The sequence below is a fragment of the Drosophila arizonae genome, chromosome 4, assembly GCF_054131065.1.
Source record: "Drosophila arizonae isolate 15081-1271.41 chromosome 4, UAZ_ARI_1.0, whole genome shotgun sequence".
Classification (NCBI taxonomy): domain Eukaryota; kingdom Metazoa; phylum Arthropoda; class Insecta; order Diptera; family Drosophilidae; genus Drosophila; species Drosophila arizonae.
Window position 1 is genome coordinate 6,985,650 of NC_142924.1, and position 278,425 is coordinate 7,264,074.

The 278,425-nt window shown below is 41.8% G+C and overlaps 33 protein-coding genes and 1 long non-coding RNA gene across 103 annotated transcripts in view; 18 read left to right on the forward strand and 16 right to left on the reverse strand.

Annotated features, from left to right (window-relative positions):
* Positions 1–2,261: 2,261 nt before the first annotated feature.
* On the reverse strand, positions 2,262–5,518 carry LOC108614606 (uncharacterized). Of its 2 annotated transcripts, XM_089467285.1 has the most exons (6): positions 5,031–5,518; positions 4,718–4,972; positions 4,467–4,657; positions 2,791–4,404; positions 2,467–2,733; positions 2,262–2,395 (listed from the first exon to the last, which is right to left on the reverse strand). In XM_089467285.1, exons 1-4 carry the CDS (start codon positions 5,325–5,327, stop codon positions 4,122–4,124), a joined length of 1,026 nt encoding a protein of 341 aa, XP_089323411.1. In that variant the 5' UTR covers positions 5,328–5,518; the 3' UTR covers positions 2,262–2,395; positions 2,467–2,733; positions 2,791–4,121. The 2 variants fall into 2 exon arrangements, with proteins under 2 accessions (XP_089323411.1, XP_017864289.1); XM_018008800.2 differs by having other exon boundaries at positions 2,467–4,404.
* Positions 5,519–5,659: 141 nt separating this feature from the next.
* On the reverse strand, positions 5,660–16,212 carry LOC108614607 (adipose-secreted signaling protein). Of its 2 annotated transcripts, none has more exons than XM_018008802.2 (2): positions 15,971–16,212; positions 5,660–7,188 (listed from the first exon to the last, which is right to left on the reverse strand). In XM_018008802.2, exons 1-2 carry the CDS (start codon positions 16,008–16,010, stop codon positions 6,683–6,685), a joined length of 546 nt encoding a protein of 181 aa, XP_017864291.1. In that variant the 5' UTR covers positions 16,011–16,212; the 3' UTR covers positions 5,660–6,682. The 2 variants fall into 2 exon arrangements, with proteins under 2 accessions (XP_017864291.1, XP_017864290.2); XM_018008801.2 differs by lacking the exon at positions 15,971–16,212 and adding an exon at positions 7,548–7,707.
* A 110-nt stretch (positions 16,213–16,322) lies between these two features.
* Positions 16,323–38,236, forward strand: Gug (arginine-glutamic acid dipeptide repeats grunge). Of its 20 annotated transcripts, none has more exons than XM_018007811.2 (16): positions 16,323–16,591; positions 17,826–18,083; positions 26,532–26,663; positions 27,912–28,145; positions 28,232–33,347; positions 33,412–33,535; positions 33,607–33,751; positions 33,823–33,983; positions 34,141–34,200; positions 34,465–34,584; positions 34,650–34,767; positions 35,314–35,413; positions 35,515–35,609; positions 35,662–35,714; positions 35,961–36,297; positions 36,409–38,236. In XM_018007811.2, exons 3-15 carry the CDS (start codon positions 26,601–26,603, stop codon positions 35,974–35,976), a joined length of 6,405 nt encoding a protein of 2,134 aa, XP_017863300.1. In that variant the 5' UTR covers positions 16,323–16,591; positions 17,826–18,083; positions 26,532–26,600; the 3' UTR covers positions 35,977–36,297; positions 36,409–38,236. The 20 variants fall into 20 exon arrangements, with proteins under 20 accessions (XP_017863300.1, XP_089323384.1, XP_089323387.1 ...); XM_089467258.1 differs by having other exon boundaries at positions 16,323–16,587; XM_089467261.1 differs by having other exon boundaries at positions 16,323–16,587; positions 35,671–35,714.
* Positions 38,237–38,692: 456 nt separating this feature from the next.
* CAH2 (Carbonic anhydrase 2) lies at positions 38,693–43,337 on the reverse strand. The gene is made up of 4 exons (XM_018007827.2): positions 43,195–43,337; positions 40,002–40,468; positions 39,710–39,937; positions 38,693–39,641 (listed from the first exon to the last, which is right to left on the reverse strand). The coding sequence occupies exons 1-4, from the start codon at positions 43,241–43,243 to the stop codon at positions 39,393–39,395; spliced, it is 993 nt and encodes a 330-aa protein (XP_017863316.1). The 5' UTR covers positions 43,244–43,337; the 3' UTR covers positions 38,693–39,392.
* Rh7 (G protein-coupled receptor family protein rhodopsin 7) lies at positions 41,691–57,192 on the forward strand. 4 transcript variants are annotated; one of them, XM_089467278.1, is made up of 6 exons: positions 41,691–41,935; positions 42,029–42,092; positions 43,596–43,651; positions 53,017–53,657; positions 54,120–54,436; positions 54,504–57,192. In XM_089467278.1, exons 4-6 carry the CDS (start codon positions 53,350–53,352, stop codon positions 55,382–55,384), a joined length of 1,506 nt encoding a protein of 501 aa, XP_089323404.1. In that variant the 5' UTR covers positions 41,691–41,935; positions 42,029–42,092; positions 43,596–43,651; positions 53,017–53,349; the 3' UTR covers positions 55,385–57,192. The 4 variants fall into 4 exon arrangements, with proteins under 4 accessions (XP_089323404.1, XP_089323403.1, XP_089323402.1 ...); XM_089467277.1 differs by lacking the exons at positions 41,691–41,935; positions 42,029–42,092; positions 43,596–43,651 and adding an exon at positions 46,899–47,137; XM_089467276.1 differs by lacking the exons at positions 41,691–41,935; positions 42,029–42,092; positions 43,596–43,651 and adding an exon at positions 47,201–48,157.
* Positions 57,193–58,017: 825 nt separating this feature from the next.
* LOC108613977 (uncharacterized) lies at positions 58,018–66,321 on the forward strand. Its single transcript, XM_089467287.1, has 3 exons — positions 58,018–58,281; positions 62,575–63,267; positions 64,277–66,321. Exons 2-3 carry the CDS (start codon positions 62,833–62,835, stop codon positions 64,634–64,636), a joined length of 795 nt encoding a protein of 264 aa, XP_089323413.1. The 5' UTR covers positions 58,018–58,281; positions 62,575–62,832; the 3' UTR covers positions 64,637–66,321.
* On the reverse strand, positions 65,768–76,523 carry Nrx-IV (neurexin-4). 3 transcript variants are annotated; one of them, XM_089467269.1, is made up of 13 exons: positions 76,383–76,523; positions 76,055–76,181; positions 73,550–73,666; positions 71,213–71,409; positions 70,360–70,501; positions 69,102–70,280; positions 68,920–69,045; positions 68,660–68,863; positions 67,666–68,595; positions 67,430–67,609; positions 67,019–67,363; positions 66,820–66,957; positions 65,768–66,758 (listed from the first exon to the last, which is right to left on the reverse strand). In XM_089467269.1, the coding sequence occupies exons 2-13, from the start codon at positions 76,143–76,145 to the stop codon at positions 66,568–66,570; spliced, it is 3,840 nt and encodes a 1,279-aa protein (XP_089323395.1). In that variant the 5' UTR covers positions 76,146–76,181; positions 76,383–76,523; the 3' UTR covers positions 65,768–66,567. The 3 variants fall into 3 exon arrangements, with proteins under 3 accessions (XP_089323395.1, XP_017863003.1, XP_017863002.1); XM_018007514.2 differs by lacking the exon at positions 71,213–71,409 and adding an exon at positions 70,665–70,861 and having other exon boundaries at positions 76,055–76,523; XM_018007513.2 differs by having other exon boundaries at positions 76,055–76,523.
* LOC108613797 (L-aminoadipate-semialdehyde dehydrogenase-phosphopantetheinyl transferase) lies at positions 72,248–73,503 on the reverse strand. Its single transcript, XM_018007522.2, has one exon. The coding sequence runs from the start codon at positions 73,171–73,173 to the stop codon at positions 72,292–72,294; it is 882 nt and encodes a 293-aa protein (XP_017863011.1). The 5' UTR covers positions 73,174–73,503; the 3' UTR covers positions 72,248–72,291.
* Positions 76,524–76,627: 104 nt separating the features above from the next.
* eIF3l (eukaryotic translation initiation factor 3 subunit l) lies at positions 76,628–78,793 on the forward strand. The gene is made up of 4 exons (XM_018007516.2): positions 76,628–76,787; positions 76,947–77,425; positions 77,486–78,458; positions 78,521–78,793. The coding sequence occupies exons 1-4, from the start codon at positions 76,758–76,760 to the stop codon at positions 78,653–78,655; spliced, it is 1,617 nt and encodes a 538-aa protein (XP_017863005.1). The 5' UTR covers positions 76,628–76,757; the 3' UTR covers positions 78,656–78,793.
* Positions 78,794–79,148: 355 nt separating this feature from the next.
* RhoGAP68F (Rho GTPase activating protein at 68F) lies at positions 79,149–83,287 on the reverse strand. Of its 5 annotated transcripts, none has more exons than XM_089467283.1 (7): positions 83,132–83,244; positions 81,759–81,854; positions 81,122–81,155; positions 80,905–81,030; positions 80,791–80,826; positions 80,535–80,742; positions 79,149–80,473 (listed from the first exon to the last, which is right to left on the reverse strand). In XM_089467283.1, the coding sequence occupies exons 5-7, from the start codon at positions 80,816–80,818 to the stop codon at positions 79,468–79,470; spliced, it is 1,242 nt and encodes a 413-aa protein (XP_089323409.1). In that variant the 5' UTR covers positions 80,819–80,826; positions 80,905–81,030; positions 81,122–81,155; positions 81,759–81,854; positions 83,132–83,244; the 3' UTR covers positions 79,149–79,467. The 5 variants fall into 5 exon arrangements, with proteins under 5 accessions (XP_089323409.1, XP_089323408.1, XP_089323410.1 ...); XM_089467282.1 differs by lacking the exon at positions 83,132–83,244 and adding an exon at positions 82,900–83,046; XM_089467284.1 differs by lacking the exon at positions 83,132–83,244 and adding an exon at positions 82,987–83,005.
* Positions 83,288–83,468: 181 nt separating this feature from the next.
* On the forward strand, positions 83,469–84,407 carry ND-SGDH (NADH dehydrogenase (ubiquinone) SGDH subunit). The gene is made up of 4 exons (XM_018007523.2): positions 83,469–83,612; positions 83,703–83,932; positions 83,994–84,100; positions 84,154–84,407. The coding sequence occupies exons 1-4, from the start codon at positions 83,528–83,530 to the stop codon at positions 84,290–84,292; spliced, it is 561 nt and encodes a 186-aa protein (XP_017863012.1). The 5' UTR covers positions 83,469–83,527; the 3' UTR covers positions 84,293–84,407.
* On the reverse strand, positions 84,330–85,037 carry Atg12 (Autophagy-related 12). Its single transcript, XM_018007524.2, has 3 exons — positions 84,896–85,037; positions 84,688–84,824; positions 84,330–84,624 (listed from the first exon to the last, which is right to left on the reverse strand). The coding sequence occupies exons 1-3, from the start codon at positions 84,978–84,980 to the stop codon at positions 84,502–84,504; spliced, it is 345 nt and encodes a 114-aa protein (XP_017863013.1). The 5' UTR covers positions 84,981–85,037; the 3' UTR covers positions 84,330–84,501.
* A 134-nt stretch (positions 85,038–85,171) lies between these two features.
* On the forward strand, positions 85,172–88,171 carry LOC108613793 (protein KRI1 homolog). The gene is made up of 4 exons (XM_018007515.2): positions 85,172–85,341; positions 85,410–86,908; positions 86,966–87,129; positions 87,184–88,171. The coding sequence occupies exons 1-4, from the start codon at positions 85,224–85,226 to the stop codon at positions 88,022–88,024; spliced, it is 2,622 nt and encodes an 873-aa protein (XP_017863004.1). The 5' UTR covers positions 85,172–85,223; the 3' UTR covers positions 88,025–88,171.
* DEF8 (differentially expressed in FDCP 8 homolog) lies at positions 88,047–89,959 on the reverse strand. The gene is made up of 2 exons (XM_018007518.2): positions 88,981–89,959; positions 88,047–88,921 (listed from the first exon to the last, which is right to left on the reverse strand). The coding sequence occupies exons 1-2, from the start codon at positions 89,678–89,680 to the stop codon at positions 88,188–88,190; spliced, it is 1,434 nt and encodes a 477-aa protein (XP_017863007.1). The 5' UTR covers positions 89,681–89,959; the 3' UTR covers positions 88,047–88,187.
* Positions 89,960–90,022: 63 nt separating this feature from the next.
* On the forward strand, positions 90,023–102,376 carry foi (solute carrier family 39 fear-of-intimacy). Of its 7 annotated transcripts, none has more exons than XM_018006172.2 (6): positions 90,023–90,540; positions 96,994–97,598; positions 97,668–97,986; positions 99,430–99,599; positions 99,665–100,690; positions 100,758–102,376. In XM_018006172.2, the coding sequence occupies exons 2-6, from the start codon at positions 97,176–97,178 to the stop codon at positions 100,926–100,928; spliced, it is 2,109 nt and encodes a 702-aa protein (XP_017861661.1). In that variant the 5' UTR covers positions 90,023–90,540; positions 96,994–97,175; the 3' UTR covers positions 100,929–102,376. The 7 variants fall into 7 exon arrangements, with proteins under 7 accessions (XP_017861661.1, XP_089323399.1, XP_089323400.1 ...); XM_089467273.1 differs by having other exon boundaries at positions 90,023–90,528; XM_089467274.1 differs by lacking the exon at positions 90,023–90,540 and adding an exon at positions 92,527–92,822.
* A 321-nt stretch (positions 102,377–102,697) lies between these two features.
* ergic53 (lectin, mannose binding protein ergic53) lies at positions 102,698–105,436 on the forward strand. The gene is made up of 5 exons (XM_018006175.2): positions 102,698–102,954; positions 103,171–103,892; positions 104,049–104,539; positions 104,606–104,731; positions 104,794–105,436. The coding sequence occupies exons 1-5, from the start codon at positions 102,747–102,749 to the stop codon at positions 104,828–104,830; spliced, it is 1,584 nt and encodes a 527-aa protein (XP_017861664.1). The 5' UTR covers positions 102,698–102,746; the 3' UTR covers positions 104,831–105,436.
* A 7,584-nt stretch (positions 105,437–113,020) lies between these two features.
* On the forward strand, positions 113,021–148,922 carry rhea (Talin_middle and talin-RS domain-containing protein rhea). 7 transcript variants are annotated; one of them, XM_089466833.1, is made up of 17 exons: positions 113,021–113,146; positions 126,557–126,813; positions 135,381–135,609; positions 135,668–136,066; positions 136,124–136,315; positions 136,381–136,459; positions 136,531–137,034; positions 137,101–137,189; positions 137,477–137,565; positions 137,860–137,976; positions 138,040–142,630; positions 142,693–142,883; positions 145,248–145,364; positions 145,430–145,945; positions 146,365–147,036; positions 147,212–147,837; positions 147,896–148,922. In XM_089466833.1, the coding sequence occupies exons 3-17, from the start codon at positions 135,474–135,476 to the stop codon at positions 148,149–148,151; spliced, it is 8,574 nt and encodes a 2,857-aa protein (XP_089322959.1). In that variant the 5' UTR covers positions 113,021–113,146; positions 126,557–126,813; positions 135,381–135,473; the 3' UTR covers positions 148,152–148,922. The 7 variants fall into 7 exon arrangements, with proteins under 7 accessions (XP_089322959.1, XP_017861646.1, XP_017861648.1 ...); XM_018006157.2 differs by lacking the exon at positions 113,021–113,146 and adding an exon at positions 114,934–115,134; XM_018006159.2 differs by lacking the exons at positions 113,021–113,146; positions 137,477–137,565 and adding exons at positions 114,934–115,134; positions 137,754–137,779.
* Positions 148,923–149,038: 116 nt separating this feature from the next.
* Positions 149,039–150,642, reverse strand: LOC108613014 (isovaleryl-CoA dehydrogenase, mitochondrial). Its single transcript, XM_018006179.2, has 3 exons — positions 150,345–150,642; positions 150,164–150,289; positions 149,039–150,098 (listed from the first exon to the last, which is right to left on the reverse strand). Exons 1-3 carry the CDS (start codon positions 150,560–150,562, stop codon positions 149,177–149,179), a joined length of 1,266 nt encoding a protein of 421 aa, XP_017861668.1. The 5' UTR covers positions 150,563–150,642; the 3' UTR covers positions 149,039–149,176.
* A 458-nt stretch (positions 150,643–151,100) lies between these two features.
* Positions 151,101–174,610, forward strand: LOC108613007 (uncharacterized). Of its 12 annotated transcripts, none has more exons than XM_018006164.2 (9): positions 151,111–151,267; positions 153,602–153,745; positions 156,098–156,232; positions 160,344–161,383; positions 161,451–162,967; positions 167,739–169,713; positions 170,328–170,563; positions 170,647–170,895; positions 171,283–174,610. In XM_018006164.2, exons 1-9 carry the CDS (start codon positions 151,216–151,218, stop codon positions 173,936–173,938), a joined length of 8,004 nt encoding a protein of 2,667 aa, XP_017861653.1. In that variant the 5' UTR covers positions 151,111–151,215; the 3' UTR covers positions 173,939–174,610. The 12 variants fall into 12 exon arrangements, 8 of the variants coding, with proteins under 8 accessions (XP_089322963.1, XP_017861653.1, XP_089322962.1 ...); XM_018006166.2 differs by lacking the exon at positions 151,111–151,267 and adding an exon at positions 152,752–153,067; XM_089466837.1 differs by lacking the exon at positions 170,647–170,895 and having other exon boundaries at positions 151,110–151,267.
* On the reverse strand, positions 174,534–176,021 carry Nelf-E (negative elongation factor E). Its single transcript, XM_018006180.2, has 4 exons — positions 175,812–176,021; positions 175,227–175,747; positions 174,998–175,164; positions 174,534–174,936 (listed from the first exon to the last, which is right to left on the reverse strand). The coding sequence occupies exons 1-4, from the start codon at positions 175,890–175,892 to the stop codon at positions 174,860–174,862; spliced, it is 846 nt and encodes a 281-aa protein (XP_017861669.1). The 5' UTR covers positions 175,893–176,021; the 3' UTR covers positions 174,534–174,859.
* Positions 176,022–176,307: 286 nt separating this feature from the next.
* On the forward strand, positions 176,308–177,668 carry RpL14 (ribosomal protein L14). Its single transcript, XM_018005129.2, has 4 exons — positions 176,308–176,364; positions 176,648–176,749; positions 176,993–177,187; positions 177,387–177,668. Exons 1-4 carry the CDS (start codon positions 176,362–176,364, stop codon positions 177,573–177,575), a joined length of 489 nt encoding a protein of 162 aa, XP_017860618.2. The 5' UTR covers positions 176,308–176,361; the 3' UTR covers positions 177,576–177,668.
* Positions 177,669–177,709: 41 nt separating this feature from the next.
* LOC108613013 (LETM1 domain-containing protein 1) lies at positions 177,710–179,546 on the reverse strand. The gene is made up of 4 exons (XM_018006178.2): positions 179,229–179,546; positions 178,535–179,158; positions 178,187–178,475; positions 177,710–178,120 (listed from the first exon to the last, which is right to left on the reverse strand). Exons 1-4 carry the CDS (start codon positions 179,342–179,344, stop codon positions 177,782–177,784), a joined length of 1,368 nt encoding a protein of 455 aa, XP_017861667.1. The 5' UTR covers positions 179,345–179,546; the 3' UTR covers positions 177,710–177,781.
* A 286-nt stretch (positions 179,547–179,832) lies between these two features.
* Positions 179,833–185,864, forward strand: LOC108613012 (uncharacterized). Its single transcript, XM_018006177.2, is given in 6 exon segments — positions 179,833–180,141; positions 181,319–181,799; positions 183,057–183,218; positions 183,801–184,005; positions 184,061–184,256; positions 184,322–185,864. Coding segments are annotated over 5 exon segments (1,473 nt in total). The 5' UTR covers positions 179,833–180,141; positions 181,319–181,607; the 3' UTR covers positions 185,040–185,864.
* A 220-nt stretch (positions 185,865–186,084) lies between these two features.
* LOC108613010 (crystallomitin S-Lap1) lies at positions 186,085–188,235 on the forward strand. The gene is made up of 2 exons (XM_018006174.2): positions 186,085–187,809; positions 187,868–188,235. Exons 1-2 carry the CDS (start codon positions 186,310–186,312, stop codon positions 188,006–188,008), a joined length of 1,641 nt encoding a protein of 546 aa, XP_017861663.1. The 5' UTR covers positions 186,085–186,309; the 3' UTR covers positions 188,009–188,235.
* A 401-nt stretch (positions 188,236–188,636) lies between these two features.
* LOC108614568 (crystallomitin S-Lap2) lies at positions 188,637–190,842 on the forward strand. The gene is made up of 3 exons (XM_018008743.2): positions 188,637–189,920; positions 189,975–190,439; positions 190,503–190,842. Exons 1-3 carry the CDS (start codon positions 188,877–188,879, stop codon positions 190,641–190,643), a joined length of 1,650 nt encoding a protein of 549 aa, XP_017864232.1. The 5' UTR covers positions 188,637–188,876; the 3' UTR covers positions 190,644–190,842.
* Positions 190,761–192,647, reverse strand: LOC108614570 (TBC1 domain family member 13). The gene is made up of 5 exons (XM_018008745.2): positions 192,476–192,647; positions 192,334–192,407; positions 191,819–192,282; positions 191,150–191,673; positions 190,761–191,087 (listed from the first exon to the last, which is right to left on the reverse strand). The coding sequence occupies exons 1-5, from the start codon at positions 192,493–192,495 to the stop codon at positions 190,973–190,975; spliced, it is 1,197 nt and encodes a 398-aa protein (XP_017864234.1). The 5' UTR covers positions 192,496–192,647; the 3' UTR covers positions 190,761–190,972.
* A 346-nt stretch (positions 192,648–192,993) lies between these two features.
* Zasp66 (PDZ_signaling and DUF4749 domain-containing protein Zasp66) lies at positions 192,994–207,059 on the forward strand. Of its 8 annotated transcripts, none has more exons than XM_018008417.2 (9): positions 193,000–193,192; positions 195,712–195,860; positions 195,922–196,225; positions 202,759–202,959; positions 203,024–203,103; positions 203,649–203,720; positions 205,496–205,655; positions 206,290–206,328; positions 206,393–207,059. In XM_018008417.2, exons 1-9 carry the CDS (start codon positions 193,019–193,021, stop codon positions 206,477–206,479), a joined length of 1,266 nt encoding a protein of 421 aa, XP_017863906.1. In that variant the 5' UTR covers positions 193,000–193,018; the 3' UTR covers positions 206,480–207,059. The 8 variants fall into 8 exon arrangements, with proteins under 8 accessions (XP_089322968.1, XP_089322969.1, XP_017863906.1 ...); XM_018008418.2 differs by lacking the exon at positions 193,000–193,192 and adding an exon at positions 194,589–194,958; XM_089466843.1 differs by lacking the exon at positions 205,496–205,655 and having other exon boundaries at positions 192,996–193,192.
* Cdc6 (Cell division cycle 6) lies at positions 199,680–202,174 on the reverse strand. The gene is made up of 2 exons (XM_018008415.2): positions 200,558–202,174; positions 199,680–200,497 (listed from the first exon to the last, which is right to left on the reverse strand). Exons 1-2 carry the CDS (start codon positions 202,005–202,007, stop codon positions 200,079–200,081), a joined length of 1,869 nt encoding a protein of 622 aa, XP_017863904.1. The 5' UTR covers positions 202,008–202,174; the 3' UTR covers positions 199,680–200,078.
* Positions 207,060–207,896: 837 nt separating the features above from the next.
* Positions 207,897–212,092, forward strand: Cpr66D (Cuticular protein 66D). Its single transcript, XM_018008426.2, has 3 exons — positions 207,897–209,478; positions 209,551–209,727; positions 211,519–212,092. Exons 1-3 carry the CDS (start codon positions 209,176–209,178, stop codon positions 211,861–211,863), a joined length of 825 nt encoding a protein of 274 aa, XP_017863915.1. The 5' UTR covers positions 207,897–209,175; the 3' UTR covers positions 211,864–212,092.
* Positions 212,093–213,729: 1,637 nt separating this feature from the next.
* On the reverse strand, positions 213,730–215,691 carry LOC108612725 (uncharacterized). Its single transcript, XM_018005691.2, has 3 exons — positions 214,360–215,691; positions 213,960–214,080; positions 213,730–213,905 (listed from the first exon to the last, which is right to left on the reverse strand). The coding sequence occupies exons 1-3, from the start codon at positions 215,091–215,093 to the stop codon at positions 213,837–213,839; spliced, it is 924 nt and encodes a 307-aa protein (XP_017861180.1). The 5' UTR covers positions 215,094–215,691; the 3' UTR covers positions 213,730–213,836.
* Pex7 (peroxisomal biogenesis factor 7) lies at positions 215,679–219,972 on the forward strand. 6 transcript variants are annotated; one of them, XM_089466844.1, is made up of 4 exons: positions 215,679–215,823; positions 218,319–218,417; positions 218,475–219,230; positions 219,408–219,972. In XM_089466844.1, the coding sequence occupies exons 2-4, from the start codon at positions 218,326–218,328 to the stop codon at positions 219,565–219,567; spliced, it is 1,008 nt and encodes a 335-aa protein (XP_089322970.1). In that variant the 5' UTR covers positions 215,679–215,823; positions 218,319–218,325; the 3' UTR covers positions 219,568–219,972. The 6 variants fall into 6 exon arrangements, with proteins under 6 accessions (XP_089322970.1, XP_017864238.2, XP_089322973.1 ...); XM_018008749.2 differs by lacking the exon at positions 215,679–215,823 and adding an exon at positions 217,658–217,797; XM_089466847.1 differs by lacking the exon at positions 215,679–215,823 and adding an exon at positions 217,668–217,859.
* Arr2 (arrestin 2) lies at positions 215,829–217,541 on the reverse strand. Its single transcript, XM_018008747.2, has 3 exons — positions 216,566–217,541; positions 216,309–216,503; positions 215,829–216,245 (listed from the first exon to the last, which is right to left on the reverse strand). The coding sequence occupies exons 1-3, from the start codon at positions 217,419–217,421 to the stop codon at positions 216,091–216,093; spliced, it is 1,206 nt and encodes a 401-aa protein (XP_017864236.1). The 5' UTR covers positions 217,422–217,541; the 3' UTR covers positions 215,829–216,090.
* Positions 219,973–248,542: 28,570 nt separating the features above from the next.
* Positions 248,543–252,654, forward strand: hry (bHLH transcriptional repressor hairy). The gene is made up of 3 exons (XM_018008751.2): positions 248,543–249,201; positions 250,533–250,628; positions 250,811–252,654. The coding sequence occupies exons 1-3, from the start codon at positions 249,103–249,105 to the stop codon at positions 251,720–251,722; spliced, it is 1,107 nt and encodes a 368-aa protein (XP_017864240.1). The 5' UTR covers positions 248,543–249,102; the 3' UTR covers positions 251,723–252,654.
* A 13,817-nt stretch (positions 252,655–266,471) lies between these two features.
* The window catches only part of LOC108614762 (uncharacterized), a 17,229-nt gene continuing 5,275 nt past the window's right edge, over positions 266,472–278,425 (reverse strand). For 2 of the 5 annotated variants that reach the window (XR_016269591.1, XR_016269593.1), the window contains exons 4-5: positions 266,874–266,965; positions 266,472–266,760 (exon numbers count right to left, since the gene is read on the reverse strand). This is a non-coding gene — a long non-coding RNA (uncharacterized LOC108614762). Of the gene's footprint in view, positions 266,761–266,873; positions 266,966–267,200; positions 268,944–272,966; positions 273,396–278,425 lie in introns of those variants that run through there. The other 3 variants (XR_016269595.1, XR_016269594.1, XR_016269592.1) reach the window with 3 other exon arrangements.

Sequence of the window (278,425 nt, forward strand, 5' to 3'; positions counted from 1 at the left end):
TTGCAGCCAAAACAAATATTCAAATAGAAATACAAATGCCAAAAACGAAAGAATGCTTTAGCTCTGAAGGGGTGTGTGTATGTGGGTGTGTGTGTAAGTGTGTGTGTGTGTACGCCTTTGTGTGTTTGTGATTGACACACGCTTAGTAACATTTTAATAGAGGTTGGTATCTTACTGACTAGCAAATACCCTGCCTTGCCACAATAAACAAGAATATTAGTTACCTTTTCTTTTACATAACATTTTATATGTAGATATAGGTATGTATGTACCTACATAAAAATTCATATATTAACTATAATCTCTATCCTCTATACATATCTTGTATAGGGATATACATAAATAAATGCATTATAATGATATATCTATAAAGGCATATCAGACTTCTCTAAGCTAAGACTAGACTATCGTACTTTACTACAATGAAATCTTAAAAGGCAGAATATTAGTAGAGTTTTGAACTAGCTCTTTGAACTATTTCTTAAAGCCACATCAATTCAAGATCAAATGTAAATCAATGAAATTTAAAATAATTCCAGATGTAATCGAAGGTGATGAAATTTTATATACGTTAACTATAATATGGATCATTGTGTTTTTCAAATGATATATGTATTGAAGACCTCTCTACAGGTCAAGCACGTGCAGCAGTCGAGTGTGCTGTGCCGCAGGCGCTGTAACAGACAGACAAACGACAGACAGACAGATAGACAGACAGACAGTAGATCCACTCAACCGTTGATGCTGAGCAATTATAATATATATATATGCAAATATACATATATATACGACATATACACATATACCATATACTTAATGCGCCGACATGCCGCCTCTGGCCGCCCTCTGCCCGTTAAATCATTTTTCAATGGTATAATAAATGCATAATTTATTGCAAAAGGTAATTACGAATGGACCTGGTCCAGCGTCTGTTGGCCGCACTGCTGCACGAATGATATATGAAACCATAATTACTTTAATTAAGCAAATATTTTCACGCGTCGAGCTGTTGTTGTTGTTGTTGTTGTTGTTGCTGTTGCAGGTCAGCGCATTGATTGAGCATATTTATTAATAGCTGTTATTGCGCTCATTGTTGCACGGACGCAAAAAGCAAGCACGACTCGACCCAATCCAACTCGACTGGACTCGACTCGACAGCCGGCCAGGAGAGGCCAGTGCTACACGTATATTGACGCCGTTTAATTAGCATTTAAAGCCGACACCAAACCATAAAAGTCCAACCGCTCTCGTTATCTTGGCAGCTGAGCACTGAGCAAACAAGCAGGCACCAAGGGGCGTGGCAGATCAGTCATGTCTCTCTGTTCGCAGTCAGCTGAAGTTTAACAAACCAAAACGTCTCTAAAATATATACCAAACGCAAAACAAATTCATAATTTGTTCGATAAGTCATTCGATCTCGATTCGATTGACTTGCAAAAGAATTTCTGTTGAATAGGCAGAAAGAGGTGTGGTACATCCCATCAAGTGTATATATTCGATGAGCTGACTCGATACGATGAGGTCCAACTGGTTGGCCGTATAATTTTTGTTCGATAGCTCATCCCATTTCTTATCGCCTAGTCGATCAGACTCGACTTGTTGCTCAGCCAAAAATGAGATATAATTTAGGCTAGATGCCATCAGTTTCTTATCTAACTCTCTGCTCATACCACTTTGTATGCTTCCCTGCATTCTCAGTGTTATTTATTATCAATAATTCCCCAACTGTCGCACTCTTGCTTATTGATTAAAAGAAAAGCTGAGCTAATTCAAGGTTCCGAGACTTTTCCGTCAACTGTCCAATTCATATCTTATCTAGATAATGTAAAACGCACACCTTTGCTTGATCGCCCATAAAGTCGATCCGACTGTGATCTGTTCATGATTTCACTTTACTGCTTTGTTCCTGGAACTCTATCGCTCGGTTCACCTTGATAAATGTTACAAATATATTTTTAGCAAGCATTAAATGCAATGCTGTGGGTGTCAGTATGTGAATCACTCAGTTTCAAAGTGCTCAAGTTACTTAATTTTTGTTGTGCAGTGTTGTTCATTGATTGATCACAAATATACGCGCATAACTGTAATTGCTTTAATTGTCGCACGTGCATCACAAGCGAGGCAGCAACAGATTTTGCATTGACTGCATTGGCTGTTGACTGCACCTCAAATACATAGCTAAAATGAAATATACGATCTGTAGCTGCCATAGCCAGACTTATTTCCCAGTAACCGACGTTTGTTAAAGAAATGCGACACAATTGGCTTGACTTGAGCATTTATTTAATTATAAGGCTTAAGTTTCGGACTGCCGAGCGAGGGATGAGCCATCGTTGATCGTGAGGGTGTCCGTGGCAAGGTCATCCCTTCACACTTCGCCATCATGCACATAGGCCTGCAAAAACAGAACAATTCTTTCACATAACTCTCGCCATTTGGCATGACTCCACACTCGTCTCAACTAACCCAAATCAGGGCACCGGCCACAAATGCGAAAATCAAAATATTGAAACCGATAACTAGTATTTCTATTTGTCTTCCCCACATTGTTTTACTATCAAGCTCTTTTTCCACTGGCATAAAGATCGTTGCAATCGATCACGGAACTCCCGTGTGACTGAGCCGCTAGCTAGCGGTCGCTGCTTTCGGCGCAGCTCGCAGCAGCAGCGCACAGTGGGACATTTGCTCATTTTGCGTTGCGAATATCATGTATTCGTCAGCGAATTCTTCGAGCTTTAAAATGAATCTAATTACAAGGTGATGGGTTAACAGATGGCATTCCAGCTTTACCTCAAACATGAAAAATGTGATTTTATAGAAAAAATTCCTTCATTTGTATGAAAAACTGAAATATATATGTAAATGATTTTATTTCAACTATTTACTGTTTACCGAAATAGCCACGCATTGCCGGCTGAGCCTACTGTGCAGCGGCTCGGCGCCTGAGTGCGCTGCACTTGCTTAAGCAAAGAGCGCCTGCTCGACTAGCGGATACCCTAAACTCGATAAAAACAGCTGACATTCATTTTACGTTTGTCACAACAAACATACATACATACATATATGTCGTATCAGTGCGATATTAGACTGTTGTTGAATTTGCAATTTGATATCTTGATATCGTGTTAATCGATTGATTTAGTATTGTAGTGCAATTAAAGCATGCACTGTCACTAAGAGAGAGAGAGAGACAACAATAGCTGTTGGTGAATAGCTGTGGTCCCGGGTGTCGCTGGGTGAGAGTGAGATGGCTAGTTATGTCGTTCGCAGCAGGGTCGCTGGGCTTTCGATGAACAAGAATATGCGACCATTATTAGAAGTTTCGTGAGTAGAGGAGAAATCACACTTGGTCAAAGACGATTGAACGAGTAAGACCATTTAAAAGAGTTTAGCGACACACCGGGAATTCGTTGGTAGGCGCAGCTAAGATGGAAAACATGAACGAGAATATTTATGTATACATATATATTTTATACTATATATTCTACATAATACTGACGACAGCGTTGATAACGCAGAGACTGAACTTGGACTGCATTTCGGATAGTAAGTTAATGCAATGAGTTATGCAGAAAATTGATAACCTCCTACTGCAATTCAGTAGCCTTTGTGGTCTATGAGATCGCAGCGTTCATATGGACAAACAGACGGACGGACAGTGGATTAAGCTTAGTCTTGTGTATATACTGTATGGGGTCTGCCACGCCTTCTTCTGTCTGTTGCATACATATTCAGAAGCCCCATTCAAATGATTTCAGGGTTTCATATTGACCTTTTAAAAAAAGGTTCTGATATTTAATAATCAAGTCTTGTTAAAATGTATGCGAATTTATCTCTCGAATATGTGTTTAAGAACAGTATTACATAGTTCCTAGCAAAACTAGCATACCCTATGCTATTTTATTTTATTTTTTTAATTATAGATGCTGCACATATAAAAAACAAAATAGGATAATTGTTAATTCTCCGAAGATAATCTTCTTGTGGTTGCCATGTGATGTGCTCTTTGTTTGAGCTCTTCCAATCGAGTTTATTCATAACAAATACACAAACTAATATATGTTTGTACACATCTAACATGATAGTCTGTCATATATATGTGCATATGCATTATCGTTGAGCTAGTGAAGTGGAACGATGCAGATCTCCATGTGATTGCTGCCATCCCACATGGGGATCTTTCGGCCCTTCACATCCAATTGAATGCTGAACGTGTCGACGGCTGGACAGTGGATAGGCCGTACGATATCCACCTGGCCATTGAGCACATTCTCGAGCAGGCCGCGCACCACCAACGGCGCCAGGATGCTCAGATTGAGCGTCAGCTTCTGGCTCAGCCTGGACAACCTTGTGTGCTGCTTGATGCCATAGATATAGAAACTGTTGCCAATTGTAGTGTAGCGACTGTGGGGCATAGACGAATTTGATGCAGTGAACTCAACGTGGCATTAGATCTGTGCTGTTACCTTTCGTAGGTGCGCGACTTGTCAAACACAAGCATTTCGGCTATAATCGTCAAAAAGTCCACCAGTTTGTCCTGCTCGGACGTTTGCCCATCCATCTCACGTACGCCAAAACGCAGGCCCAGCACCTCCAGTTGCAGTTGCCAGTGCATCAGATTCATGCCAGAGCTAACGATGCGAAAATTGCGAAATTGCTGAGAGAGTAGAAATTACATGTCAATTAAGGTCAGAGAGAGTAGAGAGACTTGACCCACTCTGAGTAGATTCAGCAGAGTCATCGTGTATATCAAACGACGCTGATTGAATGCGGTGCGCGCTGCAGCCTCGTTGGGCCACTGGGGCACAGTCCCCTCCACATTGTGGTAGAACTCGTGCAGAAACTTGTGCATGTGTGTGGCATCGATGATCTGCACGCCAGTTTTCAAATGCTTGTAGAAGAAGATCAGATTGCCCGCAAGTACGCCATTGTAGCCGGAGCTGATGAAAAAGTCCGTCGAGAGGGCCACCACCTGTAGAAGCATAGGACCGTAATTAGCTCAACTCCTGATCAAGGCTCCAGGCACTCACCTGCATCACGTTGTGTATCCTCTGCTGCTCGGCGCAGAGACAATTTTGGCGCAGATGCAAATTGGTGAACGATTTGTAGCTGTGCAACATGCACTCGGAGTGCTCCACCCTCAGTTTGCTGGATGCGTTGCGCAGGATCATCTGCTTCTCCGGACGCACCTTCGAGATGATCATATGCAATGGGCCAACGGGCAGGTCCAGTAGATTCACCTGCTCCTCACTCCCATCCAGCTTGATGCGCTTATCCTCCCCGAGAGCCTCTTGTTTAAGGTTCACTTTGCGTTTACGTTCCATCATATAACAATTTATATGTGATTTATATGTATGTTTAAGTATTCAGGAACTCGAATCTGTTGTTGTGTCTGTTACTTCAATTATGAACTAGAATTTTAAAATGATTGTACAACCGTCAGTTAGGAGTTAGAGTTAGAAAACTCAGCTTGCTTGGTTTGACTTTTTCGATTTATTATGGTATATATATATAAATAGCTATATTATTCACATTACCATCAATCTAATTAGCTTTTCAAATACATGCGTGTACATAATATCATCTTTTTTTTTTTTTTTTTTTTTGAAAAAAATTGCTTTTCATAACTTTCTTTATTTATTAATTTTTTTGTTAAACAAATGCTCCATTGATTGATTGATTGAGTTATAAACATTTACAATACATATAAAAGTAGAGCACCTTAAAATTGATTTTGAGAAGAACAATGTTAAACGACTGTTAAATATTCAATTAGCATTATACGACTACTGTTAACGCACTGTTAAAGTATTCTTTGATCTGAGCATTAGTTCTATACACGTTTTTAAATACTATATTAAATGTTATCAAAATAAAGGCTTGCAATTTTGGTCATTCAGTTGAGTTAGGAGGTGCACGTATTACTCTTATATATGTGTATATATATATATATATATAGATATATTTTAATATAAATTTTATTCTTTATATATTTGTTTTTATAACAATTTTCAAAACTTTAACAGAAATGCAAAAATACTTTGAATGTACAATATACAAATATGTGTGTAAGTAGTCCGAGCTCTTAAAACATAGACAATGAACGCATAGAGTTTAGAATTTCAAAGAGCTTTCCTTCACAGATGTAAAGAGTTAAAATATATCATTAGAAAATTGTAAGGGAAAACAGTTTCCATTACTTCAATTAGAATTCGCTTAATGCGTTACATTTGTTGCACATTTTAGCTGCGACTATCGAGCAAATATGTTAATTTGTTGCATTTGGTATGCGTTTCAGACATTTGTCCAATTCAGATATTCTATAAGTACATAGCATGTCAGAGGCAAGTGTAAATTCTAATACAAAGGACAGCGAACAAGCTGTCAGAACGACTCAATTGACAATTCGTTGCATAAACATGTTGTGTCAATCAATATTGGGAGATTAATGCACAGATATGTTGACAAATATTTGGACAAGAAAGGGGGGCATACAATTTTTGGAAACAACAATTGCAATTGCAATTGTTTACACGAAACATGCGCGTACATGGTTTATAAATTAACATTATTATGATTATGTTTTCTATATATTTTGTTGTCGACTTAAATACTATGCAAATAACTGCACATAACTAAGAAACCAGAAACTAAAAGCCAGTTTAGTGTGGGATCAATTGGCTTAGGGCTTATCGAAGCCCGCAAAATCGGATGATTCTGAGTCATCGTCGTCCCGCTCGACGCCTATGCAATGGATGCCCGTACGCAGCATGGGCGTGCCCTTGCCCTTGCCCAGTACACGCGCCGCAATCACCAGCTGCAGCACCTCCTTGGCATTGTTCGAGTTGACAATGTGCAGGACCTCGCGCAGCAGCTTCTCCTTGTAGGCAAAGAACTCGATCTTCATCTCATAGAAATCGTGCTCGTCGTGCTTGGTGCCCGTAAATTCGGTGATCTTGCAGTGCAGATTCGGTGTGGCGCTCACAACCGGCACGAACTTGGTGCCCGGTGCTCCCGTGTTCTCAAACAGCGTCACTGGCAAATTGAGATCGATCAGATATCGATGATTGATCTGCAGAAAGCCCAGGCTCACGACAATCGTATCGCCCGATCGCTGATACGTCACACAGCTGTCGGAGCCGAAGTCGTCAGTCTTTAGGGTCGTCGCATCAAAGTGCACATGATGATCTGCAGAGAGAGAGAGAGAGAGAGAGAGAGAGAGAGGGAGTTAGTTTAGTTTTTAATATGCAACTAAATGCAATTGCATGTGCTTAAGCATCAAGCACGCTTGCTCGAGTTGTAAACACAACTCGATTAGCGCACATCGCAGCTCTTATCATCAAATATGACGCATGATTCCCCACAGACCCGAACCGAGTGCCCAGCATTGCGTGATTTGTGTGTTTGCTTGAAGTACAACAAATTAAGTTAATTGCCCTCCTCCTGCTCGAGCCTCTTGCGAATTACAAGCGATTTGTTGTCATTTTTAAATGCAAGTCTCTCACTCTACTTATCGACTAGCAGATGCCCTTTAGTTATGGACATACTCATCGCACATTCAGCGTCGCGTCTTCCCAGAGCTACACACTTCATCAAACTAATTTCTGTCTAATCGAATTACATTTTTTTTTTATCTGGCACAAAATAAATATTTTATTATATTTCTGATTTAGAAATCAAATATCCAAAGTTTCAATTGGTCTTTCGGACTGTCAAACTTGACTACAAATTGAACAATATTATTAGGTGTGAGGCCCAAAGGCCTCCAAGCCAAGGCGATTTCAATTAACGCAATTAAATTGGGCGACAAGAGATGTAAGCTAGGGAAGCAGGGGGCTATATGATTATGTCTAATGCTAAGTCTGTGATTATCACACGCAAGGCTTTAACTTGGGCTAATAGGATATAGGTATATTATGCAACAGATTAGATTAGATTGATTACAAGTGCATTTGATAATGATTCTAATCGTAACTTCTATTCTAATTTATGAAGCTATAAACTTTCATTGAAACTCTTACTCTACAATCTAGTCTTAATTTATTATCTCACAGTTTGAGAGTCGCTGCTTATAGTTCATATGATAGTTGTATAGTTTCATTTGAAATTGATTTAAAATGTAATCAATTGTGGTTTGAGTGCTTGTTTGCAGTTTGAGAGTCATTGGATTCCATTTGACTAATGACAGCTGCATATGTAGTATATTCGAAGCTAATCCAATAATATCAAGCTATTCTACAGCTACAGCCTCATAGTTTTACAGTCACTGTCACCAATTTTAAAGTCTTTAAAGCCGACTTACGTCTAATTTATATTATTCGGAGATATGTGAACCCATTCAATGGGCCCTTTCACAAATATAAATACTGTTGAAATGCTGTTCCATAGTTTGAAAGTCACTACATTTACTTTACAAATCAATAAATCAATAATTCGTAACTATAAAATACAGTTGAAATGCCTTTGACCTTTTGCCACAGTTTTAAAGCCACTGCCTTTGAGTTACGTATTGCAGAATATCCAACGGCCACTTAACCTTGCTCATATTTATAGTTTTCAATCCACTGCCTCTGAATTAATCACGCACAGAATTCGTAATTATGGCAGCCCCCCCCCCCCCACATTTACAGTTTTACAATCATTGCCGCTACAGAGCAGGCAATTGCAGCAGTTTCCTCATACCACACAGTTTGACAATGACTTGCCCTTTGCAGAATACCTAAATTTAGCTGACCTTATACAAAATTCAATTCTAAATCGAGTATTCTCTATTTCACAACTACTGCTGCTGCACAGTTTGAGTGCCACTGCATTCGATTTACAGTTGCGCATTCACTTTATTGCATTTGCAGCTGTCCAAACGGAATTCTGATGCAATTATCGTTTATAATTGTAATTGTGAATTGTTAACATTTCATTTAATTTCGATTTCTCTCGTTTGCATTGCGAATATTCTAATCCGGCGTTGCCCGGCAACAGCTGCTTGCAATTTGGCCTGCATCGAGTTTTCTTTCCGCCCTTTTCTTGTAATTTCTATATTGGTTATGGGCAAACATAATTATTTAGAAATTGTGGCCAGAAATCAGGTGTCTGAACAGGTGTGGGTGTGTGTGTGTGCAGCGGTCTCTAATTTCCAGCCTTACTTATTTTGCCTGCGCCTATACAGATAAATAAATAAACAAACAAGAAACAAAGTAAACGTCTCGCCGGTTGAGCAATTAAGTAAACTTCCACAGGCGGGCGAACAGCCGATGATCAAGTTGCCAATGATGTTTAAGGTAATGATGATGATGATGATGATGACGATGACGATGTTGTTGACGCCGAGGAAATTGCGTGTAAGCGTGCAATTAAACGCGTCCACATTTGCCAAAGGTTGCCAGGTTGAGGGGCAGAGCGAGAGCGCGAGCGAGGGCTGCAGCGGGGGCAATGCCAGCGAAGTGTTCCGGATTCTTACGATTCATTTACTTGCGCACAAACGAGGGATTAAATTGCATTAAAATTGGGTCAATGGGGACCAAAACTCGAGCAATACATAAAAAAGAAAAACAAATCTCAAGTGAAATTTAATTCCCGAAAAAAAAAAACATAATTCGAAATCGAAGACAAGGCGAAGGCAAAGGCAAGCTATGGGCATAATATGTATATATATTTCAGTCTTAATAATAGATTTATGCTGTATATACAAGCAGGTAGCTATGTTTTTATTGATGTGATTTGTGCTGGTTATATTTGTATACCCTGTCGTTGGGTATACTTCTGTTTAATGTGACAGAAAGAAGTTTCAAATAAATATTTTTTAAAATATATTTCCGATTCAGGGACGAGGTAGGACCTCTATTTAACTCTAGTCAGTCTTAGTAGAGTGCACCTAGGGTAACTCTAAGTCGAACATTTTCGCCTGGGTGTAGACAGCAGTTTCGGTTTGTAATAGAAGTCGAAATTTATTGACAAAAATATAATCTCAAACAAATTGTTTCCATAATTTGTCGGAAGTCGAGTCAGCTAGGAATATAAAATAAATGTACATACATATATACTTATATAAAGATTTATGTTAATTTATGAGTATATATACATATACATATTCCCATATAATTGCTATCAAAAATTAGCAAAGTCTTTTATGGCACGCTAAAAGCTCCGAGGCGTGCTTCGCTTTTACAATTTCATTAGCAACAATTTTTTTTTTATGCAAATATTGAAACAGAACTTGGAACGATTCATTCACAATCTATTCTATATCTATGACAGGTTGACGTAGTTCAAGCAACAATAATTCATGGTTTCGAAACATTTTGGCTATAAATAAATGAGACACAGAAGAAAACGTCTAGAGACCAATGAACAAATAAAACGAAATTCTGTGGGCCGGCGGCCCCAAATGCTTGCAGCTAATTGTTGAAATATATTTTTAAACATTTGTTGCAACAACAATTGTTTATATGACTAAAGTTGTTTGGGGTTCACTTGAGTAAATGATGTTTATCGGATATGGAAAGGCGTCAAAAAATGTGGGAAATTTGTAATCAAATCGTATAATAGATAAAAGTAGAGAGAATAGCAGAGAAATAATTTTGTTGGTGTACCAAGAACATTTATCATGAAATAAAGACATTTATCATGTTGTGTGTGCGAACAGTTCATAAAATATATATTGACTTCAATAGTATCATTAGTCAAGCGATAAATTGGGGCGGGAAGTCAACTATAATTTTAGTAAGCCTGTCCTAGATATGTCTATATTAGATGCAGGCTTTGCTCGATTGAAATCATCAATAAAAATGCTTGTATATGATTATGATATGTTATTTGATAAAAAAATACTAAATATATGATATAAGTTAAGTGAATGAAAGTATGAATATTATGATATTAAATATTATGATATGATATTTGATAAAAAATACTAAATATATGATATAAATTAAGTGAATGAAAGTATAAATATTACCTATAAATATTCCATGTTATATATCATTCAATCAATATTCAATCTATGGCATTTCTGCCTCAAATATATCCAAATATTTCGGTAGTATTTTAAGCAGAATTAAATATCCCTTAAAGCAGTTGTATAATTAATATACTTATCAAAATTTATTATTTGAATTATCTTTTAGTTTCTTGTATAAATATCAAAGTTTTTTCTTGCAGCTATCTTTTGGTTTCCCTTAATCTAAAGCTCTATAAATAATACAGTTTGTTGTTTATTATGCACACAAATTTTTAGCTAATGCAGAAAACAATGTTCAGCTTTTACACCTCGTGTTTTCATTTGTCATGATAAATGTGCATGAACCCAACGGCTGTTTACATATCTGCTAAATAATATATATATATATGTATGTAGTTTGCTATTCTATATAAACGGATATTCATATTTTGCTTTGCTATGCCACAAAAGTGAGGAATGTCTCAGCAATGAACAACAAAACAAAATTCTTTGCTTTGCTTTTTGGCCGATCGCCCGCTCAGCAAAGACACAAAACATATCATAATATTTATATATATAAGATATAGGTGTATTTATATATGTATGTGGATATGCTTGCGACAGATTGAAATTTATTCGCATTTAATGCGACTTTAATTGAAATTATTTACAGGAAAAGCCACTCAGCGGGTATTTTCTGCCTGCCTAATGTAAAATTGAACGCGCTCAAAAAAAGTTTTTGCTTATGAGAATAATTTGTTCTGCTTCTTCTTTGTGACGTTTTCTTTCAATTTACATTAATCCAGCTAAATCTGCTTAGAAGCGAATCAATATTGAAGGACGGACGAACGGACGGACGGCAAGTTCATTCCGCTCTCTGCCTTCATTGAGGCTTGTTTGCTTTCATTCTTGCTTTCAATGGAAAAGTCAAGCTCTATGCAGAGATCAAAGCAAAATATGAGTGAGAGAGAAAGTGAGAAAGACTGGGTAAGATAGACAGAAAGATATATATATCGAGACTAAGATAGGGAGGGAAAGGGAAAGGGAACTAGAAAGAGAGAGAGCAATGCAGCAAGAACCTTTCACCATCAGGGCACATTTTGGGTTCGGATTTTGCCACGCCCCTCTCCAATCTCTAGCCAGTTTAACGACTCTCGGTCGATCGCAATTGATGAACGTTTACTCTATGCATACAGCGGGTAGAACAATGTTATTCAATTGGTTTGTTTGTGGAGCGGACTTAATTAACATCCCAAGTGGGTTGGGGAGGCAGGCAGCGCGGTCCACAGTGAAAACCTTTTCAAAAGTTCTCCGCTTACCAGCGGCATTCGTTCCGCTCGACGATTGTCAGTGCCCCCAAAAGCTCTGACGTAGGAATCTCTTTGTTTTCCTATGAACAGTCACATGTTATTCAGCTGCTGCTGCTGCTGCTGAGAGATTCCCCAAGCAGTTGGGCACGTATAATTTCAGTGGCTTGTTAGCAAATTCGAAAATTAACTTGGAAAATGTATAAATTTACAATTGAGCACGATTGAATACGATTTTACATAAATTATATATTAGCAAAAGTTATACAACATTTATTGACGACGACAATTCAATTGGCAGCAAAATTAAATTAAGCGGTAATTCACAGAATCGTGTAGCTGTCACATAGAGTGACTACTGTACATTTTATTATTATGCATTGCCTAGTGATCTGCTATTGCAATCAATCAAACCCCATCAATCAGTAGACAGTCACTGAATCAAACAGTTCGTAGACATTCTATCAGTTAAGCAGCTACAAAATAAGCCAATCAATCAATCAGTCATCTGTAAATCAATTATTCGATCAACCAATAAATCTATCAATGAGTTCGATTAAATCAGTCAATCAATCTGTTAGCTAATCAATCAGTTTCCAGGCATAAAAAAACAGTTTGGCATTAGTTAGGCCGTCAATCAGCCAATCAGTAAGTCAATCAGTATAAAATCAAAAATACATATAGTCAATCAGTCAGTTCCGAAACAATTAGTCGATTAGCAATAAGACAATTAACCCTCCAATCACTCAATCAAAATCCCATACTGTCAATCAGACAAAAAGCGACTCAATCAACAAAAAGGTCAATCAAAAAATAATCTAAACAGCCCTCAGATAATGAAAACAATTTCATCAAGTGTCCCTCAAGTGCTCAAACCTCAAACTTGCACTTAAGAGCTTGAATTGCTTTAAGTACGCTCTCTCTCTCCCTCATCAAGACTTCTTAACAAGTTTTCACTGTACTCAAGCGAGCAATTCGAATTTATATATGTATGTTTTTGATATATTAGTTAATAATTGAAATTGTTCAATGAGTGGCACACATTTTGTTCTCTTGTGCGTCTCTTTGGGCTGCTCTACTTTTCCCTGCTCTGCTCTGCTCTGAGCTGTTTCTGTTGCCATTTGGAATGGGCAATCGAGAAATTGGGCAACAGCGGCGACAACATATAAATAGGCATCCAAATATTTCTGAATGTGTGTGTGTGAGAGTGTGTGTATCACGATGTGCCCTTCGAAACGAATGCTCCTCCCTCTCTCCCGCTCTCTCGCTCACTCTCTGCTGTTGCCCTCTCAGTGGGGTTCCAAACTGCATAACGAATGCAACTTGTGTGTTTATGTTTACGTTTTTCCAAATCAAAACAATTGTCAAGGTGTCACGGTACACCTGTCAATCAAAGAGCAAGGCTGCATAGGAATATGTCAGCATCCCCCTGTTGCATGCTTACACTGCGAGAAATTGAGCGAGCTTACATGCAAATCGAGTTCAAGTTTATCAAGTTTTTGGATTTTTTTATATATATGTTTTTTTTTTTCTTTGTTTAAATTTAGCTTTTCTTATTATCAATAAGTTTTTTCTTCTACATTTTTCGTGAAGTATTTGATTTATCTATTTTTATTTATTTTATTTTATTTTTTATTTATGTATTTATTTTATTTTTAATAAATTACCTTTTTTTAAATTAATTTGCTTTTATTTATTTATTTATTTTTTTGTTTTTTTTTTTTTTGTATTGCTAAATGTTTTTTTTTTTTATTGCTTTCCTTTTTCATTCCACTATAAACTCAACTACAATTCATTGCCATTTTTTCGCTAAGTGTATGCGAATGTTTAAGCAAAGGGAAGCTCTCGAATGGCATTTGCAAAAGCAACAAAAATTACAATAACAATAACACCTATTAATAGTCAGCAAACTATTGCAGTTGCATGCAAATATGTATGCGAATGGCACATGGCACATGCATGCATGCCTGCCTGCCTGCTTGCCTGCGTGTGTGCATGTGTGCATGTGTGCATGTGCTTGCATGCATGAGTGCGCGTATGCGAAACAATAAAACATTTGTTGACAGACCGCGCTTTGTGCAATTTAATTAAAAAGGCAACTCGAAAGGCGCCTCGTTGGGGTGGCCAGGTGGTAAATCGAGGCGATAATTGACTTGGATCATGTTTCCAACTAGGCATGTATGTGTGTCTGTGTGTGTGTGTGTGTGAGATGATTGAGTATGTGTACTTTCGTCTACAATTACAGCTGTGCTTTATCATGGGCTGCGATTCATTACTGCCATAAATTAGCGAATTGCAAACAGAAATAGAAATAGAAGTAGAAATTGAAATTGAAATCAAAATCAACTAATCTGTGGCGACATTCCCAAGCACATAAAACTGCTTAAATCAAGCGAAAAGAGTGCTGTGTGGGCAAGCATGCACGACTAGCAGATGCTCTGTAATATAAATTGTGAGTGCATAAGAGTTTTTTTTTTTTTTTTTTTTTTTTTTTTTTTTTTTTTTTGTGCAGTTACCAAATCTGTGATCTAACAAGTGTCTATATTAGGAAGACTCTACTGTATACACTACACTGGTCAACCGCTTACTTCTATATGTGTATCAATAAATCTGGTTACCTTTCTGAATCTTTAATGAGTTAAGCACACAAAAACTTGGTAAAAGCTAAAGTGCCAATTACAAATACATTTTAAATATAAATATTTACATATGCATAAGTTTGTATGCATATTTACAATGCCAACTCAACAATCTAGTAGCTTATAGAAGCTAAAGCCGAGTAAAGCTTCTCACGGAAATAATAACCTTTTAACAATAATAAATATAGCTATATACCTTATAGGGAACCGGTTGAATGGGTTTAAATAATTAAATGCAAAGATTATTATTTTTTAGAAATGGTAAAAATAACGTATTAAATTTTCAATTCTCCGTTCTCTCCTATATGTCGATAAAGTTTTATTAAACTTGTATAGCTCCATGTCAAAAGCCTATTTTCTATTTAATTCTCTACACGTTGTTAAGCATTTGTTAACAACATTTTGTCTATGTGTTCATTAATTTTATGATTAAGTGTTTGTCAAGCGCTTTTTAGCTTCCAAAAAATTGATAAGAAGACAGTTCCGATAAGAAAAAGAAAAATGTGACCAAAGTTGTGTAAATGAATTAGAAAACCAACATACACACACGCACACACATACAGACAGAGACTTACACGTACACGGTTAAAAATCAGGAACTAAGTGCAGCTCGCATTGAAAATTGGCTTAAGGGTGACCGTGAATAAGTATTATACAAATATTATATTTAATATGGCGGCAAGAGCGAAACAGACCGAGACAACACAAGGCCAAACGGAAGAAATACAACAAAAGCAAATGTTGAAAGTGTATAAACTGTCGATATTTTGATTTACTATTTGCACAAATCTCAATACATAACAACAACAACAATAGCTAAACTGTCAAGGCAACCGCATAAGGGGGCATCGAGGGGGCTGGCGTTCCATACATAACAAGCAACACGCATTGGCACACACACACCCACATGACACACATGCACACACTCGGAAATTACCACTCAAGCACACGCACACACATAAGTAGCTGTTGCTATTATTGAATTCGAATACGATTTTACATTATTGCCGGCCGCTTTGACCGCTCAATTTGCGCATGCAAATTGCAACGGCCAAGCGAAGGTAAACAAAAACATTTTTTACCCTTACCTGTCTGCGGTTCGGCTACTTCGCTGGCGCACTCGGACATCGTAGCTGTTTACAGTGCTTAAATGCTGGTTGTTGATTATTAAATAAAAAATAAAGTGTAGTTTCACACACAAAAGTTGAATTTACGTCTTTGTATTTTTTAATTTGCTCTGCAATTGTTATTTAATTTGCGTACCACAGAGAGACGCGAACGACGCTAAACAATAGAACTGACTGAAGCAAGTGTGACCAGCTGACGAGTGCACAAAAATGGTCTTCAATATCAAATATATCGATATTATGTGTACATCGTTCGTTGGTATTTTTCGACTGGTTATCGAATGGACAGTGCTGCCAGACTTGCAACCCTGTACAGTGTTGCATTGCTTGTTGTTCATCGAGAGTCGCAAAATGGTGGCTTCTGCTATACGCGGAGAAATTTTGTTGTACCATTAAGAACTAAAAAAAACACGCATTTGTGCTAATATTATTTAGTCAAATTATAGTGCAAAACTTTCACGTGCCACTGTCGCTGTAATACGCGTGTGAAAGTATACACAAATTGCGTTTCAAAGTCAGCGAAAATTGTGCCCAAAAATCTCCGCAGCAATAAAAAAAAAAAACGCAAAGCAAGCGAAGTGCGTGAGTGTGTGTGTTAGTCAGTGTGTGTGTGTGTTTGTATGCGCGTGTAACTGCTTCTGCATGTGTATGGCGAGCGTTTGCGTGTGTGTGTGTGTGCGCAAAGTGTATGCAAAAAAGAAGAAGACAAAACAGAAGAGCATTAAAAAACGTATTGTTAGGCCCCACTGACAAGTTGAAACGCGCACACACAACAACAACAACAGCTAAGACAGAAACAGAAACTTTTCGAGTCTCTAAATGTTAGCAACAACTACAACAAGTGTGCAAAAATTAATTATTATTTAAGTGTGTCACTAATTTCATTTGAAGCGTCGCCCGAATCGCAGTCACAGCCGCCGTCGACGTCGACGTCTTAGTCGTCGTCGTAATGCGCAGCGTAGAAATCATTAAAATTTATTAGTGAAAAACGTATGAAACGCGTCGCTGTCGCAGTCGACGTCTTTTTAGTTGGCGTCGGCGCTGCAACTGTGTTTGCACACAAAGTAAAGTGAAAAAGCCAAAGCGGGCAGAGGCAGACGACGATGATGACGACGGCGACGACGACGACTACGACTTTGGTTTGTGGAGCAGGGGACGTTTCTATTATGGACTTTTTTGGGGTAGAACAATACAAAGAAGCAGAAGACGACGACGACGACGACGACTCAAAGGCTCAACAAATTTTGTGCTGAAAAGGAATCACAAAGCGCAGCAGCAGCAACGGCAACGGTGACGGCGGCGTCACCCACCACCGACGCAGCTGCTGTTGCTGCTGTTACTGCTGCTGCTGTGACCACCCTTCATATGACAAGCTGCACGCCCACCCGCTGCCCGCTCGCTGCTGCTTAAGCGTTGCTTTGTTGCTTTTTCGCTGACGTTGGCTAAAAAATATATTGTTGCCGTCGATGTTGTTGTTGTTGTGTGACTCGCGCCTTTTTATAATACACTACAAAAAGTGTTAAATGGGCATATTAGTGTTGTGCTATATAGGCCAAAACAAAACTTCAATCTGATAACTGGACTATAAACATAAAACCAAATAAATATAAATTCCAATATTAGTTGGTCACAGATTTTGACAGGGCATTACGCAGTTGGTTAAACTCGACTGCAATTTTCTGGTTTTATAATTTTTGCATTCTTTGCTCTTTTTCTTCTCTCTGCACTGTGCAACTTCAGTCCAGTTTCTTCTTCTTCATCTGCTTAATCATAATCATCAGCTCGTCTCTCACCTACGTCATTTCTTCGTTTCCAGCTGTGCCAAGTGCAAATTAACCAAAATCTACATTTCCGGCTGCCTGTGCGCCCTGCCAAAGTAACGGTACAACAGGAGGAGCAACAGCATCATCATCACTAGATATATCTGCCTACTTCTATCTCACTCGCTCGCACGCACGTCAACGTTATTGTTAGCGGGCCAAGTGGGAGCCGCAGCCACCCGGTTTCGAATTCGAGTTCGAGCTGCTTGCTGGAACACACGCACACGCACACACACATCTATACTGGATTCATGGTGAGAACAGCTGTTGAACTAGGCATATATTTAATTATTATTATTTGTTTGCTTAACACACACTCACATACACACGCATAATAATATCGAATTTGCCGCCGGCTCATGTGTCATCTTCCTCTTTTACTGCCCCTCGGGGCTCTCGCTAAATACCAACTCTCTTTTACGCTTCATGGCTAAAACTATTGAACAGCGTACGAGAGTGTATAAGTGTGTGTGTGTGTGTATGTGTGTAGGGTATTAGGGGAGGCGCTATGGCCTGCTGTGATAGACAAGCAAATTGCCAGGCTCACTCAATGCATCATAAACTAATTAGGCAAAGTGCTTCAAGTGCCCCAGCACACACAGAAACCCACACACGAAAATACACACACTCACACAGATACAGAAAGGCGTTCGTTCATATTGAATAGAAGTTTATTATAAACTAGAAAATGGTATTTGTAAAGTGATACCCCGCATTGTTGCTTTCATTAGATGCACTATTAGGGTATCAACATGAATTGAGGTCTGTGAAAGATAATATTTTTAAATAATTTTGGATATAATGTAAAGTTAAGGGGAAATATAATATTAAATATTTCTTCTCTGTAAGTTTGAGCGCTCATGTTTTAATATCCCGAAAACTGAAATATGCTTGTCTGCTATAGTTTATATATTTATTTTCTATAAACATTCGTATTTAGTTATTTTGAATGTTATATAATATTCTCTGTCAGTTATGAGCAGCTTTCACTGTATTCTACTTTGATATCTTAATCATATTCGCATTTAGTTCATTTGAACTTATGGTTAATTTTAATTGCCAGCACAACGCAAAGCTGTTCACTGAGTCAGTAGTTCAAGTTCACGCAACTGTGATTCCAGCTAGAGAGCTTGTTGCTCTTGTTGTTGTTGCATGTTCCGTTGCTTGAATCGTTGTCGACGTCGTAGTCGTCGTCGTCGTCGTCGAGCTGTCAGAGCGTAACATCTACAAGCTGTCAATTAGTTTTGCGCGCCGTTCGCTGATTAATTGCCGAGTGGTCGATAACTTGGTGTTAACCATAATTAAAATGCAAACAAATCTATTTATTTAACGAGCATTCAATAACACACTCAACTACAGTTGGGAGAGCGGTCCATTAAAAGGGAATCATCATCATTTCAGATATGTTACCAAGTCTATCAATATTGAAAGTATAGACCTTAGGTAGTCTTCCTATATATGAATAATTATAATTTTGAATTCGTGGGAAACTTATCCAAGTTCTTTGATTATAATTCCAATGAAATTTCTCTTGTTGCTTATCGAGCAACTCTGTTCATTGGCTAATTTCCATGAACGCCAATGCTTGAGCTTATCTCTTTCAGCTAACGAGCGAGTGGGCAGCTCCTCGTTGGGCGGCTGGGGAGAGGTGGGTGGCAGGGAGGTGGAGGGGTGTCGGAAATAGGCAGCCCGATTAGGAGGGAATAAAAACGTGAAGTGTTTAATTAATAAATAACGTGCTAATAATGCATTTAATAAAAACAAAAGCGAACTCGAAACGCGCTAATGCCACGGGCGGAAACTCATGGCCCTACAACAACAACAACAACAACAACGGCGAGAAAGGCAACAAAATGAAAGTGCCCACGCCCACGCCCACTGATGTCGCTGTTTTTCTTTTTTTTCTGCTAGATGGATGATTATCAAGCTGTTGGTGGGGAAAGGGTTGTAGGCGGCCTTTGATGTCGATTTCATTTCATATTTTATTATTAGTCTTTTTGGCTTATTTATAATGCGCTGTTAAAGTTTACGTTTTATTAATCTGTTTGCTGGTGCTTTTAATTTATAATTACCGCTTATCTGATTGAAAAAGCAAGACACTTGGACTCGAGTGTCGATTTATTGCCACTGATTATAAAATGTGCCGTCGAAACACCCACACAGATGTATCTCAATGTACGTATACGTATGTGTGCATGTGTATAAAAAATATATATAGAGCCATGACAAATTAGATCATTTTAGAAATGTTTAACAAATTCCGAAGCAACAAATGAATTAGTTGAAAGGAATAACATAATGGATATAAATGAAAAGCAATAAATGGATGTTAAATATATTATATATATAATATAATATTATAAAATATCTAAGATATATTATGTATAGATATCTTAAATATAGCTGCTAAGCAGTTTAAAGGAATATTATAATATATAACTAAACATATACATATAAAAGAAGTAAAATGATTATATTATAGTATGGGTACGATAATCACTCGTAGTTCGTATTTAATGACTTTTAAAAATAATTTTAAAATTCTGTAATAAAAACTCATGAAATGCAAAGGCAGCACAAAATGCTCATTAAATAAATTTACTATGTAGATAAATGTGACTGCTTTATGACGTAAATAAATACAATATATGTATGTGCATCCATATAATAATATAGACAAATGTTTTATCAGACATATTTAAAATGTTAAATCAGAAACAAAAAACACATTAATAATAATTCACAAATCCCTTGTTCATTTATAGCTTAAAAAGCTTATTGAAAATATATGATATATTCCCCTTCTCTCTCCCTCTCATTGTCTCTACGTCTCTATATCCCACCAATTTGTCTCTTGTGTGTGAGAACAACAACATTCCAACTGCGTTCTACTCCATTAGCGATAAGATAATTAACACACAAAGCACCTATTAAATCTATATATAAATATATGCATAAGCATATACAATATAAAGTCAAATAATAAAGCGCAGGTTAATCGGTGTAAAATCAATGAACCAATGGGAATATAATGCATAAACGTGTTTAAAAAAAAATTAACAATATCAACAATGAATTCCCATAAATCTTTCTCATTGTCTGTAATTCGATTATACACAAAAGGCAGCTAGAGTGATGCGAGAGCGTTAGATATGAAGAGAAAGAGTGAGAGAGAGAGTGATGGAGACAGAGGGGCAGAGCGAGAGCGAGAGTGTTAACTTCACATGCAAAACGTTCATTTACATTATGCCAGGCACACATTCTCTGACACTCGTTGCCCTACAACAACAACAAGAACAACAAACAATGACGACAGCGCCATAAACACTTGAAACGGGCCTAACAGTAACAACAACAACAAGCAGGGCCCAGAGCTATGAAAGGGCAAGCGGTCTCCTTTTACATGCCCTTATTCTTATTTATGTCTTACCCTTCTTCTTTTGTGCATGTGCCCTTCCGTTTAAAGCAAAACGGGGCGACATAAGTAACACGAAACAATTTCCAAATGAAGCGCGGATAAGCCGCAAAATCCTTAAAATACTCGATAAAATTACATAAAACTAATCGCACAAGCACACGCACACAGGCACAGGCCATCACATACACACACACAGGCACACACATGCAGACAGAGTTTGAAGGGGAGCGAGTGAGACAGCAGTGAATTGGCTGTATGACTTGCCCGACTGCGATGGATGGGCAGCTGTGAGAGAAATATAGAGCGGGAGAGGAAGAGAGGCAGACGCGGGTCGTCAGACATGAAGAGAATGATGAAGGTATCTACACCGACAATCTGTTTAACAACTTCATGAGCAGCAAATCCAACAAATCGTATAAACGACAACAACAAAAACAACAACAACGACGACGACGACGACGACTATGACGATGACGATGACGATGACGCTGACGACAACGAAGTGAAGTTCGGCTGCACACGAACGGTCCCAAATGATGCACAGGTTAGAGTGAGCGAGTGAGTGAGTGAGTGTGGGTGCGGAGAGAGGCGGGCGGGAGAGTGAGAGGTGAACTCGTCGCAGTCGTTGCGGGTCGTTTATTTGGTTTCGGTTTGGCTTTTTTGAGCGCCGCATCAGTGCCTGAATAGATGCTCAATCGTTCGGTTGAATGAAGTGGAGCAACGTATGGGAGTTCTTACGGAGCTATGCTGGGTGGAAGTGTAGAGAAGGAGCATAGGACAGAATGGGGCTGCGACCATGAATGAAGAGAATGTGGCATAATGTTCTTGTTGATGTTGAGTAATGGGTATAACAACTGTAAGCTGCCTGCATTCGAACATCATCTACATACACACGCCAGACTATTTCCATGTGGGCCCCAAAAACAAAAAACCAAAGAAAAGAAGAGAAATTTGTTGGTTATTTATTTACTTTGTTTTTTTATTTCTTCTCTCCGGGCAACGAGTTGAGTGCTTTGAACGCTGTTCGACTACCTCCGTTTGGCTTCTTGTTTCTAGTTTTAGAGGTTTTTTTTGTGACTTCTCGGACGTCTGTTTTGATTTGTTGTGAAAATTTGGCTTTCACAACAAACCAATGTAGACATACGCGCAAGCATAGGTATTTCTATAGAGAGTGTGTGTGTGTGTGTGTGTAAGTCTGTGTGGCACCTTCTCTTGTTGCCTACAAGCACATTTAATGGGGTTTCCGCACTTGACACATGGCACTCAACTCAACTCAACTGAACAGATTTCAGGCATTCCAAGCTATTGAGCCACACTCATCCACAAACTCTTGAGAATTTAGTCGAGTTCATGACGAAGCTAATTTGCTGAGGCGCATACCCAAAAACCAAAATATCTGTGCATAGTTTTTGGTAATTTATGATATACGTTAGACTATCTGAAGGCCCTTTAACTAAATGAAGATGTTTGAATTACTATTAAATATTTATATTATTTTATATAAATTATAAGGGAAATGTATTTAGAATATAAACGTTTACTGGGAGTAAAATTTAAACTTAAAAGTACATTTTTAAAATGTTTTTTTAAACACTTTTTTAAGTAATTTGTTTACATACGAATTTTAAATGAAAAATATTTAGAATATTATTCTTTAGTACTAGTAGAACTTTTTTTTGTTTATAAAATTTGGAATATAATTCCTGTTGCTCTTAGTAATCTTTGAGTGTTCCATGCTCAGGTAGCGTATTCAATAGTCGTTTAAGCCCAAACAGGCCGGCAGATTATTAACATCAAGTTAATAACCACCCTAATGTACAGTTGTGCGGCGCATGCAGCAGCAGCAGCGGCTGCGGCAGCAGCGAAGGCATTTTAAGTTGTCTGCCCGTAGCTGCTGCTGCTGCTGCTGACGTTCGTTGTTATTGGTGTAGTTGTTGTTGTTGTTGTTGTAGCCTATTTGTCAGTCAATTAGTCAGCTTATTGGCAAGCGATGATTGCAGAGAGAAAAACAAGCTAAATACAAGCGCAAACATACAGAGAGACGAACAGGCAGACAGACAGACAGACCAACCACACAGAGGCCGACAGTCGGGCCAGTCGAACGTCGACAGCCGACAGCTTTTCCATTTCAAAATTACGCACACTCACACAGAAACACACACACACGCACACACACACACACTCAACGACGTCGTTTAGCTGCGTGCGTACACACAATTTTCCGCTACTCATGATACAAATTGTTTATTGGATTTCCTCTTGGCTGTTGTGCGCCTCTCTGTGCGCTCTGCTTGCTAAGTTTTATTTTTCATTTACATTTCTCGTTTTGTTTCGTTTTATGTTTATGGGCTGTTTAGAAAACAATTTGCGGCACCCCCTTACAGCCGCCCCCTCTCATTCTCTCTCACACTCTCTAAGTGTGTGTGTGTGTGTGTGTGGCTATATTTTGCAAGTTGATAAAGCGCGTGTTGACATTAATGGAGGCAACGCGCCGTTTGAAATTGACAGCGTTATTGACCTTAAATTTTCGTGGCCTGTTCGTTCAGCTGCGACCCAACCAAACAGCCAACCGACCGACCGACCAACTGGCTGACCATAGACGACTCCAGCCAACCGCATTTGGGGCTGCTGCTGACTCACAATACGGCCAAAGCACTCGCAAAGCTGGCCAACAGTCAGTCACGTATCCACGACGATGTACAGAGCAACAACAACAATAGCAACAGCAACAAGAACTGCTGCAACAGCAACTGCTGCAACAACAAGCAACGCCCCATCAACGGTTGCTGCTGCCATAATTTGTGGTCTTTTACTGTGAACTGTTATTGTTGTTGTTGTTGTTGTTGCCTGTGTGCCGCAACCTCAGCGCTGGGCATTATGATACGGCTATTAATACATACATACATACACACACACTTTATGCTGGGCCAGGGGAGGACTCACTCACACACTCTCTCTTTCTCTCTCTGTCTTGCTCTCTCTATGCAGCACATTTTTCGGTGGTGGCAAAAATGTTCGAGCCTTTCATTTTGCCTTTTTAGATTTTATGGCTTTTGTGCGTTACAACGGCGCTTTTTGTAGTACATTTGTTTTATAACAGCCACCGCAGAAATAGCAGCAGCAGCAGCAGCAGCAGCAGGCAGGAAGAAGAGCGCGATGAAGAGAGGAAGATAGAGGGCAAAGGGGGAGGCTTTGAGTACACACAGCTTAGCACATTGCTCGCAGTTATTACACAATTTTGCCCAAAGCGCCAGAGCAGCCACTTGGGCTATTCGCGTGCCCAGAACGCCAGAGTGAAGCAGAGAACAGAGCAGGCGAGAGAGAGATAGAGGAAGAGGAAGAGCGAGACCACGTAGACGAGGCCAGGAGCTACTCACCTTCTACTTTTTTTATGTGAAATTTTTCCACTCACGACTTTCCTGCCATAAAAAAAAAGTTGCTAACCAAGCAGCCAGCCAGCCAGCCAGTTAGCCAACCAGGCCAGCTAACCTGGCTGCTGCTGCTGCCGTTGCCGTTGCTGCTGATGTCGCTGATAAGTGTTGGCCCCAAACGCAGTGGAGCGCTGCACAGTGGCATAAAGTAGCTGAAAAGTTTACGGGGCTTCATATTGATTTAAATGTGCTCAGATTAAGCAGAGCAATGCGGCTCATTGAATGCATTTTGATAATTTATGGCTTACAAGTTAAGATGTAAATAAGCCATCGATAGCTTATAGTTATCGATAGAAATTTTTTATTTACTGTAAAGTTTTTAAAAGCTGAATATCTCTACCTCTCTCCCTATCTCGCTCTCACTTTCTTTATAATTCATATCTGCAAAAAAGCACCTCAATGCGTAGCTTATTGAATTAATGCGTTTCGATAAGTTATCGCTTAAAATTCAAGATGATTGAATAAGTAATCGATAATAATTATGATCGATAAGTCTTAAAGAGCTCACTTTTCCTACCTCTGTCTCTCTCTCACTCTTTTTTCGTTGGCTCCAATTTCTCCTTTGTATTTCGTATTGCCCCTTGCATTGGCATTATGTTTTGCCCCACTGTGCAGGCCCAGCAGCTTGTCCGTTTCGGTTGTCCGCCATGGCACCCTACGCTGCCGCGTCGTCAGTCATTTAGGCGGCGTGTCGTGGCTTATTGAGTGTAAATCTGTCGACAATATTTTCTGTTTTATTTAATTTTTTTCCTTTTTATATATACTTTGCGTTGCGTCGGGGCGAGCCGCGCCGAGCCGAGCCGAGGCGAGGCGCAATGCTCTTTTTATTTGCCTGCTGCTGCATTTAATTAATTGATTTTAATTGCCATAATTTGTGTGCCGTTGCCACACAACCGCAACCGCTGGCATGCGTATGTGTGTGTGTGTGTGTGTGTGTGCCTGTGCCTGTGCATTGGCACTGATATTGATTCGTAAGCAAATTTAATGATAATTCCCCTGACAGATCGCCCGGCCCGGAGGCCAGCCTCGTTACAGTTATTCGCCAAGTTACTTGAGCGGAAAATCTGTTTACAGCTGCACGCACACTTGAGAGGCGGCCAAAAGAAAAAATAACCAGGCACAGACAGACAGACACAGACAGAGAGAAAGAAAGAGAGAGAGAGAGAGGGATACACACGATATGAATATAAAGATGGTGTAACTGTTCCGTCAGCTCAACCCAGCTCAGCTCTCTTGTCCGTCCAGCTGGCTGTACTGGCAGGCAGCAGGCGCATTTTACCATATGCAAACGATTAAGTGCTCGGGTCGCATAAAACTCCCTAAACTTGTCTGGCCTCCAGATTCGCTACGCTTAGCCTCGCCTATTCTACGGGCACACACATTACATGGCATTATTTTTTATGGCTTATTTATTTATGCAATGCTCATATCAGCATTTCTAATACCCTTGAAACCATGCCAAATGCTTTAAGTGGGGTATAATGACTTATTGGAGCGGGCAGAGGGAAATGTATATATACAAAAATATGTTCATAATTTAAAATGTTAAAATGGATGAAATTTTTTTTATGAACAGTTTGTTTTATTACTTTTTCTAGGATTATAAGAGTTATCTATTTTAAAAATTGATTATAGTCTATCACATAACTTTATTATCATTGAAATATACCCTTTGTTTTCATATCTTTAACATTATCTGTTAAAATTAAAAACTACAGTAAATACAGGGTATATGTTAGTCGTCAGTTACGATGTGCATGATTTATATTGAAGAATGTTAATCATTTTAACCATATGATGCATTTTCATTCAAAATATATTTATTTATTTCATTTTATTTGTGTTTCTTTCAGTTGAATTTTCATATCATAGCGGGCATAAAAAGGCTTAACACTGGACCGGAAGCGTGTTTTTAAAGGGTGATGGCGGCCTCCACTCAAGGAGAAATACGAGTGGGTCCCGGCCACCAGGTAAACGATGTCTATGTACGTACATAACTCTCACAATTCAGAAATTCAGCTCACGGTAACAAAATGAAAATTAAAAATACAAAGAAAAAATATATACTTTTTTCCTTTTTGTATTGTAATCGTAATGTTGCAAGTTCTAATTGTAATCCCAACTAACACCACCCCAACCCAGTCCAATCCAAGCGAATGTTATACTCTTCCCTCTTTTTCAAAATCTAATCGAAATTTTAAATTTAAAGTTGCTCACGCTATGAGTCTTGGCATAATTCCAATTATATTTGTATAGTTAAATAACATAATTTTATCATATACTTGTAGTTTTCCTGTCTATTATAAAAGACTGATTCACTTAAATATTTTTGGAGCTTGAGCTCAAAAGGTTAACTTTACGAGTCTCTAAAGATAACCAAATCTCTCCAGTTCTATGTAAAAGGTGAATCAAAAGTCAAGCAAACCATGGAAATTTTAAGGAGCTTGAAAAGAATTTGAATGCACAGAGATAGTTATATAAAATATGGTTTATTATGCCTATAAATTATACATGAAAAGACAGAGTAATAAAAAAGTTTTCAACAGTTCTATCTAATCGCATACCTTGACTCTTCGTTGTGGGCAACTTGTTAGTCAGCTTTGATTTGTAGCTTGATAATTATCTAAAAATTTATTATTTATAAACAATAAATAACAGCTGTAAATAAATCGTTTACCCAATTGGCCATATATATATATATATATATATTAGAACTAACACATAGAGTACCTCCTCAAGTCCTGGCGCTGATACTCTTCCCATACCAACTCTCCTATCCCGAGAAATACCCAATAGACACACATACACCTCACATCAAGGCATTGTTCATACATTTCATGCATTAGTCTTAAGTTGTATATTGTCGTATCGTATGACACCAGACAAATTACAGACTTGTATATATTTCGAAAGTATGTAAACCAGCTCAGTTGGAAATACTCGGCCAATTTATCATAGAAAGAGTGGAAGCTTATCGAGAGCTTCGTGTCCTGCATGGATAATGTTTAGCTAAAGTATTTCCGCCACTGGGCCACGCCACGTTCTTTGGCTTATTGTGTGTTCTTGTAGACTTTGTCTTGTGTCTGTGGTGTATGTGACGTAACTAACTGAGAAAAGATGATAAGAAAAAACTAGACTTGATGTGATGTTTTTTTTTTGGAGTTCCGTTCCGTTATTTTGTAATTAACTAATACCGGCAACTTCTTCTGTCTTGTCTTGTCTTGTGACTGAAGGCAAAACTGCCCGATTATAATCCAATCTCAAGCTTCCCCGTTGACAAGGAAACCGATGAACGTGAATTAGAGGAAACAAGATGGAGTCCTGGCGTTGTGGCCGATGGCGACTTGTTAATGTTTCTGCGTGCGGCACGCTCCATGGCTGCATTTCAAGGAATGTGTGATGGCGGTTTAGAAGACGGTTGTTTGGCTGCCAGTCGCGACGACACAACAATTAACGCACTCGACGTGGTGAGTGATGATGACCTAACCCTTCTGGGGTAACCCACAGTGCTGGTAACTAATTGAATTTTCATTTCCATTTCCATTTCGAATAGCTGCACGATTCTGGCTACGATCCAGGCAAAGCTCTACAAGCACTCGTAAAGTGTCCCGTTTCGAAGGGCATTGACAAGAAGTGGACCGAGGACGAAACGAAAAAGTTCATCAAGGGTCTGCGACAATTTGGCAAGAATTTCTTTAGGATCCACAAGGATCTGCTGCCACACAAGGATACACCAGAGCTGGTCGAGTTCTACTATTTGTGGAAGAAGACGCCCGGCGCCAACAATAATCGACCGCATCGGCGACGCAGACAGAGCGCCTTGCGTCGCAATCGTGTTACGCGCGCCAACAATACACCTCCCAAAAAGGAGGACACCCCGGAACCACAAGCTGCGACGACGGCGACGGCGGCGGCGTCGGCTGCAGAGACGGCGAATCGCTCATCGCCCGCTGTCTCCAAGGAGGAGAACAGTTCTCTAACCGAGGACGACGTCAGCGAGTGTGACAGTGATTCGAGTCTGACCAATAAAAGGGATGAATCACCATCTAGGATGAGGACTAGAAACAAACAACAGAATAACAACAACAACAACAGCAGTAGCGCCGCTGCAGCTGGTGGCGGTGGCAACTCCGCCGCCGCTGGTGCAGCCTCCGTCAACGCATCCGGCAACAGTTCCGGCAAGGATCAGTCCTCTGGCTCGGCGAACAACAACAGCAACGCCGTGGCGAACGGCAAGCGGCCCAAGCGCGGCTCCGAAACACCGGACGCCGCAGCAGCAGCCGCCGCCGCTGCTTGCGATAGCCCGAAGACGCCCACCAAGACCGTGGCGGAGGGATCGGGCACTAAGCGCAAGGGCGGCAAACAGGATACGCCCAACAAGAAGAAGCGCACCGAAGCGGAGACCAACAGCAACAGTAGCGAGCAGGCGATCAACAACAGCGAGGACAACGTCAAGGAGAAGCCGCGCAAGCGGCCCGACAGTCCAGTTGAGAGCATGAACTCGGATAGTCGACCCGATTCTGTTCTCGACGATGGCGAATCGAATACAACCGACACGGATGGACGCACCATCGAGCAGCAGTCCAGCAAGGATAGCAAGGAGATCAACTGCAAGGAGGAGAACGCTGTCACGTTGTCCGGCGATGTGGACTCCAAGTCGGATGTGGTCAACGAGAAATCGATCAAAGCGGAAACTGCCTGCGCGGAAGACAGCAAGGATACCATCAAGAACATGGATGAGGAGACCAACATCCAGGCACCCAGCAGTATACAGCCGCTCAGTATCAAGCCCGCCCACGTGGATGGTCTGCTCAAAGAGTCCAGCTCCTTGGAGGCGCCGCCAGCTGTTGTGCCGGTAGCACCGATCGCCATGAAGGTGCCCACAATTGCGACGGTGGAGGCTCTCAATGCGTCAGTCGATCGCGATCGCAAGGAGGCCATCGAGAAGATGGAGATTTGTGAGAACGAGGCGGCTGCACGCGATCCCGAGCTGCTCAAGAAGCTGGCCACCATCAAGCAGGAGACGTTGCCTCAACAGCAGCAGCAGCAACAGCAGCAACAACAACAACAGCAGCAGCAGCAACAACAACAACAACAACAACAGCAGCAGCAACAACAGATGGTGGGCGTGCCGCCCGTGTCAGCTGCATCCGGGCCAATGCAAGAAGCCGTTTACATTAAGAAGGAGCCCATGGAGGACTCCATGGACGCCACATGCAATCAAAACAGCAACGAGCCACAAGATCTCAAGGTCAAAATCGAAATCAAAAACGAGGATCTGAAGATCAATGCCAGCGGACTGCCGCCTGTCAGCTCGGCGGGGCCGCCGCCCAATGCTCAACTGGGTGGACTGCATCACAGTGCCAGCGAGGGCGGCAATCCGGAACCACTGCATCTGCAGCATATGCCACATGGACCAACGCCGCAGGCGCCTGCCGGCTACATCATTGACGGGCAGCTCAAGTATGGGCCGCCTGGTCAGCCGCCTCCGCAGCCACCGCCGCAGCTGCACAGCGATCCCGGCAGTGGGGGCGTGTCGGCACCAGCGCCTCAGAAATATCCTGGCGATATGGAAATGAAGTACAACGAGGCGGCCGTCAAATTCGAGCCAAGTGCTGGCAAATTTGCGCCACAGGAGCTGAAGTATCCGGTGCCCGCACCTCTGGATGCGCTCAAGTACAGCCAGGAAATGCAGGCAGCTGCTGCTGCAGCGGCGGCCGTGGGCAAGTACGACATGAAGTACATGATCGAACAGCAGGGCAAGTACCCAGTGGAGCTAGCGCCGCCCAAGCCCGGCTACCAGGAGGCGCTAAAGATACCCGATGTGAAGCCTGGCTTTGCCCATCTGCCGCACAGCATTGGTTCGAGCTTAGATGGACCCGGTCCGCCGCACAAGTACGCGCCGGCGGGTCAGAGTGGTCCGCCGCTGGATCAGCCGCCGGGTGCCACGCCTCCGCCCGGCATTGCCATGCCCAAGCCGCACTACCAGCACGATGTCCAGACGCCGCCGCTGGGGCGACCGTTCGAGCCGACAGGCCTTATGCTCAAGTACGGTGATCCGCTGGCTGGGAAGTACGGGCCCCCACAGCCGCAGGATCTCAAGTACCCGATGCCGCCTGTATCGTCAGCCGGCGGGGAGAATCTGATCAAGGCTTCGCCATATGGCCCGCCGCCGGAGAGCCCCATCGATGCTTCGGCTCGCTCGACGCCCGGCCAGGATAGCCAGGGCAGCAATAGCAATAGCAATTCGCAGCCGCCATCCTCGCAACCGCAGCAGTTCCAGTCGCCACATCCCTCGCCGCACATGCCTTCGCCAGCTGGCGGCGGCCTGCCACCCGGCATGCACCCACAAAATCTCATCTCCCCGCACAGCCATGGACCACCGCCGAATTCTGGCTCCGGCCCGGGTCCGCAGCCGCCGACGTCCTTGCATCAGCCCATCAGCTCGATGGCTGGTCAGGGTCCGCCCGGGCTGCAGCACGGTCTGCCACCGGGACCGGGTGGGCCGCACGCACAAATATCAATCGCCAATTCGCTGACGGGCGTCGTCACCTCGTTGGGCGCGCCCACGATGTCCACCATGGCGCCCTCGCATCCCATGCACCCGCACATGCATCCGCACCAACATGCGCACCTGCAATCCTTGCAAGCGCTTCACCGGCATCCAGATCTGGGCGCGGCGATGCATCCACATGCGCCCATCGCCATGTCGCTGCAGGCACCGGGTCCACCGCCGCCGCACAGCCACGCGCATCCGCTGGGCCCCAGCCACCAACAGCAGCAGCAGCAGCAGCAACAACAGCCGGGTCCGAGCCCGGCGGGCACAGTGCGTACGCCATCACCGGCGCAGCAGCAGCAGCCGCCGCGCAGCATGCACGAACCGCTGCCCACGTCACGGGAGCCGCCCGCCTCGCACACCTCGACGGCGCCAACGGGCTCGATGAGCAGCATCAACTCGGGCCCGGGTCCAGGACAGGGGCCGGGGCAGGGGCCAGGACCAGGACCGATGACACATCAGTCGCCGCATGCGCATCGCACATCCCCGCTGCCGGGCTTGGCGCATCCGTCGGGACTCATTGGTCATCCGATGCCCATACATCCGCACTTGGCGCACCTGCCACCTGGTCATCCGGCACACGCAGCTCTGGCGCATCCAGGCCATCATCTGCTGTCGCATTCAATAGCAGGACTGAGCCACGGCGGCGGTCCCATCGCTCTACTGGCCGGTCCCGGCGGACTGGGTGGCCTGCCCGAGTCGGCACTCAGCCGACGCACGCCGCCCAGCCATCTGTCGCATCCGCACTCCTCATCGGGGCCATCGACGCCGCACTCGGTGGCCATCTCGACGAGCATGTCGCTCACCACCACTCCCAACACGGTGCCCTCGTCCGCCTTCAGTCGCGCCAGTCCCAGCGTCCAACTCTCGAGCGGTGCCCCGCCAGCTGGTGGCCCTGGTGGCAACAGCAACAGCGGCACGCCGAACAACTCGTCGTCAGCTGCCGCCGCTGCGGCCGCAGCCGCTCATCGCGCCGCCTCGCCCGCCTCCAGTGTGGGCAGCCTGAGTCGGCAGAGTCCGCTGCATCCGGTGCCGCAGTCGCCGCTGAGCCATCATCCGTCGTCGTCGGCGCTGTCCGCCGCAGCGGCCGCTGTTGCCGAACGGGATCGGCATGCGCTGCTGCGTCAGCAGTCGCCGCATATGACGCCGCCGCCAGTGTCGACCGCCTCGGGCCTGATGGCCAGTCCGCTGAGCAAGATGTATGCACCACAGCCGGGTCAACGAGGCTTGGGCACATCGCCGCCGCCGCATTTGCGACCGGGCGCCTCGCCGCCGGTCATACGGCATCCACAAATGCCGTTGCCATTGCCGCTGATTGCACCAGGCGGCGGCATTCCGCAGATTGGTGTGCATCCAGGCCAGTCGCCGTATCCGCATCCGTTGCTGCATCCCTCGGTCTTCTACTCGCCGCATCATCACAATCCCTTCAACTCGCCCTATGGCTATGCGCCGTACGGACCTGGCTTCCCCGCCTACATGAAGCCACCGCCACCATCCGGCCCACTGGATCCCGCCGCCGTGATGGCCGCCCATCATGCTGGGCTGTCGGGTCCGCCGCCGCCGTCGCGCCAGGATGAGCAGAATGCAGCAGCTGCGGCAGCTGTGGCCGCCGAGAAACAGCACGCGGCGGCTGTGGCTGCGGCTCAACAACAACAGCAACAACACAAGACGCCTCAGCAGCAGCAACAACAACAGCAGCAGCAACAACAGCAACAGCAGCAGCAACAACAACAGCAGCAGCAACAACAGCAGCAGCAGCAACAGCAACAACAACAGCAGCAACAACAACAGCAACAGCAGCAACAACAACAACCTGGTGGTCCGCCACAGAATAAACCACCGACGCCAAAGACGGCGCAGGGACCAGGTGGTGTGGGTGTGGGTGTGGGCGTTGGCCTAGGTGGTCCCGGCACGCCCACGGGTCTGCCGCCCGGCGCCTATCCGGGCTCTCACATACCCGGCTATCCGCCGCCGCCACATGCCTCGCCGTTTGCGCCGCAAGATGGACAACCGCACGGCATGAAGCCGACCTCCCACATGGACGCGTTGCGTGCGCACGCGCACTCAGCCAATTCTGCGGGCCTGGGCAGTGCCCATCATCCGACCGAGCCATGTGAGTGTTGACAGCGGAACAGGAAATGGGGAGCCTGTCTTTAATATTGTATTCTTTGTTTTAGTGCCCATTGACATTGAGCCCGATCCAGAGCCCGAGATACCCAGCCCCACGCACAACATACCGCGCGGCCCCAGTCCCGAGGCGAAGCCAGATGATACCGAATGCCATCGCTCGCAATCGGCAATGTGAGTACCTAAGGAGAGACAGAGAGAGAGAGAGAGCTGTAAATGATTAATTTAAAACTTTACTCTTGCAGCTTTGTGCGTCACATCGATCGCGGCGATTACAATTCGTGCACGCGCACGGATCTGATCTTCAAGCCGGTTACGGACTCCAAGCTGGCGCGCAAGCGCGAGGAACGCGATCGCAAACTGGCTGAGAAGGAGCGTGAGCGAAGACAGGTGAGCAACGGGAATTGATCTTAAGGCATGACAATCAATATAATGTTCTCTCCCTCTTATCCCCCCAATAGCAACAACAGCAGCAGCAACAGCAACAACAACAGCAACAAGCAGCCGCCGCACAACAAGCCGCCCAGCAGGCCAAGATGAAGGCGGAGCTAAAGCCTCCATATGCGGATACACCAGCGCTGCGTCAATTGTCGGAGTATGCGCGTCCACATGTCGCCTTCAGGTGAGCATCGAATGCCTGCAAGAGTATTTCATTAATTATTGAGTCTTCTTTTAGTTGTTTGATTGATTGTCTATTATTATAATTGTTAATGTAGTCTGATTATTTGTAGTCGTTGATTATCGCGTTTGTATTGTAATAATTTCCATTTCGATTTCAGTCCTGTTGAGCAGATGGTGCCTTATCATCATCCAATGAGCCCCATGTATAGCAGAGAGAGGTACAGTACCTAGTACAAGCCTGCCAAAATCCTCATCTCAGAGCACACACCATCATCCATCACCCCCCACACTTACATACTCATATTCTCATTGATAACTGAGATCCTTCCATTTGCTAACCTATACAATTGATGCTTATTCAAACGCACGTCCAAATTGATGCATTAGTTTCTAATCCATTTGCTGCTTATTTTCCATTTGCCTGACCTTAACCAAAATCCTCGACAAGATATTAAACCCCTTTCTGCTTCTCCAAATTGTAGGCAATTACTCATGCTTCCAACCTTGACTAATTACAGAGAATTGGAGGAGATTAAGAACGCGCAAGCGGCGGCCGCAAGTCAATCGCGACTGGATCCGCACTGGATGGAATACTATAGGCGGTAAGGCTAGCTATTCGCATGATCCTCTCGAGAAATTCGAACTCACTCATTTCTTTTTCATGCAGTGGCATACATCCCTCACAGTTTCCGCTATATGCGAATCCGGCTATATCGCAAATGGAACGCGAACGTTTGGGCATACCGCCCCCACATCATGTCGGCATGGATCCGGGCGAGCATATGGTGCGTATCAATTGCATGGCCATCTCTCATCTTGTAAACCAAACTTGAAACTCAAAATCCACTCATATTCACAAAATCAATCGTATTTGGAAAAAAAAAAAAAAAAGAAAAACACTTTTTAAACAAAATGAATTCAGAAAACATCTATCGCATCAATCACTTGTGTCCACTTGTCCACTTGTCAGCTCAATTAACCAACAATTCAATTAATCAATAATAATTATAATAATGATATAAATCTAGGTACATCATGTGTCCATGTCCATGTCCAAGCACGTGTGCTAACCCACTTTGTATTCGAATTTGTCGTGCGCCTCACCTGGAGGAGACAGATCCGTCAATGTCTCTTCTCCTCCACTCTCTAACCACATTTGTTTGTCATTCAGCCGGTGCTAACACGCATTATCCACAATTTCACATTTCGCATACTCCCGCTCTTCCCACTTACCAAATGTCGCATCTATGTTGCAAGCAGGCTCTCCATTTATCTCTCAGGCAGCACACCTGGCTCTTTTGAAACTATCAACGATATTCAATAATTTTCAGATACGATTGACGAGAGAATATCATGCACACTCTCATACTCATTTACATTTGCCTTTGCATCCACAGCCGCAACCACCGGAGGCCGGTTTCCAACTGCCACGTGAGTTTGTATATCCGTTACGTTGATCAAATCATAAACGAAACTCAATTTTCTCTCTTTCTCTGTTCTCTGTTCTCTCTCCTCGCTTTCTCTGCACTTAGCGAATGTTGGGCAATATCCGCGTCCAAATATGCTTATACCTAGGGAGCCGCACTCGGACGTTTTGCTGAGGATGTCCTATGCAGATCAACTACAGGTTTCCCCAATCCCATTTTAATATTCCTAACTGATTAATTACATATATACAGTATTTACAGGCCGCCGAGTTTCAACGGCAATCGCTGCACGATCAATACTTTAGGTGAGTACCACTGCAACATCCACTAGGCCTAAGTTACCTACAGCAACAACAACAACAACAACAACAAGAACAGTCATCAACAGTCAATCATTCGGCTCATATGTTCATCTGTATTTGTGTGACTTTATGACTTTTGCTTATTGTTTTTGTGTTAAATATTTTTGTGTTCGTTAACATATTGTGTTTGTATCTACATATATTTTGTCTCTGTATCACGCCCACCTCTCTATTTCTATCCCAAAACAGACAACGGCCCAGATAAGTGGACCAGCCAGGCAGAAGGCAGAATCCCAAAAGCAACTGAACAAAGAAAATACTCACAGCCCGGCCGGCTGTGAGGAAAATGCTTTGTGTGATTTTTGTGTTCAAACGTTTACATTTTGCTTTTCAACAACAGCAGCAACAACTATAACCAACATCAGCAAATGAAAAAGATCAGCATTCATATTTTTATATAGCTATAGCAACGGTCCCTTTATATATATATATTAACAAATATGTATATCGTGTTTCCAAGCTATATATATATAAATAACTAGCAACTTTAAGTTGTGCAACGTTTTGTCCAGTTTTTATGTAAAAAGTTAGTAAACGTTTTAATTTATCATATCCATGCATAACCACATATATCATCTGTATACACTGCATTCCCTATCTTGACTATTTTCTAATTTGTGTTTCCTTTGATCTACAGAAATCAACTACGTTAAGTGTTCTCCAACTGGGCAGCTGAGACGATCCACTTATGAAAAAAGAGGGAATCGCAAATTAGAAATCAAATGAAACCAACTGACGAAACAAGCAAAGAAAACATGATGGTCGCAATATTTTATAAGTATCATCTTTATAGTGTATAGTGTTAAAAGAATTCTAAACAAAAATTTGATAGAGAGAGATAGGGAAGCGTGTTAATTATCGTTTAAGCTTACGAGAATTGATTAAGGCAAATGGAACAAACTTAGCACACAAATTTTTAAGGTTTTCAACTGCGGAATGTGCAACAAAACATTTTTGCAGAATATAGCAGCACTTTGATAATACGCTATGACTAAACACTAAGCTCTATTTCAAATCAAATTAATTAGACTTTTGCAACTAGCTAAAAACAAAAACAGAGCAAAACCAAAATACAACAACAACAACAAACGACAACTTGCTATTTTAGTATATATATATAGTATGTATATGTATATGTATATACGGGACGTGATTTGAATTGAATGGTAATAGTCGAGCCCAAGAAATTGGCAGATAAGCCACGTGCACTTTGTTGCCGATCAAGCACAGTCTATAGATATATATATATATATATGTATATGTGTATGTATTTATATATATGTAAAGAATGTATTGTACAAAGGGCTTTCTAGAGAACTGCAACTGCAACTGCAACTACTTTGACATCTCATACGCTGAGAATTGTATATGTAATTTAAACTTAATGTACTTCCAGCCACAATTGAACTATATGTATTTCGTAGTGTTAGTGCGCTTATTGCTGCTTAGTTTTGATTTATATAGTAATCCTTTTATATGTTTTGGCTAGCTTGGCTTTCTTACTACTCATTAATTTATTATTTTGTTTGGCTTAACTCTAGTATTATATTATCAGAAAAAATGAGAAAAACAAGCAAAAAACAGAAACAAATAAGTAAAAGCAACTAAATCGTGTTTTGTATAAAGTTTCATAAAAAAAGGGAATAAAAAAACACAAAAATACCTAGCTAATAAGTAAAAATTTCAAATGTGTGAGTTTTCAAAAATTTCTTAAAGCCCCCAAATGCAATTCATGCACTGTATACATATATATACATATATATAACATATGTATGTATTTGCATGAGCGTTTGTAGCAGCTGCAATATTTTGAGTGCTTAATTTATATTAGTAATTTATACATAATATATATATATTAATTGTATGAGCAGCATGCATTCAAACAAATAAATAAATCTATATTTCATTAACAAAGAAAAACGAAAGGATTTATATTAAATTTAAGACCAACGCGAAACACAAAATGAAAATAAAAAACACTAAACAAATGTAATATTAATGCGTGCATAATACTATAAACAAATTACATATTTTTAAATACAATTTTTTATTTCACATTTTGAATATACACATTATATATATATATAAATATAAATATACATATATACAGCGTTTATTGTAGAGTTTTGCGAGCATATTTAATAAAAACAGAAAAACAAACAAAAGCTGAAAACCAAGCACACAAACAAAATAAATATGGGCCACATCATTTGGCGCAGATTAACTTTTAAGATTGTAAAGTAAAAAATCCAGGCGTACATATTTATATATACATATACAAAATGAATGAATTAAGAAACAAGAAATGCAGCTATATATGCATATGCTAAGTATATATATATATATATATTTCACACAAAACAATTCGATGATAATGATAAAACAAAATAAATTATTGAAAAACAAAAAACCTGTAAAAACTAAGTAAAGCAAAATAAAATTAGTTACATTAGTTAAAAATCCAAGCAACGTTTATTTTATTAAGGCTTTCAAATAACTTATAATTAAATTCATTATTTTATTTTATTCTCTAAAAGTTGGAGTGTGGGTAACTCCTAGTCGGACCCTTTCGCTTGAACCTACCTCTACTGTGTATGAATTAAACTTTATTAAGGTTTCTTTCTAAATTATTGTTCAAATATTACTTTTCATATTATTTACTCGCTTGCCGCATTCATCAATCATTGAACCCTTTTTCTTTTTTGGTGTAAGCAACAAGGTCTTTTGATAACTCTTGCTACCCTAACGGAGAGTCATTATACTCCACTGCTTATGTAAGGTCGGCCTTGCTAGTAGACAGGCGTACGTATATGGATGGAACTTATCTAAATCTTAGGCTTAAATGAAATTATCTAATTGAAAAAATCAGAAATAGATAATTTACAAAGCTCCGATGACAACAGATAGCAAACAATTTGAGCTGTTGTGGATTTTGTTTCATTTATTTATTTACTGATAGACACGTATTTCAAATTAGTACATATATAAATATAGATATTACTTATAGGGAGCATTTGCTCGTAAATCACAAGGTGCAGTGGCATTATAATATCGAATCAAGGCATGAAAATTGAATGAAAGAGCATAAATAACTTATGATTACAAATGCTCACAAAACAATCAAATACGGCGTGTGAGTGTGCGTGTGAGCGAATTTGAGTGTATTCATGAATAATCAATCAAATAAACAGAAGCGTCGCCATGTGCGCTGCATAAATGTTGAATCAACCTACTGTGTTAGGTCTTGATACTTAAAGCATTTGTTTTGTGTTTTTTTCTCTTTTTTTTTACTCAAATAGGCATGTGGGCGTGGCTGTGGCATGTGCGCTTATTAATTTTCGACATGTGCTTAGCGTATTAGGTCAAGTTCCCAGTTCATCCTTGGTTCATTCTCGGCCCAAATATTTAAATTGTCGGCACACAAAGCAGCGTCGAGGTAGAGCTAAATTACGGGGCTTAATTAAAATGTTGAGCATGCGAGTGCGATGCGATTTAATACAAAACGTTTGCACGGGATAATGGCCACACCACACAACCCAACCCCAACCCCAATCCCAAACCAGCCCAGACCAGTTCAGGCCGGTCCCCCGCCACGCGCCACGCGGCTCTAATTAAAAGCCACTAAAACAGAGTCCTTGACAAGCCAAACAACAGGCAGCCGATGCCAGCAGAAATTGCTCCGACTACACTGTACGGCAGGCAGCCAGCCGCATTGTCCGCATCCACGAAAGGTATCGAGCTCCAGGGCATGAATAGATCCTCTTCGCTGGGCTCATTGCGGTAAACGATGCGATCATTGAGCGGTTGGGTGGGTCGGAAATTGTTCTTCAAATGATCATCGTTGGCGGTGAGCAGACGAAAGTGACTCAGCTGTAAGGGGATATATATATATATAAATAGAATATACAAAATAATTATATGTATGTATGGAGTCCAACCTGATATTCCGATATAGCTATGGGTTCGCTGAAATCCACCCAAACCACCTCCTCGGCACAGGGCGGCGTTGTCAACGACCCTTTGTAGGTGTAATAGCCGTCCAGATTCGTGCCCAAAAACTTCTGCAAAGGCAAGGGATTCGGCAGGTCCACAGACTTGCCCTTGCGATCTATCGAGCCGAGCATCTCAGCAAATTCCGCATAATTGGGATTGTCGTCAGCCATTATCTGTTAAACATTAATGTTTGTAAATTCCATTATTGAGCAAACTTGTTGCTAATTTCCCATTTACCGTAAAGAAAAATGCAAACACCGTTAGGCCATGATCCTTGTTGAGAGCACTCTGAAAGTCCGGGTAGTCCAGGCTGCGCATGACCACATGCAGCTCGGCGGGATAGGCGTGATTGTCAATCAGATCCTCGCTGCCCACCGTGTCGTTCTCGCCCCAATGGAAATGGAACTGTTCGAACTGATAGAACGTCTTGCGCTCCAATGGGCCGCCCTTCACCCGCGGCATCTTGTTCTTGTCAAAGTCCATGGTGACGAGCACCGTGTGTCCATTGTTGGTCAAGTGGACGCGCTTGGGCGTAGCATCGAAATTCTCGTAGGTGAATGGCATATACGTCTTGTACTTCACATTCAGCACATTGATATTTATGGGGCTTTGGAACTTGCCGCTGCACTTCTTATAGTCGTCGCCCCAATGCTCCGGTCCATGTTTCCCGCCGTAGCCGAAATCTTGAGCCAACGTCACGGCGGCTGTAATAATTGAGACGCGTTTAGAGTCTGTGGACTTGCTAATTGCCTGAACAAGCGGAGACGTCGACGCCGTTTGATCACGGTGACATCGGCGACAAATTGACAAATATTTGATTACTTTTGATACTATTTTTGGGCAGTTCAGTGGGAGTTAAAAATAGCCCTACGATTAACCCCAATTGAACGTTCAAATAAATTAAACTTTTATTATTTATCTTTTGAATTTGCCGACTGTCGCCCTAATTGGGCAGGTATACACTGTACAGCGTGATTGCGAATCAAATTTGTCTTGGGAATACATTAAACATGAGTTATAGCTCATATAGTATATGACTATATAGTATAGTATTTATATGTAGTTGTTATGTGATTTCTGATATATTCGGATTTCTATATATTACATATAAGTATATGTATTGTATATACTTAAATTATCAATGAGATGATAATGTATAAGGGATAAAAGCTTTAATATAAGAATATATAATATAATATATATTTACAATTGAAATTTGATTATGACATGATGATCATATAATATAATATGTGTCTACAAATAGATCATGAGCTGACTTTGGCTGATGCAGTTTTTAGATCTTATATAATATAGTTTTATATATTATACCTTTTTCAAAAAATGTTTAAAGTTTTTTATTACGGAACGTATAGCTACTATCTATATCCCCAATAAAGCCAAAGGTCGCGGTGCTTTTTAAACAAATCACATATAAACAGTTCTGAGACAAGTTCTAACATGAATTACCTCTTTCTAATCAAGATTTCTGAACGAAACGTGATTTAGCATCAACTCGCCATATCATGTAAAATAATCCAAGCTAACAGCAAATTAATATTCTACACACAAACTTTGATGCTTAGTGTACTTAAGTTTTATTTGAAGAAAATGAGCCATTTGACGACTGCCAGCGAGTGCAACCTGGAACCGTAGGCAGGTACATCGTGTAACATGTGTCATGGCAAATTGTTGCATCAATTAGCAGTGATTAGTTAATCATTATCGCGTCAGCTATTATAGGCTATTTCCTATTATTCGAATGAAGTGCATTTCCCTGAACTGCAATAACGGAAAGGTTTGTGGATTTGTTTGACAACAACAACAAACGATTTAGTTGTCTGTTCTAAATGTTCGTTCGGTGAGACTTGTTTCACTTTTGTTGTTGTTGTTGTTGTTGCTGCCTTCTAATGGCCGACAGCTCAAGTTATATTTGTTGATTTATAGTTTTTATTGGAATTCGAAGCAAGCGCTGAAAATATTTATTATTATTGGCCATAAACAAAATGTGTACCACTTGTGAAAACAGATAATTAGTCAAGTCGAATTTTCCAATTTCAAACTCAACACGCAAAAAACAAAACCCAAAAAAAGCAAACAAAATAAAAGCGAAAATACGTTGCCTAATGTCTGTGTGTTCAAGTAATTGTTGCATTCATTTCCATTCTATTTCTGTAATTGGATAACTACTTTAAATTCTCGGCCATTGTTTGACTAACAAATACTCTCGTTTCATGATTCGGTTCGCACTTCCGGCTTTTGTCCAGGGTATGAATTGTCCGCGGACACGTCACCTGCTCGCTGCTTGTTGAGCCATCCAAAGAAACGCAGGTGAGCTTAATTGCAGACTAGATTTATGCGATTGTCTGCTTTTCAAAAAATTGATGGCACGGACACGGCAGAAACGTGTTCTTGTTTTTGTTTTCATTCCACACACTCGCTTATGCAATTAAAGAGGGAGTATATTAGAGCTATTTAAAGCCTTTTGTTCTGCAGTTAGACTCTGGAAAATTGCAATGAATTTCGGTGTTCAGTGCGAAGATTATTTTAATATGCGAGCAGTTGGCGTGGCAAATGCGAAATAAATAAGACTTGAGACTTGCGATTGGTATTACATTTTTTTCTGTTTCTGTAGAGCGTCTTAGCAATACGGAAAATTGATATGTTAGACTCGTTTCGTAAATTGATACCCTAAGCGAATCAATTGCTTACGGCTTAAGCTAGTATATACTAGATCGAACTGGAACTAATAGACGCGATGTGGACTCTGTTAGCGTTTAATATATATTTTTATAAAATTTTTAATTTGTTTTTTAATTTTACAAGTCACTCAAAGTTTACCTCTTCTACAGCTCGATTAAAACCCTATAGCAAGTGTAGCCCTATAATTATTTTTTTATAATCCGCACTCTTTAACTTTTTGCAAGTTTTAAACTTGAATCTATGCTAATCTTATTTACAGTTATTAATTCAATAATATCAATTTTGCTATCTGTGTACTGCGAGCGAGTATCATGCAGTCGACTACATCAAATTGTCGTATTTTTCTGCTGGCTTATTATATTTGTTGATTGCGACAAAGAGATAATTTGAACCAGTTTTATAACTAGCGCTATGTCCTTGACATGGGCATATATCTAACTCGGTATATATTCTACAGAAAGGTCTGCTAATGTGTTTTATTTAAAACAATCTTAGCATTATTTACTGCACACACACACACACAAACACTGAACCGATTTAAAATTACAAAGCCACTCTAAATAGTGCTTAAATATTTGCCAATTAATAAAAGTTTGCTGTCTGCTGATAATAGGGCGTGTCTGCTGCGTTTAGTTAGCTTTCTATTTAACAACAATTAAATAATTGTTTCAACACCGGAACATCTCAGCACTTGGCATTTTTACACAATTTATAGAATTGCTTAGCTCACCAAAGGTCAAGATCAAAGGCCACAGAACACTTTGTAGTTGACTCCACATTTCGGTGTGATTTATTATGATTGTTTTCGCAGTGGAGCTGAATAGGTGAAGCCCTCAAGACTCGACCACTGTCTGTCGGCGCACTCTCTGTCAATTAGTCAGCCGGCCAATTTGTCAGTCTGTCAAGCGCTGTTCACCCGCCAAATGCGGTCGCACAACTGCGGTTAGGGCCCGCTTGTCGCCGAAACTTATATCAACTTGTCTAAAGGCGGTTGACGCCGGTTGTCGTTGTTGGTTTTTTTTTTATTATGTTTCTTTTTTTTTTTTTTTTTTTTTTACTCAGTGCGCTGCGATTCGAGTCGAATTGAAACTTAAATCGGCCCTCGCTAATATTGATTCAAAACATTTTCAGCGGTGGCCCGGTGCGATGACGTCCATGCGATAAAGCGGAGAACAACTTTTCCAATGGTAAGTCAACAGAAGGTGCTATATAAAGGGTTTTGTCAATAGGGATTTTCAATAAAGAACTCTCATTGATTTTTGTATTATCTTTTTTACAATTTTACTTCATATTCTTGTGCAAATCAATGCATGCTTGAATGGAGCTTAATTGATATTCCAGCTGCCCAGTCAGAAATTCGAATCTCTCTGATGACGTCAGGGCAAACACATATCATGGACATTTACTTTTCCAAGGTTGCTTAAGAAGCAACAGATCAAGTTCTCTTAGATGCCACCACCTTCAAGAACTGGTATATCGTCTCTTGACTTAATCAACTTCAATGTATTAATAATTTCATAAGCCTTACTACTTTCTAAAATCGTGTTCTTCCCCCTACATATGCATCGTATGGTAAAATGGTTTATAGCTTTTAAAAGATGTATATTTCTGTGTTTTACGCTCTTGTGACTCATCGAGTATTTAATTAATTTCAAACGTGTTACGAGTGAGATCTGATTGGCTGACTGCTAGTCTGTTAACGTTCGTTAGGGAGCTGCTATGCTTACGTTACGAGATTGATATTAACAGGGAAATTATAAATATTCAACTGTTAATCTCAGCCATGCAATGTGCTGGATTATGATACCTACATTTCTGAAAAATGTTAAACTCTCATAATAACAGAGCTATGCTGAGATCGCTGCTGTTAAGTAAGCTACGCAATTCTCAGCGAAAGTTAATGACTGTTAATCTAGAGTCTTCAAATGTTAAAGCTCATATAACAACTCACTACGAAAGTTTATGACTGTTAGTCTATTGGAGTTTTGGCATGCTAACAGAGTTATGATAATTGCGTCACTGTTGAGCTGAGCAATTGAGCAGTGAAAATGCAAATTTATCTATGACAGCTGATCTAACAAAACAGGTGCATATAATCTGATGGAAACATGAGCCCTTATCTCTAGCAATAATCATTAAAATTTTTGTGTTACTTACGTTGATTGCATTGCGTTTATCTTGCACACAAAATTGTCGAGTGAAATGAGAATTTTCAACTGACAGCTCGCCCCACTCACAGCAGACTCTAGCTACATTTTATGGTCTCAATGGCACTTGCATTAAATTACAGCCGTTTTTCGCTAGTATTTAACAGCTTGTTTGCATTATCGTAAGCCTCAGCCCCCCGACGGTACAATTTGATTATAAAAAATGCATTATTCGAGTGAATTTGGCTCTGATATGGCGTCAATCAATATGCATTCTCATTAAAAGCTTCACAATGATTCAGAAGGGCAACAGCTTTCCGGGGAATTTCATATTTATTAAATTCAACTAAAGATGTATCGTCGATTAAGCGACTGACTCATCAAACTATTGGACTTTTTGACAATGGAAATTTTATTTTGTGTTTTTTTCTTTTGCCTTTTTGTCATTTCACTTTTTGGCTGTAAGGTCTGGTGTTTACATAACTGGTTAGTAAGATCTACGTGCCTAGTTGGTGTGAATGTCAACTCCAAAACAAACGCATAATTGTTTGCCATATCTATATCTATAGGGGCATAGTATACACACACATCTACCTAACTTAGCAAGTAATACCCATTCAAAACTTCAACTCAACGGCTAAAACTTTAAATGCTAAAGCTATATGTGAATATGATATAATATGTGAATATAATATAATTCCACACTTTCAGCATGAATCACAGGCAAAAATAATAAGCCTTTTGTTTTAGTCTAATTTATTAAAAACATTAAAATTAAGAGATATATATTTTAAAAAATATATATTCAAATATAGCTCAAGCAACATTCAATATCTTCAAAGTTAAATCAAGCTCGAACTGATTTTATATTTTGTCCAAACTGTTTTTTGGCTAACCCGTTTTTGGCATTTCTTTAGAATTTAAATGTTTGAGGAACAGAGCGTTGCCTCTGCACTATTGTATGTCACAATGCAATATATATGTACATATATTCCATTTTCATTTCAGTTGTTTTGAAAATCAGCACCGGCAGCCCTCCACAACAACTACATCTAAAAGTATGCAATGCAATTTTGACCAGAACTCGAAGAATAAATCCAGCTACAAAAGTAAATGCGTCTTGCTGGTCGCCACAATTACGCTGAAAACTCGAACAAATACGGGACAGGAGATTGTATACAAAAGCAAACCTTTTCTTTATTTATACAAATATTTCTAGTTTGTTGAGCCTTCCTATGGAAAAACTTCATTGATTTGCTAAATTTTTCATCAAATTCCAGCAGAAACGCGAGGCGTACTGAATTTGGTAAAAGTTGAAAAGAATTTACCATATGGAAATTTTCGCTGCATACTTTTAGGGGCACCAATTTGTCGTAAACCCAAAATGCTTTCAAATACAGCTGAGAAAAGTCACATTGCTGCACCAGGACATTCTTCAGGCTATAATTATTAAATAAATATTTGGGCCAGCATTAAACTATGAAATGGGAAAAAATTTTGTTGAAAAATGAGAAGTTGATGCTAGCCAAAAAATGAAAAGTTGATGCCAGCCATCTCGGTTTCTGAAATGCTGCTAGCCAAGCACTTTCACTTATCTCCCACATTGTAAACGAAGTCCGCGGAGACTTTTGTTCTCAGCTTTTTAGATTGTTGCTGACACTAATTACTTTGTGCGGTTAATGGCAATGGCAGGGCGAAGTGTAAGTGCTTTCTAAAAGTCTTTGAGTCTAACTCAGATAATAGTAAGCAACGTATACACAACGTATATGTATATGTTTTTGTATTTCTATTTGTAAACATGTATGTATATATGTGTTTGTAAACATACTGGTATATCAAATGTGCGTTTCACTTTTAATTTTGTGACTTGTTGAGCAGCCGCTTCGCGTTCATACGGCGGCAGATTAACTGTGCAAAGCTCCTCATGTTGTTGCCCACACTTTGCTTTGATTACACGCGCAGAGCAGCTTAAAAGCCAGAGCAACAACAATTGTCTTAAGCCTGAGCTATTGACATATGACGAGATACCCAGTGTAAGAAGCAGGGATTTGAAGAGGGGGCATGTGAAGATAAGATGATGAACATATGGCAGACAGCTTACTGTATATATAGGGCATATATTAGAGCATTATCAATATTTATCTGTCTAGGCACTTGATGGGTAACTCATAGTCAGTCAGTGCAGAGTTCCATTGACTGTTAATTAAAGTTGCAGCAGCCAATAATTGCGGTGCGCTTTGCTCAATTGACAGAGATTGCATTGATGGAGCAAACGGCAAACAGCAAACAGCAAACAGATTCGTATTTGAGCTTAACTCGTATGGTCGTGTTATTGTTAATTGCGTCAATAAATTATACCGAATATAATCAAAGGGGAAGTTTTAAATATTATGTGTGCGCGTAATATTCATTCAAATGTAAAATTCCAATTGGAAATGTCGGCTGGTTGCCAGGCGAGCCGACGCTAACCAAGGGACTGCGGCTGCCTGATGACACGCACACACGCACACGTACCGGCCATAAACTGTAAATGAAATACGAGTAACTATGTCCTGATTTACCAACATATGAGTATAATCCGGCCAATAACAACAGCGAGTGGGTCACAAGTCAAGGCCTGGCAGTTGTTGTTGTTCCGCTTATGAAAGAATCGTCAGTAGAGACCATTTAATTGCCAGCCTTAGCTGTGGCTGTAGCTGTATCGGTAGCTCTAGTTGGGCTAGAAACCGATTTAAGTGTTCGTAGTATTGTTGTGCACCTGCTCACGGAGCAACAAAGTCTTGCCAGAGTCTTTCGCATTAAAGTGACTTCCTCATCGAACTGTCATATTCTTGTCATACGCTAAGTAATTGAGTTTGGCAGGCTGTCACATTTAAGCCGCATTTGGGCAGGTTATCTGCGGCACATGCTGACAACAAAACGGCGTCCTTATCAGGTTTCGGTGGCTGCGATTTAAGAGCGCTCACAGAGAGCACAGCAGCCAGCCTCGCTCGTTCGCTGGCTCTCTCGCTCTCTCTCCCTCTCTCTCTCTCTCTTTGCAGTCGTCTGCACAGCAGCTTACGCTGAGCAACAATTTTCATTGATAAAAATGCTGGCAGCTGTGTCCTGTGCCTCAGTCGAACGCGAGCCTCTCCACTGGCTGTTACTGTCCGTTGCCAGCAGCAGCAGCAGCAGCAGCAGCAGCAGCAACAGCCAGAAGTAAGTCCACATTTTGGCGCCTTAATTGAACGAAACGAACGAACAGTTATCAATTATGATCCTGCGTGTGTGCTGCTTTTGAGTTATTTGCGCGGATTTTAATTAAGATTGCGTATACGCCGCGTCACCTGTGCAAGCAAACCGAAATTGCTGTCGCATCACAGCAAATATTTCATGACATCAGCTTAAAGCACTTTGCACCAACTTAAAATATCAAATATATTTCCGGAGTTCAATTGGCGCCAACTTTTACAAAACATCAAAAAAAAATTAGAAAAAACGCTTTTCTGTGCGCCAAAGGGCGAAAATTACACGAGGAAATTCGAACGAGAATTGCTGCTGACAGAGGTAAATAGTTTCAGAACAAAAATTCGCCACTGGACACAAGAGAAACCATAAATAATAATGCGAACCAGAAGAAAAACTTGTCGCAAAACTTTGCCCAAAAGATAAGCCACAGCGTACTTATATTTCACAAGTTTCTCGACGCTACAAATTGGTCAAGTGCTGTGAAAAATATTTAATTTATTTCCAAAAGAAAGGTTACACAATTTTTGTCCAGCTTGTAGCGTTTCCAGCTACAAAATATCATGCATTAAACATATAAAAATGGCATACATATATGAATAGCAATTTAGTTAGTCGAGCGAAAGGGCATTTTTGCTGATTGAGAGTTTGATTGAGATAACGGACGAAATCATAGCTAGTTGCTTGCCAATCAGGCGACATTCAGGCGACCCTCGGGCTCATTCGGGCTCATGCTTGACTTTTAGTTGCACATCTTTGCCAAATCATGCGAACTTTCATGTATTCCTGTTTTAAACAACAAACATTATGAAGCTGAATCAATTGAAATGTTGACTGCGAGTGCATTCGGAATATGCAAAAGGCCAAAGCCAAAAGGTAATGAGAATAGAGGACTCTATGGACTCTTCGGACTCTTTTGTGTGTCTGACACACCTGAGTGGACGTTGGATGTTGCATGTTGGACATTGGACATTGTACGTTGTACGCTGTACGTTGAGCTTTGTAACATTTATCAAGTTCTTGTAAACAAGTCCTTGGCAACTGCATTAAGTGGCCGGCCGGCACGGCCTTCAAGGATGCACGCTGGAGCACTGTCTGGGGCGCACTTGTGCAGAGCTTGGAGCACACACTCAAGCTGCGACATGTGAGCCCATTGGCAATTGTAAAACATTCATACGAGCTTACGGTTAGTTATGTTAAAGCTCAGCCAACGGCCAACATTAAATCTGGCCATGTAGTGCATTTAGCGCTTGGAGTGCCTGTTGATGGGCGGTGCATACAATATCTATACTTTGGCCTTGAGCCACACGTTAAGTGGACTGCAAAAAAATACAAAAAAAAAAAAAAATAGAACTACAAACTACTACTACAACAACAACAACAAAAAGCATTGCATTTCAGACTTGGCAGCTCGTCTGGCCCAGCGGCAGCTGCTGTCGCTGATGACTGCAAAAATTTGCCGCACATAAGTGAAAAATGGTAAAAATGAGAAATGAGCGCGAGCATAAATCAATACCAAGTTTCTAGATGAGAGGGTTACGACTGTAGTACAGTGAAATCGTGGCATTTTACATGCGCCCAACCGTAGTTGAGGCTTAGCTCGACATAACTCACCTAACACACGCCCACGCAGATGCACAAAAGTCTTTCTATTACAGACACACACACACACACACACACACACAGGCATATCTTCACGCTTTTTCCTTTCCTAGCACAGTAAATTCAATTTAAAGCGCAAATGCTGTCTTTATAAATCATTTCCACACCTATATTATATTTAGCTCTGTCATAAATGTTTGCAGTTTTGTTTAAGTCTTATTTATCAAGCGTCAATGTTTCAGTGGGGCGTCATTGACTGCATAATACTTGTTCACAGTCTAAGAACAGTTGCAACAGATTTACACACCCTTGAGCATGGATGTAATATAAATTATATATATACTTAAGCTTCTGTCATCCTCGAGAGTATATATAAGATTTTCCAATTTAATAATCTTACTACTATTTCTAATCTGAACTCTATAACTTCAATAGCACAAGCCTATATACTCTCTGCCCTTTTTGAAAGAGTATTTGAAACTGACTGGCTAAAAACATTTTCATTCATTTCAATTTAGTGAAACAGCAGCCCGATGCAGGTGTCAGCCCTTTGAAGTCCTGTCGTTAATCAACGTATTTTTTCAAGCAGAATTTTATATAGCAATATTGTTAGCTTAAAACGCGGCCAAAAGCTCGTGAATTTTGTCTGCATTTCATAATATATAAACGTTGTCGACAAAAACCTGACAGCTCATCAAATAAATCGCGTAAAACTAATCCACAGATTCCAATGCAAATTGTTGAATATTCAACTTTAAGCTGGGTCTTAGTTTAAATTTTAAATTTATTTTGGCAGTTTATTCATTTTTTTTTTAACAATTTAGCAATTTTTTTTATTTTAATTAATAATTCAGGAATTCCGCATAGAAGGTCAAACATATTTTTTGCCGAAAGTTCAATTTGATATTGTTTTGCTATTAAATTCAGTTTATGAACGTAATTACCATGAAATCTGGCAAAAACGTTGTGAAAAAGCGAACACACGCGCGCACACACACACACCCACGCATGCGAAATGGCAGCCAAAAAGACATGGAAAATGTTACTTTAAAAATAACAATAATTGTTGCATGCTTTTAGGCGTGCGCTCAGTAATTTCCGCCGAGTCATTTTATTTAATTTCGTTGCACTTTTTGTTGGCAGAGCACAAGTGGCGCGTAATTGTTGGTGCAGGCACCGCAGCACCGCCACCACAGCGGTTAGTGGTGTATATCTAACATATTCTTATATAACTAAGTGCTGCGGAAAGACGCGTTTCCTGTTTCTGATTGGTTGAATAATCATGTTCTGGATATGATTCTAGTCGCACTTTGAAAGCAAACCAAATGCATGGTACAATGGCTGAAGGTCGTCAAATAAACGGGCACATTTATCGAATCAAACTACAGAGAAGAAATTACTGAACAGACGTGCCTTCTGCGTCTTCATCGCCTGCGCTTTTGTGCAAGGCGATTATCTCACAAAAAAAGACTTAAAGCGTCATGAGAGCCTGCACAATGGGCCACGGACTTGAATTACCATGGACATTTGAATGGGTCCATTGGGTGGCCGGGCATATCGAAAATCTAGTTGCAGGCAAATTCAATGGAATCGCATTTTCTATGTTATACTCACGCTCAATAGAGACCAACCAGTCCAGCTGGAAGGAAAGGAAACCATTTGTTGTAGTTTGCAATGCCAATTAACGTAATTGATGAGTATTAACCAATGCAGTCGGCTGACACTTTCAGACCATTGTTGCAATTGTTGCATTGTTGGCGATTGACAAGCTCAAGAAAGCTATTTAAAATAATTCACTTTAGGACATACTAATTGCATGAGTAGAGTTTTAATTAATTAATTCAACTAATTGAATCGTATACCTTATTTTCAGTTAAGGGCAAATTAATCCGAATAAATGTTTAGGTTTGTCTAACAATCGCCTTGTCCTTTTATGAGCAGCCAACTTAAAATTCCTCTTGCACATTTGTTTTGCTTGCTTCTTTCCAGTAAGCATTATGCGCAGCCAACTTTAAGGCGATCATTGCAACGTAAATTTCTAGTATTTAATACATTTGAAGTATCGATAACAAGAACGATATACATTTCAAATGTATTGACTAGACATGCCACACCAGCATAATTCCCGTTTAATTGGAATATGTAGGACCCCTTGCGTGGCATAACAATAATTAATTGGTCCATTGCGGCAAGTGCTGCGCTGGCGACGCTTTTCAACTGCGACAAAGGGCCTAACGCTATACGAGTTTCGTGCGAAATAAATTCCACTTTGATGGCCCAAACAAAAGCGTGCGAAAATACAAGGAGTGCTGTGCCAGTGCAGTGGCTATTGACTGGGACCAATTAGTGCAAATCTGCTTACATTACCATTTGAGTAATAGCTGGGGACACGTTGTTGGCAAAAGACATCTATTAGATGTTTAGTCCTACTTGGAGTTGTGAACTGCAGTGCAAGAAGATGACTTTAAAGTGGAATGTCCTTCGGCTACTTGCACTTCTAGATTGTTGATTTCTCCACAGCTGTTGCCCTTTTCAATTGCTTGAGAAAGTTTTGCCGCTGGCATCTACAAGAAGTTGCCCCGACGACAACTTGAAGAGCTGCTCGCTGTTTGAGTTGCTGTTTGTGTTGTAAAGCACTTGCGGCGCCAGAACATCTCGGAGACTATTGCAGTCCGGCTGCTCAGTTATTTAATTAGCAATTAAGTAGCCAGAGATTTACATAATCTCAGAGGCAGCCCTCGTTTTAGACACACGTGCCAAGAAACCTGAAGAGGCTTCTCCCCACAATGCGACAAGCAGCCGAAGCAGAGTTCCCCCACCACCCACCGAAGCCAAGCTCAAGGTCTAGGCTTGAGGCATTAATTGATTTTGATGTTCGCCTGCACCCGAACAATATCCATCAAATGCATGCATTATGCTAGCATAATTTATAGACATATACAGCTGTTTTACAAACCTAAATTATTTATGGCCAGAATTCTGATTGTGGCGACAAGATATTTTGTGCCGCAGCAAGACAATGGCAAATGATTCCACATTAAGTTTCATGTCTCTGCAAGCATATGTAAATGCCACAGCTAAACCTAGTTAACTGTCTTAGCCTGAAATTTGCTTGGTGGAAACGAAGCAAGTGCGCCTAATCACATTAACTTGATTAGTGAAATCTTTGCTCTTAACTTGTGCAACCAATGCCTCGAGTCCCTTGTGCCAACTACTCAACGATGTTATTATATTTCATGCAGCTTTTAATAGCTTTCGCTATTTATGGCGCTTGCGAACTGCAGACTGGAGAAAATTATATAAAGCAAGGGAAAATTTTCAATATACTTGATATTAAATATGCGAGCTTTGATTTGAGGAATACAAATTCATTTAAATTACTCTCTAATAAAATCGGAAGCCAAAGCAAATCTTTAGGGAAAAGGCACAACGGACTTAAATCGAAAATTAAGATGTATTTTCTTTTGCATTCAATACATTTCCACTTAAAGGCAAAGAACGCGACTGAAAAGTTAGTCAATAAAATTCGGTAATAGCTCGTTTAAGCTGAAAGGTTATTTTTATTTGTCTCGTTTTAGTACTGAGAACGGATGGAAGCCAAAAAGCGATGCATGCGCTGAAGCTGCGTCAGTGGCAGTAATTAAGCAAATGACAAAATAAGGCGAATCGTCCAGCTGGAGAGACGAGACAAAGCAGCAAGTCACGGCCACGGCAAGCAAGCAACGCGCGTCACGCATACGCAGCGTGGCACATGCAAAATTTAACAGCATCATTGGCTGCATCAGTGGCTGCTTCAGTGGCTGCTTCAGTGGCTGCGGCAACAACCCGCTGCCCGTAGAAAGTACTACACAAATTTTTGGCAAAAAGGCCAGCAAGATAAATAGTGAAACAGACACGATAAAAGACACAGCATGGAGACCATTATGTCAACATTGCCCACGCTGACAGCTGACGATGGCAGCCTCTGGATAACTAGCGCTCTCACCGAGCTGCTGGCCACCGGCGCCAATAGCAGCAGCGGGAGCAGCAGCGTTGTCGCTGATGGCACACAGAATGCAACGTTTGTCGCTGCCGCAACAACAACAACAACAACAGTGGCAGCTGCCGCAGCGGCTGCAGCAGCAGCAGCTGTAAATGCTTCGACAGCGACCACGGCGAATGCTACCAAAGGTCATCCCAAGCATCCGCATGGTGTGAATGACAGCGAAACAGATCTGAGGTGAGTCTATGTGGGTATATGTGTGCTGTCTGTGTGTGTGTGTGTGTGCTGTATATGTGCATGAGTTCTTTTGAACTCCGTTAAAGGATTGATGGCTCTAAAGTTGGATTTGCATGTGCAAACTAGAGTTCAGATAGAGTTGCAACGATACCCTGGACAGGGAATTATTGAGAGTAAATGATTTGTGAGAATAACTGCATATTATAAGTATATATCATACATGTATATGAATATGCAATTTCTCTATTTAACCTGCCTCTTACTGCCTCTTAGCATATACCACATCACCTCTACTACTCACATTTACAGGGTATATATGTGCATCAGCCATTCGATTCGCAGATCTTAAATAATTTATGCAGATAGACTAGTAACAGATAGAGAAGGATAAACAGAAAGACAGAGAGAGAGACAGAGGCAGCGAATGGCTTTTAATATTTGCATATTTACCTCGCTTTGCAGCTCATATCCCGGCTATATACACTATCGCGACAAATACGATCTGACCTACATAGCAAAGGTGAATCCCTTCTGGCTGCAATTCGAGCCGCCTGACACCAGCACCTTCTACATCATGGCCGGCCTCTATTGCCTAATCTCCGTGGTCGGCTGCTTTGGCAATGCGTTCGTCATCTTCATGTTCGGCAGCCGGAAGTCGCTGCGCACGCCGGCCAATATACTGGTCATGAATCTGGCCATATGCGACTTCCTGATGCTGGTCAAGTGCCCCATCGCCATCTACAACAACATCCAAGAGGGCCCAGCGCTGGGCGATGCAGGTAAGTGCTCGTGCGCAGCCCGCACTGGGATTAACTAGAAGCATCGGTTTCAATTGCTCACCTGCAGCTTGTCGCCTCTATGGATTTGTGGGTGGCCTGAGTGGCACCTGTGCCATTGGCACTCTGACGGCCATTGCCCTGGATCGCTATAATGTGGTGGTGCACCCGCTGCAGCCGTTGCGCCGCTACTCCCGCCTGCGCTCCTACCTGATCATATTCGCCATCTGGTGCTACAGCTTCCTGTTTGCCGTGATGCCCGCCCTGGACGTGGGCCTGTCGGTGTATGTGCCGGAGGGCTTTCTCACCACCTGCAGCTTTGACTATCTCAACAAGGAGACGCCGGCACGCATCTTCATGGCCCTCTTCTTTGTGGCCGCCTACTGCATACCCTTGGCCTCCATTGTCTACTCCTACTTCTATATACTCAAGGTGGTCTTCACGGCGAACCGCATCCAGTCGAGCAAGGACAAGGCCAAGACCGAGCAGAAGCTAACATTCATTGTGGCCGCCATTATTGGCTTGTGGTTCATTGCCTGGTCGCCGTATGCAATTGTCGCCATGATGGGCGTCTTTGGCCAGGAGCAGCACATCACGCCACTGGGCTCCATGATACCCGCGCTCTTCTGCAAGACGGCTGCCTGCGTGGATCCCTATCTGTATGCGGCCACACATCCCAGATTTCGTGTCGAGGTGCGTATGCTGATGTATGGACGTGGTGTCCTCAGACGCGTATCCACCACTCGCTCCTCCTATATGACTCGATCACGCTCCTCCTTCACGCATCGGTTGCGCCCTTCAAGCGGCGACTGCGAGAATCGCGCTGAGCCCTACACGCTCAACAACAACCTGATGATGGTGCCCGAGGAGACGGAGGAGAACGAGGAGATCATCGTTGTGGCCGAGATCAACAATTCCATCTCAGGGGTCATGGAGCAGAGTAAGTTTTAAAAAGAGAGAGAGAGAGAGCTTACCATATCAATTGAGATTCCGGATAACCATATTTTTGTACTGTAAAGAGAGAGAAAGAGGTAGAGATGTAGATCGAGTGTTAAACGTGATCCTTTATGTACCGAAGAATTTTAAAGAGAGAGCTTACTAAATTCAGTATTATTATTATTTTTATATTAAATGATATGCATAAATAGTCCTTTAGTTCGTATATTCCCTTTGAAAGACTTGTTGGACTTGATAAAAATTAAATGAAATTCATCAAATATAATCAAACAAAAATCGAAAAATAAGCTCGCCTTTCACGTGAGTTGTACATAGCAGAGCTTCACTTGGCAGCAGTTCAAAGGAAAATTGTAATGAGATACTTGCCCATTGTATTACTTAACGGCGCGAAGGCTGCTCTCATGGTGGAGAGCAATTATAGCCAGCTTACAGATAAATTGATGTACCCTATCAAATATATATACAACTCCAAGGCAAACCTAATACAACATTGCTGTGGGCAACGAAGTGATAGAGGTCTTGTTGAGGGAGCTTAAATGTTAATAGGTATTTATTGTAGTATAAGCCTCATAGTGAGGTCTACCCTTAAGTAGGCTCTTAATAAGTCTAGTGTAAGTAAGTAAGTGTCTATTATGTATGTGGCAGAGCAGGGAAACCAAAATGTATCATCAGGGAAAGAGACATAAATTACGCACTTCAAATGTACATACATACATATATATATATATATACATATATAAATAAAATTAGCTGTTCAGGTGTCGTAATTAATTTGTGGCCAACTGTTCCGCAACGAATGTAGCTCAAACATTGCGCAATTATTTTCTTTTCTTTTTTCTTTTTTTTTTTAATATACAAAACGTGTCAAAAAGCATTAACATTCATAAATATATACTGGGAAAATAATTTATTAAAATAAATATATTAAATTGAAACTGCAAATCAATGAAAATCATATTGAAATGTATAATAAATGCAGATTGTTTAATTAAGCTTATTAAATGTACAAATATGATTATGCAAATGTGTTGAACAATTAAGTATACATTATGAATGTGAATTAAATATTCTTATTATGCGAAAATCTCGCAGCTAAATTTCTGTTCAACCAAGACCTTGACCGAGGCCTGACAGAGTACTTGTACCTAAATACAAAAACAAAACAGACAAAAGCTATTTAAGCTCGATCAAAATATGAGCAGAAATATGAAAAATAGTCATAAGCAGCAATATTGTACGAATTTATACTCTTTAAGTGTTCCGTGCTTAAATCTATACATATATATATATATATATGCATATATAGATGTCAACTTGTATATATATATATATAAGAATTTGTTCGAGCAATATCCTTTATGTGGCCACGAACAAAACCGAAACACAGAACAATGGACAAATATGCTAAGAGTGACCTGAAAAAGATTGTAATTAGAAAGAGTAAGGCTAGATGAGAGCTTAGTCGATGTCTAAATACACTATCCGAGCTTTATGCATTACTATTGTAAGTCAAGAAGTATGGATTATTGAATATATAAATGAGTAAATTTCAAGTCAAATCCTGTGACTGTAAAATCAAAATCTCAATTTTTCACATTCAACTGCAACAAAAGTACGGAGACACCCCAGAAATAAAAAAAAATAAAATAAAAAAAAACCCAAACCAAACAAACAAACGATTGCCAGCCGAGCATGAGAGCATTGTATAAAATTTCTACGGAGAACAATGAAACGACACAGCCACATCGAATGTTTGCTGCAACTGTCCAGAAACCAACAAGGCAAAAAAAAAACAATAAAAATTTAAAAGGAAAAAAATCTGGCTAAACAAAGCAAACCCAAAAAGAAAACAAAAATAAATAGAAATAGAAGGGAAAACATCTAATTAGCATAATTTAAAATGCACTCTGACTGTACTCAAGTTAGTATTTAACTTGTGGCAAAGCTAATTTGTATTTATATATGAAATGCTTAACCTCCACTTGTACTTGATTGTTTTTAAATCTATTAAATAAATGTCTCTCTTTGTTACATATGAAAACTATAACAAAATATCACTTGATGGTTTCAATTGTTTGTATTTTTAGCATAAGTTAAGCTAATAGTCCATTCAATTTACAATACACTCCAGTCACTTTTCTTAAGCCAGTTGCCAGGCATTTGGTCAGAGGCGCGCGCAATAATAATAAACGGCAACAGGTGCACAGACTGCCCCGAGGCAATAAATAAAAATAATATAGTTTTAATATGGCTTCAGCAGGCGCACACTCACACACGCACACAAATATGCACATATGTGTGTGTATGGGTGTGTGTGTGTGTGGAGAGAAGCACGGCAGCAACAGTGCGTATACTTTATTTTCTCAAACTACAGCCGCCGCATGCAATTCCCTTTACACCACATCGAAATTTCCCAGTATTTGTCGTGCACTCGCGAGCAGAAAAGCCCTAGCGAGGGTGTCAACAGCTGAGAGCTGCAAACCGTTATTTTGTTGCTAGAATACATGGGCCAGACAAAGATAGCAACAACAACAGCAACGACGACGACGACGCCAGCGCCGGCGTTAGCGTTGGCAATGCCGATGCCGATGCCGACGTTCTCCTCTTCGTCAGCGCCAGCGTCGTCGGCGTTGACGTCGCTGCTGAAGAGCAGAATTTCACACGCAGCCAGCATAACAAAAATTTCAGTCGGCTTTTTCACGACGCGCTCGCGGTTTGTTTGTTTCAACAGATTTTTACACCGATTTCCAAGTGCATTAGCTGAAAAAAAAGAACAGAAGAAAATCGGATTTGATTTTTGTTAATTTTCAATCTAAAATAAGCTGTGAAAAAAAACAAAACCAAAAGTCATGATGCTGCAGCACAAGCCTCTGACCGAAGGAGCATAAAATGTAAGGCTAAAATGGGAGTTTGCTTGAGTGTATGTGAGTGTGTGGGTGTGTGTGTGTGCCACAGTTTCTCACTCAAAGATTAAGCTGTAAGCTGCTGCTGCTGCTGTTGCGTGTGGCGACCTTACTTAACCCAACTAAATATTATGGCTACTTCATTTTCTTTCGATTTTTCACCGCTTGTATGTACCCAGCGCAGTTGCTGTTGTACCTTTGGGTGCCGTTTAGTAGACATTTAACCGGCCACGTTGCCTGCGTCTGTGGCACCAGCAGCAGCAGCAGCAGCAGCAGCAGCAGCCAGAGCGTCCTCTCGGCTGGTTCATTGTACTTGCGCGCAACTAACGAGGATGCAGCAGCGACGAGCAGCTGAAGGCAATTCGCAGTCAACAACACAGACTTGACAGAGCCAATTGTAGTGGGTGTGCACAGCAGGCAGGCAGGTGTGTGGGTGTGTGAGTGTATGGTTATATGTGTGTCTGATAGGAAACGTCATATCGTGTTTGCAGCCAAAATAAATATTGACCAAACAAATATAGGCAATTGCTCGATATATATACATATACATATACATATATATGGTATTGCTAACGATTTATCCCAGCATACACGTCAACAGAACTCAAGTACACACACACCCACACACACACACACACATATGTCAGTTAAATATATGCTCATTAGGTGTGCGTGCAAGGTAACGTGCTCAGTGGCTATTATGCCATGCACTGAGCAGAGAGACACGCGGCGTATGCGTATTCCATGTTGATTGCATATCGAAAGTCACTTCCAGGCCCGCCCTTAACTATTATGCATATGCATATATCAAAACACTTTTATGGCTGCCCAAAAGCTACTGTAAACAACAACAGCAACAACAACAACAATGATAGCAACAAGCCACCGGCTCTGGCGCCGAGACAAAGCGTCTGCCGCTCTTCAAGTAAACGACAACAGCAACAACAACAACATCAACTGGCAACGACAATTGAAGTAGACACAAATGAGCATGCAAGGAACCCAACTCAATGGCAAAGAGCGACACACCCAGACAGCACTGCTGCAGGAGTCAAGCAGGGGGCAGAGGGGCGAGCAACGTCTAAAGCCCAGCGGGTTGCCGAGTGTTAGCTTCGCATTACACATACGACGCGTTGTTGACGGTTTTACTGTCACTGCCATAATTGTAGTTGTTGCCGCTGCTGCTCCTGCTGCTGCTGCTGTTGCTCCTCCTCCTCCTCCTGCCCCTGCTCCAAGTGTAGGTGTTTGTTTGCCTCAAGTCCTCAGACGAATCGCGACATTTTGCACGCGATATTTGGTGGCCTGCCTACCCCTCTCTCTGTGTATGTGTGTGTGTGTGTGTGGGCCTGTGCTCCCTGTAGACATTTGATTTTATGTGCACTTCGTAAGTAGCACAAAGTTTAATTTGATGACTTGGCAAACAAAAAAAGGCGCGAATAACCACTCGAGCTTGATATCCGGCAAGCCTTTGACGGCAACAACTAGCTGAAAGTCATTGTGGCTTTACGTAGAGTTCCCCTATGATATACATGGCTGCATGTGTGTGTGTGTGTGTGTGTGCGTGTGTGTGGTATATGTGGGCATAAGTACAATAAATGTAGTAAGTTAATATCCTGATCCATAGTTGAGCGTCAAGTTTTTGTTTATGTTGCACTTCCGAATACTCTAGCTATAATGAGTATGTACTTTTGCATTTTAATATCTACTGAAAGAATTTAATGAATAATAAAAATGAATAGATTCCCATTTGAATATCTACTGGAAGCATTTATTAACTATATATTGATTTATATTTTTTTTTAAATATTTTTATACAAATATTTAGCTGATTGAACAGTTGCCAGTTGGCCAATAGTTTGTTTCTATATATACAAATATATATCCATATATGCATATTCAGCAGTATTTACATGTAATTGCTGGCCTAATCTGTCTAACTATCTAGAGCGCCTCTATATATTTTTAACAAAACTAGTTGCTATTGTTAATTAAGCATATATAATTATAATAGGCATATGCCTAAATTTGGCTTTCTATTGTGAGTGTGTAGAGCATATCATATAGTAATAGTATATCAAATATCACTCACTTTCACTCTAACTAATTCATTTACGCATTAGCTATCAGCCATGGAAAACCTAATTCAATGCAGCAATTAAAATCAAGTATACGTATCGATAATTTCATGCCAGCAAAAACTAGTTCAACTCTAGCCGTCCTATGCCAATACACACCTTCTCTCTCTATACATATACATTTATATACATACGTATCTATTTCTCCATAAGCTTCATTAGTCTCGTTTCATTCATTTACATATTAGAGCATTTTCGAGTCTTATCGAACTGCATCAAATTCGAATTGGTTTTTAATGCTGTTTGCATTGATTTCATATTCTTCTTCTACTTCACTTTCACGCTTTTTCTTGTACTTGATTTTAATTCATTTTTTTTTCTGCCGATTTCTATACAAGTTAAACACGCATAAAAGTTTTCATTGAAGAACTATGACGTCAATGTGCACGTTGCGTTTGTTTTCATTATTTGTTTTTATTAAACTGTGGCGCAACAGCAACAACAACAACAACAACAACAGCAGCAGCAGAACAGAATGAAACGAAATTAAGACAAAATAAAAGAGTAGAGCAATGAAAAATCAAATCGAAATACTTTTTCACTGGCAGCTGCAAATTCAGATACGGCATTAATTAAACAGAGGCAGCACTTGAAAGGGGCAGCAGCAGCCGTAGCAGAGGTTCCTTTCTTTTTTTTTTTGTATCTGCCTCAACTAGCTGCCACAGGCCTCTCCGGCCACCTTCAGCACAGTGTGAGGCACTAATGACCGCACGCTTTGCCTCTCTTTTTCTGCATTTGTATTTTGGCAGCCGTGCCAGGAGTCGGCTGATGCATTTGGATACTGCGTCTGGGCGTCTGATGGGCCGCCTGCCCAGTTGGTTGTCTTTCCTGCCCTGACAAGCGCATGAATTTATAATTGCTTCATTCCCAGGCAACAGGCTCGACTACGTCCATTCACTGCTCTAGGCTCACACGTTATCATGTGCCAAAAAAAAAAAAAAAAAAAAAAAGAAGGGACTCCTAGAGCATAGGGCGCTTCTGCTATTTATATATGCATCTGCATCTGCATATAAATATTCTGCGACAATTGAAGTATTGCCGATTGATAACACTATGCTACAAGGGAACTCTGTAAACAATCTCATTTATTCTTCTACTTTAAACTATTAAAGCAAATGCCTTGGAATTTATACTGATTGAGATTATTTTTCAGAAATAATCTATTTATTTAGGTCGTAGCACAAACAAAAACTGTGCATTTTGCTGTACAGTGTAATTGGGCATGACTGTTGTGTTTATTTTCATAAATAGAACAAATCATTTGGCAATGCAAATATTAGCAAAATATATGAGAGTATTTTGGCGAATACAAAACAGAAATTGAAGCTATATATAGGGGACTGCTATGAGATGTTGGGGTATAAGTAGGTTATAACATGGGTATAGCTAGGATATGACGACAGAATGACTACGGAATATCCAGGGAATAGCTAGGGTATGAATAGTGTATGACTAGGGCACGACAAGCTCATAACTAGGGTGTAACTATACTAAATTATGGCTAGCTGATTTGATTTGATTTTATTTTATATAAATTAACCCTTAATTAAAATTTACCATAAAAAACCTCATCCCTTACTATAAGAAACTTAATATAACAACAAAATAATAAAACAATTAAAAGTCTGAGACTATCAACTACAGAGCTAAGTTAGGCCTATAGCTCGATTCAATAAAGTAAAAAGATTGTACTTTACGCAGCAACCAATACCAAGAAAGCAAACTGACATAGATAAGGTGTAATCTTTTCAAGCAAAATACATACATACATACCGTTGCATATCGAGTTGCCCGTACAGTCCTGAGTAAATATTTTGCTTTTGCGTTTCGCTCATGCATTTCATTTAAAAGCATAACATTTACACTGCTTTATTAAAGGATATGCTCTGCATTTACATAAAAATCACAAAAGCAGAAAGCTGATTAAAATCTGTGTACTCGAACACTTTCATATATACATAAAAACTATAGGCGAAAATCTCTTCTTCTTCTTTTTCAACAGCACATTGATATAACTGCTGCCCTTTCTATTGTAGAACTGAGCTACTAAGAGTCGTGCTCTAATGCTTAATTTGTGTGTTGTAAATGTGTGTGAGGAGCAATTAAGAGTGGAAGCCAAAATTTTTTACACAAACTCTGCTTACAGCTTAACTCGTGGACGATGGACTAATGAGCAGCCTGCTGGGAGTGCAAGTAAGCCAGAGAGACGGAGTGACAGAGAGAGAGAGAGAGAGAGAGAGAGAGAGAGAGAGAGAAAGAGGCACAGAATCAGCCAGACAGCCAGACAGCCAATCAGCCTGTCACGCAGTCAAGCCGCCGTCGAACGCACGCAGCAGCTTAACGGCTTTTATTGGCATTGACACACACAGAGAGTAAGAGAGAGGGAGGGAGAGAGTGGGAGAGCATGTTTGATGTCACCTGGCTGCCCACCGCTTGCGGCTCATTGGCGCCCGCATTGATACCGCCGGCTCATATCGTCATCCTCTGGTACTTTTGGGAGAATTATGCACGCTATGTGGATAGGCACTTCTGTACGTGCTCCTGCTGGGACACCGTATTCAAGGGCCCCTACGAGTCGGGAGTGGCCGCATACAAGCACATGTACTTCAATGCGACGCCGAACAGCTTCAAGATGTGGATACTTACCGTCTTTGCGGTAATTGCACTTTACGAGTGCATCAAGCGGCTCATCGCATTGATCCTGCAGCAGCGTGTGCGCTACTCGATGCTGCTGCTCTTCCTGCTCTCCATCTTCTCGCACTATTATGCCTGGTGGGCGTACATCAACTACTACAACGACGATTACTACAATCAATGGAATCACCAACTGTTCTTCACGGTAAGCCTTCGGAATATTAGCGCACTTCACCACACAGTCCGGCCAGCCATGTGTGCTTGGACTGGGCGGACAAGTGGGTCCGGCCACTGGGCTATTCATAATTTATTACCAAAGTTCAGAAACACAAAACAAAAACAAAAGCAACAGAAAAATTTCGATGCTTAAAACTTGCACAATATGCGCCGGTGTTCGTGTTGAGCTCAACTTTCTATCCGTGCTTCACGTGCGCCACTTCTAAACTTTATAGGCTGCCCAGTCCAGCCACCGAATGGCCACTACTCTAACTATACCTATACAAACACATTTATATAATAGGTGCATATAATAGGTGTATATATTGCAAGCGCTTGCCTAGGTTAATGAGCATGGCCAATCGGCCAGGACCAGTTAAGCATACAAAGGCAACAGGTTTAAGGAGCAAAGGGCTGGAGAAAAGAGTTTGTCCTGAACCTGAACAGGCACAGAACAACAGTTCAGATTTCCATTAAAGATTATAACTTTTCATATTAGTTGTATACATAGAAAACTTTTGCATACATGAGCTAAACTCTGGATGAATGCGGGCTAAATTAACTAGAAAAAGCAGAAATAGAGCTTTTCATATTAAAATAATATAGAGAAAATTCATTCATACATGAACTAAACCTTCAAACAGAATTTCCATGCCAACGAGAAGAGCTTCGAGTACACCTTGACACGTGACTTTGATATATAGAAAACTACTTCATACATCATACATAAACTAAAATTTTTCTTACATGAACTAAATAGCCAATTATTAAATATAGGTAGACCAATATTAACTTTTGTTGCACAATTCAAGTAGATTTTAATATGTGGTTATTCCAACAAAAATCAAATTTTATATAAAATGTCTCCACGGCAACTTTTTAATTTAGTAGTAGGAAGGCTGTTGTCCTCTTATGCAGATAAAGCTTAGCCAAGAAATGTTTTCCTTTCAACTAGGGCATGTAATACATTTATAATTAAATTTCACCTGCCTTCACAGATAACGGAGCTGTTCTCCACCGTGCTGGTGATGCACCTGGCCAGCACAACGAATGTGGTCAAGCCGAAGAAGGTGTTCTGCATTGTGGGCATTGCGCTGCTGCACATTTTGGCTGGGAGTTTCGATCAGTTCTTCATGAATGTGGTGCGCGGCGAGGGTGCCGCCCATCAGGTGGTGCGCGACATTGGCTTTATGCTGCCGGATCTGTTGCATCTGATTGTGCCGCTGTGGCTGCTGCGCCGGGCGCGCAGTGAGAGCTTCACAACGCGTCCCTTCTACCGGGATCGGAAGCTGCATCGGGATATTGTGGCCATGCTGTGCCTGGTCTCGATGCTGTTTGTGCTCTGCACGATTTTGTGAGAACGAATCCTGTTGGGCGCCTACGAGGAGGCGCACGGCAAGATAAAGCCCGCCCAGGATGCTGCCGTCTTGCTGCTGAATCGCTATCGCATGCTGGCCAACAGCAATGTGCACAACTAGTGGACGACGGCGACGGCTGGACAGCTTGGCGGGGATGGACTGTGGACAATATGCTGCACTTGCCAGTAAGTGTGTTGGGGGGGAGGGGCGCAGCCACGCCCCTTGGCTTGTAGTTTTGTGCTTTATATTTTGCAATTTACGATTTGTGATAGTTTTTCGAAGAGAGAAAGAGAGAGATAGAGAGGGAGAGTTTTGTTGGGATTGGGGCACACAGAGAATATCGAAGCATATATATATATTGTATACATATGTATGTCTACACATACGAGTATCAACTAAATACTTATCCAAGTACATTATCAATACAGCAATCTGTTGACTTCCATTTAGAAATGTTGGAACATATCCCGCATATAACCGCAGTAGGCATAACTAGAACAAATATCACGAGTCAGCGATTCGGCTGCGATAGACCCAATAACGAACGATTAGATATTCTAGACACAACGAATGTGTAATTAGCATAAGCTCTGGCTAAGTTCGAACTGTTAGCAATTCGGAGGGCGTTTAATGAAGACCTCAATAGCCAAGTATTGCATATACATATATACATATAGATATATAGATTTACCCACCCAGTGTTACTCTATCTAAAATTTAGATGCAATTTAGACTGTTGTTGGATAATACAAATAGCATTATTATATATACACACACACACACACATACACAAACACACACACACACACACACACACACACACACACACACACTCACACTCACACAAGTGAATACGAAATATTCCATCATCGTAGTAGAAACCAAAATCCTGTAGTAATCAAAAATAGCGTTAAACGATATTGTTAAACATACACGACTATATATATATATATATTATACGAAATATCGAATAGCCTCTAAATATGTATACACCCACAAACATACACACACACACACATACACTCAAATATATATTTTTAGTATACAACATTATATTAAATAAACTTTAAGAGACTGAAAAAAATCAATTTTAGTTTTCATAGATCAACCTAAAGGTAAGTTCATAAAGTATTTTTTTTGTATATATATAATTAATTTTATTGAAATTTGAAAAATCTTTATTATGTCAGTGTAAACACACAGTGTATATAGTACTAGTCATATATACATATACATATCCATATATGCTAAAGTATATTTCAAATATGCAATTGCATTTTCCTAAAATACAATTTCGTTTTTCTCATTTTGTTTAAAACTTAGCACAAAAAATGTTTCATCATATTCGTTTTGTGTAAATTAGAAGACATTTGAAATGATTTACATAATATTTAGAGGGACAGAGAACAAACTATAACGTATTAAATATAATGGAATGTCGTTGGTGTAGTTGTGCACGTCTGTCCAGATATATATGTAGATATATATATATCTGGCCACACAGTGCATAAATGTAATTGGCTGGTTGATAACTTAAAGTACAATTGTAACTTAATTTGATAAACAATTTGTGTAAAATAAAGTCAACTAAACAAAAATGGACGGTTTTGTGATGACTATTGAGTGGTCAAAAGTACAAAGTAAAATAAAAATAATATTCGATTTGCCATCAAACAAAAGCAAAACCTTATCAAAAATCAGCAACCAATTATTAACCAATTTCAAAGCAAATGCATTGCTCAAAATAATTGGCAGTGTGTGAAGAGGGGGAAAAAGCCTTGGGTTCTATTCTCAATTGTAATTGTAATATTCGTTTCCTAATTCGTTTGATTTTGTGTGTGGATTTCTCTTTTATATATATTTTGTGTGCTCAGTTGTGTTTGTTTTTTAAGGCGATTGATTTTCAGAGATTACTGCTTCACTGTCTGTTGTTAGATGAAAATCTCTGTACGCTTTCTGACCTGATGGCCAGTGGTTGAGTGCAGTACAGCATCATCCGGATCATCGGCACCATCGGCGCCCTGATCCTCGTGCGTCAGATAATCGCCCTTGTGCCGATGCAAATAGCGACCAATAAGGAAGAACATCAAGAGCAGCAATAGGAAGAGGATGACGAGCAGGACTGAAAATGAAGAGCAAAGTATTAAAAATGAATCCCCATCGGTTGAACACCTCGAACTTACATGCCAGCAGCACAGCGTTCACTTCATTGTAAGCCTTGCGCAACTTCTCCTCATCCACCAGCGGTGGCGGTCTGGTCTCAATTTCAATGGGCGGATGCGTCACCGGCTCGACGCCGCAAAAGTCTTCAGTTAATTGAGCTGCAAGAAAGGTCGCAAATGTTAACCTGCTGTTGTGCTTGCCAAGCCAAGCTAAACTTACTGCCAAGCGATTTGACGTTATTGGGCGGATTCTGCTGGAACATCAGTTTCAGTGGATAAATATCATCGAACTGCACACGCGATACGCAGCCAACAAATCCGTCGGTCATGGAAGTGTTTTTGCCAATGTACATGTACTGAATGTTATTGAACTGTGCATCCGCTGACTCCTTGATATCGAAGTGATACTCCACGGGCTCGTAGTTATCCACATGCAGCACCACCGTCGAGCCACTGTTCCTACGCATAAAGCGCACGTCATGATACTGACCCAAGCCGAAATGCTTCTTGGGGAATATGATTTCCTGACGTTCAAAGCCAAAGTCAAAGACGCAACGCAAATGACCTGCAAAGGGAAAACAAAGCGATGTTAAAACATGTTCGATCTATAATAGAATAATTAGAGAAGTACCGGAATTGGAAATTTGTATAGTCAGATATTCGCCAGTCAAATTCGAAGAGAAGCCGAGCAAGAATCCCTTGGGTATGGTGGTTGTGAAACCCACACGAATGTTCTCAGCAATTGTGGAACGGAACGAGCCCTCGAACTCGTAGCGAATAATGGAACTGGAACGCAAATTGACGCCAATCTCTGTAATCGAAATGTATTAGTCAAGATAGAAATAATTAACTTATAGACTGGAGTACCATCTGCGCAAATGGGTCCCTTGAATGCACTCCAGCGGCAATCACAGCTGTAGCCATCGTAGCGCTCAATGCAGGTGCCGTTGTTGAGGCACGGACTGGATTCACAGCGACCCACGCAGCCAGTGCTAATGCCATAGAGACCGCGCATCGAGTACTGCTTCAAGTCAACCATCTTGCCATTGAGTAGGAGCGCACGTATGCAGCCCACGTAGCCATCACGATACTCAGTTGTGGAGCCAATCACCAGGTCCGAGGTCAGGTGAAGAGCACGCACGGGGCCTGGTGGCTCGCGCACTTCGGCCTTTATGGAGCCATCAACAACTAGACGAGCTTCCTTTCTGTTGCGCTCCACGCTCACCGTGTGCCAGTTGTTGTCGTTCAGATGGTAGCTGGTGCCTACGTTGACGCCCAGTGGACCGCTACCTGCTTGATACTGGAATTGCAACTTGTTGCCGCCAATCAGGCTTAGCTTGATGTAGTCGGTGGGGCCAGTGGCATGGAATAGCACTGCGTTCTCCTGTGTGGTACGGAATTCCAGGTAAATGTCGCCCGAATGACCCATATCGAAGGGCGGCAAATTAATGGAAGCATCGGCTATGCGGAATGTAACAACATTGCTGAACAGATCGTCGCCCTCACAGCGCATGGGGCCCAGTGTGTAGCGGCCATGCTTCTCATCCAGCGGTGTGCCAGTGTCTCCAAACTTAACCGCACGCACAGGAAGATGTTCCTTTTCCCGGATATCGCCGCCATCCTCCATCCACTCCAAGCTATTCGAATCGCAGTTGCACCACTTGGTTGGATCGTGACATTTGCCCAAAATGCCGCACTCGCACTTGCGTGAACCGGGCAGAGCGCCAGCCCAGTAATCCATGGGCTGATTGTTACGTGAGATCCACCAGGAGAAGGGACGGAAGTTACCAGGTTCAGCTATACAAATAAGTAACAATTAATAACTATAAGAAATCATGAGATTTAAGTAAAATGTATTTACAAGGCGAGTTGAAGAGACGCGAGGAACGACAGGAGTAGCTCAGACGCTGCCAGCAGCTGTGCGAGCGATTGAGAAGTGCTTCGATTTGCAGCTGATTGGCATCGTACATGATGGACTGCGCAAAGGAGCCAGGCTCCTGGAAGCCATCAACAGTGGTCGTATGCTCCTGACTGTGACTCAGTGTGGTAATAACGCGACCATCGGCTGAGGATTGAGCGGATTAGATTGGGTGTAATATAAAGCAAAGCGCACACACTCACAATAGAACTCGCAGGTAACGGGGAAGGGCTCTAGAGGACCGCTGCCATCGACATCGATATTCAGGTTGACGCGCTGCTGCACATGTTGCACATTCTTCAAAGCCTGGCAGGACAATGGATTGTTGGCTGTAAAGAGAAAATAATTGAGTTTCCTGTACACTTCTAAAGCCTTCCTATCTTACAGGTATGGCAAACGGCGCCCGCATATCCAGTTTGTGAGCAATCGCAGAAGAACTCCATGCTGTTCTGGTGGCAGATGCCCTTGTGCTGGCAGGGATTCGGGTTGCAGCGATCAATCATTTGACAGGCATCGACAACCACCTCATCGCCACAGCAAACCTCCTCGCCCTGCACCCAGTCCTGAGGCAGCTTGTAGTTGCCATCCACAGAGATGAGCCGCATGCAGCCCACAAAGCCATTCTTCTCCTTGCCGCCAGCTATGTAATACAAGCGTCCAGTGGCTATCTGCAGATTCTTGGTCGTTGTCATCGGGCGTTGATCGATGTTGAGGATCAGGCGATTGCGCTCAATGGATAGCACAAACGAATGCCATTTGCCATCGTTGAACTGCTCGTCGTAGTTGTCCAGGATGATGCGAGGCTTGTCCTTGGCCTTGAGATCAATCTTAACCTTGCCAAATTCCAGAAAGACTTTGATGTAGCCGCCAGAGTAAAAGTCGTGATGTAGCATCACTCCGCTCTCCTCGTACGTGCGGAAGTAGAACGAAACATTCAGGCGCTGCGAGTTCTCATAGCCCTTCAGTCGAACATACGAGCCGCGAGTCGTGAACGTAACGGGATAAATGGGCGGCGAGGGGCAGGCATAGATTGTGTTGACCTTGTTATACAGATACGCCTCTCCCAGCTCATAGCTTTCCTTCATGGTTCTTATAAAATTGGTCGAGTTCAAATAGAGGTTCTCCAAGCAACCCGAGAAGTTCTGTTGGACTATGAGACCTTCCTGGACGTTGGGCACGCCGCCCAAGTACAACTCTCGATTAAGATTGAGGCGGCTGAACTCGCCTTGAATGCGACCACGCACGATGACACGATCCACCGAGAAGATGATGTCCCGTCGATTGCGAGAAATGACAACATCGTGCCACACATTGTCGTCTAGCAGACTGCCCACAGAGAGGGAGGTCATGATGCCTGAGCCCAGATCAAGATTCAGCACCATCTTATTGTCCTTCAGCTGCAGCGCATAATAATCGCCCTGAGTGCCACGCGAGTACATCATGACACCATTCGCATAGGCCGTCTTGAAGCGGAAGCGTATGGACTCCTGTGACGAGGCGATGGGGTCACGGCGCAGATCATAGCGCACCAGTCCAGTGCCATTGAAGTAAAGGTTCTCAGAGACTAGGCGAGGAATGTGTATTGATTAAATATGATCTTGATCATATCTTATATACGTTGCATAACTGCAAGGGAGACTCACTGTATTCACAGCCATAGAGCTCGACACGCATTGAGATGCGATCATGCCAGCGTGTGGGATTGATGCGCACCCACTGTGCTATGATGGGCACCTCGAAGACATTGTAGTGTATGGAGTTGCCATCCGTGTTGCCCTTGAACATCTACACAAACAGGAGGATCGAGAGATTCGAAATGAATATTAACAAAGCCAACAACCGGAGAGACAGCCCATATTAAGTTAAGTTTATTTCATCATCAATTAAGATTTAGTTACGAGTGGGTTTTTGCGTAGTTAGTTGTGTAATTAGTTGTTAGTCACTGTACCTGCGGCTCGCTCGTGGGATTCACATACGAGCGCCAGTATTCACCATCATCCGAATATTGAACAATATATTCCGTGACAAACTCATCTGTGTGCATGCGTCCCATGGTCGCGATCTTGCGGACCATGTGTGCCCCGCCCAGATCGAATGTTAGAAAGTGATTATAGGTATTCTCGACGGGTGTCCAAGCAGCGTTACCTGCACCAGTTTTGCAATGCGGGTTAAGATTAAGATTAAGTTAGACAACGAGTGTGAAGAGCTAAACGAGCCAAAACCAACACATAAACACATTAAATAAAGAGGCATGCAAACAAAGCGAAAGCAAATAATACAGCGCAAATGCAAACAAAATAACAAAAAAAAAGGTTAAATATTAATGAAAATCTGTAAAAATGTGCAGCTGCCAGCCAGCCAGCCAGCGAGCCACCACCACCACCGCCAGCACCACCAATGCCACCAGAAGTAACTTAGCAAACACACACAGACACACACACGCACATTCAGTGATTGGATTAGTGTCATATGAAGAGGCGGGTGGTTCGCGCTTACCTTAACATTGCCGCCGGGTTCTTTATAGTCGGCAAATTCGAGATCTGTGATGCCGTAGCTAATGGTGTACTCGGTCACATACTCATTGCTGTGCGGGCGTCCTTGCAGCGCAATGTGCGTGACATTCTTCACCACACCCAAATCAATAATCAGACGTTGGTCAAAGTCCGAGCTCTTGGCTGACCACGAGGTGCCAGCTTTATGTATGGAGTTCGGGTGCGGGTGGGAGGTTGGGCAATAAAAATTAACGATACATAATTTAAAAATGAAAATAAAATGAAAACAAATGCAATTCAGGGGTTAGGGGGTTTCGATTAGCCATAGACAAAACGTTGCCCGCCAATTAAGAGGACATAATTTAGACCGATTTCGTTTGACAGCTGCAAGTGCTGCGACCCTATATATACATATGTATATGTAGAACCAGCAAAGGTCCTTCACAGCCATGGCAAGGGTAAGGGCCCAACCCTCTGTGGCAAAGTACCATTCGCATAGGGGTGTTAACACTAAAAGGACATGGGCAAAAACAATTGCTGCATGCGGAGATTTCGCTTTTATTTTTAAATGGCTGCACGCCGTGACCAAAGACTGTGTGAACACTCTGGGCATATTGCATCTATAGAGCATCCGATTGCCTGCGATTTATATGAGCTAAATTGCCCTCAAGTTGGGTTCAATGCCGCATACAACTTGCCCCATCGATAAAACTTTGGTTAACAATTCGGGTATAACACAATAAAAATAAATATATCAAAAAAAAATGAGGAAAAAAACAAAAGTCGCTGAACCTAGCTACCAAATCGCTACCCTTGCCAAGCCTCGTCCTGCTTGCATATATATGTATATATATATCTATATATATAAAGCAAACAAAGTTGTCTGGCCCATGTCTGGTGCCCATTAGAAGCAAATCGCGAGTGCCTACGATTTGGGTTTATTGCCTTTTGAGCACATTTCCGGCTTATTTCTGTGCTGTTTCCATATATGAGAACAGCTGCTGGCCACACCAGCATGATTATCAAAATCACAACTATATATATGTATATATGTACATTTATTTGGGAATCAAATATTACTAGCTATTCATGTCGTTTATGCGGCTTAAGAAGCGCTTTCTGGCAGTAGGCAACCACATCGGGTTGGTCGGCTTTGGGACTCTGTTCGATCAGCTCTTCGAACGGTAGAAACTCAAATTTCGCATGCTCCAGTGGCAGGCAGTTACGGAATGCAATGGCCGCACAGTACTTGGGCGTCAATAAATGCTCTTCGAAATGCCATTGAGTCATGGGCGTGCCATTGCAGCAGAGCGTGCTGCCACATAACGGCGACGAGGCCTCCTCCAGGGGGTGTGTCGTGTCCATGGCAAAGCTTATCTTCTGCAGATCAACTGTAATGCCCACGCCCAGCTCCTTGACATAGGCTTCCTTCAGGCACCAGTGACGCATGAAGGCCTTCAGCTGCGCCCGCTCATTGTGCTGCGGCCTGCCAATGTAGCTCCATTCCTGTGGCGAGAACTTGCTCTGCATGAGTCGAAAGAATTCCGACAGCGGCTTGCCGCCGTTGTACTCGATCTTCATGACATCCGTTCCAATGCCGAACTCAGCATCGTCTTTGCTGTCGCCCTTAACGCCCGCCAGCAGCACCAGTTTGCCCTGATGGGAGACATTGAAGCTGAGGGGGGGCGTGCTCTCAGACTGCTGATCCTGCACCCAGTAGGGCTTGCCGCGCACATCCCTCGCGAATTGCACTTGATGGTAGGGCACGTTGCTGCACGTGCTCACAAATTTACGCATTAACAGCCGTCCAATTAGCGAGGACAGAAAGTCATCAATAAAATGAAATTTCATCAGACGCTTCCGCTCCTCGGGTTGTATGGCAGCCACGGCGTGAGCCAGCTGCGGAAGCGTGGGCGTCCATGTGCTTAAATCGAACGCCCATCGCGAGCAGATGTGTTTGTTCATTGGATTCGAGGTGCAAACCGTATGCTAATGCCTTTTTATTCTATTCAATTACAAAACATTGTCGCCTATTTTCGCTTAATCAACTAATTTGCCAAAGCGCTGCTTCCTCTTCCTCTTGGCCATTCAGCCCAACGCGCCGACACGCCACGAGCGAGTTAGCATCGCCGAGCAGCGAGCAGAGTTGTCAACGCGTCTGATTATGCGGCGCTCAATTCAAAAATAATACAAAAACTAAGCACAACGATACTAAAGCATAAGGTAATCAAAAGTCTAAGCAAACTAAAAACAGTTTCAAAGAACTCAAAGAAATAATCAACGACAACGAAAGAAACAATGAAACGAATACGAAACGAATGTGTAAAGTATTTTGACTTACCGTTTAAACGTGCCTTTTCTGGGCCACGTTCAGTTAGAGATGATGTTGCTGTTAGAACCGCACGCTCCAGCAGTGGCTGATTGCACTCATAGTCGGAGAAATAATCGGAGAAGGAATCTGCAAAGCAAAGAGAATTATTAGACTTTGTGGTATATATGTATGTGATTATAATTGGTTTTATTTATTTATCCTTTTGCTGTACACTGTATATCTTTGTATCTCACTCTCTCTCTCATTTTGTGTCATTTTCTCTTTCTGTCTACCCCTCACACACTGTCTTTCTTTCGCTCTCTCATTTGGCTCCCTTACTGGCGCGATCTCTTTATCCACCCAACTCACAACTCCCCACTCCCACTCTAGGCGATTTTCATTAATTCAAGCACAATTCTTTAAGTAAACACGTGCCAGGCCATCTTCCAGTCGAGCACACTTGATTGTTTTTCTTAAAAAGTTCGAAAAATTGTCTGTCTGACCTAAATAGTCTTATTGGATAAATGCGCTTACATATATAAACTGTCACTGGCATAAATAAAATTGCAAAATTTCCGAGAAAGAAAAGTAAGTGATACTCGCTTGGACAGAGGCCAATACAATTTGAGTTCAAGAATATATTCAATTATAATTTGTCTATATATATTCGTTTTCTTTTTCTCTTTTTAGGTCCTTGGCTATAGCATCATGCGGCTTTTTGGTGCTTATTTTTATGAGCCATAAATATGGCCGGAGAAAGTCGAGCAAAAGTGTAAATGCATATATAATGCAATTTATTTATTGCAGTGCAATTTGTTGACTCCTCTGTTATCTCTTATTTGTGTAAATATTTGGTTGCCATGACTCGACTGAAAAGCTTGACTGCAATAGAAAAGTGCCCACTTAGACGTGTGGCACCGTTGATAACAGGGCACGGAAATCCTAGCCTCGACAATTGTCTCTGTCTGCGTTCCCCGACAACCCCCAAAGGTGGCGTCGCCTTTGTGGGTGCAGTTCCTGTTTAAACAGCGCCACAACCACAAAGAAAAACAACCCTTAGCTGACTGTGGCTGAAGAAGGCTAAAAGAGTTCACGTGTGCACTTAGTGTTTGACTTTAAAGCAGAAGCTTCATGCTTTTTACACCCATCTATCATTGTTTACTTCAGCTAGATTTTAAAATTTTTTATATGCTGATTTATTATCATAGCAAGAAATTTGCCAAAGAAATATTATTAGTATACTTATTTTTCTTATCAAATATGTCTAATAAGTTGACGTGAAACATTTTACGCATATAAAACTTGCAAGTCTCTAAGCTTCTTAAGCAACCCTATGGAGCAAGTCTTATAAAAATAAGCGTAGAGCGCACGAAACGCATGGCAAGGACTTTCAGCTTAAATTGTCGAAAATTGGGGTTGGAGCAGAGCAGAGCAGAGCAGAGCAGAACCATGCAGCAGATTAGCTAGAGTCAATCTTGATATATGTACACAGTAAAGTTATATACAATTACAAACATATGCCCAGCCCAGTAAGGAATATCCGTGACAGGTCGTGACAAGGAAGTTAGCAACCAGGCAGCCAACTAGAACACGCACATTTTGTCGAAAATAATCAATAGAATGAATTCAATTTGAACTAGTTTTTGATAACTCAACTAACTCGAGTTAGTTTCTTACATTATGACCTAACTACATGCAATTTCATTTCGTATGTTTATTATGATTCTTAGACAAATCAGTTTAGTAGTAATTTCAGCATGTTTTTATACACATAGATATTTGTGTATAATAACAATAAAAAGTATCTGGCTAATGTTCTCAATGATATATAAATATGACGTGACCGATATATTGAAAAGTAATTTCCGCCTGTTGAAAATTTTTGGAAGTGAGTATGATGCAAGCCTTGGCCGGCATATAATTATAAGCATCGAAATAAATTACCAATGAGAATGCGGAGAAATGTTTATTTTTAGTCATCAAATGTTTGCACATGAACTTTAAATGTTTATTGTTGTTGCTAGCGTACAATTAATTACTAATGGGAAACACTAAATGGTCGATCTCTCCGCTCTGAAAATCTTTGCCAGGTTGACATATGGTTGCAGCAGCCACGTGTTTACCTTGTGGCATGCGCATTGCAGTTGCAACTGCAACAAAAAGCCGGCATAAAATACGCGTCCAATTAGATTTTACAATGCTCCAATAAGCACAACGAGTTAAAATACAAAAAAAAGGCGTTGTTTGTTGGTTTTGTTTTGTTAGCGCTCTTCGTAAGCAGCGTTTTGGATCTCATGAGGTGGGAGAGAGATAGAGAGTAGAGCTCAGAGAGTGCACGATCGTTACGTTTTGAAGAGCGAGTTAAAAGCGAAGCACAAACAAAAAGAAAAATGGAAAATGACGAGTCTTCAGCGTTTGGGGAACACGCCCAAAACTTGGCTTAGACGAAATTAGAGTTTTTCACATCATGTAACGCTTATATTTCAACAAATCTTTAACTTTTATATACATTTGTTGAATATGCACATATTTTACCTGCGAATGCGATTCCCACGCTGTTGCTGCACAGCAGCAAAAAGCAGCAACCAATTGAAATTGTTGCCTGTTTTAGAGTTGGTTGCCTCATTTTGGCGTTTGTACTATTGAGAATCACCAAGCCACGCTTTAAAAACACATTTATACTGAATTATTTAAAAATGTTTCACTGAAATTGTTCACAGTTAATCTACACTTTTATTGGTGCAGCCAGCGGGACAATTTGTTTGGCCAACCCCGCGGCTCAGGCGTCGTCAACGTGAACAAAATGTAGTGTGATTTGTTTTGTTTTACTTAGTGAATGCACTATTCTTATATTACTTCGTACTCTCTGTTATGATTGTGCGTGCGCCCAGCCCAAACGTACACAGCGCTCCGTCGTTTGATTAGAAAATAATAATTAACGCTGCGACTAGATGACACACACGTCTCGCTAGATTCCCAATGACTTAATAGTATCGATACACCGACAATTCTAAACCTTATCGAGTACAACGAATTTTATAGTCGATAATAATTCTCTTAACATCACTACATCGAGTGTATTTTTTTGCGTTGCGTTACTCATTTATGCGTTACGTAAAGCGCATCACATTACGTTACGCTCCCTTTCTGCTACGCCAGAAAAATTTGTTGGCGTGTTTGTCAGACGTTGCAAAGTATTTTGGTTTTGTGTCAAACAGTAGATAGTTAAAAAGCAAAAATGTACGGCGGTGACGACTTTGGTAACACGGTAAGTGATTGCTGCATCAACCCAACTGCATGCGGTGTATTTGCAATAAGTGCAAGTCAACAAAGATCCGGAATAACATAACCCAACTTTTTGTGACCCGCCACCGTCAACAAAAATAAATCAGAAATACAAAACTAAGAAAATAAACTTCTCTTACAGGACTTCTACGATGATTATGCGCACACCGGCGATCCACAGCTGGATATGGAGTACGAGCGCACCTTCTACGCCAACCGCATGCCGGATAATGTGAAATTCTTTCTCATGAACTTCTGCCAGGCGATCAAAGAGGGGAATCTCTATGACATACAAAATATGTATGAGAACACATTCCCGCAGATCAGCGATCATCATTTCGACAAGAGTGCCTGGCCAGAAGAGCAGGAAGTGGGTGCGATTGTGGACAACGACAAGGTTTTTCTTATACTGTACAAGGAGCTTTACTATCGTCACATACACGCTCGTATTCCGGGTGGCCCGAAGCTGGAGCAACGCATTAACTCTTTCTTCAACTATTGTGATTTCTTCAATCTAATCATTTCTTCTCCAAATCCTGTCATGCTAGAATTGCCCGACATCTGGCTGTGGGAGTTGGTGGATGAGTTTGTTTATCAGTTCCAGAACTTTGCGCAATATCGGTAAGTTGGTCAGCGATAGTTAAAACAAAGGAAAAGTATTATATAAATTGTTCTCCACAGTGCACGTTTGACGGACAAGTCGCAGGATGAGATTCAGCAGCTGTGCGTGAATCATAGCAACGTGTGGAGCATTTTGTGTATTCTGAATGTGTTGCACTCGCTGGTCGATATCTCCAACATCAAGAAGCAATTGGAGGCCATCTCTCAGGGCAACGATCCACAAACTGTGGCTGGCGACTTCGGCAAACTTGGCTTTTACAAGATGCTCGGCTACTTCTCTCTTGTTGGTCTGCTGCGTGTGCACTCCCTGTTGGGTGATTACTATCAGGCTATCAAGGTGTTGGAACCCATTGAAATCCACAAGAAATCGGCCTACTCGCATATACCCGCCTGTCAGATATCCACGTCCTATTATGTGGGCTTCGCCTATATGATGATGCGTCGCTATGCGGATGCCATACGCACGTTCTCCGACATCCTGCTATATATTCAGCGCACCAAGCAGCTGTATAGCACGCGCAGCTACCAGAACGATCAAATCAACAAGCAGGCAGAGCAGATGTATCATCTGTTGGCCATTTGTCTGGTTCTGCATCCCCAGTGCATTGATGAATCCATTCAACAAGTTTTGCGCGAGAAGAACTACCATGATGCCATGTTCAAGATGCAGTGCGGCGATCTCGAGGTCTTCAAATCGTTCTTTGTTTTTGCATGCCCACGTTTTGTTAGCCCCTGCCCACCGGCAGCAGATGCGCCCATGGAGGACTATGTGAAGGATCCCATGGAGCATCAATTGCTGGTTTTCATGGATGAAGTGCGCCAGCAAAAGGATTTGCCCACTACCCGCTCTTATCTGAAGCTCTACACCACATTGCCACTGACCAAACTGGCTTCCTTCATCGATCCCAATGCAAGTGAGGATGATGTGTCAAAGCTGCTGATACGTTTGCTCTGCTTCAAGCACAAGATGCGCAATTTGGTCTGGAGTAAAGGTCCCAGTGGACTTGAGGGCACCTTCAAATCCGGCTCGGAGGTGAGTAATGAAAGAAAATCACTAAATCGAAATATATTTACAACTCGTCATCTTCATTACAGCTCGATTTTTATATTGACGATGATATGATTCATATTGCTGATACAAAGGTATCACATCGCTACGGCGATTTCTTTGTGCGTAAGATAATGAAATTTAACGACCTGAATCGCAAGCTGAAGAACATCAACATTTAAACACTAAAGCCCAATTACATTGTAATCGTACGTGAACTATATAACTATATATTCCATTTGGATTGATTCAGTTTTGGTACCAATAAAAAAACAAATTTCAAATGCGCAGCGGCGCAGCGAAAGGTCAAAACAAAATAATATGTTTATATCAACCCGCATAATTTTCCCGAATTCGAAAAAGGTTTTAAAGTTTAACATTTAGTTTATTTTCTTTAACAATACCATTTTTTTTTTTTTTTTTTTTTTTTTTTTTTTTTTTTTTTTTTTTTTTGTAATATAAAATTTGTATTACTATAAGGAAATTCAATAATCTACTCCTATTATGTTTTGTGAGTTTTCTACAATTTCCGACAGATCTCTCCGCCAGGTGCTCGCAATTTTTGCAAATTCAGCAGCTTAAGTTTTTAGTTTGGAATGTGCGTATTGCTGTATAAAATTAAAATCTTCATATTTCGTTCGGCATCTGCTTCTGTTTTATAAAACACCGTACAAATTTCTTTGGTAAATTAACTATGCTTGATTTTAATATGTTAAATAAGTAATTAAGGGGAAAGAGTATATAGTTAAGGGAGATTAAAATAGGCGCAGAACACGAGAAACAGCTTCCGCATTTGCACACAATTACAATAATAATAGATTTAAAAAAAAGAGGAGAGTTAAAATATTTTCAACTTAAGATTTAACACACTTTATACACGAAACAACGCTTGCGTTTTTCACTGTGCTCCCCTTGACGGGCTTATAGGCTAAACACTTAATGAAACAATTTACAAATTATGGACTTCTTTTGTGTGGGTTCGTCAGCTATTCCGCTAATCGACACTGACCGTGCGCTGATTAACATCAATCAGATAGATAGCCTTGTGATTCTGCAGCACAAAGTCAACAAATGCATTGATCGGTGCTATCTCCTCGAGGGACGTGTTCGTGCGGCCGGACCACAAGAAATTCGGACCAAATACAATAGCCAGGTTCGATGAGGTCATTTTGTTGAGATCCGCACAGTCCACAACTCGCACCAAAAAGTCCACAAGGTATTTGAATAGCTCGTAATTCTCTTCGGGCAGTTTTTCACGTATCAGCTGGGTAACGTTCCTCGAACGCTCCTCCTTGGGCCAGTCTAGGAACTTGGTCACATCATCGTACAGCTCGAAGGTAAGCAGTGGTTCGGCGAGGTCCCGTAGGAAACTCTTGAGCAGACCCGCTATGACATGCACATTGACGTTGCTTAAGTCCACGTCTTCGCCACGATTGACGCGCTCCTTGAGAGCCATAATCTCACTATGATTGCCGGAACGCCGGAAAATACCTTCCGTGTCGATGACGCCCGTGATCGAGAGCGAGTCCACACACTTCCGCACAATCGGCGGTATGGAATTCAGGCATGGACTGTGCATAACGATGAACTTCAAGGTCACGCCAAACTGCATCGTTGGCCGCCCATTGGGTGCTGCTGGCTGCGATGCGCGGCCACGACTCGGATTCAGTTTATGGTCGAAGTCGCAAATGGTGTCCGGCAGCTTGAGCTTGTTCAGGCCCAAAGCCTGACGTAGCTCATCGAGGCTGGAGATGTAGACTAGCTTTTTGCGAAACTTATCGCTGATGAATGGACTGAAGAAGTTCCAAATGACGCGTATAAACCACGTCGGATGCACCACATACAAAGTCTTTAAGTTTTTACGAAAATTACGATCCAGCTCCTTGTACGAGTTCCACAGAAATTGCGCCGAGGGCTTATTGTCCTCCTTGAGACCCTGATGAAAGTAGACGAGTATATAGTCGTTCTCCACAAACGGTTCAATCTCTTTGATGACTTGTCTGGTGAATTAAAGAAATTTATTAGTTTATTATTTAATGATAAGATATTACCTAAATTTACCGCACAAAACCTTCGAGTTGCGACTTTTCGGGAAAGCGCGAGGCGTAAATGCCAAAAATGTGACGACCTTGTTTATCAGTGCCCAGGAAGTCGCATTTGTTCTTGTTACCCTGAAAGTTCTCGGACTGCTCACGCAGCTGGTCTTCAAAGTCGTCCTCTAGGGGATTTGGTGCCTCTTCTGTCTCAAGTTCGGGATCTGGAAACGGATCTGCAAACGTTTACAACGTCATGCTCAATTACACCGAGCTTAACTTACCATCGGCTAGCACAAAATCGCCGACCATAACATCTTCTGTGAATAAAAAGCAAGTGTTTAGTCATTCCCTTGCTCATTGTCTGTGAGCGCACATTATATGCAAATAGTTCTTACTCTCTAGGGGCGCTGGGGACAACAGCTCGGTATCATCAAACTCCAGCTTGGGCTCGCAGTCATGCAGATCGGATAGACTGGGCAGCGGCTCGTCAGAGTTACCCACAACTGAGCTAATGGCGGGCCCTTCGCGTTTTTCGATAAGAGATAAAAAGAATTTATTAATCTCTTAGGGTTACTTTTGGAGTGGTTACAAATTTCAGAGATGTAATCTTACAAGTTAATGCTTTTCACTTAAGTATTTTGTCGGCCTTAGGCAAGAAGTTAGAGTTCGGATTTGTGTAAGTGAATAAATATGAATCAGAAAGAATTTCATGAGTTATTTCGGAGGGGGCTTCAAAACGTTTCTTAGTTTCAATTTCGGTTATTTACAAAGAGAAGAAGACTAAGCCACACACAAAGTACAACAGTAAACAAATAGCAAACAGCGCAGCTACAAAAAACAACTAGTAGTAAAACTGTACGATTTGATGCATGTTTTTTGTATGTTTTGTTTAATGTACGTTCTATATACAGTGAGACATCACTAGGAATAGGCATGAGATATTATAGTAAATGCTCAATTTGGGTTAGTTAGTTAGTAGCACAAACAATGTTTGGGGGGCGGGGAGTATAAGGTTAGTCTAAAGCAAGGCATTCTTTACTTTTTTGGTTTACAGTTACAGCTAACGTTTAATTCTTAAGCGAGCGCTAAAGCATTCGAGACTCATTTTATTTATTTACTTTTTTTTTAGAAAGCCAGAAAAAAGCAAAGGTAAGAACGTAAACAAATTGTTAACAGATTTATGTTTATATAATTACAAACTGAAATTAAAAAATAGGGTGCCTACAGACTGTTAGGCAGCGGGTCTTACCTGGTAATCGCGCTGGGAAACGTGAATTGACATCCATTGCCTCAGTGAGAGGTTTTTGTCGTTGTGATAAATTTGCTGATTGTTAAACGGCGACACCTGGCAAAATTAAAGAAAACAAATAGAGGTTGGGTATATTAGAGTGTTAAACACACCGTTAACAGAAGTAATAGCTACTAAATACAGCTATAACCGTTAAGATCTGATCGTATAGTTCAAGTAGTTAAAGCTCTTAGCTAGTCGGGTATATATTGGAATATCTGTTACTCTGTATACAGTAAAAAAGTTTAGGATGGATAAGTTAAGTTTGCTTGCTGATAAGATACGAGTTTGAGCTAAGGGAACAACTACAATTATTTGCTATGTTATAAATAGAGTTATAAAATACTTATACACTGACACTTTTGAACACTGTATTGCAGAAACTACAATTCGAATACATTAGCCAAAATTGGGTGTATAACAACTATTCAGATGACGTCACACCTTGCCGCGACTCTGTCGAACTCGTAACAACTACAGCAACAACATGCTTATAAACTTGCTTCTTGCTCTTATCGCACGCTGTTCCCACCTCTAACACGGCCTCCGCTGCTGCTCTGCTGCTCCTGCTGTTGCTGCTGATGATGTTAATGTTGAGCGCTGATTCATATTCTACTTTATCACCAATACAACAACAACAATAACAGCAACGACATCAAAAACAATTGATTTACGCTTACTGACAATAGGTTATTCTTGCTTCGGTAAAGTTAAGTCGAGCCGAGGCCGAAGCTAAGCACGCAAAGTGGAAAGAGGGAGAATGGCGGCGACGCCTACGCCCACCACCAAAATAAACTACAGTATTTGCATGTACATATATACATACACACACAAAAGCAGCCACATATATAAACTTGCTGCGACGCAAGCATTTAAAAAGTCATTATTTTTAAGTCACGCTTAAAAACATAAACACGTATTACTTCAGATTTGCTTAAATATTTATCAAAAGCTTGTACCATTCATACTATTTTGTGCGTCACTGTATCTGCATAGAGACATTAGAAAACATATACATTGTGTGCATAAGTGTGTGTGTGTGTGTATGTATGCAAATGTAACAATTTGCAGTTTTTCGTTTTTGCGTAAATTCATTACGTACTTAACTTTGTAAACATTAAAAATCACTTATCATATGGGAATTGCGCATTAGATACAACCCCGAACAGACACATATAGTATTATTTACTTTATTATTGTCAAAGAGCTTTTTATCAGCAACAGCGCAACGGCACAATGAGAGGAAAACGTACTTCACAATACACAATTTGAAAATTTTATTGTCTGACTTTGCTTTGCTTTCTGTTGCTTAAGATTAACACTTGAATATTTACCTATTATAACGTTTAATCTTCAAAATATTCCAAAAACAAAATCGCAACAGAATTTCGAGTCCAGACAAAAAGTTTGTATGTTTAACTCTGCGCCAGAGCAGGGCTGGCAAGTAATAAAGCAATGCCATATGTCAGGGCTGCAGAGTAAATGGTAATGATATCACTTTTCAATTTAATAGTTATCATGTTAATAAATATCACATACGAAAAGATGATACATTTCTTATTATATATTATTTATTCTATTATTTAAGATTACAAATAAATAAAACTTTCGTCAAGTTGCAATCGATGGTATCGATATATAAAACATATCTGCTACGCCAGCCCTTGTTTTGACTGACCGACGTTCACGTTATTTTGGTATAAAGCACAATAGCGTAAAATTTCATAAAAATGGTTGGTTGGAGCCGTTTGCTGCTGCCAGCGGCACAATTCGCCAAGAATAGGGCTGTACTGCTGACACCTGCCACAAGGAATGGTAAGCACAACTGCGAATGCATCAGATGAGGGTGTAAACACAGCCTGCATTACGCAACCACAAATATGTTTCCATGGATCTCCATTTTAGCCCTGCAGCAGCAATTGCGCCGAATGGGAGGTGATCATGAACACCATCACATGACCATTAAGCCCTCACGCTTTCAATGGGACAAATTCAAGGATCTAATGCACTTTTACGTAATGATTGGCGTACTGCCGATCACCGCTCTGGTGTTATATGCAAACATCTTCGTGGGACCCTCGCAGTTGGCCGAAATCCCTGAAGGCTACGAACCCAAGCATTGGGAATACGAGAAGGTGCTGTTAACGTGATCTTTATTGTACTTGCTCATATTAAATGTGTGTTTCGCTTTTTTAGAATCCAATTTCCCGGTTTATTGCTCGGTATATTCTAACCTCGCAGCAACAGGAATACGAGAAAGCGCTGCACAACATCTTTGAAGAGAACGAAAAGGCGCAACTTCGGTAAGACTATAGAAACCCAATACAGTCTGCATTGTTAACAATTACCTCCACAGCCTGCTCGAGGAAGAGATTCGCAAAAAGATGTCCGAACGCAACGACTACCAAGCCTATTATTATCGCCCATCTGTAGCCAAATATCACAGAATATCCAAGGAGGCAGCCGATGAGCTGGAAGCACTGCGTGGCGACTAAGCCGTTAGCCTATTTAAATCTTATTGAATACACGAAATTGTTTTCAAATGTGGTCCTTTAATAGACGTAATTAAGACCTCTCTTTGAGGGAAATAAAAATGTGAAATTTATAAGATTTTTCCAGCGTCAATTCCTATACAATTAACATAACATAAACATAAAAGTTAACAAATAAATACTTATTTAAGTAGCCACCCGCATATCCAGGTTTAGCCCCATGCTTGATTCTTGCAATAGTATAAAACCAATTTACCATTGGTACCGTGGCATTCGTACAGGTTTTTGATGATCTGGTCCGGCGCAGGTGCAAATGTTTGATTTACATATAAAAACTGCTCAAATCAAAATATGAATTAAAAACTGGGAAGTTTAGAAAGATCCGCTTGTATACGTACAATTTGTTCGTTGGCATCGAGTTTGAGGAATTTGTGTATAAACTTCTGTATCCAACTGACTGTTTTGTTGGGATCAACGGTCCATGTGCGTTTCTTTATAATGGGCACGTTGCCAGTTGCGTTTAGCAGAATGCAAACTAAAAGCGATAAGAAAAACAAAACATTGTGCAGTGAGCAGGTGTTCGAGGAAGCAATGGCTGCATCTTACTTTTTGCTGAATCCTTGTCGGGGGGTGCTGCAACGGATGTCGTTGATGTTGTTGTGGGAGCTTGCGGTTCCTCCGTGTCCGTCATTGTTTGGAATGTTGTAAATCACGCTATTTAATTTTATATTTTGTATTTTAATCAGCTCTGCATTTATTGCCTTTTGTTTAAGAATTATTTTAACCAGGGCTGCAGCGGGAACTAGACCGGAACTGGTTATTTTCGGCACTTCAGAAATACCAGCTCATTTTATTCTATAGAACCAGTTTAGTTTACTCAACGAACACACGTGCTGGCTTTTTACTAATAAACGTTAAAGAATTATTGTTTATAATGAATAACAAATTGTTTGATGGCTCTGACGATGATGCGGACGATCTACAATTATCTACTAATCAGGACTATGCCAACTCGTATAATGTTTTGCGCAAAAAGGAGCTGTTACAGAAGTGTAAAATACCTATTGATCTTTCATGCGAAGATCTCTTTAGATGTTTCTAATATTGTGGCTTCTTTCAGATAAGGATCGGGGTCTAGATATCTCAGAGTCGGAGCTAGACAGCGATAGCGAGTCCTCCGATGAGGATGAAGTGGATGTTAAGTTTGATCAAGAGTTTTTCAAAACTCTTGCTTCGCTAAAAAGCAAAGATCCTCGCATATACGACAAGGAAACACGTTTCTTCAATGAAAAGGCGGACAGCGAAAGCAACGACGATGAAGATGCACCCAAAAAGAAATCCAGCAAGAGTAAACCGGTAACCTTAAAAGATTACGAGCGCAAAGTTATCTTGGAGCACAATGGAAAATTTGAGAGCTCGGACGATGAGGCACAGACGGAAAAACAATTCGAGCGGGCGCAGTCGCCCACAGCTGTGGAGGAGGAAAGACGTCTCAAGGCAGAGTTCAAGAGCGTTATGAACCGTGAAGATGATGACGAAGAAGATGAGGAATTTGGTGGCATCTTTAAGAAGCGCACCAAAACTCAGGCGCAAACCGATACCGAGGACGCAGACTTTGCTAAATGGCTGGCCGGCAAGCAGGCGGATGCAGAGATTGACGCAAACGCAAAGCAACAGTTGGCTCCACTCAAGCAATACTGGAGTAGCAACAAGTTGACTCAAGGAGAGAGTTTTCTGCGTGACTACATACTCAATAAGGGCTATGCCAACACGAATGAATCCGAAATTCCTACGTACGACGAGATCGTGGGAGAGAGCACACCATTGTCGGATGACGAGAAGGAGCTGGAGAAACAGGCGGAGTTTGAGCAGAAATACAATTTTCGTTTCGAGGAGCCAGATGCAGATTTTATCAAGCGTTATCCAAGGACAATTGAACAGTCGCTTCGTCGCAAGGACGATACACGCAAGGAAAAACGTAAGGAGATAAAGCAGCGCAAGGAGCAGGAGAAATTGCAAAAGATGAAGGAATTGGATTTGATCAAGGAAATGAAACGCAAAGAGATTGAAGAGAAAATACGCAAACTAAAGGCAGTTACGGGTAACGATGAGCTGGGCTTTAAGGATGAGGAACTGGAGGAGGATTTCGACCCGGAAGCACACGATCGACGCATGCAGGAAATATTCAATGATGAGTACTACGAAGTGGATGAGGGCGAAGAAAAGCCAGAGTGTCCTTCAGATATTGAAGAATTGGCAATTGAGGACTGGGATAACTACGATCCAAAGCAATACAACGGGCAGGATGACGAGGGCCATTGCGAAGACGATGATTTTAATATGGACTGTGATTATGATCCAGTCTCCTCCAAGCAACAACTGCAACAGGAGCTGATCGAAAATACTCGGAGTCGAAAAGGTCGCAAGGGACGACGCAATCGTTTCATGGAAATGATTCAAGCAGAGAAACCGCCGTTTAATCCAGATGACGAACAGACTTATGGTGACTATATTGATGAATACTACAAACTGGACTATGAGGACATAGTGGGCGACCAACCTTGTCGTTTTAAGTACGTGGAGACGACGCCGAATGATTTTGGTTTAACAATCGAGGAGGTTAGTGATGAATAATAATGTCTTGCTAGAAGGATCTTAATCTTTTTATACTTTCAGATCCTGTTGGCTAAGAACAAGGAACTCAACCAGTGGGCCAGTCTTAAGAAGGCTGTGCAAAACCGTCCTGAACATGTGGAGAAAAGAGAGCAGCGCTTGTACAAGATGAAAGCCAAGAACGAGGATCTTAAGCGAAAGATTTTCAAAAGCTTATACGGCGATGGGTAAGAGTATGAACAATAAAAAAAATCTTGTGCTAAGACTAAGCATATTTGCAGCTCCGATGATGAAGAGGAAAGTGGTGCACAAGATGGAACCCAACTAGTTGTTAAAGCGGACTCCAATGAGCAGCCTGCTGCGCCAGCTGCAGAAAAGCTGCCCACAGAAACCCTATCGAAGTCCAAGCGAAAACGGCTAAAAAGAAAAGCGGCAGCTGCAGCTGCAGCGGCAACACCAAGTGCAACAGCCCCAGCTCCAGTTAAGAATGAGGAGCAGGAGAGTTCAGCTCTTATCAAGAAGGAAGAAGCAACATCTAGTGAAATACCTGCCAAAAGACAGAAGATTGAAAAGGATAAGCAGGCACTGAAGACTTCGAATGAAGCGAATGGGGCGCCGGCTGCAACGAATGGAACACCGCCAGCTAAAAAGAAAAAGTTCGAAAAACAGAAGCCGCAAACAGATAAACAGGTGGCAAACAAGGACAACTCGAACAATCCATTTGCTAAAAAACAAGTGCTTAACAAAAATGATGTCAAGGGAAATGATGCAAACAGCAATCCTTTCAAAAAGCAACAAGCTCCAAGGCCTCAACAAACTCAGAGGCCGCAACAAGCCTCAAGGCCTCCGAAAGGTCCAAGGCAGAAACAAGCTCCAGGACAGCAAAAAGTTTCAAGAAAGCAACATGCTCCAGGACAGCAACCAGCTCAATCAACAGGCGCAAATCCATTTAAGAAAGCAGGCAATAAAAGCGAAGCACCACGTTCTAAGCGAGACTTTAAAACCAAAGGCAAAGCGAATAATTCTAATCCCAACGGCATCAGCGATGATCGGCTCAAGGCCTACGGCATTAATCCGCGCAAGTTTCACAATCGGCAAAAGTATGGAAAGAAAGCGCAGTGAGCAGTCTATAGAGGAAGACTGGTATTGGTATTGTATATACTATATATATATATATATTGGGCACTCGCTGCTGCAATATAGTCTTATCATTATGTACATAAAAACATATTAAAAACCGTTAAACAGATACAAATTAAAAACAATAAACTTTAAAGTGGTTGGGTTACGTGGTGTCCACTGGTTCCAAGGCGGAGTCAGAGTCTTCCGCATTTTCATCCTCTCCCTTTTTCGACTGTTTGCTTAAATCACGTTGCAATTGTAGGCGTCGCTCCTGGATGCGCACACATTTCGGGCATATCATGTTCTTCCGGGTGAAGCACACACGATGGTAAATGGAATTGCATTGATCACACTTGATGCAGCCATCGTCAAAGGGGAATATCACTTCGTTGTTGCTGCAGATCTCGCAGATGTACGCCTTCGCTAGGCACATTTCACAGCTACGTATATGGCTGCCAAAGACCTTGAAGACGCCTTGCAGGAATTCAGCTAAGACACCCGATTCAACCTGCACTAGATCACCAATTGAGTAGAACTCATTGGACTGCGCTAAATGTCGGCGTCTGCCCAACTGTTGATCCACGAGCTTCTGCTCGGCAGCGTCTTTGCAGGCAGCTAGATAGTGTCGCATATGCACCAGATTCTGACGCAATTTCTTAACAGTACAGAGCTTCTCTAAGAAGACAAATAACTTGGGGTTCTCCTCCTCCAGACGGATGAGCGGCTTATCAAGGAACAACTGAATCTCTTGGAGACCGGTTCGCGAGACTTTCCTCGGCGTAAAGTCCCAGTTGTGCACTATACGAGCAGGCACAATAAAGCTATCATTCCAGTGGCACGAAGGACAGTAGTAGAGACCGCGATAGTCGCAGAGGCGTGGCTCAATCCAGGAATTCTCTGCAAGAAATGTTTCCGATTAGCTGGTAGGCTACAGATAACGATGCTCTGCTAGTTACTGAAATTAAGCAGAGTCGAGCACTCGGCACATTTATAACGCTGGGCGGCTAAGCCAATCTCTGGGCAAATATCGGCAATCGGATATTGACGATCGGAGGCCAGCACATGAGCACACACACGCTGCACACTGTCAATGCATTTTTGGTGAACCAGGTAGCTGCAATCGCTGCAGATGTAGGCCGCCTGCACCACTCGCCAAATAATCCCGGCACAATGATCACAATAGTAGCGTTTGGCAGCTGCCTGTAGGCGGTTACGTGTGTTTGGATGATGTGGTACAAAATGGTGTCCCACCACCGACTTAATGGCATTCAATACCACTACATCCGTGTTGGCCACCGCCTGTGCCTCTTCCAGCTCCTGCAGCGAATAGCGCAAGTCCACCAAATGCCGCACCAGCCACCGACGTTCCTCACTGCATTCATCACTCAGCAGGACAAGATCGCGACAATGCGCAATGGCAGCCTGTAAGTCCTGGCTGTTGGCATCTGAGGTGAATATCAAGCGCCACTGTTCCTTCACCAGAGATGCGGGAATGGGCAACGCCTTGTAGTCCGTATGCTGTGGAGCACTCTCCTCGGAGACAGTGGAGCTTGAATGTGACAAATTTAGATAGCTACTAGCTGTCGATGTACTTTCGTTGACAAATTGTGCAACTGCAGTCGGTAAATTGGTTATACTCTCACGCCAGGAGCTCATCTTGCAAGCAAACAGCGCAAAAGTTACAATTTATTTACTCATCTGCACTTACGCCTTTGTTTGGCAACTGAACAGTGTTGCCCTATTAAACAATGGTAAAAATACAAGAATGTTGTTAAGTAAAAATACTATTAAGCACTTGTCTGTCATTCAAATTATAAAGCATATTATCATTAAATTCAACCATTTCTTAATATCTTATCTTTTTTATTTCACAATGTCATGCAATTTATAAAGGTACTTTGATTCATATTTTTTGGCGGACATATGAACAGACAAATATTGTTAACAGTCACGTAACATAACATTGGCTTAACATAACAGCACTCACACATTCGGTTCTCATTTGTCATGTGAATGGCATTATATAAGAAGAAGCAGTGATATTTTTTTTGTTAATTGCAAATTTCTTAGAGCGGCGTGCAATGTAAATCGGCATTTATTTAAATATCGAAAATAAATTAGCTGCAGCACTCGTGACGTCATTAATTAGCCCAAACACTGAAGGATTGTGCGCGTGACGTGTTGGTGCCTTTTTCGTGCGTGGTTTTGATCCCAGCCAATTCATACCATTGCCGCTCGGATAGCGACGCCGCCGCTGCTTCTAGCTGATGCTACATACAAATACTGTATTAAAGAAGATTACTGCAACGGAATCAACAAAAGCCCTTATCTCCCCATTTCGTGCAGTTTAATAGATTGCCGTATTAACATTCATTCAGCTCCAACTTAAACAGCACTCAATCAATGCAATCACTACGCTCTAAGTGCAGCAGCGATTCAAATCAAATTCGTAATTGACACATGTGAAGTACGTTTAAAATCGGCTGTAGTCAAAGATATACATTGTACGTAGACAGGTAAGTTTCTAAACCATACTGCAAAACGACCGCATTTTTCTGCAAAATATATGTGTGTGAGTGTGAGTGAGTGTGCCTGAGTGTCTGTTATGTGTGGGCCGTGTGAATGCTTGCTTGTTGATATGCGGTTTATAACCAACTTTTGATTTGATCGTATGCTTAGATTACGCAGTGATTCTCTTTCTATTCACACCAATAACGACAGTTGTGTGCATGTGTGCGTGTGTGCATCAGCAGCGACCACTCCACCAATACCAAATCCGCCCCACTCTTCCATTCATCACTTATATGCATGTATTTATAGAGCACAGTCCATGTGCGTTGGATTTTTTTTTTATTTTGACACTTGTGTATGTGTGTATTTACAATATATATATATATACGTGCATATGTATATATGCTATTCTATATGAATAATTTAATGCTATTTTTTGGTATTTGCTTTGTAGTTCTAAATTTGATTTTTATTTAACTATTTGGGGCAACTGAAATGCTTCGTTATTGCAAGATAACAAATTTTGCATAAATATATGTATTTAGTAGTATCTTATCATTAGATTAGTTGTCTAATTTGGTAATACTATTTGCTGTGTGGGTGTTTAATGAATATGCAGGCATACATATACATATGTACATATGTATGCTTTGTATGGGTATGCGTATGTATTTGTGTGTGGGGCCGTATATATAGTGGCCTATCGGCAATGACATATTTATCATATCAACATGTGTTTGGAAAGTACTTTTTAATGCTCTACTTGTAGTTAAAATTGGTAAACGGGGTTAATAATGCTGTGGACTTTGTGTATTCATATATGTATACATTTACATAAAACAATACATTTGTTTTGGTAGCTAAGTTCTTGTATAGCCTACAGCTTTCAGGAATATTTCACACTCGCAGCACGTTCACCTGTTTGCTAACAAGTTTGTATGGAAGTAGTATAAAGGGTATTACCGGGCAATTTAGTTTAATACTCTACTATCTTTAATACTTATGCTACTAAAGATAAATTGTAACTAGAGTGAAATAGAAAGTTCCAAGAACTTAAGTTTATCCATTTGAAAGTCATTTCGAGAAAACCTTCATAAAGAGTATCCAAAAGCTGGTAATTCGAACTGAGAAAACTCTGCAATAATTGTATATATGTATATATGGCACAATTATAGAGTTGATTGAGGTTTATCAATTGGCAATGGTCATGGAACAGAACAGAACAATTGGAATCGCTTGCAACATGCGACTGCATATAAACAAAGTCGCCAGCAATCGAATTGAGAGTGCAACGAAGTGAATTACATAGTTCATGCAATGCATTTTAACGAACCCATTTTAGCACCACCTGATCGACCCTCGCATTTTATCAGGAAGCATTGGGACATTACAAGGCGATTACCGCATGATTCTCGATATAGATCTAAAATGAATTATTTATCGTAATGAGCAGCCCTTCAATAAGTTTAGTTTGTAGCCGTAAATCGGTATGAGGTACAGGCACAGGTACAGTCCAGGTGTATGTCGTGCTACACTTGGACCCTCGTAATACACTATTTACTATGAGTGCGGCGTAGTCAATGGACATGGGAAGGTCACTCCACATTCGACAAATGACTACGATAGCGGCAGGCCAAGTCGGTAACAGCGGCAGCGACATCAACTAAAGGCAACGTGAGCGGCACTCTAAGCATATTTACTATAAACATATATATATATATATATATATGTATATATAATATATATCAACTTGTAAATCTTCAAGTCAGCTGCTATTCAGAACATTAAGCTCATCCATAAAGTTAATATACCCTGCAAAGTTTGTGCAAGTGTTTGTGTCCAACAGCTCAGCTGCCGCTTAGGGAATCTAGATGAATTTTTACTTAAGATTAATGTAAATTTTGTGGTATTCTTGTAAATGTTAAGTATTCTACTTCTTTCCATGTAGACTTCTTAATATTGGAAAGTTTTTTCTAATCCTAGTACTCTTTTATCCAAAAATTCGTTTTGTTTTCTGTTCTGAGTTCAAAAAAAAAATTATGTATTCTTGTTAATTTTAGTTTGTGCTGTGTTCAGGAGGGTATCGCGACGGCGGGCATTGCCCTAAAAAAGCACTCGCAATTTGTTTGTTCAGTCATATGAGTCGGTCCATATCTACCTAACAATATTATTAGCTGGCGGCTGAAATTTCATGTTGTGCTCCCTGCTGAGTGGAGAATTGGAGAATTGGAGATAACGTGAAACGAGCTGAGTCGACGCTGAGTTCGTTTCGCGGGCTCGACAACCGGTAATAATACAACGAGCCCAAATTTTCGTTCATTTATGCTGTGTATGTGATTTGCTATCGTCGTGGGGCTTTAGGTATGAAATTTCAGTTTTCAAAAGTGCCAAAATGGAGATTCAACCATAAAAAAAAGCACATGACTCAGCCACACAAGTTTATTGGCCCTGAAGATTTATGTGGCTTCGTGGAAATTATTTATTATTTATGCCAGCTTAGCAATTACGATCAGCAATTTGTTTTTTCTCCTTGATATTTGAAGATTTTGGAATTTGGAGCTCTTGAGACTGAAGTAGAAGTTTATATGAAATGAAACAAGAGGATCTGAGAAAGCTGCGGATCATTGTTTATCTGAACGATTGTTTATCTGAACGATGCATGCATAGGCACTTTTAAGAGGATTATATGATTATATTATGTTACTAGTTATGGGAAAGCTCATTCAGAAAAGAATATTTATTAGATAAAAATTCCTTTAAGTAAATCGTAAGAGCATAATTATAAGAGCTGTATATTGTATAGGTTTCTACTGAAGTTTGGCAAAGAGTTCTATGTTGTATTAATAGTTACATAACTTGTTCTACTATCGAGTCTATATTCAATCATATCTCCAATTCCAAATTGATTTTTTTTATCTGATATTGTCCTAGCCTAATTTATGGTCATCAGTGCTACAAACTGAAATTTACTTTCTCCAAGCATTATGAACGTACTTAATATTCAAGCAAAATCGAAATATTTTATATACAGATCTTCTAGCTTGCGATCGATATTATTGAGCTCATTTATATATACATATAGTATTTTTGTTTTACTACAAGCTAATTCGACACTCTGGTCGATTTGAGCACGCCCCATTCCCTTGTTTTGATAATAGAGTGCTCCAAAAGATTACCGACCAGACGGAAACTGGGCGCGACATCGATGTAACAGATCAACAGAGAGACCCGACCCACACACATACATACATATGTATATAATGAAAAGCAATTCACACAAGTTTACTATATAAACCAGCTGAAAGCGTCGCGCGCTACTCAGTTAAGTTTTGTTTGAAAGCGCGTCCAGAGCTTGGCCCAGTGGCTGGTGGGTGGGTGTGCGGGTTGCAGCAAAGCTAAATTAGCCAAATTATATGAAAAGAATATACATTTCTATATCGTATAAAAAAACTAAAATACTTAAAAGTTTGTCTGGCCTAAAAGTGAATTTTATACTCATTAATTTCTCTGTGTTTCACTGTGTGTGTGTATGTGTGGGTTACAGTGGTGCAAGAGATTAGAATATGAAATATTACTGTCAAAAAGTTCTTGGATATTTACTAAATATAATTAGCACTTAATTTCTCTCAGTGTCTTAAAATGCTCTTAGCTACTGTTTGCTGTTTACTGTGAAGCAAAATTATTTAAGCCTACGTGCTATAAACTCTATAAAATATGAGACTAAATTCAATAAATCTTATAGCAACTTTCAATTTCTCTCAGTGCAATTGTGAAACTTTAAAACAAAAATCTTTAACAAATCTTATACAAAAACAATTCTCTGAGTTCTTTAATATATTTTCTATAATTTGCATAGCAATTTATTTTCAATTAGACGTACTGCAATTTCTCGCAGTGTTTCGTTGAGTATGTGTCTGTGATTTCATAAAAACATGCAAACTGAATTCAAATGAGCTTTGATTACAAATAAACAGAAAATACAACAAAAAACAACAACGATTGGCGGTCAGCACTTGACCAATTGACTGAGTAGTCGAATTGATTGGCAACGGCAAATTGACAAATTGACAAATTGCAACAACAACAAAACAAAAACAAAAAAGACATCAGAAGCAAATTCAATTTTAATAATAAAAAAAAAAACTTGTGTGAGAAAAGTCGGTCGTTTATTGAAGCGTGGCTTCTTTTTGAAATATTTCTTTTTTCTGCATTTTGTTATTGTATTTTGTTTAATTGATTTTTATTGCTATATAATCAAGTTGTTGCAGAGTTGGTTTTATTTATTATTATTATTATTTTTTGTTTTTGCCTGGCAACAAGTGCACGTTTGACTTCAACCTTTCACCTTCAGCGTCGCCTGGCTGTGTCGCTCGTGCGTCCTTGTCATTGCCCAAGTGCAATGCCACGCCCACCGGCCGCCCCCATGACCTTCACGCCAGCAACTTTAGTGCAACAACAGCGGCAGCGGAAAACGGTGACGTTTCCCTTTTATTAGGTCGATGATAGTTGATAGAAATTGCGTAGGTGCAAAATACGCCTACTCACGCTAACATCAGCCCTACGTAGTGTGTTCCAGGCAGCATGCTGGTCGTAAATATATTTTTTGACTAAAGTTTTATCAATAATTGGGCTGCTCGCCCGCCCTGCCGCCCTGCCGCCCTACCGCCTTCCAGCTGGTTTGCAGGAAATCAAACTAATTGTCTGGTAGTCCATTCAGTGCGCAATTGCAAAATTGTTTAAATGACAACAACAAACATAATAAACAATAACAACAACTACTGCCTGCAGCTAGTTAAAGCAATAACAAAGCAATTTTCAGTATTGGGTTAACGTATTTTATACCCTCAGCCCATTGCAACTGCATAACAAATTGAGGGTATATTGATTGTGCAAAAGTTTCTGCAACAGATAGATAGCAGCTTGAGACTGTGATATTCTTGATCATGATAGTTACTAATTAAGAGTAGAAGTGTAATTTTACTATGGAGTTAGAGCCGAAATGGTATATAGTATGTCTATAATAAATCCTATAGTATAGATGAAAATCGTTTAAGGGTTTAGTTATTTGAGTACATTTAGCATTTTAGAGCTAGAATCAGAAAATATTGCATATGTATAGTTTCTTACAGTAAATTTTTCATCAAAACGCACTTTTAGCACTTTCAGGGTATTTACTAGTCGATCATTTCCCTCTTAAAATAGTTTCGTTATCTTGGTTTGCTGGCGTTGCGGCAACATTTTCTATTGCTATTGCCATGTCTTTCACTTTTGCCACGCGCCAAATGTGGTTTGCATTTTGCCTTGTTGCAGCCATCGATGACGTCGCCGTTGGTGGGGGGAGCTGTCTATGACTCCCACACTTTATATAATCGCGGCTCGAAGCTAATTAACTTGACTTTTCGTGTTGTTTGGCAATCGCAGGCAATGCATTAAGGCGAAAGCCGCTTAGCTAGCAAGAACAGAACTTGACTTGAGTGAGTTTTAGATAATGCGAAGGAATGCATATAGAGAAACTAAAAGTGCAATAGTTAAGACTCTAAGATCTTAAATTAATGTAAATGAGTTACAGATTGTCTCATAAAGAGCTTATCTAAGCGGACTACAATGTAAAGTGATAACTTGTGATGGTAAAACTGGAGAATAATGCGCAGAATTTTTGAAATTTCTTCTAGTTAGCTAAAAAAATACACTGTGCTTGTGGACTAGTAACTCATAGCAATTCATAGAGATGAGCTGTTTGTTATCTCATGCTTCAAGTTGGTATATATTTTATTTTCTATTTAGATTAACCAATAGCTATGATTACATTGCATTTTTTATTTTTATATAAACAAATTAGATAATGATACACATACATACATATGTCTATATATAATTTCCTTTAAAGTTCTTGTTGATCTACCAAACCATATGGCTGGCTCAACTCGTCTCTTGTCACTGATCTAGCAGACAACTGTGGTTAAGACTCCTTCGGACTGTCACTGGATATAACTATATAAAGAATAGCAATTGAAATATCAAGTGAACCTACACAGAGAACATTTATAAGCTGCGATTAGAAAACACGTTTTAATAACATTTTCACACCTACTTAGAAATGATTGATTCGCTAAATATGATGCCAAAGTTGAGTTGAATTGAATTGGCAGCAAGAAATGCAGCCACAATGTGCCATTTAAGGCAGCAGCCAAAGTGGTTGAGTGTGTGTGTGTGGCATAACAATACGTGTCCATATTTGGAGTCCTCATCAAGTGGCCGCCAAATGAACTTGAACTTCCGCTAATTTGTTGGGGCTGTTTGTTGTTGTTGTTATTGTCGGCTTTTGCAATGGTTTTTGTAATTTGTGATCGACACATGCGTAATGAGTGTGGGGGTATTCACAGTGTCGTCCAACACGCTTCATTGAGTCGGCCAGCAGTTAGCTAATTCCAACTATATATTTTCTTACCTGCTTGCAGATTCAACAAAGCGCTGGAATTTCGGAATATATAATGAGCAGATTGGGCCACAACATACGAAAATAAATCAGTCACAGAAGTCAGTGGACAGAGCGGGAACGGGAACAGAAGCTGGAGCGGCAGCGGGAGCAGGGGCATCAACAGATTCAACAACAATTAGCAATAAGCATCGAGTGTCCACGATGGCACGACACATAATGGCCGTCTGTGTGGTGTGCCTGCTGTGTGCACAGCGGTTGCATTGCCAGGATCACGATGCGGACAAGCTGTGGGCGACCCAGCGCACAACGATCAGTCTGAATGCACATTTAGCCAATGGCAATCTAAGTCCATCCAGTGAGATATCCACCGAACAGAGGCAGCTGGCCGATGAGAATGATACCCAGAACTATAGCACAAGTCCGCCCTACAAGAGACACAAGCGACACACTGGTCACGACCATGAGCCCGAGCACGAGCACGGCGCGCCACTGAAACACGTCCCGCAGATTACACAACACTACCTGCAGCAGTTGATGCAACTGCAAGAGGCTCTCAATGCCAGCAGTTTGCGTACCCTGATGCAGCAGCTCGGACTGCAGCATCTGGTCAGCAGCAATGACAGCGTAAGTAGCTGCAGTTCTTTCCAACTTCAAGTTTGATTAACGTCCTCTTTTTATTATATTATATTACAGTGTGTGCCAGTTGATCGCCTGGTGCATCATGTGCAGCCGCATGATCTCAGCCATATCGGCGATAAAGCAGCGGAGCACCCACTGCTGTTGACCAACTGCACGCTAATACCCAACGGCACGAGCACCAGCATTGCCTGCACCCCAATCGAAGCCACTGCACCACCACAGCCGGACTATGAGCTAAATGAAAGGGAACTGATGTATCTGTGTCCAGTGCTGCTGCACGAATTGGCGACGAGCAGCGGCGGTTGCATTGCGCCCGAAGTTTTAGCTGATATTGATAAATTCGAGGCGCAACAGAAAGCTGATATTTTGTATGGTAAGTTCGGATATTGCGACAGGAGGGAAATAATGTGTAACAGTGTTTCCAGTTTAGCCTCTTTCAAGCTAGATCTAGCCTGTTTAAATAATTATAAATATGTACGTATGTGTGCATAGGCTGTGTATCATTTATTATATGTTGAAGCGCCAGCAGTTGTTGAAGAACCAGCATTCTCCTTATCAATCTCCATAGCGCCCCATAGCTCCATAGCGGATGATGCAATATTCTTGTGAAATGACAACCGTCGCGGAATTCCGAGAATATCAAATGCTACCATTGCTCCATTGCACTATGGTCGATTTTCCTTGATCGGTGGCATAAAGTCCAAAAATTTATGGTGAAAACCTGGAATTTACGTATACTTAAATAGGGGGCGAAAAAAAGGCGTGGCACAATTGAAGAGAAAAAAATCCGAGATTCAAGTTAAATATTAGTAATATAATAATGTAGACTATGCCGCCAAAATGGCCCATATTGCCATGCATTGTCTCGACTGCAACGATCGTTATATAAAGAACAGCAGCACAGCATTTCTTCAGTCGCCCGGTGGGGGTCAGTGCAGTAAAGTGAAATGGTGTTTGTGTAAATATTCAAGGGCGTTCAGCTAAGCATGATGATTGTTGTGATTGTGATTGTGATAATGATGGTTCATTTCGGCATAGTTATTGTGCGAGGTAGAGAGCAGCGATTGTGCGGCCGCTGCCGCTTCACTCGATCCTTCTTGTTCAGTCTTGTCACAGTGCCGATTGCTGCACTCGCCGCTGGAAGCATCGCCGCCAGCGCCCGCAGCTGCTGCAGCTGTGGACCCAGCAGGCCCTGTGCCCTCGTCCGGCAAATGCATCCACACATCCTGCTTATTATTTACTGTGATCTCGTCATAGCAGTACGGGTATGAGCTATACTTTTGTTTGCACAGTTTGTCACCAGCCACCGAATTGTATATTTCCTTTGAGAATTTCCTCCAAGTATTCCTTCTAAGTAATTCCTCGGTCTTTAATGCATTGCTGAACGCCCTTGAATATTTACACACACTTCACTGCACTAGACTACTGGTCCCCACCGGGCCTGGACGACTGAAGAAATGCTGCACCTGCTGCCTTTTATATTGGGCGACTTTCACTCGCTCGAAAGTTGAGCCCGGAGCTGGGTAGCGATCGTTGAAATCGAGCGTTAGGTGACCAATGAGAACACTATCGGCTGCTGCAAGCCTTCTAGCTTCGTTTTACTCAACTATAAATACCAAATGAATACTGATGCATACATAAAGATAACTTAAATGATATTCTATAGTTCTTCTTCGGCCCTTGCTTGGATATAGGCAAACACTCATAGTTAAAACGGATTACCACATTACGTATATACATATATATGTATATATATATGGTGCGGGTATACCTATTTGTATGTAGATTATTTTAATATATTTATATTTTATTACAGTATGGATTTATGCCTTTTCATCGGTGTTTGCATGTGGTATATTGGGTCTTGTGGGCGTGGCCATAATACCATTCATGGGCTCCCGCTACTACAAGCACATCATACAATATCTCGTGTCACTGGCCGTGGGCACGATGACCGGAGATGCACTGCTTCACTTGCTGCCACACGTAAGTTTTGACTAGAAAAACTACAAAATAAACTTTACTAATAGTTGGTTATCTATGTGGTTTAGTCGCTGGCTGGCCAGGACGAGCGCGGCATGATCATGAAGGGTTTGGGCTGTCTTGGTGGCATTATCTTCTTCTATGTCACGGAACATGCGCTGACCATGATATCGGAGTGGCGCAAAAGCGTTGAGAAGAAGGAAACAAAGAAACCATCACGCGCCAAGGTGATGCGCGATCCGGACTCATCAGTTAACAATTCGGTGGCTGGTGACAAAATGTGCAAACAAAAGTATAGCTCATACCCGTACTGCTATGACGAGATCACAGTAAATAATAAGCAGGATGTGTGGATGCATTTGCCGGACGAGGGCACAGGGCCTGCTGGGTCCACAGCTGCAGCAGCTGCGGGCGCTGGCGGCGATGCTTCCAGCGGCGAGTGCAGCAATCGGCACTGTGACAAGACTGAACAAGAAGGATCGAGTGAAGCCATAGCAGCCGCACAATCGCTGCTCTCTACCTCGCACAATAACTATGCCGAAATGAACCATCATTATCACAATCACAATCACAACAATCATCAGCAGCACCAGGACAGCAGCAATACGGCAACAACTGAATTGGACACCAACGCTGGCACCGTAAATGGCGCGAAGGATAAGAACGATCATGTGACTGTTATATTGCGCGAACATGAATCCTCCCATCATGGACACAGTCATCGCCATGGACACGTGCACTCGCCACCGGAGACGCTGAGCGCTGTTGCCTGGATGATCATTATGGGCGATGGTCTCCATAACTTTACCGACGGTATGGCAATTGGTGCTGCTTTTGCTGAGAATATTGCCGGTGGCTTCTCAACCTCATTAGCTGTCTTCTGTCATGAGCTCCCGCATGAACTGGGCGACTTTGCCATCTTGATGAAGGCCGGCATGTCGGTCAAGTCGGCTGTGTACTATAATCTGTTGACGGGAGTGCTCAGTTTTATTGGTATGATCTTTGGCATTGTGTTTGGACAATCACAGGAAGTGGCTCAATGGATGTTTGCCGTGGCTGCGGGTCTCTTCATCTACATTGCGCTGGTCGATATGGTGAGTATTTGGGGCTTTCGTCAGATAATCTCTATGCTAAACTTTGGATCATCGATTTAATTTACAGATGCCGGAGATCTCGGCTGCGCACAAGTCACTGGCACAGTTTTTGTTGCAAATTCTGGGCATGCTCAGTGGTGTGGTTATTATGCTATTCATTGCCATCTATGAGGGACAATTGATGAACGCATTTGGAACAACGCCGACTAGCTCAGTTCATCACCAGCATGTGCACTAAAGGAGCTAATGAGGATGAGAGATAGAGAGCGAGAGCGAGAGCCACGGAGAGAAGGAGATCCACTGTCTTCAGAGCCAAGCAGAGAATCTTGTAGCGTATTATGTGTATTTTTCGAGCATAGGTCTTTTTAGTTTTTGTATAATTGTAGTACTCTATGTTATATATATATTATTTACCTCAGTCCACATTCAAGCACACAGTTTTACACACATACATGCATACAAAAGAGTCATCGCAAATCATTAAGTAATTAATCCCATAAGATTCGCATTTGTTAAACAGTTTATGAAACACACAGATGGACATTTGTTAACTGCCACTGAAACGTTGTCCGCAAATTGAATTTCGTTCCTAAAAGTCTCATAAGCCAATTTGCGTTCATTTTCGAATCAGTTTATATTGATTTATATACACATACACATACACATACATAATCAGCACATACACTCAACATACATACATAACATACACACCCACATTTAATGTAAGAAACTTTCAATGTGCATAAGCTATAAAGTGATTATGAATTTAAAAAACGATAAAAAGCAAAACAAAACTTGCTTTAAAAGTTAAATATGAACACAGAAACATCCAAAAATATTCAGAAGAGAAACAATAATTGAATTGAAACAAAGGCGAGCACTGATGAATATGATAGAGCCTACAAATGCATGTAATCGCTATAGACGTTAAGTCTTTGAAATGAAACCCAATCTTAAATTTACGAAATTGCGATTCAATATTGTAGCGTGTATATTTTTAAAGGCAAACAGTTATATACACATAGATTTTTTGTATTCTGTAGTCTTTAGGGAACGCACGTTAAAAAAAACACATTCGACTAAGCAACATAATTTTGTATATCCTTTATATATGTGTATATATATAACGGTATATATACATATAATTACAAATTATATTTAGCAGTACTTAACGTTTTGTTTCGTACTACTTTTTGCAATCCACAAAATTATTTAAACTTAATTTATTGCTATCGTAATAGGACTTAATAGGGCATGATCATATATCCTCCTTCTTTTTTGGCATCATAATTTATGTTTGTTTATTTTTTATGTTGAAATAAACAAAGTTTCAAATATGCTTAGACTTATGTTTTTCTAACAAAAACGAATTTTGTGTTTTATTTTTTATTTAATTGCACACCCACACCCACACATAACTAAACGTAAGTGATTGTGATTGAATATTGAATTGAGTAACTAACATTTGTAAAATGAAGCGCAAGTCTCGGATAGAGGAATCTGAGAAGCAAAAGCCCACAACATTTACACACACAGCTAAGTATGACATCCTTATTAGCTGAGCAAACAATAAGCCCACACTAAATGCTATTGAGGCAGTAAAACCTATATATATACTAGTTATAAGCTCAAAATTAAACAATACTATATATATATTAAAACATTTTTCTAAAAATTAAAAAATAACATTCTTTGGTGATATCAAGCAAAAGGCAATTGAAACGAAATAAACATACGAGTATAATAATAAATTTAAGTCGATATAACGAAACAGCATTCTTTACGAACATTTTTAGATGTATACAATGTTCTAGCGATGCACTTTCACACTTTCACTCTTTAAAATTTCCAAATAAATGTTTTCCGCATCATACAAACATCACTCAAGTTTTCTTTAAATATTGCGCGCGTAATGTATCGAAAATTGCATCGCTGTTGCAATCGATAGCTTCCGATAGGCGATTATCTATTTACTTCGTGTGCCGACAGCTTGGCAACTCTTTGTATGTTATTGGTAGAGCAGGCCAACAATAGTGGCGCTGTCAAACTGTGAAAGATGCCAGCGACCGGGTCGAAATTACTGCTGCCAACGATTTGCAAATTTCTGGCTATTTTCTGCATAATTATTACACAGAACAATGTGGCTGGCAACCTGAACCCCACCGCCATCGGCGTGCATAGACGGTTTGAGTACAAGTACTCGTTCAAGCCGCCATATTTGGCTCAAAAAGATGGGACCGTGCCGTTTTGGGAATACGGAGGAAGTAAGTAAACGAAAGGGGGTCTCAGCTCCACGTCAGTTGTTTTGACCACTTGCGCAGCTTGACGTGTGTGCAAGTGAGACAGCAAAACGGCCAGCATCAGACAAGAAACTACGAACGACAACGCAACGCCAAAGCAACAAAGTGTACACGCAGGCACTTTGTTTAAATTGGAAATTGTGTATAAACTAAATGCCACCTGTTGCCTTTACATTTCAGACGCCATCGCCAGTGCCGAAAGCGTACGCGTGGCGCCCTCGTTGCGCTCACAAAAGGGCGCCATCTGGACGAAATCACAGACAAACTTTGATTGGTGGGATGTGGAGATTGTGTTTCGTGTGACGGGACGTGGACGCATTGGTGCCGATGGTCTGGCCTTCTGGTATACAACAGAGAAGGGTGACTACAATGGACCTGTGTTTGGCTCCTCGGACCGTTGGAACGGTCTGGCCATCATCTTTGATTCGTTCGACAATGACAACAAGCACAACAATCCCTACATCAGCGCCGTCGTCAACGATGGCACCAAGCAGTACGATCATACCAATGATGGTGCGACGCAGTTGCTCAGCGGATGCTTGAGAGATTTCCGTAATAAGCCATTCCCCACGCGTGCTCGCATCGAGTACTATAACAATGTGCTCACCGTGCTCATCCACAACGGCATGACGAACAACAACGATGACTACGAGCTGTGTCTGCGTGCCGATGGCGTGCAGCTGCCCAAGCATGGTTACTTTGGCATCTCGGCGGCAACTGGTGGCCTGGCCGACGATCATGATGTGTTCCACTTTTTGACCACGTCACTGCATGCTGCCGGCCAGGTGCAAGAGCCACCGAAGGTTGACAATCAAGAGAAGCTGACGCAGGAATACAAGGAGTACCAGGATAAGCTGGAGAAACAAAAGCAGGAATACAAAAAGGAACATCCAGACGAAGCGGTAAGCTATCTAATCAGTGTGCGCAACTTAAGGCGCGTGGCTATAATGCCATAAGTTGTCTGCCTAATCCACGTTGACACTGAATTGTGTGATAGACAGGCGTTATCTGCGCCGCTGATAATGCGTGTTGAGCTAACGAGGCTTTTCATTTCACAGCACAAAGACGAGGAGGAATGGGAAGAGTTCTACGAGTCGGAGAATCAGCGAGAGCTGCGTCAAATTTGGCAGGGACAAAGCCAGATAAATGAACAGTTGCGCGAACTGTCGCGCAAGGTGGACGAGATCATTGGACGGCAAGAGAACACACTCTCTCTAGTCTCGCGTGGCCTGGCGGCCAATGCCGCCCAAGCGTTGCCTCCTCCAGCAGCTGGCCAAGCGCCACTGCCTCAGGTATCCGCTGGCGTCGGAGTCACACGGCAGGATATAGACTTGCTGATTGCTAATCAGAACATTCTACTAACCACCATACGGGAGATACGTCAACTTGCTGGCGATATCAATGTGCGCACTGATAATATACAAATAAATCAGAAGAACGCACCCACTGCGCAAATTCAGTCCACTGGCTACGATGTGCAGTCATTGATAACCGAAATGCGCGATGGCATGAATCAAGTTAAGCAGGGCATCTCCCACGTGGGACAGAGGTTGGTCATCTACTGAACTTAATCATATTCCTGATGTTTCTAATGCTTGCTACGTTTCAATTACAGATTGGGCATGCCGCAGGCTGGGGCACAGACGGCACCTTGCCCCACCGGCAGCTGCGTGGGTGTTACGTTGTTCCTAAGCGTTACAGCTGTGCAATTGCTGCTAGTATTTCTCTACAATATATTCAAGTAAGTCAATCAATTATACACTCGAATTGTCTTATCTAAATTCATATTCTATTCGTTCACAGAAATCGCAGCGAGGCGCAGGCGAAAAAGTTCTATTAGGCTTTCGGCTCAGCTAACCAAAACAATATCTAAAACGAACTCACACTCAGCACACACACACCTGACTAGGCGGCAACTAAATTTAGTTGAAATGAAATACTTAAGACTTCAGCGTAGATTACTCTACACAATATTATATAATTGTTCGATTTACGTAGACCTAATTGATTGAATAGCGCCAAGGTCCCAAACAAAACAAAAAAACAAAAACAAAATTAAATGTGACTTAATTTGATAGCAACACAAAGCAAGAAAAACTGAACAAGAAAATTAGAACAATGAAGAAGCCTCATGACAAAAGCCACAAGACAAATTTCATGCACTTCTAGTACAGCATCTAGTGGAGCTAACCATATATGCAAATCTATCTATCCTCTTCCATTTATATTGTGTTTGTAACCTATCTGTTTTTTTTTTTAATTAAGCCAAGTCTAAAGTTTCAGTCTATTCTCAGTAACTGTGCATATCAAACGTGTGCAGCCGCATTTGAAAAGCAACAAGAAAATTACATAAGAAAAAGAATATAAATTGTAAAACCTCTATGAAAATAATATACATAATGAATTCCATCAATTTAGCCAATAAATACTTTATATGTTTTTTGTATACATTACTTTGTGCTAAGGTCGTCTGAGTCTTCAAGTTGAAATTGGCTTCAAGTTCTTCCAGACATTCAAATATTCTCCATTTAGTGCGACTTAGCAAACGAGTTTTTTCAGCTCCTTTGTTACGAACCTGAATATTATCGAATGTGATGAATGAATTTATCACACTTTTTGTTTACCTTGCATTAGACGTGTTTTTTATACTGAATATTATATAATAATTATAAATTATAATCGAAATGAGCAACGTGTGTTTTTTTTTTATATGTTCCATTCCAGTCTCAATGTTTAAAGTGAAAAAAAATAAAATAAATTTATAAAAAACTGTACGTAAATAAATATATCAATAGATCTTTTTCATTCTAGAGGAATGTAGATATTAATTAATTAAATATGGGTAAATTATTAATTAAATATTGGAGGTAAATTATTTTTATTAAAATTAAGTATTCATGTTTAACAGTTAGTTGTTTGTATAACCGTTAGAAGCTGGCTTGGTGAAATTCTTATATAGCTGTCATCCGAGATCATATAGGTCTTTAAGAAGAAATATAGAATATCGATATTTCGAAGTTTCTTGGAATTGAACTCTGATAAGATGGATGTTTTTTCAGGTCTACTGTCCGACTATCCGTGCGCTCGTGTTTATAAATAAAGGCTTAACAACTTCTTAAATTTGTAGAACTAACAATAATTAATCACCACAGGTACCCGGCATTCAGTTCTTGGTATATTCTAGTCGTGCATTCCTGCCTCTATAAATCTTCTTGTTACGTTAAAATAGGGTATTCAAAGTTGTTCTATTGCAAAAAGTTTTTACACTGCGGCAAAAATGGCGCCACTTTGGCGCATTTGCTGCCCAGCAGGGAGAAGAGGGAAGAGTAGCAGAAAAAGTTTGCCCATAAAATTTGACTGCCATTGGTCGCATCTCGAGGCTTGAGGTTCTACCCAACCGAGTGAAAAAACCCCAGATCTAAAGATAAATGGACAGAAGCCAACAGCAGCCGGCAGTCGGCAGCTTCCATGTTATAAATATGTAGTATTTTTTTTTTCTGTCCCCATGGTTGGGGTGCGAGTCTGGTTGGATGGCATCTGCGGTTGCCGGGTATATAGAGTCAGGCGCTTATATAAGTTCTGCGCATATTATGTACACGCAGCAGCAGCAGAAATAGCAAGACATTGCGCAGGACCAGTAGAGCGTATGAACAGGAGGCGGGGAGCCATACACATGGCTATTATGTTTTCATAACAGCCAATCGCAGTTGGCCAAACAGGCGTACAAAATGGCCACGCGCTCTAGACTGAATGTTGTTTTCCCGAAAAACGAATAATAATATTCATGATTCTATAAAATTGTTTAAGTATTAATTTATGCAGTAAAAAGTTAATAAGCTTTCATGTGGAATTGGTTTTTGCTTGTAGTTTGAATTATTATTTAGGGTCAGATTAATTTTTTATATTTTTTGAATAGGTTGGAGCATAACAATTTCATTGAGTACCCAATTTTATAACTTTCATTGTAAAATAAATTATGTTCCCATTTTTTGTAAATATTGTATTTGTTTCTTCAAACTTGAACTTTATTATCCTTTGACTATTATGTCTTTTCTTCTCAACAATAAATTCAAACCCCATTTCATATTAAAACCTTAATAATAAAATCCAAATTGTTAAAATTGAGCCCATTATCTATAGGAATTCCTTGCTTGATTGAAATGATTATTTCCTTAAATATACTTAAAAACGTAGCGTATCAGACTCAATTTATTATTGAGCAAATAATTTGATTAGAAACTCTACTTGTAATTTCACTGCTTTAACTTTTCACTGCTCTACAATCTCTCGACATAACTTTAATAATCCAGGGAACGAGCATATTTGGACATCTGTGGTATTTTCGGGCGCTTACCACAATCCATTAGTAAATGAAATTCATAAATTCGCAGCCAGCCAGAAAGCGAGGACAGTTTTTGCAACATTTGCCAGGATATAAAATCAAAGTCAAAGTTATGTTATTACAATGTTACGGGGTGGCTGGATGCTGAGTGATACTCCTCCATAGATGCTTATACTTCTCATCCTCATCCATCCAGCCTTTGTGTGACAAATGTTGCGCAAACAAATGGATATTGCATTGCCAATGGGTTTCGGGTCGCGAAAAGTTTTTTCCCCAGTTCCAGCTCAAATCTCTGGCAATGAATCATAAATTTCCATAACTGTCAAACGAAACCGATGTGTTGGATGGTTAGGAATATATAGCATAACTTCTGGATTAAGTATTTGTTGCAATTTGTTAAAGTGAGCTGGACTGTTTCAGATTTTTTTTAATTAGCTAAAAACCTTTTAGTGTTAAGCTTGGCTTTTGTAAATTAATAATTAATTTATAGAAGTTGTGAAGGCTTAAGAGGCAGGGAATTACATTGCAAAACAATTGGTTATCCACCCTCACACAGATTTGTTGCTTTATAGAGCAAATGTTCTGTAACAAAATCTCAGTAAATACCTAACCTCAAAATTCATATAAATATTTAAGGTTTTCCTTGATCTACAATAAGTTATAGTTAGGTATCTAGTTCTTAGCTAATCTCAATAACATATACACTCTACGAAATTTCTCCTCAGCTTCTAACTACTCTAATATTTCATGCAGTTGCATGAAAACCTTTGTCTGGAACTCCTCCTAAGTTGTAGCTCATTTAAAACTTAATCAATCTATATACCCCCGTCTCCTTCACACAAAACATTTGTGTGGAAAGCCTAGAGCTTGGAAAATGAAAATGCATCACATGTTTAATGTTTCTCATGCCATTAGATTCGAATGCCGGAAAAGCCAATGACAAAGGGCTAGTCCATTAGATATGTGAAGGGCGAAGTTCAGCTCCACCCCATGCAGCAGCCTTTTGCGATGTTTGCGAAAAACCAGAACAAAATTTTTCGTAGCTGGATAATATTTTGCGCTTCTTGGTATGACGAATTCACATGTCACACTCGAATCGAATGCCAGGACAACTACTCTTCCGGCTCCTGCTCCTGCTCCTGTTTCTGCACATCCGTTTAGCGGGCAATCAAGCGTGTAGTGCGATTCAATAAGCGGATGCTGGCTGGGTTAGAGATGCTACTACCCCCACCCTCTCATTCACTCTGTCTTTTCCTATTTTTCTCTGTCTGTTTCTCGCTCTCTCACTCTCAGCCTCTGTGTCTTCTCTTGGAGAACTTTATCAACACCCATGTCGGCATTAGTTTTGTTTACAAACTTTTCCGGTTGCCTTTTTGACAGCCAGCCCTCTGGCTTAGGGTGGCTCAACAATTGCTACGCTTTGGGGTGGCATTTTTATTTATGAGCACTTAAATCGAAGCGCAAACTAAAATTGCATTTTGCATCTACATAAATATGCAATTGCGGCCATGTGAAATTCTGAACAGCGCTCGCCCGCTGTTAAATGCTGACAAAAATTAAGAATAAATGCGAGTAACTCCCCGACTGCCAATCCAACCCCAACTCCCTGTTCTAGATGACAGCTAGCGATAATGCTGACATCAATTTGAGACTCAATTGAGCTTGGGCCTCAACTTGTTATTGTTGTTGTTGTTGTTGTTGCTGCTGTTACAAGTTGTTATTCGTTGATAAATGTTGCGCTATCAGCGACGTTTATCGTCCGAGGGACCTTTTCACTGGGTGCGACAAGTCAGCGAATTGGAAACTGTTTTGCAGACCCCCCACACCCAACCCCTAAGGTAATGAGGGTGTACTATCCACACGCACACACACACACACACGGGCGACGTTGTCGCGACTCATCACATCTACTGCCAGCTACTCCATCTTCTCCTCCCCCTGCTGCTGTTCCTCCTCCTCCTCCTTTAAGCTGTTCTCATCTCAGCTCATCTCATCGCTGGGGCGTTGCGAGCAGTTACATGTTAAATGCTTGCTTAATTGCTGTTTTGTCTCTTGCTTAAGAGCTGACCGAGCTGATAAATGACTCTGTGATAACAAAAATAAAAATATCCACTCTCATTTTCATTTCATTATATGGATGGCATGAGCTGACATTGCAATCAGTTTATTTCGATGTATTATGTGTGTTAGAGCAGACAAAAATATCCATAGGAAAAGAGTCGTTGTATTATTCTGTTTAAGCTGATACTACATTTCCTCTATTTAAATCTTGATTTTTAAGCTAGTTTTTGTTCCCTTGAAGCCTGACTCTTTCCTGTTTAACTTTCACATTTGATTATGTAAATGGATTTTTGGTAAAAAACTAAAGTATGTATTTCCCTGAGAAATTCTAAAACGTAGTTTTAATACGTAGGTCAATTCTTAACTATACAATTTTCCCCAATACTCCTCTTTGTAAATATTAGAATTCACTATACTATATTTTCAGGGTTTCAAAAATGCAGTTTATTATTAAAATTCTAGATTCAAGCCCCCTAAAATTAAAGCCCAAACTCACCCAAAAAAAACTAACGCAATAAACTGACTGTGCGACAAATTTGTTGAGCACTTGAAACGCATGCAGATTTGCATATAACACATTATATTGAAGACAATAAACATTTATGAAAACCCATTAAATATAGAAACTAGAGCGTTGCAGTCGGGCATAACTGATTTTCGAATGCGCGTTCACGCCTTAAAAATAGCTCTATTTATGTTAATGGCTATTAATATTTTCCGTATATTTTTCACTTGAACTATATAATTGTAGGTCTAACTGTAGCATAGGTCAACAACAATAATTCTTTAAAATGATTCAAAGTCAATAATATATCTATAGATAACGCAAGTCTGGTATATAAGCCCAAGATCTCTCTTTCTCCTTCTCTCTCTCTTTAGCCATTATAACTAAGTAGTTACGACCCCATCGGCAGCTAGAAAGAGATACAGCTGAGCATGTCAACAAACCAATATACTCGTTCTTTACTTCCTGGACGGGCATAACAAGGCAATGACTACAAATTGCTGCCAGCCGTTGGCCTCTCATCGCTTTACCCCTTAAATGCGTTTAGAAAGTGAAATTTTGATGTTGGTTTTCGTGTCGCAGGGGTTTGTCGAGCTAAGGCCACAAATTATTTTTATAGCTGCGCTTGAGCCCGTTCAGTTATGCGCATTATGATCATGATGCTGAGGAGGATGTTGATGATGATGATGATGATGATATAAATAATAAACCCTTGAAGCCAGCCAGAGGAACGTGCGCGTCGTAAAAGATGGAACAACTTATGCAAACTCACTGTCTGAGCGAGCAAGTGAGCGAAGAAGCAAAAATTTTAATTGATGACAAATTCATTAAAATTGTCGTTGGAGGGCAATAAAAAGTTAAGTAAACAAGCGAACAGCGTGGGCGATGTCCTGCCAGCCACAGCCGCAGGATGATGATGCTGCGGGATTTCCGTCGTGCAGCCAAGCGTGAAGGATGCAAAAAGTTAATCGCACAGGCGGCCACACTTTGTAGCAGCATTTTAGACAGATGTGTTAATGTCTCTCTCTCTCTAGACGTATATATGTATATAAATAAATATATGTATATATGTGGGTGTTGGGTTTTTTTATTGCCTCGCCTGTGTGCACTTGCCTAGACCCAAGCGCAATAAGTAAATTGCGTAAATTTATAGCTGCGTAAATTGTTTAATGACTCAACAGTCTATTTATCCCAGCTATGGCATGCGTCGACATGGCCTAATGCTTGTTGAGGTCTCAGCCTGAGTCCGAGTCCATATTCAAACAGATTTTTACGACTGCCAGCGTTGAGTGAGCCTGACAAATAGAAAATGTATTTAGAGTAGTGTCAGGGAGCGAAAGGAATTCGAGGCTGTGAAGTCAGAGAGCAGCTGGATTTTAGATCAATAAAATTTGGGATGCTATAAGGCAACTACAGGCAACTGGACAAGACTTCTAGTTGGTTGAGAGAATTCGGAAATGTAGAGATTTTATTAAATGGAAAGTAAACTAACTTGGCAAGCTTGTCTAAAAAAGCTGATCTCGACTTGACATTGAAAACTTCTATTTGTGTTTTTTTTTCAAGCAAGTTTAGATTTTGAATTTAATGCATTTGTAATTTTCCCACCAGAAATGCAGTTTCTTCCATATCTTATCCCTTATGCCACAACTTTCCTAAAATCCCATCTCTCCAAATATCTCATGTTCAACATAAAACCTAATACTCAAGGAAAATTAACATGTTTAATGTGTCTCCCAAGTGCCATTTGCAGTCTCGCCAGCAATTGAGAACTGGTCATGCAATTAGAGTGCAATAAATCTCGACAAGGAGAATAAATCTGGCGCGAAAAACCCTTAAATTTTGGTTGATAAAATGCCGAAATTATCACAGCTCTTGGACATAGTGCATGATGATATATGAGCTGAAGTCCGAGCACTTTTAACCCATTAGCCAACCGGAAGATCGCTCAATTAGCGCGGCTGTTGGTCAACACAAGTCGCCAAGTCCCAAGTGGGTCACTCCACGTCCGTGGTATAGGAAAAGGCTTACGGTTTTTGTTGTGCCAACAAAGTGACATAAATCTCTTTTTCTTTCGGTGAAAACTCAACCGGAACGAAAGGCAATGACGCAGCAGGCGCTCAATGGGAGATACATATATGCTATATATCAGCTCTAGAGTCATAATAGGAAAGGCAGATTTATAGATTTCCCATAGTGCTGGGGCGCGTGCGAACCATCTCTCTATCTGTGAGCAGCATCTTCGGAAGGGATCGAAATGGGCATCGATGCCGGATGCACAGAAACGACAGGCGTTCGATTGAAATTAATTGAATTTGCCGCCCAACATGAAGCGCGACTACAACTTGACTTTGACTTGGGAATGGAATTGGAATTGGATGATGAAGCGTGCATCGGAGTAGGTTGCTTCCTGTTTATGCTCGAGATATTTTTGTAGCATAAATTACGCATATGATATGGGTGGCTGTCGTCGGCGTCGTCGAAAAACAGGAACATTAAATTTATTTTTATTTCACTGGCTTACAACCCCAAATGAGCAGAAGGACATACAACAGCGTTAAGCGCTTAGTCAAGTTTTTGGCTTAGCCCAGCCTCGCACTCCGATTTCTGCCCGCTGCGAATGTCGCACGATATGCGGTCCGTTGAGTTTTTCGCCAAAGTCATGAATTTTCCTTATTTTTATGATTTCTATTACATGTTACTTTTCGCTAGCCAAGAATTTAGTTTTGTTGTGTTTTTGGCAACACAGTCGAGATTTCTATCTTGGGGTTGAATTGAACGCCTGACAAGGCAGTCGCTAACAAAAAAAAAAAAAAGAAGAAACTGAAATAAAATAAAGCACAAACTCACGCCGGAAGCGCTGATCGCAGGAAAGGCAGACAAATTTATCAAACATCCATGTGGGGGTGTGCGCAAGCATCTGTCCTATCATTAATCATTTTGTTGTTGTATATACCAATTCTATATCCAAGCTTGAACATCTTAAAGTTGTTTAACAGTTTTCATTCAGCGAATTATAGGGAAAATTTAAATATTGGCGCCTAGTAGGCACCTGCGCGCGCATTCATGCACAACTATCGTCACATTGCACTGGCGCTTATCGCCCACGACTTGAGACTTATATCGATAGTTGGGCACAGTGTTGCACCGCAAGTATCGAAAAGCGCGACCCACTCTATCGTCCCGTTTTATTGTGTTATTTTATTTATACATTTTTAACTATCTTCGCACCTGAATTTCCACACAATTCTGTAAGTTTCTAATAATTAAACAAGCCAAAATTCAGGTGCAATTAGAGGATATACAGTTTTTGTGTTGTGTGCGGGCAAACAAAGCCAATGCAAATTCAGCTGCAAACTTGTGTTGTTGTTGTTGATGTTAGTGTGGCTCCCTCCTTTGGGGTGGTCAGCGGCAGCGCCCCAGTTGGTTGCCCTTTTCATATTTGTTATGATGGTCACGCGAATTTTGACCCGTTTCTCTGGCGCCGCTAGCAAATTTAATGCGTTTAAGCGACCAGCTGGAGTTTATAGCGGCTGCCGCTACTGTCATCACCCGCATGCTGTCCGTGTGAATGTGTGTGTGTATTTGTGTGTTCGTTTATGCTAATTAAGTGCAACTTTATTTGCCACCAAACAGCGCGAGCCTTGTTTGCAGCACACTTCATTCGTCCCCACGCACAGTTGAGACCAACAACAACAGCAAAAATATATCCTACATGTAATTCAATTACCATAAGAGCACGAACCACGCTCCAACCAGCGCTTGACCACAAGGAGTGAAAAGTGTTGAAAAATGTCGAAAATATTTAACTAAACTCTTTTATTTGATTTGTAATAAAATACTCAAATTGAGGCAGCATTGCTTATAAGTAAGTAATTTCATTTGTAGTACGGCTTTCTGTACTGCTTTCCTTGTAGTCAATTTCGTTATTATTAGTGCTTGATGACAGCCTTATCGTCCGTATGTGTTGTGATTGAGAAGTCAATACACACCAAAACATACAAACGTACGATTACGGCGCTCAGTTAGAGATAAGATAAGTCAACGACGGTCTTCTACTATAGTACACATACTTAAACTGGCTTACTTACAGCAAGAGAAAAGAAATTTTAAGAATGCAGCAACAGATTCTGAGTAGTGTTTAGAGTCTCAGCTGGCAGCCAGTCAATCAGACAATTGGCGAATTGGCTTAATTAAATGCAATTGCAACCCTTAAGAGTCCGGAGTGAGCTATAAAGTCAGAATCGGAGGCGCGTGTGGATCTCCCGCTGACTTAAAGATGTGAAATCTCTTTCAAGTCTCTGTTGTTTGTCAGATGGAGAGGGAGAGTAAGAAGCGGCGCGTCGCTTCATCAATTGCCTAATGACTGTGTCAATAATTGAGCATAATTGAAAAACAAGGGGACGAACGACTCACGACTCATCATCATCCACCGAAGCTCGCCTCATTTGTTTACACACTTTTTTGTCTGTATATAGAGCTATTTATACAAATTGCAGCTTGCAATTTAATTCAATTTACGGCCCTTTGCAACGTGTGACAAATTTTGTTGTTGTTTACGCACAATGGCTATTGTCGTCTATTAAGTGTTCCAGCTAATTGGAAAGTGACTAATACTTTTGAGCGCCTTGACTATTTATTCACTTCCACTTCCACTTTACCGCTTCCTCTTTTCGTCTTGCAATAAATTTGTAAAACAAAAGAGAAAAAGCAACAATAACAACAGCCATCACTAACAGAAATTAGTCATCCACATTAAAGTTGTTGTTGTCATTGTTTTTGCGTTTGTTATGCACCCACTAGCAAGGGTCCCCAGCTCTTCTTTTAACAGCTTACTCTCCCACTCACTCACTGGCTTGCTCTCCGTCTCTGCCAGTTTTTGTTTTGTTTACATTCCCGTCTGTCTTGACGATCGAGCGCCAAAGAGCGTAGAGAGCGCAGCAGGTGCCGCGTTTGGTGCTCATTTCTTCATTTGTGTTCACTCTCGCTCTCTTGAGCCGCTTGCGTTCGGCGCGCAGCTGTAGGCGCGCTTCAGTTCTGTTTTAGCTGTCGTCGGTGCCGATTCGTGCCGTCGCCGATATCGATAAATTCTCTGCGAAGTGTATAAAAAAATAAGAAAAATATTATCATACATATATTTTTGTGTGTTCTCTGTGTGTGTGTGCATATATGCGATATTCAAGTTCAAATATCAAAAGGCAATAAATACAAATTTAAAGCGCCAGAAATTCAGCAGAAGGTATATAAATGTATACAGCTATATATACACACATACTTATGCAGTAGTTATCGCCGAATTTTCGGCTGCTGTACATGTGTGTTAGTGTCTGTGTGTGCATGTGCGAATGTGTCTTGTGCGTATTAGTGCGTGACATATGGCGCTATTTCTATGGATAACTTACCAAAAGGCAACAACAACAAGAACACCTAAGCACAAATAAGCAAATTAATTGTGTAATCTTGAAACGCGCCCACGCGCCTACATTATGCTCGGCGCCTGCGCAGCGCGTGAAAATCAAAGAAAATCAAATCAGACTGCAGCCAATAAGAATCCTTGACTCTTATAAATTAGCCAGCAGCAGCGTAAAAGTGTTTTATTTTATTTTTTTCCTTCTTTCTTTCGGTTTATCTGATGCTGTTCATAAAGTTAAAAACAAGCACAGGCAGGCGTATTACCTCATCGCGCTGCCGCTGACGTAGCCGCTGCCCCTGACTTTATTTTATTAGTGTGTTTTTTTTTTCTTGTTCAATTCTATATTTCGTTTCATATATACATATGATTTGTATAAGTGTTTCCCAGTGTATCTGTGTGTGCGTGTTTGTATGCTGCGCAGCCAGCTAGTTTGCCTAGGCAGCTGCTACTGCGCGTCCTCCTCCACTGGCTGTGCTACTTTATTTATTTATTTTGTTCGTATACTATGTATGTATGTATCTGTGTATCTTTGAGATACGTGCGCGCCATTTGTCGTTTTTGTTTTTATTTCGTTTGTTCGCTTTTTATTTGCATTTCAATCTCTGTGCGCTCAGCTTTTTCAGTTTTTTTTTTTATACCCTGAACCCATTGAAAATGGGAAATCAGGGTATAATGGTTTTGTTGAAATGTATGTAACAGGCAGAAGGAGGCGTGGCAGACCCCACAAAGTATATATATTCTTGATCAGGGTGACGAGCTGAGTTGATTTGGCCCTGTCCGTCTGTCTGTCTGTCCGTCTGTCCGTCTGTCCGTCTGTCCGTATGTTTGAACGCGTCGATTTCCGAAGATATAAGAGCTAGAGACTTCAAATTTTTTGTAAAATGTTCGTAATTACAGCGCGGATATCGAGTTTATCATTAAAATTCGATAACTCATCCCGATCTTTTTTTATCGATGAAAAACTTTATCGAAAACCAGTTATAAAATTATATCTTCTACACCTTTATTGCTAGAGTCTCCAAATTTTTAATGTATGCTTATATGCAATTTATACAATTTCGGTTTTTGTTAAAATTTACCCCCCCACCCTTAAATTCACCCCCTCACCCTCACTTTTGTAAAAAGCGTATTTCAAATACTAGAGACTTGTGCTTTGGCAATTACATGCATATCCATGTTATAATCATAATCTGAAAGTTTCATGAAGATCGTACGTCCACAAAAAAAGTTATTAAACAATTAAGTTCTCATAGTAAGCGCACACTGCAGCCCATGCGTGTTTATGCGTGGGTGCTTGTGTGTGTATGTGTTTGTGTATGTGTGTGTGTTTCTTGTGTAAGCTGAAAGACGCGAAAAATTATTGAAATAGCTAGCACTCCAAGGGTTCAGGGGATCTCGTAGTCGAGCAGTCTCGACTAGAGCTTTCTTACTTGTTTTTTTGTCATCTGTCATTAGCCAGTCGCAGTCGCAGTCGGCGCTGGCTTCTCAGTCAGCGTCGCAGTCAGCGGCTCAGTTGCTGCCCTCTTTTTTGGATCGTTTGGCAAATTTCGCTGCTGCGGCTTTTGTGGGCGTATCTTGTATACTCTCCATTATCTCTTTACGAATATATCAATGCTCGTTCCGTTTGTCTTTCGCGCTACACACATTGCTTTTGACCTTATTTATAAGCCGCAGTTATGGTCTGGCCTGGCCACATAAACAAATCACATATAAAGAAATCAAAGCTCATTTTCACTCCATGTCAACGCTCTCAAATTGTCGCGTTCTCCATTTTGTTGTTGTTGTTGCAGTTGTAGCTGTTGTTGTCGCTGTGTGGGCTTCCAATTGGATTTGTCCGACTTATGCATCCGCTGCGTGTACACACTCATACACACATACACACACACACAATCTTGCATACACACTACAAAATTTCATTGAGTAAAAAAATGCAAATGAAAAACTTAACTCGATTCGAATTTGTATCTGGGCCAGTTTTGTTGGCATTTGTGGGCGTCTCAGCTCGAATTTCGTTGGTTTTTAAATTTCTGGCTTAAATAGTTTTCGCATGCTATATTAATTGAGTCCGCATTCGTTTTGCATTTACTAAATATTTACTACACTTGTTTTCCTGTCTCTGTGTTCCATGTCCAAATGGCATCGCAGCTACCAAAAAAAAAAAAAATATATATATATATTGATTTGTTGTCGCACAACTTTCGAATTGCGTTTACGCGTTTTCTCTATAAAGCCTATATGCTATATATAGCCTCTTATATAGCTCAAGACGTACTTTATTTTACGATCTGTTATTGTCTGCCTCTTGTATGTCTCTTCTTTATAGTCTAGCATTAATTGATTTTTTTGTGAAATCGTTTTAATCGTTTGCAATTACGTGATTTATTTCTCTAAAGCTCCAGGAAGATAAAACACAAAGTATTGTATTTAGATGATCTATTGATGTATAGTAGTAATCTAAAACTAACCAGGCTTTGAAATTTCTATCAATATTATATAGAAAACTCTTGAAAGTCTGTACAAAGTATTTTTCAAAATCCATCAACATTTTCTTAAAGTTTATAAATTTTGTAGTTCTTTTTTACTTGTAAACCAAACATACTGAAATTATGTTGTTCCATTTAAAATCGTTGTTAGCCTCACCAAAAGCTTCTCAGACGAAAGAAAGCAAAGTAAAAACGCCGAAAAGCAAATGTTTGCCTCATGTTTCAAGCTCAATTGAAACAAATTAAGCAAGAAAATTGAAAATTTTGTATCGTATCAAAATTCACTGCTCCAAATGGGCAACAGCTACAACAACAACAACTGCAACAAAAACAATGTAGACAGCAATAACAATTAAAAAATTTATAAAAATAACAACTGTGTGTGCTCTATTTTTTTAACGCCTCAGCATTTTATTTGTGCACTGCACACAGAAACAACAAAATACATGCATTCACACATATCTAAGTACACACACTCTGTGTGTGTGTGTGAGTGTGTGGCAATATATGTATGTCGATACAGATACAGATACAGATACAGATACAGATACAGATACTTCTGTTTCGTTTATGCCGCCTTTCAAACTGCTGCCGCACACATGTTTCAGAAACAACAACCCAAACACAAATTTACAGAAAAGCACAAGTAAGAAAAAAAAAAAACAAAATAAGGTGTCCAAAACAAGAGTGTAAGACTAACAGATACCCTTTAAATTGGGAAAAATTAATAAAAGTAGCTAGAGTCTCAACATAATTCGTTGAATCTTCTTAAATAACCCAGATATTCAATCATATATTTTCTCAAACGATTTGCTCATATGTTCAGTACATATTCCTGAATATGAAAATTAAAGTCGACCTTCTGTAGTCTGTTTCATAACTTAGCACAGTAGTAACACTCCCTTTTTTTCGGCCACAGGGTATTTTGAAAAAGCGCAATATAAACCAAAAATACAAGTTTACGTTTTGAGCAAGAACTAGAAATTCAGTATTTCTATTGAGTTCGATAGGCTTTGGCCATATTCCGGCATATACATATTTATATATAGATATTTTTGTATATATATGGTTTATTGTTTTGGAATGTTTCTTAATTACGCGGAACTCAAGTGGCAAGTGGCAAATGGTGAAGCTGGAGGTGAAGCTGCTCCAAACAGAGATACAGAGAGCGAGAAAGAGAGAGAGATAGGCAGAGAGAGAGAGATGGAGAGTGAGCGAAAATGAAACCAAAGCGCAATCGGATTCGAGTGTGGGGGGCTAACTCATTGGAATTTCGAGTATTTCCCTTTTTGCTGCTGCTGGTCACGCCCCGTTGGCTGACAGCCCACTTTTTTCAGCTTTGCGTCAGCCAGGCGCTTAGTCATCGAAGGAAGTCTCATTGTTGACTCTGAGCGGCCTGATAAGGATTTATAATAATCATTTTAATATGCATTGATTGCAACTCGGCGTGTGTCTGTGTGTGTGTGTGTGTGTGTGCGTGCGTTCTTCGTTTTGCATATGCATTTAAATATGTGTATTGTATATTTATATCTTGTCTATATATAGACAAGACTCGCGGTCTTGAGACTCAAGTCAGTCGCCTTGTTGAAATTATGAAAAGATTTAAATATGCAAACTGGAATTCGCTACTCGCATTCGCTTTATCTACTCACTGTATATATGTATGTGTATGTGTTTACTCGTTTATATAAATACCTATATAAATTCTCATAACTGTTTACATTCCTTGTGCTTACCGCATTTAATCTGAGACGCTCCAGGGTAGGGCTACTATCATAAAACCTTTTGCTTAATTACGTCACGCGTTCACAGCTAGAGCTTATATTGTGTAAATACTATATATATATATGTATATATACAATCTGTCAGTCATTCAATACTTGATTTGTAACTAGATATAGCGACAAATACGTTTATTTTCTATTTCTTGATATTAATTAAGCATTTAAAACATCTGTCAAATGTTTTTTATTATTATACAGTTGATTGTAGTTGCTTTTTTTATACTCATTCACGAAAGTGAATCAGTATATTGGTTTTGTGCAATGTCCGTCTTGCTGTCCGTCCGTCTGTCCGTCTGTCCGTCTGTCCGTCCGTCCGTCTGTCCGTCTGTCCGTATGAACGCAATCTATTTCGGCGCTATTGAAGCTAGAGACTTGAAATTTGGAACACATACTCGTGTATATCTCCGATTTATAAAGTGTTAAAATTTTCCCGATCCGCCCACTAGGGGCGTGGCAAATCGGAAAATGCATTTTCCCATATACCAGAAATCATGTTTGTTGAAGAGCTAGAAAGCTGAAACTTGGTATGTAGGTCCGCGTTGACCACCCAAGATCACGAGCTATGGCGGATATATCTACGCCCATTGGGGGCGTGGCAAATCGGATAAAACTATATCTCCTAAAGTTGTAAACCTAGAATGCTGAAATTTTGCACGTCAGCTAATGGTATGATTCTATAAAGTCTGAAGATAAATTATAAGTCTACGCCCGTTAGGGGCGTGGCAAATCGGACCTGAAGATATAGTGATTTTTAAAATTCTCCTATATTTTGGACACTATTGATGGCAGAGACCTCAAATTTTGTATATATACTCGGACTGATCACCCAAGACCAAAAAGTTTTGTCGGATATATGTCCGCCCACAGGGGGCGTGGCAAACCGCAAAAGTTTATATCTCCTAAAGTATAATAGCTTGAAGCTTCAAATTTGGATAGTTGAGTTACTGGTAGCCTCCTCTATCGATTCCCCAAAAATAATTTTTACGCCTCTTTAGGGGCGTGGCATATCGAAAAATACCCTGTAATTTTCACATTTTTTTAGGGTAAGCATTCAAACTTTGCAGTTAGGGTAACGTTATCTCTTTCTAAAAACTGACCAAAAATGAGGTGTCTACGCCCAGTTGGGGCGTGGCAAATCGGAAAAACCTGTATATTCTACAGTATTAAAACGAAACTTAACTACTAAATTGTTGATGGGATGTGAATGAGTATTCCGCAGTCGGTAACGCCCGACTGCAACGTTCTTACTTGTTTTAGTATATATTAGTGTTGATTAAACTGTCTGCGAATTTTAATGAAATGAAAAGTGCAGACAACGAAGTGAATGAAAATCAAATATCTTTGGAATGGAAAATACTCAATGGCAGAAATGCAGAGTTACTTTGTAAGATCTTGCCTAAAATCAGATATAATTTTTTTATATACATAATTATTGATATACATAAATATGATATATATTCAGTTGTGTCCAACTGTATTTTCGTATGTTTCATATTTCTTCTACTGTCTAAGTTGTATTTCTTCTGATTGCATATATACAGATATGGTTTCACTCTGATATCCTCTCCCTCATTACGTTTTTAAATTCCAAGCTAAACATTCATTTGCTAAAAGATCTTCCCCTCAGTAGTTTGTTTGGCCTAACTCCGTCTGTTTGCCCAACCCCAAAGTTTAAGTAACTACAAAAAAATATACAAAATAAATAAATGGAAAAAAAAAAAAATTTGCGTGCTCCACTCATAAACTGTCAATGCTCAAATCCTCGCTGCTTGCACCACTGCACCGTCGCACCACCCAATTAAATCTTCATTCCCCTAAGTGATTTGATATGCTGCAAAAAAAAAAAAAAAAAAAAAAAAACAAAATACGGAAAAAAATACAAATAAAATATAATAAAAACCCCTTTTCCGTCTGTTTGGGCGTGTGGCGTGTCCATTGGCAGTTATCGCGAGTTTTCTCGCCTGGCCTTGATGGGCGTGGCAGGGGCCAGGGCGCAGGCTTTAATCAATGAAAGCCTTTGTGCCAGTCCGTTCGACAGTTGCGTACCCCTCCTCGTCCTCCCTCGTATATCTCATTTTACGTCTTATTCTCAGTTAGTTTATGGATGCAATGTGGCATTCAAGTACGCAAATCGCATGCCAAAGTCAACGTAGCAACGGGAGCCGCCCAAGTGCTATATATATAGCATATATAAGTTTCAGTCTGTAGTAATATATGTATTTGCACTGAGAGAAATTAACTAGCTATTCCACAGTCGAGTCATGTAAGAAAATTTGCATTAATGAAGCAGAGATTAAAATCTTTTTGAGTCTGAAAAAACGGCTTGAAAGAGAATTTCCAGTATGTAAATAATAAATAAAAATATAAATTAAAAAAAAATAAATAAATAAATTAAAAGAAAAATATTTTTATATATCTATTTATTTAAGTCTACAACTTATCACAAAATAGATAACATTTTGATTAAAATAAATTAATTTTGTTATCTCTTAACTGAATATATATTTATATGTATCGCTCAAATTTTCCGTAGACTTTATAGTTATATAGTATAATAACTGTATATATAAAATAATAAAAATAAAAAATAATTAAAAGATATTCGCCAATTGTTTCTCTCAGTGCATGCTTGTTTGTATGTGTGCGCATATATGTGTGCATGTACATATATACATACATGTATTTATGTTTGTCTCTCTTGGCACTCACTTGTGCGAAAATCACATTGGAGCCCGACTGGCGGGAGCCTAATTTTTTGCGACCCCTGCAAAAGGAGCAGGCGAAGCAGCAGCAGCAGCACTAGCAAATGAATAAGAAGAAGCAGCAGCAGTTGTAGCATTTGCTTTAGGTTAAAGTAGCTGGGAATGAGAAGTTCCCTCAACGCTTTTTTTTGTTTTTTTTTGTTTTTTTTTTTTTTTTTTTGTTGGCAGCCAATCATAAAATGTTTTCTTGGCATTGGCCTCAAGTGCTGCCTGGAGGATGCGTAGACTGAGCAGCGACAGCTCGAACTGAAAGGATATTCCCAACGTGACTCAATTGATAATCTTTAAACAGCATAAGTGAAACTTAATTGGAGCTAAGCTGCAAGCAAAGAGTCACAAGGCCTTTTAATTAGCTTCAGCGATGTTTATCTGTTGACATAATTTGTTGTCATTATGAATGGATGTGTGTGCGTGTGTATGGGTGGGTGGGTGTGAGAGAGAGTGTGTGTGTGGTTTCTCCCCCCTTTTCCACCTTGATGCATTCTAATTGAAAATTACAGGGCCACTCAGCCACTCAACCGACAGCCACATCAACCACAATCCACCCACTCAATCCATGCCACGCCCACTTTTCGCAAAGCAAACCTTCTACCCTTCTCAGTGGTTCGAAACGTCATTCGATTTGATTTGTTTGTTTGCTATTGTTTGTGTTTATTTATTGTGTATTTTGTTACTTTTAATGCATCTTTTATCTGGATTTTGCCATCAATAAGCCAGAGAGTGAATGCTCATTGTTGTTGTTGTTGTTGATAGTGATACAAAATTTGTGCGGCATTGTGTGTGCCGAAGAGTTGCCCGAGTGACGACGTCTGCGTCTCAAAGTCTTGTTTACTCAAATTACAGCTGGGGTTATCTGCAGTTACATCCAGAGTGCCATTTCCCAAGTCTCAGTCTCAGTCGGAGCTGGCGAGTCAAAGTTCGCTCTTGTCTAGTTGTCTAGTTGACCCAATAGACTGCCAGCTCTCTCACACACTATCACTTGCTGTCTCTCTCACCCTCTGTCTTCCTCTTTTTAGCTATAGCGTTTATTTGCTTTAGCCAGCTGCTTTGTTAATCTCGCTCTACTTTGCTTTTACAATTTGCATTTAGAAACTCCAGCGAAATCTTATCGCAGCTGCCCAACGCGAAATGTTTACTAAATATTATAAATTGCTAGCCAGCGATCAGCTGTGCGATATATGTATAAAGTTAAAGTTGAATGACTTCTTAAATAGGTTAAATATATGTATCTATGAAAGGAAAATAAGCTTCTGATTATATCGCCAAGATTATGTGGTTGAACGATGTGTTCAGAGTATAAAAGTTATGGTAGTAAAAAGCATTTGAAAAGATGTTATCTAAATTACGCGGAGATTTGGAAGAACATAGGGCTTAAGTTCTTCAGCTGTGGAGGCTCTTGTAATATTCAGTTATATGATTATGTAGCATGATTTGTATGATTTGTAAAGTTCGTAAGAGAATTTCCTAATAGAATTTTCAAGTATTTGTACCCGAACTATTATACATATATACCATACCTATAAACTATACACCATACTCTTGTATTCAGCATTACATGACGAAGATTTTTTTACAATTTGAAATATAAATATTTATTTTCTTATTATTAATTCAACTGAAAAGTCAATGAATTGTGTTTAATTGAGTTCTAGATTTATACACACATTCAACTACCATTATTTTAGATGTTAGTCAACGCCTCAGAATTTCCGCTGACATCAATTGTAGCTTCAGCTAATACAAATACGATTCAATTCACTATACCATCTGGTCGTACACCTAAAATGCATGAAATGAAATATCTAAAAATTCAACGATGAGTCATTCGCGTAAAAATCAAATGAAAGACCCCAAATACACAAAGGCCCAGACTCAGTGCCAGCAAATTGTCTGAATACACAATTTTGGGGGGCGTTCAAGATTTGCCAGCATCACAGGGGAACTAATGAGCATTAGCTATCTCTAATGATCATCACTGATCATTACAAATTAGTCAGCCAAAATGAATACACATTATGCTCACAAGCGCGCGAACTGATGATCATTAGCGATCATCAGAGATGACCAGCGATCAGTTGTAATTATTTGTGATCATGATCAGCAAGTGATACGCATAAATGAATATATAATTCTTCGAAGGGAGCTCCAGATAGGCCAGTATCACACTGTTCTAATGATCATCTGTGGTCCATGATGAGTAGCAGTGTTCAATGATCATTAATGATCAACACCTTTCAAAGGCAATCATCATCACTGCTCAGTGATGATCATCATGTGGCCCCTGGTCTTACACACAAAGATCAACTGAAATGTTTGTCACACCTTGTTGTTTTTTTTTTTTTGACGTCAACTTTAGCCGGCATTTTATGGTTGCTCTGATCTTGTACAGGCTCCTCCGCCTCATAGATTTCGTTCTATTTTCAGTCTGCCATGAAATTTGTGACATGAACTGGGCAGCAGAAGGCGGGGAAGGTGGATCAGTAGGCTGTTTTCTTTCATTGATGAGCCCAGCATCTCACAGAGGGAGGCATTAGAGCAGAGCAGCGCCGATCCCAACCAGCATATTGGGCATGGAAAATCCATTGGATCTCTCAGTGAGAGATTTATGCCACTCTCCGAATTATGCTTTGTTTACCTTGAAAAAGTTTCATCGTTGATTTTTCTCTATTTTTAGTTGCCCCTATACCACACTTGTATATATACACAGACGATGCTAGCTAGTCTAGCTGCTGTAGCTATGTTTTTTTGGCTTAATTAAAATCTGTGGGCTTTTGGCTTTTATTCGTTGGCCAAACTTTTGCGCATTTGAATTTAGGTTTTCTGCTTTCTATTACGTTAAATTTTGTGTTATTTATAAAAACGACTTTTTTATATTTATGATTTATCTTGCGTTATGTGATTTATAAGATATATCAGCAAAGAAATTGGCTTGGAAATTATAAATAATTCGAGCTAAGGAAATTTATTTGCTTGGAACCCCTATAAGTTCTTTATTTCTAACATTTTCTCTCCTCATATAATAAATTTAATAAATTAATATCATTTTATTTTTAAAGTTTTTTTTTGTTTCTTTACATTTTCTCTGTTGCTTCTTTCTTTGCTGACTTTTCATCTCCTTGACTTACTATTTCAACATCTTTTAACTCTACCTTCTCAGTTATTCAGATTATAATTCCAAAATAGTTAATGCATCAGCATCCATTGGATCTCTTCGCCTCTCGACTTTCTTCTGCTTGTGACTTAACTATTTAGAGACGAGTAGTTAACTTGAGCATATCCAATCAGCGGCCACGCCCACGGATCGTACGTGCCACAGCGCCCAAGCAGCTATTGAGTATCGTTTAGTGATGATTGTGAGAATCGTGCCAAGGTCTCAGATTGTGTTCGCTTTAACTACGTGCCTCGTTATCAAGCGGCAAAGCAACAGCTCCGACTTGAACCGCTGGCCAAACACAATCGGCCCACAATCAGCCAGACAGATAGAGCCAAACAAGTTGTCAAGTGCTGCAGCGCCCACACCGACGCCACAATCGGTGGCCCACGCCACAAATAGTTGACAAACGAAATGCGGCAACTTTTGTTTTACAGCCGCAGCGGGTGTCAACGAGCCGCCTAGCTGATTGCACCTGCCACAGAGGTGGGTCAGCTCGGCTCATTTTCTATTTCATTGCTCCAAGTCGGCGCTGACTTGTTAATGGTTTCTTGACTCTTGCCACTTGCCGCATTCTTGGCCGGGCTGCAGCAACTGCAGCAACCGCCTTGCTGGCAGTTGGACTCGGCCTCGGTCTTAGCCCATTTTTAGTCACGCTTTGTTCAGCTTTTGGGCTTTTGGGTGTTGATTGATTTTTATAAACAAAACAACGCTAATGGAAAAGTCGGGTGCAACATTCTTTAGCTGATGCTGTGGCTGCTGCTGCTGCTGTTGCTAGCTGATAAACCCGGCTGCTGTCTGCAACAACTTGGTGGCATTTGCCCATATATGTGCCTACGTGCAGCATGTGGCATCCACTGCTGGTGAGGTCGCGCTTCGCTAATATGGAAAATGAAAACAGGAAAAATGCGTTTCAGATGCGTGCAGCAAGTTCTGCTGCCACTGCTGCCGCACTGCTGTGGCATGCAATTCCATTTTCCATTTTCCCCTCTCGAAAACTGTTGAAAGATTTATATTACATCAAGCACTTATCGCACTTACGTCTATAACTCACTTTTTTACTTGCAGATTTCTTAAGCAAATATTTTAACGACAGCAACTAGAAGACGAAGAAGAAGAAGAAACAGAGGTAGCAGAAACAATAAGAAACAACAACCACAGCAACCACAACGAAGCAAACGCAACAACGACAACAATTAGCACGAAACTTTCTAAAAATAAAAAAAACATTAACTTCACTTCATTTTTACTACTACCGAAACGAACCAACTGCAAACTGCTTCAAAACTGAAAACTGGCACCGATTTCGGCTAATGCAAATTGAGGTGAGTTTTTCCTATGAATAAGTCTATATATAAATGTATATCTTTAAATATATAATAGCATACTTATGTATACTGAATTATATAATTATTTATTTAAAAGGCTCAAGAATCACAATCAAATATATTTATAACACATAATAATGCATGTTTATCACATATGTAATGTATCACATATGTAATGTACTCAACAAATTATTTTGTGTTATTTTATGTTAGTCTTTTAAGTTAAAAGAGCGACAACTTCATAATATAGACAGACAAAACAGAGCTAGATCGATCTCCTATGAGGAATGGGCTTTGCCACGCCCTTTATGCTTGTATTATGCATTTCAGCAAAACCAATATGCTATGTGCTATGTATATATAACTCGTTTACTTTGTTAATCCAGCTACTGTTCTACTAATGTAGCTAATACAGGGTATATTCCAGTCAAACTCTCCCTGTTCCCAAACATTTCATTTTAGCTGATTACAAAGTGCTACCAAACTGCTATAAAACATAACTAAGTGATGGTAAAAAATAGGTTTACGAGCTACTCTCCTTCAGTAGGGGCCCGCTCAAACTACCTCAGAAGTAGTTTCGTTTAACGACTGCCCAACTTTGAATACCCTACAGTTTCGTTAGATATTAAAACAATATAATTTTCATAGAGATAACTTTTTTCTCTGCTTTTCTTTTTCTTTTGTGGGGGGAGTTGTGATTCAGCAAATTTGACTGCACGAACTTTGAATAGGCCTCGCAGTGTCTCTCCATGGTTTTTATGGATTTGATATTGTTGTTTTCCTCTTCTTCTTGAAAATTTTTATGCCTCTGCCTCTGGCTCTGCTGCCTCAGACCATTTATGCGAGCGAAATTCTTTCTTTCTTCCATTTTATTTCTTTTCATTTGCTCGCAAACACAAAATAAAAATTGTGGAAATTACATAAAAGGCTCCACATTGGCGCAGTCTACATGACATTCTGTTATCCTTTGGCCGCCCACGCAAATAAACGGGAGTGGAAGCAAAGCAATCAGAGGGTGCCGATGCGCATCTCAAATGATAGACGAGCCAATGCCCTATGTAGACTGTGATATGAAGTCTGATAAGATTTGCAAGCTAAATGAGAGATTGGAAGACATAGATATATATAGGGTTGTCCATATTCGATTGACCCATCTAGCAGCCTTTTATCTTTTAACAGAGATGCCAGATCGCTCATTAACATAGCGTGTTGGAAGCTTTAGTCTAATGAATCTGTATACGAGCATTTCTAGCTTCATTTCTTGTCTGCTGCTGCCTGTTAGTCTGGCATACCCCATGCTCTGTCTCTCTGGCAAGTTTTTACTTTATGCTGAATCGAATCGCCGTTGTCGTCAAGCACAGCAAAGTGTTAGCTGTGCAGATTCCTTGCTGGCACAGGACTCCTACGCACACGCGCCAACACACACACACACACACTAACACACACATACACTTTTATATGGCCAGACAAAATGGAGGCTGTGGCGCCAGAAAGTCGCGCCAGTTGAGTTTTTTCATGGCGGCAGCGTTTGCTGAGTTGACTTGACTTGGCTTTGTTAGCTGGGGCTGTGAATACCATATAGAGACATATATACATACATGCATATAGGTATCTATATGTACAATATATACATATGATTAAAAGGGTCTTCAGTTAAGTTGTCAACATTTATTTTTTCTTTTTCTACTTTAGCTGCATTTGCTCAGTGCAGACGCTGCCCAAGTGACGTATACTTAATCTAGCTGACTGTAATTAATCAAAGCTAATTAAAACTTCAAGTCAAGATATCCCGCAGCAAGCATACCATTTTGCATAATATATAAATTTATATATTTGTATATAATAGAAAAAAAAAAAAAATAGTTAGTCTTGCCATTTATACAACTTGGCAGGAGGATGCTGCTGCTCCTGCTCCTGCTGCTGCTGCTGCTGCTTGTTGTTGTATATAAGCAGAGCAGCGCAGCCATTGGTGGTCCTGGCCCACCCATTGGGCGCGCAGTTGGTGGTTGTTGTCGCAGTTGCCCAAAAAATATACATATATATATATTTGTATGCAAAGGAAAAGAAAAAGTCGACAAAGTGGCAGCTAGCAACTCCAACCCCCAAAGCTGTTGATCTCTGCACCCATCCCTCTTGCACGTGCAGTCGTTGCCCATAATTCGGTTTCAGCTTGAACGTTTTTTGGCTTGGAGCATGCGCAGCAGAGCTCAGCATCCCAGTTGGTGTTTCGTTCGTTTTTGTACGCCCGTTGATTTTCATATTGCTTACGACTTGTGGCATGAATGATGTTTGCATCAGAAGCGCACGATGTGTCGCCGGCGTAGCACATCATTCTAGGCCTAGCCTCCGATCCGGGCAGGACACAACGCCAGGCGCTGACATCATCATCGAGTCAGACAACAACAGCCAGTCAGCCAGCCAGCCAGCTAGCCAGTCAGCCAGTCAGCTAGCCAGCCCAGCATCCAACTCTGCATCTGCTCTTTCAGTTCAAGTTCAAGTGTTGCTTCAAGCAGTTGTCACGCGCCACCGTTTTGTGCCTTTTGTTCTTCAAACTGAGAAAAAAAAAAGAAAACGTTGTTAAGTTATTGTTATTGTTGCCTTTACGCGTGCCTTTTCGTTTTAGTCTTTAACATCAAAGTGCCTTAAAAGTTATTAAAAAAAAAAAAAATTATTAAACAAAAATTATTAACTATTAAATTGATTCGCGTTTTTGGTTGCATTTGTCGTCGTGTGCCTTAGAAATTTAATGCAACATTTTTTGTAGCTGTCTAGAAATTTAGGCCCTAGGCTCGAACTCTGCCAATAATTTGCCTTAACTAAAGAAACAAACACCAAATACACCAAATTTGTTAAGATTATATATACACAGAACGTTTTTAACCCTATATATATAGATATAGATATATACCGTATACAAACAGTTTTTAGCCGTTATTTGTTATATATAGAGATGAATATTTGAATATATTGAGATTCGTAGTAGTCGCGTTTTTGGAAGCTACTTTTTAAACAGATTTATATAGTTGTAGGGAGTTAGGCTCTCGTGTTAGTCGTTTTCCATTTTGTGTTTTAGTTTTCGCTCTTAACTTATCGGTTCCGTACAATTTCTTGTACAAAAACGTGCTGAACGGGTATCCGTGCCGCCGTTTCAACACCACAAACGTGCCTCAGCTCGATGAGCAGCAGTTGCCGCCGCATTAAGTGGTGTCAGTCGGGCCCTCCGATCGTCGTGCGCTGCCCGTCGTAGTCAACGATTTTTAAAATCCCTTCACACCCGTGCCAAAAAAAAAAAAGAAAACAAAAAAAAAAACAAAAACAGCTATATTTAAAAAAATATAAATCAAACAACACACACACTCACACACAACACAATACACGAGTCCTGAGTGCCTTTCGAAAAAACCGAAACGGAGAAAAAAGAACATAAAATATTACGTAATTTTAAACGAAATTCCTTTAATGAGCTTCAAAATGTGCACGACGAGTAAGTAGAAAATATTCAAATTTAAGGAAACTATACTTTTCCTCGATTTTTTCTCTTGATTTTATTTTATTTTATTAAAAAAATTAATCTGTTCAAATTTTTATTTATGTTAATAAACATTTAAAGCCAGCCACGTTCCAGCACTAAAGCTGTATGCTACAACACTCTTAATCGCCAGCAAGCACTGTGCATGCAAGTTTAAAGCATTAAGGCTGACTGCTACGGCACGCAGTCATAAACTAGTCGATTTTCAGTAGCCACCAAAATGTTTGGGAATTATTTTGCAAATATTCTTTTCTTTAGAAAATCTATACAAAATAATGAATTCAATATATATATTATTATAGGGGAAAACATTTATAAATTATCTTTTATATACTATACAAAATTTTCATTAAACGCCCTAAATATTAATAGTAATAAATATTTAGTTTCATTATATTGCTTCATGGCAGCACTTAATGATTCCAAATTGAATCATAAAGAAGAAAAACAAAGAAGAAAACAGAAGAAAACAAATTTGTTATATCCAAAACCCCTATAAACGAGACGTAAAATCATAGAGCCTTTTATTGAATTTCAAAACTTTTATCATCAACAAATGAAGAAAGCAACATAACAAGCCCTAGGTTTATGTGTGAATTCCAATAAACAGGCATTCCAAAGTGCACTTGGCTCCACATTGGGGCAATTAATTAGTGGACCCATAGAAAACTTGGCTGGCCGTAAATTTCATCCATTAGTCGCACAGTGGGACTTCCCCGCAGCGAAAAGTGCTTGCCAATTAGTATGAGCCAAAGAAGAAGAAGAAGAAGAAGAGTGAGGAACTGAAGTTGGTCAAGTGGCATTTGCATGCGCCAGCTATGAAAATCTGCGGGGAAATCGCAAGTCTTTTGATGCTAGCGCAATTTTATGAGCTGCCATAAAAATGGTTCTGCAATTGAAACCTTAGTAAGCTGTAATTTTAGATGCATTTCTCTTTCCCTTTCTAATATTAGCTATAAATATAGACATACATACAGCTGCGAAAAATAAAATAGCACCACTTGCAAACGCAAAGTTTAAGAAGTTCTCCTAGGTGCATTTATCAATGTATTGATCTAATTTTTTCTTGTATATAAGCAGAAAACAATTAATAATCGCTACAAGCAAGAATTATCCCAAAAATATTAATCGTTTTTATATAATTCAAAAAATTCTTAAAAAAGTCGTAAAAATGCCGAAAAAAATAATAGCACCACTAACCCTTTTCGAGTGAAAATCTATATTTTTCGCAGATTTGAATATCTTCAAAAGCACTAATTGATGAGATTTGTTGGTTATATATCTATTTTGATTAAAAAATTTTCAAAAAAAATGGGTCGTGAAGAGCATTACACCTCCGAACAACCCAATCTCATCAAAAAGTTGATTTCGGCTCAAAATTTTCACAGGAAAGTTGGTCATTTGATGGGTTGTTCAAATAAAATGATCCACAATGCATTATTCCATAAAAAAAATTGATGAAAAGCGCAGATTGCGCTGAGTTCTGACCCAAAATCATGTCACTCGTCTCATTTACGAGAGTAAAAGGATCCTTTTAAGCCGGCTACTCAACTGAAAAAGGACCTAAACATATCAGCAATGGACCAAACAGTATGGAAATATTTAAGACATCACGATTTGAACACTTTCCGTTCAAGAAAAGTACCATATTTGAATATAAAACACATTTCCAAACGGATGCCGTTTGCAAAAAATCAGTCTCATACTAATACACTTGATCCTCCATGTTTAAGGGTTTTTTTTGTATATCTAGGACCGAATTCTAAGTTCTGTGGATGTCTCACGTAGGACCGCGATCCTTTTCCACTAAAAATTAGCATCTTACTTTCATTATTCAAAAGTATGTTTCTCCATTCCTGCGTAGACCAATTTTTGTGTTTCCCTTGCAAACGGCATCCGTTTGGAAATGTGTTTTATATTCAAATATGGTACTTTTCTTGAACGGAAAGTGTTCAAATCGTGATGTCTTAAATATTTCCATACTGTTTGGTCCATTGCTGATATGTTTAGGTCCTTTTTCAGTTGAGTAGCCGGCTTAAAAGGATCCTTTTACTCTCGTAAATGAGACGAGTGACATGATTTTGGGTCAGAACTCAGCGCAATCTGCGCTTTTCATCAATTTTTTTTATGGAATAATGCATTGTGGATCATTTTATTTGAACAACCCATCAAATGACCAACTTTCCTGTGAAAATTTTGAGCCGAAATCAACTTTTTGATGAGATTGGGTTGTTCGGTGGTGTAATGCTCTTCACGACCCATTTTTTTTGAAAATTTTCACAAATTCTGAAAATTTTTTAATCAAAATAGATATATAACCAACAAATCTCATCAATTAGTGCTTTTGAAGATATTCAAATCTGCGAAAAATATAGATTTTCACTCGAAAAGGGTTAGTGGTGCTATTATTTTTTTCGGCATTTTTACGACTTTTTTGAGAATTTTTTGAATTATATAAAAACGATTAATATTTTTGGGATAATTCTTGCTTGTTGCGATTATTAATTGTTTTCTGCTTATATACAAGAAAAAATTAGATCAATACATTGATAAATGCACCTAGGAGAACTTCTTAAACTTTGCGTTTGCAAGTGGTGCTATTTTATTTTTCGCAACTGTATATGTGTATACATAGCTATCGCCTAGCTGCGTCCCTCTGGTGTTTGTCTTTCAGCTCTATAACATCCCAGTCACATCCTTATACAACGCACTGTCCTTTTATCTGTTTTGCGGCACATTGTTAGTTTTACCCAATCCATCTCTGTCTCTCTCTCCCTCGCTCTCTCGGTGTGTGTTTATTTTGAGGTTATGTCTCTTTTTGGGGTAGACCTCAGTTAATTGAATTAATGGAGGGTATTGTATTACACATCAAGTACTTCATTCATTCACAAAAAGCTGGCAACGGCGACAAGTGACAAGGGAAATATATATACAACTAGCTCTGTTTATAATACAATATGTGTATAAGTATTTCAATTTTTGGTAACTCTGTTCGAGAGAAGCCAAAAAGTGTTTGGCATATATTTTTAAAACACTTTTTTATGAATAGTGAATTCATTTAAATATAATTAATTCATTTATAAATTTATTGTCATCTCGATTTCCATATTACTAATACATCTACATTTTGCATTAATCTTATATCATATCATTAATATGATCTATCCTCATTTGTAAGCTGAAATTATTGCCCTTGCGTAATATTCGTATCAGTATTTGTATATTTTCCGATCAAATTAGTTCTTTAAATTAAACCCCATATTATACCTATCTCCCATCATGTCTTTTTTTTGATATTCGCAATTTATTTAATCAATCGCTTTTTTGTTCGATTTATCATTAGTTGCATTTATTGCTACAGCTGTCCCTTCCACTTGCAATTCCCTTATCAGCACGTTTCTCTATTTTTTATCTCGAACCGCAAAACAGCAAAATATTTCATGTATCCTGTGGCCAGGCCCTGCGCACGCTCTATTGAAGGTTGCCTTGCCTGGCTGCCTGCCTACAGAGGGATTCCCTCTGCGCAGCGAGCGCGTTTCTCAGTTCGATCAGATTACGCCCTTTGTGGCTTTTTGCAGTTCGCTGCCTTCAGTCGCTGTCGCTGCTGCAGCGCCGCTTAAGCTGCGCAAAACGCTGGCATTTTGCCGGCTGGCGCCACTCGGGCGAGCACCGCACAGAGTCTACAATTGGGAGAGTAACAGCAGAGAGAGAGAGAGAGAGAGAGAGAGGGAGAGCAAACTCTACACGCGCCGCTCTGTTGGGGTTGCTTCAGCTGCTGCACCCTTTGAGTAAACTGAAGCACGCATTGCGCAGGCGGCGCTCTCTCTCTCTCTCTCTCACTCTCGCTCTCCCTCTTGTTATCTATCTCTTTGTCACCCCAGGCAGACAGCGAAAATGCGCTCGGCAGCGACGTCGACGTCGCAGCATCCCCTAGGCTGGTCCACTTTTGAGGTAACCTTTTTCAGTTACGTGCCAGATTTCGTGGGCAGCAGACGTGCATCCTTCAGCAGAGCTCCACAACAAAACATAGCAGACTCTAGTCAACTCAAGTCAAGTCAACATTTTCCATAAAGCCCGGCCATATGGAGCAGTTGACGTTCTGCCAACTGGCCAAAAGTAAAGTTTTGTTTAAACTAGTGTCTGTGTGTGTGCCTCCGATATATACATATATATATTGTCTCTCTCTCTCTCTGTGTCTGTGTGTGTGTGTGCCTCTTGTGTACGGCTGACAGCTTTTGCCGGATATTTCAAGTGCTTCCGTATGCCGGGGGATGCGACAACCAAAACATAAGCTGTGCAAAATATCGATTTTTACATAAGAAGAAAAAAGCAGAAAAAATAATGAAGAATTCTATATCGTGTACCGGAGAGACCAGGCACCAGAGCTGGGGGCGGGGCAGTACGCTGACTGACACACATTGCCCCACAGCAGGATAGAAAATCAATTAGTGGCGGGGCCGTGGGTGTAGCCAGTCGAGCATTAAGTGAATTTAGCTAAAAATCCAGGCATTAATGTCGCATAAAATGGCGCAGCCGACGTCGCTGCTGGCGTTGGCGTCGCCGCACACGTCGCTGCTTGGCATAATGACAGCAGCAGTGCCAGCGACGGCAACGGCGACAGCGGAGGCGGCGGGGCAGGCTGTGTAAGCAAGTCAACCCCCAGCTACAGTGACCAGGCTTTGATTTGAACACTGAAGTGGGCACACATTGTCTGTGTGTGTGTGTGTGTGAGTGTGAGTGTGAGTGTGTGTATAGAAGATTTTCATCAGCAGCAGCGCAGCGACATTGTCTGCTTTTTGGGTGGTGGCTGGGCCCCCGGTCCTGTGCTGCCTGATTGCTGTCCCGTTCCGGCTATCTCTTTTGCCTTTTTTGGGGGTTGGTTTTGGTCTTTGGTTGAAGGTTTTGCTGTTTTCGGTTGCCGTTTCGGTTTTTGGTTTTTGGTTCTTGGTTTTTGGTCTTTGCTCCGAACTACGCTATTTATAACACTTGAATGGCCATTTATTTCATAATTTCGTATTGCCTCACTTCATTGCAGTGCCTTTGACAACATTTTCTACTACACCTAATATATTAAGTTTAAGCCAACGATTAAGACTAGAACGTCGACTGAAACGTAGACGACGCAAATATGTCCACTTTGTCGCTGCGCATACAGCTGGAGGGTGGTCGAGTGACGAAGACCATACAATTCCAACCAAATACCACAGTCTTCGATGCATGCAAAATCATACGCGATAAATTTGCCGAAGCAGTGCAGGGACAACGTAAGTAAACGCTCGATAAGGTCTTCAATCAATTTCTATATAATTATTATCCTTACAGCTAGCGAATATGGACTCTTCATTTCGGATGAGCAGAACCAGCAGGGCGTTTGGCTAGAGGCCGGACGCACATTGGGCTACTATATACTGCATAATCAGGACACGCTCGAGTATCGGCGAAAGCTGCGCACTCTGCGTGTTCGCATGCTGGATGGCGCCGTCAAGACCATACTGGTCGATGACTCTCAGCCCGTTTCCCAATTGATGGTGGTTATTTGCACCAAGATTGGCATCACCAATCATGAGGAGTATGGATTGGTGCGCGAGGACAATGAGGCGCAGAATGAGAATCTGCCCGATAATAAATTTGCCACGCTGACGTTGAAGCGCAAATTTACCGAAAAGGATCGCGATGCCAAAATGGAAAGTTTGCGCAAGAAGCTGAAAACCGACGATGAAAGTGAGTTGATAGCGCCATCTATTGACTGGCCACTTAACTAATATTGATTTATTTCAGTGAACTGGGTTGATGTGGGTCGCACACTGCGCGAACAGGGCATCGATGAGTCGGAGACGGTGCTGTTGCGACGTCGTTTCTTCTTCTCGGATCAGAACATCGATTCGCGTGATCCAGTGCAGCTAAATCTGCTCTATGTGCAGGCCAGGGATGCCATTCTCGATGGCACGCATCCTGTTACACAGGATAAAGGTGAGTTGTGCTGGAAAATTGTATGTTTAGCCTTATGAATTCTGATTTGTTGTTCTTTTGATTAGCTTGTGAATTCGCTGGCATTCAGGTACACATACAATTCGGACCGTACAACGAGGCCAAGCATAAGCCCGGCTTCTTGGAGTAAGTGCAGTGCTTGAACCCTTTCTCTAGCAATCCTTCATTATATTCAATTCTTTACCTCCTCTGCTCAGCTTGAAGGACTTTCTGCCCCAGTCGTATGTGCGCGTCAAGAACATTGAGAAGAAAATCTTTGCGGAGCATAAGAAACATTACGAACTAACGGAAATCGACGCCAAAGTTCTGTACACCAAGACCGCTCGGGAGTTGCCCACATATGGCGTTACCTTCTTCCTGGTCAAGGAGAAGATGAATGGCAAGAATAAGCTAGTGCCGCGCCTCCTGGGCGTTACCAAAGATTCTGTGCTGCGTCTGGATGAGCGCACCAAGGAGATCCTAGTCTCCTGGCCATTGACAACAGTTCGTCGCTGGGGCGCCTCACCGAACACTTTCACTCTGGACTTTGGCGACTATGCGAATCAATACTATTCGGTGCAAACGACCGAAGCCGAGCAGATTGTGCAGCTCATTGCGGGCTATATTGATATCATATTGAAGAAGAAACAGACGAAGGATCACTTTGGCATTGAGGGTGACGAGGGCTCCACCATGGTGGAGGAGTCCGTAGCGCCATCCAAGTGAGTGGGACACATATGAGAGGAGTGAGGGCCTTTGATTGTAATTCTTGTTTTCTATTATTTCAGGGCCACCTTCTTGCAACACGAAACGAATCGCGTAGAGAAGCTGAACTTGGAAAGTTTAGCGCATCCGGGTATCATGCGGCCCTATGACGGTAAGTCCACCGAGTTCCATTTGATATATTTAAGATATTTGCACAAAAGCTTTTGCTTTTTTTTTTTTTTTTTTAATATATATATATATGTAATATATGCTTTAGCTAACTATTCTATAAACAAGACTATTGCTAGTGTGCAAAAAGTTAGTTGAATAAAAAAAACTTCTATATAGACTATCTGCCTTATTGCTTTTTGCCTTTTACTTTTTGTGTATGCTTCTGATAATTTATAATTTCTTATTTTCCGTACACTTTTCGTTTCTCTCTATCGATGTGGCTGACAGGTGAACGCACCTTTACGCAGAACGAAATGCAGACTGTGCAGTATGGCGCCTTTGTTGGCCAGGTGAATCATGCGCATCAACCGCCGACGGTAAGTAGACTAGAGAGATATGAATATAGTCGATTTCATCCAACTTTCATTTCCTGCCATTTTGTCTAAGTTGCCATTGCACCTCTTAACTGAATACATAACCTCAAAGCGCCAAACTTTTAACATCTTAAGTGAAACTAACTCGAAAATAAATTCTTTCATCTCTTAACATGCTGCAAACCATTTAGAAAACGGTCATGCCAAGTTTCACAAAGTATGTGGCAAAGCCTTCAATTCCCGATAAATTGATTTTTATCTAACTGACTTTACTTTCGTATTATCTTTGATTATTAGACTAAGGAAGTACGCATTAGTTCTGTGAATCTAACCGAGCCGCAGCGTGCGCTTATTGGTTATATATCCGCCGGACAGGATGTCTTAATTCGCGCCGACGAAGAGCTGCGCACCAAGGTGAATTTTGAGTTAAGGAATATTTGGCTAGATCTCGTTACGAATCTCTGAATCCATTTGCAGGCACCCATTCAGGAGCTGGGCAGTGATTTGCGTTCGATTGAGTGGCGTGAGAATACGCTGGACACCTCCAAGCAGGCAGTCAGCTCTCATGTGGCCACAATGAGTGCCGCCACGGCTCAGATTATAACCGCTTCGCAGCCGGATGAAGTGGACACGGAGGCCATTTCCGCATCGGTGTCTCAAATTGCGCAGACCATACCGGAGGTGACCAAGGAGGTGCGTCTGATTGCTGCCCTCATGGAGAACGACACGAATGGCGACCAGTTGCTGGAGGCAGCACGCAATCTGTGCAATGCCTTCAGTGACCTGCTGAAGGCTGCCGAGCCGGAGAGCAAGGAGCCACCACAGCATTTGATAAATGCCGCCACTCGTGTAGGCGAAGCCACCACGCATGTGCTGAGCACCATTGCCGAGGAGGAGGCACCTGAGAATCGGGATCTGCACGATATGCTGGTGGACCTGGGCAAGGCGGTGGCCAATACCACAGCCGCTTTGGTGCTGCGCGCCAAGAACATTGCCGCCAGCTGTGAGGATGATCAGGCGCGCAATCGCGTCATCGCTGCGGCTAGCCAGTGTGCACTGGCCACCAGTCAGCTGGTGGCCTGCGCCAAGGTGGTGGCACCCACTCTGCATAATGCGGCCTGTCGCGAGCAATTGGAGGCGGCGGCCCGGAATGTGGCTCGTGCCGTGAACGCGCTCTGCGAGGTCTGCAACGAGGCGAGCACCGATCCCAAGTTGAAGGCGGATCTGATGGATGCGGCACGCGATGTCTCCAAGAGCCTGCTGGATATGCTGGAGCATGTGAAGCTGAGCACGCGGGAGCATGCGCATCGCACCAGCCAGGAGCTGAGTCCCGTCGAGAATGTCATCATTGGCACCGACGTCTTGGTGTCCACCAATGATCCACAGGAAATGGTGCGTCATGCCCGCACTCTGGGCCAGACCACAGCACAGCTCATCCAGAGCATCAAGGGCGAGGCGGATCAGCAAGAGGATGCGGACATGCAGCGACGTTTGCTGTCGGCCGCCAAGCAGTTGGCCGATGCCACAGCCAAGCTGGTTGAGGCCGCCCGTCTGTGCTCCTCCAATCCCCATGACTCGGACAACCAGAATGCGCTGCGTCGTGCCGCTGAGGAGCTGCGTGAGATTACGACCAGCACGGCCAACACGCCGGCCATGAAGCGAGGACTCATTCAGCGCTTGGAGTACCACTCGAAGCTGGCCGCCTCTGCGGCTACCCAGTGCATCTCGGCGGCCCAGAATGCGGTGCAGCACAGCCAGGACCACCAGACCAAGGAGTCGCTGCTGCAGGATTGCAAACGCGTGGCAGACACCATACCACGATTGGTCACCTCGGTGAAGACGACGCGTGCTCAGCCAGACGATGCACATGCACAGCTGAATTTGATTGAGGCCGCCGAGCAGTTCATCGAACCAGCTCTCCAGGTGTCGAAATCTTCACGTGCCCTGCGACCGACTGTCACGGATATACCCTCGGCTACTCAGCTGTCCAAGAGTGCCTTGCACCTGGGCCAGGCTGTCTCGGAGCTGCATTCGGTGGCTCAGCGTGCGCGCGATGCCTGCGGTGGCCAGGAGCTGGAGTCAGCCTTGGAGGCTGTACGCAAGCTGCATCATGTGCTGGACGACACTCGCCAAACGGCGCTAGCGGGTCAGCTGCGTCCACTGCCCGGCGAGACGGTAGAGAACACAGCCGACGAGCTGCGCAAGTCCGCCAAGAATGTGGGCATTGCCCTGAGCCAGCTGTTGAGCTCGGTGCTGCAGGGACAACGCCAGTATGCAGGCGCCGCTGGCCGTGACACGGCTCTGGCTCTGGGCGAATTCACGAAGAGTGTGCACGGCGTGGCGGCGACTACACAGAATCCGGCCATCATTGACTGCGCCGACGATGTGGTGACCAGCTCTGCACAGCTGATTGAGCAGGCACAGCGCACGCTGAAGGGCGTCTCTGATCCGCAGGCATTGACCCAGGCGGGACGCGATGTCACGGGCGCCTTGTCCCGCACCGTGGACTGCATACCTGGACAACGTGAGGTGGATGCTGCACTGCGCAACGTGAGCGATCTCAGCGAGATCTTGTCTGTGAGCGAATTCCCACCATCGAATCGACCGTACGCCGAGCTGCAATCGGAGCTGAAGCAGGTCGCCGAGCAGCTGAGCACAGCTGGCGGACAGATTGTCCAATCGTATGCCAGTCCAGCTCTGCTGGCTGACAGCAGTCAACAATTCGCGGCCAACTACAGGGATCTGCTGTCCGTGAGCATGCAAATGGCCGGACAAGCCCAGACGGATGAGCCCGTGCGCTCCCAGATGATCGACAGCCTGCGCAATGTGTCGACGCAGTCGTGCTCGCTGCTCTCCACGGCCAAGTCCATTGCCGCCGATCCCGGCCAGCCGAATGCCAAGAATCTGTTGCTTGCCGCCGCACGCAGCGTGACGGAGAGCATCAATCAGCTGGTGGATGCGAGCATTCAGTCCGCTCCGGGGCAGAAGGAATGCGATAATGCCATACGCAACATTGATGCACTGCGTCGGATGCTCGACTATCCGCACGAGCCGATCAATGAGATGGGCTACTTTGATTGCGTGGAGCAGGCGACGGCCAAGTCACGCAACCTGGGCTATGCCATCTCCGAGATGATCAACAACGCCAAGCAGTCGCAGCACGTGGAGTTCAGTCAGTCGGTGAACAATGTGAACGAGTCGATTCAGGGACTGATGGAGAGCTCCTCACAGGCGGCCTATCTCATCGGTGTCTCGCATCCCAGCAGTGTGGCCGGGCGACCAGGAATCATTGATGAGGCGCAGCTGACGTGGGCCTATCAGGGCATTCGTCAGCATTGCGACATTGTGAGCAGCGCCCAGTCGGGCAAGCCACAGATGATCTCGGCCCTGACCGTGATTGCCAAGCACACGAGCTACCTATGCTCCATTTGCCGGCAGGCGAGCATGAACACCAACAATCCGGTGGCCAAGAATGAGTTTATTGTGCTGGCCAAGCAGGTGGCAACGGCCACATCGGATCTGGTGCAGGACATCAAGGCCATTGAGGATAATCCAACGGGCGGCAATCGGGATCGACTTGTTGAACCGCTGCTGGAGGCTGTCAAGGCAGTGCGTCAATATGCCTCCAGTCCAGAGTTTACATCGGTACCAGCGAAAATCTCAGCAGAGGGTCGCAAGGCCCAGGAGCCGGTCATTCAGGCTGGGCGCGGTGTCATCGATGGTGTCGTCGAGATGGTCAAGGCCGCCAAATCGCTAGCTTTGACTCCGGATAATCCGCCAGTGTGGCAGCAGCTGTCCATGCACTCCACACCAGTCTCCGAGTCCGTGAAGCGACTCGTTGATAACATCCGGGATAAGGCTCCAGGACAGGCGCAGTGCGAGCAGGTGCTCCACACCTTGGGCACCTGCACACGTGAGCTGGACAGCTGCGCCTTGGCTGCCAATGCTCAGGGCTTGAGCCGCCGTCGGGACAACAATTTGCATGGCTTCAGTGGACAAACAATGAACGCTGCTGCGGAGCTCTTGGATAAATTGGAACCGATTCGCGTGGCCGGAAAGAATAATGCGGAGCAACTGGGCCACGCTGTGGGCGAGATCTCGCGCTATGTTGTGCCCATGGTGAATGGTGCCATTGGCGCCTGTACTCACATCGTGCACAGCCAGCAGCAGATGTCGCTGATCAACCAGACCAAGTCGGTGGTGGAGAGCGCCATTACACTGGTGCAATCGGCCAAGGATTCGGCGGGCAATCCGCGCGCCACACACGCTCATCCACGCCTCGATGAGGCCATCGATGGCACACGAGAGGCCATTCAGGAATTGCAGCAGGCTGTGGAGAAGATCAACGCTGAGACGGGCATCGTCACGGGCCTGATGGAGCAGGTGAATCGCGCGATTACCCGACTGACAGACAAGCGTCAGTCGTTGCTGAACGCCTCCTACTCGGACAGCTTTGTCGACTATCAGACGCGCATGGTGGCCACGGCCAAGGAGATCGCGCGCCTGGGCAACGAAATGAATGCCAAGAGCAGCGTGGAGCCAGCCGTTCTGCCCCAGTTGGCTGTCGAAATGACCCAACACTACCAGCTGCTCACCCAGGATTCGGTGGGTGCCAGCACCACGACCACCTCGCCGGATGTGGCTATGCGCATACGCAGCACCGTCATTGATTTGGGCCGTTCCATCAGCTCGATGATTCAATCGTCGGCGGGCGGCGCTAGTCCCAACGATTCCAGTGCCCAGAAGGAGATTGCACGCAATGCTCGCGATGTATCCGAGAAGGTGGCCCAAGTCCTGGCCGCACTCCAAGCTGGTTCTCGCGGCACCCAGGCCTGCATCAATGCGGCACACACTGTCTCGGGCATTATCGGAGATCTGGACACGACCATTATGTTTGCCACAGCCGGCACACTGCACTCGGATGGCGATGGCAGCTTTGCCGATCATCGCGAGCATATTCTGCAAACGGCCAAGGCGCTGGTGGAGGACACCAAGGTGTTGGTCACTGGAGCAGCCGGCACTCAGGATCAGCTGGCGAATGCGGCACAGAATGCTGTCTCAACCATAAGTGAGTAGAGACTGAGAAGATTCCTAAAATCGTTACTTACAGATATTATTCTTTATCTTTAGCCCAACTGGCGGAGGCCGTAAAACGCGGTGCCTGCTCCTTGGGCTCCTCACAGCCCGACTCGCAGGTCATGGTCATCAATGCCGTCAAGGATGTGGCCTCGGCTCTAGGAGATTTGATCAATTGCACGAAATTGGCCTCGGGCAAGCCCATACACGATCCTTCGATGCAGGGCCTCAAGGAAAGCGCCAGGGTAAGTCTTTTCTACCTTTCCTTTAGATCTACCCTCTATGTCTTTTCATCTCTCTCTAGTGTTTTTTTTTTTTTTTAATACTTTCACTTTGCTGTAAAGCTTTCGTTGTTGTGGCTTTTTTAATAGTGTATAATATTTATAGTGATTATTTATTTTTGGTAATTTTTTTTTTAAACTGTAACTGACTTTAATGTGGTTATGGCTTGATTAAAAGATTTCGTTAGTAAAGTTTAAAGTGACAAATGTAAAGTTTTCTTAAAAAAAAAAAGAATGAAGGTTTAGAAAAAGTTAAATAAAACTAATCAAATAAGAAAATATTTAAAATTGCCTTCAGCTTGTAAACCCTAAACGCTTAGGGTTTGAGTATTTCGAGTAGCACATATCATACTAGTATTCAATTTTATTTTTATTTGTATAGTATCTTTAGTTATTTTATTAAATGAAAAGCTCCCCGTACACCCACACAGACATATAAGCATACATAAATGTTGTTTGTGGCATTTAAAGTACAGAAAAGCAGCTTAGAACCAAATGATATAATTATTAACTCTGGTCTACTTTGCGAGCGTTTACTGTACCACAAGTAAATACTTAACTGGCTTTGGCACTTACTTATAAAATACCACAAAAAACTACTTTTAAGAAGTACCCTATATAAATGTACTATTTAATACCAATTGCTGTTGCTGTCGCCGCTGATGTTTCACTGCACCAAACGAGCTTTTGAAGGCCACTCGTCGCGGCTGCTTCAACTCCAACTCAATCTCAATCTGAATCACCTGCTGCTCCTCCTGCCGCTGCTGCTGTTGGCTGTCTCTTTTTGTATATCTCTTAAATGTTATTAATTACTTTCAATGTTTAACCACACAAACACACACATACTCTCTCTGTTTCTCTCTCACACACACATGGGTACAATCCGCCCCTTCAACAATATGTTTCGCACCATTGTCTCATCCCGGCGTTGTGTCCAGCTCTAACTCCTTGGTCAAAAACATTCAACAAACACCCAGCCCAGCCACCCTTTCTGCCTGCTGCTCTGCATGTATTTGCCGTGCTCTCGCTCTCGCTACAATTGTGTCTCTCTTTGTCGATCCACCACCACCGACACCCACTCACCATTCAAACAACCACCCACATTGTAAAAAGCAAACAACAAACAAAAAATCCATAAAATTTTGTATATTTTCGTTTTCGTTTTATGCTAATTTGTGCGCGTTCGACGTCTCTGCTCTTCTCTCTCTTCCCATACACACATACACGCATACACATACACATATAAAAAAAAAAAAAAACAAACAATTCCTCATGAACTGTACAAAATACGCAAATCGTACTCAAAACAAAAATTGCTCTCTTCATGCGCTGCGCTCGCTGTGGAATGTATATAAATATATATACGCCATCTATCGATTTGAACATGCATCTGTATTCAAATTCGATTTCTCGCTATCGATATCGAACACACACACAACTACAATGCAGACGCTTCAAGATGTTTGCCAATCAGCTGCCAGCGCCCAAACAGAAACTAACACACACACACGCCCCTCTCAGCAGCCAGCGACGGCAGCAGCAGTAACAGCAGCGACAGCAAACGGAATCATGAGTCATTAAGTGGGCTGCTGGTAGGGGGCGCCACCCACAACAATTTGGAAACTTGAACGAAATTCTTTCTGCAACATTATAAACATTAATCATTGCACAAGCATAAGGCCAACATTATTCCAAAACATTTAAAACTTTGTAAAACTTGTAGATGCAATTGGAGAGTCAACTGTGGCCAGCATCAATTGATACACATACATATGTATATCTGTTTTGTATGTATGTGTGAAGCTGTTATGTAGTATATGAACTAGAAGGAACTTTCTAGCCTTTTGCAAAAGTAAATGTGGTTTAGCTTTACCTCAAAAAATAAATGGTAAATGAATGAATTCTAATTTTCAGCTTGAATTTTCTAGAAACCCTATTTTAATTATCTGCATATCCATTCATATATACATACTATATCTTGCTCTCCATAGCATCTGCAGGTTCTTTACCCTTAATAAATAATATTTGTCTAGAAGGATGTCTGTTTTATATCATGTCTAATTTATCCAATAAAGTTTTTTATTACTCGTCAAATCAAGCATCAAAAGTTGTTTCTTAGAATATTAATTAGAGCAGTGCCAAAGCCATGTAGAAGTAGTTTTATAATTTGTAGGTCTATTTTGTATTTCGTAGTCTCTAGAGATTATAGCTAAGCTATTTCTACTATATCCAAATATTTATCTATAAAACTTAACATTAATCACAAAACATTTCTGCTCCAAACAAAAAAAACAACAACAACAAAAACACTTTGTTATTGGCATTTAGGTGATGGTCCTCAATGTTTCCTCGTTGCTGAAGACCGTCAAAGCTGTGGAGGATGAGCACACGCGCGGCACCCGCGCCATGGAAGCCACCGTGGAGGCCATCTCCCAGGAGATGCGCGTAAGTAACATCAGAGGCTGGTAAAAAAAAAACTGTCATTAAGCTCGAATTTTCGTTATAAATAGGCCATGCAGACACCTCCGCCAGTGGGCAGCGCCCAGGTGGGACCCGAGGACCTGATACGCGTCACCATGAACGTGACTGCGGCCACGGCAAAGGCTGTTGCCGCCGGCACCTCCAATCTGCAGGCGGATATCGTGGCTGCCGCCAATCTGGGTCGTCGTGCCATATCAGACATGTTGATCGTCTGCCGCTCCGTCGCCTGGAACTGTGCCGAGACGGATGAGCTGCGCGTGCGCACCCTGGAGGCGGGCAGTTCCGTGGCCGAGTCCTATCGGGAGCTGTTGAATGGCATTCTGCACAACTGCAGCGCCGACGATCGCATGCATTTGTCGCGTCGCGTGGCCAAGTGTGTCACAGATCTGGTGGCCATGGCCCGTTTGCTGAAGGGCTCCGATTGGATCGATCCAGAGGATCCCACGGTCATAGCTGAGAATGAGCTGCTCGGCGCCGCAGCCTCCATTGATGCAGCTGCCAAGAAGTTGGCATCGCTGCGGCCACGTCGTCAGGCGGATGTTAAGGTGAGTCTCCCATGATCTCTATACGGCTTATAACGGCATATCACTCTACTTTTAATGGTGAATGTGCTATGGTGAATTGAAACTAACTGAACTACCGCTCGCTCGTCTCCACAATCAGCTGTCATCTGTTTAACCAGCCACCAAAATCAACCAAACTACCTATCCACTACCTCATCTAACGATTCCAGTGAGATATGTTTGATATTCTTGGTTGTTACATTCAAAAGTTCACCCAGGAATCAAACATATTATTACTGTGATCGCTTAAACTCTACTAAAACGAAACCAAATCAAATTCAAATAACTGAACTAAAACTCAAATGGTGTTTGCTTATCTATAATGCTAATATAGCTAGTTTCCAATTGGATTCCAATAAGACTGTATTTCCTGAGCTAACTCACTTCATACCTATTCACAGATCGAGCTGGATGAGAACATGAAGTTCGACGAGATGATTCTGGAGGCTGCCAAAGGCATCATGGGCGCTTCGGCTGCCCTGGTGCGTGCTGCCAATGCGGCGCAGCGCGAGCTGATTGACCAGGGCAAGGTGGCTCGACGTCCACTCACGAGCTCCGACGACGGGCAGTGGTCGGAGGGTCTCATCTCAGCCGCTCGCCTGGTGGCTGCAGCCACGCACAGCTTGGTTGAGGCTGCGCAGAATCTGGTGCGCGGTGTGGGCACGGAGGAGATGCTGATCTCCACGGCCAAGCAGGTGGCTGCCTCGACTGCACAATTGCTAATTGCCTGCAAGGTCAAATCGAATCCCAATTCGGAGGCGGGTCGCCGTCTGCAGGCTGCGGGCAATGCCGTTATCAAGTCCACGGACAATTTGGTGCACGCTGCACAGCAGGGCCTGGAGGCCGAGGAGGAGCATTCGCTGAAGATCAACACATCGATGGTGGATGGCATGGCGCAGGAGATTAATGCCCGCTCCGCTGTGCTGCGCAAGGAGAAAGAGCTGGAGGAGGCGCGCCAGCGCCTCAAGCATGTGCGACAGGCGCAGCGCTATGCCAAAAATACCCAGGGCTTCACCACAGACGAGAGCGACACGGAATATGCCTATGGCACGCTCAACAGGAGCCAGAACAATGTATGAACAGGTTTCCATTTCCCACTTGAACTTAGATTTTAGACTTTAGACTGCACCAATGAATTGGCATTGTTGAGACTCTCACGTGGTGTCGGTGTAGTTGTAGTTGTAACGGAATCTAACCCTAATCTCTCTAACCAACCAAATGTCTCTTTCTCTTGCTAACCCTTAACAGACTCTGGGTCGTGGAGGAGGTGCTTACTATGGCTCGCAGTCGGGCGATCTGCCCAGCTCGCCGAGCTACTACACGGGCTCGGGCGCGGGCAGTCAGCAGAAGCATCATTATAACTATGCCAGCCCGCAGCCCCAGCATTTCCATCATCCGGGCGCCGTGTCGCCGCCGCCATCCAATTATGCGGTCATGGATGATGTCAATGGAGACTTTCCGCCACCGCCGCCGCCGTTGTCGACGACCATTTCTAATATGCAGACCGCGACGTCGACTCACAGTTTTCGCTCTAATCCCAAACTAACAGCCAATGCTGTGCCCCGACCCTACCCAGGCAGTCCAGTGGGCGGCGCGGGCAGCAATGGCTTCACAACCATATCCGCAAGCACACCCACTAACGCCAACAACTACCAGCAAAGCTTTGAATCGTCCAGCATTAAAACGCAAAACTCATCCACATCGGGCGCGCCCCCAACTGTGCCACCACCGCCACCACAGAAGCCCACCGGCAATCGCAATCTGGAGGCCTGTGTACAGGATCTGCATGACAAAACGTTCGGCCAGGGCGGCGTGGTGGAGATAACTGGCGGCAATGCCTATCCCGGCCAGAACTACGAGGGCTACACATCCAGGTGAGTCCACATTCAGATGTGGAGTGCTCAAATGCTAACATTTAGCCATGCTCTTCAGCAGATACGAGACACGCAACTTCGACAAGACAGCCAACACCAGCAGCAACAGCGAATCGGGCCTGGTGAAGCCGCTCGAGTCGAGCTTTTCGCAGATGACGCTCAACACGGACGGCGGCAAGATCAGCATTGTGGATCAGGGCTCCGAGCGGCTCACCTCAATGACGCAGCGCGTCATGGAGCGCAAATCGTTTACAACCACAACAGAATCGCGGTCCGAAACGAAAACGGAGAAGCACAGCTTTCGCCTGGAGTAGATAACCTGAGCTCGATCAGCAGGAGCAGCAGCTGCGATTGAAACTAAACGATAATTTTTGCCAAATGTGCTTTTAACATTTACATACATACTAATAGCAATAATTTAACAATTAATTATAATTAGCCACTAGCGTTAAAATGTCTATATATATAAACACACAAACACACGCACACACACACACACATATACCCTATATACACACGGTTTGGACTTCTTTTCATAATTTCCATTTATGCGTTTCTTGTGTATATTTGTTGTGCTTATTTATCTGCCATTTATATTGCCAATTGTTTATACACACTCACACACTCAGACACACTCTTTCCAAATATCCGTCGAATCTATATTACATACAATTCTTTATACTAATCATAACGCAACGAAATTACCTTTAATCTGTAACCAGAACGAAATGCAAATTGAGTTCAACGATTTACGTGTTAGTTCAATGCAATTTATTACTGTGCACCTAAAAACAAACAGCTATATACTATAAACCATGTAATCGAGTAATCTATATATAACGCGATTTTAGTTAATTCAAATGTTGTTCACATAACGTTTAGTTCGTAAACCATCTATGTATGTAATAATTGTTCTATGTTCTGCTATAAAAACAAAACAGAGTCTTCTATGCTCTCATCATTTCGTTTTTTGTATATACGAGTACATATGTATATGTGAGCCGTCGTGTATACGTAATTGCATATTTTATAATTGTGTATGTTTTGTAAATTAATAAAAAATAAAAAACAATATTTTAACAATATATGAACGAATGATTTATTGGGGTTAGAGTTTGGCCATAAGCGAATTCAACTGCCGTTGAGTTATTTGCATATATCAATATATAGACAATACCTCTATTAAATAAAACAATCCAAATATTTAGCATCAATATTCACAATCCATCAATTATTCCACATACAATATCTACAATTTTTGTACAACAAATTTCTACAAAATATAAATGCAACAAATAGTCTTTCCGTTAAGATGGTCCTCTAGACAAACCTCCACCAATTACTTGTACTCCTGGTTCAATTGACGACCAATCAGCCAACGTCTGATCTCCGAGGTGCCAGCTCCAATCTCATAAAGCTTTGCATCCCGCAAAATGCGTCCAGTTGGATTGTCATTGATGTAGCCATTGCCGCCCAGAATCTGAATGGCGTCCAAGGCAACCTGTGTTGCTTTCTCGGCGCTGTACAGGATGACGCCGGCGCAGTCCTTGCTGCTGCGAATGCCCGCATCGCAGGCTCGGGCCACTGAATACAAATAGCTGCGGCAGGCGCCCAGAGTCGTGTACATATCTGCCATCTTGCCCTGCAGCAGCTGGAACTCGCCAATTAGCTTGCCCATTTGCTTGCGCTGATGGGCATAGTCGAAGGAGACATCGCAGGCGGCCTGCATGAGGCCCACTGGTCCGGCAGCTAGAACCAAGCGCTCGAAATCCAGACCCGACATCAGGACGTAAACGCCTTTGTTCTCCTGTCCCAGTATGTTCTTTGCCGGCACTTTGAGATCCTGAAAGACGAGCTCGCAGGTGCTGCTGCCACGCATGCCTAGTTTGTCCAGTTTCTGGGCTACACTAAAGCCTTCCCAGCCTGTCTCTATGATGAAGGCTGTGATTGCGTGCCTGTCTGGAACACCGCTTGCTCCAGTCTTAGCATACACGATCAGAGTTTCGGCATCTGAGCCATTGGTAATCCAGAATTTGCTGCCGTTTAGTACATAATAGTCGCCTTTGCGTTCCGCGCGCAGCTTCATGGAGACGACATCCGAGCCGGCTCCAGGCTCTGACATAGCCAGACCGCCAATATGTTCGCCAGTGCACAGCTTGGGCAAATATTTTTCCTTCTGTTCCGGCGTGCCGTTCTTGGTCAACTGATTGATGCATAGATTGGAATGTGCTCCGTAGGAAAGTGCTACGCCTCCAGCAGCTCTGTAAAAAGTGAGAAGTGAACAGTAATGACTGTAGTTCTTAAGCAACATCCTAATCTTAGTTGCCTTGAAATCTCTTCCATAATGATGCAGTGATCCAAATAGGTGCCGCCAGTACCACCATACTCCGGCTCTGCCGTGATGCCTAGGAAACCAAGCTCGCCCATCTTCTTCCAGAATGAGCGTAGATCTCTATTTAAAACAGGAATAAGTAAAGTGGACTTTGTATGTCTTCAGCCTGACTCACTTGAAACTATCTAGCTTATCGATCTCCTTGGCATATGGTGCCAATTCTTTTTGAAAGAAATTGAAAGCAATTTCACGCAACTTCCGTTGCTCCTCATTGAGGCCAAACATGGCGTCATTTATGGGGTAATGTGTTAATGTGCGTATCCATGGCGCGGCAATCTGCAGACGGCGTCCGCTATGTTGCAGCAACGTTTGGGCCACGAAACGTAAAGTCATTTCAGGGAGAATGTAAAAGAATGTAACAAGTGTTACCTAACCTTTGATCAGCTGTGTGGTGGAGGGCTGCCTACAATGGCGCAACAGGTGGCAACGCTAGCCTGATCGCATTCCCATTTAAAACGAACTATCGATTAGCCAACTATCGAATTTGAATATATTGAACATGAATTCAATCATATTATAGAAACAGAAAACGAAACCCGCTATTATTTAAATATAATTTGAATTTAACTTTTCCGTTACTTATCATGTACAGCAACCAAGTGGAGAAATGCGCATGTCTCTACAATGGCGAACGTTTCGCTTCGGCAGTGCATTGAGGTTTGCTGCTTTGCCGCACGCCGACCGCATCCTGGCGACGAAAAATGCCGACATCAACAAGAGCAACAACAATAACAGCAACAACAACAACAATTGGAATGAGGACGCAACGCAGCGATAAACAAAAACAGTGCTACGGGCTCCTGTAATGGGAATTAAAAAAGTAAAATACCCAGACAGACCCATCAAATCAGTCCTGTTGTTGCCGCTCGTACGCGCGGAGCGTGTCCTTGGGTGTAAAAGGATTTTGATTGCTATCAAATCCATAAATATATCTATATATAAGTGAATATTTGTTATTAGTGCCTCTCTCTCTGTCTGTACGTTAAATGTGGATGCAAATTGAAGCTGCTGCGTCTTGGAGTGCTATACAATCAATAAGTGAGATTCAAATACGTATTTGATGGAATATGCATAAAACCATTTTTATACAATTCGGCAGGGCAAATCGATAAATGCCTCTTTAAATGGTTATAGTGTAATGGAATTTAATGAACACATATATACACCCATCCGCGCACGCACGTGTGTGTGCGCTTCGATTAACGCTCTGACCATCCGCACCCCAACCATTGCATGCCACTGAGCTGCTGCTCCACAACTACTATATCCTGTCAATCAACTCGACTTGGAAGCCGTTTGTATTGTAGGTACTTCTACGACTCCCACTACAGCTGCTCGTTTACAATGACTCTGTCTGTGTAGATGTATTTATGTGTGTGTGTGTGTTTGTGTGTTACTTTTTATACTATTTTCGTGTGTCACGTTCCATCGACAGGAACTATTGTTACCCAGTTTTTGTTGTTGTTGTTGTTGTTGTTGTTAAGCACGCTTTTGTATTTGTTGTTGCCATGTCGCTGTAATTACAGTCTTAACGCCCACTCATACAATCATCCACACGCACCCCATCAAAGGTCAAATATCAATGTTCGCAACTCGATTTATGATAAGCGACCGATAGAGCTGCCATATACTTAATATTCGATTAATTCTAGTTTTAATGACATTTTGGGCCCAAGCACAAGTTTCCATAAAATTGCAATTGGAGCTGGACTGGGGGAGCGGCCTACGGGTCGTATGCGTAATCAGCGCTTAATTATGTGCGGCAAGCCCAGGCAGTTGGCAGTCCAACACCTCGGCTGGCTGGCAGCTAGTGCTCTTTGGGCAGACACTTAAATGCCGGCTAGCTATAAACAGATCACATCTCACTGTCAGTGCCGTGTGCTGCAGCATTCTTGAGATGTTTCCTTGGCGCGCTGCTTAATGCCAAGTGGAATGAACTTGATGAGCAGCAGCAGCAAGAATAAACAACTTGGTCTGCCTACAGCCTGAAGACTGCAGCCTGTTGTCGGCTGACTGGCGACTGCCGACTGCTGCTACTTGAGCGCATACAAAGGGCATTTGATGAGGCAGGCAATTGAACTCTGCCAGCAAACATGTCTGACATGCAAAACATGCAACGCTCAGAACTTGAACTTGTCGAGTGCCATCATAATCAGCAACTAGTGTATAAAAAACTTTTGATGAACTTTTGTTTTAGAAAACATAGCCAAGGCAAGCAGCAGCTACAGAGACAATGTCTGCTGTCTGTATATGTCTATGTATATGTATATATATGTAAGCTTTATGTGATAAGCAATGCAATGGATCTCCAAAATAAAAACTAAAATAGCGAATTGCGCACACGACTGGGACAACAAAATAAAAGGCAATTATATATGTAGACGGGCTAGCTAAGCTAAACACACACATATATACATATTCTTCAATAGGTGTGTGTGTGTGTCCAAAGAGCGTGTGACCCAGCCAGAGTGACAGTCCAAAAAGTAAAAGCTCTCGTTGCCAGTGTGCCGCCCATTCAGTCACTCAGCCAGCCAGCCAGCCATTTAGCCATTAGTCGCGCTCGGCACGGCAAACGATCGACGACAATCGACGACGGCAGATAGCTAACGACAACGCATGGACGCGACGGTTTACCGTGCGCGATTTTCATTCAATTTTCAACTCGATCGAGTTCTAAATACTCTACAGCAGCAACAACAGCAACAAATACAATACAAAACGAAAAACCTTTAAGCAAACGACACCGGGTGCCCCGCCGAAGGCCGGTTTCCAAATATAGTTGACGACGAGCAGCCGCGGCAGCGACAACAATTGCCTGATAAAACTATACCAAAAAAAGTTAGTAAAGAAAAGCAAATATTAAAAAAAATATATATTTATATTAAAACTCGTGCAAGTTAGACATAAAAAGGTTGAAAAAAGAAATATGAAAACCTATAAAGTTTTTTTTGATGAAATGAAAAATCTTTGCCGAAACGAAAGTAAAAAGTGCCACAAGTGTTTATTTGCCTGTGTGTGTGTGAGTGAGTGTGACAAAAATTAAATCACCGCATTAAAAATAACTTGAGAAAATCTTAATTTTCAATACATATATATATATCTATATATGCAGATATAAGTAGATGTATATACATACATATACATATATATTCTGCGCCAAGTAATCAAAGCGACAAAAAACGCGGCGGGTGTATGACTATCTCTCTGTGTGTGTATGTGTGTGTGTTAGCTTGCCAAATGTCACTTGTGGCCACTGTGCGTCATTCAGTGCATATGTCTGTGTGTGTGTCGGACTATAAAACATATATATTAATTATATAAAAAGATATATGTATATAAATATATAATAATTTGCGCGCGTGTATTTTGTAGCTGAAGTAAAAGTCGAGTCAACCGAATCAAGCCACAAAATGGAATCAAACGGCAACGGCAACGGCCATGGCAAACGCAACAAGAAAGGACGCAAAGCGCGCAATGCAGCATCACACACCACACAGCATCATCCGTGGGACGAAGGTAGGCAGCGCGCCCGACTTTGGGGCCAATCCACATGATTAGTTGGCAGACGTTGCGTATACGCCGCATGGGCGACAGCCTTCGGTGCGAGTAATGCTGCCTTTGCTGCTCTCGCCTCTGAATCTATATATCGCTCTATATATATATATATATATAGCACATTACTTATTATGTGGCTGCCACGCCTCCTCCCCCTGCTCGTCGTCGTCGCCGCCCTAATGCTCAGCTGTGCTCAACTTGAACAGCTGCCAAAATATGTCAGTCGCTAGTTGGCGCCGCAAATGCAGCGCATCTTCTTCAATATTTTCAGCAATATCTAACGAGAACTGTAAATCATCTTTAACCACAGTAAAAACAGTATTTGTATAGGGTACACATAACACATCCACATACATATATATGTGTGTATTTACACATGGACTGCAACAAAGTTGCTTATTGTTTTAGCATCTGAAGCGAGAGATCTGTGATTATAAAACAAATAAAGTTTTTACTGTCGGGCGTAGCCGACTAAAGATGCTTCGCTTGATTTATAGAAAGCAGAAGATTTTTTACTATTTGACATGACTCTAGGTCTACAGTTCTATCTATCGTTAAGTGGGCCATATTTAAACGTAGTAGACTAAGTAAAATTTTATAGCTATACAGCTCTAGAGTAGGATTGTAAAATGTTCATATACTAGCTGTAGAGGTTTTAGCCCATACGCCCCATTGGGCGTGGCTACTTATGTAATCTGCTGTAATCTATTCTAATATACCTTTCAAAATGCAAGCCTCATGTCATCAATAATGACGTCAATAATATAATTTATACTGTAAAATATATAATCATCTGCAATTTGCCACGAACCCCACAGTATCTATGTATATAAACATATATAATCAAAAGGAATTATGGAATGTAGTTAAATGTATATCTATATGTATTCTAAAAATGGCTTCTAAAAGAAACAGTTTCCATATATTAAGTGTATCATAAAAATTAAAATCAATTTTCTAACTATTATTTTACTTCTTTCATTCTTCCACTCAAGAGTCTTTGCTTTCCTTCTACTTTTATCATTCTTCCCCTCAATATTCTTGCCTGAGCAACTGCATTCCTATTCAGCTATTCCAACTGCACACAGTATTAACAGTTAGAGCCCTAATAATTTCTCATTATAGCGCCCATATTTTAGAGTTATCTTTAGAGCATGCATACGATTTGGCTTTCAGGTTTTGTTTGAGCTGCTGGCAGCTGCTCTGCACCCAGGGGCGTGTTTCACGCTGTGTGAACTAACAAACGGGTTTTTCTCACTATTTGCCGTTACATCAATCAAAATGCAAATGAGCCAGAGAAAAGCAAAAGAAGAGGAAACAGAAGAAGCAGAGGCTGCGGCAGCCGCTGTGATATATGTATTGTATATGGCTGGGCATTAGCTAAACGAAAGTGAAATGCAGCTGCCCGAGAAGCAAGTGGCAGATGCCACAAGCTCGCCGCACTGATAACAAAGCATTTCCCATTTCAATTTAGGTACTTGAATAGCGCAGATTCATGCTGATTGCCACTTGAAGCAAAGAGATAAGAAGTCAGCTGTTTGCATACATAGGTATATGAATATATATAGTATATATCTGAGTTCTATTCTATTGCATGACTTCATTTACGAGTCCAGTCCAAGTTCAGGCTGCACACTGGAAGTACAGCACGTAGACCAGCCCATTAGTAGCCAGGCATATGATCAGTTTCAGACTTATCTTATCAGCCGAATGGCTTTGTCTTGCGGCGATAAGGCTTGTCTGGGAGTACAATTAACATTTTATGATTGCGCAATATTTTTGGGGTATTTATGACAGCGGGAATGTCGCACAAAACTATGTGACAGGGTTCAAAATGCTTTAAGCTAGGCAGCAGAAATGATAAATCAGTCGGGCATAAATATATCTATTATATATGTGTGTCTGTGAAGAGTTTGCAGGTGAAACTTCATTATCAAGTCATAGATATATATGTACTATATATCTACATATGTCTCCGCTGCTTCTTCTGTTTGAGATTCACATATCTTATTACTTATGTGCCGAAGCTAATTCAGCGCTAACAAAATGTGCTAAAATGAACGAACCAACGCAATGCTACTAATCAATCATGCTCTTCGCTGATTAGCATACTCTCGCACTGAAGCTCGAATGAGTCAGCGTCTCCATGGCACAACTTGGCCGAGATGCCAGGCAACAGCAGTTCAACTACGTCTAATGGAAATTTGATTGATTTGCAATTAGCAACAGTTGCCGCAGCAGCAGCAGCAGCAGCAGCAGCATCACATGAGTTCAGGCCAAAAATTCTAATCACAAGCATTGACCTAATTGCAGGCAACACAGCAGCAGCAGCAGCAGCAACATCTGTAGCAGCAGCAGCAGCAGCATCTGCAACAACAACAGTAAATCGCACTGCGTGCACCGGCACCGCTTTGACGCGATTTCTGGTTTGCATGGCACCTGTATTTGGTAATGCACCTTACCTTACCTTTTGGCCCATTTCCATTCTGTGGACGTTTTCATTCATGAAGCTCAGACTTTCAGCCAACCAAACCAAACCAAACCATCAACAAGAACATAAAGAAAACATTTTTATCGGTGTCTTGTCATTGAATGCATTATATATAGTTGAATATCCGTTCCAATACCTGCATATATATGTATCTAGATAGATATATATTTGTGTACACATATCATTTATTTATACACATTCAGCGTGTGTTTTTGTCTTGCGTTTTTGCCAGTCTTCAGCGTAATTCTCATCTACATATGTGCGGCATACGGAGCGTATACGTTATATATATCTGTATATGTTTTGTATATTTCCTTTATTTTTTTTTTTTTTGTGTGCTTGTTTGATTTTTGATTCTATTTTGTCTTGTGTTCTCTGCTCCCACGTCTAGTTTCTCTCTCTGTATGTGTGTGTGTGTGTGTGGTTTGTCGTTGTCGTCTGTCAATTGTCGTCGCGTGTTTTGGAGGCAATCGTCAAATATGACGTAAAGGAAATTTATTTAAGTGTGTGCGTGAGTGTGTGACTGTGTGTGTGTGCTTGCCCTGAACTATATTTATAGGCATATAAATTTAAAATGCCAACCAGTCCAGTCAAGGTCATTGTTTACTCAAATATGCGCTTTGGGTAATCATGCCAAAGCTGAACCCCAAACCATTTATTAAAATGCACTTCAAATTGATTTGAGCCCAAGTAAAATGAACAACAATAATTACAATAATTAGGGTGTCTAAAAGAGACACAGAAACACACACACACACACACAGCAATTGCAGTCGGGCACTTGCAATCTGTGTCACAGATTTATTTTCAAACAATTCGCTGGCTCGCAGCATAACGCATACGCAATGTGTGCCAGCCGAAAATTGTTGACTTCTGGCAACAACTGCTGGCTATGGCATATAAATTATATGTAATTAATATTGGGCATCCGCTATTTGGAAGTCTTGCTGCTTAAATGATTCTGAGCACATATTTAGAGAGAGAATGAAAGCTAGCTAAGGGCGACCTTGGCTATTGCTTTGATCCGCAATGCAAATTTCGTTCAGCTTGGCCTGCTTTACCATTGTGTGCGTAAGTGTGTGTGTGTGTGGAGGGAAAGGGGTTGCACATACGCTCTTCAGTGAGAGCAGCTCGTCTACGTTAATGACAACGTCAAACGTGAAAAGTCGCCGTCGCTGTCGCCGTCGCAATGATTGTCGTTGCTTTGCTTTGCTTTGCGTAGTATTCCAAGCGCGATTAGACGTCGAACATGTGAAGCTCGAGAGACGCCTCTCGATTTTATTATTTCCAACTTTTTTTGTTATATTTTATTTAGTTTTGTTTTTAACATTTTAATTTACAATTATTTATTTATTTAACTTGATTATGGTATACGTCTTTCTAAGCGTGGCTGGCTATTACGGTGAGTAGAGGTTGCCCGGCATGGCCCGGACCGGTCCGGCCTGGCCCGGCTTGCCATCGATTCGCGTGCTTTGTTATGCAATGCGAAAAAGTTCAGCGTACGGCGAATTAATCAAATAAGTGGACAAACTGTAATTGTGTAGCGTTTCTATTTTAGTTTTGTTGTTGTGCATTGTATTCGTGTGTAATTGAAGTGCGACTGCGAGTGTGCGCCTATATTTAGCTCAAGCTTCAGCTTGGCGCTATTAAACGCACGTGTTAAGTATACGCCACGTTCAACGTCCAGTTCAAAGAGCCCTTGAACTTGCATGCAAAGACCAAAATTGTCAATTTTCATGTACGGGAATTTGAGTTGGGTATCTTATTATGGGAAAAGGCAAAAGCCAAACCAGTCAACATATATGTATGTACACATGTGTGTGTGGCGACCATGCAAGCCAAGCATGTCAGTTACGCTCGAATTGTGTTGAAAACTTACACAGCTATGAGATATGGCTACGTATATAGACATAGACTTTGATATAAGTACAGCAGAGGTTGGCTAAGTGGGCAACGTAAGATTGTAAATTTAAAATATTTATATTTAGCTCTTAAGTCAGTTTCAAGATGATATCATGGCGCTCCTTTAGATTTTCAGACAAGTCATCAGCAGTGCATAATATTTTGCTAATATATCTGGGGATAGATAATATTGAGCCAATCAGCTAGGCAAAAGCAATTTAATTACTCACTCTCTACGTCATTGTGGCACACATACATACACACTGAGAGAGAGAGAGAGAGAGAGAGAGAGAGAGAGAGAGAGAGAGAGAGAGAGAGAGAGAGAGAGAGAGGGATAGAGAGAGCGAGCGCAATAACAAAACAAACAGCAACCAAAATCTGAAAGGCGTAACGAAACAATTTAACATTTTTATTTTGCGGCTCTGAAATAATAATTTTTTTCATAATTACGTTAGACGTCAGCTGAAAACATTTGAGTCCAATAGCTACAAGTGTATGTAGTTGGGATTTAATATATGTGTATCTGCGCGATATGTATATTTGGGCAAAATACAAACAAACAGCCAAGTCTTGTGCCTGTTAGCCATAAAATGTAGTCAGACGGCTCATCAATGAAAATTAGGCACATCAAATGTTTAATGCCTGCCGAGCACTTGAATTGCTGGCAAAGGGGTAGCTCAGTCGGTCAGCTAAATATGTTTGGCAAGAATCTAAATATGATATATTTGAAAACGATATAAATGGTCAATATATATATCGTAAAAATTGAAAAATAGAAATAGATATACATATTCAATATTTTCGTTTGAAAAGAATTGTCTTGTTGAACTGAGATATTGCTAAAAAGAAATATTATAAAAAAAAAGTAAAATATATAAATTTTAGTAATAAATATTTTAAATTTGTTATATAATTTATATTATGAAATTTATATAAATTTATAAAAATTAATATTTATAATTCTTATAAATTTACTTTGGCTACACTTAGTGTAAATACTTTTGTTGTTTATCTTCTAGTTAATCTCTGCCTACAATTACAGGGTATATGTTAGGTATGAAATAGTGTGCAGCAATTGGAGGCTGCTTGGCTGCTCCAGTGCAACTAGTTGCTTTAAATCTCTTGGTGTTTTATGGAGCACAGCTAAATTAGCCATAATCCGAGTGTGTCTATTTAAAAAGTAAACTGAGCAATTTGTTTACGAGTTGAACTCGTTGCCGATTTTCCAGTTTGTGTCTGCAGCAAGTTCTTTAACGCGGCCAACAAAAAAAAAAAAAAGAAACACATCGAAGCAAAACAAAACAAATCGCAGCACCGACAGACGGCCACAAAAAGCCAAATTCGAATTGAGCACAAACGCCAAAGCGAAGCGAAGGCAAAGAGCAGGCAGCCAGGCCAAATTCAAAATACAAAATACGTAAGCGAAAAAAAAAAAAATAAAAAATACAAACAAGCAGAACTAAAACAATTTCAATTTCAAAAGCAAATTTTTGCTGTTTAGTATTGTATTTTAAAAGCAAGCAATTGTTGAGGAGAGTAGCAAAATGTTGTTCAGCTCAGTTGCTGGCTGCCAGGTTGGGTTGGCGTCTCTCTGCTGCTTGGCGCTCGATGCCAGTTGGCCCCGGACAATTTCAGTGCACGGCTCGCGGCGCTGCAAAACAATTCGAGGATAGTGCAAGAAATAAATTAAGAACAAAATTATGCATAAACTATAATTAAACTATAACTGAATGCAAATTCGAACCATTTTTTATGTGTGTGTAAAAAATTTTGGAGAAACGAAAACGAATCGAAATAAAAAACCAAACGAAATTTTCGAAATTGTTAAGTGAAAACCATTTGTGGTAAATATTTTAGCAAGGAATTTGGTGAATTTCGTAATTGCAACATTTTCAGATACATTGTGGCTCTCGCAAATGTCTCTCATGATCTCACGCTCATTCTCTGTCTCCGTCGATCTCTCACTCTCTTTATCTCTGTCCTTGTTTCTGCCTATGTACAACTCTCGCTGTCTTATGTAATTGTCGATTGTTGCGAATTGTTGTTGTTGTCGTCTCGAAGGAAAACAAATCTGTTCATATTATTTTTAGCACCTGTGAAACTGTTTTGCATTCGCACCGTAAGTAAATAAATCTCTAATTCTGTTTCTGCGCTCACCTCTTGCAGTGTCGCTTCCTGGCGCTGGAACTGGCCCAAGTGAGCAGCCAACCATATTGCTGATCAACGGCATCAGCGACGACGCTCAGCTGCAAGTGAAAAGGGAAGAGGAAGGGGAAGAGGAAGAGGGAGAGACACCGATACAGAAACAGAGCAAGGCGGCACTGAAGCTAGCCCTTGAGAATAACAACGAACTGCCAGTCAGCGGTTTGAATCAGCCCACACAGGTGCCCACCACGCCGGGCGGGTCGCATTTGCTGGACTTTGAATCTCATCTCATTGAGGACGTGAACAGGGCAGAGCAGAGCGGCGTTGGCATCAAGGAGCTGCCGCCCATCGAGCAGGAGCTGCAGACGGGCACATCCAAGGTCGAGGCTGACGGAGTCTCGCATGCCATTGAGGTGGAGCCAGCGGGCGCCAAGACAAAGCAGCCAATAGAGACTCTCGCACCGTCGCATCAAATTGCCGAAGTAGACGAGACGGCAACGGCAACAGCAACTGCAGCAGCTGCAGCAACGGAAGCATCGGAGGCAGTGCGTCAGACTGCCGAGCAGCTGGTGAAAGACATCGAGCGCGAGCTAATTGAGAGCTTCAGCAAAGATGTAGCACAGGCCAAGGCGGAGCAGGAAGAGCAGCTCAAGTCAGAGCTAACCGCAGTGAATTCGCTCTCACAGCAGGTGGACGCCCAACTGAATGAGCTGACCAGCATACTCAAGACCAAGGTGCAGCCAAAGATTGCCTTGGAGCAAGCGCGAACAGAAGATAACTCAACGAAAATCGCTGCCAACGAGCTGAAGCTTGTCGAAGTGCCAACACCCAAATCGGAGGCAGAGGAGCAGCAACGCAAGGAGTTCATCGACTCACTGCCACAATTCGAACAGGATCGCCTGGATACCCACACGGATGCGGAGGCCAAGCGTCTGTCCGCCGACTGCAAGCGAGAGTATTACCAGTCGCTGAAGAAGTATCTGCTGCAGAGCAGCCTAGACAAGCCGCCGGTGCCGCTGCAGACCTATCGCTGGGAGGATCTCCGCAGGGCCAGAGAGCGGGTAAGTCAGGAACACCCGTAAGCCCATAAACATTATCTAATATATATCATCAAATGTCCGTTTGCAGGGTGGCTATCCGTGGACACATCTGTACAAGCGTCCCCTGGGACCCGACGAGGAGCCGGAGATTGTTTTGCTGCTGCGCAAGTCGCAGGAGCTGCGCTTCAAGTCCGAATCACCCAAGTCGCTGAAGAAGGTGCGCTACGACGAGCAGGTGCTGGTCAAGGAAACCGAGCGCTACATACAGGATCTGTCCGAGGACGAGGTCCTGGACAACACAGACGACGACGACAGCAGCGAGGAGTCGGAAGATTCCGACGACTCAGAGCGCCGCTCCCACAACGAGGACACGCTCAGCGAGTGCATCTCCTGTGTCTCCGACTCGGTGCTCGCCGTTGGAGGCCACGCGCGGCCAAGGAAAACGAATCGCCTAGCGCAAATACGTGACATCATCAAGCGCAGGCGCAGCGGACGCACTCAGGCCGACGCTCAGTCGCTGCCCGGCAGCTCGGCAAATCCTAGTAGACAGGGCAGTCTGCACGAACTAGCGCCGCCGCCAGGATCGTTAGTTCCGAATACAGACAAGCCGCCCAAGAAGCAGCAGCAGAAGCCAAAGAAGAGCTTCGACATTATGAAGAAGCTCAAGAGCTTGGCGGAGCGCCAAAAGAAGCGCTTGAATATCAAGCGCATTACGCTCAAGAAGGACGAGAAAATCGTCCTGGGTGAGCAGCAGAAGATTATGAAGCTGAAAGCCTCACCAAAGTCGACCCGCGGCGAGATACCGCACTTTATAGAGAAGCAGGACTCCGATGATGTGCTTGAGCTGGTGGAGTACGACGAATCGCCCTGCAGGAAGCGCACCAAAGAGGAGGAGCAGCAGGATGAGCTGCCCAGCACCAGTGCAGCAGCCAGCGTGCCACAGCCGGACGAGATCATTGAGCTGCCCGTGGAGCAGACCAAGACTGAAACGCCCGCCCAGGAAGTCAGCGAGCCAACAACAGAGGCTGTCGAGGAGCCAATCGGGGCAGAGGCGAAGGTAGAGGCGGAGGCGGTGACGGAGGTGGAGACGCCGCCCAAGAAAACACCACGGCTGCGTCGTGAACATGTTTACGAGGAGATTGGCCACGCGGAGTCACAGCTGCCGCTGGAGCAGCCCATCGTGGAGCTCGATGCACTGAAGAAGTCGCTAATACGTCAAGATAATCTCACTGTAGATGACATCGAGGCAGCCAAGACTGTGCCCCTCGATCGCATGGGCAGCAGCGAGGAGGATCAGGTGGCCGTGGCTGCTGCCGAGAAATCTGTGGGTCTCTTGGCGCCACTCTCGTCCATAGACTCCACGTCCTCGGATGAAGACCGTGCGCGTCTCGCACAGCTGTCGCCCGTTGTCGAGGAGAGCGACGAGCCATCAGAGATTACCGAGCTGCGACCAGCATTGAAGAAGGAAGCTTCGCCGGCGCCATCCGACAAGAAGGTGACCTTCTCCCACGTCGAGGATGAGGCCGAGCCGCATCGCGAGGACATCGAGCTGCCCGAGGATGTGCTGGAGGCGGCCACAACGGCGGCCAAACTGAAGAGCGATAGGTAAGTCCGGGGTTGGGGCCTTATCTCTATCCAGTATTCTTTGCACAACACTAACACGGAGCACAACACAACGCCGTCTTGCAGAAACTCTAACCCAATTGACTTGCTTATGAAATTGTTACTAACCCTCGTGCCGGGTGTCGATGGCGACGGCCTGCGACGTCGTCTGCACAGTCTCCGGTACAAGCAACACAAGCCCTACTATCGCGATTACCACTACACCGACAACAACCACACAGACAACACCTCAACCTACACGCCCACTCGCACGCCCACGCCCACTCACAGAACCTGGCGATTGAAGCTAACCAACACTTGGACGCTCTGCTGCTGCTGCAGCAGCAGTGGAGCAACCAAGAAGTATTGGTAAGGGGTAGCACTTTGGAGACGGCTCTTAACTCTTAACATGATATAGACCCAAGGTAAGAACTGCGATAAGCAAGAGGAAATTTGTAAGCGTCCGTGTTGTCCCCCTCGATTCGAAACTGGTGTTGGTAAATCTCAAAAATCATTGGTGAACAGCAACTGGTTCAATTGAACAAATAAGCATTAAGACAAACTAATGAGTGGTAAACTGTGAAACTATCTAAAGGATCAAAAATTGTGTTTATACTGCATTGTTCATTTATGGAACTAGTTCAAAGGTATTGAAACTAGTTCACATGAGCACTAGGCAAACTAATTATTAAATAATAAGAAATATAGGTTAACTGCATAGGTGAGCTGCTTGTGGAACTAGTTCACCAAAAACAAGCATGTTATTGGTATGGAATCTTAAATCTAACAATAATCTACAAAATGAGTGTCAATGGAATATATGAACTAAGTTCGGAACTAGTTCATTTTATTACTGGATAAAAACCTATATGTTTGTAAATGTTCATTGTTTAACTTGCTGGAATTAGGTAAAGAAACATCAGATATGTGTGGATAAGGTGGAACTAGTTCATCCAGATATTTGGACTTACAACAAAAAATTATTATATGATTGGCTTCGTGAATTGCTAAGCTAATTCTGGAAATAGTTCGCAACACCAATTGGAACCAGTAAATTTTAAATTTCTACACTCCTTAACTATATATTTACTTGCACATGATTCTATTTGAATGAGCGATGCTGTGACATGAACTTACATTAAAACACGAATAATTCAAACGCCTTAAAGGTCAACGAATGACAAGAAGATTTCCGGCAGGCGGCAGCGGCGCATTGCTCAAAATAGAACCACTAAGTGCAGGCCAACAAATTGTTACTCCTGCTGCTCGGCCACATCCCAATTATGAACAAGCAGCGCAGTCGGCGTCGGCATCGCAGTCGCAGTCGCAGTGGACGTCGCAGTTGAAATGGGGATTTCAAACGAGGAAATTAAAGACAACTACAAATTCAATTCATGCTGCCCATTGGCGATGTATTTGTCGCCCCAAGCATGTATATGTGACTGTGTGTGTGTGTGTGCTTTTTGCTAATTTTAAAGAACAACATATTCAAAAACGAAAAATTTCGTAAAATTTTTTTGTGTCGCGCAAAATGTGAAAAGCTCTCAGTCCTGGCCGAAAATCGCAACGATGTAGACGCTCGCCTCGAACGGGCCGCAGTGCAAAAAAAAAAGGGAAAAAGAGAAAAGATAGAAAGAAAATCTAGATCAAGAATCTGAACTATATAACATACAAAAGACATCTGTGCTGGAAGCGCCCAGTTCGAATAGGGCTTGAAGACTAGAAAAAGCTCGTTTCGCCATCAAATTTTCAATAGTGCAAAAAATAGCTGTAAAAGCAAAAGCTGAAAATCTAAAGAAAATTATAAATTCAATGTCCAAAGGCGACGACGACGGCGACGACGGCGGCTGCTTTGGTGATGCTTAAAAATAGACAACGACCACGAACCACAAAACGACAACGAAACTAAGACGAACAAAAGCGAAAATAACAACAACAACAACAACAGCAGCAGCAGCAACAACAACAACAATAGCTACATCTAGCGGATTACGGACCAGGGCCAAGTAAATAGGCAAAGCTGCAGCGACAGCTGTTCAGCCGTTCATCCGTTCATCTCAACATCGCCACATCACTCCTCGGGTTAGCAGCTCGACGGCTGAACGATGCTCAATTCGAGGCGCTCCGCCTCGGTGGGCGCTCTGCCCGCTGAGAAGAAGCATTTTGTGTCGCGCGTGGAGAGCGCTAGCGGCGCCTCGTTGGATGTGCGTTGTGCCTGTCAGTTCTTTCAGTGCGATTCGCTGCTGCCGGAGCGCGTGAATCCCGTGGATTCGCGACCTGGTTCCAGGCAGGGCCACCACAGCGATGACCACTATCACGTGCAGCCGGACGACTTGTCCATGCACAGCTTTGAGGTGATTAGCCATGCGGATGTGGCGCCCTCGGTGGATCTGAGCTTCATGGAACGCTATCCGGAGCTGGAGCAAACGGCTCGTTCGCGTGGCCTGGTCGTGCGCAGCATCTCGGATGCCACGGAACCGGATATGCCCGGCACTCACGGTGCTCTGATGGCGGGCCGACGGCGCCAGCTGTCAGTGGGCGGATTTTCCTCGGGCAGCGTTGGACGCTTCGGCGACACCGTGTCCATGCGCAGTGGCACCTCCCTGCGTCGCATTTCGGTGGGCAACTCCAAGACGGACCTCTACTGTGCGGACATTAATATACCCACTTCCATGGGTCGTGCAGGACATGGAGGTCAGCGCTCGGCCAGCGCCAGTCGTCGTACCTCCAATGCGGATCTGTTTCAGGCCAGCATCGTGCCGGGCTCGCTGCAGCCGCCGCAGTTGAATCTGATTGCCGCCACGCCCAGTCCGGGCATGTCAGACAGCCCACCCCAATTTTCATCACACCAATCCTCGCCAGCGCCAGGAGCCCGCGACTTTCGCAATGCCAAGCCGCCCTTGTCGCCGGATTACATGCGTCCCAGCGCTGAAAACAAGGAGAACCAGTCGCCAGACGCAACGCTGCCACAGAATCGACCCATTGATGTTTCTCGCTTCGGCTGTGATTCAGTGCGTCCTACGTTTTTGCTGGAATCAGACTTGAGGCAGCAGGAGAGTCCATACAAGCCCACAGTCACGCCCATCGATCCGCTGGCCGAAACTGTGGCGGAGCTGGAGCAGATTGCCCAGGAGCACAATCTCGTGAATATCAGAGACAACATACAGACGCAGACCAGGCGTCCGCCGTCCATTGCCAGCGAGCTGAGCGTCAAGCCCTTGCAGGTGGATGAGTTGACCCAAATTGAGATTGTGAACGAAGTACCCGTTGTGGACATTGATGCGCTCGTGCGGGATGAGGAGCTGAAGGCCGTCGAGCATCGCAGCCGCAGTCCCAGGCCATCCAGGCGGCCAAAGTCGCCGCAGACCCCGCCAACGACCTCTGCTGCAGCTCCGCCTCTGATGGACACGCTGCAGTTGCCCTCGAGTCGACCCAGCAGTCCTCCCGCACAGCCAACTGCGACGCCAGCTGCTGCCTCACAGCTGAAGCGCCAACACACGCCCGAGCGCCAGCTCTCGCCGGAGCGAGCCTCCAAGTGGCAGCCCATGTCCAGCTCTGCTCCTGCTACGATTGCAGGTGCCATCAACGTGCAGGCGGCCTCACCTGAAGTAAAGAGTTCCTATGCCTCGCGCTTCAAGTCCATGTTTAGCTCCAAGGGACAGGAGCAGCAACAGAAGTCGCCCACTCCACAGCGCTCACGCTCACCCTCGCCATTCGTGGACAAGTCCCAGTCGATCACGCGGGAGAAGTCACCCTCGCCCAGCAGGCTGACCTCTGTATTCGCCAAGAGCAAGCCCCAGCCCATGTCGATAGTCAGCAGCACGTCGAACGTGTTGAAGCGCCAGGACGCCGAGCCGCTATCTGTGCGAGTGACAGAGACCTTCTCGCTGAAGGTCGATGAGATGGACCAGTACAGCTCGCATCCGCCAAAGCCACTGGTGCCACCTCCCCATGCCCAGACCATGTACAGCAGCCGAGAGGACTTTGCCGCCTCGGAGCGGGCCTCGGTGGACATCAGCGAGGCATTCGCCCCGGTTGTCGTCTCGTCTGTGCCGCGGGGCACCTTAAGCAGCATTGGGGGCGTCAGCAGCATTGGGGGCGTCAGCTTCATGGCCGGCAATCGGAATCTCTACTCCAGCGAGATTGAGATGCCTGGCATGAGCTGGTCGCAGAGTGAGTCGGAGTTTCGGCACTCGGTCAGCAAGGATCCATCGACTGGCAGTCGCCCGCTCATATCCGTGCCCATTCACATTACGGGCAGTGGCAGCCAGGTATATCGGCCGTCCGAGCAGCGCCTTGGCCTGCGGAGCAGCAAGCTTTCTGTTAGGGAGCCACGCACACAGTCGCAAGATCACCGTGGCCGATTAGCCGGCTCCCATGAGCAGCTGTATGGGTCGCCGGCTCGCATGACAAAGACGGTTAGTTTCAATTTTGATGAGCGTAGATCGCGTCTAGCGGAATTTGAGTCCGATTCGCCCCTAACCCAAAAGCAAAAAGATCACATCGACTTCCTCGACCGGACCTATTTCTCTCGGTAAGCAACAGCTACCCCACCGTCGGCATAGACCAAAACCCGACAACCCGAAAACCCCTCCAGACACACACAGCCACCCAGAAATTCCAAAAACCAAAGCAATGAGAACAGGGTGACGGCTTAACTAATCTTCGCTTGCAGCAAATCACAAACAGAGCAACATATATATGTCGATTGTCATCCCTATGTAGAATGCTTAATAATATGTTCCATCTGTTCCCCCTTTCTCTCCTCTTGCAGTGATCATGAATACGAGCCCGTGGGTGTGTCGCCGGCGCGGGAGATTGAAGCCGCGCCAGCAGCTGAGCCGGCGCCCGCCCCCGCCCCCAACAGCAGCAGCCTCCAGATACCCATGGACGTTGACATTGAACTGAGTTCAGCTGGAATCACGCCACGCACCGAGTCTCGCACGGACTACGAGATACACACCAGCCAAGTGGATTCGAGCGCTTTGGAGGAGCTGCCACTGCAGCCGGAGAATCGCAAGAAGAGTTTCATGGCATCCGCCCAAGATCGCACGCGCAAGATGCAGGATGGCCTCCGGAATCAGGCGGGCAAGCTGCGCACTAAGCTACGCACGCAGCCTAAGCCGAAGCCCGTCTCGGGCAGTCCCAAGGCCAAGGAGCGCCGACGATTTGCGCCCGAGTTCTCAAAAATCAAAATGCCCGATATTAAGCGACCCGACATGTCCAAGCTGAGGGACATAAAGCGCCCGGAGTTCACCAAGTTCAACAAGCCCGACATGTCCAAGTTTAAGCTGCCCGAGAAATTCTCCACACTGAAGCTGCGACGCAGCAAGAGCTTCAAGGAGAACGAGTCCGAGTTGCCCACCGAGTCCACGGAGTCACCAGCCACCACGGCTGATGCGGCGCCGGCGCCTGCAAAGAAGAAGTTCGAGTTCAACTTTGGCACCTATCCACGCGCCTTCCGCAAGAAGAAGCCCGTCGAGGAGACGCCGCCGCCCATGGAATCCTCGCTGGGCACAGACCGCCTCAGTGTCAGCGTCATACCCAGCACCGAGACTCAGCCGTCGCAGACCTCCACGAGCTCGCCGCAGGGCGACCGTGGACCAGGCCCAGTGCGCTCCCGTTGGGCGGACAAGTTCTCCGATGTGAGCTACAATGACAGCGAAGGCTCGCGCTACAGACGCTATGGCAGCGAATTGGAAAGCTTTGACAGGGAGTCCTCGCTGGAGCGGCGCATGAAGGAGGACTTGGAGGGCGATACGGCCAGCGAGGCGCAGCCACAGACCGAAATGGGCATCCTTGGTGGCGTGACGGACAGCAAACAGTTTGCCGAGTTCGATGAGGAGAATCGCGCCATACACGAGATCTCCAGCCAGCGCACCAGGGAGTTCAAGCGCCGACCCATGGTGCACCAGGACTCGGATCTGCGCTCTGAGGATAGCCACGATGCTGAGGGCTGGACGGAGAAGGATATACAGAAGAACAAGCTGCTGCGCAAGGCCGAAATGGATGCGGAGGCCAGTTACTATAAGTACCATGAGATGCAGGATGCCCAGTCGACGGCCAGCTCCGGCAAGAAGGTCGTCATGGAGCAGATCGACGATGACGAGTTCTTCTTGCGCAAGCGCGGCATCTCCGAGGACAACATCCAGCTGCGTCAATACATCAGCGATGCCATACGCGAGGGCTACGATGCGCCCAATGCGCTACAGCACGTCGGCCGCTCCGCGCGGCAGGAGGAGCGCGCGAGGACTGAGGACTTCGGCGATTACGATGTGCCGCCGCCCAAGCCCCGCCGCCTGCATCGCAATTATCGCCCCGACTTCGAGGACTCGCAGGAGTTCCAGCGCAGCGACTACGGCGACGATCTGTCCATGTCACAGAACGGCAGCGACTTCATGCCCAAGCGGCCATTGCGCAAGGCACGCAGTCGCAGCAAATACTCCATGGAGGGCAGCCAGGACATACCGATGGCGGATGGCGGCAGCAGCATCCAGTACTTCGACGACGATGAGGAGTACCTGAGGCCGCCCATGCGCGAGCAGCCAACGGAATCGGAGCAGGCCCTCAACAATCTCAACTACGCTGGCCAGGAGCAGCCCAACACCCAACAGACCCGCCCACAGGCACCCAGACGGCAAAAGAAACGCACACGCGACGACGCATCTGTGGAGATGGACGCGGACTCGTTCATCAATGGCTTTGGTGGTAGATCAGTATCGAACACCTTTTTGCAGCCACACGAAGATGTGAGTACAAAATGAGAAACTACTATATAATATAAAGATAATAACTCAAAAGATGGTTTCTTTAGTACTTATATATGAGGTAGTAAAGTATTTCAGATAACAACTTTATAGATTGTTTCCTTTGTATAAACACATCTAAGTCTGATCTATATTAATAGATTTGTTCTTTAGTATGCATATATAAGGTAGTCTGACGTAGAAACGTATCTAGAGCTGATTCAGCTAGGTATTTCTATATAGTAGTACTACTATTTATATATGTATAGAGTATTAGTCTGGCATGTAAACATATCTAGATCCAATCATATGATAGAATTCAAATTAAATTTTTAATTTTCGACAAATAATTTCCAAGTCAGCTATATAATATAGGGCAGTCTCATAGTGCTAGCGCTATTTAGAGTGCATTATGTTAAAATTCAAGAATTTCGCATTGTAGTAGCTACTAAATTGAGGTACTACTATGTACAGCATTCTATTGCACATTGTTATAATATATGTTCTGTCAGTGGAATGGATCGATGCCAATAAATTTAAATTTGGTATTTAGCAAAGCACCGTCTCCCTATATACATATGTATACTATATGGAGTTGCATCTGTGTCGTTTGTCAGGTAATTGTTTATCGCACTGAGCACGAATATCAGCATCACATACCGTTAGCCACGCCCGACACCTTTACGGACGGCACCTCGGCCCGCACCCAGCGCTCCGAGGATGAGCGCACCTCGCGTGGCGCCGAATCGCTGATCCTGGATGTGCACACCAAGCCGGAGCTGCTCAGCAAGGATGCAGCGCCCAGAATTGAGAGCGAGGAGAAGTTCGTCATCGACATGCTGGAGAGCGATGGGTGAGTAACGGGGGTCGCATTAGGTCTCCGCTGGCCAAATTGTTGCTTAGGTGTGCGCTCTCTGCTTTCCCTCCTCCATCTAGCTATGCGGTGGTGCGCAAGGAGCCCGTGCCAAAGCCGACGCCCCCGGCGCGTCGCAAGAAGTTCACACGTTCGCCCGGTGAGCGTTTCGCCACCCTGCCCAGCATACGCGGCTCGCGTGGCTCCCCGCCTCCGGCCCGCCCGCCGCCGCCGCAGCAGTATATACCTAGCGAGGATTCGCCACTGCCGCCGCGTCGCAGATCGGCTGCAAGTCTGGAGGAGATGACCACCGGCCTGCTGCTCAAGTCAAAGTAAGAACAGCTGCTGCTGCGACGCTTGCATTGAAATATTATTTAAATCTTGATTTGATTTGTGACTTTTTGCGACCTTTTTAAAAAATTGTCTCGAATGCATTTTTGTTAAGTTTTGTTTTTGTTGTTAAGCAATTAGGCTTAAGCGCCATAAGCTAAGACCCAGAAATACTGCTAATTAATACTATACTATACCTTGTAGACACACACACACACACACACACACACATACTTACAAATAAAACCTAAACATGAAACACAACAAAAACGCACTCACACGAGTTTGCCCAGCTTTTATTTGCCTAATCCTTCTGTTTCGTTTGCCGCTTGCTTCCACCCGAGTCCGAGACCAAGCGTTTCTAATGCTCCTTAAACCCTATTCCCTAGCTACGCGACCTTGCCATCCGCACAGCCGGATCGGGATCGGGAGCGACAGCAGGCGCAACTGGTGGAGGAGGAGGATGATTACGAGGAGCCGGGCGCACTACAGCGACCCGAGTCCCCACGCTCGAATCTGCAGTCCGGCGAGGTCATCAACAAAATGAAGTTCCGACCGCTGCCACCGCCACCACGCCCACCGCGCGAAAAACGCTCAACGAGGGGCGGCAGCGGCTTGGACGAGGACAGCGAGCGCGTGGCTAGCTCCTCGACGGCCGATAGTACCGAGCAGGGTGAATTCGAGGTGGAGGTGTCCACACAAACGGACCCATTGCCAGATGATTTTATTTGCGAGGAGTTTGAGATTACGGAGGATATGAAAATTATAGAGCCTCGTCGCCCCACAGGTGGTAAGACTACGCTGGAGGATTTGCTGCGCAGCACAGAGGCCCAGCAGCCGGATGAGGTGGATGGCGCTCCAGTGCTCACAGAGGATGAGCAGCTAGCCAAGGGACTGCAACGATTCCGTGATGCTAATCAGCGCAGCTTATCGGAACGCTCACGTGCATCTTCACAAGCGGATCGCTCCAAGTCTCTGAGTCGTCCACAGACTCCATCGTCAGCTGTAATCATAGAGCGACGCGTGCCCACGCCTAGCATCGAAGGCGATGCCACGGTGCAAGCGTCGCTGATTGTGCGCCCCATTAGCGCTGCTGATTTGGAGGATGACGAACTGCGTCGTGAGGAGGAGGAGCTAAGACGTGAGGGATTGCTGTCTGATAGCTCGGTGCAGAGCAAATCTGACGTGGAAACAGCCGGTGAGGAGGATGAGCGTGGCGAGGTCGCCCTTAGCGACTATGCAGCCAGCTCAGCCGACCTGGAGGCAGCTGTGGAGCAACTGCAGCAGGCGCAGCTCGAGAGTGACTACGACAGCAAGCTGGAGGATGATGAAGTGGAGCGTACGCTACGAGAAAGCGAGTACGATGAAGAGGATGATGAGAAGTACTCTGATCACTTTGACGAGGAAGAAAGTTCGCAACCTAAGGGAGAGACGACAGACCAGGAGCTGGACGAAGCACTCGAAAAGGAGCTGCAAGAGGAAATGGAAAAGATGCTGGCCGTGTACAGACAAGCAGAGATCGCAGAGTCGAGAGCAAAGGCGCTCGCCGAGGAGCAACCCACATCCGAAGAGGAGCACGTGCTATCAGAGGAAGAGCGCATTCTATCTGATACAGAGCAGGTGCTGTCCGAAGTGGAGCAGGCACCATCCGAGGTAGAAACTGTACAATCTGAAATGGAGCCGGCTCAATCCGACGCTGAGCCTGCTCTATCCGAAGCTGAGCCGGCTCTATCCGAACCTGAGCCTGCTTTATCCGAAGCACAGCCTGTTTTATCCGAGGTAGAGCCAGAGGAGCCGTCACAAGTGGAGCAAATTACAGTGGAAGAAGCACCCATTAGGAAGACCATTGTACATGAGCCCACTGAAGCAGAAGTCGATGCCAAATTCGTTGCCTCTTTACCCACCGAACCTGCTACGGCCTACAGCCAAGAACTGCCCGCAGAAGCAGCAGGAGCCGAGCCAGAGGCGACGCCCTTGCCGCCGCCACGTCGTAAATCCACCACATTCGTCGAACCGACAGCTACTTCAATATTGACCATTGCCGAGCAGGTGAGCCGCGAGCTAACGCCCATTCAGGCGCTGCGAGCCTCGCCTCCGCTGCAGCTGCCCACCCACATCCAGGAGCTGGAGGTGGAGCGACTGCGGGTGCATGCGCTGCAGGCTGGACAGATTCAGGTGTCCCAGCTGCACGGCGGGCAAGTCACAGCCGATGACCTGGCCTGCAAATCGGGTCAGCTGGTGGTGCAGAACATTAATCTGCCACCCGGTTTTATAGACGATATTGTGGAGCGTGTCAAGGAGCAGCGTCCATCGTTGCTGACCAGCGAAACACAGACGAGCCGTCAAGCCAGCAGTGAACCCGCCACTAGCGATGTGGAGCCACCCACCAAGCCGCCACGCCAAGGCAAGATCAATGAGTCAACGCCTGCAGCCACCCAGAGCAATCTGGACGAGCAGACACAAACAGAAGCCGCAATGCTTCCATTGCCACCACCGCCACCTGTGTATCCCAGTGTCGAGTATCTGCAATCCCTGGCTCCATTGGCCTTCTACAACTTGCAGCGCAGTGCTGAAGCGGAGCAGGCAGGAGCAGCAGCTGCTCCTGGCAGCTCGGAACGCAAGGCGCCACACAAATGCCGACGTCGCCATGTGCACGAAGAGCAACAGGAACTCGACTCCGACTCAGAGCTGGAGGAACAACTCGAGAGGGCGCGTCCTCGTTCGCGTTCGCGTCGCTCGCGCACGCGCAGCGCTACACAGGCAATGGAGGAGTTCGATGATGATCAGCCCAAGACAGTGGCGCAGGCCGGTCGACAGTTCCTTTCCGTTTGTAGCCTAGAGCTGATTAACATAATCAACCACCTGACCCACTTTGTCCGCGGAGAGGTTGAGCCGGTGCAGCAGCCCAGAAATATATCCTCGCTGATGGTGCTCTTCATATTGATCACCTTCGCTGTGATCGTCTTTCTGCTGACGGGTCGCCAGGTGCACACACACCATTGGGACTACTTCAATCCGCCGAGCAACGAGGGTAGGCAAACGTGAAATCTAAAGAGCTCCCCAGATTTTGGACATTTTGTGGCTTGGATATTTTGTATACCAAATGATACTTGGGCAATTTTTCTTTGCATTTTGGAGCATGAAACGAATTTAGAAAGCGTCGGGCACCAGCCGAACGCTCGAAACCAAAGGCCTTAACATTAATGATATATACTACATACTAACAAAATAAATACTTTAGGAAGGATGCAAAGTGAGAGGCGATGCCTGTGCTACTCTAGTCGCAGCTTAACAACTAATCAATCGAACAACAATCAGTCAATCAGTCAATCAATCCCAGTTCAGTAACAAACACACTGACTTATATAGAACATATATCTCATACTAACCGAAATACAAGAACAATATCATGTTTTTCTACAATACTCCCAAAACAACAACAGCAACAACAACAATAACTAAAGATCATGTATTAAATATGTACTTAAACTAAGTAAATCATTTATTAGCTACCTGATATATGGTGAGCTATCCAGAATGGGGCTCAATTTTGTTGGCGAACAGACAAAGTCAACTTAATAATATCTAAATATTGTTCACTCATTTTTTCTATTTTTCGAATTGTTAAATACTTAAAGAATCGATTGTTGTTTTTTTATTTTATTTTAAATATATAAATTTTATTTAGACCTGAGTTAGGTATAATACACATATAAATGATGAATTGTTTTACTTCTCATGAATGCATTATATACGCATGTTTTTCTTTTATTTACAAAGAAGCAATTGATTTGAACCGCGCGAGGGTAAAAATATGTAAGTTCTTTATATATAAACTTATAGAGAAACGTATTTTCAATAAAGCAAGAAACTACATAAACATGATAAATGAACTTACTGACTTACCAAATGTGTGAAATGAAATGAAAGAAATTATGATACAAATTAAATACTAGGCTAAATCCATTACTTTAAGAAATCATCATCATATTGAACCATTTGACGCAAATCCTTGTGACTTCCCTTTTGCGATTTGCTGGCAGCTGCAAGCGAAAGAGGAAATTAGATAACGATACTTGCATAACTTAAATTAAAGCCGTTTACCTATGGAAGACCAAACTGCTGAAGATGAAGCATCATTGATGGGCTCAATTTGCGGCTGGCGGCGAGCTAGTTGCACCTGCAGGACAATTCCATTCACGTTCTTGCCGTGCATTTCGGCTATGGCGCGATCTGCGGATTCCGGCTTAGCAAACGAAACAAATCCGCGACTGCAAATCACATAGATTATTAATATATATGAGTTTACCATTATAAACAGCTCAACACGCACCTCTTCTCAATCTCCATAGATACATTGACGATGGTGCCATAATCGTTGAACGTTTTCTTAAGAAACTCTTCAGTAACTTTGTTGCCCGAGACGAATATCGTATTGCCAGCGCGAGGCTTCTCTGGCTGCGTAGCATCTAGCGTCACTTTCTCTGTCAGCCCACGTTCCTCACGATCGCGTTCCGTGGCAAAGTGTTGGTACAAATTTTGACGGCGTGGCTCCTCTTTTATAATTTCACTGATAATGGTCTCCTGTGCCACGTCGTTCTGTGTCGATGAGAAAGGTTGATACGCAGCCACAGTCGTCTCTGAGGTGGAACGTTTGGCACGCTCCTGGCCCTTTGGCCGCTTAAATGAGGTTTGGTCCTGCTTTGTTTGCTGCTTTTGTATGGCGGGAATGGCACCGCTTTTGATCAGCTTACGAGCCACTTCCCTCGCATCACGCGCATCTGTAGGCCGTTTCAATGTAAGAGCGCTCTCTGGCTCCTGCTTGGGCGCTTTGTGAGCTTGTAAAGCTTTTTTCTATAACAATAAGAAATACTTATAAAGAATGCACTTCAAGACGCCACTTGGCCAGAGTGTCTACCTTTTTCTTCAGTTTTTGATATTTGGCTTGGAGCATCTGCTCCTCCTCTGTTAGATTATTTGGAAAGTGTATGTAAACCATTTTGGTATTTTGTTACGTTTTAAGTGTCTTGTATTTCTCTTCAACAATATTTTAATAACACACAAAAGTATAAACACTCTTACTAAAAGTACCAGATCATGCCAAATGTGATTAAATAGATACTTCTGGTAACGTATTAGTGTTGCCAGATGGTTTAAAATATTTGTTGATGGAAACATCTATTGCGATATTATGATAAATAAATAACTGAATTAATAATAAATTTATTAAAACAATAATTATAAAAATAGTACAAATATTTTATCTGTTCTCAAGTAATTTAGAAATTATTTAAATCTTAATTTTTTGTGATATATCTGCAATCAACTCATTTTGGAACTGGCAATAATAACAACAGTGCTGTAACGCACATTCCAATTGCAACCCTGTATTGGTGCACACATTTCGCCATGTTGATGCCGAGCTGTCAAAATTGTTACGTTCCTTCTCTTTCTTTCCGGTTAGCGTCATGGTAAGATCCAATAAAGTATTTTCCTCATTTGGACTGAAAATGTGAAAATAAAAAGGTTTAAAGTGCGCTTACTGAATTAAGAAATTCTTGGGAAAACCGCGTTGAGCTACTGCTAACGAAAAATCGCCAAATAAATGATTCTGTGATTGTATTAAATGCAATGAAAATATTTCACGTGGTGTCCAGAACGGTTCAGCTAGCAGCCAACGCGCAGTCCATACTACACCCCGCGATTTGAAAAGAATTTTTACTGATATGAGTCTTTTATGTTGTGTGATTGCAGCCTTTCGAGAGATTCGTACAAACTGGTCGCATCGCCAAGGCCTCCGCAGGTCCCCTGAAGGGTCGCCTGGTTGCCATTGTCGACGTCATTGATCAAAACAGAGTAAGTGGATCCACCTGTGCATGAATAGCAGCAACAAGAAATGTGTGTTCGCTTGAGGCAGCAGCCATTCGCACATGATGATAATTTGTCTTCTTGATAGGAAGTGCCAACTGACACATAAATGAAGCTAAGTTACTTAACTGAAAGCAAAAACTGTCTGCCAACCGCCAAATACAATACACACACAATTGTTGCTGCTCAATAATTGTAGTGCAGTTGAACTAATTTATTTATTTCTTACAGGTTTTGGTTGATGGACCTCTGACTGGTGTTCCACGTCAGGAATACAGATTGAACAATCTGCATCTGACCAAGTACCGCATCAAGTTCCCATACACCGCGCCCACAAGCATTGTGCGCAAAGCCTGGGTGGACAGCGACCTGAAGGCACAATGGAAAACCAGTGCCTGGTCCATTAAGGCACAAAACATCTGCAAGGTGAGGGAAATACAGAGCTGAACTTTCGCTCTCTGTGTGCTGCACATGATGATAATTGAATGTTCTTGATAGGAATTGCCGGCTGATACATACATGAAGCTAGCTTTTATTTTAAACTGAAACCAACTTAAAATTGATTAACTTTACACTTTGCTTATGATTCCGATTACTAATTCTGGTATCATTTATTTTATTGCAGCGCTCGCAATTAAACGACTTTGACCGTTTCAAGCTGCGCTATGCCAAGCGTCAGCGCAACAAGTTGCTGACCATTGCCTTCAACACATTGAAGAAGCGCACCAAGTCCGATGGTACACCACGCATCCTGAAGAAGGATCGTCGTGAGCGTCTGCGCGCCGAGAAGGCCAAGCCCAAGGCCAAGAAATAAAATGGAAAATAAATTTAATGAAAGTAACTGCTTGATGAACATCCAACTCAAAGGAGCAAATAAAAGAAGTGTTATTTTTAGGAAAAACACGAAGACCCCCTGTTTAATCTATTCCTACATGGAAGCAGTATATCTAAATTTTATATAACAGTTTTATTTGCTTTTGAAAAACAAAAAACAATTTTTGAGCAACTAGCACCAGTTCCCTATGGAGTCTTATTGCAATATATGGTTTTCCAGTTGTTGGGATGGTTGTAGCCCAACAGGACAGGCAGATGGAGAAAGAGAGTGATATGTTCGCCTTGTATCGACGTGGATACTTTCACCCACTTGCGTAGCCAATCGATCATCTCCTCCGCGCTTAGGTCATCCGGATTTAGGCCCCGCAGACAGCAGGAGTATCGCAACGAAGCCAAGCTCAGATTGTGAACGCCACCCTCACGGGTAATAGCCATGTCCATAAAGTGCACCAGGAATGCATGCTCGTGCAAGCGGTGACGCTTAAATAGGCTGTTAGGTAGTCCATGCATCTTGACTAGACATTTCTGCAAGCAAAACAATCTTCAGCTTAAACAAAACAAAGATATTGAATAGGAAGCATTTGTGTTTACGACGTGTTTTCGCGACATGCCCAACAAAGAGTAGGGTCCCTCGGCAAAAATGTCTTTGACTGAGATGAGCGCCTCCGGTGTAGGATGTGTGCCGCTGCCAAGTTGACCCAGAATCGCCTCGAACTCTGCGTACTTGTGGTGACCCTCAACCTGCTTGAGTTTGGCCTGAAGGCAGCGGAGCACGGATTTGTTGCACTGAAGCCGGCGTTTCGTATAGTATTTTTGGAACTCGATACGCTGCGGTTCCGTCCAGAAGTGAGGTGTTAGGAAAATGCGTGGGTACCAAAAGCTGCATGAGGTTATTGATACAATTATCTGTTGAAATGTTCTGTTTACCAATTCACTTACACAAGCGGAAAGAAAGCATAGCCCACCATTGGCAAGGAGCAGCCAATTAAGGCAGGCGCTACTTTCATCATATCACGCGGCATTTGCATATACAGCTCGAGCTCTTGACGATTCAGTGCCCGTATGCCCTGCGGCGCATGGTTGGCAATGCGCGAAATCTTCAAGAAACGCTTCATGTCCGCAAAGAAGTCCTTGACTCCCTCGAAGAACACCCTATAGAGCTGCATAGCCTTCGGGAAATTCTTTTCCAGTACTTTGTCATAGTTTTTTACATAGTTAAAGTAACGCGTGAATATGTATTCCTGCACATTGTCGCGCATCTGTTCGCGCTTTGACTTGGGTTGCTCCTGCTCTTTATCCTTATCGTCATCCTTATCCTTATCTTTGCTCTCTTTTGGTGGCCCGCTGCTGGGACTAGTTGCAGTTCTAACGACTATCTCACCAGTTGTGCCACTTTTTACTTGCGAACTTAGATTTTTGGAATTTTTGGCATCCCAGCTAGCCTCATAAATGACTTTGCCAACACTTGTTATCTCGGACGCAACATTTCGCTTAATTTGCGGCGGAGCTTTCGTTGCCGTCGATGTTGATTCCTGCTCTTGTGTACTGTAATTCGTTGTCTGCCTGATAATGATGTTTGAAATGGGTTTTTAATGCCGGTTGTCAATCGGGCTAATCATGTAATTACACTCACCTGCTTTGCAGCCTAGACCTGCAACATAATCGGAGCAATCGGCGGCGCTCTTGTGGCCACCTTCCCAAACTGCCGCTGCTGTGGGCTAAGCATAACACCCGCAATGCCAATGCCATTTTTATGTTACAGTCCCAACCTAACACACCACCCACAAGCGTGCGTAATTACGCAACGAGTGCAACTCCTATGCAGGAGCCAGCCTATAAGGTTGCACTTAATTATATTAATCTATAACTTGTATTTCTTTTTTTAGGTGAGTGGCCACAGCCAACTTCACGATGTTCAATATTTCATCAACATGCTGCTTCAAATTAAATGTTGCGATACACATTTTTGATAATGTCGATAAGTCGAGTGTGGCAGTGTTAGCGCTGCCACGTTGGTTCATTTTTTGCAGCATATCTTTAGGCGGTAAAAATTTAAGAAATTATTTATATTTTTAAATAGATGTTATATGAGTTTGTTAGTTCTGGTTTGTTGTCTAGGCGCGAATTTCAAATTTTTAGAGTGTGTCGTCACAAATTGCGTTAAGAGACATTTACTGCATGCAGCTGCGCATGGCATCACCTCAGAAATTTCATTCTAGCTTGTTTTCTAGCTACTTTTTCCTTCAGTTTATCCGCAGCATTTCGTGGCAACAGTCGCTTGTACGCACTTCATGCGGCCACGCAGCTTTTCGTGTTAGTTACTTTACGCTACAAAAACTTTTTTAATTAAAACTTGTAAACAATAAAAATTTAATTAGTGCTGAATCAAGCTGGTTGCCTTGTTGCTAGAGCGAAAACGAAAACGGAAATAAAGTATCAGATGTTGATAGGTATCAAAGGAGATTTGACGCGCGAGTCCTACGCACGTGTGCGTGTGCATGTGCTTGTGCTTGTGGGCTTGTAGGTGTATGTGTCTGTGTGTATATGTATGTAAAGACCTTCAAAAAGAAATATGTAAGAAACTTACTTTCACTTGTGCAAGCGCCGAGCGAAGAGCAGGCACAACAAATAGCGGCAGCATCCTTTATAAATATGCTTCAATGCGTAGGCGCTTGAGCTGTATTCTAATATCGAATTCATTGCTGCGGCTAATGCGGCTACTAGTCTAGGCTATACTCTCTACGGTTAGTCATCTCTAGCATGGCTTCTGTTACACTATTTACACTTGTTAAGTATACGAAGTGTGTGCCCGAAACTTCAACCATTTGTTTGTTTGCCCTGCAATTGAAGCCAACTCAAAGGTAAACTTGAAACAGCCCTTACTCAAATAGAAACAACAAGAGCTATAAATAGCCTTAGCGAACTGGCACGTGGCGTGGACCTGCACAAATTCAATTTCGTAAATTGTATTGGCTTAAGTGCGTGACCGTTGCACGGAGTAGAATAAGATCTAGCTAATTGAACTACTACATATACATATATATTATATATATTAAAATTCGTAAAGTTTTTCTAGTAAGTAGCTGTTAAACAAGTATTTCATTAACTTTCGCATACATTTCCGAAAGGTGACAGCGGCTTGCATGCTAAATATGCAAAAGTCTACTTCAGCGTGTCAAAGTTGCAGAAACTATTTGACAAAGGATATAAGCGATGCTGCGCAGACACTTTGTCAATGTCTTGCGGCTGCAAATTACAAACGCCTAGTCGCACAGGTGTCCCTGTGTGTGTAGCTGCATTTCTCTTTAAGATATTCATGTGTAAGGCCGCGGGTCTCGTTTTAATTAATGTGCATATATCCTTGCACTTACATGCGTACGCATATACAAGGCTTTCAGAGGCCAAAGGTTGCGGCTGTAGAAGTTAATTACAAAATGTGTGCAGGGACGTGTATAATTATTATCCGGCTGAGATGAGTTTAATTTACAGTTGTGAAATAAAAGTCTGGACAGTTGAAGGCCTAAAAAAGTAAATTAAATATAAGAAAATATACAGAAACAAATCATCATATTTTTTATATCTACCTAATTTTTAAATAAATTTAAAGTGATGACAAATAAAAGAAATAATAAGAAATGTATATTTTTTTTTAATATTCAACTCTATTTACTATACATTTCATCTACTATTATCTCTACAACTATTCATATACTCTGTCGTCAGCTGATCTATTTTGATCTACCTGATAAAAAATAAATAAAAACCAAATGGACGCAATCAATAAATTGCAATTATAGGTAAAGTGCTGACAGCCTGGCTAAGTGCCAATTGCCCCAAAAACGAAATGTAAGCAAAATAAAAAAAAAAAAAACAACAACAAAACAAAACAGAAACAAAAAACAAAAACAGAATGAACCGTAACAGAGGAGGAAGAGAATGAACAGGAAGCTGTAGCAATTAGAAGCAGACACCCAAATCGAATCGAAATCGTGTTTAGGCCAAGTCCGGGAAAATGGCCATCAATATTTGGGGCTTAAATCACTTTGCCATTAGCGCGATTGTGATAACCACAATGCAGCTGATATTCTTCCTATTGAATGCTTTGTTACACTTGGATAAACTCTCGGACTTTGCTGGCGGCGTTAATTTCATTGTTATAGCATTGCTGACCTTTTTCATAGGCCAATTGGATCGTCCCTCCAAGGTGAGTGTAAAACTGGCTGTTAAGCTGGGCTACAAATTAAATGGTTTAAAGCTTGTTTTTTGTGTGTTTGGGATTTGTCGGTATTTTGTAGCTGACATTGAAAAGCGAAAAGTGTGCACACGCTCCCGCACACACACACACACACAGCATTGTGCGATATGAGTCTGGGAGTGTGTGCGTTTGTGTGTGTGCAGGGAGCATCTGTAGTTGCATTTGCGGTAACAATAGGTAAACGCCCAACTGGCCCACACTCTGCGCCTGTTGTTGCTGCTGTTGCTGCTCTTGTTATTGTTGTTAGTTTGACCTTGTCTGGTGCAGGCAACTGCGGCCATGGTCCTTCGGCCAAGTTGTTTGTCGTCCTGTCTGCTGAACTGTTTGCAATTGTGCATTTTAAAGCTGCTGAACAAGTTCAAGTGTAGAGCAAACGCGGCGCCTCGCTTGCAAATATCTATTTAAGCGGGCTCTTCCTTCATCATATTGACCTGACTCTGTTCACACTTGAATGCGAATTTACGTTCGCCTCTAGGATTCCTTTTGCAGTTTTTATAAGCACTCTGATTTATTGCATACGCCAGCTGCCAATCGTGCCACAATAAATAAATGAATTGCGTTGATACCTCTGGGAGCGGCGCACATTTATCACGGCATAAAAGCTGTGCACAGCCAGCGCCCGGGTCAGCGATGCGGCACTTCGCAATGGATGACCATTGCTGCGGTGGCTTAGTCGTAAATGAAAATATAAATAAAAAACCATTTGGAGGCACAAAACGGGCAAAAAAAAAATATATATATATATATATATGTAAAATAAAATAAATAAATAAGAGGAGAAATAAAAACCAAAAATATACTGAATTGCATGCGGTTAACCGGGAATTGCATAGCAATTTTTACTGAGCAAAGCTGGCTAAATATAAATAAAAAATAAACTTTAGAAAAGCAATTCAATTTTGCAGGAAACAGCTGGGCGATAAATTCATGGGGGAGTTCTGTGCTTCAGCATTGCAAAAGGACACGAAGGCGAGCGCAACTAAAAGTTTTTCTTTTGCATTTTAAATATGTTTCGCCATACTGTGTGATTTTTGTGATGCAATACAAAATGTTGACTTAAGGCAACAAAGTTAATTGAGGTCTCTGTATACATCCCTATAGACAAGCTGTTTGACCTTACTCTTTAATAAAATTGTATACATATATATATTTTGTATATTTACTTTAGCAATAACAATAAATTCTTATCCCATTTATGCTGCCTAGGCCTATGAGAGTCGTCAGCTTATGGTCACTGTCTTCGTCTGCCTGTGGGGCGCTAGACTCTCTGGCTATTTGCTGTATCGCATCATCAAACTGGGCCGAGACAAACAGTTTGAGGATACGCGACGCAATATCATACGCTATGCTATATTTTGGACCTTTCAGGTGAGTTGCCATGCAAATAAAATGAATATTAAAAGTGCTAGTAATACGAGTGACAGACATGGACCATGGACCATGAACCGTGGACCGTGGACCGTGCACTGTGTTCCACTACAGCTGTTGGTAATCAATGAATCTGTCAGCGCATGCCAATTTCCCATGATGTTGTTATTAATATTTCAATGGCTTGTCGCTGATGCTGGGCTATGCAAATGCAAGTGCCACTCGGTCTCTCACTAAATGTGTGTGTGGGAGTGTGTGGCTGTGGCTGTGGCTGTGACTGTGGCTGGGGCTGTGGCTGTCCTTCCACATTTGTGGCGTGTCGCAACGATTTGATTGCCAGCACTTGTTGGCTCTGCTCAGCAGTGCTGGCAATTTAGCCATTTACCGAACATAACTGTGCTCTTAATGCTCCTGCATGATTTAATAACAGAGTGGATTGGATAGTCTATACTGAAACTCAATGTTGATATAAGTATATTATCTATATTGCTTCGAGCGATGTCATCCAGACTGCAGCCAAACTGTTATTAGCTTTTCGCTTGAATGCACTTTTTTCATTCTTTTTTTTTTCTACTCGTGCAGGCCATTTGGGTGTTTGTCGTCTCGCTGCCGGTCATAATAATCAATTCGCGTCACACCCAGCCTCAGGCTGTTAAAGGCATGACCACATTGGATTCCACGGGCACGGGCATGTTTATTGTCGGCCTGCTGGCCGAGACGTATGCGGACCTGCAGAAGTTCTCTTTTCGCCAGGATCCGGCCAATCATGGCAAGTTTTGCAATGATGGTAAGTGCAGGCGGGAAATCAACCAGCGGCTCCATACATATAGCTGTCATCGTAGGTCTTTGGGGTCTGTCGCGGCATCCGAATTACTTTGGCGAGGTGATTGTCTGGTGGGGCATCTTTGTCATCTCCCTAAACGTGATCACTGGCCATGAGTGGGTGGCCATAGCATCGCCCATCTTTACCACGCTGATTATACTCTTCTTGTCCGGCATTCCGCTACGTGAGCGCAGTGCAGATGAGAAGTACAAAAAGTAAGTGCACTATAAATCACTCTTGTGCTAGCCAAGCATTACTTAAATCATTTTCCACCTTACAGCCAGGTGGATTACCGCAAATACAAGGCAACCACGTCGCCACTAATACCTGTGCCGCCGGCCATTTATGAGGAGGTGCCTGGGGCACTCAAGTTCATACTCTGTTGCGAGTTTCCCATCTACGATACGATGCGATTGCATAAGGACACGAGCCCCTACTCGCTGTCTATAGCTCGCTCTCAGTCTCACATATAGCAGTCAGTGGCTCACTCCAGCAGCGCAGCCGCTGGCGTGGGCCAACAGGTGCACACGCACTCCCACACCCACTCGTCGAGTCAGTCGCAACACCATCAGCAGCATCAGCACCGCGGTCACTGCTATGGCGCCGATGGTGGTTTAGCTGAGAGCCATCATAATTGTGGTGGCAGCTGCCGGAACGTGCACGTGAAGTCGAATCCGTATCAATGCGAGGCGGGCTATGGCAATTATGGTGGTCATCAGCTGGACGCTGAGGACACGGATGATGGTATTATCTATGTGGCAAGTCACTCGGGCAGCAAGGCCAAGGCCCACTACTTTCATGCCCTCGACACGGATGAGCGTCCGAAGTGCAGCTACCTCGCCGAGGAGGAGCTGGCCTCGGACTACGACGAGGATATACCACCCATCGATCTGAGCAAGGGGAACAGCGTCGAGAGCTTTACCAATCGGGTGCAGGTAGCCACCGAGCAATCCCTGAATGCCGAGGGCATGCCCGTGACAGTGACAACAATCCTGTGATTGTCATCAAACCCCTTTCGCTGTAGCTCAAATCTGTGGCTAAATACGCTCTGCAAGCCTGCTTAAATCGAATATGCTTGCCGAATAAAAAATAAAAAAAAAAGGAAAAAAAACTAAAACTAAAAGCCAGTGCCAATCTTAATGCAGAAACTAACTAACAAAGAGATCGCTGAATTTCAAATATTAAAAATTTCTACTATTTATTTGCTCAAAATTAAACAAAAACATGTGCCTCTTCTAAATGTTTCCCTTAGAATGTTGCACGTCCTCAACGTTTATTAGTCTCTTGATAAATTGGTCGAACTCCTATTTAAAGCAAAAGAAAACTCTATCAACTATATCAGATAAATAATAAAAAAGAAGAAGATAAACGCCCCACCAACAGGTAGCAAATCGAATCGATCTAAACAGAAACATATCCCAAGCCAAACCTACATTCAATACAATATATATATTTATATTTTTTCTCTTAAATATACAATAACAACTCTAAAGTACAAGAAACTTGTTAAATAATATAGACAACTGATTCATAAGCTTTAATTATTTAATTTTATATTTGTACGACATAATAAAAGCATAAATATAGACATATTTATTATATATGTATATATATATATATATATATATATATATATATATATATTAAGTATACGCATATTTCTGGTTGAAACTGTTATCAAATGAAATTCTAATAAACATAAAGCAGTATTATTAAGTGAATTCAAACATTGTACCTAATTAACAATTTAACGAGCTATACTAATTAAAACAAGCAAATGCTTATAAAAATACAATTGAAATGAAATGCTTAACTAAATGAAACGTCTTTATATTTATTTATACTAATTCACGGAAAGTGAAATTAGTATATTGGTTCTGTGCAAGGTCCGTCTTGCTGTCCGTTTCGTCGCTATTGAAGCCAAACTCTTGCAATTTGGGAACATCTAATTTTGTACACTGAAATATAATTTGTAATCATTTGATGAGAGTAGGCTAGGATTTGAGCTGGGTTGGCTTGAATCATAGATGGCCATGGAAATTCAAAAGCAGCTCATGCTTTAGTCGAAAACCAGATTTAGATCAGTCTCTGTTAATGTATTGTAAAGTACATATCGGTCAACAAAAAAAAATTTATAGTATTTACACAAATTCGTAGTTTCTCTTTTTCCGGAAAAAAATATTTGTATAGTTTTTTTTTTTTTTACCCCCAATAAAAAAACAAAATTTTGGTGAAATTCGTATTAAATATTTCCCGTTTGAGAGAATCATGTTTGGGCTCACCCGTCGCGTAGTCTTTCGTGTCTTAAGGCCGAAGACGATATGTCGTCAGTTTGCCTCACAAGCCATCAACCAGATGCTGATGCTCCAACAGATGGACATCTGTGCGGATCAGCCCTCGCGCGGTCTGGTCATCGGCGTCTATGCCGACGAGGAAGACAAGAACGACGCGGGCATCCTGACCGCAGCTGGTTGGCGATACAATGTCCAGAAGACAAACGGTCGTTTGATTGAGGTGCTGCGTATGTCTGGACCGATGCCGAAGCGCGGAGAGGCTCGCCTCCTGTTCGCCATTGAGCCGGAGCGAGTTCCCTACTATTCCGTCGTAGCTGTTGTTGGCTTGGGCAAGGAGTGTCTGGGTTACAATCCCTATGAGGTTCTGGATGAGCAAAAGGAAGCTATCCGACGCTCTGTGGCAAAGGCCTGTCAGATTTTAGCTGAGCTCGATACAGACAGAATTGAAGTTGAGAATTGTGGACATGCAGAGTCTGCAGCGGAAGGAGCTGCCTTAGGTATTTGGGCCTATCAAGAAATGCGCGACCCCAAGACTCGAATCTATGTGCCTTCAATCGATCTCTATGCGCTCAAAGATGAGCCCTGCGATATAGAAGGCTGGCGCATCGGACTGCAGAAAGCTGCTGCACAGAACCTGACCCGGCAGCTTCAGGAAATGCCTTCCAATCTACTGACACCAACAGCATTCGCCCAGAATGTTGTGGAGGTTCTGTGTAAATCAGGTGTGAATGTGGAAGTCAAGGTAGAGGGATGGGCCGAGAGTCAGTCGATGCATGCCTTCCTTGCAGTTGGCAAAGCCTCTTGTGAACCGCCCATCTTCCTCGAACTGAGCTACTACGGCACTTGTGCGGAGGAGCGTCCCATTGTGTTGGTCGGACAAGGCATCACCTTTGATGCCGGTGGCTTGTGCCTCAAAGAGCGCGAGGAGTTGTACCATATGCGAGGTGATATGACGGGAGCTGCTGTTGTGGTGGCCACCTGTCGCGCCGTAGCAGGGCTGCGTTTGCCAGTCAACATTCGCGGTCTCATCCCACTTTGTGAAAATGTGGTTGGTTGCAATTCATTCCGTCCCGGCGACATGGTCAAGTCGATGAATGGCAAGACCATTGAAGTTCAGTGTACCGACCATGAGGATGTTCTAGTTCTAGCTGATGCATTGCTCTATGGCCAGAACTTCTGCCCCAAGTGCATCATTGACATTGGCACCTGCTCGGGCTACATGCGCCAAGCTTTAGATGAGGCTGCGTGTGGCGTCTTCACCAATTCTGAAATCCTATGGCAACAGATCAAACATGCCAGCATGCATACCGGTGATCGCGTCTGGCGTTTCCCTCTATGGAACTACTACAGCAAAGCCGTCCGTGCCGGACAGCGTAGCGATGTGCAGAACTACGGCATTGGTCGTGGCGGACGCCCCTGCAAGGCGGCTGCTTTCCTGCGTGAATTTGTGCCTTGCGGACAGTGGATGCATATTGTAAGTACATATCGGGGTACTATCGGACATTCTTACTAAAGCTCAATTCCCTTTTTAGGATGCGACCAATGTGATGGTGACAAATGGCATAGATTTCGAATACTTGCGTCGTGGCATGGCTGGTCGACCTACCCGGACGTTAATTGAGTTTATTGCCCAGACCATCTGCAAGGATACTGCTCCGAAGATGGGAAAATAGAAAAGTTCTCGTATTTCTTGTGAAATTCAATTGTACGCCATTTTCCAGATCGTAGGTCGTGGTTATCAAATTAATCACACGGTGGTGGACGGAAGTGTTTTCTAAATGGATATGTTTTGTATTTCGTTTTCCGTTTTCCGATATGTTCATAAATTACTAGTTAAATTATATTGTAAAAACACTGCCCTTTAACACTCAATTAAACTTTGATACTGTTGTGACTAGAACTATATTGTTTATTCATCTAGAGGAATTCTATTGTAGAAATCTTAGACATAAGAAGTTGCCGATACTTCTAGGCTACGGCAGTTTGACTTATTTCTATATCAATCTAGTCAATCTAATCTTCGGATAAATGTAGATTTGCTTATATATGGATTAAGCCTATCGGTTCTAGGAAATAGAATAGATCGCATTATCTTTGATTTTTAAACGGAATTAAGCAGATACTGGACATGTTTTGGGTATATATGTCACAGAACTTAGGGTATATCCTATTCGGAGTGAACCAAAATATACACAATATATAGAGATTGTTTTTCTCTTGACATTCAATTTAGGGTATTTTCTATTCGGAGTAATTTGATATACTTTGCCTTGAAACCTAGAGCTTAGCTATCTCCTAGTCGCAGTAATTTGAATCGAAATACATATATAGAAAATATTCAGATCTAGTAAGTCTTGGAGTTTTTGTGTTATTGTTCGTTAACTCCAGTCCTCATTCACATTTTCAAATCTTTGGCGACAGAACACGCAATAATTTCAACTATTCCGGAAAAAATCTTTCTCTTTTGTGCCTTCAAAGTACAGATATATATTACAAAAAGTTTTCATAAGTTTTTTTTCATTTCTAAAAAAATAAGTCGAAATGTTTCGTGTAACGCAACGCTTTGCCTCGCGGGTTATGCAGATGCGTAATGCAAAAGCAATCATCAAGCGAAATTATTCGCAGATGATAAACCAAATGCTGCAGATTCAGCAGATGGAAATCTGTGCAGATCCCCCGTCTCGGGGCCTTATTATCGGAGTATATGCGGATGAAGAGGACAAAAATGATGCCGGCATCCTAACTCAGGCCGGCTGGCGATATAACGTGCAGAAGACGCATGGACGATTGCTGGAGGTCCTACGTATGTCTGGACCCATGCCAAAGCGTGGAGAAACGCGTCTGCTCTTCGCGATAGAACCAGAGCGAGTACCTTACTACTCGGCGGTGGCTGTCATCGGTCTGGGAAAAGAGTGCCTCGGCTATAATCCCTACGAGGTGCTGGATGAGCAGAAAGAGGCCATCCGTCGGTCGGTGGCTGATGCTTGTCGGATTCTGGCCGAGCTGGATACAGATCGAATCGAAGTCGAGAACTGTGGTCATGCCGAATCGGCGGCTGAGGGCGCAGCTCTGGGCATCTGGGTGTACCAGGAGCTGCGTGATCCCAAGAAACGTATGTCAGTGCCATCCATCGATCTGTATACCACCAAGGATGAGATATGCGATATTGAAGGCTGGCGCATTGGACTGCAGAAAGCTGCTGCTCAGAACCTTACGCGCCAGCTTCAGGAAATGCCTTCGAACCTTCTGACGCCAACAGCATTCGCCCAGAATGTTGTGGAGGTTCTGTGTAAATCAGGTGTGAACGTGGAAGTCAAAGTAGAGGGATGGGCTGAGAGTCAGTCGATGCATGCCTTCCTTGCAGTTGGCAAAGCCTCTTGTGAACCGCCCATCTTCCTCGAACTGAGCTACTACGGCACTTGTGCGGAGGAGCGTCCCATTGTGTTGGTCGGACAAGGTGTGACCTTTGACGCCGGAGGCTTGTGCCTCAAGGAACGTCAAGAACTTTATCACATGCGTGGTGATATGACGGGAGCTGCTGTTGTGGTGGCCACCTGTCGTGCCGTGGCGGGGTTGCGTTTGCCAGTGAGTTAACTTAAACAAAGTTATATGAATATATGTTACTCTTTCGATGCTTAGGTTAACATTCGCGGCCTTATTCCACTTTGTGAAAACGTCATTGGTTGCAATTCGTTCCGTCCCGGAGACATGGTCAAGTCGATGAATGGCAAGACCATTGAAGTTCAGTGTACCGACCATGAGGATGTTCTAGTTCTAGCTGATGCATTGCTCTATGGCCAGAACTTCTGCCCCAAGTGCATCATTGACATTGGCACCTGCTCGGGCTACATGCGCCAAGCTTTAGATGAGGCTGCGTGTGGCGTCTTCACCAATTCTGAAATCCTGTGGCAACAGATCAAACATGCCAGCATGCATACCGGTGATCGCGTCTGGCGTTTCCCTCTATGGAATTACTATAGTAAGACTGTCCGCTCTGGTGGACGCAGTGATGTTCAGAATTATGGTATTGGGCGTGGTGGCCGTCCCTGTAAAGCCGCTGCTTTCCTGAGGGAGTTTGTGCCTTGTGGTCAATGGATGCACATTGTAAGTAATCTGCATACTTATATATGTATGTTTATAACTTACCATGTGCCGTTATCTATCTAGGATGCTTCCAATGTTATGGTAACAGTAGGTGATGAGTACGAGTATTTGAGAAGAGGCATGGCTGGTCGTCCAACTCGCACGTTAATAGAATTTATTGCTCAGACTATTTGCAAGGATACTGCTCCAAAGATGGGCAAGTAAGCAGACGTTGTGTTGCAGTTTAAGTTATCAAGAGTTTTTCACATGAATCGAAGTTATTTTACAAAAGGTAGACCTGCGACTTTTAAGTATGTGAGTTTTAATTTGGACAGAGAGATGTTAAAATTCAGTAGTTTAATCAGGTTTAAAAAATTAAATGTTTTATCAAAAGCATGTGTATAAATACAGACAGTTCTTAGTATATGGAACGTGCGTTTTGATACATTCGTCAATAATTGCTTTACGTATTGCTCATCAGAATCTCGATCAATCAGGTAATAAAATAGAAATTGCAAGCTGTGGCATAAATTCGAATTTGAGTACGGCGACTGCTACGCCAGTGAGACAGCATGCGTCAGAACAACGTTAATATCAATGGGTGGATAATTCTGCAACAGCTTCACATTCGACGCAAAATCATTCTCTAGTATGGCCTCCCGTTGAATTCTATAAACGAATAATACGTTGTAATAATTATCTACATTTGAAGTACGGTTTCTCTGACTTACAATATCATCGAGCAGCATATTTTGATGAGGAAATCGAAACGATTCTCATCCGAGAATATTGAATCCCATATACGTAACACATCTGGCAGTGGAAATTCTTGTGAGAGTAATAAATTGATCCATCGGAAACTATAGTACTGTGGATGCAACTCCTGGCTCTTGAGATGATTGTAGATGCTTAGATCTTTTGCTTTTAACATATTCGACAGCCGAGACATCATGCACTTTATGCCACCTTCCGCATCGTCCAAAGTTTTTATGAAAAAGTCTCGTATCTCACTCATTAGCGCAGTAAAGCAAAAGAAACAATCCGCCTCGGCATGTGCGCGATTTGAGAGATCAGGATCTGAGGCCATAACATAGTATATAGGTCCAACTATTTCGTTCATGCCTTGTACATAACCCTGGCCGGGATTCAGTTTGGCGTAGATAAATAATATTCGTTGCACAACCTCCCAATGAGCTTCTTGACCTTCTTCCATTGCGGCGTAGTTTTCCGCCGAGCGCTTTGTAATCAAGTTTATCTGGTCGGGAGAAGAAATCATGTTAGTCTCTTATTTTTAACATTAGGCTAACTTACTTGCTGCTAAATTCCGTATTGAATGCATTATGGAATATGTTTCTTAAGCTTTTAATGACCAACAAAGTCTTCATACTACACAAACTCACCTTCGTCACCCCTAGACCTTTACGTTCAACATTTGCCGAACTTAAAACGGAGGGCACAACTCGTTCGTGTAGCCTTCGGCCCTGCTCTCCCTTGCTGTGGACAACAATATCGCATGGATACTCTGTGGGCTGCTGAAAGAACGATATGTCTGGGCATAGTCGTCTCACATCTTTATCAATTTGTAGCAAAAATTCGTTATCGTTGAAAAATGTATTCCAAGCGCTTTCCGGACCCTCGCTGAGCGGATGATCTTTTAGGCCAACGCCCCTTGATTCATTACCATCATCGCTGTCACCTTCGCCGTTATGTGTATGACCAGGCGGTAGCACAAGCTCCATAATGAATTGTTTATACAGCGCACGTTTCTGTGCCAGCGTCGTCGACCAAGTGCTACGCCTGGGTCCTAAATACCCTAACAGCATTTTCCAGCTGAGCGCACGAAAGCTGAGCACATCGGGGACACCTGTGGATTGGATGTTATTACTTGTTATTCTACTACCTACATCATACTAACCATTGAACGTGTGCTGGCGCAGCTGCTTCAGCTCAATTACATCCTGTGAAAAAATATCTTCGAATTCCTTTACGCTGCACAAAGAGTGAGAGAAACATTCCCTTAGACAAGGCTGTTTACATTGTGCACCACAGCTACATACCGTGCTTTAAAAATTGCCATGCTGCTCGGAAGTCCTTTTTCTCTCCATAAAGTTGTACGTGATTGTTGTCGTTTTCTTTTCAATTGCTTTGTTGTTATTTATTGTAGATAATAGCAGGGACGTACGACTGCATGTGCAGTACGCTAATAATGAATGAATCGACACCTCAGCCGTGTGGCAACGCTGTTTAATTGTGACGTGAAGTTGGCTGCACGCAATTTTGAGCTGCCTTTAAGTTGCCTACGCGCTAAATTTCAAACGCATAAATCTGCTGTTCTGTTTGAATAATTCTTTTATTGCATCAATTGCACTTGTTACTCTTCACCAATTCAGCCGATTGTATAATTACCATGTTGTTTTGTGCTCATTAGGCGAACCATAGTTTATTCTCAATTTTTTGTTTGCTTGGGCCGTCTATATTACTCGTACGCGTCGGCGTGAGCAGACGTATGGCCGTATAATAGAGCGAGCGAGAGCAATTCTAAATTGTTTATATGGTTTTTGTGGCGCATTCCATTTGTTTACGCTAGTCGTTGGCCAGCAATGACGACCAACAGATCGTCATACGTTCGACCGGCTTTTTGGAAGGTGCCTAGTTACAATGGACATGACATAGTCTCTAAGCCAACGAGCACATTTCCGATTTCCACCTTGCGCCGTCGCGGCAGCTGCGGCCACAAGAAGCGTGTCCACTTTGCCGATGAGCTATATAATGGGGTAAGTGACGACACTGGCCCCTCGCACCCGCACCCACACTCTGACTATGCTCTGCTTTTGGCATATGGCATATGGCTTGTCAATCGCCGCTGCTTTGGCCCCAATACCCTCTTGGTCAGCGCATCAGAAAACAGTTCAATAACATTTTGCACTTGGCGGCTCGTAAATAACTCGGCCACAATTTAATTAATTAGCCACTGATGCAGTTTCTCTTTAATAAAACAACATATAACTTTCGATATTCCCAAACTGCATTTAAATATATACATATATTTCATAAATTTATGCACGAAGCGTGAAATTGACGCAAATGCTTTTAGCTGCGGTTGCCAAAAATCAAATGAATTTTGGAATTAAATGTTTATGCATTTACTGACAAGCTTTGAAAAATTTATGACGTTTGCTAATCACCGACTTGAGTGGACAATTGCAAAATTGATTAGACGTTTGTCTCTTGGTCTGCAATGAAAGAATTTTCATTTTAAGAAATTCAAGCTGTAAATAGTAAAAACATTTCAGAATTTTCGGCTAAAATGAAAGAACACCAAATCGAATAAATAGGTTTCAAAAATAAATGCCTGTCCATATATATTGTATGTATATAATTCGAAAAACGACGGGAAGCACAAAAATTTCCGTCTTTTCCGTTGTAAGAAGTAAAAACGGCGATGCCAAAAACAAAGGCAAATGAAATTTTTGTTTGAATATCTTTTCAGCGTTATATAGCTGTATATATATTAATGCCCTACCATTTCAACTTGGCCTGCTCAGAGCTATGTAATTCGTAAATGCTTCCATTCTGGAAAGGGCCAAAATCTTCTGTGCATGTTGCGCATACGACGCGTTGTACGCTTCATTGACTAATGCCGCAAACATTTTGATTTGTTTATTTTGAATGAGCGACTGTTATTGTTGCTAGTGCCGCCATTTGAAGCGTGCCAGTAAATAAATTTAATTACAGCCTCTCATTCGCTTGGATGCGATCTAGACGCTGAGCAACAAAATAATAAAAATGTCGAAAAAAGAAGCAAGCAAAACATATGCCCCAATGTTCGTCATCATCTCTAGTGTGATTATCATGTTGTATGCGCCCAGATGAGGCGACATGTGGCGTCCGATATTCAGGGTCAGTTTGCCTATGCAACCTGGATGAAAGAGCTGGCCAGAGAACGTTGTTGCTCTAGCTGGAATACATATAAGTATATTGCTGTTGAGTATGAAATTTCTCAATAATATCTGAATTGCTTGCAATGGCAGCGAGCAAACCGAAATGCTCTTGCCTGTAGAGCATGATGAAAATTATTGGCATTTGGATTGAGTTCATGTTTCTCAGCTGCTGACTACATGATTGTAGCGCAATGTATTCGTAGTATACCACGATCATTCGCTGCCATCGCTGCAAAAAGGAATACAAATTGTATTTTAAAATTAGTACTTGAGCAGCATTGCGATCGAATAATACGCGAAAAAATCGCGCTGCACGCGCTACCTCCGCCTCGGGCTGAGCACTTTGAGCCAATACAAACAATACAAAATTCGCGCATCAAGTGTGAAGAAGGCAATTCGTCTCTAACTATGCTCAATTGAGTTGCCTGTTGTGGAAACGTATTTATTTCAATTTCAAATTTCTATCAATATCGGAGTCTAACATGAGCCCCAAGCTCCACGAGTTTGCCGTGCAGCTCCAGCGCGATGGCCAGGCCACGCCCTGGGGCATACGTTTGGTCGGTGGCAACGATTTGGATACGCCGTTAATCATCACTAGGGTAATGTGAAGAGTGTGGGATTTGTGCGTTATGTAACTAGAGCAGCAGCAGCTGAAGAACTGAAGAGCTGGCACTGATGCTCCTCTTGCTGCTCTCCGCTCGCTGCTCGTTGCTCTGCTGGTCGCCTGTCGCTTTGTGGTTGAATGTCGCCTCAACGGCCCATTCATCACAATTGTTGCACAGAGCGGCGCGGCAGAGAAGTGTCCATTATCGTTGCCAAACTGTTTTGGCCTTTGGGTTCTGCACTACTTAGTGACAAAACAAACCACAACAACAAATCAAAACAGTAAAGGTATCACGAGATGACACTGTACGACTGACAAATACTCTGCAGCCACAAAAAAAGAGATAGAGACCTAAATCTATTTCCTTAATGACAGCAAAGCTTTTCATTTAAAATAGAGATTACTAAGAAGCCTTAGCGCTCGACTTGCTACTCTATCTAGCACACCCTTTAACCCTTTTTGCCAATGTAGAGTATTAATAGCAAAACTGGCACACACTCACACTCGAGCGCTAGGAGAATGCTGCAATGGCATCGTTGCCAAAGATTTGCATATTCTGAGACGCCAGTAAAACTAATTGAGGCGCAGCAGCGGATAGAAGACGACGCATGTAAACAATGCAAAGGGTGTGGGGGGATGGAAAATGGCCCCCGTCATAAATATGATGTCTGTGCATCTATGTCAAGGGCGTCGTAGGTCTGTTCAAGTGCCTTAACAAGCATCTCATGTGCCTAACCTTCGCCCACAGGTGCAAGTGGGCAGCCCATCGTATGGGGAGCTGCTGCGCGGCGATATTATAGCCAAGATTGGCGAGTATGATGCACGCGACTTGAGTCACGCCGATGCCCAGCAGCTGTTCCGCGGAGCTGGCAACGAAATACGTTTAGTGGTGCACAGGTGAGCTGATGACACGTCTTTGAAGTGAAAGAGCAGTTTAATTGATTAAAAACTCTTGCAGAGACAACACAATTGCCTACACACAGGGCGTCAATCAGGAAGCTGGTGCGGGCAACAGTTCAAAGTTGCCACCGGCCAGTCCGGAATTATCGCAGCATCCGCACCGCGGTCCATCACCTTTTCTACCCGGGCCCAGTCATTTCGAGCGTGCGCTGCAGCTGCCCGTAGATACCTTGCCCCAAACGGTATTTCCGCAGCTAAATGCCTCGGGTGGCTATGTGACACCCGCCAATGTGTTTGCTCCAAAGGCCACTCGCGATCATCAACAGGATGTTGCCGAGGAGCAAGCGCTCATTGTTAATCAGGTGAGTGGCGGAGCGCCGAGGGCTGGCTACAATTAACACTTCCGCTTCATATAAAGTTCAATATAAAATTGTTTGCTTTTACTTCATTGTTTACTTTTTCAAATATCAATAATATTTTCGCTTTACTCACTTGTTTACTTCTTAAAGTTAGCATTACCTTCTCACGCTGTGCATAATTTACTCGTTCGTTTTTCACATTGGGGAAATATTTAATTTATTTTGCCGCACAAAATTATGCAATAAAAAATATCAGTAGTATTTCCTTTACAATTTACATGAATATCCACCATATTTGGCAGGCAATTCTATTAAGATTGCGCTGAAAAGTATGCTACGAAAAAGATTTGCTGTACAAAGCAGACTCCCTGAAGGTGGCAATAGATATTGTTATGAAATAGATATGAATTTTGTAAAAATCCGTCTACCATCTGCTGACATCAGAGGATAGACATTTTGTGGTCAAGGTTTGACTGTTTACACAATCTAAATATAGCCAAAGTAGATATATATATACACAAGTATTAGCTGCGAAAACTTGTACGCTAAACAAGAAAGTCTTGTGACGCAGTCTGCAGGTGGAAAAATTGGCAACAAAATAAACAAAAAGGCAAACGAACGCCCTTTTTTATGAGCAAAATGAAAATAACATCGGCGCAAACAAACAAAAACATTAATCTGAACATTTTCACTCAGCTGCAGGCAGGTGAGCAGCGTAAGTATAGTGAAACATACACATACATACATATACATATATGTATATCTGTCGTACTTATGTATATGAATCAAACATGTGCCAAGTATATCAGTCTACGTGGGCATGTGCATTGCCTGTTGTCGGATGCTACCTTGTGATATTCTTCAGGCAATGCCAATGAAAGTGTTTCGCCCAGCCCACCTCACCAGCGGGTGTTGCCACCTGTCAAGGTTGCCATATTGTTTGTCAATGTAACATAAATTTAAATCAAGGTGCTTCTCTATATTTTTTTTTTAGGATTTCTCATAAAAAATATGATTGTAAGCTATGCTAAAGTAAAATTAAAAATAGCTAAAATTAAAAACAATATATAGTTTTCATAAAAAATTTGTCATATATATAAAAATAGATTTTTTTAAGCTGCCAAGATCAGTTTGCTATTCTTTTTCGAAAAACTTTTTGATCAACCCACTCAAAGAATGTTCTTCTGTTCCTAATGTTCCTAATGTTAAACAAACAACCTTCAGTTTTGGAGGCAGAAAAATAAACATCATTTCATGTAAATTATGAGTACCTTGAAATTTGAAAGTTCTTTGACGCCTCGTCTAGCCTAATGAAGGTTAATTACACCTGTCCTCGTAATGAATCCAGTGCCAATTGATTCTTTGACAGCAATTAGTTGCAGCACAAAATGTCAATGTTATATCTATAAATATCGAAAATGTATATAATATTTGAAACAAACTGAAACACATCAATATTGTGCTATAGAACAACATTTTTGTGGAATTATTTAAATTTTATGATGAAAACAAATAACCTCGTTTCGAAAAAAGAAATTGCTCCAAAAATCGTCAATTAAATTATATGAATGATATATAATTTTGTTTTGTGAATAGGCAGGACAAACAACTGACAGCACATATGTATCTAATATATAGATATATATGCATATATATATGAATGCCGTTATAGGGTGATGTCGGGGCGGGGTTTTTCTTTCGGCGCGTGGGCGATTGTGAAAAGCGCTCACGGCAGCATCCAAGTCCAAGTTTATATGTAAGTTGTTGTTGTATTTAAATGTTACGCTCGGTGAATAATCTATTTGCACAAAAACATTTAGCGTAAGAATATGTATCTTTAACAAATTGAGAGAGAGTGTATGAGTGAGTGAGAGGATGTGGCAACTGATGCGGTGGTGTGCGTGGGTTTGAACGGCCTCTGACCGTCAGCACTCGCACTCTGGCTGTTCTATATGACCAAACACACACTCACACACACACACACACATAGAGAAATTCATACATACACATAGACATGCACAACTCATATATAGAGACTCTATATAGATGGATTGGAATTCCGCGCAGTCGAAATAGCAATAATTCGCCAGCATCTGAAAATTTTCAAATCAGTTGCGTTCGGAATATTGAAAAATAAACAACAAGCCTAGTGAAGCGATCTCCGCAAGAGTGGTGTAGAAGAAGAAGAAGTAGAAGAAGAAGCGTTATTTTAAACGTGCGATAAAAGCAAGTTTCCCAATTCAAAATAAAAATAAAAAAAAAAAGAGAAAGAGAAAGAAAATAAATAAATAATAAAAAAATTTTCATATTAAATTTAAATTGTGTTATTTAGCAATTGCTTTTTAACGTTACGTAAGAGTTTTTCTATAATTTTCCCCGTTTTTATTCCATTCCAAATTTTGCTGATAAAAATAAAGGAGTTTAAAGTTTAAAAACCAAAAACTACATAAAAACACACACATATTGAAATGGAGTACGTTCAGTTCAAAAATGGATCTCCCGTCTACTACAAGGAGCAGCCAGACCTCAATGAGTGCATTCAATATCAAGTAAGCATTACGAACTCGGCTAGCAAAAGCGATAAAAGACAAAATTCAAATACCGAAGAAGCTTCTTCAAAAAGAGTTAAGCTCAAGACAGACTAAAATTAAAAGTAGACAAATAACCAATCATTTTTCCGAAAGGGAAAACATTTTTTATTAATAATATCTTGGAGAAGTTAATCTATTCTTAATACTTTATGGAAATAAGAATAATACTGGTAATAATTCTGAAAGATTTACAAAAAAGGCGGCAATTAAAAAAGCCAAAATTTGAGCAATAATAAAAAAAATACATTTAACTTCAGTGCTCATTTGAAAGACGTCACCTTTACTGTCAAAAAAAAAAAAAAAAAAAAAAAAAAAATGGTATAATTCAAGTTCAAATACAAATGTCAACGAAAGCAACAGTTGAAAAGCGTTTTTCAATTATTTCTAAAATTTTCCTAAAAAATTGTATACTATATATTTGTATATATACGATTTGTTCTCTCGCGCTCTTTCTGCTCTGCTTCTTCTATGTATACACCCACCATTTAGCTTATTATTTAAACATATTTGTGCGTTGAAAGCAACAAAAACAAATTGAACATTTTTGCTGAAACATATTTTTCATAGCTCTTTCTCGAATGTAATTCAAACCAACTCAATAGATATTTTTAGATGAACAAAAAACAAAGAAGAATAGAAAAGCGCTGAGCGAGAATAATAAACAAAATTATTCGAAATGAAATTAATCTAAAAATGACTATATAGCTAACGGCATGGGCGATAATTAGTTTAATGCCCAAAAGCAAAAGAGCTCAGACTTGATTTTTGGCATTGCCTCAAATAATGTCAAATAAATGCGCAGCGAAAGTGAACAATTGTTGCTAAACAATGTTTGCTAGCATAAGATAGATATTTACATATACATATATATTTATATATTGCAAAACTAATTTATTTTTAAAATTTAACACTATATGAAATCAATGTGTGAGAGTTTGTCAACAATTTGTGTGGATTTGTCCTGTATCAAAGATATTTGGCTTTATAAAAATCATAATTTCAATTAAAAATATTCGAAAGTGACCCTCAAATGTATATTTCGAAATATTCTTCGTGCTTGCGCTAGCAACACAATTTTAAATTTAGCATGAAATAAATTTCTAATTTATTTTTGTATTCCTCTCAAAAATGATTCGATTCTGTCTTATGGCCAAGGTGAATGAATAAATTGTGAGAAATGCGCAATTAAATGAAAACGGCAGCAGTAAAATGGCCTAAAAGCTAATTTTCGTAAAGGTAATCTATATGATGAAGATCATGATCCGTCACTTGGCCAGGCAGGCCGTGTCGCTGAGGATGGAAGCAATCAACTGTTTGTCACTCAGTGCTGCATGCACCTCCTCCTCATCCCACTGCAGCACCACTTTGTTGAGTCGTGGTTCCTTCTTGCGCATAATACGCAGAATGCCTCTCGTCTCCACCAGATCCACAGTGCCAGCAAACTCTGCCTGATCGAGTGCAAGTATGTTCCTCTTCGCGCACACCCTTCTATACACCTCATGCAGGCGTCCCATGCTGATGTCTTTGTTGCGCTCATTGCGCAGCATCAGCACGAGAGAGCAGAGCATTAGCTTCTGCTGCAGTGGAAAGGCAGCTTCGATATCCTCCTCTAGATTCTGTGAGGCGCCGTAGACCTTGTTGAGCACCGCAGCCACTTGACTCACCTGTACGGGCTTGAGGGTGTCTGTAAATTAAATATATATTATTTTAGCTGTTCCATATATCTTCCATATTTCTTCTTTACCTTCAACCTGTGCGCTGTTCCCGTCCAGCTCGAGCGCCTTCATGTTGAACTCCTTTTCGCCCGCCCTCTTCTGTTGCTCGGCAATTTCCACAACGCGTCGGCCAATGTCCAGAGCGCGTCTCACATCGCCACTAATAGCGCTCACCTTGGCCGCGAGCAACTGTAGCGTAACAGGTGGAAAGACGTCCAAGACTTCAGCTTCGGCTAGACGGGACTTAAATATTTCCACAATCTGTGGTTTGGTATAGGGTGGGAAGTGCATCAGTCTTGGTTTTAGTTCGCAGCGCGCATTTAAACGCATCAGCGCACGATCTGTGAGATCCAAGCTGTTGGCAATGCCAACCAGCAAAATGCGAGCACCTGGCATAGCGGGCCACTCGAAGATCGTATATAAAACCTCCTGCCTTGATGTGCACAGCTGATCGATCTCGTCCAGCACCAAGAGCAGCATACGTTTAGCAGTTCGCAGATGACGTTGGATGGCCGCCAGATGGTCTCGCTCAGTGCGACCCGCTGGTTTCAGCTGCAGCTCTGTGCACAACTTCTTATAGACAGCGCCCACGCTGGCAATGCTCGTGCAGTTGATGTAGACACGCTGCAATCGCTGGGCGAACTCGGGCGCTCTCAAAAGCAGCGAGAGACAGGCTGTCTTGCCAGTGCCTGGCTGGCCCGAGACGTAGAGACTGCCTGAGGTTTGCGACTCTAAATGAGAGGTGAAAAACTCCCGAAGTTCCTGTAGCTGTGGCTCTCTTCCAGGCAGGTTAAGAGTCTCCGCGCTATTTAGCACCCGACGCGCATTCTGATATTTGTTGCGTGGAGGTGAAGGCTTTGCCTCCTCTCTCTCTGCCTCTTTGGTTTTCGTTTCAGTCTTGCTTGGTTGTTCCTCTTCCACCTTCTCTACCTCATCAACGCGCTCATCTATGCTCAGTCTGTCCAGCAGTCGCGATGGGCTGATCAAATGTTGTGGCAACGGATGCGTCTTTCGCTGCTTCGGCGGCGATACATGTGCAGCATCATCATGCTCACCCTCTTCGCTGCTATTGCTACTACTCTCATCCATCAGTTTTGCAGCACGTATATTAGCCTCAATGCGTTTGGCTCTGCTCGTCAAAGCTGCAACCGAAGTTTTTGTCGTTGTTTTCTTGCTGCTGCGTGGCGTCTTTAGTTGCGCTTCTTTGATTTTTGCCGCAGTGGCTGTCTTACGTTTGCTCGCTTTGTCCATTTGATTCAACAGGTTGCTGTTTTCGTTATTCTCTGAAATTACACTAATAGAATCATCCTGATCTTCGTCGTCGCTGTCTTCGACCCGTTTCGTTTGCCTCAAGCGCCAAATTTCTGAGCGTCGTGGCGTTGAGGGCAACGGTGACTGAGGCAGCGCTGCCGTCGTAGTTGCTGCTACAGCAGACTTGCTAATGCTACTCAAGCGCGTGGAGCGGCGTACGGCAGCCATTTGTTAAGCTTTGTTAAGTTTATTGATCTTATTGATCACTTAATATGCAATTAGAATTTATTTCAATATAAGCTAAGTTTAAGTTTTCACCGATCTGTGACAAAGAAAATGTAAGCAAAAGGCGCGAAAGGCGACTCAGCTGCGCTTCACGATCAGCTGCAGCTGCCGCAGTCTGGCAGCGCTGTAAAGCACTTCACGGCACTTTACAGCACTGCACGAAATGTTGCATTCGATAATTGGCGCAAATGTTTGAAAATTTGAATTTTGTCGCACTGAATATTAAATTACTTACGCGCTTGTGCGACTGCGTGTGACCGTTGATTTTCAAAAATAAAATAGCAAGCAGAAAATGAAAATATTGCTGGACGAAGGCGAAAACGCTTACGTAAGCACCTATAAATATTAGTCTAGCCTCGCAACGCTGAGATATTTTTAAAATATATGTGTGTGTATAGACCGAGGCAATCACACTCTCGTACATAAAATGGAATTTTGGTAAATAAAGTTTATACAGAAATCGCACACACACACAAATGCAACATTCACTGAAATTGTTTAGCTGTCTGTTAAATAAAGCATAGCGAAATTGTTTTCGATACATTTGGATGCTGCCCCAACGGACTTTGTACATAGTATTTTATTATTTATTTAGATTGCACCAGCTTGAAAGGCATTGGCAAATGTTTGCAATCTGTGTGGCATAAACAAATCAATAAATTTAACCATACATTTTGTATATGTGTTCTCATAGCCATACCGAACAACTCCACTGGTGCTGCCCGGTGCAAAAGTGAAAAAGGATGCGCCCACAACAGAGTCATATCTGAGACATTATCCAAATCCAGCTGTGCGCGCCCATCCCGGACACGACTACCATGACAGTATCATGAAGCAACGCGTTGCCGATACCATGTTGCACAAGGTTGTTGGCCAGGATGCCGACTCTGGCAGAGTAAGCTATAAAAAACTCAAATTTTAACCTAAATCCGTCTGTTTTATGGACCATTTCTATTTAGGTTTTCCACAAGCAATTCAACTCGCCAATTGGTCTCTACTCCAGCAACAATATTGAGGACACCATCAGAACAACAGTTCCGTAAGTTTACCACTCATTTGGATTCTTCTTTAAAGCTACTCAACTGACAATATCAAATGCTTAGTTACAAAAGACAAATACACTAACCAGCAAACTTTTTGAAACTCTGTTAACAACCAACAATTTGAGATATTTTTTGAAAAAAAAGAAACAAATTTTGAATAAAATACTTTGGTTTGCGTAGTTTTTTGTCAACAATTTGTATGCAGCTCTTAAGATGCGCCTTAGTAAGCTTTCAACTAATATATATAGATCTATTATTTTGATTAGTCGAAAGTCCGTGCCTAGTTAAGACCTAATCCATTAATTATAAAATAAAAAAAATAAAAAATAAAATAAAATAAAAAGAAAAAGAAATTTACTAAAACTACAATAAGACACACACATATAAGACCCATGAGACCAGGGAGTCTATAGATGTTGTATGTCTACTACTTGCTCAATGTTTCTCTATATACACACATACATATACATACACATGCTCTCTCTATATATATACACCACATACATATATCTTTAAATATATTCTATGTATATTGTTGTAGCTTTGCCACAAGCGATAGCAATCGCTTGAAGGAAAGTCCTTTGCATCGTCCTTTGCCAACAAAACTTGACGGGTAAAAGTAAACATATTTTGAGCACAGCCTGATATATATATAAACACTTATATATACACTCATATATATATATATACATACTTTTTACTGGATTGATTGATTGATTTGCATTTCCTTGAAGATCGTAAACAAACAGAGGCCAAGCATTCGGTCTTCTAGAAACTTGATTATTAGGCATAATTGGAAACGTGAATGTTTGCTACGTACACAAATTTTACAAATATTACAAAATTTTCCTACACGTACACCGTATTGATGTAGTACTGTACCATATATGTTCACAAATTATTCTGCCTGCCAACGAACGATTAACCGAATTGTTGTACACCCAGCCACAACAAGCTGCAACCTGTGTATAGTCCTAATCCCATATCAAATATACATACATACATATATGTCCTATATATATATACGTACAGCTAGACCCAAGGTCATGAGTGCATGTGCTGTCTATATGTTACATGTATGAATCTGATTGTTTAATTCCACTTCCTATCGCAATCTGGAATTTGAATTTTCTCCAAAAAAGAAAATCAAAACCTCTCGAAGTCAGAGTTTAAAGTTCCTCAAGTCCTATCCCTTGTTGTTCTTTGACCAAATATTTATTAGAATGGCATATGAGGCGCAATTGTGAAAGGTGAATAGCAATTAGGTCAGACGCTGTAAATATGTTAGATGATACATTCCTAATACGAATTGATCAATTGTTCTAATTGGATAAGATGCTTAACAAAACCAATCTCTATATATAAGTATATAAATATTTATATTTTATACCAACAAAACACAATACTCTAGCCAATATATATTATCAAACTTAGAACTTAGCTGCACGATTAATGTTAGAATTTTCATCGATCTATCTTTCCTGGAACAAAAACGTAAAATCCTGGAGCAACAAAAGCAAAAAGATCAACTTGCCGAGCAACAACGTCAACAGCGGCAACAGCAACTGCAGCAGCTCTATCAACAAAAAAACCTATGAACAATATAAATTGTTTTTTGATATCAATGACAAAATTAGCAACAATTTTAACTAGAGCAATGACATACCCCAAAGTCCCCTAGTCCAAGAATCGCACCTAAACAAAACACAAAAACCAACCCCAAAACAAAAGTTCCTAAAAAAGACGTTTGCTGAATTTATCCAACTCAAAGTGTCAAAGACAACACAACAACAACAAGTTCCTAAATTCCCACTAAGTATTAACAGTAGTACCTGACTAACACGAATCCTACAATTAATCAACTATGTAATACCATTTTTTTAAATAATAATTTTCAACTTTTTGTTATGCTGTTCTGTTATACAATTTACATTTAATAATTAGTTGTAAGAGATTTGTTGAATTTTTCATTACTTAATTATTAAAGTTGTTTGAGAAAATGTCGAGTTTTAAGACAACGGCTATTTGATTGGAAAACAACTAAACCAAAAAAAAAAAAGAATTAAAAAATCACAAAACAACAAAAATAATTCTAACGTATTTTGTGCACATCCTGTTTTCTCTTTCTATTCTCTCACTACTCTGTCTCACGCTACTCAACCGATGTACAAAAACAATTCATATATGTATATACACATGTATATATATATGAACTTAACCAACAAAAATAAAAATGATATAACGTTAAAAAATTCTTTAAAAAAATTGCATAACCTTAAATATTTTGACATATGATATTTACCAAAATACGGCGCTTTCAACGATCTCAATCAAAACAAAAACAATACGATAAAAATCCAAACTCGATAAATCGAATCGACGTAACAGTTATAAGAAAACTGTTGTTTACGATCCAAGGAATAGCGAAACCTACAGAGCCATTCAAGAGGAAGGCGGCTACAGCAGCTATGGTCAATCCTCGCCACAGGAAGTAACCATACCTGTGCAGACAAAGGTCTACCAGCCGAATAGATTGGTTCCAGGAAAGGTAAGATCGCGTCAACTGTCAAACCGAAATCAAATCGAAATTGTTCTCAGCTCAAAAAAAAAGCAACTTATATGTGAACTATATATCTGTGTGTTAGACACGATATATAAATAAATATATATTGTCCAGTTCATTGCGCACTATTTGAATATCTTTCTATCTCTATCTACTATTATCTCTAAATGTATCTCGCCGTCTCACGTACCGTCAAATCAAAATTTTGTTTTATAGTACAGCCACAGCATTTTTTGTTTCTGTTGTCCTCTCTCTGTGTGTCCTCTGTCCAATGCTATATATTCCAATGCCTAGCAGAATGTTAAGCGGCGCTCGTATGTTTAATGTGCTGTCAGGCAATGCAATGTTAACTAACCTAAGTCGAATACTAACATTATTATTTTTGATTTTGGATAACTTGTCATGGAATCTGCAAGTCGTACAGCATCATCATTAATCACATCTCTGTGTATATTCTTCCGAGTCACAATAAGCTTTTTATTTTTGGCATAACATAACGGACTAACTAACAGAAAGCACGCTCATAACATTTGAAGAGAAAATCAATATAGCTGGAATATTTCTCTCCATTAAGCAAATTTTATCTTTATTTCTACATACCTTATAAATGCCTTTACAGAAGCCAGTATCAGCGCCAGTATCCCGGCCGCCGTACAATGTAAGTAACTGAAAATCAAATTAACAGCGCTGTTATCAATTAACATATGCTCTCTTCTTAACAGGTGGTAAACACACACGATGAAAACATACGCCAGAGCGGCTCGTTCAATCGTCTGATGTACAGCGTTATTGGTGCCACTGACTACTAGAGCAACAACAGCAGCAACAGTCGACAACAACAACAACAACAACAGCAGCAGCAACAGGCAACAATAAAAATAACAACAAACAACAGTTGCTAGTTAAGCGTTATTTAACCAATTTAGCGGATTTTTATGAAATTCTGTTTAACTTATTTAAAAATAATTTATAAAACAAAAACTAAAGAAAACAAACCAACGACAAGAGAAGCAACTAACAAAAGGAATACCCCTAATATATATACATAAATACATATTACGAATCGGTACAGAAATTCAATGGAGCTGATCTAAATATTATTATAAATATAAACAAACAACAACCAAAATTAACTCACTCTTTGCTGAGTTCAATTGTTCTCAAACCTTTTTGTCAGCCTCCCAGCGCAATAGTCAATAAAAAACAAAAAGAGAAATTAAATTTAATTTTAGTTAAAGATTTTTATTAAATATATTATTTATGTTCATTTCAAGTTGACTTCGTTCGAAATCAACAGCGAGTGGTTCTAGTCCTTACAAATGTATGAAAACGAATAAAGCAATACAAGAGTGCTGGAGTCGGGTGTGCCCGACTTGCAGATACCCTGAATTCTCTGTGCTGAGTTGCTGTTTTAAATGATTTTTCATTTCTAATATGGAATGTAAATAAGTAGGGTATGCAAGCGGAGTTGTATTCGTCGCATACATATCATATATATTCAAATATTTTCCCCCTCCATAAATGCAAGCAGACTTTTCTTGAGAGTGGGCAAACCCCATTTATAATTGCATTTAATTAGAGCTAAGTGACTTTCAATTCTCTATTCGATTTCCCTGCTTTTCTGTGCCGTAATCCGATACTTCCAAAAACTTTGCATAACATGACTCGGCAGATCTCTTGATATATATGTAAATAAATCTATTTACCACATTTGAGGTCCATCAATCACGCAGGCAATTAAACACATTTTTATTGAAATTATGTATGCAAACTCAAGCGCAAACGAAAGCACACGGACATCACATACATTTTTCGACTCTAACAATTGTCTGTTATACATAATGTACTTTCACTTCATAGCTTTAATAATCCACGATTTGGACGAGCTACATAGCGCTCGCCCCCATTAAACGGTCAACGGCTGACGAAAATCGCACAAGCTCCATTAAGAAACAGACTTTGAATAGATTTCAACGACCTTGGCGAATAAAATCCTTCATGTGTGTCATCAAACGAAACTAAATCGAAATTGAAACTAAAATCAAAATAAAAATCAAAATCAAAAAAACCCTAGAGCGTAACGCAGCTATTTCTCTGCAATGGATCGCAGCAATTGTTGCTCTTAAGTAATCGCATCAGAGACGCTTACAAATAAATAAACGTACATTATTGGGTGGGTGGGCATTCGTTGGGTGGGGCAGGCGGTGGCTTTATTGAGATTTAATGACTGCGTGTGCTACGTGCGATCGCTTGGCAACAGCTTTGTGGTACTTGCATCTGGCGTAAAGGTCTTCAAATGCAAAAGATTTGGCAATCACATCAAAAGATCGCTGGCATAGTTGAAGCTATTCAACCGCAACGTGGTCGCAACAGATACAGATACACACATACAAACACACACATATATATACACAGGCAGCGAAACGTTTTCGATATCGAGTTTGCTGTGATTTAACAATTTGGGTCAAACTCTATGAACAATAGTCTTTTGCACTTGTCGGATTAAATTCAATAAATTGTGACTGAGGCGGAGCCCTAAACGCATTGAACTCAAGCAATTGAGCTGACAAATGGCTTAAGTAGATAATCTATCGACAATTGCAGTCAACGAGCCATTTAAATGCTGGCTAGCAGTTGGGTACAGTTGCTAAGTGGCTGTCAGATGTTAGTTAACAGCTGTTATGGTGTGTAATCAAATTGAAGCTTAATATCAAATGTTAACTAACAGCTAAGTACAGCTGCTCACAGTTAGCCGAATATGGGTTAACAGAAGAAAGAGTGCAAATGTCAAATATCAATGTTAACAGCATACCAAATGTTAATTAGCTGCAGTCTGACCCCATATATAAGATATCGGAAAGCTATCAGTTACAGCTAAAGTAGATTATTAGCCCGGCTATTTATGAAACTGACGCTGAACCAAAAATGTTAAATAACAGCGCAGCAAAAGTTAGCAGAGTTGCATTAACAGCTTTGGCTGGTGCTAACCCACTTGGAGGATCGCACGTAATGTTTGTGAATGCAAATGAAGCAAACGTAAACTGGAGCAGCAATTTTCACTAAAGCAACAATGACACACAGGTCGAGGCGAGCTCTCAAAATCAGCTGAGCAGATGAGGGGGAGAGCGCGCGGGCGGTACGTACAGAGAGACAATACTGTCCATGATATAATGGCAACGGAAGTGCCAACTATGCAAGCCAACAGCTGTAGTAAATCAAAAAAGAGGCTACCAACAAAGCGCGGCACCAACGACCGTTAGAGAGCCGGAGAGACAACCGAATGCCGCTCTAGCTCCGAGTCGTCTGGCTGTGGCTCTGGTTGTGGCGCAGCTAGCTGAGATCGTGAGAGGTATTCGATATAAAAGTGCAATTGGAGTTTGCAGTGAACGCAGATAGTTTTGTGACTTGGAGTGGGACGAGCGCGTTTTGTATCGATCGGCAATAAAGTGTAAAGTGTAGTTCAGCAGCAGCAACGGCAACAGCAGAGAAACAAACTCGTATTATAATGCAGCTATTGCTCGTGGTGGCCACGGTCGCGATTTGCGGAGTCGCCCAAGCGCAACAGGGCGTCGATCCCGCCTATTTGCGTCAGTATTACCAACAGCTGCAGCAGCAGCAGCAACAGCAGCGGCCCTCCGATGGCACGCCCATTTACGAGCAGAACTCCGAGCAGACGCAGCAGTATGTGAGCTCTGGGCAGCAGATCAGGCTGAAGGATACGGTCGCCGAGCAGATACGCGCGCAGCAGCAGCAGCAGCAGCCGCAGGGATATGTGGCGCCAGCGGTCAGAGACTATTTGCAGCCACAGGTGGGCAGAGTCTAGAGGTAATGAAAAGCTGTGCCGACTCACCAATTGGCTTCTTCCTCTTCTCCTTTGCAGTATCAGTCACAGCCGCAGCAGAGCGTCTATCGGCAGCCACAGGCAGCGCCTGCTCCAGCCCCGCGTCGCCCCAGCTATCAGGCGGCGTCCGCTCCGCTGCTCGGCAAAGGACAACTCAAGCTGCAATCGCACCAGCAGCAGCAACAGCAGCAGGCGGAGGAGGAGGAGTACGATGATGTAAGTTGACCATAACGGGTTCGAACTCCGCTTTCGCGCACTTTCGTTTTCGTTTTCGCAACCAACTAAACAATGTTGCCAGCCAGGCAGACAGGCAGGCAGACAGACAGACGGACAGACAGACGGACAGACAGACAGCCATCCAGCCAGTCAGTGCATAATTACAATTGAAGCATGAGAGAGATTTAGCCATAGAGTTCATTAACCATCAAATACAATGCAGCACTAACTGCAGCCACTTGGCCATAGCCGTGACCAAAACTCAACTCCTGGCTAACATTTATTTATGGCCCACTCATGCGGAAGCTGCGGATGCTCGTTAGCCAAATGTATCCGATGCAAAAATTCGCATTAATCCCCAGCCTAAGCCAAACTACTTTGCATATATGAGCTATGATGCAAAGTGGGACGCATAGTCGCGAAAATAGTTGTATGGCTTCTTCTGGGTGAAAGCTGTGAAATCAGTTGTGCAAGGGAAGGCATATAGAATTTGTTGACAGTTATGTGAGCTTATTTACAAGTAAAGCAGCTCAGCTATTGCCTGAAAAGCAGCTCGAGATGCGTTAATTGTTTACTTGGCGCTGCTTCCTAGAATGAGAATTACATATTCCTATTAGCCCATCCCGCCTATTCACTGAAATAGTGTAAAATGTTGAAGTAATTGAGAATATATATAAAATATATAATAGACTATCGTAGCACGTATTTATTCCACAACTAAATCAGGTTACCAAATGTCATTATAGCTCATTGCTATGCAAAACTTGATTCTTATATTTTGACAGTTTCGTGCATCACACGCAAATAAGTCCAAAGATAAGAATGGGCATCCTAAGTAACCCAAAAGAGTGACCAAATCTTGTTCTGCTGTCAGCGGGCAAGTGCTGCCCAATGCATTCATTTCTAGTTTGTCAAATCTCCAAAAATGGTGTCACACACACACACACACACTACACACACACTCTCGCACACATGCATAGAGAGCAAAAAATTGTCAAGCTGCATGTCATGCGGCACATGCGCCGCAGTTACAATCACTTTCAAATGCGACCCATTTAGCAAAGCTAGCCACAAGACCCAAAAGACACCCAAAACACGATCAGTTCCGAGTGGACAGTGCACGCATTAGAACCGGCTTCAAGAAACTAGCTCTTTTGGCCAATTGCCTTTCCAATTTTGCAGCAATGCAGCATTTGCAATAAATTTTCGGCTGGCTCGTTGTTTTTCTACATTTTTGGGCCACGTCAGGCTAAGAACAATTGCTGTTGGCGAACACGCCTCTTGGGCACGTTTTGGCTTTGGTTTACCTTAACCCAGTTAGAGCTTAGCCTTACTCTTTGGTCGCTTCCTCGTCAACTGTGAAGGGGGCAATGCAACCTTGTGCATGAAGTATGCGCAAGATATCAATAAATGTATAATTTTATGTATATCTAGGGGCAGGCCTCGTTGGGCATTACGTGCAAAAAGATTTCTGGGGATTTGAGTGGCCGGTTGCATAAGACAACATGCGATCGCTGCATGCCCCAGCGATCGGTTGCAGTTGTTCGTGTCATTAAAAATATGCAAGTCGACTTCAAATTACTTTCACTTGTGCGTGTTGAGCAACTCGATCTGGGCTTGAATATTCCAGTCGGGGATAAACACACACGCCCAAACGCCCACACGCATGCGCAGTCACCGTGTGTGTTGTAATTGAAGTAAAACTGGGTCACATGGCGCTACGCATTTGAAATGCTCAACTTGATATGCAAATACAACTCTCTCTCCCTCTCTCTCTCTGTCTCTTCATAGCAAAACTCCTCGTATCAATTTGGTTTCGATGTGAAAGACGATGAGTTCACCAACTATCAGAATCGCAAAGAAGTTCGCGACGGCTCGGTGATCAAGGGCAGCTACTCTGTGGTCGATTCGGATGGCTTCATACGCACCGTCAAGTACACAGCGGACCCCAAGGAGGGCTTCAAGGCGGAGGTCATTCGCGAACCCACCGACATTGTTGTCAAGATACCAACACCCCCACCAGCAACGCAGCTGCTACGCGCCGGCGGCCACAAGGCCCAGCAGGATTATGGCCAGGCCAAGCAGCAGTACCAGCCACAGCAGCTGCAGCAGCCGCAGTACCATCAATACCAATAAGGATGCTGTACGCGGTGCATCCTCTCTTGAAAGTTCCGCAAGTCCATGTAGTTTATAGAGGCGTTCATAATATTATTCATCAATGCATCTGAACACACATTTGCCCATGTTTGCGTATGGCTCAAGCAATCGAAATTCCTTGCTGTACTCGATATATATTTTATTGATTTTCTGATTTAGATTATTTAATTAAACATTTTTATAAAAAAAAAAAAACATTTAAATAAAATTTAAGAATATTGTGTTTGATTTTTATGGAAAAGGGTAAGTCAGAAAATAGTAAACTTAAATTGAAGTCTATTTCTTTATTGATAGATTTTTGCTTGAGATATGCTCTTCTATTTTCTTAAAAAATTGAAAAATTAAATTAAATAGAACTTTATCAACGAATTTGTTTAAAGATCTTTTTTGTTTTATATATGGAAGATTTTATTTAAATATGAATATATCACGTCGTATAAGACATTTAATTTATATTTCAAATTTATAAAAATATTAATTAATTATGCTTCAACTTGATTTTATTTAAATGTGAAGTATATTCTTCAGCTACTCTGTCGAACGTTGCCTGGCCAATCTCCATTTCGTACTGATATCCATTTACTTTCGTACTGCTCTCATAGCCCAGTACTCCTGCCTCACTCTGGCCATTTTCGACGGTCTAATAATTGTAGAGCCACATGGTTGGTGTGTAAACAGAATTTAATTGCGCATAAATCAATGTGCTAACCCTTAAGGCATTGGGCACAGACAAGATCCAAGTGTAGCGACCATATGACAACCCGTTCGTCCAGTTGTTGGGTGCTGACAAAGGCCAGCGTAAATGTGGAAGAAGTTCTCACAGCGAGCGTGCGTGGTCACCGAAGATGCTCGCCAGACAAAGCTCGGGCCGGTCAAACCGGTTGGTCCATGGACTCTGGGAACTCTCTCTCTCTGTGTGCAAGTCGCGCCACATCAATCGAGCAGTTGCTCTGGCAATAGTGTCCTTTCGCAATGTCCTTGCATAAATTAGAAGCAGCAAGAAAACAGTGTGAGAACCAGGCGAAAGCCAAGGGTTATCACTGTAGATCAAGGCGCTGCTGCTGACGATGATGACCTTATCGGCCAGAAGAACCGAACTGTAACCGGTTCTGGACAGTCGCTGACTGACAGACCCGCATGGCTACGTCGGCAAATGGGCTGCTTGCCCTGCCTACCTGTATGCCCGACTAGAGAATTGATCTTAAGCTGATCCCTGGCTGCATATCGCCGGAGCCATGTAAGTTGGTCAGCTGTTGCAACTATCGGCTATATGCCAGACCTAAAACCAATAATAATAATAACTGGACATTGCCGGCCCGAGGCATTTGTGTCACTTGAACGGCGCCTCAAGCCGCTGTAAATGCAAATGAGATGCAACCCTTGAGGTCACCGACTTACAAGACGCTCAACCCGCCTGCAGCACGCTCAACCCTCTCCAGACGGAGCTCGGCCCATTTGCATATGACCCGCATTCGTCGACTGATGGACTGTCTGACGACTGTCTGATCTATTCTGTGCTGTCCTGTTCTGTTGTAACTAAGTAACTGCAGGACATTTCGGGTCATTGCCTAAAACCAGTTCCTGATCGAAAGGATAGTTGCTTAAGTTGACCTTTTTCCATGGGCCAGTGCTGGCGACAACAGCGGAAAGTCGTGTAACCGGACAGTCCACTTTTTCTCGCCTGGCTGTGTGTGTGTGTGTGGCCCGTGAGAAAATACTGCAAAGGCTTCCCCGGCGCTGACCTATGATAAGAATATGCTGAGGCTGCTTTCTTATGCAAATCTTTTGCAGGACCTTTCGAATTTCACGCCAAATCATTGCCCTTAAATAAATAATACGCCAAAATTATGAAAAGTCACGATTTACTGAGCAGTTGTCAAGGCAGAGATAGAAATAATGAGAGAAAGAGAGAGAGAGAGAAAAGTAAAGAGTTAAGGCATTTGAAGTACAGCTCAGAGTTTGCCCTGCGCCATGTCCCAGCGATGCTCGCCATGAGCACCACGACGATCCGTCCATATGACCTGGAAGCATGAGTTTTAAAAGCTGACTAGGATTCCGCTGGATATTTTATTTACCTCGCCCTTGTAACGATTTGTGCCACGCTGAGACTCGAAACGTCGCTCGCGCGCCTTCGGATGATCCAGCACATGTCCATGACTGCGCGCATTGGGTCCATCGAATCTCATGAAGATATCACTAAAGAGATGAAGAGATGGGAAGAGAGAGCAGAGCTTTTAGATAAGTATATGGAATAGAGCAATAAGTGAAGAAGAGAGAGAAAGCAAATTTATACGAATTTTTAATATTATTAGGTTTCTGCATGAAATGGGATTAAAAATGGGAGTAAAAAATTGAGTAGGACGTCACACTCAACAGGAGTCTCCTGTGTGATTGTCACTTATTAGAAGAGGCTTCCACGAGTTTTATTGTGAATATGTGGAGAGTGTTAGATTAAGGAGAAAGCATCACACTTACTGAAAATATTTGGTTTCCTTTGTGGGTCGTTCACTATCCATTCTAGACTCCGCTGCCATTGCATCCGCATCCTGCCTGGACGCAAAGCGACGAGAGCGTTGAGCGCCCAGTTGCTGCTGCTGTTGCTGCTGTAGATGTTGCTGCTGCTGTTGTTGCTGTTGCAGCGCGTTCGCCGCTCGAGAGGGCACCACATGCAGCACGTCGCTAGTGAACAGAACCGGCGGCACATTGTACAACTGCTCCTCCAGACGTTGCTGCGGCTGTGGCTGCGCCTGTGGCTGTCGTTGCGGTACAGGCGCCACAGCCACGCGCTGCTGCACGGGCATATAGTTGCCCTCGTAGCGATATTTGGCCAGCTCGGCAGGCGGTGCCGCAGAACGTTGCAAGTACTGCACACTCGGCTGTGGGTACAGGGCTGGCAGTGCAGCTGCTGGCTGTGGTGCAGGCAGCTGCTGTTGCTGGTACTCCAAGGCCAGGGGCTGATAGCTGGGCCGATAGTTGAGCAACTGGAAGTTGGGCGTCTGCTGCTGGTAGTGTGCGGCAGGTGGCGCCACATAGCCGCCCACAAAGGGCGCGGCCACATACTCCACGCGGCGCAGACGAGGCGGCGCATCGTAGTAATGCAGCTGCCTGTGCGGAAAATAATGTTGCGGCTGAGCCGAAGGCAGCAGCAGCAGCAGTTGCAGCAGGGCTAGCAAAGCAGTGGGCAAATTCGTGTTGGTTAGCAGCTCCATCTCGTGGCACGTTCGTCAAATTTGTGGCTGGATTTTGACAACAACATTGGCATTTATAGCTGGGGCAGGTGGCACGACTTTGGGCATTGGGGCTTGGCTACGGTCAGGCCCAATGCCGGAAGTTGAGTCGATGCTGCTGCTGCCACTGCCGCTGCCCAGGAGTCAGCGGTGTGTGAAATCGATTCAACGCTGCCCCAGTCCCTCGATATCTGAATTGTGCAATGCTCGAACGATCGGCAAACGTTACGTCGCATTATATAAGGTGAACCCAGGCACAGACAAAGAGAGGGAGAGCGCGCGCGAGATCAGACCCAAAGCTCTGGCAAATAGAGCAGCTGCCCATTAGCCATTATCAAGGTCAGAGCAACGGCTGCCTAGGCAAGTTCAAAGCTTAACTATTTAGCATATCAAAAGTTTTTCGCACTTCCTTTGTAACCGTTTATAACGGCCATATCCAGGCGAAGCCTTGCTGATTGGCTGTTCAGCCGCCTGTTGCCCTGGCCTTAAGGGTTGCTTGTGCTTTGGCTGACCTATGGCACAGAGAGCTCATTGCAACCCCCTTGTGAGCAACCCCTGAAGCCTTCCTCGTGGCGCGCCGAGGGACAGCAGCTCATTCGACTTCTGAAGTTGAAAGCCTCAGCAACAGCACATCGAGAACTCCTTAGAGCCTCCTTGAACTCCGTCTGAAGCCAATACGAAAGACTCTCTGAATTGACGAACTGAAAGAGCCGTAAGTGTTGTAGATAGCCATAAGACAATTAACATTTAATTAAAATATATAAGGACACGAGGTCGTTTCAACATTTCAACATTAAAAACTCCAGATCTACCAAGGTTTGTAGAGAATAGAGGAGAGCGCGCTACACGATACGATTATAATACAAATATTGTGGCCTCTATGAGACTGCTGCAACAAGTTTTCAGTGCTTTCGATCGGTTATATCATTATACATATATATATATATATATATATATATCTATATATGGTTTATCGGAACTAATCGGCCATGTTCACATTGTTCATGCGCATCTTGGCAAAGTCCTCGAATACAATATTGTCGTCGTCGTCCTGGTAATAGCCCTTGACATTGCGATGCTGCTCAATCGACTTCATTTTCTTCATGGCATTCGAGCGCTTCTTCTCAATGGTGCCTGGCGAGAGAGACCCAAAAGAGTGAGCATGAAAAGTGGCTGCGGATTGGGCTTATGACCTACCAGGTGCCGGCTGAAGCAGCTTGAAGGGCACATCCGTCTGCATCTCTCCTCCGAGCGTGCCACAGTTCAGCTTGATGCGCACCGAGTATGAGATGACAATACCGCAAGCATCGCCCGTGGACTTGCCCTCCTGGACCATGGTGGAGGAAGCCAAGTTGACATCCTCATCCTTCAAATGGCCATCCAGAGCGATACCTGAGGAGTGTATGTTAGTTAAATCGCGTCCAAGCAACGCGGAGTTTACCTCTTGCACACACCATGACGATCCTTGTTGTTGGCCGCCAGTGGGATCAGGTAGAAGGTCTTGGTCAGATTGGCGCCCGGAGTGATGGGGCAGCCCTCCTTGGTCTCCAGCTGTGCCACATGCTTGCTGAACTGCGCATTCACCATGGTGATCTCGGTGTGCTGCACAATGAAGCACTTGATGCTCTTCACGGATTTCTTCGAGTTGTTGGACACTTGCACCGTGGCCGCCACCTTCTCGCCGTGATAGTAGATCTCGCGGTCCAGTGTCACCTCCAGACTGATTTTGCCATTGGAGAAGGTGAAGCCCTTGCTGACCAGCGAGCTGGGCAAGCGCTGGCCACGATTCAGCGGCGCGTACTGCAGCTTCTTGATCACCAGGCTGACCATGCTGCGCTTGTGCTGGCGATCGTCCTCGGAGTCACCGACGAAGGCGCGAATGGTGTACTCCACGCCCAGTGGCTTGCCCAAGTCATCGCCCTCCTGCTGCAGCGTCACAGAGCTGGGCGAGTTGGGTGGGAAGTGGAAGGTGAACGGATGAGCATTGCTGCCCAATTTGCGCACCAGTTTCTCCTGCATGGGCGTCATTTCCATGTTGGGATTGGTCATGGGCACGATTTGCTCCCGCGACAGGATCAGCTCCTTGGAGAACTTGACGCCCATGACCTCGTCCTCTTCGCGGCCATAGCGATAGGTGGTGGCCAATTGGCCAAATACTTTGCGATTCTTCAGATAGTCCGGCTCCACAACGATAACGCCATCGACGGGATCACAGTAATCCAAGTGATCGATGAAGTCACGACGGCCCAAATAGAACGTCACTTTGCCGTTGGGCGTGGCCTTCTTAAATACCTTCACGGATACAACCATCTTGAACTAATTCTATTAAGATGTCCACTTAAATAATAATAATAATATTCCTTTTCTTGCGCCCGGAGCTGGAGACGTTCTGCAATTCGCCGCTGGTCGAGGAAAATGCAAAACTGAGCTACGGCCGTACCTGCTTATATACCTTTCTACTGGCCCTGCCCGTGGGGTTTCACTGCGTTCACTAAGTGGATTTGCCCGTTATGCACTCGACTTGTATAAACATAACAACAACAACAACAACAACAACTACGGCAACTACGACAACGTTCTTTTGCGCAGTTTTCCACGCCATTCCGTTTGACCAGCCAAATTGGCTAATGTCAAGTAGCGTTCGCGTTCGCGACCTCGTGCGAGGTCAGCCAAATGTTTGCTCGTCGTAAGTTCGGCAGGAGGATTAGCATTTGATTAGCTATTAGCACAGAGCGAAAGCTCAAGCTAGTGCGTAAAAGCCGTTTGCGTAAAATTCACGCAAGTCTTTGTGGAGAGGTCTCTTCTCCATTTATTTTTGCATTGGGAAACCCTAGAAGGTAGTGGAGCACTCAGGCAGTGTGTTAGAGTAAATCAAATATCAATATATTGATTTTTATCTATTTAAAGTGGAAATGTTAGATTGTGAATATTCTATGTATGTGCAGTTGTTAAAGTAGAAAAACTAAACCGATTCGATTACGAGCGGGAACTCTAGAATGTGATAGATCATTGTAGGAACTACTCATACAGCTCTACAGCAAACTTAGTCTTAATTTATGTATGCATTAATATTTAAAACTTAAAAATTACAATAAAAATTACAATAAAATATAATATGCATATATAGTAGCTCAATATATATCCTTATATCTGTCTCTATTACAATGTGCTTCAATCTTAATCCATATATCTATCTATCTCTTTCAGCCTAGCAATGCAAACACAGAGCCACACCACAACCGATCGTCATGGCTATAGCTTGCGCTTCTCGCCTTTCGAGGCAAATCACATGCTGCTCGCTACTAGGTAAGCTCCAGAGACAACCCTCATTTTTACCCCTAACTAATCTATCCTCTTCCACAGCCAATTGTACGGTCTTGCTGGTGGCGGTTCGCTCTTTTTACTTGCCAAAAACTCCACAAAAGACGCTCAGTTGAGCATCAATGAACAGAATATTACAGAATTGTGTCGGCTGGAGTGGTCGGATGGGTTGTTCGATGTCGCCTGGTGTCCATATGCCGCTGATATAGCAGCCACTGCCTCCGGCGATGGCTCGCTACAGATTTGGTCTGGTTTGGATGTCGAATCGGTGGTGACAGAGCAAACACCCAAACAGCCGTTGATCTGCCTGCAGGAGCACAAGAATGAGATCTACAGTCTGGATTGGGGCGAGAAATGGAATTATCACACACTCCTCTCGGCCAGTTGGGATTGTACGCTCAAGCTGTGGGATTGCAACAGGCAGAACTCCATCACGACGTTTGTGGGACACAATGATTTGATATATTGCGCAAAGTATTCGCCGCTCATTGCGAATCTCTTTGCCAGCGTAAGTACCGATGGACACTTAAACTTATGGAATTCTCTTGATTTTGCAGGTAAACCCCTGATGAGCATCGAGGCGCATGCCAGCGAGGCCCTCTCCTGTGACTGGAGTCACTTCGATCGCAATGTGCTGCTGACGGGAGGATCGGATGGTCTGATACGTGGCTGGGACCTGCGCAAGATGCGCACACACATCTTCGAGCTCTACTCTGGAGAATTTGCAGTCAGACGTTTGGCCTGCTCCCCGCACTCGGCAACGGTGCTCGCTTCAGCCAATTATGACTTTACAACGCGGTAAGTTGGGAAAAGATCTATGGGTGCAAAGGGAAAAAGGATTCGCCTAAGACAGTCTGAAGACCGAGTTAGAGTAGGGAGTAATAGGATGTGAAATGAGATGGGATATAAATTCTATTATATCCATCCGCTTATTAGACTTTTTAGATCACTTGTGTATATTCCCCTCTTCCACAGCATTTGGGACTTAGCAACCGGTGTATCCGCACAGGAAGTGAATGCTCAGCACACAGAGTTTGTCTGCGGCTTGGACTGGAATCCACAGCGTGCTCATGAGCTGGCCGACTGTGGTTGGGATTCGGTGGTGAACGTTTATACACCCAAGTGCCTTACTTAGAGAGCTGACACAGCCGCTTCAGATGCCGTTATGCTGCTGGCCTTACACCCAACTGGAAACTAGAACTGGAACTGGAACTGGAAACTGGAACAGGAACCGGTAACTCCAAAAACCGAACGAATGTGATAAATAGCCAAACTTAATGGTGGACAGGACACCTGGACCTGGATAGCTGAGCTATTCAAAAAATTAAAGAAAAAAACCTCTAAGGAAACGGAAATGAACTGTAAATAGTTGTGATATACCTATATGAAAGATATATGAAGAGGAGAGCAAACACGAAAAAAGAAAACGAATATCCAAAAATTAGCAGGTGCTTGAAATGTCAATAAATGCTTACAGATTATATATACATATGTACATACATATATGATATATATTTGTTTAACTAGCTGCAGGCTATAATCTGATTGTGTTTCTCTCTGCTTTTTGGCTTGGGACTTTAACCAGAACTTAACGGCATTCGCTTAGCTGGCAAGCAGCAGACGTTGCTGCCACTTCAGCCATGGCAAGCCAAACAAACATGCAATAAAGCGCTAATTTGCTGCAACGTTTTATTGCCCGGCTGTCGGACGTCTTCGAGCCAAGAACAACTGACATTCCCAGAATTGACACAGTCAACGAGCTGCTGTGGCAAAAGGTGTGTCCACATCGCACCGTCGCACGTCGACAGCTCTGCTGATGGTGTGAAAAGGAGCCCGCAGCCAGAGCCACTGTCAGAGCCGGTGCCCATCTCCATTGCCACTGCCCGTGTCCAAAGTGTCTGCCTTTGTTAGCTGAGGATCACATTGCTCATCCTGTCATTAGGCTTGAAACTTGTGAGCTTTGGCTGCCACCTCGGGCAAATATTTGTTTTGATGCCAATTTGCGCTGATTCCTTTGGACAGCCAGCCCATCAGTCAGAGCCGGGCAACAGCTGCAGCCACTGTAATTATATAAATGTATATCGAGTCAAGTGAAAATAAATCAGATATTAATGCCTTGTTTGAGTTAATAAAAATCGCACCGCGATATAATATAATTTGATACTGAGAAAACGAGGCGATTTTAAGCAGCAATATGTTTGTGCTGTTTGTTCTGTTAAAAAGCATCGTTTGGTAAATTTCTCAAAAATATACGTGTGATCTTCACAATTTTCTTTACAAAAGCAATTTAAGTTAATTTTTCAACCAAGTAAACGTTAATTGTTGAAATAACATAGCACGCAGCTGATAGACGACAGCTACATACTCTGACGGAGTTGCCAGACTGGTTTTTACTCACGTAAGAAATCGCGCGAGTTGCATAGCAGTCAGCTTGTGTTGCTTAGCAATTAGTGCTGTAGAAGCCAAAAATGAATTTCGCGCGACTTTTTAAATTTATATAGAGCCACAATTCTCCGTAGCTATATATTTTAATTTGTTTTATTCATAAAAAATATGTGGTATACCTATTGTGTACAAGCTTACATTTTAGTTAACATATTATATCATAGTTTTTTACCCAGCTCTTGACTTAATACTGCCATCATTTTGAGTTATGAACAAATTACTTAAAATTACCTGCAGCGATTTTGCACTAATTCCGTGCAACGAACTATAAATTAACACCGAACAATGCTGCAACGTGCTGTGGCATATTACATAGTTGCAGCCTAGATATAACCTTGACTTCTTTTCGCTGCCCGTGGCGCATCGCTGCTGCTGTTGTTTGTGTCCATGGGCAGACAGCTCTTGTTATAAATAACAGACGAATGCCAAATTTTTCAACACCCAGCACGCGAGTGACAGCCACACTCTAGCACTGCCTCTACGTCTCTCTCTCTTTCTCTCTCTCTGTCTGTCTGCTTTAGCAGCAGGTTCTGTGGCTGCACGCGCCTTGCCGCGCCTTGTAGCTTCTGCTCCAAGTGCAGCCGCAGCCGTAGCTTTAGCGTCAGCCTCGGCTTCAGCTTCAGCATCAGCATCAGCTTTAACAATTTAAATTGCCTCCACGAGCATTTTGATGGCGATCACGCGCCCCTTTGAAATCTTGGTACTCAATCTGCCTTTGCGGCTGCCATCGTGCGGGGCCATAAAGGATCACAGCTTTGGCCAGTTTTTACGACTGCCTGCCTTTGGTATTAATTTTGTTTTAACGTTTTGTTGCAGTTGCTGTTGTTGTTCTTGGTTATTGTTTGTGCCTTGCTGTTGTTGTTGTTGCCCTTTTTTTTTGCCTTGGCCTGGCTTCACTTTAATCGTCACTTTTGTGCCGACAAGCGACGCGCTAAGATCGTGAGTGTGTGTGAATCATGCCCATTGGACGCTCTGGTGGTCAGCTCAACACGTGTTGCTGCTCAGAGGAGTTGCTGCTGCTGCTGCTGCTGCGGCTGCTGCTGCCGTTGCACACCCCCCAACGAGCTGCACAGCTGGCGGCTGTCTGAGGCATCACAGAGGACATACCGCAACTGAGGACGCCTAACTAGGATGCCAACGAAATGATCGTTTGGTCACACACAGATTTCACAGAGTGGGCGTGCATTGCTGGCAATCTTGATAAGCAGGCATTTCGTTTGAAAACAGAAAAGAGAGAAAAAAGAAGTAGAAGAAAGAAAAAAAAAAAACAAACGCCGGAAATAATTGTCAAGGGGCTGGCACGGCTCGTCGAGAGCTACCTGTTTGGCATTTGAACTAATGAAGCGAGAATCTCTATTTATTATTATCCTGGCAATTAAAATGCGTTCGTGTGGAGCTGTCGGATGTAGCTACCGTTAGAGACAGACAGCAAAAGCAAGAGCAAGAGCAAGAGCGAGAGCGAGAGCATAGTGTGAATTTAATCACCTGCCTTTTGCATAAATGCATGAGACAATACAGGAAACTGTCAAAAGGTGTTGAATGCTTTAGTCGATTATCATGAATGTGCCAAGGCAGAGACAGCAGAAGATAGAGAGAGAAAGAGAGAGATAGACTTTTAGTCGATTTACCTACATACATATATACATAAGCGTGATCCTCTAGCCCTAAATTCTCGTCCGTCCATTGTCCTCAGCTCTGCTCTCGCTTATGATATAATTTTGCGTAAGGTCAACGACGAGCTACTTGGTAAGCCATACCTCGAAAATCCCCGTAGACCAGGCCAAACGCAATGTTATGCAATAGCTGCCAGGATCATAAAAATCTGAGCGCAGGCAGCCAGGCAGACAGACAGAGAAACCTCTCACAGAGTAATCTAGGGCCCTAGATCTAGAGTGGCCATAAAATGGCCACTGCACCAGTTTTTCAGGGTCAAACCAAATTGCCTAAAGCGCAAAAAAATAAAACTTTTTATATGTATTTATTTATTTGTTTTTCAGCTGGACAGGGCCAACACACATTTTTAACAATAAATAAATCTTTGATTTATATTTAAAATTAGAAGCAAAAAAAAAAAAAAAACAAGTTGTTTTCCAAAACATTTTTATTTACATGGGATGAGTAATTCGGCTATATTATTATGAACAGCATTCTGAGTCTTTGAACTGCTGATTGATATTGCGAGGGCGGCTCTCAAAATGTCGAAAATAGATTGAATATTTACAATGTTTTTCACATTTTTGGCTCGCAGCTATTTGCAACTTTTATATATTATTTAAGTAAATTTTTGCATTTCAGCTAGAGAGAGGTATTTTTATTCTATCTTCTATAATATAAATTTGCTATATTTACGATATTTATATTGAGCAAAACCTCTTAGTATTGTCCATATTTAGCTGCTATATATTTGCATGCCACGCAGTGTATTGAATATACCTGGATTTAGCTATTAAATATTCTGATTCCATATTTCATATATGTATAACATATTTCATATTTACGATATTCAGCTTGGACTATATGTAGAGTATTTACGATATTCAGCTTGGACTATACATATGTACAGCATTTACGATATTCAGCTTGGATATGCCTTTGTTACATTTACGATACTAACCTTCTGCATGCCTTAACAACATTTACGATATAACTCTTTTAATTACTTTTCTAAATATTAATATGTATTTACTCTCTAAATTTTAATATGTATCTCTATTTTTGATATCTTTGCCCAGCTCATCCTTATCTCTTCAATGACTACGATATTCAACCTTGACATTCCAGGCTCTACCGAAATCTTCGACCTACTCAATACCTCTTTATCTCTAACTTACCATTTATTTCAATTTCATCTTCGATTAGATTTTGTAATTCGATTTTCTCTTGTTATTGTCTTGTCTTTTATTCCGCAATTAAATGGAAATTGTAATTAATGTTGTTTTCGCCACTTGCTGTGACAAACGCTTGGCATTCAGCTCGATTCCATTTGATTCAATAAAATTTTTGGCTGGTTTCCTTTGGTATGCGCATATTTCGTTGGCATTTATGGCCGTACAAATAATTGAGGGTGAAGGACGCTTTTGGCTTTGGCGTGCTCCAAGTCGTAATAGCTAAAGCAACAACAACAGCAACAACAACCAGAACAAGAGCAACACCAACAACAACAACAACCACAACTAGAACAACAACAACAAGGTCGTCTCGCAGCCGTTTATAAATAATTCCATGCGATTTTTGCGTCTAAATAATTTGTTGGAAAAATAAAACTGTCCGTCTTGCTTCTTTTTTTCATTTTCTTTTTCGTGTTGTTTTTGTTTTTGAACTGATGACCAAAATACTTTAGCGGCTCGTCTCATGGCTAAAAATAGTTGGCAACACTCGCAGCGCGCCGCCTCCCCCCAAATGCCGTGCGCGATCTACTCACCTGCTCCAGTCCCCTCCCCAAACTCTACATTATATCGACTGACGTGCGCCCGATGACGCGCTTGGGCCCCACTGATTCTAAACAGGCAAACAGCATGCGGGGAGCAAGCTCCAGAACCAGGTGATGACGATCGTGTGCAAGGCAGGGACTGGACGACTGGGCGCGGCAACGGCTGCGCAGGGCGGGGCACGGCAGGGCAAGGCAGCTAAGATTGGCAATAAACAGAGGCGCAAATAGCCAGTAAATAATAATGAGAACAATTGCGGGGCCCACAAGATCTGGCACCCAGACAATGCCAAAAAGGCGTCAGCAGACAAGCCAACAACAACAACAGCAGCAACCACAACGCCAAAAGCAAAATTTGTGTTTCAAATATGATCTTTCGTTATAGCTGCCCACATGCATAAATACACACAAATGATGTTCTATAGAACGATGTAGAACGAAAGCTGAAGACGCTTTCTTTGCATTCAATCTAATTGAATATGGGTTTTTCATGGAGCTGCCATATGGATAGGTAGATAGAGAGATAGTATAGATCGAGAATATAGAAATAGGGATGTATAGAGAGATTGATAGAGAATCAATGAAGGATTGAAAGTGCAAATAGATGGTATGGATTGATAGATAGTTAAATATTGAATATACATTTATAGAGGTATATAGAATTTGATCACTAGATATTATTAATAGAGACATCAATCAAAATATTGAAATCAATACATAAATTGATTGATCAACAGGTAGATAATATAGATTAATATATAGATAACAGTGTTGATCGGTAAATACATATATACATAGATCAGTACATAGATGCTGCGAAAGCCAGATCAGTGGAAAGATAAACAGATAAAGAAGATATTGTAAGAAGCCGATGGATATATAGGTGAGTAGACATATAAATGCAGTTAGGTATACAGATAGGTATCTATATAGACATAGATACAGACACACACAGCTTTATAAAAAGCAAAGATATTCATTGTATGAAGAGATAGACAAATACCTAAGTCTAACTAGATATATGATATTATGAATATAGCTATACTATATAATACAGATAATCTAATTTATATTCAAACCAAGTCAAAGGTCGAATGAATATATATATTATATATGATGAATATACATATGTATATACGCAGATATGTAGATAATTAGATAGCTCTATTGACAGCTAACTACGTCAGGTGTACTCGTTGCTTGGGCAAACATTGTTAACAAACTATAAAGACCCAAATTGCTCTGCAATCAGCCCAAAAGTATTATAAAATACAAATAAAAAGAGACGCGAGCACACAAATATTTTTCACGAAAAACAAATTCTTCTGCGGCACGTCAATGACGTCAATGCGACGGGGGCCGTCAACAAAATTTAATGAAACAAAAATTAATACAACAGAAAAAAAGAGAAAATTAAAAAAAAAAAGGAAAAACTAAGGAAAGAACAAAAACAGCCGCAGCCGCAGCAGAAGCCTGAAAATTCGTACATCCAAGGCGCCTCACTTAAGTCAGACGTAGGTGTGTGCGTGTGTGTGTAGGTGTGCCTTTTTATGAATGTGTATGTGGTGTATGTGCTTTACACTCTCTCTCCTTCTACTTCTCCCTCTCTCTCTCTCTCTCTCACTCTCTCCGCATGTTTCTCTGGCGATGACGCGTGAACTTGCCTTTGATTTGTTTCTCGCCTTGCCGTTCGCAATCTGGGCAAAAGTTGGCCAAAAATAACAGAGGCGAGCATTTTGTTATTGTTTTGCTCGTTTTTGGTGGCCAATGTAATTATTATTGTTGCGCCCCCCCAGCCCGTCGAGCCAGAGCTGTGGGTGGCTAGTGGCTAATTGGCTGACTGTGCCCCCATAAGCAGCAGCTTCTCTGTGTTGCAAGCACGTGCTACATAGGTGCTGCTGCTGCTGCTTCCGCTGATCCTGCCACAAATGAGGCATCATTAGGCATCATCTTGCACAGCTGAAATGCTCGCAATCAGCATCCAATTTGGCTAATGCCGCCAATTGCCTGTTTGCCACTTGGCCAAAATCTCTCTTTTTTCATTCTTTTTTCTGTTCGGGGCTTATATAGCCATAAAGGCGGCTTAAGCCTAAGTGAGTGACCACCTGTTGCCATTGTCAGCCACACACACACACAGACACACCTTTATATATATATATATATATATATATATATATATATATACACTATATAAAGAAATCGCATAAACATAAAGGTAATTGCACAGACATGCCAAAAAATTATCCAATACTCGGCGTATCTGTGCCCAATGCCCAATGTTGTAAAAGCCATCGATGCTTGGCATTTATTGTGATCGTCGCTGCAAGGGAAACACTGCATCAGCTCCAGCTCCAGCATCCCAGTCGAGCAGTCGCACAGGCGAACAGCCAAGGATAGCCGCAAAAATTGCAATCACCCACCCAGACGGCCAAAGCGTAATCTCAATGAGCTACAATCGCGTTTTTGGTTTCAGCAGATTTTATGATTAAATATTATATATTTAATATTAAATAAAGGAGTACATAAAATAAAAAATTATATAGAGCATCAGAGCTGAGATTTAAAACTTTGACCATAAAATACTTAATGATTGAGGAAAGTCACTTTACCATGAACTTCGGTTATTAATATTATTAATATTATAATTAAAATTTAGTTAAAATATTAAAACTTAGTAAATAGGGAATTTTTCTATTAATTTTGTATTTATCTATTTATTTATTTTTGTTATTATTTTTTTTTTTAATAAATTAAAAACACTAAAAATCTATGAAAAATAATTGCTAACTCATTTTCAACCAACTGCGATTCACGGCATCTAAGCTCAGGTTTCCTAGTGCTCCCCAGTTTTGAAGAGACTCATTAATAAAAATATATATATTTACGTAAATTTGAGTTCTCTGCCTTTTATAAAAATAAATTCAATTAATAATTATATTCTTATTATATATTAACTATAACCTCTCTTAATATCCCAACCGGTCTCATATGCTCGGTCCGCTCAGTTGTAGCGTGACAATCCCCAAATAAAAGTGATTGTGTAGCCGCCAAAAAAAAATCCGAAAAATACATAAAAATAAAATAAAAGAGAAATATCGTATATATATATATATATATATATATATATATATATATATATATATATATATTTTTTTTTTTTAATACATATGTGTATATATGTATATATACTTATTTATCCAAAAAGCAGTGCAAGCACATTTACGAGACTTTTCAGCTGCTGCTGCTGCGTGTATGGGCTGTCTGTTTACATGGGACGCCTCCAACGTAGCAGCCTCCTTTGACTGTTGTCCGTCCGTCCAACCATCCATCTGTCCGTCCGTCCGTCTCTCCGTTTGTCTGTGACATATGCGAAATTCATTGTCGCGTGTTGTGTCCAAAGGCAACGACTTGTTGGCCAACCTTGACTGCGCGCTGCCCGCTCCTTTTTATCTGGCAACTCATCTGAGTGTGGCAAAGAGAGAGAGAGAGAGAGAGAGAGAGCGAGGGAAGGCGCGACAGAGACAGAAACAGGTGCTTTCATACAGCGATCGTCCGTTGATCGAGGCAGCCAGCCAAGTGTGCCTTATCGCGGACATTATGAGGCCGACATTATCTGACTTCGCTGATCGCATTTTAAGCGCTGTTCGCATTGAAAAATTGCCAATCGCCAGAGAGAGAAACAAAAGCTTGAGCCTCTTAAACGATCGCTTAACTACTGTTAAGCCGCGCTTCGGGCGCTGCGAGCTGCGATGCGTTAATCCTGTGCGAAGGTTAAACGCCATTTCGTGCATAAGTGCAATTAGTGTAAAGCATTATATACATACATACATACATACATGTATGTACTCTATATGTTATGAATGTATGAATATGTGTTGCGATCTGCTCTGCATGTCAACGTCAGCAGAGGCCACGCGTCGCGTCGCGCCGCATCGCATCGCATCGCATCGCATCGTCAGCTTGACGCACGTTTCCGCTCCACGTTCCTACGTTAAACTTAATGAGTGCGCCTCATGTGCCCATGTGACTGAAAGAATTCATAAAGATCTTCAACCGTCGACGCCTCCGCACGCATTTCATTTGATTCTCATTTTCGATACACGTTCACGAAATGTGAAGCGAGTATATTAGTGGCAGCGAATGTTGGAGTGAACGAGGCTATTTGATATAAATACATGTTATTTTATTTAAAAAGGTGCCTCTCTCTCATTTTGCCTCTCTCTTATCTCGCCTAGGCTGATAAAGTGTTGGGGAGTTTTTTTTTTTTTTTTGGTGTGGTCATTTCGGAAATTATATTTAACTTTATAGCGCAGGAGAACTGAAATTTGGATTATTTGTTTGTTAATAGAGATATAATATAGAGAAACGCCTATTCAAACAGATCAATACATTCTGCAGCTTCTACAGCTAGCTAAAACACTAAAATTCGTAAAGTCCTTTGCTTAGAATATTCTCATATATTAAAGTTAATTTCTGTACATATGGTCATTGGGTAATTGGCAGTTACTAGCTCAAATAGGATTTAGAAATATAAGAAATCAACGAAAACTTTCCACTTCCACTGTTTTTGATTGAAACTCTCTTGAGTCTTATAGTTAAAAATTTCTAAAAGTCTTCGCAGAAAATCCATTTAATTGATTATCTAGTTTATAAATTACCTCTAATTCATAATAATATGAATTTACCTATTTGTATCTAGCTAGAGCGAGTATTATGCAGTCGTTTACACCCGCTTGCAATATTCCTATTCACTTTTTGGCTTTTTGTATGTATGTGGAATCTGGTAGTAGTGCCGTCGTCTCGTATTCATTGAGCAAATTTCAACCAATTCACATAGCACACACTCGCACACACACACTCACTGACTCACACACACATAGAACGAACTTGGTTAATCAATGGACAAGCAGAAGAAATTAGCGACTACGACTACGCCAATAATTGACGTCAGTGTTGAGGAGCTTCTGGGAAGAAACTCATACACGCACACGCATGCATACACACCTACTACAAGCAAACCCATTCGCGTCTAATTTGTTAAACTTTTTTGTTGTACTTGGCGGGCTAGAAACGTGACCAAATATGGGAAGCGAACCGCAGCGGAAATGGATTTCGAGTACAAATTTCGCACATTCGGAGAAAACGTTTGCCGGAATGCCTACCAATAAATCTTCCTTTTGGTACGAATGGCGTTTATATAATGAGCCTTATACTTAAACTGGTTTCCTCTAGCATTTAGCACACGTAGTCGACAGAGCTCACAGTTTAGTATATCTCACTATTTTGTCACATTTGATATGGCTAATTAGCCCTATAAGGCATTCCATGAATATGCAATTAGGAATTTAGCTATTCAAATCTGAGTTTATGCTTAATACTAAATATGCTTTTGACTATTTCATTTAGAAGTTTATGCTTGATTCCTAAAATATACAAATTATTTTATATATATATGGAATTCATTTAAAAGTTTATGAAATATTTCATATGAATAAAATATTCTTTTTGCATAGTAAACCTTATTTTAATTTTTGTATATCTACAAATTTTCATTCAGTTTTATTTTAATGAATTAAATAAACAATATAGAAAATTATTATTTTTTTCTGGAAAAAGGGAAATGAAGACGAGGAAGCTAAATACTAAGCGCAAAATGGAAAATAAATTTGTTCCTTATTGTAGAAGAATAAGATTTAAAGAAAATTCCTAGTTCAAAGAAATTGGTTTTATATTTTCGAATCTCAGTTGAATCTAGATTTAGTATATACGAGTTAATGTGTATACCTATTTATTATTTTTGCAGCTTTTAACTATAAAATAGTAAAGGCATTCGATGAGCGATAGATTGCCTAAGTTATCTTGTTTAAGTAGCAGGAACAATTTTTGTTAATTTGTTTTTTTTTTTTTTTTTTTTTTTCTTGTATGCATAAACTTTATTAAACAAGTTTTTTGCATAAATTGGTTTTATAATCATGTATTCATATTTTTCAACTAATATTTAACCAGCTTTCAGACCTCTACTTCTAATTGCTCTAGACTATCATAAACACAAAATTTATACGAGTCTAAACCAATGGATATTTTCAGCTGATTTGAAGCCTAATTTGCTGTGTAACTCAGGCTCTCAATATCCCTTAAAAACAAATAGTATAATATGTCCAGCTAATGACCTCCCAGCTGTCGTTAACAAAATCTGAATACCCTTTTGGGTAAGCGATGGGCTCAACTAAAAAGTAAATTTGAACATCTCACTCAAGTGCCAAATAGACGCGTCCGTGTGGAAGCAAACCTGACTTATCAATTCCCGGAGGTGCAATTGCTAGTACAAATAAAAAGACCAAATAGAGGGAAAGAGTGGGACAGAGAGATAAAGAGAGTGAGAGAGATCTTGTGTGTGTTTTGGCACACCCACACGACGGCTGACAAAGGGGCGGGCCACACAGGAACACTTGTCTCGGTTGGTAGCTAATGGATCTACACCTCGACTCAAGTCGACTCGTCTCAGCTCAACTCGACGCGATTCGACTCGACTTCAGGGCTACTTAAGCCAGATGCCGCTGCTTAAAGACGCTCCCCAGACAATTGCCACATCACGCTTGTTTGCATGCACATTAAAGACGACGACGACGACGACGATGATGATGACGATGGTGAAGTCGGCGACAGACAAATCCTTTTTGGCTACTTAGGATCGCCAGCTACTACGTCTTGAGTAAACATTTGCAGCGGGCACGGCATTAGGACAAAGCCTTAGCCGAAGCGTGTGATCGTGATCGTCGCACAAACAACAGACGAGCGCGACGGTAGTCCGGCAGCTGTCCATTTGGGTGGGCTGGTACGTGTAGAAAACTGTTTTGATAGCCACCGTATTGCCGGTCGGAAAAACTGGCGTCAGTCGCGCGCTGTTTGCTGTTTGCTTGCAACTTACACAGAAAAGTGATTAATGCCATGAAGAGGCAGGAAGAGGAGTAAGCTGACTGGATCAGAACCTCAGCCAGAAGCGCAAACAGAGCTGGAAGCGACAGCTAGAGCTAGAGAGCAGAAGGAAAGAGCTGAAGCTAGAGAGTCAGAGAGCAATGGGAGTCAGACCTGGAGCCAGAGCCAAAACCGAAGCTCAAGACGAAGCTAGAAACCTGACGAGAGACCATAGACTGCAATGAGAAGAGAAGCGTGAACCGAAGCCAGATCTAAGTTCGGCTTAGCCTCGGCTCTGACTTTGGTTCTCGATGCAGAAGGAGATGAGAGCTGGAGGTCAGACCCTTGAAATAGAGACTAGAGCAAAATAATAGGCATAATGAGAGACTTTACTAAGGAGACTGGAGTCAGAGAGAACTGAAACTTGAACAACAACTAAAGCTAGAGCCAAAGACGAGAGTTGGAGCAGAGAAACGAAGATCAGAGTCCAGATTCTGGGTGCAGAGTCGCAGTCCCGAGTCAGAGGCGCGAGCCAGTCACAATCCCAGTACCAATTCACAGCAGCCCAAGCAGCAGCAGCAGCCACAGCAGCAAACAACATAATCAGGCGTACATCCGCTGCGAGTCCCAGGGCCGAGCATCTGTGTATATGTATATGAATGTTATGCTAATGGAGCGACGAGTTTGTCACCAGAGTCGAGGCAGAGCCAGCGCGATTCCTGGAAGGCGAAAAAAAGCACAAGTCGTCAGGCATTAGGCAGTGGTTGTTGTTGTTGTTGTTGCGAAAGCCAGGGCCACGCTTTCGTAGATAAAGTCACGCAGCGGAAGTTGAAGTCGCGGGCACGCGCTCTGGCATTGGCTCAACGATGACAAACACAAAAACAAAAACAAAAAAATACAGCAAACAGAAATACGAAAGAAACAGAAACAAAAAACAAACTACTTTGTATCTAACTGGGGAATTATTCAGGCGCAGCTCAGCCATAATTTGCAATTCGATGCTCTCTTTGCATTTCTGCGTGTTGGCATTTCATTTGTGGCAGCACCACAGCACCGCAGCCCCACAGCACCACAGCATTTGCATATGAATGAGCCACCGAGTGCTATGTGCTCTGCACATGCTCCAGCCATCCATCCATCCAGCCGTCCATCCAGTGAGCCCCACTCAGCTCCATTGATTTGTGACGAACTGCCATCGCGCAGACGAGCCGAAGTAGCCGTCCGAGTCGTGATCGTGTCTTTGACCGTCGCCGCAATTAGCATTTGAAGTTGCATTTGCATTTGCATTTGCGCATAAATCAGTTGACGGTCTCCGTAAACGGCCAGCCTTGACGATTTGCCTTCTGCCTGCCACCATGATGGGCTGTGCCACTGGCAGTGGCACTGGCCCTGGCACGCCCGTAGCCAATTCTCCATTGGCCACTGGCCACTGTTGCCACCTGCTATTTTGCACACTTTTACTTTTACATCCTGTTAGAAGTGCGGAAAACAGAAACAATTTGTCATATATCTGTGGAAAGCATAAAGTTCATAAAAATTTGACCATGAGAATTTTAAAGTATCCCTAAAAGCTCATATCAAAACTAAAGTCATTGTGCAGATCAATATTATTATCTAGCTTCCGTAGCACGATCTCAATGCTTTAATTTGAATTAGCTAGGAAAGTACTTCTTGACTATAGTTTATCAAAAAATAAACTCATATATATTTTTGTTATTTTGACTACAAGACTTTTGCGAGTGATAGACCTATGTATGAGTTGTTTACTGGATTATAATCAACGCAAATTTCTCAAAATTCTCTGTCATTTATCTAAATATATATTTCAAGTGCACATGTCTCACATGTTTCAGCTCTTACTAAAAATGAAAATATAATAACACCCTAATTTCAACATCAATAAAACAGTTAAAATATCATCAAGATGAGAGCCAATTCATTTGCTTTATGTTCTTTGAATTCTTTGTGATTTTGTTTCGCTTGAACAAAAAAAAAAAAAAAAAAAAAAAATTGAATTGTGGCACCTGCTGCTGCTGCAGCAATCTGCTGCTGTTGCCGTTGCTGTTGCATTGTGCATTTGGGCCGACACTTTTACTTTTATATCCTGTTAACAACCCGTAATTTGGCCAATTTAACACTTGTAAACGCGCTTTCGCCGCTCTAATGAGGTACAAAACGCTGCCGCCGAAAAACTCCGCACAAAATTAACATATAAACGTGGCTCAGGCTGACCCCAAAATTAAATTGCCAGCGACGGCAACTTATAATCAGATCTCAAACTTAGGATACCAAAAAGCTCAAAGATTCCGATTACCAACAACAAAGGCAAGAAGAGGGGCAAGAGCCAGAGGTAGCGATGTCTGTAAGTCCTCATTCATTGTGCAATTACACAAATCTGTTTAGGGCAGCATCTTCCCGAGTTTCTCGATTCCTTCATCTGGTGTTAATTTATGCGTTGGCCATAAAAAATCGCCAGCAATTACCCAACGGAATGCTTCAATTATGGACTGCAAACAGCTGCTACTACTGATCCTCCTGCTCCTACTCCAGCTCCTGCTGCTTCTTGGTGAAACCCTTTTTAGCACTCGCCGCCTGCCAAGGAAAATCTGTAGCGAACTGAAGCGGGTTTCCTTTGAATTCGCTGCCTGAGCATATCTAATGTGCTGCAACCCAACTACGGATACGCTCAAGGCCAGCCACAGAAATTAGGCCCTAATTGTTGAATTTTAAATTTTTGATATTGTTTTTTTTTTTTTTTTTCTGGCATAGAGACTATAATTGGACTGCTATTAGGTCGGCTCCTAAGTCCAGCGAATTGCTTAAATGTGGTTAAATGTTTCGTTTGGCTTGTGGTTAGCAGCAGCCGAAGGTTGCTCCAACGTGGCATGTCGAAAGAGTCGAAATTTTTAGAAGTTGGTTCCTAAATGGGCAAGCATTGGTTGATTAAGCTACTCACTGTGGTTTAGTGAAGGAATGAGCTGAGAGTCTTTGATTCAGATTGTCTATAGCTCAACAGAGCTTTTAGCTCATTGCAATGAGCAATGGGAAATGTTCCGGTCTATATAAACGGAAGAGCGAAACAGCTGGGTGAACTACGCTATCCGTCCCTAGATCTCTTTTGATACAGATCTTTATAATCTATATTCTCTATTCTTAGGCTTTTACTCAATCCTTCGGTAACTTTACGGAAACAAAAATCTAAATTGCTTCAATCAAAATGACCTCAGCTCTGTACTTTTGTCTGACTGCTTTCTATAAATATTCTCAGATATAGTATGATCTATTCAATAACATTAATCATTGAATCCTTAAACTCAAAATTGCTCTCAATAAAGTCAAAGTTTATTTATTTATTTATATATATTTAGTTATATAGAAACACCAGAAGCCCCACCCTTTGATTGCACCGAAATATCGACATTCCTTACTTGAATTTGTATTTACATAATTGTTGATAAGGAAACTTATCTGCGTTTCATATATCAGAGTTGACTTCGCCCAGATACACCTAGATATATTGAGCTCTATTACCTAACGGCCTCTCCACTTTCCAGTTATATAAAAGCGGCATTAACCCCGCTTCGGTTACACTGCACTTGAAGTACTTGAAGTAAGTCGCTCGACTCGGTGCATACGTGCCGCAATGTGCATTAAAAGAATTATTTTGTTGTTGTTGTTGTTGCCGTTGTTGTTTTTGTGTCACTTGTTTTTTCTGGGTTGTATTTTTACTTCTTTTTTTGTTGTATAAGTTTTTAGCATGCGATAAGAAGTGGGGCGAGTGAGCGTCAGAGTGCATGCACGAGGGCGTCGCGTTTCGGTTACAGCCAAAAGCAAAGCGTGCGCATGCAACTGACATTGGGCAGAAGCGTGGCAGCGAGAGTGAGAGAGAGAGGGAGAATGACGTGGATTCTTACACACACACACACACACACACACACACAACTGACGCACACCTGAATCGCTGACTTGTCGCTTGTCATTAGCTCCTTGCATGAGAGGGTGTGAGTGACTGTGTGTGTATGTGTGTATGTCTCATGTCATTAAAAACAATAATAAATGATTGGAAGATTCGACGACTGTGTTTTTTGCTTGCACTGGAAACCTTGGAATCGGAATTGGAATACTCATATCGCTATCGCCGCAAATTGACAACAAAGAGGGCAAGGGTGCGAGAGAGATGGCCCTATCATTTACATATTGTACGCAGTTTGCGTAATCAATGCGCTACTCGTTTCACGCAACTGCAACCCGATTTGTCCCAACTGATTAATGCGCCCTTTCAACAACAGGACTTAATAACAGCGAAAATAAAAGACTGAGAAACGGAGAGACTTCAATTCGAAGTGAACAACTAATAAGAGCGAAACATTCATGTTAATTGGCGACAATTGTACGTTTGCAGGGTTTGATTGTGCCCAGCTGCTCCATGTTTACAGTTGCAGCCCATTTATAAGGAGCTGCAGCAGAAAAAAACTGTGATAATTAGGTTTGTTAAAAAAGTGAAGAAACTTTGCCTGGGAATTTAGCTCATTTGCAGAGCAATGGCAAAAACAAAAAGTGGAGCACGACAAAAAGCTGAATGGAAAATTGAAAGGGCAGCTAAAGTGCTGTAAAGCAATCTGGCAACACTGGCTGACACACAAAAGAGGCCCTTTCGATAGTTTACAAAGCTTAATGCGTTTTGTCGCCAACAACTATCTGGCAGCATTGGTCAGCCTGACACACTTATAAAGCCTTATCGATATCAGCTTATCGATATAGCTCAATTAAGCTGAATGTGAAATGCAAATAATGACAGATTAAATACAAATCAATTCCAGCATAACTTTTGCTGGCTGCGCACACACATTATCATCAATTAAAAGCAAAAGGCAGATGAAACGACCGATGCCATTGATAAGAAATCTTTTAGCAAATATCATATCGTTTATCAGGTTCTTTACCTGGCTGACTACCTGCCGGGCTGGCGGGCTGCCGGCCTGCAGGGCAGCTCTGCCTTTGATTAATTGCAATTGTAAGTCTTGGCGAACTGGTTGTTGTTCTTGTTGTTGTTGTTCGTCTTCTTTGGTTTTGCTGTCGCCAGTTAATGTTGCCAACTTAATCGCATTTGGACGGGCCCCTTGATAATGTTGTTTACGAGTATGTGCAAAACGATTTGCCGGACACTGGGGAGACGCCGGGTCCAGCAGAGACAGCCTCAGCTTTCGATTGGGGCGACTCTTACTCTCGCCGACTCTGGACAATAATTAATGATGCTGTTATTATTAAAAACTTTTAATTACTTGGCTTGTCCTTGAGTTCTTCTTTTGCACAAAAATCCGTCTGCTCTAATGAGCCCAAAAATAAAACCAAAGAAAACAAAACCAAAAAAGAAGAAAAGAAAAAGTGAGTCGCAAAACTATTTCAAAATTTTTGCTCACAGTCAGGCCGATTTTTGCGTAAGGTCTCAAGGCCTCAGACACACTCACACAGAGTCAGAGTCGCACGCACACACACACACACTTACACACTAAAAAGGACACGCACAAAATTCTTACGTAAGTGGGCAAAAATATATGTTTTATGAGCGGCAGTCATAAAATTGTGACTTGTTTTTTGAAGAATGAGAACACGCTCTCAATGTTCTGATCTCGTTCCAGAATCGTCGCGCGGCGTGACATAATTTTGCCTAATTTACCAAAACATTCCAAGGACCTCGCCAGGATCACGCAGCACGTGACAGCGACAAGAAGAAGAAGAAGCACTGAACAATCGAACAAAAAAATTGCAGAAAATTCGCAAAAACAATAGAAAAAAATAAATATTCTGCTGACCTGCGCTGAATATTTTTAGCTCGAATTTCGCAAGGTCCTGCGCCTTGGCCTGGCCACAACAGCGTTTATTGGCAACATTTTTGCCAGCTTCGTGATTTCCCAGTTTCTGCTTTTTTTGGTCTAATTATTTTTTATGAGTGCAATCCACGTGCAAAAATTGTCGCACACTTCGCTGCGGCCAGCCGCAGCTCTCGCTCCTCTCCCTCTCTCCCATATATCAGTTGCTCATTCACTGACCTAAATATGCGTAAACAAGGATATATAGGTCTAGATCTTTTTGTTCAGCTCTTAATTTTTTACTTTGTTTTGGCTTTGGCTTTAGCCTGCTGTTCTTTTTTTCCCTCGGTTTTTGTCACAGATTTTCATTGTTTACGTGCGACATGCGACCTAATTTTTAGCTAATAATTGTTCTACTTATTGTGGTCAGCTTGGCGCAGGGCTCTGTCCGAGAGTTTTGTGGTTTTCTTTTTTTGTGGCCAGCAGATATAATGGAACTTGTGCTGCTTTGTGTATCTTTGAGATACTTTTTTCATGAATCAAATGTATCTTTTGTGTTGCTTTCTTTGTTTAGTTGAGCATCCTTTGAGGTGAGTTACTGCTGTATTATAAGTGAGTGCTATTATTGGATTAGATCTATAGTTTCTAAAAGGCATTTATAGTATTAGTCCTAATGAGCTGGAATGCCCATCTGGTATATCTAATTATGTATAATGAGCTCTGAATATAATTTTTATATGCACTTTTCTATTCCTTAAGTGTCCTTAAATTATTTTAAAAAAATATATATACTTTTATCAATATACATTTTCTTTTAAATTTATATTCTCACTTCAAAATCTTAACTCTTCTCTAGTTCAGTGCTGCTCAAACTGTGCTTCTACTCTTACTCTCATTTCGCTCTCGGTTCGCTCTTTTTGCCTTTTAGCCGAGAGCCTAATGAGCTGTTCTTAACCTTAGCTAATGACAATTCGTAACAGCCTTGACAAAACCCTTAACGCAATTGAAGTGAAGCCAATTTGGTGTCTAACCCGATCGACCAGAAATGTCAACACTTTCCCTGTCTATAGCGACAGGCAACAGCTCTATCGTCCTCTCCCTCACTCACTCACTGATCTCTCTCGCTCTTTCTGTGAAGAGCCATAAAATGTGTTCGCGTTGCTACAATTAAAATGTTAAACAGTAAAAATATCATAAAATTCGAAAAACAGAAAACATTTTTGGGCAAAAAGAAGCTGACGGATTTCCGCGTACAAAAAGTGAGTTGAGAGAAGAAAAGAAAAGAAGAGGAAAGAAAAAAAATACAGAGCATGGCCTATTGGTTCCGAGAATAAAGGCTACACCCGAACTAGATCGCCCGAACAAAAAAGTGAACAAAGCGCGATCGTTAAAAAAGGAGAGCGCTACGTGCTGAGACGTTGTGCGTGTTTTGTGTGCGTGGCTTAAAAACCCTTTCGGAATTTGAGTTTTATCTCAAGAAATTGTAACAAAAAATTGGTGCATTTACGTAGAAGTGACCTTGGCCAAGGGCGACTCGGTTAACTGAGTAGCTGACCTGTAGCTGGCCATTTGACATTTCATTTAACTTTTGATTTGGCATGTTGACGACGTGTTTAAGGATTTTTGGGAAAATCACTCTATGTAGATGTATGTAGTATGTGTGTATGTATGTATGTATGCATTTAACTGTAGCCATTGCTTTGCCTCGGCAACTTTACAACTTGTTGTCTCTAATTATGGTTGAAATGGGCCGTAATCCTTTAGCTAAACGTGCAACGCCTCGTTTCGCCAGAATTCATGGTTAAATGTGACTAATCCTTTTGCCACGAACAGCAATCCTTGCAGCAGCATCCTTCGCCCGCCCGCCTGCTGCTGACCTGGACTCGCTAGCGCTCTGTGGGCGTATTGTTTATTTTCGAAATCAAAATATTTGCAAACACTGCGAATAACCTAGAACCGAGGCGAGGAAGAAGAAGTGGTAGGCGTCGTCAATTGCAAGGATTAAGACGCATCCTTTCGCCTTGACACAACCTTGACACACGCTCGCTGATTTTATGGCATTTCATTGGCAAAAGTTGTTGCCACATGCCACATGCCACACAGCTAACTATGTCTTCCTCCTGCCTCCTGCCTTCTGCATACTGCCTCCTGCCACCTTCGTCCTGGCTAATAATGTGCAATGCGCACGCTGCCTTTGTTGCACTTCTAGTTGACTTTCGTTTTTTTCATCCTTTTTTATCCTTTTTTTCCTCACATTTTTTAGCCCGTGTCCTTGCCCAAAGCCTTTCGCCTGCAGCCTTTTGTTGTGGTCGCATTTTTTATGGGTTGAAATCCTTTGTGGCAAATCGGTTGACATGGTCGATGTCCTGCAGGACCTTCGCTTGTTTTTTAAGCCTTTCTGCTCTGCTCTGCTGTCAACTCTTTTTGCCCAGAGTTCAGGTCGAGCCGTGTTTTTTATTTTAGCCACTTCTCAGAAGGAAGTTACTTTTTTACCCGTTTTTTATGCATCGCGATTTTTTGCTGGAACTTTTCTGGAATTCTGTAACTGGACTTCGCGGAATCCTGCTTTGATAGGCAGCGCATAAAGTGTTTTCTAATTTAGTTTTTTCTTTTTTACAAGCAAAGGCTTAAAAAACGCAGCCTTGAGTTTTTCCTTTAGTTTGTTTTTAAGTCGAAAAGCCAAAAAGTCAAAAGTAGCCTGTGGATTGGTATAAAGCAAAATCCTCAAGGCTTCGGTGAGAGCGTGAAAAAATTGATTTGCACAAAAAACAAAACACAAATTGTGGCTAAAAGTTAAAGGCTTAAAATCGTAAATAAAATGGTTTTGTAAAAGGCTAGAAGTTAATTTTTTAACCAAGCAAAATTTCAAGAGAAAACAGAATTATGGAGAATGGCAGAGGCACAGAAAAACTAGATAAATAGAGGGAAGAATAAAGCGATTTGGATGTTGTTTAATTTTTTATTTTAATACTGCTTGAAAATAAATAGCTTAAATACAAATTTAAAAAATTTGCATTAAAATTTGTCCATATTTACTTATATAATATTTATCCATTTTAATAAGTATAAAAAAAAGTTTGATTTTAATTTTGTACTACTTCAATTTTGTATATAATTAAATCAATTTCAAAGACTTTCCTTTGCCTTCTCTATTAACTGGATCGTATAGCCTCCATTCCCTATCCATAGCATTCCATTAACTATCTAATCAAACCTTGTTTCACTCACACTATTTTCCTTTACCCTTTTCTTTTCACTTTTTCTTTCTTTTGACCGTGTCAAAACTGATTAGTTCCGACTATACCTTACGTGTATACATACATATATAGTCGTACACACATCTTAAACAATTTTCAGGCGTGTCTCACTCACATTCATAAATTCAATTTCAATTTTTCAGCAACTGGATCGATTTTCATGCCGTAACACCAACGAGGTTAATTATCGTCGCATTGCCCAATGTGAAGAAAAAAATTAACATTTTTTTCCCCCTCTTCGTCTTCGTCTTCTTCTTCTGCGTCAGTCACTTGGGCAGTCAGGCAGTCAGACAGTCGACGGCAATGCGACGACTTCCTTTTGCAACAGACAAAGAGAAGATCATAAGCCTCAGTCCCGGTCCATGGAGCTGCAGTTGGCTCATTACGCGGGTCGTGACTTGCCAAAATGAAAAACAAGTCAAATCTGTAAGGGAGAACGCAACAACAATAAAAAACTTCAGTTTACCATTTGATATCTCAAATGGCACTGCGAATACCCTTTATGGGTAGTTGAAAAGTTACGTGAAGAAGTTAGGGTTAAGAACTATTAGAAATTGATTAATAATGTTAATATTCATATGAGTTTTATTGGTGGTTGAAGCGTCCGATTCGTCTTTAGATATGATTGTGAGACCCTTATTTAAACTGCTTTATCTTGCAACTGTATGGCAGCGAGCAGAGATCAGCTGAAGATCTGAACAGATATGTACCTAAAAAGCTCTCATAAAACTTCTGATCGACTCTTCATATTATTTGACTGTCTTTCATTTAGTGATCTCTTAATACAGATGTACATTTTTCCTTCTTTGCAAGCCACTCTTAGCTGTCCTTAAGGTGATTAAGCTCTTCATCTTGCTCTTGGCTGCCCGTAGGATTATAAAGCTATGTAATCTCCATAGGCTTTAATGTTTAATAAACAAACCGTATGAACTGTTTCAAAACTTAATCAGGGGTTAATAAAATAAAATAAATATATTTCACTTTCATTATAAAAAACTCTCTCAAAAGCTGCCCAGCTATTCGGCATGCCCTTTTGGCTATAGGGTATTCCAGTTAAACTGCAGCCGAAGTTATTGCAGCGGACAGCGGATGCTTGGATGCTTGTCAGATGCTGATATCAGTCGAAGGCGGCGGCGGCGTCGGCGGCGACGGCGTTGGCAGACGCAAAATGTTAATCTCCATAAAATGAAAACAATGCGCCGGCGCGACGACCGATCAGCATCGAGGGCCACAGAGCCAGCTAAGCCCCCCGCCCTCCCGGCAGCACCCAGCCAAGCAACACGCCCCGCTACAGTGGCAATTCGAATACGCGACCAGCGCTTTGGCCATGCTTCGTGAAGCGCGCTTTTTTTCGTTTTTGCGCAATAAGTGTGCCAGCAGCAGCAGCAGCAGCAGCAGCATCAGTTGAGGCAGCAGCAGCAGCAGCAGCAACCGGTCAGCCCCTCACATTATAATTTATGCAGCCGCAGCTCAAGGATCTCGACAAGAGAGCTACCTCGCCCCGCCCCTCACCTCACACAGGCCGCGTGCGTTTAGGTAATCGTCGGGCATGATCTCCAACTCCAACTCCGACTCCGACTCCAACTCCAACTCCAACTGCGGCTCCTATCGTGACAAGCTGCCCGCTGTGACGCTGCGGCATTGGGATGCTGTGTGGCTGCTTGGCTGCTTGGCTGGCTGAGAAGATGTTTGGGGCAACGCCACCCCAGCGCTGAGGAGTGTAAATTACAGCTCTGCCGTTGGCGCAACAAACGCCTGACTGGGCATGTTTGTGTTGCCCCAACTGGTTGCAGTTGCCGCCACTGCCCTCTGGCTCTGCCTCAGCTGCCGCTGCCGCTGCCGCTGCCTCAGTCGCTGCTGCTGCTGCTGCTGCTGCTGCCTGTCGGTTTTCATTCAGTAAGTTCAATAGTGCATGCAATGGTTTCCATTGGCCAACTCCACTCGAGTTCTTCTTCTGCTGATTTTTCTCTTTTTATTCCCATTCTCATTCCCGATGCCCAATTCTTTTTTTGTTTCTTTGCCATTTATGATCGATGCCACAGTGGATTGCTTCGGCCTGACTGGGGCGATTGTCGCTGCAGCAGCTTCTCCTTTTGCACGCGATTCCCTTGTCGCTCTTTGATGCCCTTTAATAGCTATTGGGGTGCTTCGAAAAGTTCTGGCAATTGGTAGTATTATATATTCATTTATGCTTATAGCAAGGGATCTGTTTTACTAAATAATTATTAGACTCTTTCATTACGAATATTCTAATAAAATATAAATTTAAAAAATATTAATTCATATTTAAGTTTTTATTATATAAGAAATAAAATAAAAACTTGAATTATAAAAATTATTTATATGTATGAATATATAAATTTATATTTACATTTAGTAAACACTTAAAATTTTAAGCCTGATCATATACATAAATTCATGATTATATATTATGCTATATATACCTTTCTGCTGATACCCTAACCATCCACAATTTAACTGTTTTCTTGTTTTTGCTTCTTCTTCTTCGTTTTTGCATCATTTTATATGCTCAACACCTTTTGCTGTCTACGCTTGGATTGCACTCTCAGGGTCTGGGTCTGGGTCTGGGTCTCGGTCTGGATCTGTGTCTCGAGTCTCGAGTCTCCCAGTCAGAGTCTGAGTCAAAGTCTGGTCACGATTTGTGAAGACTCGTAACACATTTTTAGCACCTCAACGATCTATATACGTACATGAATGCACCACAATTTCATCTGGTTGTTGTTGTTTTCTCTTTATACTTTTTTTAATGGCATTTTTGCATTTTTGCTGTGGCTACCAAAACACGACGCCCACTCGAACGCGTTCTTGGCTGTGTGGGAAAAAGTGTCTGTCGATCGTCGAATCGTTCGTGGCGCAAAGCAAAGCAAATCAAAGCGAAAAATAAAACAAAAAAAAAAAAAAAAACATCCTGTCATTAGGCAAAATATTTATGTAGATTAACGAAACGCAGACGAATCGCCAGCTGCGCATCTAACGGTGCATTTGCTACAAATTTTCGACTCCCTCAATTAGGAGTCGAAGCGAACCCCAAAGAGCGATTAAAAATTTGTATGCGCAGCGCCCTCTGGCGTTTGTTGGCGGCAGTGCAAAAGCATGCATGAACCACGCAAATAATATTCCCGGAAATTGGCAAGGATTTGAAAGAGACGAGTTGTTGTTGCGGTTGTTGTGTTGTTGTTGTTGCGTGTCGTAAAAACTCTTTGCGAATCGGACAGCAGCAGCAGCAGCAGAGGCAGAGACTCTCAGCAGCAGCAGCAGCAGCAGCTATGCATCAAGGACATGCGGCACATTAGCGAGCCGCTCATAAAGCCAAAACCCCGATAGAGACAGCCAAAGCAGTCAGCTAATCCGTGGAAACCCTAAACTCTACCCTATGCCGAAAAACCTCTTTCGGCGCGAGTCTAACGCGTAGGTAAAAGAACTCTTTCCTCCGTTTACTCCTTCGTGCCGGCAGGTAGAGCCAGACAGAGCCAGCACTATGCTGAGTGAGAGCGGCAGACAGAGAGAGAGAGAGCGAGAGCAAGAGGGAGAACCAGGGAGAGCGGGTGAGGAGTTGACGTTTGCACGCCAATTGATTTGGCATTGAGGCGTAGAGCGTAAATAACCCTAAATAAAACCATAAAATCCTTCTGCATGTTGCGCTTTTGTGTTGGCCCATCAAACCCATCCTCACCTTGAGTGTGCCTAGGCTCGGATCGGATCTTTGCCATTTTTTAGATACGTCGATTTTCTTTTTCTTTTCTCCTTTTTTTTTTTAGCGAACTCGTAAATGCAGTTGCATTTTTTATGCAATTTGTCGTCAACAAAATTTTGAAATTCGCAAGAGAATTTGCGAACGGCGACTTTTTACTCGGAAGTGCGTTCGTTTTTTACGCAACTAGACGCAACGACAGTTAAAAAAGACGATGATTTTTTATGAGCCGAAAGTTGACTTTTTTAGTGGAAATGATGAGGCGAGATTGTGCGGCAGGAAAAAACAACAGAGGATAGGAAACAAGCTCTTAAAAGGCGAAGGAGAATGAGTGAAGCCGAGTCTCTCTCACTAGAGAACATTAGAGTAGAGCTCATAGCACTCACTCATAGGATACTTCTAGCTCTCTGGTTCAACGGGTTAAGGAAAGGGGCGTGCGTTTGTCTAACCCTACAGCAGCCGAAGCCTTTAGCATTGCCTTAAACCTTTGTCGCTTACCTGTTCGGACGTTCATAATCCTTTTATGGCAAATAAACAAACACCGTCACGGCTCTGGCCGAGACCGAGACCGAGACCGAGTGAGAGAATCCTTTGGCCAAAAACCCTTGACTAGGTAAAAAGCAGCTCGCTCAAAGGGTGCAATAAACAGAAGAGTTGTTCTTTGATGAACTGGCTGCGGCTGTGGTGGATGGGTTGTGCGGCCTTTGCACACGCGTTCCTTCCCATTGTTGCACGTTCAGTTTTATGGGTGTGTGGTTTTAGCCCTTTGATGTGCATGATCATCCTGTTAATAGAAACCCAAGGTACCTGTGTACCACTGCCACTGTCACTGCCACTGCCACTGCCACTGCCACTGTGCCACGCACACTTAATCCTTTCGCCAAACCCTTTCGTCCGATCATCAGAGCGTGTCCAAACTGATTTAATTAACGCGGTTTTCGAAACTAAGCTCCGTATCATCGTAGCTTCGCCTAAATCCGAAGTCCTCAACGCCCATCAGCTACTGTTCCAGCCAAGCTGAGCCTTCCGAACATCCTGGCCAAAGGGTTGGACTGACTTTTCCAGCGAAAGGATTTGCATATGACTTGCATGGAAATTTTCTTGAATATTTACCAAACATCCAAGCAGTTGACTTTATAAGACCTGACTTTTGATGCCGAATCGAGCGAAAAGTCGAAAAGTCAAGCTACACTTAGACTATACAAAATGGTAGACTGAGCTGCTATATGATGGGATCCTTAAAGGATGATCCCATAGATGTTGCTGCTGGCAGAGACTGAAAGTTGAATTGAATCATTAGGAAGGAAACCCTGGAAGTCTGAGATGGTAAATAAAATAAAGTTAAGTTAAAGTGGGATATATAGGGTATAGCCTTAATGATTATGCTATTAGTTAGTTAAAGTCTTTCTATAATGTTTGGATTAAGGACTACTAGTTGCCCTTTTATTCAGTTGCCGGGTAAAACATCACAAATTCTCCGCATTCCATTAGTCTCGACTTTGTTTTGCAGTTCTTGAAAATTCATTCAAAAAAGTCTCCGCCTAAAATTTTAATAAATATAATTTCCAGCCTTAGTCTTGTTTTATTTATAATTTCTTAGGCAATCCCCAATGCGAGCTTTAATAATGATAATTCACAACTCCTGAGTTAGCCGATCATGCCTAAAAATATATATGTATATGCTTATATGTTATACGTGCTCAAATTAACGGAACATTTTGCGTGCCTCCGTATAACTGTATTTTAAGCAAACCCCTCGGCCATCGCTCACCCCCTCACCTTTCCCTGTCCATTCAAAAGCTAACTTTTCCGCATCACGCGATCTGACTTTGCCCTTATATAGCCGATACCCCCCCCCCAGAAAAATAACAACAAAATGTATACCAAAAATAAAAACAAACCGTTTGTTTTGAGCTTTTTACCTGTAGCTAAATTTAGAACGTCTACCGTTGTTTATTTGTATTTTTTTCTCGATATTCTTTCTTTTTTTTTTTTGCTGACGCTGCTGCCGCAAATACAAAAAACAAGCAGACGCCCACCCCCACCCCCGCTCTCTCTCTCTTCCTCTTCCTCTCCCCGTCTCTTAAGCAAACCATATTGAACTCTGTGCGACGTCAGCGGCGCCGTTGGCAGCGGCTACGGCCCGTTGGCCCGAAATGCGTCGTTACGTTAATGAGTAATAAAATACTTGCACAACAACAACGGCGGCAATTGGGCAAAGATTTGTGTCTCTGCTGCTGCATTGCCAAAAAATAAGCAGAGCGCCATTAAGTGCACGGCAACCAATGGCAACGCCAAACAGCAAATCCAACAACAACGACAATGGCGTCGCAAAATAATAGTGCAGTGCGTTTAGCGCATTCACACGCTTTGGCTATTTTTATGGCATTTTAATCGCGAGAATGTAGTAGGCAAATGTATTTAGCATGACGGGTGGCCATGAAGGCTGCTCATCACTCTCTCAGCTGCGGCAGCAGATCTAAGCGCGAGCTCGCTTACGCTCTCTCTCTCTCTCTCACTCTGTTATTTTTAGTTACATGGGGCTGCTGCTGTTATTGCTACGCTATGGCCAGCAGGGCAGCGTCTGGCGCGTGGGCGTCGCTGCCAGCGTCGCTGTTGCTGCTGTTCATTGGTGTAACGCCGCCGCCTCTGGCGCTCTGTACCGCTGCTCCCGCTGGGCTGCTACGTTTAAATATAGACGCAATTAGCAATGCGCACATTTTTGCGTGCGTATCTGTATCTGTGTGTATGTGTGTGTGGACTATAAATTTTTGCCAGTTTATTTTAGACGCTGCATGCGATCAGGCGCGCCAAACAACTGTATTTGCTTGTGTATGGGTGTACATATATCTGTATGTGCCCACATCCTACACCTTAGCTGCCAGTTGCTGTTTTTGGCCAGAAGCAGCGTCAGCAGCAGCAGCAGCAGCCACATGATGTAAACGCTGCCCGTGTGCAATTAAATTGGCATGCACAAGTGCCGCCAGCAACGCTGCCAGAAACGCTAGCCGCGGGCGGCAGCCTTTTGATCGGCTGCCAAATTGTAATTGGAACGCGAAGGTGTTGCTCGACTGGCGGACTCTGGCCGGGGGTCTGTTCGACGTGGCAACCTTCTAAACACCAGCAATAAAACGCATAAAACTCGTGACTTATACTACACGCACACACACGCAGAAAATTGACCCACATTCCCAAATGCATAAACAATGCAATAACTGACAACATTTTATAAGAGCTTTGAGTACGAATGCAAATGGAAAGCTACCATTGGACAATTATTAGTGCTCTCAGCAGCTGGAAGCTTTTGCAGCTTGGCTTGGAAGAACGTTACTAAACGCAATGCATAAGCTTGCTCGCTCACTTTCGCTCTCGTTTGCGCATGTGTGTCTGTGGATGTGCATGGAGATGTTCTGTTTCTGCTCTTTTTGCTCATTGGCTTACATTACTTTGCACACTCTCACTCGTACATATATTTAAGAGCGAGACTGGAAATAACTATTTATTCTCTTGCCTGGTGTGACTTAAGCGCCAGCCTTCGAGAAAACTGATAAGTCCAAACGTGAAAGTCCGCCCTGCACGTAGACGCCATAAAAACGAACCTAAGCATTGTCCGACGCACGTGTATCGTGCTCATCAGCCTTGCCGATTGATTTAACACAGTCACACAAACACACATTTACTCATACGCTTGCGCTTTAGTGTAAGTGACCTTCCGTAGCTTAATTGAGGCGAATTGAATGGGTTACAGTTACATACCCAAAAAATAACTACCACACATAATTTGGAACATTGGTGCGTGTGTGCGTGCGTTTGGTTAGATAGTGGGTGACGCAGGTGTTGCGCTGTCGCCCGCTTCCGCTTGGCGTGCGCACAGCCCCAACAGCGTGAGCAACCTTGTGATCTTGTTTACTGTTTAGCGACCCCACTGATCACGACATCATAACAGATACACACACACATTCACTCAATCGCCACACAAACACACATCCACACCTGTCGGCGCTGGGGTGGCGTCATATCAACATTAAGTCTCTGGGTGAGCTGCTGCCGCTTGCTATTTTCACCTTCTATGGGACGACGTCGTCGACGCGTCGTCGCGTTGGCCGCATGAATCAGCACAGCGAACGCTCTCGCTCTCGCTATCGGTTATCTCTATCTAACACACTCTTGCGCATATTGTGAATCCCGCTCGCACGCTCACTGGGGGTTTTAATATTTCCAAAAAGGAAGAAATGCCCAATAGAACTTGCAGTGCTTTATTCTTGCTCGTTCGGAGAGGGGGGCGTATGAGTAACTGTGCGCTGCTCTCTTGCAAAGGCCGCGGGTTGCGGCTTAGGTAAACTGACGGCAGCAGCAGAAGCAACAACAACAACAATGACTGCGCACACAGGTAGAGCCGACATCGTTGCTACCTACACATGCGAACGCAAATGTATGCAGTCGCACATATACTGTATGTATGTGTGTGTGTAAATATGCCGCCGACTGGTCGTGTGGCTCGCGCTGCCCGCGCCTCGCTGCGGCGATTTCGATTTAGCCAACGAACCTGTCGATCAATCGTCAGTCGTCTGCTGTAAGCCTAGCGATAAGGTGGTAGTCGCCAGCAAAAACGCACATACGCAAAAATATATATATACGAGCAAACGTACAAGCACACTCACACTTTGACGATTCGCCATCGTGACGATCGTTGCTCGCTCGCTCGCCTCGTTCGTACTTCGAGAAACGTTTAATCGGGCTGCATTCAGAACCAGACAGCCATTCGCTTGCCGTAACTCGTAGCGTGCGGTTGCCTCTCTCTTTGAAGCGGAAGAATATAAAATAAAGAAAAGAAGAAACACTCTCTAAGCAAAGACTATAACGTATTTTACGTAGATTCGTCGTTGCGCGAAAGAAAAGTGAAAAGTGATCTTGAAACTGAAAACTGAAAAATAAACAAATCATAGAACTGCATTAAAACAAACAAATCAAAGCAGAGCAACAAACTTTACCTAAAGCAAGTGCGCAGCAAATTTCTGCATTTGCCGCCAGTGAAAAATCAGAGACAAATAACAAAATCAAACTGTGTCTTAAACTGCATAAGCAATATATAGCCGATATCGAGATGGTTACCGGCGTAACAACAAACATGAGTCCCAACTTAGTGGGCGCGGCCGTGGTGCCCACCCAGCTGAAGGAGACACCCATCAAGAGTGACCGCAGGGTAAGTGTCAAATGTGTAGCAAAAAAAAAAAAAAAAAAGTACCGTTGCATTGCAAAGACTTGGATTAAAAGTGCGAGCGAGCGAACTAGACGTGCGCGTTTGGCATTTGAAATTAGCTTGGGCTATTTTTGCATATGATTAGAGATGCGCTAGCTAAATAGAGTGTTTATTCGCCTTAGCTTTTATGTTCGAATAAATATTTATTTATTCAGCTTCGTATTTGGGCATATTTCTTAGGAAATTTATAAATGTTTACACGTTAAGCATTTTTTTTTTCTTGTGTAAATTTTTAAATCCCATACAAGTTGTCTCCCACTTTATACAAACACACACGCACTGAGCGTGTCCCACACACAGTTTGCCAATTTTGCTGCCCAAATGCATTTCCTTTTTGGCCACATTTCGTCGTCGTCGGCTCCCACATGCCAACAACTGTAACCATATAGAAAAAAACTGTTTATCAAGAGTGAAAAAAATAAGCCGTCGGCTCGCCAACACAAAGCGGCGTCTGGCGTTGGCGGCATTTACGTTTGGGCTTCATTCATGGAGACAGACAGCGGATAGTCAGACGAACGGACGGACAGCTGGCCGGTCCATTCATGAGTGCCACCCAAAATTGGTTGCGGCTGCCCACTTGAGCGGCTTCCATTTGGCGCGTGGTCGCTGCAATTGTCGCTCATCAGCTTCTTTTGGCTGCTTAAAAGCTGCTCGCCCTATGGCTATGCTTTTGGCCGTTTTTGGCTTTTGCCCGCTGACTTCATACAGTGCGGGCGTTTGAGCTGCGCCAAATTTGGCCAGCACCAAAAATAATTTCATTCTGTTTGTATTTCTTAATTTTTTCACTGATGCAAAAAATAAATTAAAAACAACAACAATTTGTTGTTTTGCGTCTTCGAATTTCCCACGACGACCTTGTTGTTGTTGGTGCTCGAAATACCTGCGTATTGGTTATTTATTTTTGGCCGCATCGGCTCGTTGCTATTCGTAATTTATAGCCGCAAGAAACTATTTTTGGCCAGCACTTGCGAGTGCAACAGATAGATATATGTATATATATATATATATATATATATATATATATTATATATATATAAATAGAGCACGCGCCATGCTTCTGTGTTTTGGCCCCCAGCCAGAATGGCTCGACTCAATGCTGATGACAATGTTGAGAGTCCCCGTGTCCAATTAAAGCCACACGCATATGATTTTATTTTTGTTGTTGTCGAACGCTGCATGAGGTCAAAGAGTTCCAAAAAAGAAGACAAAAATTTTACTCGTGTTTTGCAACTCGTGACTAATCTGAAATCTTTCCCTCTCTCTCTTTCTTGCAGTCAAACAAACCAATTATGGAAAAACGTCGTCGTGCACGCATTAACAATTGCCTCAACGAGCTGAAGACTCTCATACTAGATGCCACCAAAAAAGACGTAAGTATCTTATACTATCCAACTACAAGATCTTTGCCTCTGTATATAGAGTGATAGATATATAGAAAGTTATAGATCTATACCCTCGCTCTATAGATCTACACATGTATATCTAGCTCCCTTTACACTTCTTATAAATCCATAACTAACCCTCACATTTTCTCTGCTCTCTCTCCTTGCAGCCTGCGCGTCATTCAAAGCTGGAAAAGGCCGACATATTGGAGAAGACAGTGAAGCATCTCCAAGAGCTGCAGCGTCAGCAAGCTGCCATGCAACAGGCCGCTGATCCAAAGATCATCAACAAATTCAAGGCCGGCTTTGCCGACTGTGCGAATGAGGTTAGCCGCTTCCCCGGTCTGGATGCTGCCCAGCGTCGTCGTCTGCTGCAACATCTGAGCAATTGCATCAATGGCGTCAAGAGCGAACTGCACCATCAGCAGCGCCAGCAGGCAGCTGCCCAGGCACAGTCGTTGCACGCCCAGGTCGTCTTGCCCTCGCCGCCTAGCTCGCCCGAACAGGAGCCAGCAACAGCAACGAACGGCAGCAGCGGCAGCAGCAACAACTTGGTCTCAGCAGCGGCGCCTTATCTCTTCGGCCAGATTCAGCACAATGCCAATGGCTACTTTCTGCCCAACGGCATGCAGGTGATACCCACCAAGCTGCCCAACGGTAGCATCGCCCTGGTGCTGCCCCAGAGCTTGCCACAGCAGCAGCAGCAACAGTTGCTGCAACAGCAACAGCAGCAACAGCAACAATTGGCTGCAGCAGCTGCTGCTGCCGCTGCCGCCGCCGCTCAACAGCAACAGCTGCAGCAGCATCACCATCAACTGGTGTCCATGCCACAGCGTACGGCCAGCACCGGCTCCGCCAGCTCCCACTCCTCGGCCGGCTACGAGTCGGCGCCGAGCAGCAGCAGCAGCCACGGCAGCTATGCCCCGCCCAGTCCCGCCAACTCGGTCTACGAGCCAATGGATGTGAAGCCCTCCGTCATTCAGCGTGTGCCCAGTTCCAATCTGGCGGAGCAGCAGCCCCTGTCGCTGGTCATCAAGAAGCAGATCAAGGTGGAGGAGGAGCAGCCCTGGCGGCCCTGGTAAAAAAAATATAAACAGCAGAAGAAGAAGAAAATGTAAAGAATTGAGCCAGGCGCTCGCATTGCAACTGCTCCCAAAAAACAATGCAAACCGCTTTTAAAGACTGATGGGCGTCGCACACACACACGCACACACACACACATCCACACGCACACGCACACATAAACATTTCATCACATTTCGCCAGGATAACGCAAATGTTGCGATCGAAGTGTTTCGAGCAAGCGGAACTCCTAACTCGCTCCACGTTTCACTTGGGCATTTCTCTAAAGGAGAATTGTTCAGCGAGATGAAGAGCATCCATACCCATCCCCACACACACACACACACACACACACACACACACACACAAACACACACATATATTGTTATAATTTATTTATTATTATATATTATTATTATTATTGTGAATTCATTTCTCAAAATGGTATTTTGCATGTCGCCAAACTACCTCAATCCAAGTACTTGGTGTAAAATTGCCTCATGAATCATGTATTAGAATATTATTTTAGAGTTTCGCACACACACATACACTTGCATAGATACATATATATGTATATGTCAACAGCAATGAAATCTTCAAAGTCTTCCACACAAACTATCCAAGTTTGTTTGACAACAAAAACTTAAGTCTAATGCATAATAATAATAATAATATAATACCTAATATCTCTACATTTAAATATAGTCTCACCTCTATACGTATATATGCATATATATCTATCTATATCTATTGTAAGCTATGTATATAGCAAACTATTTGTAAGACCACGTGATATAGTGAACATAATGAGAAATCTAAGAGAAAAAGAATTTTTGAAGAAAAAAAAAAAACAACAGCAAAAAAAGAAAAAAAAAAAACAGTTGAGCTAAAAAACAGCTACTAAAAAAGAATAAAATCTGAAAAAATTTTACTAAAAAATTAAACACAAAAAGTATTATTTATGTTTTGGGTTGGGGCTTTGGAAAGGTCTACGGGATATTGTCTAGAACTGGTGAAAGGCTAATAAAAAGACGAATATAATGCGGATAAAAGGTTTTATGGGAGAATGAATGAGAGAGGGAGAGAGAAAGGGAGTGCGATCGAGAGAGATATCACATAGTATTAGGCCTCGTCTTGGTGTATTGACTCTAGAGTCTGCAGCCTTCAACTAATATACAGAAAAATGGTAAATAAAATATATATGTTTCTACATGCGCATATCTAAGCTCTACTATGTATATCTAAAATTTCAAAATATTTTGCAATTTAATCAGGCAAAGTTTTGAATTTCAGCAGCATATTTTGTATGTATTTCCCCATAACTGTAAATATGTACATAAAAAATATATGTGAAATACTTTTGAAACCTGACGATATGTTTACTGTAGTCTCAAGAATTTTTTCAAAATATCTTTTTCTGTTTCTTCCCCTGCTTCTACTGGTTCAGTTGGCAAACGATTCAGCAGAAAATTTCTTATCACAAAGTCATTTGAACCGAAAGCGCTGGAATCGGAAGCCGAGAAACTAATGAGGGGTATATAAGGATAGTTCCCTAGTCTGACTGAGTCTTAAGTTTGGTTGGGAATCTACGCTATTTATGTATTTATAATAGAATCCGGTATGTACAAAAATAAGAATAAGATATTAATTTTAATATACGTGGAATCTATTCTAGATGACGCCTAAGTTTTTGGTTCAGCTCTTTCTAGACCTTTCGTTTCATGACTGACTCACATAGAACTACTTCATTATATTAATATGCAGGCAATATTCTTATTAGAGAATCAAATTTTAGCTGGGCGAATCATACAGAGTAGCTGATGAGCTATTCTTGTTAGGTTCCTCTGATTGGATTATTCTTAGATTCAACTTCATATAAATCCACATTTGACTTAGTCATAAGATGCTTGAGCTCTAGAAGCCTAAGAAAAGAACCTTACGCAAGCTATATATATTATTACATATTTTTTTTAGAGATAATTAGATACATAGATCTTACAGCGTCTCTGCTGGTATCACCTTTAATCAAGCTGTTAGCCTCATGAGATACATAAACTGTGACGCTGTAAGACAATCAGGGACAGCCACTGTAATATTCCGTAATCAAGTACAATGTGCAATAAACTTGGTTACTGGAATTATAGGGGACGTGGCAGCCGAGTGGTTCAAATAACAAAATATAATCTATTGCTAATACCCTGCAATAAGACATGGACGTAAAAGTTTCCGCAAAGTCTGTTGCAACAAAAATACCTTTGAATTCATGCTAAGTCATACTGATAATCTGAGACGAAGTATGTGAGATATATAAATAGAGTAGATATATGTATGGTGAGACCATAATGGAGGGAAATGCTGTACTAGCAGATACCATGTATTGAGCTGCTGAATATGAGCTGAAAAACATTTCATTTTTTGATGTTGGGTATCTAAAATGTGAAATTATCTTTGTAGGCATTTCAGATTTCTAGATCGGACATTGGACTTCAGATGAATCGATATAGTTCAGCTCGACTGCAGTTTATGTCTTCTACGACGTTATCCCGCTGCCTTTCATACACTCTGTGCCAAGCACATGAGACCCAGCTTATCTATTTTCGTCGGGAGTTGTTTTGATAAAAAGGAATTTGGTTTTCTTTCTACATGACTCAAATACACAAGGAAAATAAACAAGCGCCAAGGCTAAAGCCAAAGCTGAATGCAGTGCAATACGTAGATTATGCATTCATACATACATATATATATTCAGATATTCAGATCGTGCTGGAAAGCGCGTCGCCGGGTCTGAGATATGCATTCAGATGATGAGCTCATAAAAAAAGTGGCGTGCGAATTAAGTGTTTGACTTGATTAGAGTCGATATAATATTTGGGAGTCAGGCAGAGTTCTGAATATTGATCTAAAATTCTTAAGTTCTGTTCTTATATTTAATTTGTATTCATTGTGTCATCACTGAATCTTGTCTTTTGTCTAGACAGAAAAAAAAACAGCTGAAGTGGTGCGAATTAGTCATACGAGAATTCCAAAAGCAAAACTGCGTTTTATTCTCTCTCCTAAAAGTGCGTCAGTCGTTTAAATATGTATCACATACATTTATAAATACATGTATATAAGTATGTATTCCACAAGTAGTTCAAACAGAAGAATTTGATAAAAATCACACCAAAACCAGAGAAAACATGAGACATAAGTTGTAAAATGTGATTCATTAATTATGCTCGATATAGCATAGTTATTAATAATAAGAATGACAAGTCATGGTGATTGATCAGTTAACGGGAAATGGTGTAATTTGCTAACAAGATATGACAATATGATGTGGCAGCACTTCAATTAATTTATGGAATTTATAACGAAGGTGCACTGCTGTGGTCCAAAACCCATTCGCAGAAATCATTTCATACCAATAAGAAATAAACTCTAAGAAATTTTCCAATAAGAATTCCTTTATGTTGGAAGCGTAAAGTATTTCCGATTAAATTAAACAATATGGGAATGCTATTTTAATGCTGAACTATGACTATACTGTTATGATATATTTTAACTATTTATATATACATATATCTAAATATCTGCAACTGATAACGGTCGAAACAACAGAGTTCTGCCTAACTGCGTCGCATTTATTTACCAATTCCAATTTGACATTTTGCGCGTGACAAAAAACGTGATCTAAAATTTTTTATTTATCATTATATATTTTTTTAATTTTCCCAAAATAAATTACTATACTTAAAAGCTAATATATGGCTGCGCTGCATTTTTTGGCTTTGTAAGTAGATGCGTTGAAACGGCACACAAACAAGCATTATAAATATTTAAAAAAAAAAAATTCAAAATATGTCAACAAATATAAAAAACAAAAATTAAATGAAAAAGGGAGTAAAAATTATAAAAACAAATTGAAATACAATGCAAATCAAATTGCAAAAAAAAATTTTTAACAGGGCGCACGGCTGCCAACGGATGCAAGATACGAAGAGATATATAAATATATATGTATATACATATGTATATATATATAGCATGTATATATGTCAGAGTACCGTTGATATGTGCGCTGGTATCGCAGCTATTCCAGTGAAACGAAATGTTAAAATAACAACGCCATAGTCCCAAAAAAAAAAAGAGCTCAAGTTGCTCCAATCGTGTGGCCGTTGCTTTTGGCCAGCCAAGGGTCTCCCACCATCCCTCGCACTCCTACACGACCTGCCCGACTTACCTGTAGCGCCCGCTGCTCACGTGCCGCGCACAGGTGATATGTGTTCGCAAGCATTTCCAAAAACAAACTAGGGAAACTCAGCAGCTACTGCTATCAGCTCTGCACTCTCCAGCGATAGGCTGTGTAAATATACATATATCTTCACATTATATATGGCGCAGTCAAATGGTAGAAAAAAAAAAAAAAAAAAAAAAAAAATAGAAAAAACTGTAACTGGGTGAACAAATGGCTTAGGTTAGTGCTATAGAATCGAGCTAATCGAATGACCTTGCCCACGCCTCGAGTGCCACTTGAACTGCCCGACAGCAAGTTGAATGTCAAAGTCAGCCACAGCCCCGACTTTAACGCTATGCCAAGCACGTCTATATCTATAGCTCTATCTCTATATGTATATATATCTGTGTGTGTGTGGAAACCTTGGGTGCGGGCAGCTGCTGGCTTTTCGGGTTTGTTAATGTGTTTGAACCTAGTTTTTTTTGTTCGTTATTTATTTGTTTCATATCTGGGTTTGTACAGCTTGAAACAACATTTGACTGGAACCAGTAGAGCTGTTTAGCTAGAACCCGTGAACTATTCACAGTAATCGCAGCTCACATTTCCTCCTCCATTCATATGCAAAAAAAAAAAAAAAAAAAAAAAAAAAAAAACCAACTGTAGAATGAAATCCAATTAGAATCACTGTACGAATATAAAATGCTCTGGTGGTAAGGTTGTTTTGGACCGAATATTTCGTATCATTTTCTTAAGATTCTTCATTCATAACTTAATGAAAATTGAACTCAAACAAATCCATTTTTCATTTAAATTTTTAGGTTTTCTTTACAATTTCATTTCATTCAAGTCTCACGATTTCAGACTATTCTCATATAAACTTTCCATGGAAAACTGGAAAATCTCCATGTCTACTCTCACGCGCTCCACACCTGATCTCAAAATTTATAGCACCTTCAGCTAGTGTATAGCGCAGACCAACAGTTAGATGTCTCTAATCAAAAGTCAGAAAACGAGTTCAATAAACCAAAACGCAAACAAGCCGAACGCAACGTTTAAGCCAAGTAATTGTTATTGTTGCGCTGTTGTTGTTGTTATTATTTTGATTTTTGTTTATTTACTGGTTGCGGGAGTCAAGAGCAGTCAAACATGGCTTTTGTTTTTACTTTTGGCATCAAAAGTCATTAAACTTGGCTCGCATTTGACATTGCCAGCTGGAAGTGAATAGACAGACGGATAGACTTTGGCATAGACAAGCATTTTCGATTTCGTTCGATTAGCAAACGTGAAATAGACAAAACTATAAACTTTGCTTTTTGGTTCGATATGCGATAGTTCATTCAACTTGCAGTTGAGTTGTTTTCGAATTTTTGTTTCCTTATCAGAGTTTTGGTGTGTGTGTTTCCAAGGAATTGAGTTGGTCCAATCATGTGAGTGCTGCGTCTTGGGGTTCTATGAATGAAAACATTGGAAGCCACTTCCAGTGAATGTCATGCGACGCCACGCCCGCCCTGCCACAGCGCCAGCCCCTTCACATGGGGTCATTTGGCAGAGCAAAACGTGACAAACTGCGTTGCCGGCATTTCAAAACTTCGCAAAGACCCTCAGCTCTGAGAGTAGCTAAATAGCCACATACATATATGCACATTTATGTGTATATATGCATGTGTGTGTGTGTGTGTATGTGCCTTGTTTATATGAAGTTTCAATTTCATTTGTGCGCAACTGGAACTAATTTTTTTGGCGGCACCAATTGGCAGAATCAGAAGCAGTGGCAGAGCCAGACGACACGCTGACTGGCAGCCCTGGTATGCAGACAATGGCGTGAAAATCGCAATTTGCACAACAGTCTCGTGTGTTTCTCTTAACTGAAAATGTTAATTTGTTTAGTATGTGCAGCATTTTACAAATTAGTTAATTGCAGCTCAAATTGGCAAAAATGTGCAGCTAGCAGGGGACAGTGTGACCCTATAACAACATTTTTAGTTACAGCTCAAATTGGCAAAGTTCCACATTCCACATTCCACACTCCACACTTCCACATTCAAAGGACACGCTTGTTGTTTGTGTAAAGGCTGTTGATTCCATTTGCAGAATTCACAGTGTGACCAGCTGTTGGGTTTGCCGAAAATCTAGAGCATTTGGCGCAGATAGTTTCTTATTATGTTATTTGAGCTGCTTCAACTAACAATGTTTTTCATTGTCGTGCTTTGGCAAATATTGTCATTTATATTTAGTTAATGCGCTTATCAAACTGCAATTGCAGCAAGGGCGCGAGATAAGGGAAATGTTAGTTTTTGCCGCAATGCGGCGTATTAAGTGCGCAGCTGATCAATTAATTAGAAAAGAGACTAGAAAATAGTAGTGTAATAGTAGTTATCAGTGATAAAGCTCTGGGCAATTCATCTGCAGAAAACTTTGGCTGAATAAGTAGAAAATTTTCCATAATTTACACCAAATCAATTAAGCGCTGACAATGAATTATATAAATAAAAGTATATACATACATATATATGAATATGTATGAATATGTGTGTGTGTCTATGAGTCTGTCTATATATCTAATTAACACCCCTGGCTGCAACAGTTGTTGGCTCAACTGAACTCCAGTCACGCCCACTCGGACGTGGCTTACGCTTTTGGATTCGTCTTCGGATTCTCTTACGTATTTCTCAATTCTGCAAAAACGGTCCACACTTTTGCAAAAATTGTTTCTGTTTCGGCTTTTGTTTGTTATTGTTGACTTGGCACATTTCTCGCTGTTTGTGATTTATTTGTGTTTGTCGGTACTGTGGGAATATTCCATAGCTGTTTACCCAACAACTGGTTGCTCCCCTTGGCGCCCTCGGGTATTTTCGAAATGTGTTAATGGATCAAACAGTTGCGGTTTTATTTTACTTTGGGGGAGTGCAAATCTGTAAATTATTTTGGCAATCGACCCCAACTTCCCCAAGCCTCTGCCCGCTTGTTCATTAGGGCATCTGCCCACGAACATTCGAATGCGGCTCTAATCAGCGTCAGCCGGCCCGTGTCAAGCCGTGCCGTGTCGCGCAAGCGCCATCTATTGGGCGGCGGTGTAAGCTCGCCGTTGAATCCAGCCAATTCGGGTTTCCATGAACTGCTCTTTGTTGACTCTGGTTTTTAGAGCGTGCGAAAGGCCGGACCCGATCGGCAATCGCACACATTTTGACACATCCCCAGCCAAACTGATATCTATATGTACATATATAAGTATATGAACGTATATGTATGAGTATATGTATTTTATAAATCGTATATGCCATATGACTAGGCTCGCGTTGCGTTAAAACGTGACTGGCCCAACTTCGCATTGGTTTTATGCATATATATTTTTAATATGTATATATTTTCACAGCTTTAGCTAGCGAGGAGCGTATCAAGGCTTTGGCATGGCGTGTATTATTATAGAGTACAGTGGAGCCTGCCTATTGGGGGCACTGGGACCTTTGTCTACTTCTTGGATTGCTAAAATTTCTGAAAAATAAATTTATAAGCCCAGATTTTTTTTTTTTTTTTTTTAACTTTTACGCTAAATCATCAAATTGTTAGGCTTTTGCTAGGCTTTACTGTATATGAGTTAATTTAGTGCTTCAGCTTTTGCAGTGTATGAAATTGTCATTAATTTTTTTTGACGTTACTCCAGCATATTTATATATTATATAAAATCAGGCACGTGGCCGTTTTTTCGTTGCAATCAATTAAAAAATTTGTTGCTTACGTCTGCTCTTGGCAACAGGTGAGTTGTGTGATACCCTGTATCGATATAATAGGGCTGGCAACCCAGCTAAAACATGCATGGACTTATCTATGATTTTTAAAAGTAATTAAATTCATTATCTCACGAATTGGTTAATCTATAGTGCTACAGTCTACAGGGTATCTTTTAGTCTTTATCAGTTAATTAACCATTTACTTTGTGCTGTTTGGCAATTTAATGTGCTATCAAGCCCCCTAGATCACATTGTCATATCCAGCATGAGGGATTGACTTCGTCGTTTGACTTAATTTAAATTAAAGCTAGGAAATCCCAACACACTATAAAAAATTCGGTAAAATTTATGGGGTTCTGTAGGTCAATAGAAAATTATAATAAATTGAAAAATGAAATGACAAAGATCTAAGCAATATATAAGACTAATTAGCTAAAAATAACAATAGGCAATTCTGCAAGGGATATTTGCTTTAGCTGAGCTGCTTGGACATGGATTTAAGTTTTCTTCAAAGAGAGCCTTACTATGCGATTCTCGATACATGAAGCTCTTAAATGGGCTCTCAAATGCAATCGTATTCCATAAAAATTGATATAAAACAGTTAGCCTCAGTAAATCAATTTGTTCTTTGCTTCATTACTGGAAAGGGTATACAAATTTCATTATACCAACAACTCAAAGCACTCTGTATGCATAAGCATATGCCAAAGTTTAATAGTCTCGCTTGTGTGGGGTCAAACGCCCATTTTTAATTTTGAAAAATATTTGGGGAAATACCAAAGCATTAACCTGCGTGTCCTATACAGGTGAGACTGCGCTGTAACTGCGCCTCGGCAATGGGCGGCAAAGGTGCATAGCGAATATTCGAGTAAATGTAAGTCTGAGTAATTTCAGAATTCGAGTGACGCCAGCCTAGTGTGGCTAACAGCAACCTCATCGAATCGCACCGTTTTTCATTTTTTTATTTTTATTTATTTATTTTATTTTATTTTTTTTTTTTGGGCAATCAATCAAATGTCCAATTGCCAATGACAGCAGCCGGAAATGAGCGCATACCACTAACCCACTAGCGATACCCACTAGTCGGGTTCGGTACCAGGTAATATTGCCTGCCAGTCGACACGTAAACACGCTAACGACATCTCTAAATGCTTGATTAACACCAGAAATTAGCGTGTGCCAAAAAAAAAAAAAAAACCTAGACTGCTTGTGACGTCACTTGACAAAAGTGTGAGAGAGTGTGCGTGTGTGTGTGTGTGGCTCTGTGTAAATTTTCACGCAATCTCGTATCGGCGACAAGCGAACGAGCCAGCGGATCGCACGCGCCGCACCGTCCGAGTTATTGAGTGGAAAATTTTGTTGCTCCTACAGAAAATACGAGCAATGCGAGCGAGCGAGCGAGCGGAGCATATGATAATCAAATGCATTATAAATCGATTAGCATCGATTTTATAAATGACGACGCGTCTGCGCTGAAGACGAAGACCAAATCTAATGAGTCGCACATGCTGCTTAGCGAAAAGACAATCCGTCTCCTCCTCCTCCTCCTCCTGCTGATGATGCTGCTGATTCGAGAGCCATCGCCAGCCAACCATCTGTCTGATTCCACTTGCTCAATGCACGGGCAAATCTGTCTTCTGTTATTTCAAGATAAAGCCACGGAGAATATTTTCGCCGCCTGGCAACGGATTTAGATTTTATGATCCGTCCTCGTCGTCGATGATGATGCGGCAACATTTTGCAATGATAGCAAAAAGAAAAGAAAATACAAAAACAAAACCGAAATATATGCGTCAGACAGAGATTTGTGTGTGAGTGTGTGTGTGTATGTGTATTTTTGGCTTAAGCTCAATTAGCACACCTTTGTCTGGCTTACCTTCGCACAGAGCATTTATTGTTGTCTAGGTGTTAGATGCAACAGGTCAGGCCATTTCGATTGCGTCAATGTCTGGGGATTAGGCTTTTAGGCTTTTGGGCCTAAGTCGCAAAAGTTTCGAGTACCTTTAGGCCAAATGTCGTTGCATCAGACGGACTTCACCATTTCTACCTGGTCTTTGGCCAAAAACAAAAAACAACAATAAATGAAGTAAAAACAACATTTGCTTTTGCATTGTTTTGAATTTTGTGTGGAGGCTTTGATTGATTGGGCGAGCTAAACATGCTAATTAGTCGCAATTTGTATGCGCTGCAATATGTGCGCCTAATCATAAATATCATCGCTAACCTTATTGTACTAACTAACAACACAATGCACAGTGGTGCCAGAGCTGATGGAAAATGTATTGATATGTGCGTTGGTGGTGTAAGTGTGTCATAATATTCATTCTGATAAAGAAGTATCTAGTTTTTGATATTACAAAATATTAAAAAAAAAAAAAGAATAGTTGTCTTTGGAGTTGCCTAACATCTCGATTGTGTAGCACATCAAAGCTCAGTTGCTGTACTACAATGGGAATATACTCTAAAAATATTTAAAAATTTAGATAAATTAGGCAAAGATGTGACATTTTATTACTACAAAGAAAACAGCTTGATTTTGTAAAGAGCTATTGAGCAAGCTGCTATAATAGCTCATTATTAGGCATTTAGTGGTATTCAAAGCAATATTTTCAAAAAATATAAAAATACATAATATATAAGTTATATATTTTCTTGGTTTTGATTTATCTATATTAAAGTTGTTATCTATATCAAGCTGCCTAATAGCACATCATACCCCATAGTCTATTCCAAAACTATCAAACACAAATATTTCATTTCATTCATTGATCTAGAGTAAAAATTCTTCAAAAAATTCCTCATTAACAAGGAGCACATTAAATTTAGATATAAATTTAGACTATAAACAAAACAGCTTCACGCTTTTGGCTAAGGAGCTAACTTGAATAGCTCAGCATACCCCAATTGCTGTACTACACAGTGTGCACTCACATGTATCGCACACAAACACACACACACACATACGTGTCTGGCCTTGAACGCGGCCGGTTCAAGTTCAGCGGCATCATGCACACAAGCACAATACACTGAAACAAAAACAAAGCTGTTTCGCTTTCAGAGGTAGCTGCAGCCAGCGAACGTCGCACCACCCGCACCACACGCTAAACACAGACGCTGGCAGCGCCAGCCACACAGCCACACAGCCACAGTCCGAGTCACAGTCACAGTCACAGCTACAGTTCCAGATAGCGTTCAAAGTCTGCTTGCTTGTTGTTATTGCTCTCAAAGTTCCGGCTGAGCTCTTTTTTGTTGTCGCTGCTGCTGCTGTTGGTTCACAATGAGCGCGCCTTGTGGGTTGGTCGGCTGCGTTGCGCATACGCCGCGTGCGCCGTTACATTTATACGTCTGCGCTGGGGCACTCCCAGGGGGAGTCAACTAACCAGCTAAACTGATACAAAGCAGCGACAGCAACAGCACATCCATCAACTGGGTCACTGGACGCGAAACGAAAATTATATACTATAAAAATATATCTGTTTATACATACATGTATTCGTATATACACACATGCAACATACATATGTATGTGTATACCAGGTATTTGTCAATATAACGACCTTGCGAGACCTTGAAGCGTACGCAGTTAGCAAAACAAATATCGTTAGTTCAGCAGATGCTATGGCTGCTATATACAACTTTTTTCCACTTTTTTTCTATTTATAATAAAACAGAACTAAAGTCATGCTAAGACTTAAGCCAAAGAAATAATAGTTAGATGGGGCATATCAATAATTTGACTCAAGAAGTTTTTATAGATTTTGGTATATGAAACTATATTATATTTTTAGATTTGATTTCGAAAAGAAATTATATATAATGTATCTGAACTTATAAGTATTTTGAAAAAATAGTAATGTAATGCATATAAGGATTTTTGGAGGAGCAGGGGAAAGAGGCAGATGAGAATTTAAAAGTTCATATATGCTCTATTACTCTCCGTACAACAACTGTTTTAATTTCAGCTTGAATTGATTTTCGAAGATCTTATATCTCTTGAGGCTTGAAATACTTCCCAATAATGGAATACATAAATTATGAGTTTCAAACGCGCTCAAAGTGAACAAGTGAGCTCAGATCTTGAAACAGTCAAGATTTCTACAAAATTGTCAAAAACGACTTGAGCTTACATCACGTTTATTTTTGCCAAAAAAAATTGAATTGAGTCTGAAATGGGCCATTTTTGAATTCGAATGATCGTTTATTCATTGAATGCAAATACTTTACTTACATTTCTAACAGATGCAGATGCTTGAGATTGACAGGAATCTCTTAATTTGGATGACTCGAAATTTTGTGTATATTCTTTTGACTATCTATACAATCTATACAATCATTAATATAGCGTATCTTAAGAAATTTATTCACATTCCTAATATCGAATGACATTCAAATGAATACTTTCATTTCGATTGTCTTTAACAAAAGGCAAAGGTTGCATGTGTTGAGGAATCCCAAATATATTATATATATGTATATGTATATATTATATAAGAAAAGTAGAGAGATTATGATATTTTCTTGCGTGATCTCAAATCAGACTATCCCTAGTCTAGCGATCTTGACTCAGATGATCTCTATTAAGATCGATCTCTGCTTAGTTGATCCGGTCAGCCTAGATTTACGGTGATCCCTACTTATCTGATCTCAAATAGGACTATCGCTGTTTAGGTTATCCGTAGTCAAACGATCTCCAGTTAGTTGATCACTGATCAGCTGATGTCTAGCCAGACGCTCCAACTAGTTTGTGACATCTGGTCAGGCAAGAAGTAGAATGCTTTCGTATCATATAAATATGGACGGATAGACAGCTAGCTAGATTAATTGGCAACCTTTGCATGGTTCTTTCTCCAATTATATAAAACAAAAACAAAACAAAATAGTTTCTCAGGCTGTCTTTTTTGGGGATCTCCGTGTTAACTTGTTTTGCTAGTCAAATTCCTCTTTATCTATAAATTTTGTTTATTTTTCTACATATACATATATATTTTCTTTTTTTTTTTTTTTGACAGTCGCAATTTTGTTTGATTTGGCGTTAGGGCTACTGTTTAATTCTGTGGCCCCGGACAAAATGCAAACAAACAAGAGATTCCAGTTATTTTCAACTGATTTACGGGGTATTTTTTTTTTCTGTGCGTCAGCCACTCGCCAACTCCCCCCTTCACCCCTTCTGACCGGCTCCACAACTGTTTGTCGAATTCGTTTCGCCAGAAAAAATACCAGAGAGCTAACAGAAATGACAAACAGTGGTTCAATCTATTCAGCATTCACGCAAACATATTTGTTTATTTATTTATGTATTATGCATGTGTATGCGTGTGTAGATATATTTATTTAAATCTCGGTTTTATTGTTTTGTGAGTTATCACGCCAACCTTTTTATTCCTTTTCTCGCGCCACAGCGAAATTCCATGCAAGGTGACTTTTTTCTTTATATATCAACAGCTTTCTGGGTGCAAATTTGTAATGCAAATTTTTTTCTTCTTTTTTTTTGTGTCTGCGTCTCGCTATGGCCATTCGAGTTTGATGATCAAAATAGTGACTACTCAACCACATATGTATGTATTGTATATATCTGACAACAATATGGCTTATTTCAGCACATAAAAATAAAAGATATTAATTAACAATAACGAAAACTTGACTGGGGGCACGCTTTGGTGTTATTTCATAAAGAAAACAAGTTAGAACGTCCGACCACACTGACTGCATAATACTCGCTCGTAAGCCAAAATAATCGATATATTTCAATCGATTTAAAACTCTTCTTCTCTTAACTCTACGAGCATCTGATATGAGACCAATAGTATATAAATTTAACAAAACCTATATACTCCTCTTTGCCTTGATAAAGGAGTATAAAAATAGATTTGAAAAAAAAGTAACGGAAAAAAGTTTAGAAAAAATGAAGCAAGATCAACAACGACATCAATCTTGCCCAATCTCTTTGTTATTTGTTATATTTTTGGCACTGTTTATTTATATAGCAAACGTTGCTATATTCATTGTCTCCGGCTCAAAAGCCAAAAATAATATTTATGCATCAGCAGCAGCAGCAGCAAATCTAGAGCCCTGCGGCCAGTCTCTTCAGCAATTCAAGAGGTCTCTTAAGATCCCCGACTCACCATAGTCGATTAGTCGTGATCATGTCTGCTTGGCTGGCTCACAATGGAAGTTTTAGCTCTGGAAATGAGACCAGAAACCATTTAATACTTGGTCTAATTTCGTTAGACCCATGGAAAAGTACAAAAATAAAAGTTTCCAAGTTTCCAGACCATTAGTCGTCATTATTTACCTTTCGGATCTCGCATAGCGTTAAACATATTTAGATCTCTTAACACCTGATAAGATTTAATTATGATATCGAGCTACTCACGCATAGGTGTCTATTCATATTGGGGCATTATTTGTTACCTATTTTTAACCTAGCTCAACTTGTTTGGTTCGTTTCCTTGGAAATTACAATTTATTTTTGGATTTTGTTTCTATATTTAACCACTTAAGCGCTTCAATGACATTTAAAGTCATCGGCTAATGCTCATTATGCAGGCCTAATTACAATGATCGATCATTATCGATAGAAAGGCGTACGTAATCAAGTGATAAGTTCTTCGTTAACGTCATCAAGTGTGAAGGAAATGCCATTCGCCAAAATGACATCAGATATAAAAATTGATTCAGCTTTGATATGAAGGTTGATTGGATGAGAACTATAAAACTATAATCTAACTTGAATGCTTAGATACAGTTTTTATGTTCGTAATATAAAAGAAAGATAATGGGAATATTCAAAATATAAATAAATAAAAAAAAAAAATACTAACAAAATTTATGTTTGCATTAAATTTATTAAAAAGTTAGTAAAAATTTAACTAAAAATAAATATAACTGAAAACAAAATAGTAATAAAAAGGAATATTTTTAAAAATGCAAACAAAAAATTATAAAATCAATAAATGAAAAAATCATCAAATAAAAAATTGAACTAAAGAACACTATTTAAACTAAATTATAGTAGACTAAAAATAAATACAAAATTAAATTAAATTAAATAAATCTCGTAAATTTTGTAGACATCACTTTGAGCAGGGTATCTCCTAGTCGAGTGCTTGGACACCTGCGCAATCAAAAGAACAAATGCTTTTATTGTGTAAATGAGATTGCGTCAATCAGCAATTGATTCTTGTTCCAAGAAATATGCAGCTGGCTTTAATATTTAAATCAAATTACCTTATATATAGTAGGGGGTCCATACCACAACAGTCAAGTTGCAACGGAAATTCCTTTTAAAAATCACATCAGCACAGCCGTCTCGTGCAGTGCTATAATTATAATATACGTGGAAATTAATTGTGGAATGCGTAACAATATCCATGTCTATATATATATATATGAATTTTATGAAGTACATGTGCATCAGGAAATGAGTCGAGCCCCTGAGAAATTTCGCAACATGCCATACAATCGGTCATCAGATCTTATCTAAAAACTAAGTAGGCAACTCGACGCATTTAATACAATTAATAGAACTATATGTACATATAAAGACATACATACACATACATATACATATATATAGCTCGTATGCATGCATCGTATGATGTCCAGAAGTTCCGGCACGCCGGCTGACGTCAAAGTAAAAATATTCTAATCGAAAGTTGCGCTGACCCATATAGAGATATTTGCTATACTTACTAGCCCTGGCTAAGGGCCAAGGCGGGGTAGAAACAGCAGCACGGCGGCAGCAGCAGCAGCGGCGGCGACGGCGGCAGTAGCTACTGCTAGGTTGACTAAAAAGCTGATAACAGAGAACCCATGCCTGATGATAACCAAAAAAACACGTACTCCTACAGCTCGACAGTGAGTGTTTGTGTTAGTCAAAGCAAAGAACGCAGAACGCAGAAAGCAGAAAGAAGAACGCAGAACGAAGAACGCAGAACGAAGGCAAAGTCAAAGGCAAAGGCGTCTACGTGCGCTGCATTATTTCACCATGCGATCCAAGTCTTTGCACATGTGTAAATATGTATATGCGCATATATATGTGTATATATGTACATAGTTTTGATAAGACGCCCGCTCGTTATGACTGATTGTCTGGCCCGGTCTGAGGCTGCTTATCAACCCCATAGAGGCATCGTCATCGATGTGGAAGCAACGGCCACGGCTCGTGTATCAGGTGCCAAAGTACATTAACGACGTCATTTATGGCGCAAAACGTTGACGCAATCAAAGAAATTTCACCTCCACATTTTTCATATTAACGAAATTGGCTAAAAATTCCGGGGATAACTAAATAGATGAGCCGCATGACTCAACCATTCACTGCGAACAGCGTTTCATCAGAAATCTGCGTTTAAATTCATTTGTGAATGTCACTTCAGGATTTTATACTATAATAGTAATCACAAACAATCGGCTGAGTCACGGCCTCGTCACAGGGAAATGTGTCTTAAATAAGTAGTTCGCGCTGAACTTTAAACAGATTCAATTCTAATTGATGCCTGTCAGCAATGGAACTATGCACTCTACAGTGAATCATGGCAACAAGTTGATCCAATGCAGTTTGCATAAAAAAGTACGAATAGCTTAAGTGATCCAGCTAAACAGGAACTACAGAGAAAGAGTGAGAGTTAGAGCGAGAGGGAGCGAATTATTTACATCTCTGAATATGTCTAGCTAACAGATTAGCTCGATTCGCATTTAATTTATAATTTATTCAAGCACACTAAATCAGCAAATAAATTTGGCATAGGTAGACAAAAAAAAAACAATGAAAACAAATTAATTTTTGTCAAAATGTGGCGCCATTTGTCAATGGAATTCTAACTCAAATTAATTCGAAACTTAGCTTGAGGTTTTCGTCTGGCTAAACATTCAAAAAGTTAGACCGCAGCATCAAAGCTTAGAAACCACATTAAGTGCGCTAGACGCTGACTGGAAATTCCCATAATGAAAAGAAAGCCAAATACAACAACAACAACAACAACAACAAAAGCAACAGCAAACAGCAACAAGCATAAATAGCTAAATTTGTTTTTGTACTTCGGCTAGACGGCAGACGCGTCTCGCGCGTGTGCAAAAAACAATAACAACAAAGAGTTAAAAGCTAAAGATTATAAAACGAGAAAGACTTAAACTAGCCATGCAAGACGAACTTTAGATGCTCTGTTGGATGCAGCTTTATAAGAGTTGATGAAGATCATTTTTAGCTTGTCTTAAGAGCAGTTCAATTGGAAGAAGCTCTGAGATATCAGAAAAGTTAAGACTGAAAAAAAAAAAAAAAAAACAAAAAGTCGATTTTTTCCAAACATTTTTGCTGTTATAGAATAACTAGTTATTATATTATTTTCTTTAAACTGTCTACAAAACTATTGACTATTGAATTTAATGAAAATGAAAAAAATCTATATACGTATCTCTCAATTTTAAAGATTGGCTGCACTTAAACATCTCAGCTATAATCTTCTGCTCAACGGGTGTTCGGTAAATCAGGAAAAGACTTCGAACCACGAGTATGATGAAACCTTCTAGAATCTTTGCTAATTCATGATGCTAAGTAAAGGCTACTCTTTCGTAATCTAATGCTTCAGTTAAAGAGACTTTGGACACTGTGTGTGGGGAGCGTGGTTGGACTCATAATTTAATAATAAAAATGATTTTTGCTCAGACTAGAATTACATTACAGAGTGATTCACAATAGAGATATACAATATATAGAAATGCCCACTGACACATTTGCTGCACAAAAAGACGAGCCTACGCAAAATCGTATGACTGGACTGGACTCTAGAGCCACAATTAGACGCGCATGTCTACTCAAGCTGTGATATATACTAAATGAATTTGGATATGTCAGCTTTTAATGCCCGGCACACTTTACGATCAATATATAATACCCTGCATAGTGTATAAAATGGAAGGTAGCAATAAGAAAAAAAAAAGAGAAAAGAAAATAAAATAAAGCCAACTGAGAGCACACGATGAATTGAACAAAAAAACAACAATAGCAACAACAACAAAACCAGTTAGCGTCAGCGACGGCGGGCGGCGGCAGAGCACTTTAAGCCACACACGCGCCATTGGGAGCAATTGGCAGCGCGTGAGCCGCCGGCAGCGCAGTCGGCGCTTTGGCTGTCGCGCCGCGTCGCGTAGCGTAGCGTCGGCGCTTTTGTCATAGATTGTCATTGTCCACGCGACTGCAGCAGCAGCTGAATTCACACGGCTCATTGTGGCTTTTTATATTCCGCGGAATTCGCGGCGACATTCCCAGCAAGCTCCATATATTATACACATAATAGTATTTGTATCTATTTGGCGTTAGCTATATGTATGTATGTATGTATGTATGTATGTAGATACAGTTGTACTTGACTCGATGGCAAATGTGTATTCTATTAGACATTATGCAAATGCTGAATGTAAATGCGAGTCACTAAACTAACCCAGCTACCGTTTTGACTCTTTTTGTTTTAGGATTCCATTTAGAATGTTCTCAAATATATATGAGACTTCTTCTCTCAAACTATGGGGAAATTAGTATAAATTTCTGCTCTTATACAAAATTGTTATACATATATATGTAGGTACCGCTACAAGGTCTTTTGAAATGTAAAAAGAACAACAGAAAGAGAGAGAGAGATTAGTTCTACTCTTTAAGCGATTTAGTAAAGTGGATCCGGGTTGAGATTGGAATTTGATTTGTGTATCGCATGAGACCTGTTGTATTTGGAGCTAGATGACGATTAGTATTATGGAAGCTAAGTGAATTAACTCTTTCATCTGGGTTTTCACTATAATCAAATCAAGTTTTAAGTAAGATTTTGCAATTATGTTTTATAAATTAAACTTTGTGATATGTAAAGGTTGTTCCCAGTCGGTGTGAACTGTACTTAAAGTAGATGTCAGTCCAGCTATAAAAAGTTTATGAATGTAACATAAAACTTCTATATATCGAAATCTCCTCATTTAAATAGGCTCTCTATATAATCTTTAGCCAATCTCTAGTGTCTGGTTATATAAGCTTATCTTATATCAGTCAAATAATGAAAGATTAAAATATATCCTATCCCAAATCCTTTGCTACGAACGTAAGCCAGTCCTCTATAGCCAATCTCCACTGTATTTCAAGCAAATACCGCACGACTGTCACGCTGGGCTCCAATTTGACGCTAACGTTCTGTCAATTAGTGCAGCATGTGGCTCGCGTGGGTGTCTGATTGATGTTGGAGTCAAAGCTACCGCCAATCGACCTTCCCGCCGCCACTCCGTCCGTCCGGCAACAGGTGTCCGTGTTGCTATTTGCACACGCTCTGATTAGGGTTTCCCCCCGTGCAAACAACAGGCAGTTCTCTGATAAAAAGCCTCATAAATCAAACTAAATACAATATATTTACGTTGGATATAGAGACACATGTAGCAGTGTGTCGATGTGTAAGTGTGTGTGTGTGTGTGTGTTCTATTTTATATACCCCAATGTATCAAAGCTAGAGATGAGTTTCGGTTAGAATACGCTACAATAAAAATAAATGCAAAAAAAAAAAAAAATAGGGAAAAAAATAAAATAAAATTTGCTGAAGACTTAAATCGTGGCACGTTTTGGTCATTACGATTCATTACCCATCCCAAGTTATTGGCCATTTTTTATTGCTGTCAGTGTTGAAGGTGTTGTCTTTGTTGTGTCCACTCACACACACACACACACACACACATGCACAAAACGCAGCACGTTCTTGCGCAAACATTGCAGTGCAAAAAACGTAAACAAAAGCAAATTTTTTCAAAATATCAACTGTTCAATTTTTCGATATTTTTTTTTTTATTTATATTTATTTATTTTTTTTTTATTTAGGTTCGCTTGCGTAACCCACATACTTCTGTTCCTTACCCCATCCCTCTTAAATGTTATAACATGCAGATTCAGTTGACTTTCTTACATAAGCATAAGACTGTGTCACGCTGTTCTAAATATGTTTCATTTACACTTTTTTTTTTTACGTAAAGAATTTATTGAACCCGTCATGCGACTGGAAATATGAAGCGACTTTTTCAGTTGGGGATAACCGTATAATGACGAATTTGAAAGCACTTACCATGCTTTCAGGGGCCTGTCAATATAGGGGATTAAACAGGTGCCAACAAATGATTTATAAAATTAAATTCTAAATAGTACTTTGAGTGGCATTAGTATTACTATTAGTCATCAGTCGTATAAATAATTTAAGTATGACTGCTAGTAGTAGCACATCTCTTGGCAATAGTATAAATTTTAATATTAGTATTAATATTCACATTGTTATTAACTAGTCATTAGCAACGTAAGTTGTATGCTCATTTCTATGAGTATTAGTATTATAATTAGTATAAGTATTGCTACGGGTATTCATATGCATGTGAGCCTTATATTGTAATTAGATTAGTATTTTTTCAAGCATCAGTATTGGTATCAGCATTATTGTTCTTATTAGAATTAAAATTGGCATTAGAATGCATCTATGATATTATCAATAGTATTTTTAGTAAGGTATTATTTTCATTATTATTATAATTAGTATGAATATTGGATTAAATATCATTAACATTATGAGTAGTATTGTATGACTACTAATTGGTATAAATATTATTATTTATTATTATTATTATTATTATTATTATTATTATTATTACTACTATTATTATTATTATTATTATTATTATTATTATTATTATTATTATTAGTATATTAGTATATACATTAGAATTGCCATTTTGAGCAATCAACATGTCAATTAAATTTTAATGAATTATTTCCTAACTTGTTTTCAATCTAATTGTTATTGCTTTCATTAGCTGCCTCATGCTGCATTGTGGCTTGAGTAGTTTCCAGTATTTTCGTTTTCGTTTTAGCCCGAGCCGACGTAGGGCATATTCATTGGGATCGATAACTGCTTCACACACGCAAAAGTTTTTTTTTGAGCGAAATTGCAGACTGTCAACTTATGCGCAATGCGGGATTCAAAGTCAATGCAACGCTTACATAACTCACTCACACAGACGCACACACACACGAGCACACACACACACGTTCACGTGTGCGAAACACTATTCGAACTTACGTAAATGGAGGCGCGAAAGACGATAAACAGCAGTGCAAGAAAAAAGAAAACCGAGCAGGAAAAAGAAATTTCACAACAACTGACACGCGCTCAGAATTGATTGGAAATTAGTTATAAATAAAAACTCTTAAATTATTTATAAAAGAGCCAGCAATTGCAGATTGTCCAATTAACATTGTGTTTATTCGGCATCTACATACATATGTTCATATATATGTATGTCTATACATACATGTGCATGTGTGAGGCTGAGCAAAAGTCAATAGCGAAGCGTCTGCGGCGGGGGCGGCGACTGAGAAGTCGTTCACAGATTGAACGGCACGTGCCGCGGTCAGCGTCAGCGCCAATATGGGTAGCCAATAGTAAACAGCGAACAACAACAACAACAACAATAACAACAATTGTGACTTATTTGCAAAACAGGGCGACGTGCAGTTGATCGCGAAAACGCAACTCAACGTCTCGTTGCTTTTTGCTTTGCCTTGCCTCGATCGATCGACGGATTTGTGTGTGGCTCGTTGGCTTCTGCTTGGATTCCGGCTGGCCCCCGGGGGTTAATGGAGCATAATGGCGTGCTTAATTAGAATGTACGAATGTAGCCACAAAGCGAGCGCCGTTCAACAATAACATCAACACAAAAGAAGAAGAACAAATTCAAATACTGAAAACAAAAAGGAAGAAAAGAAAAGAAATGAAAAGAGAATAAAAATAATCAGCGCCCAGTGGCAGTGCGCCTATATATTAGAAACAGCTCGCATACCAAGAAATTTTGGATGGTAAACTCAAGTGAGAATCATATGAACATGTGATGGCAGTGTCCAACATAACTAGGTAACTTTCTATATATAGAATAGTTTGTTGTTTTGCCGGTTGAGTGCGAGAGTGGGTTTCGATAGTGGGGTACGATAGTGGGTGATCAATAGATTGATCGACTAATCGATTGAACGAAATGACTGCCGATTACTGAATTACTGATAGTATGTGACTGACGAGTTGACGACTTGACTGACTGACTGACTGACTGACGCAGTGATGGACTGCTGGTCTGACTGACTAAATGAATGGACTGCCTGATTGATTAACTGATTGAACTGTGAACCGGCTAAATGGTGGATTGATGAACCGATGACTGAATGATGCACTGACTGAATAATGAACTGATGGATTGATAATCGGATTGTGGAACTGATTGCTTGACTGCTTGAGCAATAGAACGACTGAAGTACGTATGTGTTAAATGATTGACCAATTGACTGATTGAAGAACTGACTGTCTGATTGACTAATCGATGAATGGAGTGAGCAATTAATATGATAGTCTGAGTGAACGATAAACTGACTGATAGACTGACAGAAGAACTGATAATCTGCAAGAAAAGTCCAATTAAAGAAAAAATTTCATGCACATTCTATTAAAATGATTTTGTTTGCAATGGAAAGTAAATTACCTCCATACATACATTATAATCTAATCGAGTATTATGTATTGGTGAATAATTTCAAGCACTTAGGAATTGAAACATAAAGTCAAACAGCATATTTTAATCGGCTTTAATTTCCTATTTTGATAAATATCTTTAAAACTCATCTAGAGTTAGTTTTTATGCCATTGTTTTTTGGCAAAGGAGGGGAGTGAAAAAACATTTAAAAGTATTCATTAGTTTGGATTTAGTTGATATAGAGATAACTCTATCATCGGCAGTGCAATTATTGTCAAGTTCCCATTTGGCAGTCTCTTAATTCTCTTTATATTCTGGTATTAATTTCTACTTGTTTTGTTGTCTAGTGTATTCAAAGTGTAAATATGCTTTTCATTGCTGAGGCATTTGCTGTGGCATTGGGTGAGCCATGCAAAAAGTACATCCTATAGGCAGTTGATGGGTCTCTGGCCCCAAACACAGGCCCATTCCCGTGCCCCTGTCCAGCGTCTAGAGTGTCGAACGTTGGGGCTTTGCTGACGCACGAGATGATTATCAAACGGGGCGACAGAGGCGCGCCTGCAATCAGCGGGCAACACGAGGAGCTGTAGTGGCAATTGAGCATGTTGCTCGTGCTGCCCGCTCGTGCCGATTGTGACGGTCAGTCCGGCAGTCCGTCAATCAGTCAATGAGTCAATCAGTCAGTTGGTGATTCGAGATTCGTTAAAGTAATCATTATTAACAGCTTTAGCTGTTCGATTGTCTCTGTGTATGCATGTGTGTGAGTGTGTGTATCTGTGTGTGCTCGTGTGTGCATGTGCCGGGCCAGACGCGGCTTATTTTAGCCAAAGGTCAAGCGCAGCATCGATAGAAACCCATCAAAATCCAAAAATACAACTCACATTCACAGCACACCATAAATCAAAGCGTCTGCGCATTTCAACGGCTGCTTTTTATACGAATTGACAGCAGAGTATATTGGTTTTGTGCAATGTTTAGATTGCTAGACGATCGATCTGTCTGCTGGCTGAATGTGAAACGTGAATTGAAGCAGGAGGCTTGGAACTAAGGCTATCGCATGAAAGTTATAGACTAGAGACTAGAGACGAGAGACTAGAAACTAGAGACTAGAGACTAGAGACTAGAGGCTAGAGGCTAGAAACTAGAGACTAGAGACTAGAGACTAGAGACTAGAGACTAGAGACTAGAGACTAGAGACTAGAGACTAGAGACTAGAGACTAGAAACTAAAAACTAGAGACTAGAGACTGCAAACCTAAAGACTTATATAAGGTTCACCCATATTTAATTTAGTATAAACGAGTATTTCACAGTCAGTTGAGTCTAACTTCTGTTTGCTTAATGGTTTTTTCTTTCATAATTATTTATTAGTGTATTTTTTATAAGTCGCTGTTAAAATGTCGCCGCCGCCGTCGGGCCCCCCAGGGTCTGAAACGGAACGGCGGCTGCATTCACTTACTTCAAGAAATTTTCAACAGCTGGAAAAGCATTTCCGTTTAGCAGGAATAACAATTCGCATGAATCCATTGTTGGCTTGAGACTGATCAGTGCACTAACTGGTTCCGGACAGCTGTTTGTTCTATATTTATCTGACTAAGCCCCATGCGGCAAGTGTAGAGTAACCCAGTCGTATTCTCGGAATAATAATAAACTTATCTCAGCTCTATGGCAATGGGCTGCAGTCGAAAGCACTCGGGCCTCGAGCTTTGTCACCCCAACTTCCTATGCCGCGAGATGTCCGACCGCTAGACGCAAGGGTCAACTTCCCTATTTACCCATTAGCTACTTATCAGCGCCTGGTACTCTATGCGGAAGCATTCAGCTTGAACGACGTACAGTGAAGCGTGGGCACTTGAAATTTCTATTTGATTTGAAACGGAATAAGTTTGGCTTCTGGAATATTCTAAGATTGATGTTCAGCTGTTCTATACTAAATCTCTAGTAAAAGCATTTGATGTGAATCATATGCTAATATTAAGAATGAATATTTCATTAGCTTGTCTGACTGTTTGCCTCACTGTGCAGCACCTTACAATAGCGGAACCTAGCCTCGCAAGGTTATGGGTCTGACATTTTGGCACTGGGCCAGTCTGAACCCCAAAGCGCTTATGCCGTGTGCTCTATTAAGGTCAACATGTCAATTTCATTGCGATAAGGCGTTAAAGTGTTCAAGTGTGTGTGTATGTGTGTGTGTGTGTGTATGTGTGTGTGTGTGTGTTTTTTTTTTTTTCGCAGCTCTGAAAATTTGTGTTTGGTTATTATTGGGCGCTATTAGGTATATATGTGGGCACGACACACGGATCTTTATGGGCAGCGCCTGGTCAATGATCAGACTGAGTAGTTTGTTTACCTAGACGCCGTGCTGTTTCAGATGTGATTAGATTAAGTCGCATTTTACTACTATGATTGATGGTTTATTTTTAGCTAATTTGGATTATTAATATTTTATATTGCGGCTCGCTAATCAACACAATTGTGGGCCTCTGGCAGTTTTCCGTTCCTATATATCAATTATTATTTATTTTATTGGCATACATATACATAATTGAACTTTGGGCTCTAGCGGGCTTCTGCTGTCCAAGTTGATTCTTTGAGGGGTTTATCATCTAGCTGAGTGGTATACCAGCTACTTGGCTACTTATTGATAGGAAATTAATGATAACGGTTACTACGCTGCTACCTGACAGTTTGTCGCCTTGTATACTGCGTCTTAGCGAAGGTCTAGTTAAGGTCTAAATGGGGTTTCATTTATCTCTTTGTGGAAGTGAGAAAAACAGGAAAAGATAGTTGGCACTCTGAGTCAATCATTTTGTGGAAGATTCTATGGAAAGTTAAGAGATTTGTTAGTAAACAACTTGTTTTTTCCTCATTAATGACTATCAATAATTAATAGCTAGCAATACCTGGAAGCTGAATTCTATAAGACAGGAATATTTCTGTCATCATTTCGGGGAACGATTCTTGTGGCTTATAAGAATAATTATGATAATTGTACAATGATAATGTAAACAGCAATTATAATAATGATGACGAAGACAATGGTAATGCTAATGAAAATATCGATAACAATAACAATGACAATGACTGTGATTATGAAGATTGACACTGAGAAAATCATAATAACAATAAATATGGCAATAACAATGGTAATGACAAATACCAATGATAATGATAATGTTAATGAAAATGACAATAACAGCGACACAATGCCAATGACTATGAAAATCACAATGCTTAATTGTTTACCCATCGATTCCTTCAGTATACCAAATGAAATTGAGATACATATATGTATGTGTAAATATTTTGAGATTTTTAAAGATATTCTCCGTTTCCTATATGGCTAACATGCATTCATATGTGCTATACCTGGAGATCATTTGCATTTTCTCACTCGTTAGCTCGTTAGAGTTGAGTGCTAAGCCAACAGTTGGTGCCATCGCTTGGTTATCTATCGCATTCATAGCCGAGCCCACTCGACCATAGCCCAAAGTCAATAACACTTGCGAAAATTGAGCACGATAAGCACGAGTGCCATAACAACAACAACAACAACTACAACAACGACAATTAAGTAGTACAACAAATCAAATAAAACGAAAAGTAGCAAAATGTGAATGCGTGACCGCCAACTCCTTCTTTCAGCTGAAATTTACCTAGCTGCCCCACCTGTTGCCTACCCACCCTAATCATAAGATTCAAAACTCGTGCTCATGATTATATGGCGACAGCGGAACGTAACGCTTATCAGCTAAGGGTTTGGGGGCGGGGGTGTTGATTATTGGTGTTGTTTTTTAGTTTTATCTAGCTGGGGCTTGACATTTTGCGTGTGCCATGACGAATGCTCGGCTACGGCAACAGTGGCTGCTATTCATACACCCACACACCAACACACACGCACACACATACACATGCGTTGTTGAAAAAATTTTCCATGAATTTGTTGTATATTTTTCGCCGCCTGTTGTTTGCAACATGTACAGTGTGTACACTGTACAACAGCGTTCGGGTTGCCTGTTTTTGCTTTTATCAATAATTATTCTGTTGTACTCGCTGCGAGTCAAGTGCTGTTGTTATTGTTGTTGTTGCTGTTTTGTGCTTATCAGCCAAAAGGGTGGGTGGGTTGCTTGCGGTGGGCGGGCGACAATCAGCTAGTCGTGTGACACAGACACAATCACGTAGGCCGTCGGAACGATCGTACGTAGTCGTAACCACGTATGTGTATGTGCGTGTGTGTGTGTGTGTGTGTGTTGG

Bases quoted from the DNA above. Each gene is read 5' to 3' on its own strand.
- LOC108614606 (XM_089467285.1), bottom strand. From the start codon at position 5,327: ATGATGGAACGTAAACGCAAAGTGAACCTTAAACAAGAGGCTCTCGGG. The intron at 4,658-4,717 runs GTGGGTCAAGTC...CTACTCTCTCAG, and splicing joins CTCTGCTGAATCTACTCAGA to CAATTTCGCAATTTTCGCAT. The intron at 4,405-4,466 runs GTAACAGCACAG...TATGCCCCACAG, and splicing joins AAGTCGCGCACCTACGAAAG to TCGCTACACTACAATTGGCA.
- LOC108614607 (XM_018008801.2), bottom strand. From the start codon at position 7,593: ATGAAGTGTGTAGCTCTGGGAAGACGCGACGCTGAATGTGCGATGA. The intron at 7,189-7,547 runs GTATGTCCATAA...CTCTCTCTGCAG, and splicing joins CGACGCTGAATGTGCGATGA to ATCATCATGTGCACTTTGAT.
- Gug (XM_018007811.2), top strand. From the start codon at position 26,601: ATGGCGGCCTCCACTCAAGGAGAAATACGAGTGGGTCCCGGCCACCAG. The intron at 33,348-33,411 runs GTGAGTGTTGAC...TCTTTGTTTTAG, and splicing joins CCATCATCCGACCGAGCCAT to TGCCCATTGACATTGAGCCC. The intron at 34,585-34,649 runs GTAAGGCTAGCT...TTTTTCATGCAG, and splicing joins TGGATGGAATACTATAGGCG to TGGCATACATCCCTCACAGT.
- CAH2 (XM_018007827.2), bottom strand. From the start codon at position 43,243: ATGTGGAGTCAACTACAAAGTGTTCTGTGGCCTTTGATCTTGACCTTT. The intron at 40,469-43,194 runs GTGAGCTAAGCA...CAATTATTACAG, and splicing joins GCCTTTGATCTTGACCTTTG to CCGCCGTGACGTTGGCTCAA. The intron at 39,938-40,001 runs GTAAATGGGAAA...AATGTTTAACAG, and splicing joins TGTTTGCATTTTTCTTTACG to ATAATGGCTGACGACAATCC.
- Rh7 (XM_089467278.1), top strand. From the start codon at position 53,350: ATGGAGACCATTATGTCAACATTGCCCACGCTGACAGCTGACGATGGC. The intron at 53,658-54,119 runs GTGAGTCTATGT...CTCGCTTTGCAG, and splicing joins GACAGCGAAACAGATCTGAG to CTCATATCCCGGCTATATAC. The intron at 54,437-54,503 runs GTAAGTGCTCGT...GCTCACCTGCAG, and splicing joins CCCAGCGCTGGGCGATGCAG to CTTGTCGCCTCTATGGATTT.
- LOC108613977 (XM_089467287.1), top strand. From the start codon at position 62,833: ATGTTTGATGTCACCTGGCTGCCCACCGCTTGCGGCTCATTGGCGCCC. The intron at 63,268-64,276 runs GTAAGCCTTCGG...CTGCCTTCACAG, and splicing joins ATCACCAACTGTTCTTCACG to ATAACGGAGCTGTTCTCCAC.
- LOC108613797 (XM_018007522.2), bottom strand. From the start codon at position 73,173: ATGAACAAACACATCTGCTCGCGATGGGCGTTCGATTTAAGCACATGG.
- Nrx-IV (XM_089467269.1), bottom strand. From the start codon at position 76,145: ATGAGGCAACCAACTCTAAAACAGGCAACAATTTCAATTGGTTGCTGC. The intron at 70,502-71,212 runs GTAAGCGCGAAC...CTGTTTGTGTAG, and splicing joins AACCCGGCGGCAATGTTAAG to ATGTTCAAGGGCAACACGGA. The intron at 67,610-67,665 runs GTACTCCAGTCT...TTTCGATTACAG, and splicing joins GGGACCCATTTGCGCAGATG to AGATTGGCGTCAATTTGCGT.
- eIF3l (XM_018007516.2), top strand. From the start codon at position 76,758: ATGTACGGCGGTGACGACTTTGGTAACACG. The intron at 77,426-77,485 runs GTAAGTTGGTCA...TGTTCTCCACAG, and splicing joins CAGAACTTTGCGCAATATCG to TGCACGTTTGACGGACAAGT. The intron at 78,459-78,520 runs GTGAGTAATGAA...TCTTCATTACAG, and splicing joins CCTTCAAATCCGGCTCGGAG to CTCGATTTTTATATTGACGA.
- RhoGAP68F (XM_018007520.2), bottom strand. From the start codon at position 81,795: ATGGATGTCAATTCACGTTTCCCAGCGCGATTACCAG. The intron at 80,827-80,904 runs GTAAGAACTATT...TTTTATTCACAG, and splicing joins GTCCCCAGCGCCCCTAGAGA to AAGATGTTATGGTCGGCGAT. The intron at 80,743-80,790 runs GTAAGTTAAGCT...AAACGTTTGCAG, and splicing joins CGATTTTGTGCTAGCCGATG to ATCCGTTTCCAGATCCCGAA.
- ND-SGDH (XM_018007523.2), top strand. From the start codon at position 83,528: ATGGTTGGTTGGAGCCGTTTGCTGCTGCCAGCGGCACAATTCGCCAAG. The intron at 83,613-83,702 runs GTAAGCACAACT...TCTCCATTTTAG, and splicing joins GACACCTGCCACAAGGAATG to CCCTGCAGCAGCAATTGCGC. The intron at 83,933-83,993 runs GTGCTGTTAACG...TCGCTTTTTTAG, and splicing joins AGCATTGGGAATACGAGAAG to AATCCAATTTCCCGGTTTAT.
- Atg12 (XM_018007524.2), bottom strand. From the start codon at position 84,980: ATGACGGACACGGAGGAACCGCAAGCTCCCACAACAACATCAACGACA. The intron at 84,825-84,895 runs GTAAGATGCAGC...TATCGCTTTTAG, and splicing joins CGACAAGGATTCAGCAAAAA to TTTGCATTCTGCTAAACGCA. The intron at 84,625-84,687 runs GTACGTATACAA...TGATTTGAGCAG, and splicing joins TCGATGCCAACGAACAAATT to TTTTTATATGTAAATCAAAC.
- LOC108613793 (XM_018007515.2), top strand. From the start codon at position 85,224: ATGAATAACAAATTGTTTGATGGCTCTGACGATGATGCGGACGATCTA. The intron at 85,342-85,409 runs GTAAAATACCTA...GGCTTCTTTCAG, and splicing joins AAAGGAGCTGTTACAGAAGT to ATAAGGATCGGGGTCTAGAT. The intron at 87,130-87,183 runs GTAAGAGTATGA...GCATATTTGCAG, and splicing joins AAAAGCTTATACGGCGATGG to CTCCGATGATGAAGAGGAAA.
- DEF8 (XM_018007518.2), bottom strand. From the start codon at position 89,680: ATGAGCTCCTGGCGTGAGAGTATAACCAATTTACCGACTGCAGTTGCA. The intron at 88,922-88,980 runs GTAACTAGCAGA...CATTTCTTGCAG, and splicing joins CTCGACTCTGCTTAATTTCA to AGAATTCCTGGATTGAGCCA.
- foi (XM_089467270.1), top strand. From the start codon at position 96,264: ATGAGCTGTTTGTTATCTCATGCTTCAA. The intron at 97,987-99,429 runs GTAAGTTCGGAT...ATTTTATTACAG, and splicing joins GAAAGCTGATATTTTGTATG to TATGGATTTATGCCTTTTCA. The intron at 99,600-99,664 runs GTAAGTTTTGAC...TATGTGGTTTAG, and splicing joins TGCTTCACTTGCTGCCACAC to TCGCTGGCTGGCCAGGACGA.
- ergic53 (XM_018006175.2), top strand. From the start codon at position 102,747: ATGCCAGCGACCGGGTCGAAATTACTGCTGCCAACGATTTGCAAATTT. The intron at 104,540-104,605 runs GTTGGTCATCTA...TTTCAATTACAG, and splicing joins ATCTCCCACGTGGGACAGAG to ATTGGGCATGCCGCAGGCTG. The intron at 104,732-104,793 runs GTAAGTCAATCA...ATTCGTTCACAG, and splicing joins TTTCTCTACAATATATTCAA to AAATCGCAGCGAGGCGCAGG.
- rhea (XM_089466833.1), top strand. From the start codon at position 135,474: ATGTCCACTTTGTCGCTGCGCATACAGCTGGAGGGTGGTCGAGTGACG. The intron at 136,067-136,123 runs GTGAGTTGATAG...GATTTATTTCAG, and splicing joins GCTGAAAACCGACGATGAAA to TGAACTGGGTTGATGTGGGT. The intron at 136,460-136,530 runs GTAAGTGCAGTG...TCCTCTGCTCAG, and splicing joins CATAAGCCCGGCTTCTTGGA to CTTGAAGGACTTTCTGCCCC.
- LOC108613014 (XM_018006179.2), bottom strand. From the start codon at position 150,562: ATGACTTTACGTTTCGTGGCCCAAACGTTGCTGCAACATAGCGGACGC. The intron at 150,290-150,344 runs GTGAGTCAGGCT...TGTTTTAAATAG, and splicing joins GATAAGCTAGATAGTTTCAA to AGATCTACGCTCATTCTGGA. The intron at 150,099-150,163 runs GCAACTAAGATT...CACTTTTTACAG, and splicing joins ATTATGGAAGAGATTTCAAG to AGCTGCTGGAGGCGTAGCAC.
- LOC108613007 (XM_018006164.2), top strand. From the start codon at position 151,216: ATGTGGATGCAAATTGAAGCTGCTGCGTCTTGGAGTGCTATACAATCA. The intron at 153,746-156,097 runs GTAGGCAGCGCG...ACCTAATTGCAG, and splicing joins GCATCATCCGTGGGACGAAG to GCAACACAGCAGCAGCAGCA. The intron at 170,896-171,282 runs GTAAGAACAGCT...CCTATTCCCTAG, and splicing joins GGCCTGCTGCTCAAGTCAAA to CTACGCGACCTTGCCATCCG.
- Nelf-E (XM_018006180.2), bottom strand. From the start codon at position 175,892: ATGGTTTACATACACTTTCCAAATAATCTAACAGAGGAGGAGCAGATG. The intron at 175,748-175,811 runs GTAGACACTCTG...TTATTGTTATAG, and splicing joins ATCAAAAACTGAAGAAAAAG to AAAAAAGCTTTACAAGCTCA. The intron at 175,165-175,226 runs GTGCGTGTTGAG...TGTGATTTGCAG, and splicing joins TCTATGGAGATTGAGAAGAG to TCGCGGATTTGTTTCGTTTG.
- RpL14 (XM_018005129.2), top strand. The intron at 176,750-176,992 runs GTAAGTGGATCC...TATTTCTTACAG, and splicing joins ACGTCATTGATCAAAACAGA to GTTTTGGTTGATGGACCTCT. The intron at 177,188-177,386 runs GTGAGGGAAATA...ATTTTATTGCAG, and splicing joins AGGCACAAAACATCTGCAAG to CGCTCGCAATTAAACGACTT.
- LOC108613013 (XM_018006178.2), bottom strand. From the start codon at position 179,344: ATGGCATTGGCATTGCGGGTGTTATGCTTAGCCCACAGCAGCGGCAGT. The intron at 178,476-178,534 runs GTAAGTGAATTG...AACCTCATGCAG, and splicing joins TATGCTTTCTTTCCGCTTGT to CTTTTGGTACCCACGCATTT. The intron at 178,121-178,186 runs GTAAACACAAAT...TTTTGCTTGCAG, and splicing joins GCATGTCGCGAAAACACGTC to AAATGTCTAGTCAAGATGCA.
- LOC108613010 (XM_018006174.2), top strand. From the start codon at position 186,310: ATGTTTGGGCTCACCCGTCGCGTAGTCTTTCGTGTCTTAAGGCCGAAG. The intron at 187,810-187,867 runs GTAAGTACATAT...TTCCCTTTTTAG, and splicing joins GCGGACAGTGGATGCATATT to GATGCGACCAATGTGATGGT.
- LOC108614568 (XM_018008743.2), top strand. From the start codon at position 188,877: ATGTTTCGTGTAACGCAACGCTTTGCCTCGCGGGTTATGCAGATGCGT. The intron at 189,921-189,974 runs GTGAGTTAACTT...TTCGATGCTTAG, and splicing joins TGGCGGGGTTGCGTTTGCCA to GTTAACATTCGCGGCCTTAT. The intron at 190,440-190,502 runs GTAAGTAATCTG...TTATCTATCTAG, and splicing joins GTGGTCAATGGATGCACATT to GATGCTTCCAATGTTATGGT.
- LOC108614570 (XM_018008745.2), bottom strand. From the start codon at position 192,495: ATGGCAATTTTTAAAGCACG. The intron at 191,674-191,818 runs GTGAGTTTGTGT...TCTCCCGACCAG, and splicing joins AAGGTCTAGGGGTGACGAAG to ATAAACTTGATTACAAAGCG. The intron at 191,088-191,149 runs GTAAGTCAGAGA...ATTCGTTTATAG, and splicing joins ATATGCTGCTCGATGATATT to AATTCAACGGGAGGCCATAC.
- Zasp66 (XM_018008417.2), top strand. From the start codon at position 193,019: ATGACGACCAACAGATCGTCATACGTTCGACCGGCTTTTTGGAAGGTG. The intron at 193,193-195,711 runs GTAAGTGACGAC...CTTCGCCCACAG, and splicing joins CCGATGAGCTATATAATGGG to GTGCAAGTGGGCAGCCCATC. The intron at 196,226-202,758 runs GTGAGTGGCGGA...GTGTTCTCATAG, and splicing joins AAGCGCTCATTGTTAATCAG to CCATACCGAACAACTCCACT.
- Cdc6 (XM_018008415.2), bottom strand. From the start codon at position 202,007: ATGGCTGCCGTACGCCGCTCCACGCGCTTGAGTAGCATTAGCAAGTCT. The intron at 200,498-200,557 runs GTAAAGAAGAAA...TTTAATTTACAG, and splicing joins GAACAGCGCACAGGTTGAAG to ACACCCTCAAGCCCGTACAG.
- Cpr66D (XM_018008426.2), top strand. From the start codon at position 209,176: ATGCAGCTATTGCTCGTGGTGGCCACGGTCGCGATTTGCGGAGTCGCC. The intron at 209,479-209,550 runs GTGGGCAGAGTC...TCTCCTTTGCAG, and splicing joins GAGACTATTTGCAGCCACAG to TATCAGTCACAGCCGCAGCA. The intron at 209,728-211,518 runs GTAAGTTGACCA...GTCTCTTCATAG, and splicing joins AGGAGGAGGAGTACGATGAT to CAAAACTCCTCGTATCAATT.
- LOC108612725 (XM_018005691.2), bottom strand. From the start codon at position 215,093: ATGGAGCTGCTAACCAACACGAATTTGCCCACTGCTTTGCTAGCCCTG. The intron at 214,081-214,359 runs GTAAGTGTGATG...TCATCTCTTTAG, and splicing joins AAGGAAACCAAATATTTTCA to TGATATCTTCATGAGATTCG. The intron at 213,906-213,959 runs GTAAATAAAATA...TCATGCTTCCAG, and splicing joins CAAATCGTTACAAGGGCGAG to GTCATATGGACGGATCGTCG.
- Arr2 (XM_018008747.2), bottom strand. From the start codon at position 217,421: ATGGTTGTATCCGTGAAGGTATTTAAGAAGGCCACGCCCAACGGCAAA. The intron at 216,504-216,565 runs GTGTGTGCAAGA...TACACTCCTCAG, and splicing joins CAACAACAAGGATCGTCATG to GTATCGCTCTGGATGGCCAT. The intron at 216,246-216,308 runs GTAGGTCATAAG...CTCTCTCGCCAG, and splicing joins GCTGCTTCAGCCGGCACCTG to GCACCATTGAGAAGAAGCGC.
- Pex7 (XM_018008749.2), top strand. From the start codon at position 217,739: ATGTCAAGTAGCGTTCGCGTTCGCGACCTCGTGCGAGGTCAGCCAAAT. The intron at 217,798-218,318 runs GTAAGTTCGGCA...TATCTCTTTCAG, and splicing joins CAGCCAAATGTTTGCTCGTC to CCTAGCAATGCAAACACAGA. The intron at 218,418-218,474 runs GTAAGCTCCAGA...CCTCTTCCACAG, and splicing joins CACATGCTGCTCGCTACTAG to CCAATTGTACGGTCTTGCTG.
- hry (XM_018008751.2), top strand. From the start codon at position 249,103: ATGGTTACCGGCGTAACAACAAACATGAGTCCCAACTTAGTGGGCGCG. The intron at 249,202-250,532 runs GTAAGTGTCAAA...TCTTTCTTGCAG, and splicing joins CCATCAAGAGTGACCGCAGG to TCAAACAAACCAATTATGGA. The intron at 250,629-250,810 runs GTAAGTATCTTA...CTCTCCTTGCAG, and splicing joins TAGATGCCACCAAAAAAGAC to CCTGCGCGTCATTCAAAGCT.